This window comes from Chelonia mydas, chromosome 9, assembly GCF_015237465.2.
Source record: "Chelonia mydas isolate rCheMyd1 chromosome 9, rCheMyd1.pri.v2, whole genome shotgun sequence".
In the NCBI taxonomy this organism is placed as follows: domain Eukaryota; kingdom Metazoa; phylum Chordata; order Testudines; family Cheloniidae; genus Chelonia; species Chelonia mydas.
The window spans coordinates 37453630-37741987 of record NC_057855.1 but is presented as its reverse complement, the minus strand read 5'-3'; the positions used below and the strand labels follow the sequence as shown (position 1 = coordinate 37741987).

General features: G+C 40.8%; 1 protein-coding gene across 3 annotated transcripts; it reads right to left on the bottom strand.

Annotated features, from left to right (window-relative positions):
* Positions 1-127407: 127407 nt before the first annotated feature.
* On the bottom strand, positions 127408-252710 carry EPHA4 (EPH receptor A4). 3 transcript variants are annotated; one of them, XM_037908802.2, is made up of 18 exons: positions 252555-252709; positions 249975-250042; positions 244610-245273; positions 198739-198894; positions 183292-183630; positions 159602-159726; positions 158341-158500; positions 156987-157098; positions 149615-149673; positions 147687-147800; positions 147287-147472; positions 143080-143141; positions 142359-142568; positions 139697-139846; positions 136849-137042; positions 134203-134358; positions 133048-133919; positions 127408-129904 (listed from the first exon to the last, which is right to left on the bottom strand). In XM_037908802.2, the coding sequence occupies exons 1-17, from the start codon at positions 252643-252645 to the stop codon at positions 133805-133807; spliced, it is 2961 nt and encodes a 986-aa protein (XP_037764730.1). In that variant the 5' UTR covers positions 252646-252709; the 3' UTR covers positions 127408-129904; positions 133048-133804. The 3 variants fall into 3 exon arrangements, with proteins under 3 accessions (XP_037764730.1, XP_043378515.1, XP_043378516.1); XM_043522580.1 differs by lacking the exon at positions 127408-129904 and having other exon boundaries at positions 133053-133919; positions 134175-134358; XM_043522581.1 differs by lacking the exons at positions 127408-129904; positions 133048-133919; positions 134203-134358; ... (8 more) ...; positions 158341-158500; positions 159602-159726 and adding an exon at positions 179737-180038 and having other exon boundaries at positions 252555-252710.
* Between the last annotated feature and the right edge of the window lie 35648 nt (positions 252711-288358).

Below are 288358 nucleotides of genomic sequence, written 5' to 3'. Positions count from 1 at the left end.
ACCCAGGGAGCGGGGCATGCCCCAGCCTGGGCACTCTAATTAACTGAACTAACTAAACAGCTAACTAACTACAGGTACTAACACTGAACTAACAAAAAGCTCTGGGGACGAGCTACAGCAAAGCTGGAGCAGAGCAGTTCAGATGCACCTTGACTGGCGGCAAGAAGGAACTGAGGGTGTGGGAAGCGCGTCGCTCCCCTTATATCGCGCCATGGAGGAGCCACTCCAGGGGTCGCTGGAGCGCTCCCCCTTGGGTACTGCTAGGAGAAAAACTTCTAGCACCGGTGCACGTGGTGAGCACGCACACCTATTGTGGAATACACATGAGCAATCACTCGAAGAGCCACAGTGCCCTATACTCATAAATCCTCCCGTCTTCCCCAAACAACCTTACTTGGATTTATGAGTATAAGGCACTGTGGAAGCCCTTGGGTAGCTGTGCTCAGCCCCTTCTGATTGCATACATCAGGCAGTTTGTGATGTCAGCAATATATAGTTGTTTTAACGTCTTTCTAATGTTCTCCTTGTTGCACGCTCGATTCCGGAAATGTTCAGTTTTATGGCTTAATTACACACTCAGATAATGCAAATACAATACTTTGGCTGCTGTAAAAAAAAAAACAATTTTGTCTCTTGGCATCGTGTCTAAGTGTGAAGCAATTTGCAGTGAGGAAAATGTTGCCTTCTTCTGAATGGAGCCAGAAATCTTGATAATGTTCAGTTTTGAGTGCTTCCAGTCTTGTGGTGCTGCCAAACTGTTCAGTGTCCTTTCTAATCTTATAATCTTCATGTTAAAACAATTACAGAATCAAGGGCAAAGCCAGAATTCTTTACACATGGGTTAAAAAAAATTGTGAGAATTACTGTCTCTCTAACTATCAAAAATTAAAGCATTATATTAAAAATGTCTAGTACTAGTATGAATCAGCCAAAGGATTCAGATCACTTGGAATAGAGACTGAGTGGACAATAGAAAATTACTTGTAGTTCAGGTTCCAGATAGATTCAGCTGACCTTGGTAACTGGTTAGCAGCATACAGTGAGAAAGCGTTTACAACAAAAGAAATCATTGGCTTGATTCACCACTAGGTTATTCCCATTATAAACTCCATCAATTGCAACACAGTTACACTGGCCTCAAACTGGAGCAAAGCAATGGGGAGTCAGGTCCCATATACACCAGTATTCAAAGAAGTGGGTTTTTTTTGTTTTAGTGATAAAATATAAAAATATAACAGCTAAATTATAGTACAAATTTCAAATGACTAGCTAATAGAATCATAGAATCGTAGGACTGGAGGGGATCTCAAGAGGTCATCTAGTCCAGTCCCCAGCACTCATGGCAGGACTAAGTATTATCTAGACCATCCTTGACAGGTGTTTGTCTAACCTACTCTTAAAAATCTCCAATGACAGAGATTCCACAACCTCCCTGGGCAATTTTTTCCAGTGCTTAATCACCCTGACAGTTAGAAAGTTTTTCCTAATGTCCAAACTAAACCACCTTTGATGCAATTCAAACCCATTGCTTCTTGTTCTATCCTCAAAGGTTAAGGAGAATATTTTTTCCTTTCTCCCTCTTGTAACAACCTTTTATGTACTTGAAAATTGTTATCATGTCCCCTCTCAGTCTTCTCTTCTCCAGACTAAAGAAAGCCATTTTTTTCAGTTTTCCCTCATAGGTTGTGTTTTCTAGACCTTTAATCAGTTTTGTTGTTCTTCTCTGGATTTTTGTCCACATCTTCCTGAAATGTGGCACCCAGAACTGGACACAATACTCCAATTCAGGCCTTATCAGCTCAGAGTAAAGCGGAAGAATTACTTCTTGTGTCTTGCATACAACTCTCCCGCTTATACATCCCAGAACAATGTTTGCTTTTTTTTTTTTTTTTTTTGCAAGTGTTACACTGTTGACTCATATTTGGCTTGTGATCCACTATAACCCCCAGATCCCTTTCCACAGTTGTGATAAATGAAGTGTGGGGCAGGGAGAGCTACCTTTTATGGACACCCAGCCAGCCAGTTAGCTACAAAATCCTTTTTAGTAACTGTTCTCTACTTGCTTTACCTGTAAAGGGTTAAAAAGTCTGACTGCATGCATAAGTAAAAGGAAGTGAGTGGGCACCTGGCCAAAAGAGTCAATGGGAAGGCTAGAACATTTTAAAATTGAAACAAGACTCCCCTTTTGTCTCTCTGTGGTTGTTTTCCCGGAGAGCAGGGACAGGGCTGGACTATGCTGTAAAAGCTTGCGCCAGGTATGAAAAATCATTAAATCATACCTAGAAACTACTCATTTGAAACCCCAGATATGTAAGTAGATCAGGAAATGTCTAGGAAGACACGATTAGGTTTATCTCTTTTATTTCCTTATGGCTTGTGGACTTCTCTGTGCTAATCCCCAAATACTTTTGTTTTGCTTGTAACCATTAAGCTGGACCTCAAGAAAACCATTCTTGATGCTTAATTATTACATTTTCTCTTTTTAAATCTAGCAATAGCTTAAGTTCCAGATGTATTTTCTTTCTTTTTGTTTTTAATAAAATTTACCTTTTTTAAGAACAGGATTAGGATTTTTGTGTCCTAAGAGGTTTGTGTATATGTTTTTTAATTAGCTGGTGGCAACAGCTGATTTCCTTTGTTTTCTTTCTCAGCTCTTCCTTGGAGGGAGAAGGGGGTGAAAGGGCTTGAGGGTACCTCACAGGGAGGAATTCCAAAATGCCCCTTCCTGGCTTAAAAGAGTTTGTTTGGTTTTTTTGCACTTGGGTGGTGACAGCATCTACCTATCCAAGGTCAGAGAGAAGCTGTAATCTTGGGAGTTTAATACAAGCCTGGAGTGGCCAGTATTAATTTTTAGAATCCTCGTGGGCCCCCACCATCTGCACTCAAAGTGCCAGAGTGGGGAATCAGTCTTGACAACAGTACTCCTCCCTAGGCAGTCATTTCCCTTTTGTATGTGTGCAACTGACTGTTCCTTCCTCAGTGGAGTACTTTGCATTTGTCCTTATTGAATTTCATCCTATTTATTTCAGATCATTTCTCCAGTTTGTCCAGATCATAATACTGGTAGATGTAGTGCTCTCACACATGACAGTAACCTCGTGATCTTCCAACATAGACAAGCCCTTACGCAATATGGGCAAAATTACATCCATCCCGCAGTGTGCTAGAGGGGGCAGACAAAGGCAGCCTTTGCAGTGGGAAGCTACAATTAGGATGCAAGCACTGTGGTGCACAAGAGTGGAGAGGATGCCAGGCCCAGTGTCAGTAATGTCTATAGGGGACATTTCTGGGTTGACTGTACTAGGGAAAGCATTTGCCACCTTGTATTAACGGGTATAATAACTAGCAACCAGGAAGCATGTGTTATAAAGGGTATAATGGCCCAAGACACCTTGTCCCTTTCCCCTGTTCTACTCAGCCTAGAAGGCATAAGTTAGCCTTTTATGATAACTAAGTGTGTGGGGTTACAGGAATTAGTCAGTGGAAACCAAGTCTGATCTCACTTACTCCAATGTACTTCCAATGGAGGTTCTCTTGATTGACACCATTGTAAGAGAAGCATCAGGGCCAGTGAGAATAAAATTCCCGACGAGGAACCAATTAAACATATTGGCTGGAGCGCCACAAAACATATTGCCCCCAGAAGGTTAACTACTGAGATGCACCATGGCTTACTGTACATGGACTAGGTCTGACCACAATCCATGCATAATACCATAATCGCCCGAACAAACCTGAGCATCCCCCGTCACACGCTTCTCTAGATATTACTCAAAGATGAGAAATTACATCTATATTACAAATACATATATATGGTAATCCTCCTTTCAGGTCAGCTTTCCAAAGGATTTTCAAGGATTGGGACAATTTGGGGAACTCCCAGATAGTTAAACCCCAGTATCACAGAATCATAAAAGGCAATAACTGGTTCTTAACCATAGAGATCAAAGCCAAATCCCATTTCTTCTTAGATGTCATTGTGCTATCATCATTCTGTTCATTAACTTTGCATTCCACATCATGTTTTTCATTATCCATTCTATTCAGTGAGCACAGTTCTGCAATTAATTTTGCAGTGTTTTTGCTCATGTTTTTTTCTTGTCCCTTAATCATATACAGTGTGTCTTTCTGTAAGAAAGAACAAGCTTAACAGGGTTGACAGATGTCAGTAATATGCAGTACAGTCATGAAATCTGAGTGCCTAACAGACTGTTATATGATTACAAAAAAAGTATTTTCTTTGCCTATAATCTTATTACAAGATGGAATAAATATGAAAAGATGCAAGATGAATTCTGATCAGTAATAGATATGCTCACTCTGGAAAACATTTATGCACAACTGCCCTGGAGTTAGGAAATCAAAACATATTTATAGGGAGAAGCTCAACTCTGAAGCTCAGGTATCGTCTTATAAAAGGCCAGATTCTCAGGTGGGGTAAATAGCATTGCACCATTATTTTTAATGGAGCGTTGCCTATTTACATCAACTGAGGACCTGACAATTTACATAAGCTGTAGAAAAACATTTGTTTGGATCTTGAAGGTTTAAGGCTATATGAGAGGGAGGATGGTCTTCTGGTTAAGGCACTGGACTAGGCCTCAGGAGTTCCATGTTCAGTTCCTAGCTCTGCCACAGCTTTCCTATGTGACTTTGGTCAAGTCACTTATTTCTCTGTCCTTCAGTTCCTGATTGACAAGATAGGAATACTACTTTTCTGCCTTGTCTATTTAAATTATAAGCTGTTTGGGCAGTAAGGGCAGTCAGTCCCTCTCTGCATATACAGTGTCTAGCATGATTGGGGTCTCTAGGTGGTATTTTATACAATTAGCAGGAACCTGAATGATTCACTAAAAAGATCATCTCCTTCAAAATTCTGTTGAAACAGTTTGATGCTATGGCCATAGCCAGCTCTCCAAATGCTCCTTTGCTGCCTCCCCTACTCCATTCCATATCAAACTCCTCATTCCTGCCTTCAAGAGCATCCAGAACTTAGCTCCTTCCTTCCTCTCCCCATGCTATCTGCTAAGCTGCTTGCCTGATTTCCCCTTCTTCTACCATGGACTCCCTCTCCTTTGAGGTCCGAGATTTCACTCCACAAAATGATAGGTCCCAGGAGGATGGGGGCTAATTGCTTAAAAACAGACACACAGTTTTCAAAGTCATTTCAAAACTCATTCAATCCAAGTGGTTCATAGAATATCAAACATTGTTTCTAGAAGTCTTGATGAGCATGTTCCTACCAACTTGACCCTCTGACATCCCTACTCCCTGCTTCTGTCTCCTCTTGTTGTTGTTCTTGACATCCTTAGGGCCCACCCTTACTCAGTGAAAGAGGGAATGAAACAGCTCACATGAGTAAATAACTGTGCTGTGGAGGCAGATACTACACTGACTATGAGAACCACAGTAAAGGCTAAACATAGAGAGGCCAGGGGATTCACTTCACGCAGTTGGGGAAGAACTATGAAAACAGCATTGGATATGGCATGGAACAGGGAGGAGACGCTTAACTACATGGCAGTTCCCCAGAACATGACGAAAAGGAGACCGTTGGTGTTGCTCCCATGCAGGGCAGCATTGTGAAATAGCATGTACAGGGGATGGGGAAGTAACAGCAGCTCTCCAAACCCTTTCTCCAGAGTCCTGGCACTCAGGTAATTCAAATATGCCAGAAGGAAGTAGGATCATGTGCATACAGGCACATGCAATCATGTGGTGTGAGTATGACAACAGGAAACTAAATGTCAAGTTTTCTTGACAGCCAGTAAATCTGACTTATATATCTTTCTCTCTCAGTCAGAAAATAAAAATTCAGTTTTAAATACGGGGTTCTGGACACCACATATATAGTCAAATATAGTGCTTTTCCTCAGGCATGAGAGAAAGGAAAATTGTCAAAATTCTCCAGATCTGCATATCTCCTGGTTTTCTCTCTTTCTTCCCTCCTAGATTTCTCCATCACCCTCACAGAATCAAACTTCAATTTAAAAGCACTCCTAATAACAATGCTGAAATAACCCAATTAGAAAGAAGGATTCCCCAGTACACATTTCCTAAGAGATGTTGGTCATGTAGGCATGCCTGGGTTGGTATGAATGAACTGTCAAGAACTGTCAACATATGACTAGAATTACATTGGAGATGTAGGGAAGACCAGTGATCAGATGTGTGGCTTAGGTAACCAACCACACAGCACCAATAGTGAAGAAGTGCATGTTGCAGTTTGCTAACAGTTAATTGGCCTAAATTTGTTCACACATGATTAATTAAACAATTCTAAACAGTGGACATATTCATTAAAAAATGACCTGTCTGCAAAGAATTTAAAACAGAGAAAGGGGTTAACTTGTTGAATTATTTGTTGTGAATTGTTCCTCCACCTCTAACTGGGATTCGCTGTAGCTTCACATTGTATCATTCCATCGTGTAAAGTAATTAGACTATCACAATAATTCATATAGTTACCTCAGCAACCTTCTACAAATCTGCAGGGTTTTAAAATCAAGCTGAGATCTCGCTACAGGCCCAATACCAACAGCGGTATTATTTAAAGACTATAATGATCAAATATAACACTGGGAAGAATTGTTCAGCAGAATTTTGAACCTATTTCAAGCTGTAAAATAACCTCTGTGACTTACCACAGCTCTACAGGACAGAGGCAAGCATGAGCTCTTCTAATTCCATTTAATGGCATTAATCCAAGATGAAAGCTGTTTCTAGGATGCAAAATAATGTCATGGTAATATTGCTGTATTATCCTCAAAGGATGAGTTCAATTCAAAGAGGTACCCCAAGATTTTGAACAGAAGTTGAAATTGGATCAGCAAAGACATAGATGAAGGGCAAAGCCATTGGACTTGATTCATCACTGCATCATTTTAGTCTTATACTAGTGTAACTTCTTTGAGTTACAACTTTGTAAGACATAATAAGGTGATAAATCAGACTCACTGATTTTAATAAATGAGGGGGTCTAATACAAAACATTAGGTTTTATTTTAAAAAAAGCATATACCATTGAAGCTAGTTAATTGACTAAGGCATTAGGACAATCTGACATTGACTTAGAGAGAAGAAATACAGTGTAATTGCCAAAGCTTAGGAATTAGCAGATCTGTATTCTATTCCTGGTCGAGCCACAAACTTGCATGTCTTTGTTTCCCTATTTTTAAGGTAGGGAGGTATTATGATTCCTATATCACAAAGCTTACGTTGTTATTGCAACGTTGTTATTACGTTGTTATTCCTATACCACAAAGCTTGTTATTGCAAAGCTTACGTTGTTAATGTCAGAGTGCTTTGAGATTCTCAGATGGAAGACATTAGAGATAAAGAAATAATGTTAAAGGCTATTCCATTTAAAGCAATAAAAGGGAGTTTTGCTGTTGAGTGTAAGGGGTGGGGGAGAAATAAAATGTATAATGCCAGGACTGTAACACCAGAAAACAGAAACCAAGGAAACTTAGAGTACACTAAAGGGAAACGCAATGTCATTGACTATAATGAATGTCCATGAGTTCAATGATGAAAGTTTTGCTACTGTGCAAAACCATGATTCTAACTCCCCGTTGAGGAATTTTAAAATTCCATATCAATAATGTGTTATGGGTTGATGACAGGAAGCTGCACTCACACTTTAAATTGTTCTGAATAAGTGTTTAATTTAGATTTAATTAAAAAATTGTATATGATTTAAATGCCAAGTGATGATTATAAAAGATATTTAGTGAGGCTTCAACCAGCAATCCTACCACCTGTGCATGCCAAAACTCTGAACGGCTATGGTGCGAACTGTGTGTGTGCTTAGCAGCGCTACCTGAAAAAATCAGTAACAAATAATACTTTCTACAAATGCTGCCTCTTGGTCCTTTTGTGAATCACCCACAATCAGACTGCATTTATCTTAGATGCACTCATTATTCAAAGATATATGCAGATTTCTCTGGGGCTAGATTGTTCCCTAAACTTAGCAGCCACGAAGGGGCATAAAGAATCATTGGAACCCTGCCTCAGTCCTCTGCGCGGACTCCCCAGGCTTGTGTTCATCACACAGGCATAAACAGGAGCAATGTGCCTGCTATTCAATGCCCCCAGAGTTGACAGTCAGGGAGAGACTAGGAACAGACAGGGCTACCCCACCACCAGCAGCTCAGCTAAGGTCATAATTTGCGGTTGATGTAGGCTAGTAGCAAATTATTAACCCCTGCTACATCTTCTGGCTGAGACGATTTAGTGGGCGATTGGTCCTGCTTTGAGCGGGGGTTGGACTAGATGACCTCCTGAGGTCCCTTCCAACCCTGATATTTCTATTCTACGATTCTACGAAAGGGGAAACACGGAGGGAAATGTGCCACTCTGGGGCACAGTGGGTTCTCTCTGGTGCGCCTGGATTTGTACAGCTATGCACAAATGCCATACACAATGCTAGGGCAAAGCCACAATATAACCCTCAAGGAAAGGGAATTACTGGGAAAAGAAGGGCACATTTTCATCCTATTTCCTTACAAAACCAATGGAAAGGATGGTCCCAAGGATGGGCAGCAACAGCACTTTTGCGTCACGAAGGCCCATTGACAGAGGAATCTTCTGTTCATTCCCTATTCAGAGAAGGGGAGAGATGTCAAGATCTCCAATACCTTCCTCTGTGGGAATGAAAAATCCACTCTCCGTCCTCATGGGCTTAGGAAGTGGCAGGGGTAGCACAAACACTGAGATCTTCACGCCTGCTCCTGACAGACCCAGGGAAGGGGGACCATAAGTGGGCTTCACTACCTGTCTTCACCCATCTAGGCAAGGTAGAGGCAGCAGGAGCAAGAGGCCAGGGGCTCACATCCAGTCCTACTGTCCACAGGTTTAAGGGAGGCTCAGTTTCCGTTTGCCAGGTACACTGAAGGACAAATCCTGCAGCCTTCTCTAGACATACTCACTGAAAACTCCTATGAAGTCCAAGGCAGTTTTTCCCATTTAAATTTTAACTAAGGACTGTAAAATTTGGCCCCATCTGCTGATCTGACAGTTCAAAGGAGTTGCTCAACAACTGCACTAGCATCTCCAATAGAGAAACTGCCAATGGAAGCACCAGGCCCAAATTTGGAGTCTGAAGCTTGGGCTTATTTTCAGAAGAGGTGTTGGCCAATGTGAAAATGAGGTGGAGACAAGTTGGTGTGGACTTGTCCTTCTCACTCAATGATTGTGGGCATGCCTGCAGTATAGGGCCCAGGGTAAAACCTTTGAGCCTCCATGAGCTTAACACTGCAAGAAGGAGCCCCACTTGGCACTGAGGAGCAGTAGAGAGAATCTGCAGATATTGCTTCAGTCTTAGGGATAAAGCAACGCCCTCAGCTGGTGCAGTCCCCCTGCTCAGGTGAGAACAGCCAGTGTAACTGCATGACTGTGCATCCAATAGTCTCACTCACACTGCTCCCTCACCCGCTGCCTATGTCCTGCTTCCTAACCCCCCACCCCCACCACTCCATGCAGTCCCCAGACCTTGCCCCTCTTTCTGCAAGAAGACTGCATAACTTTTTTCTGGATCAGGAGCCTTTGTATCCACAGGAAGCAGAAGAATTTTAACTTATGAAATAACATAAAGTCAGTAAATAAATTGGCCAAGCATTATAGACTCTAGTTCTCCCTTTTAATGATCTACTGTTAAATATTGAAATGTGTTCTTTATTAAGTGGTTGTTTAATTCTAAATGCAAGACTCGGTCCTGCTTGTAACATACAAGGTGCATGATGTGCAAAGCCATCTGCATTTGCAGTCACTGGTTTTACTAGACACACCTCAGTACATATATGCATGTGCCAAAACAGGGTCAAGCATGTGTTACTCAACATCAAAACCCACAGGGCTTTTGTGGGCCTGTCAGGTGAACACCTACTTCAGCACAGGTGTTTATTCCTGGACTAAATGATCACCTTTTAAAAAAAAATATTTCTCATAGAAAGAAATATTTCTGAATTACATAAGCATGTATCTGTTTATTCCGCTAAGAACATTTGTAACCTCATACTTGCTGCAAATTAGGAAAGAACGTAGTAATCATATTTTAAAGGTTTTCTAAAGCCTAATCTAAATTCCTTACCAACTGTTTTTGTGTCTTCCCAACTCATATCCTCAAACAAAAATTGGATTATGTATAATTGAACTTTAATATTTTATTCCCCAAATCCATACCACTCTTAAAAACCTTTTTCATTATTACATCTAATCTCCAAGGAGTTAATTACTGGAAGATTAATATATTATATTAACCAAGGCTGTCAATAACAAAAAACAAATACCCTCAAAAGTCTTGCTTTTGTTACATTAATAAAGTTATCACTGTCATAATGAGCCTCAAATTGTGTGCAATGAGGAGGCCAGGTCTAGGGAGATGGGGAAGACAGAAACATCACAGTGCCATGGAGTGGGTTCACATTAATGCAAGATAAAACAGCCCAGCATCAGAACTGCAGCTACTACCAGCATGTAGAAATTCACACACAAAAAATACAGAGAGAGTGGAAAGCTCTCTCTGTTCCCCTTATAGTTACCATACATCGACATCATTTCCAGCTCAAGGACATATACCCATGCTGGCTCTGATCAAGCTAGCACAAAAAATAAAATAGTAGCATAGTCTTGGTGATGCAATCAGCAGAAAGGATCAGCCACCCATATAAATACCTAGAGTGTCCGATAGGATAGTACTCAGGTAGCTAACCTGTCGTGCCATGGGGGTTATATTACTATTTTTAATGCACACGTCTGATCAAGCTAGTCTGATCACTCTGATGCACTCGCCTAATCAAGCATGTCTATTTGAGCTAGAAATTACACCTCCAGCTCGAAGTATAGACTTAACCTACATACTTATTGTAGGTCAAATCCTGAAATTGTTATTTGGGCTGGGGAGAAAAGAGCTGTCCTGCCCCAGGAGGAGCTTTAGGCAGCAGAACATACTGTCTCATTGATAGAGCTGGTTGAAAACTCAAAATTCAAAGATCCGGTGACAGGTGAACATTTGAAAACCAGGGACATCAGATGAAAGTGTTTCAATTCCCCTCCATGTCCCCATTTTGCAATCAACTATATGGCTGGTCAAAATGTTTTAAACTTCAGAATTCTGAATTTTTGGTGGGAGGGGAAAAAAAGCAAAGAAAAGTTTTCCCAGAAAAATTCACATATTTTTCTCCTGTGGCCAGCTCTACTGATTAAGGTCCTGATTTGGGAAAGCATCCCTGGTCAGGATGGATGTTTAAGCACATGAATAAATCCCACTGAAGACAATGGGGGTTAAATGCATTTTAACATTAAGCATGTCCTTAAGTCTCTTTCTGTATCTAGGCCTAACACCTGTAGAATTTACCCAAGAATAAGGAGTGAAATTTACCCCTGTGCAGAGGGCCAGCACAAGGGCATAAGCCTCACTTTAGTGGTGCTGTCCTGTTGCATAGGTTTGTATTTTACCCAAGGTGAAGAGATACTGATTACCAGATGCATTGTCCTAGACACCCTATAACAGGGACACAGTGTTGCCGGCTCTCACCATTTTATCATGAGTCCCATAATATATGGTATTTTGTCTTAAAGTCCCAGCTCCTGGAGTCATGTGATAATCTCAGTTTCCTTTAAAAAAACTAATAGAAAGATATGGTCCTAGTCCTCACAGTTACAGAGAGCAGCTTGAAAATAAACTCTAATAGCTTTTAAAAACCAGATGGGAAATAATAAATGAATCCCACATGTATTTCTTTAAAGTCTTGTGATATTTAGGCCCTGTATTTTGATTACTAGGACTGTCCAGATCTATAAAGATCTATAAATATATGAAATATATATAACATCTATAAATATAAGAAGGGTTCTGACATCAAGGAGGAATTATCTAATGTAATATATCGAGGAATAACTGGGAGTAATTGGATTAAATTAAGACAGCAGCATTTAGGAACAAATTCCTCAAAGAGGGATGCATAATGTTGTGAAAACGTGGGAGACTGCAGTCAAAGTGAAATAAGCTTATCCCATCCTCTTCTTTTTTTCCCTTTCCACTCTTTGATACAGAGAAAGGTAGCAACAGAAATATGAGCTATGGAAGGACAATTCTATAAAGACAGGCATTGGAGAAGCATTCACAAACTAACTCATCCTCCTCTTTCAAAATCCTTCTTTAAACTCTCCTTCGACATGAAGCGTACAAAAAAAAAAAAAAAAGATCTTGGCAAAGACTAAGGCTGTGATTTTAGCACAGCAGCAGCTATCATGCTGATCAATACTGTCTCATTGTTCCCTTATATTCTCCTGTCTGTATCCACCTGTTCTCACTTGTCTCATACTTCCACTGGAAGCTCTTAGGGGCAAGCACTGTCCTTTTGTTCTGTAAGTACAATGCCTAGCACAACGAGGTGGTCCATGAGTGGAGCTCCTACGGGCTACAATACTACCAAAAAAATATATATTAAACACAATCAGTTTAAACATCTGTAGGACGACATGCATGGGCCTACAGTAGGAAAGGCGCAACCCATGCTTTTGGAACATGGCTTTTTCAGAATTTCAGGACCTATAGTTTAACAACACATATTTTCTTTAAAAACTTATTTTTGACTTGTCTATGTATAGGCCAATACATTCTAGGGCCAAGTAAAATTTAAAGTTCTTCACATTGCTTTATACTGCACCAGGATCCTTCCCAGTAATTTCTAGGCCACCAGCCATTCATTTTGTACTACTTCATGTTTTACCTCTGTCACACCTGGAGAGGATCTCAATATAATTATTTTAGATTCTTAAATAAATATTTGAAAGTAGAGCCTGGAAATATTGCTCTGGATTGAACAAACAGGATTGAGGTTGAGATTTTATGAATTGCAATGCTTGTTTGACAGATTTAGATGTGACACTCCAAGTACACTTCCCAGACCTGAAGAAGAGCGCTGCGTAGCTTGAAAGCTTGACTCTTTCACCAACAGAATTTGGACCAATAAAAGACATTGCCTCACCCACCGTGGCCCTGGAACTGAAATGTTTATTTTACAGAACACGTACATCACAGGCAGCGGCAGCAGTTCCAGCTTCCCCCAAACTGCTCTGCCAGTGTGCTACCACTCTGACCTGGAGAAGAAACTACCACTGGATGAAAGACAGTACTTCAGCCTCTGTACTCACTCAGTCTGTGTGGTCTTTGCTGCACCTGTCAACAAGAGTCTTAAATACAGCAGAGCTTTTCTAATGTGACACTTGTCAACTAGAGAACAGGTTGATGAATGGGTTGAGACCATCAACTTCTTTCACACCGGGCAACATCCATCCATCAGATGATAATAAAATTCAGGCACTGCCACCCTAGATTGGATTTGAATTGGCATCCTACACGTAGCAAGTAGAGCTGTGCAGGAACTGGATATTCTGTTTCACAGAAAATTCTATTTCAAATTCTTTTCCATTCTGAAGCAGAACAACTACAACAAATCAGTTTCCTGTGAAACAAAATGCTGGGAAAAAAGTATTTCTGGTCAATGAAAATATTTCCTTTACATTAAATTTAAACATTTCATTCCCAGTTTGAATTTTTCTTTATTTTATAATATATAAGAAACAATTTAAAAATTGTATGAAATGTTCCATTCCAAAAAGATTCCATTTCAAGTGTCTCTTACCACGTCTTTCCATTTTTCTTTCAAAATGAAATTTTGTTGAAAATGACGTGTGTGTGTGTGTGTGTGTCAGGGAGACCTGAAGATGAGCTCTTTGGAGCTCAAAAGCTCTCTTTCACCAACAGAAAGTATGCCAATAAAAGAAATTACCACACCCACCTTGTTTCTTTCATATCCCAGGAACCAACACTACAAACAACACATTTCCATGAAACATTTAGCTTTCAACTCATGACCATTTTTCAATTAAAAAAAAAATTCTTATGGAACATTTCCGACTAGCTCTAATAAAAAGCTAAAAAAGCATAAGTTAAGGTCGCATATAAAGAAGGCTTTTTCATCCACAGATAGGAATAGGGTACCCAAAAACATTATGAGAGATGATAGTTTCACATTTCAATTCCATGATACTACCTTTATGAAATAACAGTCTGTAGATGTATCTACTGAAAGGTACATGATCCCTGTCGCATGATGCATTAAGTGACTCCTAAAAACCAAACTGAGGTTTATTTTAACATCATTCCATTTTTATCATTGATAAGTAAAGTTAGATATTTATTACTGACTTTGGATCATCACTCCATTGCACCTACATTTTAAGTTATTGGGTGTGGTAGATAGATGGAGGTTTGGTATCAGTTTGAATGTAATCTGATTGGAATAGTATCTCTCAGTGTGTGAAGGAAACATGTTTTTAAAAACACATTTTGGTGAAACTTTAATAGCTATGGGGAATTTGAAAGGTAGGGAGCAGGTGTGGAAAATTAGAGTGCCAAAATTAGTTAGTACTCATGATTTCCTTAGAGCTCATGGCATGCTGCCCTCCTTATAGGAATTAATGATTCAGCCAAGGATGTAGAGAAATAGTGTACAGACTATGGACCTCTCAAACCTACCTTTTAAAATCATTTTACTGTTTTTACTTGTTATACTGCATTTAACTGCAACAGTACCTGGACTATGTGCTGTCTCCTGTTTGACTTGACATGGGTCAAGATGAAATAAACTGGGAATTCCTAGGTACTGCTTGCTTGAGTGAATAATATTCACCTGTGGTTTATGTTCAGCAGAATGTAAAATACAGCTATACATAACTTTTACTTCATTCTGAACTCTGACAAGTATGCCATGGTTTAAAAACTGGGGGAACAATGTTGTTTGTATGCTAATAAATAGAAATCCAGGGAACTGTTGAAACTAATTAAGAAATTAATAGCCACTTGTTTGCTATACCCTGAACTCTATAATATGATGAAGTTATACAGCAGTCTCAGTGTGAGTATATCTAGCTCGTAGTTTGGAAGATTAAAATTAACTAAGTGGTAAATTATACCATCTGATGCCTTATTGTTTTTTATGGAACCGCTAAGTGGGGCAAATCTGGCCCATAAGTTGTTACTCTGATACAGATCTCTTTGGGCATTTACTTTAATGCTAACCATTGTAAACTTGACTCTTTTCAGGAACCTGTAGATAGACGTTTAGTCCTTAGAAATATTAACAGTTAACTATAAAGCTTTACACTTCAAGTATTTGTTTAAACTCACATTTTAACAGCTGTTTTGCACAGGGTAAGCTACAGATGAATGTGAACCAATACCCCAAATCCAAATGCTCAGGGGAAGTTAAAATCTGTATCTGAACTCTGTGATTTGGGCCTGTCTTTAGTGGAAGTAGCTTGATTGCTGAAGATGCACATCTAGGGTCTGAACCTTCATCCGCTGAAGTCAATGGCAGTAGGACCAAGCCCCTATAATACATTGTTACACAAGCATTTTTAAGGAAAGATTGTGTTCTCAGGGACTGAAACTTTAGTTGTGGCAGCATGCTGCTCATGTCTGAGCTCTGAGATTGCTTCGTTATTCCTCCCATGAGAGTTCAGTGGATTTGGTTCAAGCACCATTGAACGTGATGCTGTATTAATTGCCCTGGAGGGTAGCAAGGCCTTTGAACTGTGGCTGTGAGTGATATTTTGCTGTAAGACATGTGTCAGCACTTGGCTGGTTAACTCTGGAGCTGCGTTGTACAGCATGCTGGGACCAAGTATCTGGAAAACTACTTTACATCCTAATCTTACATCTGTTTTCAATCATACTGTGAGATTGACTGGCCATTCTATCAAAGAAGCATCACTCTGAATAGTCAGAGTTTAAGTAAAAATATTGTACTGTACAAGAATATTAAGGATTTGCCATCATTTCTTACAGTTTCCAAAACCAGCTGGCACACACAGGCAATGGGGTGATGTAATGAACTGATGCTCTGCCCTTTTGCCTTTGGAGGAATGGAGAAGTAGTGCATCAGCATTCTGATACAGCAAGTAAAATTAAGCTGGTTCTACAGCTTTCTGCTAAAAGCATCCTCCCTGCTCTGAACACAAAGTCACCACCATTCGTGCGCGAAGCAGTTTCCTTTCCTACATCATTTTAGCATTTTTGTAAAATAGCAGCTTTTGGTTTAATTTAACTATATGACAAGTCATTGCTGTCAGTATCTATCCTGTTCAAATCAATGGTTTGTGTCTTTTAGTCCTTGATTCGTAAGAAGGCCTCAAGCTGGCCTCCAAGTTTGTGTATGTAACTTTGTGCCTTCAGTTAACTGAAGGCACAATTCATAGCACTTAGTCAACTGTAAAATAGGGATAATGATAACCTTTAAGATGGAGCTAATAATATTGACCTCCTTTGCAAAGTGCTTTAAAAAATCTATGGATGAGAAGTGCAATACAAGAGCTAGATACTGTACTATTATTACCTATCTACCTGATACAGTAGCATTAAAAGGTCACAACTGAGACCAAGCCCCATTGTGCTTGGTGACATACATACACATAATGAGAGATAGTCCCCTGCCCTGAATAGCTTTCATTCTAAATAGACAAGGACGTATATTATCTTCATTTTTACAGATGGGGAACCAAGGCCCAGAGAGATTAAGTGACTTTCCCAAGGCCACGGGGGAAGAATGTGGCAGAGCTGAGGATTAAACCCAGATCTCAAGTCCCAGTCTAGTATCTAAACTAAAAAACTCTGAAGTGTGGGTCAGACTCAGAGTTCACATCTGAAAATCAGGCTCTAATTCTTTTGCTTAGATATTTTACTAACCTTTTAAAAAAAATAAAGTATTAAGATAAATACAAAGAATTGCCCAGGCCAGGGCTATATACACAGATCCCATTGTCAGGTAACAGGAAAGGTGTTACTCCGCATCTAATCTACCCTTTAAAATAATCACAACACAGACTGTCACAATTTTAGTTCTGGTGGGGGAACGTAGGACTGCAGATAAATGGGATTAGAGACAGAGTGAAGCTATAGTCTAGCCTAACAGAACAACAGTTTTGCATGTATGATTTGAGGTGAATTGCTTGGTAGAGAATCTGAAGAGTGCACATGGATTATTGGGACTGGACTATTGGCGATGTATAGCTAACATGTTCACCCACATTTTAGAAACACAAATACAGCAGTTTAAGGATCACTGGTGAAGATGGCATACACTCGCACAAGCCCTTGGTTAACTAAGCTGGTCTCTGTGCCTTATAAAGAGCTTGAGCACATTTCTAACCATTCATCTTAAAATGGTGCCAGAAACCCCTCCACCCTCCAGCCATGCACGCACAAAAAATCCCCAGCCCATCTCTCTGCATTGTGCTGTAATCATGGTAGAGATGAAACAGTTACATTTGGGGAAGGAGCGCAGTAATTATCATTTTGTAGGCCTGCCCAAAGGTACTAAAGCCATGTCTACTTGTTAAATTTTTCTGCTGTCTTGGAGAATGACTGAGCCATGCCAAGGGTGCATCTGCTGTTGCCATGGCAGATGCTGCAAGGTGCTGCATGTTCCGCCAGCATCTCTAGAAATTAAGAGGGGTGGGAGGGAAGGTGAGATACACTATGTAGACCCTGGTTCTTCCCCCTCAGAAATTATTTTGGCTGCTTATCATTGAATAGAACTGTGACAATGAAGCAATTGTTCACAAAGATTCTGTCTCTCTAAATATATAGAAAACAAAAGAGAGAGAGTGCTACTGAGGATTGTAAAGAATTTCAAGAATATTTGGAAGGGTGGAGGTCTTCTCCATACACCTTAGGTACTTCTGTGGCTCCCATCACTATAGTAACTGGGTGCCTCAGAATTTTCAATATATTTATCCTCACCACACCCCAGTGAGGCCCAGATGGGGATCTGAGGAACAAAGAAACTAAGCGACTTACCCAAGGTCACACAAGTAGTCTGTGGCACAGCAAAGAATTTAACTTTGGTCTCCTGTGCCGCAGACTACTTCTCTAATTAGTGGGAAATCCCTCCTCTCTTCCGTTCAAAGCTTATCAGCTTTGCTTTCTCTGATTATGACTGTTAATATTAAGCAACACTGTTGCTAATCTTCATAGTCATTGTCTGGACTAATCTGGAAGTTGTACATAGAGGTGGGTGGTGTAAAAAGGCCACTATAGATTCACATAATAAGCACAAGGCATGTTATTCACTATGCTATGAACAGATCTAGGCCCATACAGATATCTAACTAATGGGAGATGGTGCACAAAATGTAATGGATATAACATCACTATTCACAGACACCGTGTATAGTAATTATTGAGTAAGATATCTTGAGGAAGTAAGGGTCTTCTTTTTTTTAATTAACAATAAATCTTTTAAAATGCTTTTGAAAGTGCATTCCTTCCCCTCAAAGACATGATCATGCTTACTGAAATCAATGGAAAATTTCATATGAATATCAATGGACACTGAAATCCAGCCCAGAGTAGTCTCCTTGATGAGCAGCAGAGTATACTGTGTGCCATAGCGTTTCCCGCCTTGTCATTGGCCCAGCTTAGTTATTGATATAGTACTGGGGATATAACAATTCAGGTAAACTTGAGCTATTGACTGCCAGAATCCATCTGTTCGCCTAAAGGTTGTCTTTACATGTCCTAAAATGTTACCACATATTGAGCTTAGAAGGAAAAACAGCTAGCTAGTAGTTTTAAATCTGAACTGTCAGACAAGAAAGTTTCTGCAGTAAGTGTAGTTTACCAGCATTTATCAAGACAGTCCATCAGGCTGAGTTCACATGTAAATTGTAAAGTAAATCTGACAGTTAAAATATTAATGCCTCCACCTGGTTCTATCTTATGCACTGCAATATATTTTTAGAAAGCATCCTTGATATCCATTTCAAATCTAGCTGATTTTTCAGGTTGACATCACCGATTCCTAAATCTAATTTGAACTAGCTATTCAGAAATTATTCTGTTTTTGTGATTCTACACAAAGAATAAGTCTATGGCCAGAGAAATGATACGCAAAGAGGAAGACGGCCAGGACTAAACTGAATACAAATGTCCTGCTGTCCCAAGGAACTATCTGCTCCTGAACCTCAAAAATGGACATGAGGCCTTAGAAGCCCTTAGCACCTGTTTAGAGATGCACGTACTATGGTCCATGACCTGAAACTACAGGGAGTTTAGCACCTCCGGAGGATGCTGAGCAACTTCAATTCCTATTGAAATCTATGGGTGATGAGGACAGTCAGCACCTGACAGGACAGTCTCAGCACCTTGCAGAACTGGGCTCTATGGGAGGTACAGGCTGATTTATTGGGTTCCACATGTCCTAAAAAACTTAGTCTCTGAATTCTCTTTATACTATTAGGAGTCCTTTGTAATAAGTAGGTTTAATGGAGGAAGAATAAAAAAAACATTTTTCTTAAATACACTTTGTAAATAGCAATTGTAAGCTGTGAGAAGGCACAAAATTGAAGGCATTGCTAGTCTGAACAGGAACGTTTTCAGTCTTCATTAAGATTAGTATTTGTATTAACCCTCAGATTGGAGGAAAAAATAATTACCCCTTTCTGTACCCATAATATATCTTGAGCTGTTTTTAAAAATGTGTTCAGTGCCTACACAGGATTCATTCTCCCGTTTGTGAACATAGATATACAAAGATTGTAACCCATGGTAATTTGAGAGATGAAATGATAAATAAAAATAGCATCCTCCAATCATTTCTTTCAGCAACTGTATGTGACCTTTATTTTCAAGTTTACTTTTTGTTCATTACAAAACTCTGCTTCAGTTCATATCCCAATCAGACTGCATTATAAAAAGAATTATCTCCCTCGGTTTTAGAAATAAGCTCCTGCCTCAATCTTCTATGTTATTAATCAAACCATTCCATCTTCTTCTTAGTGAACCTTTAAAAAAGTTACATGTACAGTATAAACAGGCAAAAGAAGAGTTTTGTCTTTTTTTACCAAGCTTGTTTGATCTTGCACTAAACACTAGATTCTGTAAAGAAGAAATGTACATCTAATATTTGTTAAATATACACACTACAATACTTTTGGGCAGTATTGTGTCTATAAGAACCTGATCCAATGACAAGACTCCAGTTGACATCAATAAGAGCAGGATTAAACCCTTACAGAACATTGTACTACACATACTTGACTGGGGACCAAGCTCTCAGAATGGAAGAAGGTACAGAGAATACCAGATACATCCTCCCATAGGGGACTAGAATCTACATTTGCAAAAGGATTTCTCATCAGATTCTAATCTGGCACTAGGATAATTGTGCTTCCCAGTAAATATTGCATATAAAAACATCCAGCACCATTGTACTTCCTGCTTTTGACAATGATGAAGTCTGGATAAAACAATATACTAAAAGGAAAGTTATTTTCAGTGCATTTGCAGTCCCTGATTTTTAAGGCTCCGATTTAAACAACAGAGACATTTTGTTAGGTTACCAGAGAAAATACCATTTCTCAGTGTTCTAAACACTGAATTAATGTTTCTTGAATTTCTTGGTAATAGGCTTGATCCTAAACACACTGAAGTAATTGACAAAGCTCCCATTGAATTTCATGGTGCAGGACCAAAGCCAATGCTGTTAAATTACCTTCTGATATATAAGAAAGATCATTCATTTTATAAGAATATTACTCCTCTCTACGTGATCCCACAGAACTGGCTGGCTGTTCTATCCCTAAACTCCTGGAACCCCCAAGATCTTTTGAGGCCTATCCCTGGGCCTCCTCATCATTGCTCAGCTTTTCGCCAGCCCTCACCCTCCTTCCCCATCCCACAATGCAGTCCTCTTAGGCAGCACACCTCCCCCAGGGTTCCATGAAGGGGAAAGTCGGTAACTTAATTCTGACTGGGTCCAGTGGATTTTCAAAGCGTTCAACTGCACTGTAAGTCCTGGGAGACGAGGAGGGCATTGGCTAGGTTCAGCTCTTCCCCTCCCCACTGCTGCCACCTAAAGCTCTTTACTCCCCTCCATACTAAGACCAATGGGGAGATGAGATTATTTTCTTCCTCCTCTCCACTGAGCTCATTGGAGTGGGCAGCATTTCCCTCCTTCCTCATGCCATATGACTGGGAGGAGGTGGAAGTAACTGCTAGAGACAGAGAAGAGCAAGCTGTGCCTGGAAAGGAGCGAGGAGGACTGATCAGCAGAAAACCCAAATATCAGCCAAGAAAACAAAGCATGTATTGCTAAAAATTACAAACATTATCAAGGACCCAGGGGATAATACACATTTACTCTCTCTCTAAAAGACTGCAATTCCTAAAGTAGGTAGTATATACCATTCTAAGAACTTAGGTTGTAATAAAATCTCTTCCAGCAAGAATGACATAATACTTACATAAATTACTGTCGCAGGATTATCAAATTTCAATAGTATTGGAAATTCTCAAGTCATTCCTCTATTCTTTCTCTGACATGGTAAAATTTAATGAAAATGGCCTAATCTCTGAAAATCTCCCTTTGGTTTCAACATCAGCATTTCTAAATGCTGACCTGTGTTATGTTACACCATTACATATGGTCAAACAATGACCAAGGACACGTTTTTATCTCTAATGCAAATGTCAAGTTATTCGTCTTTCCTAAGGGGGAAAAAAGAAGCGTCTCTGTGGCTTTTCTCTTATTCCAATCTCAGTTTTCCTGTTATTGAGGTCTGTGTGAAAGAACTTGGCTTGGACTCTCTATTAAAATTCACAGGCAGCTTTAGATCTGGAGCTGAAGAATTCCCACCAGCCTTCATAAAGTGCCCTGATGAGAACATTTGAAGCTTGCACCATCCTGGAGCCCCACCATCACTACTTGTCACAGGTAACTGACTGCCTTTTGAAACAAAGTACATTAGAACAGTGGTTCTCAAACTAGGGCCGCCGCTTGTTCAGGGAAAGCCCCTGGCAGGCTGGGCCAGTTTGTTTACCTGCCACGTCTGCAGATTTGGCCGATCGCAGCTCCCATTGCCTGAGGTTCACCACTCCAGGCCAATGGGGGCTGCGGGAAGGGCGGCCAGCACATCCCTCGGCCCACGCCACTTCACGCAGCCCCCATGGGCCTGGAGCAGTGAATCGCGGCCAGTGGGAGCTGCAATTGGCCGAACCTGCGGACATGGCAGGTAAACAAATGGGCCCGGCCCGCCAGGAGCTTTCCCTGAACAAGTGGTGGTCCTAGTTTGAAAACCACTGCATTAGAACATTTGGACATTACAGTAAAACTTACTGCTAACATGTTTCTTGATTCTTCTGATTCCACCATGCCTGTGACTCACCAATTTGCTAAGAGACATTTTTTCCTGTTCAGTACAATAATTTATTTTTCTTATGAGACATGCTATACAAAAATATCATGAAGCACTTCACAGCCAGTTATATTCTTTCCAATTCAACTTGAGCTCATCAGTGTGGAGAGACAAAGACTTCCTCTTTCCCCGCAGCATGCCTCTTTCTTTTATCTTCTCCCTGGCCACTCTGTAAAAAATACTAAGGGCTTTTAGGGTTTGATCTTGCAAGTTATTGAGAATGCTAGCCCAAACCAGTAAAATACTCAGGCATGTGTATAACTTTAAGCACATAAGTTGTCCGATTAAAGTTACGTGCTTTGATGGACCGGGCCAAAGTGCTCAACACCTTGCACTTGAGAGCACACTTAGCACTTTCCAATCTCAACTTTTATGAGTATGTTATTTAACCTTCACTTTACCTCAGTCAATAAGGATGGTAAGTATTTGTATCCCCCAATGACAAATAGGGCAACTAAGGCAGGGGAAAGAGCTGAAGCAACTTGTCCAAGCAATCCAACGTTAAACCAAGATATAGAATGCAGGAATTCCTATTTCTAAGAATACAGAACAGCCTACAGAGATCACAGACCACAACCCTCTCCATGAAAAATCTAATCAAATATAACTTATAAAAGTCTAGATAGATGAAATGAGAGATGAGGCTTCACCCTTCATTGTCTCCACATACAGAACAGGCCACAATTTCTTGTAAAATAACACAAGAAAAGGTCCAAGAGAAAACAATGGAAGTTGTTAGATGTATGTGAGGGTGGATTTATAAGTCGTAGGAGAAGCATAAACTGGCCAGGCAACCTCAGGTGTCCACCTCATAGCCTGAGATCTCGTTACAGGTTTCTGCCTCAGTTTTCCTCTTCTTCAGCTCAGGACCCCTTAAATCAAACTACTAAACATCTCTTCTCTGGTTCAGCCACACCCTGCCTTGGAGCTGGATTAAAATAACAAAAAAAATCAATCCCAAAAATCAAGTTGTCAAATCTTCATCAAGTCCATACTCCCATTGTCTTTCCCACGAAGGTCTCCCAAGCCTTCCCTGCCCAGAGCCTTTTCCTTGAAGATTCAGTGTTCCCTGCTGGAGCTTACTCATCCTCTAGAAGTCTCTGTGACTGTCTCACTCCCTGAGTATCCCCCCTCTCTGCAGCTTCCTGATGCTCTTTATAGGGCAACTGACTCCTCTACACCCAGTTGGTTCTACTAATTAAATCCCACATCTCATTCCAGGTGTAGTAGGCAGGGTTAATTACATGGGGCTGGATGGATCCAGGCCTCTGGCCCTTAAAGGTGCAGGTCACCACATTACAAGGAGTGTTTTAAAAGTTTAAGACTATTTTGTTTAAAAAGGAAAAGATAAAAAATTGGATAAACAATTGCCTGTAAAATTTAAAAATATTGACTATTTTCCATTTTACTGGAGGGAAGGTTGCAATTTTATTTTTTGCAAAATATTTTATAAAGGGCTGTCAATTCTCCTTTTTCTACAGAGTGCAATACAATTAAGAATATCCTTCCTATCATACACACTTTCCTTTCCCCCCCCCCCTTTTGTCTTTTGCCACTCTGTAATTTTTCCAAAGTTAAGGAAATTTGAAAAGTTACAGCACCATGGCAAAAGGAATAATTAAATTAAAAAAGGAAAATGTGAAAAAACTCTAGACATTATTTATTCTACTGTATTCAGTGGCCCCAATAAAGTGTTTTCAATATAACACCACTATTTGGCAAGAAAAAATTTGGTCAAAAAATTTCAACCCACTCTAGGTAAAGCATATATGATAAAGAAAAGTTTAACTTTACCCAGTTGGGTGGTCCCATTTATCTTGGCCCATAATACAGCACAAATCAAAATTTGGACCCTGATCTTACAAAGACTTATACAAGTGTTTAAATTTATTCATGTGAGAAGGCCCACTGAAGTTAATAGTACTACTCCCATGTGTAAAGATAAGTACACACATTTTTTGTAGAATCAGGGCCTTGACTGAGTTTTGCCTAGGGTTTCTGGTTCATAACCTGAAATTCAGATAGGAATAAAAGATGTTTTAGTACATGTAACCCAAAAAGAGGTCAAATGAGCCTCTGAGATCTCGGCTTGACTGAAAAATGAATGGAATTTTTTCTGGATAGTCTAAAGCATAACATCAGCAGCTGACCTTTTGCAAGACAGAATGGATATAGCGTCTTAACACAGGAGACATACACGACGCCATATCTACCTTTCTTTTCTCTTACTACAAAACAAAAGTCATTCTAGCTAAGACTAGGCATTTGTTCCTTGTGTTTAGAAAACCTAACAGCTTCCATATTTTCATTTCTGCTCCTCACAGAGAGGTAAACAAGGTCACAGAAGAACAAATTGCTGAGCTCCTATGTTAAATCTGAGAAAAGTGTGTGTGTGTGTGTGTGTGTGTGTGTGTGTGTGTGTGTGTGTGTGTGTGTGTGTAAAGCAACACAAAAATATAAATCAGATTTTTTGTTGAGAAAATAGACAATGCCCTCTCTGTTACTGAACTTCCAGGAGAAAAGGAAGGTCACTAAAGATAACTTGAAGGCAGGTTGTCATCAAATATTTTTATTGATGTATGGGAAAGAAGAGGAATCACTCTTGGGGTTTTTGTTTGTTTGTTTGTTTTAAGTCTTCTAAAATATTTTCTTGTAGTATCCAGTGTTGTACTGAAAATCAGTTTCAAGATTCTGCATGCTGTATTTGCTTTCTCAGCCATGCCTATCTCTTGCATCTAGTCTCACCAGATATCAGCTGAAAACTGGGTTTGATCCTGTGTGGTAACACTGCCTGGTACCCACGGACCCTAACAGGAGAAATGGTCATGAAAAGCAAGATACTTAACAGATTTGCTACGTGATCTTGTAGCTAGAGATGTGAGGGTGTTTGAGATGACTTTTTCATGCTCCAAATAGCAATTTTCTTCCTATGAGAACTGTCTTGTTTTCAAAGGAAATTTGCAATGCCACTGAACCACCAGACCATATGAGGTCTAATATTTAATATTCATCGTGATTACTTTTGTCTTCTAAGCCACCATGCATGATATAAGGTATTCAATTCCATTGTAATTATTCAATGTAATTTTACAGGATAGGTAAATTGGTCTATATAAAATATTGCACCTTAATTACCTAAAATTTAAACAAACCCCCTTTGACAAAAGACAATGATTCTTCTTCCTCCCACACCCCTGTGTTCACTTTTTCACCCTTTGGGGTTCCAGCATTGATTCTTCTGCTCCATGTATCAGAAGAGAGCCTGTTCTGCCCAATCAGAAACTGGAAGCACCATCAACCTCACAAGGGAACCTATTTCTCCAGTCCTACTGTTTAACACTGGGACATTTGGGTGCTTCTCCAAAGCAAGTTGCTAAATCTCTCAAGGTTTGGCCTGCACTAGCAGTTGCAACAGCTAGCCAGAAAGTTGCCATCAAAACAAAACAAAAACCAGAACATTCTTCACAAAAAATTGTTCATGAACAGTATTTTCCAACCAGCTCCAATAATCTGTAGAAACACATACATATTATGTATGTATGTATGTATGTATGCATGCATGCATGCATGCATGCATGCTCTACCAATAAATACTTGTTCAGTATGTTTGCATGCACTACCAATAAACTCTAGTAACTTGTATTTAAAGAGCAGGGAATTGGTATTCATGCTTTCTGACGAATCAAGTGTTCCCCTAGAAATTACTAGGAGGCAAGCAATTACACTCAGATCAAAACTCAAGATATGGCAGTAATCTACAAGCATCATGCCTTAGCCTAGGGTAGATAGGGTAGATATTTTAGTGTGTGTGTATATATATATTGGTACCAATGTAATGGACCAGTGTTGAATCCCTTATGTCCATGTTTGGGACACAAACCTCTGGAAGGTGGTATAACCATGCATCATGCACCTGAACCAAAAACAGTAGTTCTCTGCTGATGTCCAAATCTTTATAGATGAATAGTCCTTTGGAGGAATTAAATTACAGCACATCAAGGTAGTGAGTGCAGAAAATCCAAACAATCTTTTTCTATATGACGATATCTTGAACAGGATTGAAGCCCAACTGTGCTAGGCACCATTCCTGACCCAAAGGATTTACAATCTAAGGGCCTGCTGATCCTAGAAGCATATTCACATGAGTGCAAGAGTCCTCCAGTGACGATCAAATATCAAGATCAGGGTCTGAGACAGGAATATCAAGTAGTAAATAAATTTCATCTTTCTGAGAGTGGAATACGTGTATGAAAATTGTGTCCTTCAGTTTGACTTTCTCTCCTACCGAGAGTGCTGTATTTATGATCAAATGTCAGATTGACATGACTAAGTTGTACTGATTTGCCAATACTATTAGCTTTTCTGATCTGATAAAAGTGATAGCTTCAGAAATATTTTACTTTCCAAAGAAAAAGGAAGATCTCAATGTCCTTCTATCATTATTATTTAACACTGATCATACCCATGAATTCTTCAGTAGTGTTTCACTTGAAGGATTGCATTAGTCATTCACAAAGTACTGAGATACTATGCCAATAGACAGAGAAATGCAATTTATTTGGTGAAATTCAAACAATGCCAGTAATTGTATTTGTTATTACTCTCATAATTCCAGTCTATTTTACCCTTTTTTTCAAAACAGGAATCACTGTCACACTAAGATCTCTAAGAGTATGTCTACCCTGCAATTGGGAAGTGAGATTGCAGCATGTGTAGATATAATGTTAGCTTGAGAAATAACAGCCGTGAAACCAAGGCAGAGGAAGTGGCAGCAGCTCGAGTATGCACCCAGGAGTCACGGGAAGGGTGGGGGGCTGTACTGCCCAGGCTTCACTGCTATTGTTAGTTGTGCCCGTTTTGATATAACTAAATCGAAACTAGCTCAGGTATATCCACATGAGCGGCAGTCACACCTCCCTCTTGCAGTGTAGACATAACCTAACTTTCTGCTGCTCCTCCATAATGCACTAACACACACACACACACACACACACACCCCGTGATGCACTTACAGTAGGTTTTTAAAAGGTATTTAGTACTGTCAGAGAAGCATGAAATACTGGACCATCACACCAGCCTGTTGACACTTAAGGACCAGGTTTCTACTTTTTTTAAAGTCATGGAAATCACGTATGCTTAGCCCTGGTTGGGGAGGGCAGAATTTAAAGCATATTACCCAGGCATTTGTCATTCACTTCCCTCCCGTTCTCCTAGTATAGGTAGATGCAGGGAGCACCATAAATGACTTCAAAGGAAAGAACACAAGACACAATAATGTAGTGCTATTGAGGGAGGGCATTCAATGAAAATCGTTGCAGGTTTAGAAAAAAGACTTACAAGAAAGTACTGGGACCTTCCGGAACATTTGTAAAAGCAGAAGTGTTAGATACTAGTCTGGGTACTTACAGAAAGTGTGATTTGGTTGTTCATAACCCAAACCTAAAACTCTCACACAGACAGAAACAAAGAAAGAATAGTAACTGGCTTTAGAAAGACATTACATGTTAGGGCAGATTCTCAGTAGGTGTAAATTGGTATTGCTGCACGGAAGTCAATTGCCCCAGTTTACATCAGCTGAGAATCTAGTCCTTAGAGCTCAACAGAGCTGGGAAAATAGTGGGAAGCAGCATTCAAAAAAATTGGAGAATTCTGAAAATCATCTGGATTTGGCTTTAGCACCCTCCCCACTTCCTTTACACTCTCTCTCCTTTTGCAAAGTTCTGTTCACGTGACTGTTCATGTGAAATGAATTTCAGACCCTTTGTTCAGATTCATTTAGACAAAAGACATAAATGAACTAAAAAACACAAAATGAAAGTTTCTGGGTGCAAGCTTATAGACTCAGACATTAAGGGACCATTATGATCATCTAGTCTGAGCTCCTGCACAATGCAGGCCACAGAATCTCACCCACCCACTCCTGCAAGAAACCTCTCACCTATGTCTGAGCTATTGAAGTCCTCAAATCATGGTTTAAAGACTTCAAGGTGCAGAGAATACTCCAGCAAGTGGCCCGTGCCCCATGCTGCAGAGGAAGGCGAAAAACCCCCAGGGCCTCTTCCAATCTGCCCTGGAGGAAAATTCCTTCCCAACCCCAGATATGGCGATCAGCTGAACCCTGAGCATGTGGGCAAGATTCACCAGCCAGATACCCAGGAAAGAATGCTCTGTAGTAACTCAGATCCCACCCCATCTAACGTCCCATCACAGGCCATTGGGCCTATTTACCATGAATAGTTAAAGATCAATTAATTGCCAAAATCATGTTATCCCATCATACCATCTCCTCCATAAACTTATCGAGTTTAATCTTGAAGCCCGATAGGTCTTTTGCCCCCACTGCTTCCCTTGGAAGGCTGTTCCAGAACTTCACTCCTCTGATGGTTATAAACCTTCATCTAATTTCAAGTCTAAACTTCCAGATGACCAGTTTATATCCATTTGTTCCTGTGTCTACATTGGTACTGAGCTTAAATAATTCCTCTCCCTCCCTGGTATTTATCCCTCTGATATATTTATAGACAGCAATCATATCTCCCCTCTGCCTTCTTTTCGTTAGGCTAAACAAGCCAAGCTCCTTGAGTCTCCTTTCATAAGACAGGTTTTCCATTCCTCAGATCACCCTGTAGCTCTTCTCTGTACCTGTTCCAGTTTGAATTCGTCCTTCTTAAACATCGGAGACCAGAACTGCACATAGTATTCCAGATGAGGTCTCACCAGTGCCTTGTATAACGGTACTAACGCCTCCTTATCTCTACTGGAAATACTCTGCCTGATGCATCCCAAGACCACATTAGCTTTTTTCACGGCCATATCACATTGGTGGCTCATAGTCATCCTGTGGTCAACCAATACTCCAAGGGCCTTCTCCTCCTCCGTTACTTCTAATTGATGCATCCCCAGCTTATAACTAAAACTCTTATTAAGTCCTAAATGCATGACCTTACACTTCTCACTATTAAATTTCATCCTGTTACTATTACTCCAGTTTACAAGGTCATCCAGATCCTCCTGTATCATATCCCAGTCCTTCTCTGAATCGGCAATACCTCCCAGCTTCATGTCATCCACAAACTTTGTTAGCACACTCCCACTTTTTCTGCCGAGGTTAGTAATTAAAAGATTGGTCCCAAAACCGATCCCTGATGAACTCCACTGGTAACCTTCCTGCAGCCTGACAGTTCACCTTTCAGTATGATCCACTGTAGTCTCCCCTTTAACCAATTCCTTATCCACCTTTCAGTTTTCATATTGATCTCCATCTTTTCCAATTTAACTAATAATTCCCCATGTGGCACCATATCAAACGCCTTACTGATAACTAGGTAAATTAGATCCACTGTGTTTTGTTTGTCTACAAAATCTGTTACTTTCTCAAAGAAGGAGATCAGTTTCGTTTGGCACAATCTACCTTTTGTAAAACCATGTTGCATTTTGTCCCATTTACCATTGACCTCAATGTGCTTAACTACTTTCTCCTTCAAAATTTTTTCCAAGGCCTTGCATGCTACAGATGTCAAACTAACAGGCCTGTAGTTATCCGGATCACTTTTTTTTCCCCTTTCTTAAAAATAGGACCTATGTTAGCAATTCTCCAGTCATATGGTACAACCCCTGAGTTTACAGATTCATTAAAAATTCTTGCTAATGGGCCTCCAATTTCATGTGCCAATTCCTTAAATTTTCTTGGATGAAGATTATCTGGGCCCCCTGATTTAGTCCCATTAAGCTGTTCGAGTTTCGCTTCTACCTTGGATATGGTAATATCTACCTCTATCGTCATTCCCATTTGTCATGCTACCATTATCCCTAAGATCCTCATTAAAGACTGAGGCAAAGTATTTGTTTAGATATTGGGCCAGGCCCAGATTATCCTTAACTTCCACTCCATCCTCAGTGTTTAGCGGTCCCACTTCTTTCTTTCTTTCTTTATAAGAGTTTGGTCACCTGATATTGTTTCTTTTCACTCTTTGTTTAGCCCTATCACACAGCTTGGATAGCGAATTCCAAATATCTAATATTCACTACAGACAGACGATGAACAAACTGTACGCTGAAATCTGATCATATAACTTATTCCTTATGCAGCTCTGAATAATGAACAGATTCTTGAACTAATGCCTGGACAATTTGCAAAATAACAATGGACTCAGTTCACCAAATCAGCTATTCTCTGTGAATGATTTCATCAGCTCTAGAACCTACACTGGTGTCATAGCTGCACTCTTAACGGAGTGCAATAGACAATCAGAGAAAGGAACTGAAGAGTTGCAAAGATAGTCACCATTTGGAATTCTAATCATAGTTTTAATGCTAACTTCTAATTTTTGCTCTATTTTGATTGCAACCTTCTAAAGGTAAGTGCTGTCTTGTAAACAGCTGATCATGCTGTTGGCATCTAACAAATATTAATATATTTTAAATATATGCAGTTTAAGAACACATCTAAACACATCCATGCATTTTAATAACAAGATATATCTATATAGCTGGTTGAAAATTTTCCAGAGTAACATTTTTCCTGTCAGAAAACACTGTTTTGTCAAAATCAATACTTTATGCAGGAATGTGTCAATTTTGTTTTAACTTTACTGGAACAGAGCATTTTGAATTTTCATTTCAAAACAACTTTTCATTTCTAAGTTCCTTTTAGATTGTTATAAATTATAATGTGAAATATAAAAGTCAATAGCAGAATAAGTTTTTTTATTTTATCAAAACGGAATGTTCCAACTGACTCAGAACAATTTTTTCTTCAAACATTTCATTTTGTGGAAAATATTGATTTTGTTTGGTTTGGTTTTGATTCAGAATGAAAACAAAGTCCCAAAATGTCAGAATTTCCCCAGAATGAAAATTCCAAGTTTTGACCAGCACTAATACCTACAAGTTTAGTTTTAGAAGTTTATAGAAAAATATAAAGCTACTGTTAAACTACTAAACGGAAAACTTGGAAAAGTAAAACTGGCACCACCTCTTATATTCTGAAGACTGAGATTATTGCGTGTTGTGAAACTGCCATTATTTCTCAAGTTCCTGTTTACCAAGAATGGTTTTTATGAAAGAAATGGTTCTTCTATAATGAAAACCTTCAGGGCAGGGCTGACAAAAAATGAGGCCACCTTGTTTTTGTACAGATGAGGATTTGTATGTATGAGTTCTGTTTACCATGAAAATAACAGTATCTCAAGCACCTAATTCTAATAATATTTACTGGTATGTCTATGATTATCAGAAATTAATCATCACTAGAATCCATTTCTCAAACCCAACAGATAAATAGTAACTTGAAATGGCATTTATCTGGAAACATCTGAAAAATGGAAATTTTCTCTCATGAATTGAGTGGCATTGAAATTGCTTGCTATGCCCATCTGATTGTAGCAATGACTCTGGTATTCCTTATACAAGATACACTACTTAATAAGATAAAATACATGAAAATGCAGTGTGATTAATATATCTCTTTCCCACCACCCCCCACAACCCACCTTTAACTAAGACTAAGAAAGGACATATAAGAGAAGCAGTTTTGAGAGACTGCCAGTATTCAGGACCCCCTAAGTGTCAGGAAATTATGAGTTTGCTTTTGAGAAATATCTACCACAGTGAACTGTGAAGATAATGACATCAAAAAAATGGTCTGTACCTCAAGAATAATGATAATTATTCAAGATGAATTTTTGATGACATCTCCACTCGCCAATTAGTTTGCTCATCACCAAAGAGCACATTTGGCAAGGACATTTGAGAAGAACACTGAAAAAATAACAGGAGAAAGGGAGATGAAAGGGGGCCCAATCCTCTACTCATTTACACCACCTTAGGTCGGGGTTATTCTCTGGAAACCAGAAGAATCGCATTGGCTTTAAACCAGTGTAACAGAGAGGAGAATCAGGCCTTTGGTCTATTTAGCTATTGTTGTTATTTTATTGCTTACTAAAACGGTAGGCTCATATCCTCGGCTGTTATAAATTGGTGTAGCACCATTAAAGTGAATTGGAGCAATAACAAGGCTCAGTGCCAGATCAGGCACTAGCATACCTTAGAATGTCCTCTTACATTGGATGTCCATGGCCCACTCTGGCAGCTAGGAATCAACTATACATGGGGATAGCCCAGTTTTGCCTTATTTTACCAGCCACGCCCCCTATACCACAAAGTGGTGTGGCACAGGAACTAGCAAATTGCTAAAATACAGGGGGAAATCTCAACTGGCTGGAATTTGGGCCTTCTGAGTATTGTCAAATTGGTGCAATGTAGCCCCAATGCTCTGGAGATTTGAACTATATTTCCAAACAATTCTGTTTGTCTGAGGGGAGGGAGGAAGGGAAATAAACTGAGATCATTTGTCCTGATATTCCCTCTCCCTCTTGCATGATAGGATCTTTGAATTTTTCAGTTATGCAAGCTGGCTAAGAGAGGCTTGGTCTTTTGACTCAGAGCCAGGTTAAACGATCTTTTAAACAAGTGCCAACATTTACTGTAGTAGAAAAATATACAGCAGAACCTTGTACCTTGTCATTCTCAAAAATCCTACTAAACCCCCTAGGATTATCTTTTCCTGTGCCATAAATTTGTTTGTACCCAGTAACCAATCACCCTCTGATCCTGTGTTGTTTTCTAAGATTGTAGATAGATAGATTTGGTTACTAATTTTTTTATATGAAGCTAGTACTCTGTGCCATGGATTATGAGCTGTTTTCCCATCGCTGCATAAAGCACGGCTGCTTCTGTCTGAGAAGCTATTGGGACAGCTGGTATCTAACTGAGAGATGTTTATTTTAGACTTTGCTTTCAAGCAGATAAGCACAGTGCACCAAAGAGAGCTCATATAGAGATATGGCAAAGACCTCTCTTAAAGAAGTCTAAAGAAAGCCTAAGATTTAACCCATACCTCAGTGCTGGAAAATATAAACAAATCAGTTGAGTTGGATTTAGCCTAGCCTGACTTAAAATGGTTTTCTGCAATGCCATCAAGCATTAATATTGGCATTTTATGGCTTTTAAGATGCTATGTACACTCAATATGCTAGACATGTACCAGACAATATGCCATCAATGCAAGCAGCTGGCTCCTCATTTGTGAGGTTGAGTTGGGATGGAGTGGTCATTAGCATCTTATGGCCCCATAAAGATTACTGAGAAAGGATTTTAATGCTAAGACAGCTCCAGAATACACCTTGTACATTCTGGATCTGCTGCATCAGCCATCTGTGGATAGAATGAATCAATACTGCTTTAAATTATATCTTCATATTAACCACAGAAGTATCTGTGCTTGGTCTTATGACTTTGGTCGCACTGGTCCCAAAAAATGCTTACGAGTCTTCCTAGTGATGACAAAGCTCTACGAAGAAAAGGTGAGCTAGTCACTTAAAGTGACTTCAGTGGAGTTACTTTACATTTTCCACAGGTGTAACTGAACAAGATTAGATGACACTTGTGGCCAGTCTATGCTACATTTTATACTAATGCAGCCATGCCCATGCTAAAACACACAATTCTCTCTAGTGTAGATGCATCCTAAGATGGTCTTATGATCACTTCACCCCTGCAGTTCAGCAACAAAGCCAGGGTTTCCCGCATTTAGAAATGTGGGAGTATGTTATGTTCCCTTAAGCAAAAACATGGTATTGTTGATGTGTTTATTGTCTGACTTCCTGCCAAAGAGGAAAAGCAAATTAACAATTTCAAAGAGCAGTCATTGGAGACAACTTGCCTTGGTTATGTTTATTTCTAGAGAGGAGCTGGGATGAAGGGTGATCTAAAGCAGTGACATGTCCTGCTTGCTGCTGGGTAGCTAAACCCAGACTAAACTAACAAACTCTTTTGGTTTGTAACCAGCTTATAAAAATAAAGTGCAGCAAACAGAAACAAAACTCTTTTTTTGTAAGTAATTCATGTGCTTTGTCCAGGCCTTAATTAGACCACATGGTAAGAGACATTTAGAGATGGCTTCTTATAAGACAGACACTTTTCCAGACATGCTAGGCTCTTGATATCCCCACCTTCCTATACCTTTCTCAATAAGCCTTATAGCAATAATTACTTAGGCAGGTGATGTTAAAGGGAAATTCAATAGGAACCTTATCAAAAAACAATAGTTGGGAATTGGCATCCTTACTATAGTATCTTCAGCCCAGATCCTCCCACAGAAATCAACTTTTGAGGATCTGGATCTTCCTGCATTTCTAATCTGACCTCAGTGAAAAGGGCTACTCTAAGATCTGTACGATGCTTTATGTCTAGTGTTATCTAAAGGCAGGGTAAACTTGCCATTACTGAAAAGTGCAATGGAATTGAACAGGGCTCTATAGAAATTACACTAAAAATCTATAGAATTGAACAGAGAATTGGACCCTTTTTATATGATTAATTGACCTGCTATATAGAATTCTCTTGCAGGATCAGTTCCTAAAATGCCTGCTCCCACTGATGCCATTATCAAAGCTCCCATTGAGATCAGGATTGTGGCCATAAATCTCTATGATGGTTTAGAAACCCTATAGAAAGCTTATCATTCTACTCAATTCTGAAAGAGCTTTTCATAACAGGTTGGAAAGTCCTCTAAACATTTCCATTTGCACCCCACATCCACCCTGCTCTAGGGATCCTTTTCACAGGCAGTGCTGCCCCTGAAAACGTGCAGCCAAACATGAAATCGGACTGAACATTTCACCTGTATTAACTGCATGTTAATAGAAGGACATTAGAAGGATAATGGACAATTGCTGCTGAGGCTAATTCTTGCTGCTATTATCAATATGGAATGTTATGTCAGAGCACATTGGTACTGGGAAAGCCATTTCAGTAATTTTTCTCTATTTAGCAAGAGATTGCTGCACTTCTCATAACCAAATGGGTTTCTTGCACTAACTATAGAAGAAATAGCTATAAAGGTAAGGTGCCAATTTTTTTTTTCTTAATGATATATGTGCAGCCTCACTACCTGTAAAAGAGCCACAGAGCATCTATAGAGATTGTATACAGTTTCCTATGGTGCTTCTATAAAAATGTTCTTTAAAATTATATCTCAAGGCTTGGAACTCTTCATCACAGTAAGAATTTTTCCTGGGTCAACTTCATGAGTCACTGTTATAACACAAGGTGAACCAGATTGGGATAAATAAGACTTTCCCACCCATACATACACCCATTTTTGAAGTGTACCTTTGAGATTCTCAGACACTCAGAAAGCTTTTTTTTTTTTTTTTTTTGGTCACTTGTCTAGTAAAACTGGGATTGTATTTGATCAAAATGTATGTTTTTCTGAACGTGACTGGATGGTGAATTGTATTCTGGAGTGTTAAGCTTTTATTTTAAAAGATCATAGAAGAGAAATGCACAATGGAAGCTTCATCACTCTTGGGCTAACAGGTCCCCAGCTACCCCAGAGTGGATTAGAAGGAGAAAGTAGAACTGCCCTCTTGGTCCATCACTGGAAATTTAACTTGGGACTTCCAGAACAGCCTGAGCACCTTCCTTTTATTCCATAAAAAAAGCTGTAAGGGGGAAGGGGCATTTAGGTAACTATTGGAAAGACAGATGAGCCAGCTTGCCTGGTTAACTGGATTAGGGGGAATAGTACCCTAGATTATACCTTGAAGATATTGCAGAGGGCAGCAGACCACTGGACTTCCCCCACAATAAAATAATATCAAGTGGGAAGGAGTTGCGACCAGTTAGGAAAGCAGTGTATAAGGGCACTGTAACCCCTCAAGGCCTGGGCAGCTCAGTTAAACTTAGGGGGTGGGGGGGGAATATTGCAAACTTTCAGATTTTTATCTGAACCAAATTCCAAATCACTGGAGATTTAACTGTAATATGCAACATTTTAACCTGGTCCCCTCAAAATCTTTTTCAAGGAAAATAAGACAAATTCATGCCCTGTGTATCTCCACTGAAATCAATGCACTTAAGCTTGGGATGGATTCAGCCCATTAAATATAACTTCTTCAAACCTCCTCATAACCATTGTGCCTTCAGTTCAATTGTTCTGCACCTATCTAGGTATTCATGCTCACATACTGTAGTGATGGGTCTGTGTGTGTATCTCACAAACATTAATGGATTCAGCCTCACAATACTTCTGAGACAGGAAAGTCAGATTATCTCTACTTTACTGATGGTGAACTGAGGCAGGGAGAGATTGTGGCAGAGCTAGGAAATGAACCTAGATCTCCCAAGTACCAGGGCCCTCATCACAAGACTTTATCTTCTTCAGTCTACTCATATCCACCCCATATGACACTTGTTATTCCAGGAGGGATGTAATCAATACTCCAAGCAAAATATTCTTTGATTCACATTTCTTTCCCATTCCTTATGCAAACTATTGCATAGTTCCTTTGTCTCCCTCACAACTATACAGCTAAAAGTTTCAAAGACTTTGAGGCAATAAGTCAACCTGTAGGATTTACTCTTGTAGAAGGGCAGGATAATACTAAGGTCTTGATAATTTTATGACCACTAGTAACATTTGTAGCTATACAAGCTAAGAAAATGATAAAGGTAATCAAATCCAATGCTTCAGGGCACAAAGTTATTATCCAGGGGTCTCCGGCTCTTATTTCACATACAGTGATGTAGAATGCTAGGTGTATTATGCTTGTTTTTTTCTTTTTTTCTGAAGCATCTGCTACTAGTCACTGCTAGAGGAAGGGTATATTAGGTCAGTGGTCTGATCCCATAGCCAAATCCTGTGTTTCTTTATTACTAGTCAATGCATTGCTTAGGAAGTAATGCACTAGTGAATAAATACATGTATTCTAAAACAGTTTAAGACCAAAGTTTTCCAATTTAGGTGGCTAGAGTTGGGCACCTAAATCCAGGGGATTTGGGTATCTCAATAAAAGGGAGACTAATTTTCAAAGGTACTAGTACTTCTTAGCATTGCATGTCCAATTGACGTCAGTGGCAAACTGAGTGTTTAGCACCTCTCTCCCTGTTACTGGGGCGCCTAAATATAGATTTAGATGACAAACTTTATATACCTTAAACTTAAATCTCTCCGTGCCTTTCACAAAAGATCATCCTTCCTCTCTAGTCATGAAACGCCAGCTCTACATAGTATGGATATTCTCTGAGAAAGCTCCTGATGACAAGAAGTATTTCAACAGACAAACACCTATGGGGCTGGGCAACCCACACCACCAGAACAACAAGCACGGCTATTTCTACCCAATTGGTAGAGAACCAACAGTCCTTTTAGTCTATTATTTATCTCCTTTGATCTTCTCCCCTTGAGCCTCATGTCACTTCCTTTTACAAGTTCTCCAGCTCTTTGGCAATGGTATATATATATATCAACACCATCTGGCAGCGTGCAAGAAAATATTACTACATGCTTCCCAAAAGACAAGGCTGCCGTGCTAGCTATGATCCACTGACATTATTTCCAGCACAGTATTTCTGAAGATTTTTACTTAGACTCCATTGCTTGTATTTCCTCTCTGCAGAGAGAGAAATAACTCTCTCCAATTGATTTCTAAGGTCAGGAAATGTACATCTCATTTTTTAAGAATGCAAATACTCCACACTCAAATTTCATCTTACTGCTAGCTGCTCAATATGCCAAGCCACCATTTTGCTTCCAATAAGTACGTTGGACCATAATATAAGCCTAAAATACTGATCCCTATAAAATGCTTTTAAGTACTGCATTTTGTACATGAAAATCACTGTGGGTGATGTTTTGCATCTTATCATGAAGGACTTTGTCAGATGTATGTACTCTACATACGAATTTGGGGAAAAATATTTAACAAACTGCTTTACAATAATCCTTATTTACTATACCCACAAGTGGTGGGTGATTCCTGTGTTCCAATTGTACACTTAAGGCACCTCACGTATTATGAGTTGGAACATTTATACATACTTTTGATATCACATACAAGTCTCTCACAACAGATTAAAATGAATGTAAAATCTCTGTATCACCTAATCCGTGGTGTTGAAAGAATATTAACAACACAATCCAAACTATAATGGAAACCTCAGCTAGCTTAGTTCTGTGTAGTCACTTAGCTGGCTTCGTTTAGGTATAAAGTTGATTCCAACATACATTGTCTTTATTAATCTGCATTGACTAATTAATCAAATTCAGCATTATGTTGGTTAAGACATCACAAATGGTGCCGGTCAAAACTCAAACTTGCCAGTTTGAGATGAAATGTGACATTTGAAAAGTCTTTGCATTCTCGTTCAGAATAAAACCAAATATTTTTGAAATATCTCATGAACCAAAAATTCCAAAATATGTTTTGACAAAAACTTTACAACCAGTTCTAGTCATGACTATTCATGTGAAGAAAACCTGGTCCTGCCTAACTATATTCCCAACAGAACCTTATGTAAAACTATCTAAAACGGAGGTTATAGCCAGTGCTTGGTTCAGATGCAGACTTCCTACTCATAACACATCGGCTATGCCTACAGTGCAATAAAAAGACTGCAGCACTGAGTCTCAGAGTCCCAGGTCAGTTGAATCGGGCTTGCGCGGGTCAGACAGCAGGGCTATAAAATTGCAGTGAAAACATTCGGGCTCAGGCTCGGACGCCTTCCCCCTTTGCGAGGTCTCACAGCCTAGGCTCCAGCCCAAGCGTCTGCCCAGCAATGTAATGTCCCCACAGCCTGCGTCCCATGAGAGTGATTCAGCTGCCCCAAGCAAGCCACAGTCATGCCACAGGCCTTTTTATTGCAATGTAGACAGACCCACAGAGCAGAATTCTGGGCAGCGTGTTCTTAAGGAACTCTTGGATTTGCAGCAGGTTTGTTCCTGTGATGTGCAAAAGGTCACGTTTGTTGACATTCTGGGCATGGCACAAAGCACATCATTTTAATTAAGCCTTAGCCTGGAGGCTTTAATGATATCTTTGATGGATGTCACTGATCGAACCATTACCATATTGGGAGACTGTTTGGGGGGGAAACACCAACTAACTGTGATAGACAATTTGTAACTAATGTTTGTGTTTTAACTGTGTGTTCAGAGACTTGCAACATATATCTGTTAGAAGTAAAATAATAAATATACTCTCTGTGCCAAGCAGTCCATGACTAGAAGTGTGCTGCACATACTCTGCATCATAACTGATCTGCCTCACACAAGTCATCAGAAACAGCAGATCAGTGTTCAGCACAGGAGACACAGGGCCAAATCCCACTCCTCTGACTTCAAAAATAACTCAGTGTATTAGTAGTGAAACTGCTCTAGCCAGCTGCTCAATTACATACCTACCACCCCCACCCCCATCCCCCACCCCACCCCATGCTGCAGTCCATTCTGCTTCAACTTCACTGCTATTGTTATTCAAGCTAGCTTTGAAATCGCTAGCTCAGGTATGCACACCCCGATTGCAGAGTAGACCCTTTCAGAAATGGGACTTAGGTCCTTTTGAAAAGTTTTACCGGGGTCTTAGTATTCATGTGAATATAATATTACATGGAATTCCAAAGGAATTCCAAAGTAGCTTTTAGTTTGATTTTTTACATTGCAATGAATAAACCCTAGATGTTATGTACTCAACATGAAAGAAAGTATAAAAACTGTTCTTTATACTGGACTTTTCATTTTAAAACATTTATATTTAAATAGTGAGTTCTTGCAACACCCTCTAAACAGAAAAGTGTCTGATGACTAAACCAAGTGAACACAACTTTGAAAAACATATCAGTGTTTTACTATTAATAAAACTCTGTACAATTAACACAGCATAATCCATAACCATACTGAAAATTCACCTGGTTTCATGTTTTGTTACAGAATCAATATTAGACAAGCTAAGTGTCATAAATCTGGACTCAGCTTCAGATGAATATTTCAAAGGAACCTGGATGTGCTTTCAAGCAAACATAGTCCAGTTTGTGATTTTGTGTCAAAAATATGAGGACTGCAATTTTGTTTGCTTTGATTAGAAATTATCTCAGATCAGGATTTCCAGATCCAAATACCTCCAAACATTGGGGAATTTCAGATTCTGATCTGGATTTGAACTTTAAAGCTCCATCAAATCTGTCTACTTTCAGCGCAGACCCAGGAGAAATCTGGCATTTCTGACTATTTCAGTTTGAGATTTGGGGTATGTTTGAGCCAAAAGTCAGCTTGATAAATCCTGAAAGGGCAGAGTCTACCAGGAACAAAAGGGTTGCTCCTCAGAGGAGAAAGGGGCCATAGGATCAAGAATCAACTAGTTGCTTGGAACAACAAATGAAAATAAAGACAAAACAAAAAAATACAGGTGAGTCAAAGGTACAAAGAGAGGGAGCTAGATGAGGACACCCAAGAAGAGAACAAAAAAGTCAGAATTAAAGTGTAAGATATGACCTTGCAAAGAATCATTCTGAAACATGTGTCTCATGATAGTCTCACCTCGCCAGCATTGCTGCCTCAGTTTCCCTTCCAGTCCAGACTCCTTTTGTGGTAGTTTGGTGCTTTGCGGCCTCTAGTCAAAGCAAAAGGCCACTCCCCTTTTCAGGGACAAATAGAACAATCCAGGCAAGCCACTCTCTGATTCTTTCCAGGCCCAACATTCCATAAATCCCTCCCCTAAGACTATGGAGCACAAGTTTTCCCCTCAGCGCACAGGTTTCCACACCACTCCTCTAGGTAGAACCCTATGTGGGTTCCTGTGCCCTTAATGTTGCCACCTCTCAAAATTTTATGGTGAGTTTCATAGTATTTAGCATCTCATGCAAAGCCCCAGCTCCTGGAGGCATGTGATTAGGTGAGAATTTGAAGTGGGGGGAGATTTTTTTAAAGTAAGTTTCTATTCCTCCTGGCTGTGGAGAAAAGCTTGAAAATACAAAACAAATGCAACCTAAAGATGCGAAAAACAGAAAGGGGGAAAAGGAAGGGTAGCAACCTTTATTCTTTTTTAAGCATCTCATGATTTCATAGGTCCCATCACAGGATTTTTGAGCTATTGGGTTTGGTAATACTCCTTCCCTCTACTTCAGGCCCTGCTGCCTCAAACTGAGAATAGGTGTATGTCTTAAATTCAGCACTGCCACTGTTCCGCTAGGGCCACTTCTTCCAGTTTCTGTTCAGGCATTTTCCTTTCTCTCCTCATACACAGACTGCTCCCCAGCACCTTTCTAGACCCATCTCTAGGTCTTCTCATTGTTTTACACCCCTACCCTTACTGAACACAGGTCCCCTCTTATATTTCCCAATAGGGCTAGCTCTCAGCCACTTGCTTAATTCACACCTGGGGCTTAAACTCCTTAAAGGTGCAGCTGACCCTTTGACAATATTTGCAAGAACCCCTGCAAAGCAAATTGGCCAAGTTTCTCACACCTCTAGGTATTAACCTGTCCCAGTGTAATGGATTATGGTACTACATATTATTATTATTAACCAAAATGCCAATTAAACATAATTAGTACCTAAATTATGGACTATATTATGGGTTTAGAAGATAGTTGCTAAATGTCTGGTGTCCTTGACCACAGGACAAACCAAAATAGATAAGAACGGTAATACAAGAATACAACATAAAATTATGTGGCAAATTCATCAGCCCAGATCCAGGGCCAGATCCAGGCCCCTGCTTTTTCTGCTTTGTGTCAAGCCACTGACAGAGAAACACTGCAAAGCCAGCTGGATATTCAAGGATTCCCCTCAAGGGGCAGCTCCAGTTATCAGTGGACCAGAGTAGATGGCTCCGTGATAGGCCTTCTCAGCACTCCACAATGTAGGGGGCAGGAGCATGAGAAATAGGATGTGCCCTGAGTGTCCTTACAATCTAGTGATCCTCGGGAACTAGAGCATCTACTACAGAGAAAAGCAAGTTAGAGCAGCTGCAGGGCTTTCCTAACTTTTTCAGGGAGCCAGTCAGCCCACGATGGGAGGTAGTTTAATGGAAGCATTCAGCCCAGTCCTCTCCCCACACCCCCGCCCCGCCCCAGTCCTAGTGCCCTGCACCAAGTGGAATTTGACTCACCCCAGGAATCTGGCCTTTAGGGAGGCTGCATGGTACAGCAAACAGGAGCCTAGACTAGGAGCCAGGTAAGATGGGTTCTATTCCTAACTCCGCCACTGACTTGCTGTGTGATCTTGGGCCAAGTTACTTAAACTCCTAGTGCCCCTGTTTCCCCTATTCCCTTTGCTCTGGCTTGTCTACTTAGATTGTAAGGTCTTGGAGGCAAGTATTATCTCACACTGTGTTTTTATATTGCCTGACACAGTGGGGCCATAATCCTGTTTGGGATTGCTGTAATATAAGAATATATAATTAAGTAAGTAAAAACAGGACTGAAATTGAAAGTGAGATAGGATCAGTTCATTTCCATAATCTTTACACAAACAGAGTACCAAAAAAAAATATTGACGCTTAGTTCTTTAGAACATGAGAATGGCCAATGTCAGATGCTTCAGAGGGAATTAACAGAACAGGACAATTAGTGAGTGAGCCATCCCCCTCATCCAGCTTCTGGAGGTCAGAGGCTTAGGGACAGCCAGAGCACATGGTTGAGTCCCTGATCATCTTGGCTAATAGACACTGAAGGACTTATCCTCCATGAACATATCTAATTCTTTTGTGAACTCAGTTATTGGCCTTCACAACGTCCCCGAGCAATGAGTTCTGCAGATTGACTGTGTGCTGTGTGAAGACGTACTTCCTTATGTTTGTTTTAAATCTGCTGCCTATTAAAAATACTTTCTACTTTATGAACAGTGAAATCAATGACCAAACTCCCATTAACTCCAACCCATCGGCCATCCAAGAGGCTTACTGATTGACTAAGAATTCGTCCTCTGATGTCCTGAACAGTGTATTTTTTAATATAGCCAGTCTGAGAACCTACTAATGATGAGCAACACTTGCTCATTTCTTACTTTTCTCTTCACTAAACCTAGTGTGAGCCCAAAACGTTTATATGCTCACATCATGCTTTTGCAAAAGTCTTTTATTGATAACATGAACCAAAAAGGATCCATAAGGTTATTTTTTCCTGCTTTGTCATCTTCTTTCTTTATCTACTTGTGAAGACCAGTATTTCACAATCAGTAACCATGCAATTTAGCTTTTTTTTTTTAGATCTGACAATGCCTGGATAAGGATAGCTTATTAAACACATTTATTTAAGATTTCTCTCTCAAATTGACTTTCTGCCATCCTCAAAACGTTTGTCCCCTGCAGTTAATTCCTCACTATGGATGAACTATATATTACTTTGATACTGAGCCGAGAGTCATACTGATATAATGTTAGGGATGAATTTACACTGCTTCTAACTCTTGAATATGAATGAGTAGTATTATTAGTCTACATAAGTATCACTGATAGCAAGGCTGGGATTCACTTCCTTTTCAAAGGCATGATTCTTTCATATCAATAAATATACTTATGAGCCTAAGGATAGCATGTACAGCAAAATGTTACAATTATCAGTAAGTTATTATGTAAATTACTTTTCCCACTTCAGTACGGATATCTACCTACCTATACCATACCCCTTATTGTAGTATTGGTATGTCACATCCTATTTTTCTCTCAATTAAACCAGTATAACTTGCTTCTATTTCTGCAGTGGCAGATGTTACCACATTCCTAATTCAAATAATCAATTCCAGTTAAATCAGCAAGAAAAACTGCAGAGTTTATCCTTTATTTATACTCTCAGTGACAATGTTAAAATGTTTTTAGTTTTTGAAACCAGTTAGCTGATTTTTTGTGCCTGTTGCAGGGAAGTAGCATGCTTGAATCTCTAAATCTGTCCTTATTTCATGTTTAGTTATTTTTTGAACTTCTTTTCAGTAACTGCCCAGTTTCCTACTTGCATCATCCTATTATAAGAGTCTCATAGTAGAGATACAATGCATCTTTAGGTGCCTAAACACCTTTAAAAATCTGGTCCTTTGGCACTAGTCTAATTCTTTTAAAGGGCCTAAATCACTTTTGAAAATGAGACTTAGGCTGCTAAATCACTTAGGGCTAGATTCACAAAGGGGCTTAGGTGTTGCAATGCCCAGCATTGCCACTGCCTAACTTTCAAACACCTGGAAAACACTGGGATTCACAAATCCTGAGTTAGGTGCTTAGGCTTCCTATACCATGAATGGGGAGAGATAGGTGCCTCAGAATGGGATTCACAAACACCAGCACACTAGGTGGCTCTCCACTTAAGAGAGCTAATGGGAGATGCCAGGGAAATGGGTGTGTCTAAGCTCCACCCCTCTCAGGGAGCTTGGCACCTCCATCTGGGCTGGAGAGAGGCACCTATTAGGATTAGGTGCTTAGGATTCTTAACTGCAAACTTTCTTAATGTTAGGTGCCTATGCCATTTTTGCAAGAAACTGGGGAAGAAGGGAGGAGGATTTTCCTAATAGCTTTTAGCCAACCAGTTGGAATGCTCACCTTGGATGTGGAAAATGCCTGGTTCAATCCCCCTTCCCCAAGGAGGAGGGGGAGAAGCGATTTGAACAGGGATCTGCCACCTTTCTTTGCTCCGAAATGGGCCATTTTGTGTGAGCTTGCATGTGGGGTCCAATCCAGTGAGCAACCTCTGAATATGCATAATTTATTGGGCCCCTCAGGCAAGTTAGACAGAAGAACACCTATCTTCTGGGACAGGCATCATACTGAGACTTAGGCATCCAGATGCCTACAGTGAGGCTGCCGTGGGCACACTCAGAGGCAGAAACATGGGCACCTAGGGAAATTTACTGCAAAAAGTTAGGCACTGAGTGAATTTAGGCACATACAGTGTTCGGGGACAGCTGAGTAAGGGGAGTGTGAATCCCCGTTGGGTCTGATTCTGGCATTTAGGCACCTAAAGTGGTGGTTAGGCATCTAAGTCCCTTTGTGAATCTAGGTCTTAGTCACTTTTGACAATTTTACCTTAATTACTCTAACATTGCATACACAAATCTATGATAGTTTCCCTATCAATGGGCACATTTATAGCCCAAACCAGATATGTTTGTGTACTTTTTACATTTTTGCTAAAGAATCAACACCCACCAAAAATACATTAGATTTTCTATTTAAAAGAGGACCAACACATCAGTTGGTGCTGCCTTTGTCAGAGGAAAGACACGCTATAATTCACAAAATGTTAGCCTTATCACAAATAGAATTCAGAGAGGAATCTACAGTAATATTTAGTTGTTAGCTAGCAGGATGTTATCAAAGCTTGAGTGGGGAAGAAGCTAGTCAGGGAAGCATGAAGGGAGTCAATAGGAAGAAGCTACTTATATAAGGCCTAATCCAAAACCAGTTAATTCAGTGGAAAGACTTCCATTGACTCCAGTAGGCTTTATATTGGGCCCATTGACAACATGATACAAAAACGTGGAGGCCTTGTTGTGGCTTGGGCTATCTTACTTGTTATATTCATGGAATGGTGTCCAGACCACATTGCAGCTGGAGAATCTGCTTGCCCTGCCCATAGTGGCCCTGATCCAGCAAAGCACTTAAACATATCCTTACTTATCCTACATAAGTAAAAGATTAATGAATTCTTGTATCCTTGCCACTTTTCTAAAGTATTTAAATAAAATCTGATCCGAACATTCAATATTTCACATACAAGAAAGACAAATAAAAGACAAATCCAGATTTGTAAGAACATATCTAGAAAAAAACAGCTACATCAGAAAAGGCTAACACTTTAATAACTTAAACTAAACATAACCCAATTGTAGGTAACCTTTTCCCACCCCTACATTTTATTAAAATCCTTCGTGTGTGGGATTATGACCCTTAATGGCCAAATTAGTGCTAATTATTTATCTTGACCACTGTGGTTTTTCCCCTAGAAATAAAAATTAAAAATAAAGTTACGTATGGCTTAATTATTGTTCCTAATTCAGTCTTTTCCCCCATGTGAAATGTTTTAGATCAAATGCAGCTTATCAACTGATACAATCAGTTTGCAATCCAAATGGCAGTACAGATACTGCTTTAACTACAATGTGATTCTGCCCAAGGTGAATAATGAAATTATCTTTAAAACAAATTCTCTCTCCTTCTGCATGGTGTATATGCAAGGAATTTTCATCTGTTTCCCTTTTTACATGTATTTATGTATATATCTAAAAAGAAGAAAAGAGTACTGAGATACTCGTGGCAAATTTAGGAACTGGATATCTCCAAGAAAGATTGTGTTTCTGCAGTCCCAGGGGAAAAATCATTATCTAGTCCACATGTTACAAACCATATGGACATTTCTGAGGCCACCTGGACTTCTTGAGATTTAAAGCATTAAAACTCTCTCAAAGAGGAGATATAACTCATTCAAAGGCATACTCAAGATGGTATCTAAACATTTCTAGCACTGCAGGGAAAGAAAATAAATGACGGCTTAAAAAAAAAATGAAGACACCCTGGAAGGAGAAAAATAAGGAACAGTTTCAAGCAAGAAGAATACATTAGTAAGTTGCTGTAACACTGACTTGTAATCAATGATGACCTTATTCTGTACAAACCTTAGAGAAAGGTACATGGAAAATAGAAGAAAATAGTATTGTTAATTTCTTATCTTGAAGGGAAAAGGCCTAAGGTGAGGACTATTTGCAATGCTTTGTGACGGAATAATCAAAACAATGAGCTAAATTAATCTCTGCTGCAACTCAACTGAAGTCATTGGTGTTACACCAAGAATATAATTAGCCCATTACTTCTGAAGCCTTCCACTACCAATTAATATTATAGAGGTGTCAGGTCTGAATTAGAGAAACTGAGATTTTAAAAATTTACAGTAAATCAATGGATGACCAGAGTTCTGAGAAGTCTTTAAGATTCTAGCAATTCTTCTCCCATCTTTCTTGTTTTTTTAAACTTTGTGCCATTGCATTTAGTAATAGTACCTCATATCTGCTGGCTTCCATGATCTGGCTGTTGGTCTATATTGTATAGATCTTCCCACTGTAATATCTGAGCTATTCTCAAGTAATAAAAAAAGTAGTAATCAGAAAGCTTACCAAAAAACCCACCCGCATCACTCCCTTTCCTGCTTGTAGGAGTAACACTCTGAATACAAAGGAAATTTTTGTACATTGTACTTATGTTTAAGTGGGTATCATTAACTTACATGCATGCAACAAGGTATTGTAGGAACATTAAGTCAAAGCAGTACATTTTGCATTTAGTTCTGAATGCCTCAAGATTGGTGTTAATGTTATTTTGTGGATGAGAGTGCCACAGTCTAAGTCTGCCCCCACCCCCCATGAAAGTTTTGTCTTCAGCGCTCAGAGCATTATTGTTCGACTCCTTATAGGTCCAGTGGAGCTTAGCTGTCATGGGAAATCAAGGTCACAAAAGGAGAGATGCTTTCTTAGGTAGCTAAGGCCGATTCAATAGAAAGCTTTAAATATTAGGATAAAAAATTTGAATTGGACTCTGTACTTAATGGGGAACCAGTGCAGACAGTGGAGCATGAGAGTGATGCAGCTGAAGATACCCACATTGCTAAACTGAGTGGCTGTTGCATTCTCTAGTAGTTGGAGCTATTTGGAATCCTGTGTGTGTGCTTTGTTTGCTTGCTTTTTTTTTTTTTAATTATAAAATTTCTATGAATTTGGTGTTCATGAAAATTAATGGCCTAATAGTACTGCTAGAGCCCATAGTTCTTTGGGCAAACTTCGCTTCACCACCATCCTTCTCTGCAAATGAACTGTATTGTGTTGTTGCGCCTTTCTTGAATTCTTGCCACAGGTATCAGTTTATGGAATAATTTTGTGATGAGACCAAAATCGACATCTCTAAACTGATTAGGAAGAGGGCAAATAAGAGGGGGGATACCGTAAATATGGTCAGAGCATTTCCAAGGTCAGAAAAGGGTCAGAGAGAGAAATGACTAGAAAAAAAAATAGAGGGAAGAATCAGAGCAGGACACAGTAGGACCAGAAGGAAAAAAGGAAGGTATATATTTTCTCTTATCTCCCTGAAAACCACTTTAGACTATAATGTGCATTTGTCACCTTCATGAGACACTCAGGCTCCACCAGACAGAAGAGAAATAGTCCCACTTCAGCGTCTGGGTCTATGGATTGCACAAATGAACAATGGCATGAAGTGTTAATGCTTTGTTGGGGGGAGGGGGTGGCAGGGGAGAGAAGAGGTTACGCTTCAGCATGTACATGATCCTGAACAAAAGGAGGGTATAAACATGCTAGTGACTTTATTCTCCTGTGCGGTGTTAGACACTGAAGTTTCAATCACTGAGTGCTACACACTGGGTATATAACACAACCTCATTTATCCTCCCCCTTCTGCATCCAAAACATGCTGTGACAGACCGTGGGCAGTCTGATGTGAATGTTCTCCCAGATATAGCCATTGAGGAATGTCATAACTGGTGTTCTGTGCTTATGCATCTTAAAGATATGTGGCCAGATCCCGTGGTAGTATAAATTGGCGTACTGCCATTGATGTCCATGGAAGCATGCCAATACACTAGCCGAGAATCTGACACACATTTTCCCAGTTTTGAGTCAGGCTGCCTACCTTGTAGGCCACCCTTATTTGCATCTTAAATTGTGTATTTCTACAGGTGTTGGTTACAAAAAAGAATGACTAATGAGTAGGTATGCAGGTTTTGAAGGGGAGAAGGAAGTGGGGAGTTGGCATGGACTGAAGAAAATGGCTACTCCCACAGAAGACTGCCTAACATTCATGCATGTTTGGGGTTAGAAGAAACATGAGTTAGCTGAAACTGTCATTCCAAATGAATGCTTGTTTTATTAACCAACTACCTGCCCATGAAATATGTTACAGTCTTGATGTAATCTGATTGGTGGATGCTATCCATATTATTAGTCTAGGTGAATTCATTTCTTCTTGTCTTAATTTTGTATGGTCTTTTTTAAATGAAAGAATTAGGTCTCTATGGTGGTTAGCTAGGGCAGTCATTGATGGGTGCCTTAAAAAGAAACTGAACTCTAACCTCTGGAGAAGCAGAGCCAGGACTATTAGGTGTTAAGTACAAAGTCACAGTAACAAAGGGAGTTGCGATTTCCCTTCCCAAATAAGAGCTCAATTGCCTAATGAATAAGAAAGTGTTCAAAATGGACTTAGCAGGGTAATATATTTACATTGTTATTTTGGTTCATCCTCTTCAACATTGTACTCTGAAAATTGGGAAGGAACTTCCCATAAAGGGAAAGAATCACTTTTTTTTCCAGGAAACCCTTTTAAAGAATTGCTGATGCCTGATAGAAAACACTAATAAGCATATTCTTTATAGAAGCAATTCTGCAGATGTAATGTATTTTCAGTGTATATTGTCCCACGGTATTTTTATAATTAGAACATTTGCATGAAAATAGGATCTTTGGTTTTTTAGGGGTTCATCTTCTCTTGCTGCTTTTTTTCCTGCACTTGAAGTCAGTCTTTTTATATCATCATTCTCAGGAGACTTTTTCTATTGTTTTCATGCAGCCAGGAAGTTTTCCTCCCTCTTCACAACTAATGTTTGTCTGCGCCTTTAAAAATAAATCAACACTGGACAAAAAGCAGGCCTGGAACACTATTCATTCAGGTCTGGGGGTAGGGAGTTCTTTCTGTGAAACCATTTAGTACATCTTCACTCATTTATCCCACCTGATAAAATTAAGGGGTATATTTATGAAATCACTGCAATTAAAAAAATATAAGAAAACCATTTAATGAAGGTCTTTGAATGTCACACTAATTCAGTGTCACAGAAAACTGGGACATACAGTGGAACCTAACAAATTCTCAATCCACTGATCCCATACTTCTTGGGGGTAAAAAATGATGATTTACTTTTGCCTGTAGCAAAAAATGTAATAGTTCCAGTGATTAAGTTTAAAATTTTAATAATTTAATAGAGTTTCGCAGTAAGATGCCATGCTACCAAAAATGTATTACTTTTCCTATTACATTTACTAAAAGTACACTATGAATTATTTAAACTGATACTTGTCAGAATAAATGAACTACATGTTGTGATACAGTATCCTTGTTTTAATTTTGCTTTTTGCTCACCCAGTACAGCAATTCAAACAAGTTCAGTGAGCCAGTTTCCCAGCCATCAGAACCAACTTACAATTGGAATGCTGTAGCAATGTTGTTACTATGGAATTATTTTTAAAGCAATCATCAGAGCCGGCCCACAACATTTTGGCACCTGAGGTGGGGAGCTCAAATGATGCCCCCATACCCCCGCGCTTGGGCCAAAACTTTGAAAGGTCTCATTTCTGCCTTCTTCCCCTTCTACTCCTCTCATGGTACTGCTCTGCTACCTACCCCAATAAAGGAGAACTAACAACTTAAAATGACTTGTTCAAAAATTTTAAGTAACACTTAACTTTCAAATGCCTGAACAGCAAATGTAACTTTTCTTGTCTGCATTGTAAACACTGGCATTTTTATCTGTTTGAATAATCAAAGTGGTGCTTTCCGTGCCTTCTTGGTTGCAAAGATTTGGACTGCTTCCTGAAGGTCCACAGTCTGGGCCAGCTCATGCGTTATTGAGATGGTTGCAAGGCCGACTAGTCTCTCCTATGTCATTGTGGAGCGTAGATGTGTTTTTATTAATTTCAGCTTGGAGAAGCTGTGTTCTTCCCTGGCAACTGTTACAAGAAGTGTTAGAAGTATGTGCAGAGCAACAAAAGCATTTGGAAAAAGGGTGGTCATCTTATTTGTGCACATATATTCCAGAACAGCCTTTGGAATTGAGCCTGCTGAAATGTATCTTGAAAGGGCTTTCAGTTCATCACGTGAATCACTCGCATCAACATCGTGCATGTCATCATGTGTCAACACTGTCTCTAGTGCCCTGCACTGCTAGTGTAGGTCTTCTTCAGATATAGTGAGGAGTTTTGGAATATCATACAACATCCCAAATATACTGCTGTGTTCCTTGAGCTGCATGAAACATTCTTCAACTGACTTTATTGCACAATCTAGCACTGGTTAAAGATTTCAACTTTGAATTTTTGTTTGGGGTCTCTTATGGGATTATCCCGTGCCTCATAATCAAAATGTCTTCTTCTTCGGTGACTCTTGTATTCTTGAATGGGTGGGAAAACAGCTTCAGTGTGAAGTTCCTCTGCCAACTTCTGTACACTCTTCAGAACGTTTTGAAATCCTTCATCTGAATGATAAGACTGTAGGCATGACTTTTTGCTTTGTCAAGTTGTTCCATTGCTCCAGATATATCAAGGTCAACACCTTGGAGTCTCTTGCTTACAACATTTATTTCAAACAGCATGTCATGCCACAACGCTAAGCCACACAGAAATTTGAAGTTATGTATGTTTCTGGTGATTCCATTTCCCTCTGCCACTGTTCTCCCACAAACCGTTCCTGTCATAGCATTATCCTCTATAATGGCAACTATGGCATCATCTATCTTCCCAATTTGGTGTTTGATAGGCTTTATGGCCTCCACTCGACTTTCCCATCGTGTGGCACTCAGTGGTTTTAGTGTCAGAGAGGATGTTCCCAGATGCTGCTTCAAAATTTGCCATCGATGAGTTGATGCAGAGAAAAATACATAGATGCTTAGAACTACATTAAAAAATTCAGCAGCCTCATTAGAAGCTGAGGCTGCATAACTGACCACCAAGTTCAATGAATGAGAACTGCATGGGAAAAAAAAAGCTCAAGGGTTTAACTCTCGGATCCGAGTCTGCACTCCTCTGTTCTTTCCTCTTATGTTGGCACCATTATCGTAGCCCTGACCTCTCATGTCAGCTATCGCAATTCCCGTATCTTCTAGCTTTTTAAGAAACACATCTGTCATACCAGCTCCTGTAGTATCATCAATGTCAATAAATTCTAGAAAATGCTCTCTGAGAGTCAACAATGCAGGGACATTTTCACTAGGTTCTGTTGTTGTTACAAAACGCACCATTAAAATCATTTGTTCCATATAGCTGATGTCAGGTGTGCAATCCAGAATAACAGAGTAATATCTTGCTGACTTCAGATCTGCCACAATCTTCTGTTTGACTTTTGTTGCCAGTAACTGTATGATCTCATTTTGAATTGTTTTTCCAAGGTAGTGATGTGTGTACATTTCTTGGGTGGTGACTCTTCTTAGATGCTCCTGGAGTACAACATCAAACTCAGCCGTCAGCTCCACAATTTTAAGGAAGTTTCCATTGTTTGGCACATACAGCTGATCTGAAGGGCCACGCAGTGCTAGGTTTTGGGTAGCAAGCATTCTCACAAAGGCAATGAGCCTTTTCAGAACATGTTGCCCGTAAAGAGACTCTGATGCAATCTTCTCTTGATGCTGATCATCTATGGTGGCCTTTAACCTTAGTCTCATCTCAAGCTCTTTCCACCTATGGAATGCTCTCTGGTGATTTGCTGCCTTCTCATGGCATGCCAGATTTGTCCAGTCCTTTGTTCCTGTAGAAGCCAAGGTGGCTGGAACATTAGACTGGAAGAGTTTGCAACAAAAACAGTATGCAGCATTCTGGGTTTTTGTGCACATAAGCCATGGCCTCTCCACTTTGTCACCATTGGGGATTTCACACCAGTAATGTGTTGGATGGAAACTTATATTTTCATTGTCTTTGGGGAACATGAAGATTTTCACTTGCTGTGGCCCATGCAGTACAAGGAAGTCCCTCAGGCTACTGCTCAAGTGGGTCCACAGTTCTGAATCATCTAGACTTAAGAAACTAAACTCAGCAGCAGCTGTTTCTTGCACCTCCACCACATTCGTCTCTGATCTACACTTTTCTTCAGGAATGTACATGGTCACATCCATTTGAGATGGAGATATGGATGCTGCAGTAGCTGCCAGGTCACCTGCACTCTGACTAACTGGAAAATCAGGCATCTCCTCACCACTCATATCCTCACTGGGGCCGGAAGGCTCACCGTGAACATTTGTGTCTATGTGTCTTTGAAGCGCTCCTTCCTGCTTAGAAAGCAAAGGAAGCTTTTCTGTCTTTCTTTTTCTGAATGCTGCCCCAGAGGGGCGTTTTCTTCTTTCACTCATGACTGCTGTTTTGTGCCAGCTATAGTGGCTCTCAACACTCAATTCCAGGGGACAAATAAGGAGGCTGGTAGCAGGGTCTGAGTGAGGGAAGAGATCAGCGTCTTAAGGGCCTAACTGGCTCCTACTACTTCAGCTGACTGCCTGTTCTCCCCAAATGGGTCCAGAGAAGCAGCAGGAAACAGGAAGCTCCCCGAGAAGCTGGTGTTATTCAGTCCAGGCTCCTGGGGGTTCTAGAGAGGTACATAAGAGGCTCCTCCTCCTCTCTCTCCCTGCAGCTCCTGCTGCTTTCAGTTATTCCCTCTCACCTTTTCTCCTGCCTGCCTGTTATGTCTCTTGTGCCCTCCTTCCTCCAGCACAGCACTCCACCATCTCTGTGCATCTAGAGCAGAGAGAATGCATATGCACAAGCAGCTGACACAATTTTCTATGCTCTGGGTCCTAGTGGAGCCCCCCCGGCCCCTCTCTGGTACCTGAGGTGGCCGCCTCAGTTCGCCTCATGGTAAGGCCAGCCCTGGCAATCATCTAACTTTATATTAAACAAAATAAATACTGGTAGTTTCAGGGGGTTCTAGATTACCTGTTGAAATTAACTCTATGCAGTAGGAACTGGAAATTATTCCAGTGTGATAGTATTGTGGTTATAGAGTGAACTGTGTCTTTGAGCCTTTTGAGTGTACCACTTAGGTGACAGGTCTGGCTTTCTGCACCTTCCTGGGGAAGGAACCATGTGATTCAGCATTCCTAGTCTAGATTGCTGGGTGAAAGCCCCGTGTCACTGACAGTGTTAATCCAATGGTCCCAATGTATTCAGTTCCTGTAAACCCTTTCACTTCAGGGACCTGGGACAAGCAAGTTGATTAAAGTGACTTAAAAACAAATGCTTCAAAACCAAGAAAGAACACCACAGTTAGAAAAATGGGTTACCCCAACAAAGAGTCCTACATGCATATTTCCTTACCTAGTTTAACCTCTTATCCATCACGCAGGTAAATCCAGCTTATTCCCATCTCTTAGTTGGGAGAGCTAGCCCGCTTGCTGCAGCCCACATATCGGTCTCTGCGAGTCTCAGTGAGTTTAGCTGTCAGCCTCAGTCTCCTGACAACCCATTCACCTTCTTCCTTCCTGAGGCCAGCATCTTTAAGGTTTAGGATCATGGGTGTAGTTTTGGAGGGGGCCAGGAGGAGCGTTGCCCAAACAAACTGCAAGTGTTCAGTAGGCACATAATTTCCCCTCTTCCCCCCCTTAAGCGGCCCCATTGGCCTGATTGGCACTTCCCCCACCAACCCACCCCAAATATAGAAGTCAAATTATGCCTATGTTTAGGATCCTCTTTGAACCTAGGCTTTGGTATAGGAAAAGTAAACCATTCTAGCCTGGATGGAGCTGGCTAGGTTGCTACTTCCCAATGGATGGCCCAGTCATTCTTGTCTTAACTCCTTTAGAAGCTGTTGACACCAGGTGTCTTAAATTCATTATTATTTGTTTACTGGTGGTTTCTCCTTTAAATGACCCATCATAAACACACAGACAGAGCCATGCGCAATATTAATAAAAAATAATGCAGATATTTCCCAGTTCATCACAGATATTTCACATTAGCCACTGAAAAACAAACTATGGATTTTAAATGGATATTGTTGAATTCTCAGTTAGATTGAAACCCTGACCCCACTCAAGTCAACAGCTTAGCCATTGACTTCAGTGGGCACAGAATAGTCTTCCAGGTGTTCATGGTGCTTTACAAATACATTGTTGAAAATGATTCCCTGCTCCAATGGACTCACCACTTAACGGGGTAGAAAACAAAATAAATGGAAGTTCCTAATAGAGAAACACCACTGAATATTTTAAGAAAATTGCCCTACGACTGATCCATGTTGCCAGTCTCAATACAGACCAAAGAGTGAATAAGCATGAAAACTGTACAAGTCTCTTACTCCTAAAGGCAATAATAAGTCATGTCAGAAGAAAAAGCCCAATGAAGATATGGCTGTAGAGGGCTTCATTTTCCTTTCCTGTCATTTTTGTACCTTTATGAGTATCAAATACACTTCTTAAAAAAAGGAAATGAAAAGAAACCCTAGACAAGTGTCTCATACAGTTTGGATACTGTAAAAAGCAGTAGTTGTTCAGTAATACTAGGCCTTATGTTCAGAGGTGAAGAGTTTTTCTGGGTCCCTTTGACTTTAATGGAAGGTGTCGGTGCTCTGTATCTCTGGAAATCAGACTGTCTACTTTTCCTTTAGTATTGGAATATGAAGACTGTATTGAGTTTTCTGGGAAGCATGAGCAGGGGAAAGCCACCTCTTGTTATCAAACAGGAAAGTCAGTTTAGGAAGCAGTAATGCAATGGCTGGGGGGAGGGATAGCTCAGTGGTTTGAGCACTGGCCTGCTAAAACCAGGGTTGTGAGCTCAATCCTTGAGGGGGCCATTTAGCGATCTGGGGCAAAAAATGGGGATTGGTCCTGCTTTGAGCAGGGTGTTGGACTAGATGAGGTCCCTTCCAACCCTGATATTCTATGAATGGTTTGGTAGAATCCAATTAATATTTTTTATCCAGGACTGTGGCATTTGAATGGGCGGCAATACCAGGAAGTTGGAGCCATTTCAAATTCTAAACAAGCTTAAATATGTTTGGATACCCTCAAAACAGAATTTTTCCTGAGATCTAGGACAACTCTAGCGTCCCACTTTCAGCATTTAAATTCTTAATAGAAATAAGAAATACCACTCTTTGCAGTAGGAATGGCATAAAATACTTTATGATGTTAAATGGAAAAGCACTAAACGCATCATGAAGTGTGAACATCTTTTGTTTACTTACATGTCACATGGTTCAGGAAAATGTATTTAAATCTTGGTATAAACAGAAACTTCTTGAACACTTATTTGGAAAACACAGTCTAAGTACTTGAAATATGAATACAATCATTCTAGATATTAGAAGGTGAACTGGAAGATGTTAGAACCAGGCATCCTATTCTCCCAAATTATCTTCATATCGCACCAGCTTTAAAACCGGTTTTCCTTTTATTTGTTGTCCAAATGAAGGGGTCATTCCAGGTTCATTGAACATGAGAGAGAGACAGCGAGCAATATGTTTGATTGTGTGTCTGTGCGTGCATTGCCCAAATCCATGTGCTACAGGCAGCCGACATCATGGTCAACCACAAGAGTCAAACCCAACTTCAAAAACCTCTACCACCTGATCTACAGATGAATCTATTAGGTGGGCCAGCCTATAAGCAGTGACACGACTGAGCACACTTTTAAGCTATACATTACCATCTGTATTCATATGTATTTGGAGGGATAATGTCCATGTCTCTTGCTCTAGCTCTGTTTGGTGTTATTCTTATTTTCGTATTCCCTTTCTTTAGCCAGACAACTTTAACTGTTTCTTGACAAATATCTACCATTCCCGTTCGTAAGGTACTTTACCTATTGGCCCACCTTTCCTGCTTAAGGCACCAGCCCAATCCTAACTGCCACAAAAAACAATGTTTGAACTCTCAGACCTCCTCATACTTCTCAGAGACTCACGAAGAGGCCATAAACCAGGTTACAGTGTATCCTTTGGGTTTTAAAACACACATCTTTAGGTTTTAAAACAGATCTAAAGTCAATAGTAGTCAATTTTCAGTCAATAGTAGAGATCTGTATACCAGAAATGGAGGGAGGAATGAATATCCTTCACACACACACACGCACATCAGGTAATTCAAGTTAAAGTAGGAGATGATTATAACAAGTTCATAACTCTAGTTGCTGGGGAATGGGGAAAGATCTGAACCACAAGTTCCTTTCTTGTCAGATGTCATAAAAAGACAGGGAACATTTTTTTTCCCTTTGAATTTCTGACTTTTTCACACAGTTAACTACATATTCTGCTTGTCCTTCCACCTTTCTTTTAAAAAAGGCTTTCTGTGCCCCTGGTAAAGATGATTTCTTCTTACTTACGGTTTTAGATTGAAAAGGATCATCAGAGCTCTTTAAAAAAATCATCAGAAACAGATAAACAACTGTTGGACTAAATATGTGCATGCCACTCAGAACAGATCAAATTTCCCTATGTTACAGAGAAGATTTGGTGTGAGCTCTGAAGTAATTATGCAGATATGAGAACTATGTCTCTTGGGAAGGGCTGAGTTGGCCTCATCCCTTGCTGACTTAATATTAATTCCTTTATAACAGCAACAACAATATCTTATATTTATATGACATCTTTCATCCCAAAGAATCACAGAAAAACCACTGCACACTAGTTTAGGACAGGAAACGGAAAAGAGAATACCGTATCCAATTGATACTACAGGGACATTTGAAGGAGAAAGAATGTGCATTTGGAATCAGGCCAGGACAGTGGGGTTAACCCCTTACCCTTTCAAAAAGCGCCATGGGATATTCAGGACCTCAGTTTTATGTCTTACCTGAAAGATTGTATTTCATCTTCAGTTAATTTACATCTATCTTTAAATTTTCTTAACTTTTCTTGTTTATGTTTTTCAGGCAGCATGCAAGTAATTAAAAATTGGTATGTAGCAAGTCAGGATGTTGGTGAAAACCACTTGATAGGCATATTTGTATTTTTTTTAAACATACTGTAGTTTGTGCTGGGGTGTGGGTGTTTTCATTTATCATGACTCAGCGTGATATAGTCACAAGTTCTTTATGATAAATTGTATCTGATAAATGGAATAATTTAAAAAAAATTATTGTCCTTGACACAGCCATGTAATATGCTGGTTTTTTTAACACTCCCTACAATATTTTCAGAGCGGAATCAGTATTTTCAATGCATATTGTATGATGTGGCTTACTGGATGCAAGTGGAATCTGAGTGAGAGTCTAGAGATGGGTTAATTAGTGCAATGACAGATTTGAATCCTGATGCAATGCTAGCTGTTATGTCTGTTTCTGGCTCAGGTATGAAATGACACAATTAGAGTTGAGTGAATAATAGACTCTTTTGGTTCAACGGGATGAACCAAAAAAAATCCATTAAAAAAATTTGTTAGATTCAAACTGAAAGCCTTTTTTCAAAAATGTTTGACAAATCAAAAAACTCAGAAAATGTGTTTGGAATCAAACAAAACATTTTGGGCTGACAAAAAAAAATCTTTTAGTTTGTTTTTATTTGATTCAGCCATTCTGAGGTGTCTTTCAGTGTGTGTATGCGCATGTTTATATTGGCCAAATATGAGAACAAAATGCCATTTCAAAACAAAAAGTTGAAATGAAATGTTTCACCCATTTCAACAAAAAATCATTTTTTTTCAGCTGAAACTATTTGTCAAGTTCAACCTAAACTTGGAAATTATTTTGAAGCCCCGAAATATGCATTTTTCAGCAAAAATTCTGTTTAAATAATCTGTCCAGCTCTACTAACACTAGATTTCTAGATGTTCAAAGAAACCACCTTTTTTCCCCTAAGATGTAAAAGCATCTTACTTTAGTGGTTTTCTATTGTAAATCCATAACTCTTTCAATTTCCCCAGCTGACTCATCTAACACTGTATTGACAATATCAAAGGATAAATTCTGCATTGTCAGTGACCTAACAGTTCTTTCACATTTCAAATTTCTATGGGTTATATCATGCTATCTATCAGTTTTTAAGATAAACTCACTGAAATAAAAAGACTCCTTTAAAATGTAGTGGTATAATATGGCCCAAAGAGTGTATTAACTGAGACTTTGGAAACTGTACAGTTTGAAGTAAGGGGAAGCTTATAAATCATAGAAACTAAAAGACTGAAAAGGACCTATTGGTCCTTCTAGGTCATGACACCGATCAAGCCTTTCTAGTTTAGTATATTCTCTAGCCTTCCCAGTTAGACCAAATCAGCGTATCATCATCAAGATCTCCCATCCTGAAATACAGCCCATTCATGACTAGAAAAAAAAATTTTTTTAAGTGGCCAGCACTTCAAAAGGAGCTATTTAAGTAGCTGAAGCTACTTTTGGTTCATTCGGCTAAACACAAGGGGTAATTTTTTTCAAAAGCTGGAAAATGACAATTCCATTTTGTGACAACTTTCAAGGTTTTGTTTTCGTTCTTCATTGGAAGGACATAAAACCTTCTGAATGATTTTGCAAAATGGAATAGGGTCAAAAAATTCAAGTTGTCTATTCAGGTCTCCCTCCCTCTCCTGAAGTGATATCACAATCCACTCTGGACCTCCTATCAAAAACCCTTCATTGAAACGGACATGTCTTCAGAAACCTGCTCAGCTTCAATGAAATACCTTTTAAAAACAATGATTCAAAAATGTTCTGACCAGTTTTACTTGAGACCCTACATCCCATTTGACTTTCAATGAGACTCAGACTTCTAAATGCCTAATACCAAGTTTTCCTTTAGTGACTGGTGAATTTTGGTTCCTAAATTTGTTCAGCATCCATCTTGATACACCTTGAAAATGCCTAATTTTCAGATAGTGAGTGCTCAGAACTCTCTGAAAATCAAGTCTCTTCAATATGTCGCAAGTCAGGCTCCTGAAAATTGGGGAACACACAAATCACACGCTTTTGAAAAGCTTGGTCTAAGTTACTTCTGAAAGTAGGACTTGGCCTCCTAAGTCCTTTAGGTACTTTTGAAAATGTTACTGTAGGCTCCTTTAGCACATTTAAAAGAAGCTCCTTGGATTAAGAAAAAGAAGAATTTAGATTCATGATTCCTTTGGCTGGTATGGTCTTTGCTTCATGTATGCCTGCCAGCCAAGCTTGCATGCCATAGTGCATTCCTAGTGCCATGGGTGTGTTATCAGAGTTCAGTTCTTCTCTTCATTCCACTGCACTTCCTGTGTTAGCTTTATTATCAGGGTTATCCATGCATATAATAGGTGAGACTAGGGCACTGACTTATTTTATTTGAAAAACTTAATTAGAAACAATAAAAGATAGAATTAGGATTTCTGAACTTAAAAAAAGACATTCAATGAGTAAAGTTCAAGGGAGGCAAAAGCAAACACTGCAGAGAGTTAAAATGCTAAGCTGATAATTTATTTATACATATTGTGAATGATGCTCACAAGTCACACTTATTACAGTCAGTCAGTCAGTAAGACTTATCAGATCAGTGAGGGTATGGCTCAATGTCAGAAAAATATCATGCTAATTTTAAATTTACTCCCACTTGCTAGGGCTTAAAAAAAGAAAAGTAAAACCAAACATACATACATACAGCCAGACTACTGTCTCAAGATACACAAGTGAGAATTTTCCCACTCGGCATTTCCTGTGCAGAAATGGGGATTAGAAAGCCTACCTCCTTCCCAGGACTCTGCAGAGGGCTCTCCATGGAGTCAGGAACCATGCACGGTGAGGTGACTGAGTAACGTTCTATTGAGTGGGGCCAATGACACACACAGTCCCCTTTCTAGTCATGTGAAGTGGACTTGGAAAGTAAATACAAGAAAAGGCTCTAGTACTTGCTGTGTGGAGGACTTCTTTATTGTATGATGTCTCCCCAAGAAAGCCACACCTGAGGGAAATCCCTGGTAGCATGAAAGGAGTCCCTGTACAGATTTCCTTCCTCTTAGCTCCTTCTTCAAAGTTTTTGCTTTGGGTCCAGTCATGAGGCCTGTATTCAAGCAAAACTTCCAATTAAATCAATGGGAGGACTGGCCTGAGTAGGGACTGCGTGAGTCTGGACTGCAGGATTAGTCCCATATATGTACATGTACCTCCAGCACATGTATATTATTTCAAGTAAGGGGAACTACAGTGTATATCCAAAGCAGTTGCATTCCTGCTACATAACTGCTGTAACAAAAGCTTTCTGACTGCATCCGTGTACGTGGGTAAGCACTGCAAATTATTTGAAGCAACAACTTCATTTTCGTTATCAACATTCTGAGTATTTATACTTAGACTGATTGTTATCCTGTATTCCTTGTCAAGAAGTGTTTTGAGAGCCCTTTAGCCATCTTTGCTCAGCTCTTCAAGATTGTTATTGCCAGCCTAGGTCATATGCTGAAATATATAAACAGTCCTTTTGTGTTTGAACTTGAAAGAGAAAAATCAGTCATCTGTATATGATCTGTGTTACAGCAAAATGTAATTTTTCCCTCTGACAATGTTTATGGTTGTTAAGTTATCTTGATTGCCAAGAGAAATCTGTTTTCTGTGGCGTGCTTCTCTAGCTTAAAATGTCAACTGCTTTTTTTTTCTTCCCATTTTAGTTTCTGCCTCCCCTTTCAACTAATTCACAAATTGAGTTGACTCTTAGCTGGGTTAAAAAAAATAAACAATTTCCTGAAAATTAAAAGTCTGGCGCAATGCTACACTAAGAGTCCATTTATCTTGTCTCTCTCTCTCCTTTTTTTTTTTTTTTTTTTTTTTTTTAAATAAAGCTATGCTGCAATTTCTGGCAAAGTTCCCACTTCCAGAAAGGAAGGTCCCCAAGGACATTTGGCACCTGAGACCATCTCTTCCTGGATCCTGACTCTGTTACTTTGTTTAATCACATACAATTAAATTGCCTGTTAGTAGAGAGCTTATTATTATTTGTATTTATTATTGCAAAAGGGAAAGAGCACAAAAACATCTGTGTATAAATGATATCATGAAACTTAGCCCAGTGACTTTGTAAGCTATGGCATGAGTTCAAAAGAACTTATTCACCACACATATTAATTACGTTACTCTGCTCTGAGAGGAGCACCATATTTTTCCCACATACATTGTATGCATACACTAGACTGACAAGTAATGGAATAAGGTCATCTACATAGATATTTCGAGCCGAACATTGATTCAATGTGACTAGGCCCTGCCCCAGATATAATCATCTCACTGTGTAAACTACCTGAAACTTTACACTGGTCTGCAACAAATCATGCCAAGACTATAACCTTATCTTGTTTAATCTGTCCCTTAAAGTCAATACATTCTGCTCCTTGCCTTCCCTCTTCACATCCAGGTGGCAGCTAACACCACTGTATGTGGTGCAGCTCTTCTAATCCATGACTCAATTGGGCTTTCCAGTTGATCTAAATGTTGCATATTCCACATGTAAAGACTGTTTACTTTCCTGAGGCTCCGAGCAGCACTAACAAAATTACGACACCAAATTGGCTCATCTTTCATGGCATTTGGGAGAAATAGCATGTGAAGAATTGTACACTTGCAACGGTTTCTAAAGCACCGAGCAGTTTTGCAGATGGGGCTAGTGGACCATTCAAAGTCTTATTGTGACATTTCCTTTCTTTTAACCACAAGTCTACTCACTAAAGCAATAATACTTTCTTGTAGTACCGGCTATGCCAATATAAAGCCACTTTGTCAGACAGGTGGTGACACTACAATTGAAGTGCATTCTAGTTCAATCGTTCATAAATCAAGGTATCTATTCCACGTGAGCTATAATCTCATTTCATAATGTGTACTGTATTTTGCAGCTATTGATATCATATTCCAACATGATTAGAAAATCACATTTTTCACTTTATTACATTTTGAATATTGTTGGGTTTCCCCCACTTTATTAAATTATATTGCATTAGAAGAGTCTGAAAATCCTCTGATGCATGACCAAGGACACAGTTCCAGCTGTTTTGTTTTTCTCATTCATGACATAGATGATTTTATTTTAAAAAGTACATGTATTTCACTTTATGTCTGTCAGGATACATCATTTGTGATGGGTGGACACTTCACTGCAAAGCTTTGGAAAAAGATTTACGTCAATAAAACCAGTTTTTGCATAGATCAGGAGTTTTAGAAATGGGATATAGGTCTTCAAATTACCAGTTTAAATCTAACACACATCAGATAGCCATATCAAATCATAGCAATGTAGGGCTGGAAGGGACCTTGAGAACTCATCAAGTCCAGCTCCCTGTGCTGATGTAACGCCAACAGACCCCGGTCGTCGGTGGGCGGGATCGAACTGGGACCTCTGGAGCTTAGTGCATGAGCCTCTACTGCATGAGCTAAAAGCCAACTGGCTATTAGCTAAGGCTGTAGAGCAGAATCATTTAATTCTCTCTCTTTAAATGATCCGGGTGCCATTAGATGGGACAGAACATCACACCCAGAAGGTGTGGGGTTACACTGAGGCAGGAACAAGTAAACCTAGACCATTCCTGACACATAGCAGAACCATAGTGCCTAAAAGTCATTGCCATTTGAAAGCTGTTTAGTGGCCTATATGAAATGAATGGGTTTCCTATCGGTTTCCTGTGCAGGCAGGTGTTCACATGACAAAATCTTCTACCATAATTGATATCTTTGTTAATCTCAGAACAGTAGCCATGTGTCTGATCCTGAATTCACTTAAACTGCTGTAAATCAGGAGTAAATCTATACTGCTCTTAGTATAGTTATGCTGCTGTACGTTAATTATTTGTATTATACTTGTCCCCCAACTGAGATCACGTCTCCATTGTGCTAGGTGCTGTACAGACAGAGTAAGAGACAATGCCTGTCTCAAAGAGCTCACAACCTAAACGGACATGACATCTTTATCTTCGTTATGAGTGTCCCAGCAAGGTTGATTGTGACACAGAGGCCCCTTAGTGTAACTGACACAGGGTTCACTTTTTTGTGTGTGTGTTTGTTTTGCAAGCAATTCCTGTCTCAGACCTGACAAGCTCAATACATCTAAAACACCACTTTCATTGCATTTATCCATGAAGGGTAGCATTTAAGGTCTCTACTGAAAGCTTGTAACTTATCAATAAACATAATCATTGTCAGATGCGCAAACAGGTAATATTTAAGAAATAATGGAACTATATTGAAAACTCTGCCTTACGGTCTTGAACTAAAAGTTAGTCACCAGAAAAATCAGATGTCTCCGTAATGGCCGTTCAAATGGGAGAGAGTTGTCACCCACCCCTCGGGTGGCCAGTGATGTAATGCAAGGTTTACTTGTCTACCCTTGCCCCATCCCACAACAGTCAATGGAAAACCATTAAGACTACTGCATACAATCGAAATCACTTGGAGGTAAAAAGGAACATTATAACAGACAAGGGATAACCTTGTTCATGAATGAAGACAAGAATGATTCAGTATAATGGAGTGGAGCAAGACATTCTGCATCCATTCACTGAGGAGACAACTTGTCAAGCATGGGTATTTCATGAAAGACTGGATCCTGGTTCCCGAGAAGCCAGCCAGCTCTGCAACAGACTGAACTTTGGGTGGATTGTGTGTGGGGGAAACCTACTTTATTAGGCAGAAAAGGTAGTTATTAATAAGCTTAGTCTCTAGTTCACATTTTATGATCGTTTCATATTATAAACCATTCGCTTCCATCACTCCCTTGTTTCCAGTGCAACCTCTATTCTTTCTTCTTTTGTTTTATTATCCGTACTCACAAGCGCTTTGCATTATGCAGGAGTAGTGATTTAAGGTAAAACTAGTAAATTGGGGGTACAGTGGCTCTGGGAGATCTAGGAGTACCCACTGTCAGAGGCTGGATTTCACAGGGGAACAATTCAAGGAGACTCAGGTACACTTATTGTTAACCTGCAAGGCAAAGATAGGACTGGCATAGCCTGGAGGAGAGTGGCATTAGGAAGCTAACACCCAGTTACCTCAGGCAAGACTCCCTCTTACTGGAAGCAGAGCGTAACAAAGTGATTCAGTCCTGGTTACCCCAAGAACCATCACATTACTGCGTTCATATCATTTGAACTTAAAATCTCAACAAGGACCCAACATGTGAGGAAAGCTGGTTCATGTGCCACCACCTGATAGATGTGCTGCTGTCTGAGGAGGCTGGTGATGGTATTGCCTCACCTAATCAATACAATAACATTTAGGTTAAGAAGTAGGCAGACACAGTCCAGGTGATAAAATGGAGGACTTATTAGAAACATGGAGCAACTAAAAAAAGTTATTGTCCAAGAGGAAAAGACTGAACCATTGTTCACAGTGGCACTTGGCCTCCTTAATTGCAGTCCATTTGCGGTTGAAGAAGTGGAGAAGGGAAATAGGGACTGGAAAGAGCTCATTACTCTGAAAATAATTGTGTGAGCCATTAAGTCAACCAAGGTGCTCAGATCTTATGGTGATGGGTGCCACATACATCTGAAAACAGACCTTGCTGGACTGCCAGAAGAATGTGATATGGGGGAAATGGGATAACTCTTTGCCTCTGAAGGCATCAGGAGGGAAAGGGAGTAGTTGTTCCTGACCTCTCCCCCTCACACAAATCACAGAAGGAGCTGACCTTGCTCAGGGTTTGTGGTTCAACCCATGCAAAACTCAGCATCCAGTTAAGTGTTGCTATGCTTTTTAAAGTTTTTGTTTAACCTGAAACTCAAAGAAAACTCAAAGGTGCCAACCTACACAGATGAAAAGTGAAGAAAACTCTCTTCACAGGAATCCCTGTAAGAAAGACTGCGAAGTTTTAGTGTTAAGGTTTAAAAGTGCAACCTAACAACAAAGGAAAGGGGTCCCACTTTTCCCAATGCACACACTGGGAGTTCTAGGGCACTAAAGCAGACCTCAATAAATCATTTCCATGTACAAAATTAACTTGGGAGTTAAACAGCAGGGGAATTCTCATTTATTCCTCTTTTCTGTTCAGGTGAACGTTTATATACCCCACGCACTTAAAGGAGTTCCCTTTCAACTTCAGAAATGTGCTATTTGTAATGCTGCAATACGTGTGTGCGCGTGCATGTTTGTGTGTATGTGCAACCTATTTTTTATTATACTGGCAGGTAGACAGTGATATACCCATTTTCCTTTCCCCCTCCTCCCCCCGTAGCAATGGTATTAACCAGCAAGGTGCATTTGCATCTCTCAAAAGATGGTGATTTGCTAGCTGAATATCAATAAAGATATTCCAGACAAAAGTGGAAAAGGATAAAGACTGGATTCATGCAGACCTCTATTCTTGAGAGTAAATTGCAAAGCCATGAACATGTGAGTGCCTACGTTTAGATCTCATTTCCTCCCTACCCGCAATTTAAACTCCATTTATATCAAGCCATTGAAGAGAAGTCAGGATTTCTTAACAGGATAGGAACAAAAATTAGGTGGATCTATGTCCCCCGTGCCCTCACTGCTTCACATACCCGTTTTGAACTACTGAATGGAGCAGAAATTGATAGCTAGAGCAGAGCAGTTCTTTCCATTGGCAGTTCAGTTGAACAGTGCCTGGTAAGGATCAGGTATTCCAATTATCTGAAATTACAGAAAATATAGCGCCATATCCAGAGATCTTGATGCTTTACAACTTTTCATACTTTTGGGGCAGGGCGCTGAGGAAGAATAACCTGGGCAGGGCCAAAATCAGCTCTCAGATGCACAAATGCAAATGCAGAGTGATTCCTCTGAAGTCAATTTATTTTCCCACCAGTTTAAGAGAGAGCGAAATTTGTCCCATTGTTCCCAATAGGGGGAGTCATATATACAAGTATTTGCTCAGAGACTGCCCTTATGTCCTGATCTCGTTATGATTTGTTCCATTAACATCATCACAGGTCGCTAATGCTGACATACAGGATAAAAACAGTGGAAAGCAAATAGCTTTGAAGGCAGCCTTCTCTTTTTAACTGAAGCAGAATTTTCCTTTTTAGGTTTGGTATTCTATGCATCTCTCCATTTTAATAGCTTCGAAACTCGCACATGCATAAGCAACATAAAAGCATCATGGGGGTTACTACCTATGAGAGACAGGTGGGCTGCTTTCCTGTAGCAAATACCATTTCCCAATCCCTTATGCCTTTCTGTAATTCCATCAATAATTAAGAGAATATGCCTGTTTCACAGAACTCACCCTTATCAACTGCCAGCTAGCAAAAGCTTCCACTGCAAAGGTACTTACCATAGCATGTGCTAACAAACCAGGCTGCTTTGATCTGTGTGTGTGTGTGTGTGTGTGTGTGTGTGTCACACATAAAAACATACAGTGGTATGCACTAAACCATAAGTCAAAAGCCTTAACTTGTAAACTGGTTTAACAGCCATAAATTGAAGGGGTCTGTGTAGATGCTAATAAATTCCATTAAAAAAAAAAAAAAAAAACCTTTTTCCCCCTCACTCACAAAATTTCACTGTGAGACTTCACATCATACACCTGTTCTCATTATGGGAAACATACACTTGTTCTGGGATAAAGCATTCCTTAGTGATAGAATAATTAAATATCATGTTTCTTTCATTCCTCTTTTGATCATTATGTAATCCCTTGTGGCAATAAAAACATATACAGTAAAATGAGTCGTATATAGCAAGATGCATTTCAATATGCTGAAAAATATCTGATCCAGCAAATATATTTTGCAGAACTCCCTTAATGTAGCAATATATTTATAAATATCTATGAAAAGTAGTACATTCAGCTTAATTCCTTCTGCAAAAAACTATGTCTGACTGACTATGCATAACTACTACACCATAATATTTAACATATCGGGAAACATTTTTTTTAAAGAAAATTATTTGAAATAATGGCTACCAAAGAGGGAATGTAGGATTTAGATACATTGCTTGGAATGGTTATTAAACATGATCTGTAATTAGGGCATGGCATAAGAAAACTAACAGATGAAAACCTATATCAATTAAAAATATTTGCCTTTGCTACTTTATATAAAGGCTAAAACAGCCATGTGTTCCATTATGGATAAGTGTCAAGTTCATGAAAAGCGAGTGATAAAATAAACGTGTTTTGTTTTTTAAAACAATAATCCCCAGTTCTGCACTATGTTCTGCTTATTTTGCCCTGCTCAGGCAGCAGAAACCACCCAAAAAGCCAGACAAATCAGCTCCAGGGAGTTTCTCCTAATCCCCAGATGGTGTACAGCCAGAGTAGAGGCTGTGGTGGGGTAGAGGGAAGGGAATATGGTTAGAACTCTGCTATACTATGATCCATGACTGCTGGATTGGGTAGTCACACCTGTGAGATAAAGCTACCTTCACTGGCCCAGCTAGTCCCACTCTGAGCATCTCTCAGCCAGGTAATCAGAACCAATCAATTTAATTATTTTCAGGCAAGAAATAAGGGTCAAATCCTGCCCTGACTAGCACAGTGAGGATGAGTAGCGACACTGCTCACTGTATGCTTTTCTTTATGAATTCTGCCAATTCAGAATGAATTCCATAGGGTTGGATAGGTGGATGCCAAGTGGGACACACGGTACTGCTCCTCTGACCAGGAACTTCTCGACTCCCTGTTCCCTGACTCCAGTTACCATGTGCTCCTGAATATAGCATATGCTCTAAGCAACCAGAAGAGATGGACTTTCCCTTGTTGCTGACCACAACTCTTTAGCCAAATGGGTACAGATTCTGTCATCTACACACACAGGATTTAGTGCACAAGAAAGGGCACGTTCAAGACTTGCACATGCATAAAGTGGAGTCCACTTTGAAAAATCAGACCCCACTAAAGGAGACGAGACAAAAAATTGTAAGAATTGATTGAAAAAAAAATCCAGTGGAATATTAATTCACCCCATTCACCTTGTTTGAGGGCTTATATGGGACTTCAGTAGCATTGTCCTGCACAGGGATGAGTTTCAGCTGAAAGGGATTTAGACCTATAGTCCCAAAAGTAGCTCCTAATTTTTGGAGTCTTAGTTATTGGGTATCCTATTTTAGATACTTATTTGTGGCTTTATTTTCAGAAGTGCTGAGCACTCTGCAATCAATGGAGTTACTCTGCATTGACATTGGCATAACTGAGATTGAAACCTGGCCCAAGGACAGGATTTTTCAGGCATCTTAGCCAAAGAGGCTGAATTCCAAGGGCAGACGATAACAACCTTTCCCAAAGATGCAAGTGAAAAGGGAAGAAATTGGTGGAGTTTAAAATATGCCTTTGCAAATGTTAACATCCGCACATTAATTTTATATCCAGCTAAATGATGTGTTAAATGGTAATTGAGCTACATTTTCTGGAATGGGAAATCAGCGAAACAACTTTTACCAGTCATTACATCTGCTGGTGGCCTAAGACATACAGAGTGCCAGTAGGTCTGATGTGTGACAAATATGGGCCAATTATATTTTTCTGATTGGTTTACTTTATTTAAACTGTGTTAAGTATACAAATAAATAGCTTCAACCCATTCTAGCCAAATGAATGTAAAAATACTCGTAAATGAAGAAAAAAAATTGTCTTTTATTTACTCTCTTGACTGTGTCTGGTAGCTGTACCTGCATAGAACCTCACGTGTTGGACCATTAGAACTGACACAATTATAGTTTTATGCAGTGTAACTCGGCCAGTTCCATGTTAGTTATCATTTCTCAGTAGCTCAGATATTAAGAAGTCTGAGCAAACCCCGCTAAATTGAGTACGATTGTATATTGAAAATGCTGAGAAACATAATTGCTTTCAGAAATCATCCCTAATCCTTAAAGTTATAATCGTTATCATTGTTTTAATTAAGTGTAGTTTTGGAGAGCAGATAGCTCAAGAGATTGGCAATAGGCGACTGGTTTAAATCTAGCCACGGTCAATCATTGCAAAGTTGTCTATTTCATGACTCGTCAGTAATCTTGTAGGCCTTCTTTGCAACAAAGCAGACCAGGGTCCACATCAGAACTGGCACTAACTGAATCTCAGCAGAAAAAATAAGGCCCTGATTTTGGACCATGACCTGGTTCCTTTATGTTGCTTCAGTGGTGAGGAGTGACCAGAACTTAGATAGATCCCTTGTAGAAATTCCCCTTGTCTAGGTGCAGTCTAGGCAGCCCGACGTCACCTCCCACACAGCACCCAACCTTGAGGCTGGTGAGGGAAGGTCAGTGGGGAAGGAGTGTGCCCCGAGCACTCTGGTCTCTGGCTATTCTAGGCTGTGGGGTGAACTCCAGAGGGAGCTATGGGTCAGCAGCTGCAAGTTAGAGCAGCCCTTGCAGCTGCTCTGACTTAGGCCAGGGCCACATCTGACCTTGAACCTGCCCAGAACCTGGGAGGCACAAATTGGCACACAGCCACCATTATCCTCTGTGTAGCTAGGCTACACCTGCTGAGTACACTGCTAAGGAGGGGGCTTCTCAGAAACAGATCCCAAAGACTCAACCTGGAGAGTGAATAACTGTGTCTTACTTTTAAAGGTGGTCCCTTAACCATTAATGCTGACACACTTTGGCTATGAAGAACCATGTACTGCTGTTCTTTAGGTGAGCAAGAGATTTCACTCCCTGGAAAGGAGTACAAAAAATACTTAATTTATAAAGATGTACTGGTTTAAAGTGAAATCTGCTGTTAGATAATGATTATTCCAATTAGTTTCCCCAATTATTTGCCCATATCACAAAATCAGCACACAATTAGATACTGTTCATCTTAGAACAATTATCAATGCCTGTGTAACAAGGAAACATCAAGCCACTGAGTATTTCATAAACACTGATATCATAATCCCTTCTTAACCTGGTGGATGTTTTTTATCCCCTGATATATTGAAAAGAAGTCTAGGAGAGGCATTCTCCTATCCCCCTGGTAATTGGGCTTGTAGCATTCAGAAATTAACTATACAAATGAATATTTACTTTCCAGGGTTTGTTTACAGATTTTGCCAGATGAATGTGTAACCTATGAACTATAATTACGGATTACCAGCTGTTACCAGAAAGCCTGGAATGCAGACATCTTGCAAGATTGGAACATGTTTAAGAATGAGCTATTGGTAATCCTAAAATAATATTACTGGATGGAGTAACAGATTTGAAGCTTATTAACCCTTTAGGGACAACAATTACAGGACGTGTGTATTAGGGGGTCACCTTTGGGAGACTATTTGTGAGCCAAATTGTGGCATTTAAGCACAGCCCAGAGTAAGTGGCAGTGTCTAGGTGTACCGCCCCATCAGGAGCACTGGTAGAATTGGGACTCTGAAGTTACTTTGCACTAGGAGGAAAGAAATTTACTGAAAATGGGTGTATGGGGATAGTGATCTTATTTCCCACCACCACCACGCCCAGCAAGCTCTGCCAGCCAGTGCATAAGAGGGTGCAGCGACTTGGCTCCACTCAGTCCCCACCTGCTCTTTGCCACTTGCTTGTGGTGGGAGGCAGCAGTGACAGAGCCTCTGCATGCTGCACTGGTTTGGGTGCAAAATCCCTGTAATCCTAATGCAGCTTGCTTCTCTACTCCTCTCAACAACCATATAATAGAAACTGTCAAGACCTACCCCATTAAGTCTAATTTTGTCACTCCCTCTAACTTTCTGGGGGGGAAATCCTTGCAGCATACAATTTCCTGACATGTAGTTTCTGCTCAGAGGAGGTTTTCAAGTTAGACATTAATCGGGACAAGCCATTTCTGAGTTATGAGACTGAAAAAGTGGTGGTTTTTCACCTTTGGAAATTTGTTCTAACATTTTTTGTCCCCTCATAACTCAAAAACTAGTTGATGTAAAAACTTCAGACATGGTTTATACACTAATCCTCACAGAGAGCCAGAGCAAAAAAGACACCGAGTGCAGAATTATAAGTTACAAGGATTGAATTTTTGATGCCATGGAGTTAGTTAAAAGTTTTCTGTGTGTTACCACTTCCGTGAGAGGTCAGATAGATGTTCAAAGCTTGTTCCAGCTAATCTGACATTTCATTAAGGGGAAATGACAGTCTCCAGAATAGATGAAACAAAAATCGGAACATTTCCTGCAAATAGGTATTTCTGAACTGGTCTTGCTGTGGAATCAAGACACCATGACCCCATTCTGAGGTCATGAAGAAAATGTCATGATAACTCTGTTGCAGAGACAGACAGACACACACACACACACACAAGCCTCAGGAATCTTAGGGCATTTTGTTGCTGTTTTTTTAATTCCACATTTGATTTGTACTCTTAAAAAAAAAAAAAGACATAAAACAAAAGCAAGAGTGCCTTTAAGAAATACAGACATGCATAAGGTTCTATAAATTATTTTTTCTCAAGTTACTAAGTACAGTAATTCAAGCTTTGGCTGTCTGCCTAGAACTACAGTTTCCTTAAGTTTTAATTCAAACTTTCATCTATAAAATTGATTGTGCCATTAAAATAAAAAAGTGACATAATTACCAACTGCTCACTATAATTAGATACTGTTAGGTCCTTCCTCTTACTTGAAAAACATTCCCCATTTAATAGAGACAGTTAGTGTTGACTAATGATCTACTTCATTACTAACTTTTACCAGTTAGTGGTAATAGTTGCCTCAGAGCTGTGAACACTTTGGAATAGCCAGGAATTTGTTTTTGAGAACCAATCTGAAAGGTTCCAAGTCAGGTTTAAGTCTGGAGGCTTAAAGCAAAATGGATTCCTTACTCATGTCATCTGCAAACTGAAAGAGAGACTAGCTAGATAAATATGGCCCCTTGTGTTTATTACAGAACCCATGCCACATTTTGAAAAAAAAAATGGGACAGTAACACAAGTCTCCTGAGTATAGTCCAACTTGGATATTACATTCTCTGCTTTAAAGGCCACCTTTTTCCTGCCTCCCCTTCAATTTCAATGGAATAAATTATTTACACCCCCCAAAAAAATTCATGGCATAGTGTTTTTGGAAGGGAGTGACAGCTACATTCTATGGTGTATTGTAAACTGTTAAAATTACAAACTCTCACATTAAATGTAAAAGTTTTCCTGGTCCTGCTTGCAAGCTAGGGGCCTCTGTAGGGATGTGTGAAATCAGTCAGTCTGCAGAAAGCCAACCTCAAGTCAGATGGGATGAGTTGTGCCTCTCTGTTTTAAGGAACAGCCGGATTTGTCTCTGTCTGGTTTTGGGGTCTTATGTTAGGGCTCAAAATTCTAAGAAATAAAGTAGTGTTACGTTGCAACCTTCCAGTAAGAATATTTATGTTTGTATATAACTTTTCTGTGGGTATGCCATGAACATAAGACATTCCACTCTACAGATGGAGTCAGAATGATCCTTATGTCTCCTGGACCAATCTGTATGCGTATAAATGAGAGCAGAATTGGCCCACCTACCGAATGAAAGGTACTGCGTAAAAAGTAGAGGTAACCCCAAATTAAGAGGTCCAGATCTGAATCAGTGTTTCAAAGCACTCTAACTTCAAAGATGTTCTGATCTAGACCCTATTATAAAATCTAGGGTACATTTTCAAGATGTAGAAACCAATCCCAGTTCAAGTTTTGAAGATCCCCTAACATCAGAGTATACATCAAGTCACTATTATTATTCATTAAGTTCTCTCTCGAGCCAGGCTATTTTAATTTGTAAACCTATTTACATATGAACTGATACATACTACTATATGATATTTTTGGAGATAGAGTACATCATAAAGAGAGGTCAATTACATATTTTAATACTATAATAGTATCTTATTGGTTTGCCTAAAGTTTTTGGTATTTTTAAACCAAACAACTAGCTCCATATTAACAACAATAGAAAATAATGGTAAGGAGGGAAGAGAGTGAACATAGACAAACGCAAGCTACACTGGAAAGACCAAACTTTGGCTTACAAACTCCAGCCCATGCTGTGGGAGTGCAGAGGGGTCTCACTGTTCTCAGCCACCCTTCTTCCTAAGGGATCCTGGACAGAGCATGCTGCCATAGAATAGGGTGACCAGATGTCCTAATTTTATAGGGACTGTCCCAATATTTGGGGCTTTTTCTGATATAGGTGCCTATTAGCCCCCCACCCCGTCCCAATTTTTCAAGCTTGCTAAATGGTCACCCGACAGCAGAACCTCTCTCACCCATACCGAAAGTGCAATGTGCCTCCATTCCATATTGGGCCAGTTCTTCTAGATCATGGCTCCCTCCCCTTTTGGGAAGCTAGTTCCCATGAAGTTCACTAAAAGGGACTATGCTCACCAGTGGGATTGTGGAGTCACAAGTGTGGGAAAGGTCATGGGGAGGGGTTGCACTTTCTCTCCCCCCCCCCCCCCCCGCACATGTGTGCCAGGCTGGGTGTAGAGAAGGATGCAATGTATTACTTTAGATACTTCTCTGAAGTTAGAGAGAGATTTCTAGATTTAGTAGAGGAGTTTATAGTTTAGTTCCTTCTGCTATTCCCTACTTACACATTAAACTAATTTCTATTATATCATTCAATACATAATTTCACTGTCTCTCTCCAAATTGTCACAACATTTATCTGGACAACTGGAAGAAAAAGAGGTCTACCAAAGTTTTATCTTGCATGTCAGATCTTTGATTTTATGATTTCTAATTATGAGGATTATCACAATCAAATGGATGGTCAATTAAACCTCAGTAAATCAGTCTAGTCACTTTATCCCTTCTTAGCCTAGGCCAGGGATCGGCAACCTTTGGCACGCAGCCCATCACGGAAATCCACTGATGGGCCAGGACGGTTTGTTTACTTGCAGCATCCAAGGGATGTGCTGGCCACCGCTTCCCGCAGCCCCCATTGGCCTGGAACGGCGAACCGTGGCCAGTGAGAGCTGCAATCGGCCGAACCTGTGGACGCCGCAGGTAAACAAACCATCCCAGCCCGCCAGCGGATTCCCTGATGGGCCACGTGCCAAAGGTTGCCAATCCCTGGCCTAGATCCATCCTATATGGCAAAAATGTGCTTATGGAACAGGAAACTCCACAAAAGTTTCCTATCACTCTTCCCTCCCCCGCAAACTGAGAACAAACAAAGGGGTTTATCTATCTAAGGTACTTATATACTCCCCCCCCCCCCAATCACTGCATTATCTGAGTGCTTCACAATCTTGAAGGTATTTATCTTCAGAATACCTCTGTGAGGAAGGACAGTTATATTATCTCCATTTTATGAATGGGTTACTGAGGCAGAGAGAGGCTAAGGCCCAGATTCTGAAAGGTATTTAGGCTCCTAACTGCCATTGAACTCTACAGGAGTTAAGCACCAACACATCTGTGAATATCGGGGCCTAAGTGAGGGAGAAAGGGTTCTGGAAACAGAATCAGAAACAGACTCTATACATCTGTGGCTTTTTTTCAGTTTCAGCAGTGCCCACCCCACCCCACTGATGATTATTGCCCAAGCACAGCTGCCCAGCTCATGGAAGGGCAGAGTGTGAGGGAAGCAGAGGATAATGCTGTAACAGCTTCTACCAACACAGTTTAGATTTTCATCCCCTCCATTCCAGGAGGCAGATGCTCTGGGATCTTTATAAATGTATGTGGAGTTAAATCTAATCTGCAAGATCTTTCCTGCGACATGCTTCTGTGGAAAACATTTGTCAGCCGTAAAACATTGATGATTTCATGTTATTTTTATGGAGAGAGGGGACTCTAATATTTTGCTTACTACCCTTAAACATCATTACGGTAACTTTCCTTTACAAATGTGAAAAATGTTCCATAACAACAGAGATGCAGATTGCAAAGCATTTCACTGCATAGACTTTGTTGTATAGTTCCATTTGTTCATATCAAGAGCTCCCACAAGAACTTTTTACAATTGCAAGACCCAGTTTAGGAAGAAATGTTGGTCCCATCTCAATTATATGCTCTATTCCTCAATTTAATCCCTCCTGTCAGGGTTTACTGCCCCTCACTGATGCAGACACAGAGACAAATGAGGACAAACACAGGGATCGTTTTGAGTGGCAGGCTGCAACTTGATTAAACTTAACACAGGGGAGGAGTACTGCCCACCATGTCACCCGTACTCTCACATACTAGGCATTTTAGATGGTTCCAGTGCAAGGATTACAGGGCTCCTACCATATAACCCAGGGATCAGCAACCTTTGGCACGCAGCCCATCAGAAAAATCCGCTGGCGGGCCGGGATGGTTTGTCTACCTGCAGCTCCCACTGGCTGCAGTTCACCATTCCAGGCCACTGGAGGCTGCGGAAAGTGGCAGCCAGCACATCCCTCAGCCCACATCGCTTCCCGCAGCCCCCATTGGCCTGGAACGGTGAACCACGGCCAGTGGCAGCTGCGATTGGCCAAACCTGTGGACGCTGCAGGTAAACAAACCATCTCAGCCCAGCCAGAAGATTTCCCTGACAGGCTGCATGCCAAAGGCTGCCGATCCTGGATATAACCCATGCCTCAAGGCTGACATGCCTCAGCCTACCCCAAGGACTTGGCTCAATCTTCTGAGTTCTACTACCTACCCCCCATAAGGGGGAAAGCGGGTACTAAAGTGGGGGGCGGGGGACCCTGGCTGACGAGGGCCACAGGGTCTTCCCCTATACTAGTGTTTCCCAAACTTAGGATGCCGCTTGTTCAGGAAAAGCCCCTGGCGGGCCAGCACCACTTCCCGCAGCCCCCATTGGCCTGGAGCGGCGAACCGCGGCCAATGGGAGCCATGATCAGCCAAACCTGCGGACGTGGCAGGTAAACAAACTGGCCTGGCCTGCCAGGGGCTTTCCCTGAACAAGCGGTGTCCCAAGTTTGGGAAACACTGCCCTATACCATGCCCACAAAGCCCATCCACAAAATCTCATGTTTTTTACTTCTTGGAACTTTCCTTTATCCACTTAACCACACTGGAAACTTGGTGGCATCCGCAACTACCTTGGTCAAACACCCCTAACCACAACGCCATATATCAGGATTCCTGCTAGAGCCTTTCCCTCACATTCCTGATCCAAATGTCAGCCCCTGCATCCAACAAATGTATTCCATTGTCCCTGACGAAAATCAGGTCAATTATAATGGATATCCCTATGCGGGACCACAGAACCCCCACTCTCCAAGAATATCCTGGAAACCTCATGGTTCACCTTCTTCCAAGTCTTATCCACATGGGCTGGTTCTCCAGTTCCCCACCAAACCCACCTTGCAAGCATTTCTGACCAGGCCAACCGAATGTCCAGCCACAGATGTTTAATCAATCCAACGTCTCACTGAATTCTATCCTGCCAACTAATTTCCATGCAGACCCAAGATTACACTCCCCAAGGTGAATAACCAGGACTTTAGGTGGGTGTATGTTACTCAATGAGTGCAGGAGAAGCATTAGCAGATCCCACAGTATGCCTCTCTGGCCAAACCACTGAATGTGTATAGCTTTGGCCTTTAAGACCACCCGTGATCCACCAGCCAACCGGGCTGCCTTCTTTGAAAGTCCAAAGCTCTATAGAATACCTGCAAATCCAAGCATCAGCTATGCTTTGGATATCCCCTGGAATCCAAAACAGATAGGGTTATGTCTAGTCAAAACCAAAAGCCGGAAAGGAACTACCTGCTATACTCGGTGCTCTAAAAGACCAGCACAGATCCCAAAATGGATTCTCCACAAATACTATGGGTTAGTTACACTTATTGCCAGGGGAAAGGTTATTGGAAATAGAGCAGACATAAGTCCTGTTGCAATTAGATTTCCAGTGCCCTAATCCTTTGATGCTGCCAATGTTGCTGCCCCAATCCTGAAAGAACGCATAGCAAAGTTAGCTGGGTGGAGACTGCAAAGCATTTTTCATTATTGCAGCAAACTCATGTCTTGTCAGAAAGCTGCCATCCCCATGAATAAGCAGCAGGCCCAGGACCTTGTTCCACATGGCTAGGAAAGTTTACGTTCATCCATACATAGCCGTAACACCACAAAGGCCCCTTTCCCATTCTGATTTGTTTCAGAGTACCTTAACTGTAGCAACACTACCCCAGGTGACAACGGGTTTGTGGCTACCTGAGGCACCAGCTCACTTACCTTAAAAGTGCCAAAGAAAGCCAAGACAAATGCTGCCTTAAATAAAATGACCTCCATCCCAGAACTGCATATCCTGCGCAGAGCATTTAATAACCCTGTAGAAATGGCTAAGAGATGTATCCTATATCTGTCACCTCTGCACCATCCCTTAACTGCTTCTGCACTATAAAAATCTCTATGTGAGTCTGGGAAACCTTCTAGCCTGCACCAGAAGAACAGGCCAAATAGCTGACATGATACAGCAGAGGAAGCTAACCTGTGGTGCACCAGTGATACCACAAATTTCATTGCCTGATGCCTAGGAATTGGTCCACAGCCCTTTCTGAGCTCAAAATTGCATGAGCTCAGTAAGGTTGGCCCATTCTTGGGGAAGCTGCATTCTTAACTAATCCCATGGCTGTCAGATGCCAACCTTCCACAGTCGGTGGGGTGTCACCAGAGGATCTGTCCTGGCAGGTGGGGCAAGCTCCCTAAATCTGCTGTCCTGAAATTGAGACAGAACATCATCAATGCCATTATCTGCTCCTGGAACCTGCACTGCATAGAAAACAATGTTAAACAATAGGTAGTGCAATACCAAAGTCCTCACTAGCCTCATCACGCACGTAGACAGAGCTGACTGCCTATTTGCTATATGAAAAATAGACTGGCTGTCATACCTGAAATGAACCTTTGCATTCCTGAATGTCCTTCCCCGAATAGCAACTGCCACCAATACTGGACAAAATTCAATAGAGACAATGTTGATCATAATACTCTGGCCTACCCCAGCCTCTCGCCATCACTAAGCACACCTTTCACCTTCATAATACACCTGAGACCCCATTCCCCGTGGCATCAAATTGCACCCGAAACTCTGCCTGCAGAATTCACTCCAAACACCAAACTGAGACACCACTAAACTGCTTGAGAAATTTCTTCCAAGTCTCTAAATCTTCTTTCTTTTCCCTAGTCACTGACAAAATGGCTTTTTGACAAAATTCATTCCAGATGTGGCTTCTAATAGATGGGCTCAAAATGCCATACCATGAGCAGCCACCCAGCACACAGTTTAAGTGTCCCGTGATCTCTTGGAGCTCTTTCAAAATAACTTTTTTTATACTTTTGATTGCCCTTGTCAGAGCCATAAGAGCATATAACTTGTCTGTGGGTAGCAAGAGACACCCTGAACTGTGTCCAGTTAACTTCCTAAGTATGTTAGCCTTTTTACAGAGCCTTCTGTTTTTATTTTAATGGTGAGGGAGACTCCAAGGTGCTCAGCCAAATGATGGAATGCCCTCAGTAGGTAGGCACAATTCCCCAGTCCAAATTTTCCCCCAAACAGGAAGTTATTAAGTACACTGACTTGATTATTCAGGTCTGTCTCTCTCACCATTACCCACTCCAACATGGAGCTGAATGTCTCAAAAGCTACTCAAGAGACCAAGCACCACATGGGCTTGTCCTTATAAAAATAATAATGGCCCACAAACTGAAAACACAGCAAGTTAAAATCTCTTGGGTGCATGGGAAGTACCCTGAATGCAGACATGATGCTAACATAGCATCAGGGCCACACTGTCTATCCATGGCTATTGAGTCATCAAATGAGGAATATCAAACTGAACGTAACTGCAGATTGATATAGCCAATTACAGAGGAGCCCTTGAGATAAGATAAGCGATGAATCATCCTGTATTTTCCATGTTATATCTCCCTTGGGTGTGGTTTCACAGAAAGCTAAGTCTGGCATTGGAAGGCTCAAGAATGGTCCCATTACTCTCTTCACTGCCACTTCTGCCAGTTTCCCACCCACCTCAGGTGGATGGGTGCCAGTGGTATTCTTCTCAAACTCTCCCTTTGCAATGACAAAGTTGCTGACCAGTATAAACATTTGGAGGGCATTAATTTCTTCTATTTACTTTTTAGAACCACACTGGCCCTTTTGATGTTGTAAAATCACTCAGCCAAGATGAATCCTTAACATATTTTTAACAAATGGAATTATGTACATTTGAAGGTCTACTTTAAAAGTTCATTCATTCTTGAGGAACAAGGAAATCTAATCATCCCAAACATTTCAGTAGTTATCTGTATTTAGACCTGAAACTCTAGACAAGTTTTATTACATTCTTGTAGAATCAAAAGTCCCAAATCTTAGAAGAATATGATCAAGCAACAAAGATTATCTGTATTACAGGAAAGTGACTATGATTTCCCTCCTCCTTTTCTAGGTACTCAAACACTCAGTGTCTGAAGAGTTTCGGAGTAGCAGCCGTGTTAGTCTGTATCCGTAAAAAGAAAAGGAGTACTTGTGGCACGTTAGAGACTAACAAATTTATTTGAGCATAAGCTTTTGTGAGCTACAGCTCACTTCATCGGTAGCTCACGAAAGCTTATGCTCTAATAAATTTGTTAGTCTCTAAGGTGCCACAAGTACTCCTTTTCTTTTTTCAGTGTCTGAAAGAACCCACCATCCTGTTTAGTCCGGCCTAAAGTTTAAGAAGGTAGTCCTGCATCTTGCCAAATCTATGATATTAAAGTGGTTTCTCACAGCCCTGTAGAATAATTTCTTTGGTTGTGTTTTAGAATTAACTACCAAGAACATTCTTCTCCCTCAACTATACAATAGTACATAAAAGCCAATGGTATATAACCAAGGCCAATGGAATAGTGTTTCATCTCCAATTTGTTATTCTTAACTAGGGCTGTCAAACAATTTAAAAAATTAAATCGCGCTGTTAAACAATAATAGAATACCATTTATTTAAATGTTTTGGTTGTTTTCTACATTTTAAAATATATTGATTTCAATTACAACACAGAATATAAAGTGTACAGTGCTCACTTTATATTTATTTTTATTACAAATATTTGCACTGTAAAAAACAAAAGAAATAGTATTTTTCAATTCACCTAATAGTAGAGCAATCTCTTTATCATGAAAGTTGAACTTACAAATGTAGAATTATGTACAAAAAAACTGCATTCAAAAATAAAACAATGTACAACTTTAGAGCCTACAACTCCACTCAGTCCTACTTTTTGTTCAGCCAATTGCTCAGACAAACAAGTTTGTTTACAATTTGCAGGCGATAATGCTGCCCACATCTTGTTTTATAATGTCACTTGAAAGTGAGAACAGACTTCACATAGCACTGTTGTAGCTGGCATCACAAGATATTTACGTGCCAGATGAGTTTAAGATTCATGCATCCCTTCATGCTTCAACCACCATTCCCAGAGGACATGCATCCATGCTGATGACGAGTTCTGCTCAATAACAATCCAAAGTAGTGCAGACCAATGCATGAGTCAGGTGCCACCAGCAGAAGGTTGATTTTCTCTTTTGGTGGTTTGGGTTCTGTAGTTTCCATATCAGAGCGTTGCTCTTTTAAGACTTCTGAAAGCATGCACCACACCTTGTCCCTCTCCAATTTGGACAGCATTTCAGATTCTTAAACCTTGGGTCAGTTAGAAATCTCACATTGGTACCGTCTTTGCATTTTGTCAAATCTGCAATGAAAGTGTTCTTAAAACGAACAACATGTGCTGGGTCATCATCCGAGACTGCTATAACATAATATGCAGGTAAAACAGAACAGGAGACATGCAATTCTCCCCCAAGGAGTTCAGTCACAAATTTAATTAACACATTCTCTTTTTTAAAACGAGCATCATTAGCATGGAAGCATGTCCTCTGGAACAGTGGCCGAAGCATGAAGAGGCATACGAATGTTTAGCATATCTGGCATGTAAATACCTTGCAATGCTGGCAACCATGGGTGGCGAGTGAACCTCCAGCTTGGGGAGGCTAGCCCCGGGCCAGCATGCCCCTTCTGCCCGGGGCCTCACCCCTCCCGCTCCGCTTCCCCCACCAGAGGGCCCCCCCGCGCGCCAGCCCCAGAGCGCCCGGTGGGTGGGCAGTCAGGCAGCGCGGCCCCCAGCCCGAGCTCTGGAGGGCAGGCGGACAAGCAGCTGAGTGTGGCCCCCAGCGCAGCAGGCGGGCGGGCAGCATGACCCCCAGTCCCAGAGTGCTGGGTGGGCGGTGACGCAAGCACTGGCCCTAGCCGCCCGGAGTCCCTGGCTGCAGGCCCGCCCCCAGTAGCTACGGCCCGGGGCAAGGGCACCAGAGCCCTCCCAAAAGTGGGGGGGCAGGGGCCCCCACCTGAGGTGGAGGCAAAAGCAGCCCCCTGCCTGTGTCCCAGGCCCCCTGCCTAGGGCAGGTGGAGGGACCCAGGCTCCCCCCCACAACTGCCCATAGCTCTCCCCAACCCAGCTCTGCCCAGTGGTGCCTCGGAGCCAAAGCCCAACCATAAGAGCCGGGCAGGCAACTGTGGGGAGCCATGGCAGACCTCTACCTGTCCACGGTGAGGGGGGCTCCAAGCAGCCCCTGGCCCGTGTCCCCATCCCCTGGCCTACCCTCCTGCCCGGGGCAGGTGGAGGGTCCACAACTAGATGGCTCCTCACAGCTGCCCACATGGGTCTTACCATGGCTGCAGTGCTGCTCCGAGGCCCCAGTAGGAGCCGGGTTGGGGAGAGCCAGGAGGGCAGCTGTGGGGAGCCGGCATGGAGTCGCGGACCCTCCTCGTGCCCTAGGCAGCCAGGAAGCCTGGGGACAGGCCAGGGGCTGCTCTTTTAGGCCCCTTCCCCGCGCAAGTGGAGGGTCCACTGCGACTCCCCACAGCTGCCTGGACTCCCCGGCCAGGTTCCACACTGGCCTGGACAGGGGTGGGGCCTCGGGGGGGAAGAGATGGGGCAGGGGGTGCGGTCTGCCCTGGCAAAAACAGTGGGAGGGCTATCCCCCCCCCCAGTTCCAGTACCACTGGCCTGGGCCCCCGGACACATGGGAAGGAAGAGTCACAGCAGAGCACGGTGGGAAGGAGGGGGCCTGGAGGTAGCGTGTGGGCAGGACCACACAGGCAGTTTGGGTAAACTTAGCCTTCCCCTGCCTTTGATACCTGCCACTCATGCCGGCCACAAAAGTGCCATGCGAACACCTGTTCTCACTTTCAGGTGACATGGTAAATAAGAAGAGGGCAGCACTATCTCCTGCAAATGTAAACAAACTTGTTTGTCTTAGCGATTGGCTGAACAAGAAGTAGGACTGAGTGAACTTGTAGGCTCTAAAGTTTTACTTTTTTTGGTTTTGAGAGCAGTTATGTAACAAAAAAAAATATCTACATTTTTAAGTTATATTTTCATGATAAAGAGATTGCACTACAGTACTTGTATTAGGTGCATTAAAAAATACTATTTCCTTAGCATTTTTACAATGCAAATATTTGAAAATATAGATAAACCATCCCAAAATATTTAATAAATTTCAATTAGTATTCTATTGTTTAACAGTGCAACTAATTAAATTTTTGAGTTAATTAATTTTTTGAGTTACCCACATGAGTTAACTGCGATTAACTGACAGCTGTAGTTTTAACAAGTGCAGCATTTAACTATGTAGCTGGCTCCTTACCATAACTCCTCTTCTACGTGAAGGTTTCATAAAAAGTAGGGTATGGTCCAGTTAAATCCTTCTGATTTGTCTCTGATCACTCTTGTCCAACTGAGTTTTAAGCAACAGTAACAGCAGTACTTTGTTTTTTGTTGTTTTGAGAAACAAAAATCTATAACTCAGTCTAAGAATGCTCTGTTTTTACATGCATGTAGTTACAGCCCATGCTCACCAAGAGGCTAATTCAGAAGCAATGAGGGAAGCAATGGGGTAGCCTAGGGCACAAATAAAGGTAAAACTTGGCCTCAAGTGCCTTTAATGGGATGTTCCTCAGGGTATAGGCTAGAGCAGTGGTTCTCAACCAGGGGTCCGGGGCCCCTCCAGGAGCCACAAGCAGGTTTCAGGGGGTCCGCCAAGCAGGGCCAGTATTAGACTTGCTGAACCCTGCCACCCAGGGCTGAAGTCGAAGCCTGAGCAACTAGCTTTACGAGGCCCCTTGTGGCATGGGGATCCGGACAATTGCCCTGCTTGATAACTAATGCCGGCCCTGGCTTTTATATGCAGAAAAAACAGTCGTTGTGGCGCAGGTGGGCCGTCGAGTTTTTATAGCATGTTGGGGGGGGCCTCAAAGAAAAAGGCTGAGAACCCCTGCCCTAGAGCAGAACTTAGCCCATTGTCTAGAACCTATGGTGAAGGAATTTCAAATACCTCTGGATATCCCATGGATAAAATCTGACCTCAAGCCAAGTCAGCTAAATTAATCAGCTTTGATTATACAGGCAACATGAGTAATCCAAAATGGATTAAAATGGAAACCAATCCTCTTTGATTTGTAGTTGGATTTAAGATCCATTTCTTCAAGAATTTGCGTACTAAGAAATACTCAAGTTGTTCCTGATACTATCATTCATAATGTCATATCACACGATGTTCTATCCAAACAGGTCTAGTGGATCAATAATCTGCATTTTAACAAAACCTCACATACCACCAACCAACCACTTGTGACCGTATAAAACAAGAACTGAACACATTAAACAAATGAGGCATACCGCAAATGGATACCCATTAAAGTCTATGTTGTATTTTTAAAACTTAGCTCTTTTGTAAGTTGCAAAAATATACACACTGCCTAGAGAGGTCGTGGAAGCTCCTTCACTGGAGGCTTTTAAAAGGAGGCTGGATGGATAGCTATCTGTCTTTGATAGTTTAGACACAATAAATTCTGCATCTCGGCGGGGGCCTTGCGATCCCTTTTTACCCTATGATTCTACCACCACAGCAGCACCTGCCAGAGGCTTTCTGCCCGTGATGAGCAGAGGCAGGGGGAGTACCATCAGAACCATCAGGAAAATACACTTGGGTGGCAACTACTACACCCCCTAAAGTGTCTAATATCCCACTACCATAATCACCAGCCAGGTCCAGCCTTCAGATACAGTCATCATAGGTCCTACGGGCTCTCTAGTGATTCTGGTGGATTAAAAACCTCTCACAGCTTGTGCTCAGAGAAGACAAGACACAGGATTCTGGCTGCCCCTGTGCAATTAGGCAAAGAGGTGAAGTATGTTCCATGCACTGTGCCCTCCTCTTGCACATCCATCTATGACTAACATATCTCTGGTGAGGGGGAAACCATGAACCAATTCAAATGTCCACTGCCTCGTGCATTTAGCCCTGCACCACTAATGACCAAGTCAATGCAACTATACCTTACAATAAAGTTACCATCATGATCCCGCCTTTCTGCCTGGAGGCCACGTCCACACTTCAGTTGTACTGCCTGCTTCAGAGAGCTGTGCTGGGGACTGTGGAATAGGTACCCAGAGGGCAGTGTAAACACAACAGTGTAGTACAGTGCAGGTGTGGACTTGGTGCAATGCTGTATCTTTAACAGGGTGGGTAGTGTGGAGGCATTGCAGCTTTGGTCCTTACACTGGTGCTCTTCCTCCTGCTCATTCAGTTACTAGTAGTTCATTTTCTGCAGTGAAGACATAAGCATGTGGGGCAAAAGTCTGCTCTTAGTTGCATCTGAAAATCGTAGCCATAGTCCCATAGCTGCACCGCTTATATTAGTAACATTTGAATTTAAAACTTCCAGGCAATAGCCGAAATAATCCATTTTTATGCAGAGAAAGAATTTGGAGAAATAATTCAAGAGTTAAAAAACCAAACACAAACAAATGGAAGAGCAGCAGACCTTTTATTCTGTTGATCATGTGGTATTTCCTACTTTAAAGCTTGCTATCAGAAGTATGTTTGCCCACTCTGACATGCAAGGAATGGAGAAGCACTACAGCACAGATATATTTGCAATGAATAGGGCCCAGGAGTGGTGCTACCAGGAATTTCATGGGTCTCATTCTAGAAAGCTAGCAAGGAAGGAACAGCAGTGGGAGGGGAAGCATGCGAGAAGGACCGGGAGCACATTTGGATGAAATAAACAGTTGTCTGAACCAATCCAGAACTGAAAAAGAAGTTTAGTATTTTACTTTTGGAAGTGGGAGTTGAGGCCAGGACTGGAAGCAGCTTGGGCTGGTTCTTATTTTTTTTTTCCTTTCTCCTCATTTGCTTTTGAGTGGTGCCTATACAAATGTCACTTCCAGAACCTGTCTTTCCAGTGTAAGAGAGAAAGGAACCCTAACACCAGAGTGGCTTTTTAAAACTATCTTCTATAATTAAACTTGCTCAGTCTCATAACCCCAGTGAACTTGGAAAAGTTTAGAAAATGTCAGTTGACTCATTGTATGAGATAACTCTCCTCAAACTAGAACTTTATCACTGTGACCACACATTCCTGGAGACAGTTACCTCTCTGCCTAATCTCTAGGTATTAGTATCCCAAAAGAGTCACTTTGCTGCCTGATAGAACACTAATCTTCGATAAGCAGGTTACCTGTTAATGCCCAGAAACTGTCTCCATGTAGCTGACTCTGTTTTTTGGAGTCTCAGCTTTTTTTAATGTCTTCTTCCTCACTGGGAAAATGTAATATTTGTATCTGAGAAGGGCGACTTCCATTCTATTTGCTTTTATGAGTTATATTGACCCAAAGGTATATTGTACCTTACAAGCTAGAAGCCTGATCAACATCACTTAGAAATGAATATCAACTGACAGTAGAATCTGGCACCCCTGGAAAAAGCACAATTAGACAGGAATAAATGCTCTTCCTTAAATTAACCTGGCAGCAAACACTAAATAACAGAGGGTCTTGAAATGCAGGGGGGAGGGGGAGCAGAATCATATAAGTAGTGAAACAAAAAATCCTTATAGTGCTAATTGCCTAAGTGCTTTGTGGAAGATGCAGGGCAAAATGAGAAGAATTGCAGAGTTTTGAGGCTCTAATGTAGCTCCTTTTGTCACCACTACAGATGGCAAGCTGTAATGAGCACAAGTTAATGCCTCCTGTAGACATCCTATACGCAGATATGTATTGCAGCTCTCTGAAGTGTTTGCAGTGAAACAAAAAACCAAACGCCTTTGGCCTGGTTTCAGGTTTTGTTGCAAATATGAAATTCAGAGCTGGTTTGTTGAAAGATTTAGAATAGATTCACACATTTTCAAGTGATTCTGGAACAGATATAGGATTCAGGAACAGACAGGTCAAATTATGGTTTAGTGCTGAATCCATATAAAGTCCGTGTTCTCATGATTTCAGGTGAAACCTACAGGATTTGACTGAATTGCCGTATCTAATTTTGGGTCTGATCAAGTTAAGAGGGAGAGAGAAATTTGGGGTAAAATTGTGACTCAAAGCCATATCTTAATAGTGCGTTATGAAGGATCTTCACTCCAGCGAAAGCTGCTAAAGGCATCATGCCATTCTAACATATACACTACAGTTCAATTGAAAGTCAATCCTAGAGAGTGTCTAAATACTGCCTTATAATGCTACATAATAAGCCAAAAAATGAAGAGAAATTGCTTGTAAGTTTCACTACTCCTGGGAAAGAGTGGAATAGGAACAGAAAGAGAGGATATGTTCATACTCAGAGCTCTCTCCTCCTTTTTGTGCCAGTGAAGTGCTGGAAGGGGTTTTCAGAGCCTCACAAAGTCCCTTGGGGAAAAGTCTCTTTCAGAAATGGCAGCAATTGTTTGGAATCGGGGGCTGGGGGGGGGAATACATGCTATGGAAAATTAGCACACAGATCAACAGGCAGATCGATTGATACATAAAAATAGGTTGAAGTCAAGTTGTTTATTTACATGTAGAGGGGCAGGATATTTTAAAAAAAAAAAAAAAAAGTCTCCCCCCATCCTCTTCAAATTCCACAAACTGACATCTGTGCTATACACGCATTATACTCGGTGGATGAAACACTGATCTCATCTATAGCATCTTTACACCAGTGTAATTCTATTGATTTCTGTGGAAACACTCCTGATTTACACTCATTAAACTGAGAGAAGAATCAGACCCAGGAAGAAATTCTAAACACTTCCACCATGTGAGAATAATAATGAAGGAAGCAAGTTTATGCTTAAATGAGTAAACAAATAAATAGATCTTTTCCCTTTCCTTCTGGGAGGACATGCACAGCCATACATAGACTTATTGCAAGCTAATGGGGAACATTTTTGTGGGAGCTCCTTGTTAAAATACTGGTTGCACATCTCTATCCAAAGAGTACATTTCTCTTGTTCTGCCACATAAAGATCCAATAATTTAACCTAACTGTAATTCCTGATGTGACAAAAAATTGCAAGGAATCAATTTGTAGACTCTCCAGTGCAATAGATTTCCTGTATTAGGCCCACGCTATATAGAACAACTACACTAAATTGTTGGGGGTTTTTATCTTTAAAAAATCATAACATTTCCTTGGCTAATAACTAACTGTTAATGTGTTCCTATAATGCTCTTTTAAATTACTAGTTAAAAAACACACAGACACTGTCCTGATTTCAACACTGCATTAATTATCTATAAATGTGTCTGAGATTTCCTAGCTCAGATTTTCACAATCTCATTATTCCTGTACAGACAATTTAAACACACTGTAGCCATTCCAAGTTCATCATCCCTATAATTTACACAAACCTGGTAATTGATATTTAGAAGTACAGCAAATCTGGAAGTGAAAAGAAATGTTAGATGGTCTGGTTTAAGCTCACAGACCTTTAATTTGAGCATATGTATTGAGAATTTGGGATTTGCATAGAAACGGACTCTCTCTCCATTGTGCTCTGGAATGTGTACCTGCAGCCATAGATCCTCCTCTTTTTTCCCCCCAGAGAGTGGATTAGTTCTCACTGCTCATTCATTGTCTGGAGATGCTTGAACACGGGCCTGATTGTAAGCAAAAAGTGGGCAAACCGGTTTGTAAAATGTATCCCCAAGAATAAGCACTTGTCTGGCTGTGCAGTAGAAATTATTTTTGGATCATTCCAATTGCTCATAAGGGAATGTAAGTACCAGGTAAACTGTAAAGTAAGTTTCAGAGTAGCAGCCGTGTTAGTCTGTATCTGCAAAAAGAACAGGAGTACTTGTGGCACCTTAGAGACTAACAAATTTATTAGAGCATAAGCTTTCGTGGGTTACAGCCCACCTCATCGGATGCACAGAATGGAACATATAGTAAGAAGATATATATATTTACATACAGAGAAGGTGGAAGTTGCCATACAAACTGTAAGAGGCCAATTAATTAAGATCTTAATCTTAATTACAAAAGATTAAGTCCCAACTACAGTCCCAACTACAGTCAGTTGGGAATGCTTTAATTGTTAGTATCCAGGACCTGAGCAGTGTAAGGTGCGGGTAGGGAAGAATTCTCATTGACAGCAGCAGTCCCTGGCACTGGGCTTTGACCCCAGTAGAAACCCGTCAGAGCCTACATCTTACCACTTACAAGGTATGATGCAAGATACATCTCTTTGTTCAAACTTTCCTCTAATTATTTTAGTTGAATTCCCCCAGTATAATCTCTGGGATGGTTATTCCCCCAGGACTGGTCTTTAAGAAACAGTATTAGCTGCTGTGAAGAGACAGAAGCTATGATTCCTCATTGCATTTCATAACTCATATATATAAATGGAGCCCAGACAACAATGTGACCACATTAACACCACAGTAACACAAGCAAACACCAAACAAAGACCTGCTGACTAAAAGAAATATTCTAATTTTGGGAGCCAAAATTTTTGAAGTTGCAGTGCCTGTTTCACCTGGCTGCCCCCGTCATGATGGAGGGGTGTCCAGGCCAAATCTGAGTGAGTGGCACTGCAGGGAGCCAGGCCCAACCCTGAAGGACAGGAGCTCCCTCGGTGGGGTAAGTGGAGGGAGAGCTCGTTCTCCACTCCTCTGGGGACTCCTTTCCTCACCAAGCCGGGATTAGGGTTGCGGTGCTTGGGCAAATGGTGCCACTGTGGGTGGTCGGTACCTCCTCAGCAGTTTAGTATAGTGCCCCCATTGAATCAACAGGCTATAACTACCCTTGAGGCACTCAGACAATTTAATGGCACCATATAAGAACCTAGGTAGATAGATACCATGTTGATGGGAACTAAATCCCAGTGTATTTATACATACATGTACTATATGCTCTAATTATTGCTAAATTAACTCAGTATTAGACCATTCAAGAGGATCGCTGCAAGAGAGCAGGGAGTGGCTTTTTTTCATGCCCGAGACATGCAAATATGTTACAGAAGAAAAGTAGACCTAGAAACCAGCTAATGTATGTAACTCGGGAAGTTTGTGCCAGACGAGGGAGTAGAAGCATAAAAATCACGTCAGCGACCATTTTTTTTCCACCCACTGGATTTTTCCATTTTCTGGGTTTCATGCTTATTTCCATCCCCTCTTAAATATATTTACCCCAGATAGGTCTACTCTAATTAACCACATAGGACCTGATCTTGTTTTTCCTTTAAACAGAGGATCCCATTTTTATTTTGATCTTTTGCATTGCCAGGTTGTCGTTCCTACCTTCCATTCGCTTTATTTTCTAGGCCAAATTTTGCTGTCCTCTCTTACAGAAAGGTCCCACCGAATTTAAGATTCTACAGAATAAGAACAATAAGATTCTACAGAATTTGGGAGGCAATAGAATTTAATAGAAAATGCTAATCTCTAATCTTTTTTTTTTCCTGTTTAAAAAAAAATCATAGTAGCAGGAACATAGTTTTCTTGCTAAATTCTATATTGAAACCCATGGAACAATTAGCATTTTCTATTAAATTTTATCTAGATACTTAAATGGCCCTCAGAGGTATCAGAGTGCCTGGCAATCATTAACGGATTTCATCCTCAACACCACTCAGAGGTAGACAAATATTATCCCTATTTTACAGATGGAAACTTGGGCACAGGATAGATTAAATGACTAGCCTATGGTCACATAAGAACTCTGTGGCTAAGCCAACAATTGAACTCTCAATTGCCCTACCCACTAGGCAGTGCTTCCTACAAAATTCCATAAGATATTTTCATAAGTCATTGTTATTCAGAGAAGAATTTGCATTAAAATTGAATGTGACATTTACGTATGTAAGGAGTATAGAATTGTGCTTTTTGGCTTTGTTATAATTTCTGTTTTCCTCAAGGGATGGGAAATACAAGCCTGAATTCTGGCTTCAGTTATACACCAACACCACACCATTGACTTCATTGGAGTTACTCCTTATTTATGCCAGCGTAAGAGGAAAACCAATCAGGCTTCTTGGTTTTGGGAGCTTTGCAATCTGCTGTATTGCAGAAAGAAAAAAAAAGTACCTCAGAAGAATTGTTATAAACCAAGAATAAACATTGGCAGGGCACCTTTGCTGTATCCAGAGAGTGGGATGAGCTGCCTGAAAAGAATAATTTCCATTCCCCCCGCATTCAGCAGCACATTTTGGACACTGCTGTTGCCTTGAGTGGAAACTTTGTGCATTCAGTAGTATTTATCTTGTACTCTGTCAAATAGCAAACACGGGGTTAATGTGCTTCAGATTTCCTTTTTGTTTCCCTTTTGTTTTTTCTATTACTTTACAAAACATGATTGTCTTCTTCGGGAGAAAAATGAAGCATTCCCTATTTGGAGCCAAATCCAGCAAATTAGGCATCACATTCACTCAAGCCCCCAAAAACCCACCAGTGGACTGAGGTTCAAATTACCATGGAGAGGACAAAAAGTTGACTTTTCATCCACTTCCTGATTTTTACATCTATATTCATTGATTCCTGAGCTATCACACTCTCAGAAGGTCACATTCTGTCTCAGCTACAGGGTGATAAACAGTACTCAGAAGGCATGTTATGCTGGGGCCTGATAGACAGAAATATGGCATTCAGGGGTGTGAAAAATTCATACCCCCAAGCACTGTAGTTTTGCTGACTTAACTGTAAGCAGGGGAATGGTCCCACTATTGTGGGGAACTTTCCTGGCTTATACACTACCCTGGTGAAATGGGCTAGCGAAAGGATCTGAGTCCTTGCTCCCACTTCCTTTACCCAGAGGCCGGTCTTACCTCGAGAACTCCCCTTCCATTCTCCTGTATGGCAGAGTCCTTGTAACCCCAACAAGGCTGGGCCCAGGATTCCTATGGGGGCTCAACCCCCAACCTTGTCCTGGTCACTTAGGGCAGGGGCTAGGGTGTCCCCACTCCAGGATGCTTTCTCTGCACTGGATGCTTCCCTGACCCACTGATCATAACATACAGTTCAAAGCAAATATAATTTATTAAACAGCAATCAATTTAAAAAATAATAAAAAAATCGGAAAGGCTAAAGGAAAACATGTCACCTCGCTCTGTGGGATGGGGACGTCACACCCAGCATCTCTGGAACGTAAGGGAAGTTCAGTCTGTTCCTCACACGTCCCAGGCCTCTGCCCAGGCCCTGGCTGTGCTGCTGGGATGCTGCGGGTCAGACACTTGCTCTGGCAGTGGCCACACGCTCTCAGGCTCTAGGTGGCAGGATCCTTTTTCCCAGCGTGGCCCCCGCCCCGTCAGGGTTATGATCCTCCTCCAAGTCTGGCCTGCCACGCATCTTGACTTGGGGCGTCTCCCTGCACTGGGCCCGCTGCCCAGGGTCCCCCTCGCTCTCCGCAGCTGCTTACTACACTCGGCGCCGAACTGCTCCAGCCCCAGCTCCAGCTCCAACACTCTGCCTCAACACGGTGGCTGCTGCTGCTCTGCCTCCAGCTCCCTGGGCTGCTTTTCTGGCCCTTCTGGCTCTGGTCGCTGCAGCTCCCCCCCCCCCCCCCCCCCCCCCGGGACAGGTCTCCTCACTAGGCTGCTTCCGTGACTCTGCTCCCAGCCCTGACCTGCTTCCTGGACTGCTTTACCTGGCCCATCTGGATCTGGCACAGCTCTTCTCCCCAGCTCAGCTTGGGCCCCTGCTTTCTCCTTAGCTCAGCCCCACTCTGTCTGACCCAGGCAATACCACAGAGGATGGGACCCCCCCCCCAGCCTCCTGACTCCCTGATTAGCCTGCCTGCCCCGTCAATCAGTCTGACCTGGAGCACTGGCCTCTCCCCATTGTTTCTGGGAACCGTCAGTCTCAGCGTCCTGATTTCCCATCGACCCTTCCCCTTTCTTTGGTACTGGGAGCCAACCAGCCAAAACACCCCCACTGAGTTTTAGTAAGGGGACAACAGTCCCCTTACATAACCCTTAGCAAAAGTGTGGCTAGGTCAATGGAAGAATTCTTCCATTGCCACTGCTTGGAGAGGTGGACTACCTACAATGATGGGAAAACCCATTCTTCGCTGTAGGAAGTGTCTGTGCTAAGGCACTACAGTGGTATAGCTGCAACACCATAGCATACACAGGGCTTGAAACTGAAGCCCTGAAACAGACAGAGTAGTCTACAACTTGCTGTCGGACAGAAAGGTGATGAAGTGGAGTTCACCCGCACTATTTAGTTGTCAGTGGTGTAACCTGGGATGCTCTTTGTTCTCCCGCTCTCCCCTGCTAGGGCTGTGCAACCAGAAGTCCTCTCTCCTGCATAGGCATATGCTGGGAGGGGAGGGGCATATGGATTCCCAGTGTGTCCTCTGAACTTGGTTTGTTTTTTACACAGGGGTTAATTGTTTTAACCTGTGGGATGGATTTCTTCTAGGAAGAGGTCCCTGCCCTTTTCCCCCAGTCACGTAATGTCCAGATTTGGGGGCAAGTTCTGCCCCCCTTGCATGGCTGTGAGGTGCCTTGCTGTGCAGGGGAGGCAGGATTTCTGGAGCGTATACAAGGGGTCCGCAGGCATTGGAAACTGATGAGTGCAGCTCTATAGGGGTTCCCTGCACATCCCTAAAACTAACAGGGTTTAGTGGCAGGGAGAAGTGTGAAGTAGGCACTTTATTCTGGGCCCTAAGAATCTACAGACCATTGTCCCCTGTGAAAAGTGAAGCAGCTCCACAGCCATTCTAGAGATGTTAACATTTGTTTGCACATAACATCCATGGAGTAACTACTGCTAGCAAATAAATTAGTAAAATCACAGTCTGATCATGGCAATAAGCAAACAGGAAAATAGGATAAAAATCTTAGGATGAGTTTTTCCATTGTGAATTCTTTACCTTGTTCGAACAGTGTGTGTGTTAGATCACACTGATGCAGCATAATACCCAGTAAGAATCTCGTCTTTACATTTTGCCTTATTTTTCTTCCTCTGTTTACAATGCTAGCCTCTCTGGTGTAGGATAATTCCCTATACAGATCTCTCTTCCCTTTATGTCCTGTGTTATTTCTCTCTCTTTTCACACTGCTAGCCTCCCTTACATGGAATAATACCCTGTAAAAACTTAATAGTACTTGTGCTACAAGTTGATTGTTTGTGTATTAAGTGTCCCCCCGGTGTGGGATAATATCCAGTACAAATCCATGTTGTGCTTTTTCTGTTGACAACACTGATACCAATGAGAATATGAGAGTTACACATATGGAACTGGGATAGTTCTTGACCTTAGGAGTACTATTTGCTCTTTGTAGGGAGAGTGCATTACTGTCACAAAAGGGGAGCACAAATAAAATAGTAATGTTCCTCCCTAATTTGTGGGACTAACTGTACCTGTAAAAGGAGGCTTTGTTCTACATGAGCCACCATTAGCAGTTGCTATTTGAACTATGGGTGTCTGAGGTACTCTTTCTCCTACTACTTGTGAGACCCTCCTAAGAATTGTGGGTTAGGTTTTCAAACAAATTAGGGATACAAAATGCACACCTAACTGATGCTTGCAATCATAATGAGGGTAAACGTGCCTAGTTAGCTACTAGCCTAGGGGATTATACCATTTGCCTGTGTAAATACAATTGCACACTCAAAATACTATCTATCTGATTTTTGGTTTACGTTTTCATACCACACTAATCATGAGTCCATGCTTCCCTGTTTCCCGGACTGTATGTAGAGGTGTTTTTCACACCCATATTCTTCCTAGTAAAATGTATCTTCTTGCAACTGTATAACTGAAATTCCAACAATACGGTTTGGTATATTAGTATTTTGCTTTGTGTGTTCTCTGTAGAGGATCAGTGTTTATTGAGAAACAATTTTCTGTCCCAAACTGATGAGTATGAGCAATGAGTGTGACAAATGCTGCCATTAGTGATTGTGCATATGTTAGGCTATTTCCTGTGGGACTAGCCACGCATATTTTCTTCTTCATATATATCAACCAGCTTTACTAACTTAAAGTCTCAGTGATAAAGTCCTATTAAAGATATCTTACCCCCTTGACTGTTTTTTTTTAAATCTTTGTTAATGTAATGCAAGTGGCTCTGATGCAATGTGGATGTCCTTGGATTGATTTACTTGGGCAGAAAATCTTTGAAATATGCCCCAGGCTAATTCACTTTGAGGGTTAAAACAATGAATCCCTGTAGAAAATAATATATTAGCAGGTAAAATGATGAATTAATGGCAGTACTCAAATAGCATCTCTGCAGTAACCAGAACAGCTGAATTAATAACATACTAGAGTTTTATTATTTCCTGAGAATTACAGCTATGGTGACATTATAGGCAGACCAATCTTCCCCTTTATTGGACCTTGCTAGACATGGCACTACTCATGGCCTCTGGAGAGGTTTTTTTTCCTCTTGTGATCATCAAACCAGGTTACTCCATTTACAGTAGCCTCTCCTTTCTTAGCCATCTCTCTCTCATTCCTCCAAGTTCACACACAGGCCACGCACCTAAGTATCTATGTTAAACCTGGGCTCAGGGAGAACAGTAGCGTGAAATTTGATTGGTATACCTTTAAATCTGACTTATTTGGTGGGAACTGTTAGAAAATGAGCCGTCATTCTTCGCACAAAAATGCTTTATGCAATAAATATACATTCAACTATAAAAATCTTGGCAACACATGTAGTAATGGGCCAGATTCTGCTGTCAGTTACCCTGCAGTAAAGCTGGAGTAGCTGCACTGCAGTCAGGGGAGCTATGCCAGTACAAATCCAGAATAAGAGCATAGAATGCAGCGCGTGGTCTTATTTTTTTAATCTAATCATATAGTCCAGTGAAGATAGAAGACTGTGTATATTTGAAATGGAAATATTTAGTCCAATGTACTTTTTCTAGAGAATGAATTTTGGGCAAATCCACCAGACACTGTTAGATTAGGGATGCATTAAACCCTGCTCATTTTAGGGCTCTCTTTCTTGTTGGCCAGGAGTTTTAAATTTAGCACTGGTCTGTATGAATGGGTACCAAAGGAAAAAAGAATCTTATTATGGGGCTTTAAACAAATGCAAGGGGAAAAGGGGATAAAAATGTAGCTACCCCACATTCCCATCTTGCTGCTTAAGCCTGGCAGAAAAAAAGGCCTTTGGTAAGACTGAGAAGACATTAAATTGTTGGTTGGGTTTTTGAATTAGGAAAGGAAATTGGTTTAGTGGATTTAGGAATTTGTGTAGCAAATGCTTATTCAGCAAGCTCCAAATCATAATCTGAGCCTTCCAGAACTGTAGGCAAAACCAGCCTCCAGTTCCATGGTCAGCCAAGAGAAGGGGAGGGGAAAGATCTGAAGTGGTAGCAAAAATGTAAGCAGCATAAGGAATTCAGAGTTATAGCTTTACCTTAGAGCTCATAACCATCTTCTCCGGTCACACTTATAGCCTCTTTCCTAAAACTGTTGTCCATACAAAGGCCACTGGGAGTTATTATTTGGATATTTTTATTTTATTTCATATATAGGTAGTGTCTTCTAGCCACTTTTATTGAGACTAGAGATTAGAAAAAGTAAATCGTGACCCACTCCTGCAATCTTCGCTAAGCAATAATTGGGACAAAGTTACAATCTTATCATCTCCCAAAACTGAAACCAAAACAGTAGACATAGTGTGGTTTAGTGGATAGGGCATACAGACGCAGCAGATTGGGTTCTGTCCCTGGCTGTTCCACTGACCAGCTGTGTGACAGCATATCAAGTCATTTCACTTCTCTGCCCCTTCCACCCTTTGTTGGTCTAGCTTATTTAGAATGTAAGCTCTTCAGAGAAGGAACTGTGTCTTTGTTTTTTATAGTGCCTAGAAAAACAGAGGCCTCCAACTGAGCTTGGGATCCCAAGCATTATTTTAAAACAAACACATAATTGCAGGAAAATAAATCAACTGACCTTTTTTTAAAATTAATAGTTCTTTATTCATTCGTGCCTTATAGGAAGAGGCTTAAGAAGCTCAATTTATTTAGTTTATTCCAAGAGAAAGCTCAGAGGTGATTTGATCATGGTCTACTTGTAGGAAGAGATTTTTGGGAGTAGATGGCTCTTTAATATAGCAGAAAAAGGCATAATGAGATCCAAGGGTTGGAAGCTGAACCTATACAAATTCCAAATACCTAGAGTTAAGGTACACATTTTAAATAGTGAGGGTAATTAACCATAAGAGGAACAATTTATCTAGTGATGAGGTAGATCCTCCACCATTTGAGGATTTTAAATCAAGTCTGGGTCTTTCTGAAAGATGTGCTGTACCTCAAACAGTAGTTATGGAATTCAGGCAGAAATTGTTGGGCACAGTTCTATGTCCTGTGCTATGCAAACATGCAGATTAGGTTACCAGCATGTTTCCTTCTGGTTTAAAAATCTATGACTTTCTAAGCCCTAGCTGGATCTGGGAGCAGAAGCACCGGAAATCATGCAGGAAAGCTTGTCCTCATGAGATTTTCAGCCCAATGTTGTAAACCCAACAGGTTCTGGCAGGTTTGGACAAATATCTGAACTTTTGGGTGTTTATCTGAGTGCTGAACACTGTGTGGTCCATTCATTGCTAACCTGCATCTGTGCTGTGACAAGAACTGTGAGGAATTACCCTTGAAGCTGAAATGGATGTGTGTGAATGGAACTGCAAACTGATTTTACACTTAAGTACTGTGATGGTGATGAGTGAAAAAGGTATAGACAGATAATAGATGAGTTGTCACTCATTTGCGATATTGTGAAATTTACAATTTCTACCAGAAACAAAATGTCGAAGTGATGAAGTTCCATCCTCTGAACAAAACTCTGAATTGTTATGAATTTGCCCAAGGCAAATAGGTTATGAACAGCACATTGTGGGTTTGTGAGTGTAATAGGAGCCGGTAATCCTCAGAGATTACAGGCTAAAGGACAGGTTTGCCATTTTACACAAACAAAATACTGTTTTGTTCAACCTACAGAGCTCAACAAACACTACCATACATTCATTCTGAAGCCATCATAAATTGCCCCCTCAAAAATCAAATGTTTTTTTTGAGGTTCGGAGGTTGAGTTATTTGTGCTCCCTTGGGGAGCTGGGTTACTAAACTTGGAATCAGAGTAATCTGGAGTATTTTGCAGGCCTGTTTTCAGATCAGCTAGTTTGTCTAATGAATGAGATGTGAAATGAGTTCTGGGCTCAGGAGAAAGCTGGAAGAGGATTCCTTGGCCTCTCTGGAACTCATTGTCCCCATGTGCTATTGAATGTCAGAGCCTAGCTAACACCTAAACAAACCAATCCATCACTAAGCCTTCTGCAGAGCATTAAAAACCCAGGGCAGAGTGGTTGATTTGTGAATTCTAATAGTTTTTAGAAAAAAGGAAAATGCACTTTTGGCCCAGTCTACATGAGACACTTTTGCCATTATAGCACCATCTGTTAGGGGCAGGATTTTTTGCAGCCTTTCTGTCAGGAAAAACCTTTGTATAGATGCAGTTATGCAAGTATAGAATTGCTTTTGCTGGTATAGCTTATTTTGCTCACTTAATTGGTATGATTTATACTGGCAAAAAGCACTTCTATGCTGGCATAACTGCATCTGCACCAGGAGAATTTGCTCGTATAACTATACCAGCAAACATTTTCTAGTTTAGACGAGGCCTTCGTTTGAAGGCATTTCAAACAAGTTGCAGGTATCAGAGTCTTAATATTTGTCATTGCTAGACCATTGCATGAAGTAAACTTAATGGGCCAAATTTCTGAAAAGGTAGTTTCTAAATTGTATATTTTAAATTGTTTCTAAATTCAGTTTGCACAACAGCACATTTTGCCTCCAACACCTTCTGGTTGCACCCACTCATGCATATTTCGCATACTCCCCATAGACTCTTAGTCCAAAGTTTTCGAACTCAGGTGACTCAGTGGGAACAGAAGCTATAGGTCACTTATTTTGGTACATTAATGTGTATCAGAGCTTCTGGTGCTACCATAATATAAATAATAAATTATAACAATAATGTCAATTATTTCCATATTGTGTACTAAGTATTTTTTCCAAGTTCTAGCCCTGCAAACTCAACCCGGCATCTGACAGTCAAGCTGGGTTCTTTCCATCTCATCTGCATACTGCAAAGTCGGGTGCGATGAGAATCTGAACAGAACAGAAGTCACAATAATAAAGACTCTCTGGGCCAAATTAGGCTCCAAATACATCTGCAAGATCCCACTGTTTTCAAATTATGCCCTTAGTGACACTTGCGCACCCCTTTGCCTTCTGCGAGTTTGCACAGATTATTAAATGCTTTTCAGTTACAAAACTACTCAGCCATTGATACACAAGGTGGAATAGAATCTACCTCCCTTTGGTCTCTTAACTGTGTTACCTGTACAGGGCTAACGAGGCTAGAGTGCAGGGGAGTCAATGACAGAGCTAATGAAGAATGTGTCACCTGCTTTGGGAAAACACTCCCCTTCGTTCTCCTACTATAGCGCCAAGAAGGAATCAGACCTCCAGACAACCAGATCCATAAGTGGTGACTAAAGTATTTGGGGGTGGGGGGGCTTACACTTCCTAGTGCTGCCTCTGCTATTGTGTGTTTCTATAGTTTCCAAATATGGCACTGAGGTGTCAGGCTTCACAGCCTAGGTGAAGCCTACTTTCTGGACAATACTAAAATGAGATTGAGTCCTCATGTTAATTTGGATGGTTAGAAAGTGTATGTAACAATCCACAGCAGATTATCTCTTCAAAGGAAAGATTCCTTATAGCTCAAACATGAATTCAAGTCCTAGACCCAGAGATCACAGTGACTGGTGCTTTAGAAATGCATAAACACCGTAATAGTTGGTGTTATAAGGATTTCTAATGGCTCATGATAATTCAAGATTCATATTAAAGATTCTTTTGTGGTTAAGATCATTTTAGAATTTAGTGGGCTGCTTTCTGCATGCGGAATGGAAAAAATATCCAATTGCGATATCTGTTTGTGAGTTAGACACCAAATCTCAATTCTTTTGAGGTTTGCCCTTCCCTTGAATTCAGTCAGCACATAGTTATTCAGTAAATAGTTGCTGTTATTAAAGTCATGGTGAAGCAGTGCTCCTATTTGTCATTTGCACTTCATAGATATAAGGGAGCGTAGATTAAAATCTATTAGTACAGTATGACACCCGGGAATGTTTCAGTGGCAGTAATTAAATCCTGATGTAAAACTGCTACAAATATTTCTCAAAAACTGAAACAGATGTTTCTGCAATCAAGGGATGAAGAAAACCTGAAAAGTTCCACAAACCACACAAGGGGGCACTTCTGAGGGAAACCTGCTGCACGACTTTGCTACCATGCTGTCTCAATTTGCCAGCAATGTTAAATAGATACAAGACAGGCCATTTTTTGGTATTATTATCCTGGTCTCCAGTAGCACGCCAGAAGTAGCACAATAATATGTGTCAGGGGACTTTGGAATAAAAAATAATGGTAATAATGTTGCACAAGGCTTGTAAATTTACATTTGTTTCCAAAACCGTAATAAATTAGCACAATTGCTCAGACTCAGTCATGACTCACAAATCATATCCTTGTGTGGCTTTTATGGGCTAGAATTATCTAATTAGTAACCAGTAGTGGTTTATATGTAAAAATATTAATTATTATTACTATATTCATTCAATTGATGTGGAGTTAAATTAAAACACACCATGTGTTTTAAGCTGTGCCAAGCTGTGAGAGAGAGAAAAATGCAGGACCCTCTGCCCTTTATACATTTAACTGTTTACTTGGGGGAGTTTAGTCTCATGGAAAGAGACACCTCAGCATTTTCTTCAAAACACACCACTTAGCTACCTTGAAGAATGGTTTTACTATGAAGCAAGCCTCTCCTCTAGTACCAGAATATGTATTCACCATGGAGTTGTCAGTGGAATGAGATGGAGAACTATTTGATGGACAGGGACATAAATTGGTAACAGAGATACAGTTGCTACTGTGACTCCTGAGTTTGAACATGGTAAGCATAATTCTCAGTTGAGCCAGTTTTAATCCACTACAGTGCAGCTTTAACAGAAAGAAAGGAGATATCGGGCCAGATGTTCTAAAGCATGCAGCACCCACAACTGGGGCAAGATATATGTAATCTCTTGCCCCAGTTGTGGGTGCTGCATGCTTTTGAATAAATATATATATATATATAAAGTGCTTAGCTCCCAGTTGGTCACATATAGGAACAGCGTTAGCTCCCAGATCTTGAGCACTTTCGAAACTCTGCCCACTTCATTTAGGTATCTAAATGGAAGCTGAGCTCTTTAGAAAACCCTACCAATAACATTACCCAGAAGGTATAATGCCTACACTGATTCCTTACTGGAAAGCAAAATGACAGCAACTACCACTTATTTAAAACTAGTGCATTTCATTTTGTCAGGGCAATTGCTGTCCTGGTACTGTAGCTTATTAGTTCTAATTTATTGTCAGTGTTAAAGTGGTTATTTCCTCTGCTACTGGGCTTTATTGCATGTCTGCCACAATGTTCAGAGTAAGCCCAGGCAGCAAAGGAAACAACAAAGGCCACCACTTAACAGTAAATATCCTCTGAAGTAACATGACCACCAGGTAGGGGAAACAAAGCACTATGCTACTAGGGAAAATCAGGAGAGCAAAACTATAGCAGCTTTTATGGGTGCATAGTGAATAACTCAAAGTCATTTATCCAATGAATTTAGTCTCTTCTTCTGCTTGTAAGATAGCTGTGCAGATTATGATTTCCACTAGTTTAGTAAGTTTTCATAATTCTTTGATGAATAATCTAAGTCTGTGGATTGATCCCTATCCATTGCTAAGAGTATATGCTTACTATACACACTGTATTAATTAGTTCAGGGGGAAAAAAACAAAAAAAGCACGCTGTACTATTGCGGTTCCCTCATTGGCTGAGCTCCCAAGCACTTCCAGTGCCAATACGTGTAGTCAATGGAACTACTGATATGCTTAAAAGTTCAGCATGTGAATAAGTGTTGGCAGGATCAAGGCCAGGAAGTTTCCTTCCACCCCTCAAAAATCTTTACAAACACGATCTTGACATACGTTAGTGCCAGTGAAACTCAACCACTGGAAAAAAGCAAACACAAACAAAGGTGCATGAATGTGGCCAAGCACATTAATTTAACATTAGTGGAAATATTTTTACATCCTTCACCCAGCTGTGTATCAGCTACCAAAGCCAAAAAATAAAATTGCTTTGACTGCACAACACTGAAAGTTAACTACAATAGAAACAGACCATAGAGAGTGGAACAAATAAAAACAGTTACCATATTATTACACCAGTAAACCGGCACATCTATAAATATATGTATTTCATATACACACACTCGTGGATTAGCATGTTAAATTCTAAATTAAATTTTATACTGTTTAATCATTACACTCAATCACATAATTACAAAAAGTACCACTCTGGAAATACACTCAGCAGTCATTTCACAGGTGAAGCAAAAGACTTTTCTTGATTGCAACACTGAAAGTGATGCTTCCCTACTTTCCATTTAAGCAAATTTCAATAAACAAGCCTCATTTAAATAAACCAACAATGAGCCCATTTCTTAAATCAGTGGAGTTCCCTTGATGTATTTGAGATCAGAATCATATCCATTGTTTCTCAAGTGAATATCTTTATGTCCCAACAGCAAAAGATTTCCTGCATCTCCAACAATAGACACTGAGGACTACTCTCAGTGCCCTGCAATCTATAAATGAGCATCTGATCCATAAATGGAGATTTACAGTTAACTATAACTGTTAGCTACTGCACATAGTTTCTAGTTTTATATACACACATACCTTTCCAACGGAATTGGCTAAACAAGAACATAGGACTATCAAGTAAGCAACTGTGACCACTGAAATCTAAAGTGCATGTTAACCAGCAGCTGGCATGCATTGCTGACCACTTTAACTGCTGACTTTCCCCAACATAAAATTTGGGTAAATGTATGTTCAATTTAATGCTATAAACTCCACAGTTGCCTCCAATCCTGACTCAACCCATGGAGCTGCCTTTGTAATTGAGACATTAGCTGGGCTCCTTGCAAGGACTATTTACTGATTTCCAGCTTATAAAACAATGCTGAGCGGTACATACTTTGAGTGCTGTCCTTTATTCAGGCTAGCGAGAAACATAACAAGAGTTAATACTTACCAGCTTGACTAAAGGAACATGCAGCACCATGAAGGTGTTTCTCCCTTGCTTCTGCAAAATATAAATGGCCAGCTGCAGAAAGGCAAGCTGGGAAATACCTTTCTTATAAAAAAGAAGAATCAGTAGGAACTAGGTAGGAGTTAGTCACCTAAACACCTCCAAGGGCTTGGCCCTAGGTATTTGTCTCATTTCAGCAAAGATGTTAAGTGTATGCTTAGGTCCTGTTAACTTCACTGGGACTGAGTACTTAAGTGTTTTGATGAGTTAGGTTAGTCTTTTGTGTGTTGTATGTCACCACTAAATAATTAGGGTGTTCTTTCAAAGAATCAGTCTACTTTCTGTGGCATTGGTGCAAGATCCAAAATCCCCATTATTTATGGAAAAACAGTGTCTACAGTTTCCACTGATGTTTCTGATGCCATGTACTCTGTCTGAAAAGGGTGTTTTGTACAAGCAAGATCAGAGTGTGACCCTTCCCCTCTTTCCTTGGTGCTTTGCATCTATCAGCTAGTAGCAGATAGGGCTAGTTTGAAAAATTTCACCCAGACAGTTTGCAGAGGAAAATTGGGTTTTTGACTCAACACAAAATGTTCACTGAGTGTCCACTTTCTGCAGAAAATGTTTGACTTTTCATCACAAAACTAAACTCTCAAAAATGGAAAAGGTTTTGGCCAAAAACAGAAAAAACATTGATTTGGAAATGCCACCACAATACCTCAGGGCAGTAGTTCAGATGCCTCCCTCTCATTTGGGCTGGGTTCTACAGCTAAACAATAACACCCAGGATACACCATGCTCAGGGACTTCCATGAAGCACCATGACAACTCAGGAAAAAAGGAGACGATGGTGCATCATGGGAGATGTAGTATGGCCAGGAAGCCTGGCCTATGTAAAAGAATGGGACTATGACTAAGACATTCAAAATATAATTCCCATGAGGCAATAGGGAGGAATTTTTCCCCAATAGAAATTTTCAGTTTTCAGCCAAAGTTCTCTGCTTTCTCCTGCCTCTCTTTTCTATCACTGCTCTCTTCCTTTATTCTGGCTCTTTTCCATTTTGTACTTTCCCTCATTGTTATGCCCTACTAAAAATCCTCTTTTGGCTCCTCCCTCCCACCCCCTCAATTCCTTTTCTCATCTCCTTTTCCCATTTGGTCTCTGAAGGACTGGCAGCAGTAACACTTTACAGATGGCAAAGCTGCCAGCTGCACAGGGAAGCTAACTAGCATTTTAGTTGATTTTTCCTCTGCAGCCCTTTCCTTGTTTAAATCATAGAAGGTAGAGATGAAAAAGGGCAGCTAGGCAATCCCTCTGGCCTGGGTAAGATTGTTCCTTGTTGTAGATCGGATTTATTATTGCCAAAGGATCAAGTTTTAAGTGTCCCCCCAGATGGGTCTGGCACAGCTTCCCTTGGGAGATTATTCTACAACATAAGAGATCAGTCAGGAAGATTTCCTAGCTATTCCACTGACATTTTCCCTTTCTTGAGTTCATCCTATTACTCCTAGTTGTATTGTATCTTCTATAGTTTGTCTCGCTCCTTGTTATTTTTCATCCTTTAAATATCCCCCTTAGTTGTCATTTAGCCAAGCTCTTTGTATTTCCCAGAACCCTTTACATCTATTCCTGTGCATCAGTCTCTCTAGCCCCCAATCATTGTTATTTATCTTCTATTAATGCCTTCCAATTTATCAATTTCTTTCCAGTAGTGTGGAGCCCGGGTATAAATGCAATGTCCCAGGTGTATCCAGGGGCAAAAGGAGCACAGCACCAGAAAGACCACCCAGAGAGTGGTTGTGGCTGTGTAAGGTACCAACAACCCAACACAGGCACAAATGGGTGGCAATGGATCCCCTGTGCCAGTATGTTCGAATTAAGCTCAGGAACTATAATTACCTCCTCTGTGCGTGCTACCCAAACCTATGTTGTCCTTTCTTGCTATTAGATCACATTGCAATCTCATGGCTAATTTCCTGCACACCATCAACCCTAAGGTCTTTTCAGATTTCTCCCTCCCATTGAGTATCTGTGCTCTGAATATTTTTTCTTCATATATTAACTTATGTTTTTCAAAGATTCATGTGGTTTTATTTTCTGCCTATGCTTCTATTTAATTAATTAATAACTTTCACTGGGTGAATCCGAATGAGTGAAAAGCATAAGAGATGGGTGAATAATGTAAAAGATCTCCTGTGAACACTCATTCAAATTTAATTACTAAGGCGCTGCTGTTGTTAGCATTCCTGTTGTGTTCACTTTCTGCAAATATTCTTGCAATTGAGTTTTATTAGATTTACTGTGAATGCAGGTGGAACACAAATCTTAAATATGCTTTGTGTGAGCATTCACCTCAGAAACTTGAGGATTACGCTCATCCAGTCAGGAAGTAGAAATAATGCCATACAACATGTGGTGCAAATTCAGCAACAAGATCTGAGCAGGAAACTTTTGAAGAGCCTTCAAGTCAGTGCATCTAGCTGCAGGATCAAAAGCTAGGTGAAAAAAACACACCTTGACATTGTTGAATACTGAATAGCAAAATAAAGGGTCTAAAAAATTCATGAAACATTTAAACAAATAATTTCAAATAAATGAATGAATGAAACAGGAGACAGATCCTGGTCTGCTCCCAGGTCTGTGAAAACAGAAAAAGAGAACTTGTTCTGGGCAAGTTACTTGCTCTATTCTATAAGTGACCTGCATCATTAAGGGCTATGTATTGAGAGACTGGGATCAGTGATCAAGTGAGGAGCGTTGAGAGAGAGAGGAAAGGATGAGATATGGGGTGAAAATAATCAGATTGGATTGGCAGAGGAGAAGGAGGGCAAAAAAAAAACCCTCAAGAGGTTCAGATAAGCAGCCAAACATGAGGCTTGTCTAAACCAAGGGACAGGTTCTCATCTGTGGGCAAGGAATACTCAGTGCCACTAGGCAGAGGGGTGCAGTGGTGCTCTTTGCACAACCCAAATCCTGGGGTTTATTCTGCAATGGCTGTGCTAACCTGCACAAGCTGCCAGCAGTCCGAAAGGCCATTGTAACAACTACCTTCCGAGTCATACTCCTCTCCCTTGACCACACCTCCTACCCTGGTTGCAGGGGAGAAGGTGGCACTGATGCATGACAGCAGTGGTGATCCCCTGGAGGGGAGATCTGCTAGATTTAGGGCCACTTTGCACCAGAGCAGTGACACAAAGGTCCTACAGAATGCCCAGAATCGGGGCCCAGATTTCCAAGCCATTTCTCATGGAGATGAGTCTGTCTCATGATTGAAGACATACGAGTTCAATACATGTTTATTGCAATCCTCATTACTTGGCTAGCTCCCCAAGCCAATAAGTTTATGGTTTATTGACAACTGCCCTGTGGTATTTAGCAATCTACATATATCATTCTTCTGAAAGTACCCCTCTCTGACAGCAAAGTGGATTTGAGGTAACAGAGCAGGAAAATAAATTAGGAAAGAAATTGTTTGGTAGTCTTTTTTTTTCAATAGAATTTGACTAACTGTACCCTGGGTCTGTTTGTATACAGTAGCACACACGTGTTACCATTGTTCTTCTCCCTTGCTTAAAATGAGCATTGCTATGGCCCATGCATCGATCTGTCCAGTATGGGTACATGCTGTAACAGAATACTAACACAATATCATCTCAATGGTATCTAGGATATTACTTTCATGCCACTCTTGAGTGATCATTCCTAAATGATTTACAGGCATATGAGCAGTTGTACAGAACAGGACAAACAGTGGTTGATGGTTTTAAACTTTACCTCAGTAAAGTTCTCAAAAGAGCTGAGAGGCTAGCCAGACATTCTCAGAAAATGCTGTTTGAGTGCCTTATGCCAGCAGACTGAGTCACATAATGCACCCATCTCTTTTTCAGAAAAGGCTGAGCCAGATTGTCAGCCAGTATAAAATTGACTTCAGTACAGTTATGCCCATTAATACCAACTGAGGATCTGGCCCATCGTTTTTGCCTGGCTTGCTGATCTAGTAAGAGCGCTCTGCACTGCTACTCAGGAGACCCCAGGGTTAATTTCCATTAACACTCCCTCATTTCCCAAAAACAATGAGTCCTTGTGGCACCTTAGAGACTAACAAATTTATTTGGGCATAAGCTTTCGTGGGCTAGAACCCACTTCATCAGATGCCTGGAGTGGAAAATACAGGAGCAGGTATAAATACATGAAAAGATGTGAGTAGCCTTTCCAAGGGTGAGGTCAGTCTAAAGAGACAAATTAATTAACAGCAGGATACCAAGGGAGGAAAAATAACTTTTGAAGTAGTAATGAGAGTGGCCCATTTCAGACAGTTGACACGAAGGTGTGAGTAACAGTAGGGGGAAATTAGTATTGGGGCAATTAGGTTTAGGTTTTGTAATGACCCAACTACTCCCAGTCTATTCAGGCCTAATTTGATGGTGTCCAGTTTGCAAATTAATTCCAGTTCTGCAGTTTCATGTTGGAGTCTGTTTTTGAAGTTTTCTTTTTGAAGAATTGCCACTTTTAGGTCTGTTATTGAGTGACGAGGGAGATTGAAGTGTTCTCCGACTGGTTTTTGAATGTTATGATTCCTGATGTCAGATTTGTGTCCATTTATTCTTTTGTGTAAAAACTGTCCGGTTTGGCCAATGTACATGGCAGAGGGGCACTGTTGGCACATGATGGCATAGATCACATTGGTAGATGTGCAGGTGAATGAGCCCCTGATGGTGTGGCTGATGTGGTTAGGTCCTATGATGGTGTCCCTTGAATAGATATGTGGACAGAGTTAGCACCAGGGTTTGCTGCAGGGTTTGGTTCCTGGGTTGGTGTTTTTGTTTTGTGGTATGTAGCTGCTGGTGAGTATTTGCTTCAGGTTGGGGGGCTGTCTGTAAGCATTTCCCAGTGAAAGATCCCATGCTACTTAAAGGGACACTACCTAATTCCTCCACACTATACGCAACTCACATTTTCCCTTTGCAGCCCTAAGGGGCCAGTATACCCCGTTACAAGACAGAACTGGCACTGACTTTAGAGGTGGTCTGGCAGGAGAAGAAGCACCACATCCATAATAGTCTGGAAGGAGAGGAAGTTACAGCAGCAATAAGATGACTAGAAAAGTGAGGAGATTCTAAGGTCTCCTTTGGGACTTGCATTTGTTCAACACTAGGCACAACTAAGGAACCCCATGCTCAGAAACTTAGCTGATAGCACATGGAACAGTCTTGTGGCAATGTAAGAGAAAAAGTAGGTGTACAAATTCTAAGGCTACATTATGCATTTCCCAATGTAGATTTCCTTCACTTTAATGCTGACAAGCTGTTGATTTTTATTTTTAATTATGAACTGCAATCAGGTTTTGCTGTCAGTTATAAATATAGCAGACTGCTGTTTAACTTCAGATTCCGTATCACTAATGTAAGGTGTAAGTACTGTGTAGTCAGCTCAGTATCTTTAAAATAAAATATTTGCTGACGGGAAAGGGAAATTTTATCTCATATTAAATAAATATAGAACGATATGATTGTTAGTGAAAATCTGGCCAGATGACTATTATTAATGTTGCAAGGGTGTTAAACAAATCCACATTTAGGAGAGATTTTCAGCCCAGTTTAAACATCAAAAATAAGGCAGGAAAGATGGCCTTGTGGTTAGGGCACTCAATTATTACCCAGAAGATCTGGATTCAATTTCTGGCTTTGCCACAGGTTTGCTCTGTGACCGAGAATAAATCACTTAGCCTGTCTGTGCCGCAGTTCCTGGTTTGTAAAATGGGGATCAAGATCCTTCCTTTGTCTATTTAGACTGTCAGGTCTCTGGGGCAAGGGCTGTGTCTTACTGGAAGTTTAAACAGTGCCCAACAAAAGGGAGCCCCAAAATTGCTTGGGCTCTTTTGGCACTACCATAATACACTTACTAAATAAAATAACAATGATAAAACAAAAACCATTCCCTTTCATTCATTTCAGCAATGGCAAGCTAGCAAGCTCCTAAATGATTATTTTAATTGAGGCATCCTTGAATATCGCTTTGAGTGGCCCTTTAAAAAACACACACACAGAAGACCTTTCACTGACTAAACTGAGATCTTAAGGAAAGATTTCCCCAAGAAGTAAGCTTTGTTAACAGGCAGTATAACACCTTGCAGTTATGCTGTTCGTGGCTGCCACAGCCCAGTGTTCTGGTTACAGGAAAGCAGGCTTGCCATGAATTCAAGAACTGGCAAACTGGTTCTTATAATAGGTAGCAATGAATCATAAGCTTCCCACATCCTCATAGCTTATTATACATTATTACCTGCTAATGCAGCTCCTCTATTCTTCTCTCTCATATCTTTCAGGAGAAATAGAAGACATTTATCAGCTCCTTTGGAACCTATGCATTATATTTTATTTCTTTTTCTCTATCTTTGGGCCATCAAGTCTCCCTCAGTGGCCAAAACAATATTCTTGTAATTTAGAATTAAATTAACCGTTGTCTACTTGTCCCATCATTCTGGGGGTCAATAGCATAGAGAGGTAAAGAATGGTGGAGGTTTAGCCTCAGATACTTTTTCCATGTTTATTATTATGTTCTCTTCTGTCTTACTCCATTCTGGCTTATTTCTGATAGTAGGATGAATCTATAGTATTCCTGTAGTTTTGAAAGGTTCAAGAAAATATTTTACCAAGCAACAGCTATACAGTCTTTTCACAGGAATACATTAGGTTCAGAATCAAGTCCCTCTTACACTTACAGAAAATCTGTGTCAGGTGTGCTCATTACAACTTGGCTGTCATTCTCCACAGTTAAAATGCAGTTTCAGCACAGAAAGGAACTAAAATGGTTTCATGTCTATGAGTCATACTCATGCTACAACTTGGAAATGCCTATACCATCTTTCAGGGAAACAATTAAAATGCAGAGTACTAAGCAAACAAACACTATTAACTTTAATGAAATGGATATTTCTTCTTCACAAAACAATTTTGTCTTTGTACTGCATTGGAAGGCCTAGATCAATTAATAGTATGTTCACAAAGAGCCTGATCTGCCCTTGAAGTCATCAGAAGTTTCCCCATTGAGTTCAATGGGAGAAAGAGCATGGATTAGCCCTGGCCCAGATTAAAAAACACCTGTTTGGAGAGAAGGGATTTAAATAAACAATTGGGATGATCTTTCCACTACCGTTATTGTTAATAATGCTTGTAATAGCACCAATCATTATTAGCGTAAGCTGCTGGCCTGATCCACCATCCATTGTTGATAATAGAAAGAATCACATGGACTTTGATGGCAAGTGGATAAATACCTGCGTGCTCAGTGCTGTATGGGATATAAATAATAATGGTCCCTCATGAGGAAGGCCAATAAAGCCATGGGGCTAAATTCCAAATTGTGATCACTATCTGTAAGAAATGGGATAAGTAGCGAGGGGTTTGTGATACTTCCCTATCAGACTCATTATTATATGTTCCTCTTCCGTCCCCGACCACTAAGCCTTCTGCAATGTTACTAAAATCCGTTACTAGCCCTCAGCCTTTCCTATTAAAACAAGCAGCAGCATAAGGCTTTCAAAGAGCCATTCGGTAAAGTAGTACATGAAAGTTCATAGAGGAGAGCTTATAAAGAAAGGAATGTAAACTACACTTGTGACATTTTAATCAATGACCTAAAGAAAACACAAAATAATCACTGTCAAAGTTTGCAGATGACACAAAAAATTGGTGCAGTGGTGAATAATGAAAAAGACAAGTCACTGATTCAGAGCAAATCTAGATTGCTTGGTAAACTGGATGCAAGCAAGCAACATACATTTTAATACTGCTAAATGTAAATGTATACAACTAGGAACAAAGAATATAGGCCATAATTACAGGATGGGGGACTCTATCTTGGGAAGCAATGACTCTAAGAAAGACTTGGGAGTTGTGGTGGATAATCAGCTAAATCTGAGCTCCCAGTTTGATGCTGTGGCCAAAAGAGCTAATCCAATCCTGAGATACATAAAGAGAGGAATTTCAAGTAGGAGCAGAGAGGTTATTTTACCTCTGTATTTGGCATTGGTGCAATTGCTGCTGGAATACTGCGTCTAGTACAGTACTGAATTGCAGGGCCCACAATTGAAGAAGGATGTTGATAAGTTGGAGAGGATTCAGAGAAGAGCCATAAAAATGATGAAAGAATTAGAAGACATGCCTTATAGTGATAGATAAGAGAGCTCAACCTAGTTAGCTTATACGAAGGTGGCTAAGGGATGACAAATACAGTCTATAAGTATCTACATGGGGAACAAATGTTTAATAATGGACTCTTCAATCTAGCAGAGAAAGGTATAACATGATCCAATGGCTGGAAGATTAAGCCAGATAAATTCAGGCTGGAAATGAGGTGTAAAGTTTTAACAGTGAGAATAATTAACCACTGGAACAATGTATAAAGGGTCTTGATGGATTCTCCATCACTAACCATATTTTAATCAACATTGGCTGTTTTTCTAAAAGATCTGCTCTAGGAATTGTTTTGGGGAAGTTCTATGGACTGTGTTATAGAGGACGTTGGACTAGTTGATCACAGTGGTCCCTTCTGGCCTTAGAATCTATGAAATGGTTGATTCCAGAACACCATTTGGGTGTACTGAATGAGCAGCTGGATAGGAAATCCTCCTGGACAGTTAGGAGCTGAGGGTTGTTTCATATGCCACACGAAAGGTAATTTCCATTAGATCAGAGCTAAGATTTTACCATGGTGTTAAAGATATTCACATAACACTGTATACTGGCCAACAAATAAAAAAAAATGGTGGATATACTAGATAGGTATTCAGCTGAAAGTGTAAACTCAATTATTAGCACTCAATGTCTAAACCATTACTTGTTTGAACTGAATATAGCTGTCCCTCAAACAGGTAACTCCAAGGCTATGATACAAACGATGTGCCTGTATTATAATTCTGTTAAAACAGAGGGGAAATGAACCTAGCTTAGTCCATTATATGTGTGTACTCCAGCTGTATCATTTCACAGCCTTGCCCACCTGTGCCAGTGCTCCTGTAATTGATTCCTATAAGCCCACATATGCCATGGTATCCAGTTCCATTTAAATGCAGATGTGGACTAATGGCAGGGCTGTGCATTTTGAACAGAAAACTAGGGAACATATTACTCGCTTGTTCTGTGATCTGAATGTGTTTTGTCTTTTCCTGAACCACGTTTATTTTGGTTTTTTTTTTAATAAATAGAGTGATTTTTTTTCCATGCTCCATTCAGAAGGAAGAGGGGGAGGGGAAGAGCTAATTATATCTGAACTGAAGTGTAACAGTGGCCCTATTAAATAGGTAGCAGTTATGCGCTATTGATCGCAGTTCACAGGAAAAGCTTGTCATGTAGTGTCAGAAGGTTAATGTAATTACAAGAGCGGGCAGCAGGATCAGCTGTAGCCTCGAATAGGCGAATAACTAAAAGCTGCTTTAGAGACACATAATGTTGTCAAAGCATAAATAATTCATCCCAACATTCGAGAAGAAATTACTGCTCCGTTCCAGCGTATTATTCAGCCATTAAAATCCTGCCCTTGTAAAGACTTTTGATGTAGTCATATTTTCAGTTCTAAGAACAGTTTTGGAGCATTCCGCTTTTATTAAGCTTTATATTGTGCTGTTTTCAAAGTATTAAAAAGGATATGAAATAAACTTACAAATTGTTTAATAACTGCATTGCAGTTCAGATAAGAGAGAGAACTGTATGGATTTATGAAACAGCTGTGTATGTGAAGTGAGGAGGAAGCTGTGGTATAATGGGATGGAATTCCTGAACTCTCTTGAGCTGGTCAGAATGAAGTTGACTTCAGTTATTTACTGGATGCTGTGTTGTTGTAGCCGTGTTAGTCCTAGGATATTAGAGAGACAAGGTGCGTGAGCTAATAGCTTTAATTGGACCAACTTCTGTTGGTGAGAGAGACAAGGTTTCCAGCTTACACAGAGCTCTTCTTCAGCTGTTCACTGGCACTGACAGCAGCAACAATCCTTGCAGCATTTGGTGAGCCATTTCTTGGAACCAGATATGAAGGAGAACCATGAGAAATATAAACACGCCCAGCTGCCCTCCATCACAGCTTCTTGACTCCAACTATTTGCTAGTTCTTATTAGTCTATGGCAATTGGGCATTGAATGGACTCCACTCTTCACAAGCATCTTAGCAGCTTAAACTGTGTTTCTGTCAATTGCCTTCTATTAAAATATCTAAGATTAGCTGTGTTTACAATCCCCAGGATCTCTATTTTATAGGAGATCACAACAAAGTAACCCTAAATTGTGATAACACATATGTACATAGAGCCAGAATGTGGCTAATCTTTGTGCACAAGGACAGCGGGCAGGGCGGGGAAGAGGGTGGACAGGAGGAAGGGAAATGGTACACGACATCTATCTCTCTCCGGTAGTTCCTTCCCCACAAGAAGCCACTGGTTGCAGCCCTTGTGCTATCCCCAGGACAGAAATTTCTCTCTGCTAGCAACTTGTGGGGTACAATCCACCTCAAAATAGGGGAGGTCGTGGCCCCTCCTACTTTCTCCCGTCTGCTCCAAGACCTAATGGAAATAGCTGGCTGCAAAGTGAAGTGCACACAGTGCTCTCTTGAGATTCCTCCACTTTTATGGCTCTCCACAATGCCTCCTGATGCAATAATACAGTTCCACGATGCACCCAGCAAAAGATAGGGAATAACTGCGAGGATCTTGCCAATATTATTTCATTTTCTTTCCTCAGAGATTTGACCTTAACTCAAACCCTCATGGTGAAACAACCAAAACCTCATCATTTCACCTGGTTTTGATTTGAAAACATGCAAACCTAAACGTTTTGCATTAATTCAGTGGAAGACAATAAAATGCTGGAAGTTAGTTTGGGTTTACTTAAAAGTTCTGTGAGTTTTTCCAGTCAAGCTGTTCCACGTTTTCAGTTCACAAAGAAACCTGAAGCCAGTCTAAAGTGGCAATAGCTGTGCTGTGTTCTTTTAAAATAAAAGATCACTTATTGACTGGGTCCTCCTATTTGTGTCAAAAGAACTACAGGCTCAGGGTAAAATCCTGTCCTCATTGTATACAAAGACAAAACTCCCATTGACTTCAGTGGGGCCAGGATTTCACCTGTTGTAAATCAGCATAGCTCTATTGAGTCCACCAGAGCTATGTCAATTTACACCAGCTGAAGTTCTGGCCCATTAAGAGCAATATCCAAGATTGGTTTCCCCTCACTAAGGATTCTATATATATTTTTGCCTTTGCCCAATCTGCCCTCCTCACTCCCACCATGCCTACCATTCCTGCACTCCCAGGTATAGCCTTGAGTTAACTGTAGATCTGACTGAAGCCTTAAACCTATTTGGTCACTGAAAAATAATGACGCAAAATCCAAACATTTGTATTTTTGTGAGGAACATATGTTTGATTTATGTCCATTTTTAAAAAACATAATCTCATCTTCTATAAGGAAGGATTATGGTGGGTTTTTTTATACAAATCAAAAGAAACAATACTACAGATTGCGGATGCAAAATCAGATGTGGATGGGAGGAAGCATGTAATATATTACAAATATCCGCACTTCATCTTTGTTCAAATCTAGAGACTGTATTATATAAATTGTTCACATGGTGGACTCTCTAACCAGCAACAGATTTTCCATTCTTATGTATTTTTTAAATGATACACAGTTAATATAGATAATATGTGGTGTGTTTTTCATTGAGCAGCTAGGATAAGGATTGCACACTATTAATTTGACTTCAGTCTTTTGTTATGACTAGAACATTAAGTAAAAACTCCTCTTTCAAAAACTTTGGAACTTACTATTTCCCATATTTTGCTGTTTAATAATCATTTTGCATTACATCTCTCATCTGTTTCCCAGCTTCCTTAATCTTCCTGTTGCTACTAAAACTTTGGTTAGTTCTGTTTGCAGGCACTGATCTTTAGGTCCAGCCAAACTTGGTACAGCCCAGAGCTAAAAGCATAGAGGAAAGGGAGAGCAAAGGTAGTTTTATAATACCTCATGGCTGCTCTGACTTATATCCACTTGCAGTGCCCTGCCCCACATGTTCCCTATGTCAGAGGCTATAATAAAATGGTATAGAACTGGCTGCTCTAACTCTGTGCCACCCTATTCCAAGGAAATCTCCAGCTGGCTTCTTAAGCTGGCTTTAAAGTTGCTTTGCACCACCAGGCTAGCACGAGGCAGCCATTTTGGGGAAGAAAAATGATTCAGAATAAGAACTAGATTTGTTTTTACCATAATCTCTTGTTGAGAAAGTTTCAGTTATCCAGTCAGGCGGCAGAAAAACACCTGTGATTCAGCTGAGCAGTGACACACAATCAAGAGCAAATCGCAAATCATTAAAGTGAACTGTTTGTGAACAGACTGAAAATCGTTCATCCAGCCTATTCAGCAAATGGTTGCTAATAAGGAATACCTTTGTAGTAATCTGAGTTGGTTTCCAAATGATACATAAACAGGAAAAGGGGCTACATTTGCAATGAATATTATTTGAAAATATACAAGCAACTCAGCTATTTCAGCTGAGTTTCACTTGAACCCAGATCTAGAAGCACAATGCAAACCCACTTGGGCTGAAAGCGAAGGAAACGTTTGCAGAAACCCCAGCAAAATGAAGCCAGTGAATTTTGCACAACTGCAACTATAGCCCCCACCAGTCCAGCTGCACCCAAGGCAAATATCTGATTGTGAGCTTTACCCTGTGTGACCAGAGTCCCAGGGGAAGCCAGCTGAAGTCACTCAATTAGAGTGAACTGCAAAGAATGGGGCAGACAATCCCCAAAGCTGGTGGATATTCCAATACCTGCATTTACCAGTCCAGCACTAAACAGCTTCTGTTATACCTTACTGGTTACTCAGAAGTCCAAAACACATTTCCTTTAAAGTAACCCAGCCTCAGGCCTCCACCTAGTTACCCAACAGATATGATGAAGATTAATGGAAATCTTATTTCATCATATAAAAAATTCCACCAATCCCAAAGGATCGGGCACATTACCTCCCAGGTTAGTGAATATACCAGATTTTACCCAAATACAAGCTACATCCAATTCTTATTAACTAAACTAAGATTTACATACGGTAATATATGGAACAGACATATTGCACAATCTTTCCATAAAATGTGCATGAAATTGAACCTGATGGTGGACACAAATCATTCATGAATAGGACCTCCAGTTTCTCAGCTGTACATTTCCATACCTAACTCCGCTGTATGTAATGAGACTACTATAGATTATGAGATAAAATACCCTATAGCTATGATTCAAAATGTAAGTCCATAAATCCATGGAATCCCCTTTTTAATAGAAGCAGAAAAAGTTTAATTATTCACTTTAACATGAATTTGGGCATCAGCACAAAGAAACTTGAATAAATTAGGGAAAAGGTGGACTAGTTAAAATATTGATCTTTTGCCCAGAAAGTGAGGTTCAATATCCCACAATCTCCGCTCATAATTTGATAAGACGCCATGTGCTCAGAAGCAGCCCAGGCGGCGTGCACTGTCTTGAATGCCCTACAGCAGTGAAGCTTTACCCAGGTCTCAGAAGATACACATATCTCTCAACACGCTTGCATTCAGACTTTTTCTAGGTGCCAGATAGTGGGCCAAATTTATCCCTGCTGTAACTTCTCTGTAATCAGCATGCACCAAGGATATGCTTGCAGTACTACATCCTGAAGATGATGTAGTAATTGCATCAGGAAATAATGGGAAATTAAAGCATGGACACAGACATCCTTCCAGAGACAAGCAATTTGTACTTGCACTGATACTCAGAATTTGCTGATGGGTGCTTAAGGGTCAGACCCATAGTCTAACATCTAGTCCAGTATCCTATCTGTGACACAGGCAAGCACCAGATGCTTCAGAGGAACATGCAAGAAACTCCACAGTAGGCTGCTGTGGAATTGTCTGAGTCCCATGATGGTTTCATGCTAAACCTTAATAGTCTGAGATTAGTTTAAACCCTGAAGGTTTCATATCCTTATCAAAAATGTCGATAGCATTAGCTTTTTTAACTCTGACATGAGCAATATAAGATGGGGAAGGCATTGGTTGTGGATACTTAACATCCCAATCTATCTACCCATCCCCATAGCACTGGAACAGGTATGTGACAAAGTGGATTCACAGCTGGAGCACCTATTCATGGCTGGGTGTGGTACAATGGCCCTCTCTCCTTCAGGCGCCCCCTGCCAATGTAACACCGACAGATCCCAGTAGTCAGCAGGACTGAACCTGGGATCTCTGGAGCGAAATGCATGAAACTGCTAAAAGCCACATTGCTCTTAGCTAAGGGTTGAGCATAGGGAAGAAGCAGTGAAAAAAAAACAATAAAACAGTCCTTTATCAGTCAAGCACTGAGCTGAGTAAATGGAGCCTTGTGTACATCAGGAATTTGCCTCAGTTCCAGCAACTGTTGGCTGCAGTAGTTCCAACCCCAGCTGTAGGCAAAGGAAGCCACCATTTGTACTGATGATGAAGCTTACTGTGTGGGCTAATTAACCATAGGTATATTGCTGTCAGTTAAATGTGGGGGATCTTTAGCAAAAAAAAAAAGTTAAGTTATATGAATTCCTTGCAAAATCTAAAATAATGTTCTATCTATTTCATTGACAGCCCAAGCAAGGCCCTCCCTAGCAGACAAATGACTCTACACTGTCTTGGGCACTATGATCAGCATAATACGCGTCAACACAAAAGTGGTCTTGTGTATTTCATGAATACAAATGGGTTCCTATTAGGATTTCTTTCCTCCCTTGTGAAGAGCCAGAGATTGTTCCAGTTGGCTTGATGTTCAGTAACAAAGAACTTTAGGAAAAGAGAGCTAACAGAGCCCATATCAGCTTTTTGTAAACTGGAAAACTGCAACCCAGTAATATTTCCTCACTTTAAATTAAAACACACCTAGTTATTTATATTTTAAAAACAGCAGGATTTTGCAAGTGTTTCTAATGCAGCGGGGATGGTAGGCCCCACCTTCTCCTCCCAGCTTCCTGACCTGTTTGGGGTGGCTATGGCTTGCACCTGCAAGGGGTGACTGAACAGGGGATGTTCCTTGGGCTTTTCCACACAGGCGGGGGCTAAACACATTTTGAACATTAGTGCTTTTGTATATTGCGAGTGCACTTTGCGAAGAGAAACTCACAGGGCTCCGAAGAAAATGGGCCACATTCATCACTGGTAGAAGCAGACACAACATAGTGAAATCAGGGGAGTTGTACCACTTACTGCCATCCTCCATCTCCTTAGTTTATACCGGGTACAATTAGGTAAGGGATAGTCAGAGATGTGGTACAGAAGGAGTAATTTTACCAAGCAAAGTGTGGGTGAGGGAAAGCCCTGTTATCTTCACTCAGATGGCAAAATTAGAGACAGGAAGTATAATTATGCTTTAGGAAGAGGTGATGTATTTTGAGGCTTCTTAGGAGTCCTGGTTTGATATGTTGCTGCGTGTGAGACTGGCAGAAAACCCGGTTTCATGCAACACCGTTTTAAAAAAGGGAAAGGAAAAATTAAAACAACCAGAACAACCCCTAAACTGCAACATTGCAGACTGAGGCCAAAGTTGCTATCTCTGGGTGAGAAATCCAACCCATCTAGATAGCCAGCGAAAGACTTATGCACCACTGTAAGTCTATTTTTGAAGCCTTAGGTGGGACTCAAGAGATTCATAGCTTATGAAGCCAGATGGGATCATTGTGATCATCTAGTTTGACCTCTCATATGACACAGGCTATAGGCCTTCTTCTGGCCCCATTGCACAAGGGTCAATTTTACCTTCTATGAAGCTGGAAATCTTATAATGTAGAGCAGGGTTAGAGGATTTTTTCCAGCAAGCACACCTGAAAATTGTAATGCCCCAAGGAAAATTGCTGGCTTGCAGTAGGATTACCTTGGCTCTAACCTTGGGGCTAACCTGAAGGTTGCAAATGGGGTTATATTTGCATAAATCTAGACACAACCCCTTAGACGCATGTGCCTGCCCCTTTTTTAAGTTAGACTCTAATGAGATTTTGCTGTGTGGTTTTCACTGACAGAAGGCTAGGGCCAAATTCTACTCCCCAGTACAATGGTGTAACTGCAATGTAACTCCATTGAAGGCAACGGATTTATTTCATGGTAACCGAGGGCAGATTATGGCCCTTGAAATTTTAAACATCTCTCAACACTGAATCCATTCTTTCTAAATCCCATTGCTCCAGCCTGAAGCAAAGCAGCCACTGTGTGTGTGCCTAAAATACAACATGCAGCAGAGCAGCCATATTTCCTGACATTGTACTCAGTGAATTACACGGGCCAGTACACAGCACTAAATTCTCATACTTCTGCCTTTTCTCTCTCGCTTTTCTAGCTGCTCCCTCAATACCCCCTACTTTTTCCATCTCCCTCGGGTGACTGAGACCAGTGCCTTCACGAGCAGTGGCAGGTCTACAGCTCCTACCCAGTCCGTGCTTGTAAAATGGATGGGAACAAAGAAATCCCTAATTGTGTCCCTGCCCTTTCACCGCACGTGTTGGAGTCCCACAACACAGCAGCAGCAGCACCCACCAACACAAAAAGAAAGGGTAGCCCCATGTGTCCCTCTCCTACCCCCCCATCCACTAGTGTCCTTCATGACCACCCTGGAGAAAGCCTTTTCATTAGGTTTCTTTGGACAGCCATAGGAGGGACCAAAGAGCAGTCAAATGAGCAAACCCCTCAGAGCTGGTAATTCAGCTGTCACAGGCCATAATAGGTGAATGAGGCAAAATATAGTTCTGTGGCTCACCCACATATCTGATACATCTCTGAGGAGTACTTCCCTCAGTTGTGACTGCAACAGAGAATAAATCGACAACTCTTCTTGGGGAATAGAAAGTGGAAAGAGGATTGCTGACAACCAGAAACAGGAAGGTGAAGAAAAATGGAGACAAACATACCATATCCACACCAAGAAACCAAGAGGTTTCTTGTGCCTCTGAACAAACCACTGGGTATATTTCAGGTAAGTATTTATATAGATATACTCGGTAAAAATTGGATTGTGGGCCAATGAAGTGAGCTGTAGCTCACGAAAGCTTATGCTCAAATAAATTGGTTAGTCTCTGAGGTGCCACAAGTACTCCTGTTCTTTTTGCGAATACAGACTAACATGGCTGCTACTCTGAAACCTGTGTGTTTATTGTTTCTCAGGGAGTACAGATCAAATTTGTTCAATTTCAAGTAAAACAATTCCCTCCCCACCTTTCTAACTATCAGTCCAGACTCTGAGATTCAAGCTGGGCTCTTCCGTTCTTGTGCTCATTATTAATAAAAATTCTACAGTCACAATTCTGATTCTGCAAAAGACTGATGCATGGGTTCTGCAGTGCTTTCTGTCCCTCTTCCTTTCATGGTACCACATAAGTTGTCCACAACAATGGATATTTCAGCTCCACCCATACCCCCCAAAAGTTCAGGTTGCTGTTACTTACATTACTTAGTGGGAGTAAATGGCTATTTCACGAAAGTGTTTGTAGATCATTCTTCTGATCTCTTGCCATCACCACTGAGGAAACCTTGGGCAAAAAGAAGGGTTTGTGTCGTACCCTATAGGTGGTCTCTGCTGGCAAGGAAATCCACAGTCATGGGCCCTCTGTGGAAAATGCTCTACACTAGTTCCCAGATAGTTTCATTCCGGTGTCTTTCATCATGCATGGTGGGATGCAGAATAAGAAGAGTGGGTTCCAGCACACAAACAACTCTGAAAATGAGGACGTAGGCTTTGAATTGGATCTGGAATGTAACCGGAAATCAATGGGGCACATGGGGGATTCTCTTTGGTCAGGCTGATGCATATTGTACTCATTGGATCTTCAACATGGAATTCACATTCATTCTCAGCTGTGAGTAATTTGTCTAAAATGGGAGAATACTAATCCAAGTTAAAAACAAAAGTAATGGAAATTTACTTTCATCATAAAAGTAAAGATAAGTCTCAGACTATGCAAACTGTGAAAATGGTACCGTCTTAGCATTGTCAGTCTTCTGGGTTAAGACTGATCTCATTTGCACCAGTGCAAATCAAGAGTAACACCAGTTAACTGACTTACTCTAGACTTACATGGGTGTCAATGAGATCAGAAGCTGACCCTTTGGCTTAGTTTTAGATTTGTTTTCCATACTCATTGCCTTTGAGAAAGCCCTATTTACAAGCACCAGCTTGGACCTACAAGTCTAGAAAGCTCAGGAGTCCAACAACCCACCAACCATCTATTTTAAACCATACAAAGTATCTTACTGGAGAGAGAAGTAGCCTGACTCTCTGTTAGATGATCTCTAACAATCAATCTCTCTATTGGATGGATGCTACCAAGCAATACACAAGGAAACAATTACCCTTATTGAGGCAGTATCCTAAAAATCCTTCTCAAAGGATCCACAGAAGTAGTTCTATCACTCAGCTCACATTGAACAAAAATAGAAAACACCTGTTTTCAAACTGGTATAATTGAGGAGCTCACCACCTCTATACCAGCTCAAACTCTAATTCAGTACAATATTTACGGTGTAAATCAAACACCGGTTTACTATGTCACTTACAAGTGATTTCCAAAATTAAAACAGCAGTGTGGGCTTCCTTAATACAAAAATAGCTCCTCCATAAACTTCCCAAAGTCAATCAACTAATTAAGCTAAAGGTATTCAGTCAAGCAGTGCTGATTGGATTTAGCAGTTTGCAATTGATTTTTTTTGTTACTTCAACTCCACCCACTTTCCAAACCAATTTTAAAAAAAGTTGCTGAGATTTTCCAACAGCTTAGGATGATAAGTGGGCTCCAAAACTAATCAACTCTAAAACTTAGGACCCGGGGAAGCCCTTCAAGGGGACTCGTAAAACCCAGCAAGAATTATGGGTTCCAACTTGAAGAGCAAAAGCAAATGAAAAACAAAGCAACAACTACATTAAAAAAGAAGAACAAATGCTTGAAATCAATATTGCAGCAGATCATGGCTGTTTGAGGATAAAGTGATATACCCAGGTGCAGGGAGAGATGCTGACTTAAGGTATCTAGTAATTGCTACCAAATAGTCTCACCTACCAACATGAAACCAGTGCAGAAGGAAAGCTATAACAAGAGCACACCATGCATGAGGAGTGAAACAGTGTCATCATGGATAAATCATTTTAAAAATTGCCACTGATACTTCTGAAAAATAATAGTTGGCTTATTAGGTTGCTTACTCCTCTGTGGATGATCTGTGGCTCAACAAAAGACTCTGTATTCTACCTCTGCCATTCACTTTGCCTCTTCAGGCATAACTGAACAGTCTGCTGCATGTTTGGATTGTTGGATAATTGGGAGCACTTCTTGTTCATGTACACCTGGTGTTGTGCCCATGCCTGAAACTCAGTTAATAGAAAGAGTATGACTCCCCCCCCCATCTCCAGTATACTGGAGATCAAAAGTTGACGAATGAAACATAGGTGCCCTGTCTCCTTAAGAACCACAGCAGAACATTCTAAAAGCGTGTGCAGAAATGACACTCAAGTCTCCAAGGATCAAGTACCACAGTCCTAGCCCAGTTAGCCAAAAAAAATCCATCTGCAGTCACAATATGAACCTGAAAACAAATCTGAACCATGAGGGTATTAGGTTTTTGAGAAATAATACAGTCTCTACTTGTGTGACTTCCCCTTCCCCCACTTTTAAAAGTTTCAACAGCGAAAATAATGAAAATCTATGATAAGATTCTATGTTTTATAGTTAATGGGCAAGATCTTCAGCTGATATAAATCAGTGTAGCTACATTTAAGTCAGTTTGAACTAAGTACAATTTTTCATTTATTTTACTGGTATATTCTTGTAGTGTCAGTTTCACTTGTTGGATGTGTGCATTTATTTGATGTTATTTTTTTTTTAAAAAGGCTTTTTTAATTAAAAAAAAACAAACCAATAAAATGAATCAATTTTAATAGTCACCTTTTAACCTGGTGCATCACTGAAGTGTAGGTGAAAAGGGGGTAGTTGTTTAATACTTGTTGTTCATTGCAACTCACCACAACATTCTAGGCAGGAAGGAAATAACTTTTTCCGTGAATTCCCAGTGTGATTTTACACAGGGAGAAGTTGAACTGGGTGATTTTTTTTTAAGTACATTTTCTGGAAAATACATTTTGGGCACCCAAACTATTTGTGAATGTAGGTCAAATTCAGTAAATCAATTCAGCCAAAAAACAAAACCAAAAAATTTAAAAGATTTTTGGAAATATCAAAATAGTTTGTTTTGAAAATGTCAAAATGAACTTTTTTGACAAGTTGGTTTCAAATGGGCTTTTTTTTTTAAGTGAAATATCAGTTAAGTAAAATTTTCTAAACAAACAATTTCTGTCCCGAAAGTCAATCTTGGATCTCAAAAACTGCCCCATTAAAACTGTTGTCAGCATTTTTTGACAAAAACATTTTGTTGAAAAGTTTTGAACCTGCTCAAAGAGCAAAAAATATATTCGTCTAAATTCTACTATTAACTAAATCCTTGCAACCCAATTGACTTCAAGACATCCTGAAAAATGAAAATGGTAGTGGAACAAACTTTCAGGTGGTGAGGTGTCCTTGTAACATAGTGTGCATAATGCAGCAGAATCCTTTGGCACATGATAAAGCAATTAGCTCATCAAGTAGCTTCAAAGATGCAACAATCTAATGGGCAAAATCTTGAGTAGTTTATGACATGAAAAGCCTGAACTAGATGTATAGCCTTGTAATTGCCACTTAATTTTTTAATACCTCAGTGCTTCTCCATCACTGAAGAACAATCATTTGCTATTCCAATGAATAGCTTCATCACTAATCTGTTCCCTGGGGATCAGATTTTTAAATGTCTTTACGTACCTAGAAATGCAGATAGGGGCTGAGGGGTATTTCAAACGGACCTAGCAGCTTAACGTCCATTGATTCTCCATTGACAGTGCCTGACTGGCCATTGACTTCAATTGAGTTGAGTTAGGCTGGTGGAAGTGAGGTGAGAATCAGATTCCCAATCTTGTTTTTGTTTTGTCAGTCAACTTTTGACAGAAAACAATCTTCACAAGTTGAAGGCAGAACTTTGGCTTTGAAGTGTCTGGTGCAGTTTAAAGCATTTTATGGTGCATTTTATTAAACAGAATCCTATATAAGTAACTAAACACTATGAAAAACATGGATCTCATTACTTTGTTGGTCTGGTTTCAAGCTAGTAAACCACAGCAGATTACTGGGATATAATTGGCCCTTATCTGTTATGTATAGAATACTTTATTTATATATATTAAAACAAGTTAGTGAGTAGTCCTGTGGCTACTTTCTCCATCTGTGCATGTAAAATATACGCTTTAGTAAGTTGATTGGAATGGAATGCTTTAGATTTTAATTTTATTTTTTAGGCAAACTTGTACATATTCATAAAACTTTCTGTGAGGCTGCTGTAAACAAAGAATTATGTTCAGGGCCACTGCCAGAAATAAGATACGTCAGAGGTCTATTACCTATTCAGTAGAGAATCAGTCAATGGCCCAAGGGTACTTTCTTAAAAGGGAAAGGGTAAAATAACGAAGGTCAAGGCCTCAAATGCATATAGTTTTAATCATATTGTTGATTTAAGAGTATCATGAGCATTTTTTGTAATTGTAAAAAATAAAAAAGCAAAATGGATTTTGACATGACTAGAATGGTCCCAGCATCTGAAAATAAGTCATGCTTTTTCTCACACTCCACTACTCTAAACAGTCGTCATGAACCAAACTGCATTCTTTGCAAGTAAGGGATGCAAAAACATGCTTTAGGTATATTACCAGCTCATGCCCTTTCATCTCTCTTATTGTCCTCCTGCTACAATATTTTTAGGCTAGAGAGAGAGAGGGTCAGAAAATTTTGGGGGTTTTTTGGATAAAAAAAAAAGAAATGGAAACATTTTGTGAGAACATGTGGGTTTTGGTGGCATGGTTTCTTAGATGCAGGGTGAACTGTCTGGAGAGAGTGAAAGCCTAACCCGGTAGATGGAAAAAAATTGATGTTTTGACACAATTCTGGGTTCACAAAAACCTTCAAAAGCTTTTTGTTTTAATTCCAAAGTAGAATAAATACAAATACAAAACCTCTAAAGTTTTCCCAATAGGGAATTGTCATCTTCCGGCCAGCATGCATGCTCTCTATGTATAAATGGTAGGAGCATCCCTTTGCTTGATATTTCTTCCCAAGTACAAATAATACAAACTTCAACAGTTTACTGCATATAAAGCATAACATATAGGGACTAATTCATCCATGGTGCAATTCCACTCCAACAGAGTTTCAGTCACGAGTCAGAAGCTAAATAAATCTTGAAGAGTAAATTTTCAGAAGGGCCGCCTCCCTTTTTGTGGTGCGTATGAATTGCATATAGTATTTAACTTCCCTATCCAGGATGATTAAGTGAACACTGATGCGATTGTAACGTGTGGTTCCAGAAAGTCTGTGTATTCCAAACATGATACTTGGACTACACAGCTGTACCCTTCAGCAATGTTTGGTTGCATTTGCTGAACGTGGGAGACTTTATTCTCATATAGTTAATAGAATTCCAAAGAGTTAAACACATGGCCTTTTTCAGTTTATTCTCATTCTTAAATAATGAAAAATGAGACAATACCTCTCAAATCTATTTCCAGAAGACCGCAACAGTAGTCTTAGCACACCTGAATGAATGCATTGTAGCCCTACAAGATTCTCCTTATACAATTTACATGGTTGGAGACCTTCTGTAGCAGAAGCCTTCATTATTACACGTGCCTTACTTCTTCTTAAATAGTTAAAACTCTGTGAATTATACTTCGAGCTACTTCAGTGTTTCCTTTGTTAGTGATTGGGGCTCGTAGCTGATTTAGTGGCACTAGTCTTTGACTAGTCAAAAATCCGCACACACAACAGGTGATAAAGGAGTTTGGTCATCTCGCAGAAGTTCCTAGTATGTTTCTCCACATCTCTCAACTACCCAATGCACAGTTTGCCAGAAGTACCCTCTGTGTATGAGAAGGTTTGGTGATTGGTAGGGGAGCCATACCCAGGTAATCCTGGCAAGTGACCTGCGCCTACATGCTGCAGAAGAAGGCAACGCCCCCCCTCCGCCGCCCGAAATTGATCACTGCCAATCTGAGCAACTGGGAAAATTCCTTCCTGACCCCACATAGGGTGATCAGTTAGAACCTGAGCATGTGAGCCATTACCAGCCAGCCAAGCACCTGAGAGAAAGAATGCTAGGTGTCACCTCAGAGCCCTGAACCTTTCCCGTCCAGTGTCCTATCTGTACTTGTGGCCATCCCTAGTGCTTTAGAAGAAGGAGATTAAGAAAAACCTTAATAATGCATGGGGGAGAGGGGGACTTCCCTTCCCGACCCTTGCAGGTAGTTAGCTGAAACCCTGAAGCATGAGCTTTTAGGAACATAAAACATAAACCAGAAGTGAGCCCCAGGGCTTTTGATCACTACTCCCTGCGATCACAAGCAACCCCCTCAGACAATTGCACTCATAGCTTTCCCCAGCTCTCTCTTAAAACAGATTGTTTGCCCTCCACAGTTTCTATTGGGAGGTTTTTGCAGAACCTCCCCCCTCCCTCCCATGGTTAGAGACATTCTTATTTCCATCACTACCACTTTGCTTCGCCAATACATTCTGTATCCACCATTCCTGTTCCCTCTTTTTTACCTGTTTTCCTGTCCTTTTCTTCACTCTTTCCACTTTCTGTTGTCTCACCACTCTCCCTGTGCCTCTGTTCTCTCCCCTATTCCAGAGCCCCTAGCTCTCTGTCTCCTCTTTCTCTCTTCTGCCATGTGTCTCCAAGAACATACCATTGGATTCACTCCTTATCCTGCAAATGTAACACAATAGCAGAGCAGCAGTGTTCATCACCTGCTGATGGACTGAAAGATTGAGAGTTGCATGGTCAGTGTTCCCACATTGTGTGTGAAATCCTGGCCCAACTGAAGTAAATTGAAAAACTCCCATTTGACTTCAATCAAGCTCGCAATTTCACCTCATGAGACAATAAAAGGCAGCATGGCAATATAGCAAGGAGCAGTCAAGGGAACAGTCGAAAAAGGGGCTGTTCTCATTGTGCAGTGGAAACTGAAGTCTTAATAAACTTTAATAAGACCTCAAAATAAAAACTGTAATGACTGTTACACCTCCCCCACCTAAACACCACCTGGAATACATTGGTATCTGTGTAAGGCGGAGGGGGGGGGGAAGGGGGGAAGGAATGGTGTACTTTAATAAACGTCTGGATATTACGGCATTAATATGATGAGAGTGCATGTGTCACAAATACTGCAGAGAAATAACCAGTTTGGGGGCCGGGTAGTTTTGTGCTACACCAAGCGCATTGTCAGCAAATGATCAAACATAAACAGTAGCAATAATTCGCATTAGCCACATTTGAGGTTTGTACAGTAACTACTTTATTGTTTTCAAATGCAAACTTTTGCATTGTTTGCTATTTTACAATTTTACAAACTAGGTATAAAAGACCATAAATAAATGACATAAGTTATGTGTACCTAAAATTCATGGGGGTGGGGGGGGATTACAAATTAAAATAGAAAATCTATGTCTAACCCAGAGTCTGTTCAAATTCATGAACCAAAAAATGCTGTTAGAATCTTTTTCTCGGTATGAACTAAATTATAATATGCCTCATACATTCTACTTTTAACCACAGTCCTTGCATATTCCAACATACTTACAGTGATACAAAAAAATAAATGCACTCTCTCTTTTTTCTTTGATTAGTATTCAGGATTTTTTTTCTGGTTATGAAAATGTCACATAAAAGAAAAATACTGCTTTTTAAGTCCTGTTTACTGGTGAAGTACCAGCCCTTTTTTTTTTTTTTTTTTTTTAAATACATTTTTAAATACACAGATCCAATCACAAAGTTAGTACAGCAAGAAACCTGGACGAACATCAACCGGTGGTGTGGCGACCAGAACAATTTCTAACAACGGCTTGCCATGCTAGAGAGACCTGTCGATGACGTCTTCTGTAAGAGGGAAAAGATGGAAGCAAAGTCTGTAGTAACTTGTTTACTTTTTAACTCAAGCTCTGCTTAGAACATTTAACTGCAATTTGAATGTGCTGGGTTTGGAATGCACACTTCCGCTCCGTGACTCCTTGACAGTGTTGTATGGTTTCTGCCTTCAGCACAACTTCCTTAGCTTTTCCCCCATCTCAGCTATATTGATCTTTAATTTGTGGTTCATGAGAGCACGTAACATTATTTTAATAAAGCATATAAAGGGGCCAGGAGAGAAGGAGGAAATAGAAGTAACTTTGAGACATTTCTTTATGGCTCCATTCAATGTGGCATGCTCTTTTAACGTGGCAACATCCATATTTTGTCTTGGTTTTTCCAATGTATGTTTGACTGATTGCTTCTCCTGAGCATATCTGTTGCTGAATTCAAAATGTGGAATGGCAGCACCTTCCCCAGACTCTAGCATACATCTATACTCCAAGTATAGTTTACAGAAAATAAACAGTGAACGCTCCACACTCAGTAAACTTTTCTAGGTAGTACCGGTAGGTTGTTAGCACTGGTCTTTGGGCCACAGAAATTACCTTGTACATTAATTCACCTATCCTTTGGCTAAGGAGACTAGGAACGTGACAAACTTTTGCAACCCTTTTGTTAACAGCTGTAATCTTAAACATCTCTTGCAATTTAATTTCCTTAACTGTTGCTGGGAGAAAATGAAGTATTTGACTGTCAGCTACAGGACACATGGTTCTCACAGCTGGCACACTGAGCAATGTGCTTCTGTGAATGGATAAGAATTGCATATATTTGTTTGCATTCAACAAGTCTTTAAAATCTTCTTTTTGCAGATAAAAAAGGCTACGTAAGAGTTCAGTTCAGGGTTACCAGTGGACGGATACAGGCATTGTCGCCCGTCAACTTTTCATCAAGAAACTGGTGTTTTTGATCATGAACAGGTCTTGATAAGAATAAGTGATATTGATGGAAAGCTTTATCATCGTTATGGATCTCATTATTCATCACTCCACAACTGAAGTGAAAGTGCCCCTGTTCTAGGCTGCAGAACCAGTCGTTAAGGTTAATGTGGCAGCTACAAAATACATTTACAGATACAGAAATTTAAACGTTTTTGTGTGTGTGTTTTCTTGCTACTGTTGCAGACATCATCTACTGGCCTGCTTTCTCGTGTAACTCTTCAACTAGCAAGGGACGGAACCCAGAGCTCCCAGAGATACTTTCAGCACATTCCCAGGCAATTCTACACATGCAGTGACAAGACGCACGCAAACACACACACACATTTGGAAGAGATAAGAAGTCCGTTACCCATTCGAAGAAAAAAATACATATATATTTATATCACTGCAATGGCACATTTTGTGTGAAATGTCACTTCAGTAATGTATATAGGCAGCTCGCGTGAACTGGGTTCTGTGTCACGGCATCTGACTTGGCGTCCATGGTAATACCTGTAGTGCTCTGTCACTTGCACTCAAACAAGATGCAGCAGTGACATGCAGAGGGTACGGTGTGGAGGGGAATCAAAATATATAAATAAAACCATAAGAGGGAAGAAGCCGGGGGGGGGGGGGGGGGGGGGGGGGGGGAATCCCAGAAGTCTGAAGGGCTTTGATACAGTACATTCCTCAAATGACAACTGGAGAACAGATATTGAACCTTATAGTCTTTTTGTTTTGTTTCAAAGCAAAAAGGGAAATTAAAAGTCCCCACTCTTCAGGGACTGATTCCACTTATCGAGTGTCTGTGTTCCCCAGAATCAGTGCTGGTGAAGCAGGGCTTGTGGAATCTGGAAGGCTTCATGTCTGGTCTTTTGTTCTCCCATGGTCAATATGATCAATAGGAAAGGCTGTCAGGCCAAGGAAGCAGAATCTATTTTCCCTGTAAAAAGGAAACAGGAACACATTAGATCAAATACAAACTACTGGACAAACGCAGCTACAACAGCACCTGGACAGCAGCCATTTGGATTTCCTAACGAAGTTGCCACTGCATCTTACCCCTAGGTAATGAGGTTCCCTGCCCAAATAGGCAGGTGTGGGAATTGGCCAGTTTGCACAAACGCACAACTGTCATATTTTTTTTCCTTTTAAATTACGCTTGTATGGTTATTGTCTGTATTTAAGTGTGAAAACAATATTCTGGCTCACTGAATAGTTTAAAGAAATAACATGGGAAGGAAAGGTTCATTAAGGCGCAGGATTTCTAATTGACTGTGTTCTATGTGCACTGCTCAGAAACGGTAGTACTAATGGAAGTCCAAGCACTAACAGTGCCTTCTGTTACCCCAAAGTATGTCATTGTGTCTTCCAGGAGCAGCAGAGTTAATCCCCACAAATCACAGCAAGGTGTGAACAATGGAGGATCTCCAAATGCATGGAAAGGAAAGGAACAATTCCCACAGAGAGAGGTGCTGTAAATGGTTTATATTAGCAGGGGAACAGAGAACCACACCAAAGCCAATTGTGTATGTGCGTGTGTGTCTCAGCAGCAAGGAAACAGTGGATCAACATTGCATTTCCTTGTAGCCCTGACCCACTGTGCCATTCTTCCAATTCCACAGTGGCAAGCAAATGTGTTCAGGTGCTTATTATTGTGAACTGATGAATCCTGGACTTATTTGCAGGCAACGTAACTGGGTAACATGGGTAGGTACAACAAAATTAAAAACACTCCCAGCAGGTGGGGAAAATGACTTCCAAATGAGACAAAGGGAGTTTTGTTTCAGAGTGGACAGAAAGTACAATTCACATGTATATATGAAGAATTCCCACTGGAATTCATGAGCATCTTGTTGGCTAAACTAATGGCAGTTTAGCCTGCTTATGACCAGTACAAAGATCAGCGTGTGCTCCTGGGTATGCAATTTTCTACTAAAACCACACGCAAATGTTTAAAAAAAAAAAAGCTCATGGATTTATCAGGTCAATTTAGTGAAGTGAACTTCTTTTGTAACCCTTTTTGCTAGGAAGCTTTCATTTCCCTTGCAGCAGAATTGACACCCTGCAGTTTCCCAATGCAAAGTCCTGAGTGGAAACATCATTCATTAAAAAAAGAAGGATAAATTGCTAGAGCAGTAAGCTGTGTAGCACTGCCATTGTTCTCATTGCTTGGCATCAGATCAGCAGGATAAAGATAACTGACACTTCTTTTAGCGAAGAAAAAACACTATTTTCCATGTAAGTTCTGTTTTTACTACCCCTTCAGTTTTACTTACACACACACACACACACACAGAGCTTTCCTCCAGTTAAAAACATGTTCATGTTCTTGCCCACTCACCACTCTCATTTGATCACAGTGAAGTTCAGTGCTGCCACTCACACTGTAAAATTTAGTTTCTGAACGGCCTTCACAATTTTCATATTAAAAAGAAAATATTAAAATACTCTGACCTTATTTTTACTAGATGCCAACCACATAATTCTCCAATTTGTTCAGAGAATTGGTACATTTTGCTTTTATTTAAAAGATAGCCTTGACTTTCTATAGCAGGTTTACAGCAAGGGGAAGCTAAAATGTCTCTGAACTGAACAAAGGATATTTGTTGGCAAAGTACAAATGTCAGATCTTTCAAATGAATCTCCAGGTCTTACATCCTCCAGCAAAATGATGTTAAAACACGATGGTCTAAGTAGTTTTTGAAACAAATCTCAAATTCCTCCCAAATAGAAAAGCTCTTATGAGTAATGTTGCAAAAAGGTTTTTACTAGGTTGTAGTGATTTTACAGGTCCCAAATTTAGGATCCCACATTCTGAACAACTTGCTTTCAGAATAAGCTGGGGTATGGGGATTGAGGAGAAAGCTAGTGGTTCAAATCAGCAAGTTATTGTTACACGTGACAAAAAATGATGAGTATGACTTGACTGAACAAGTCAAACTTGCCATATCAACAAAGTCAGCTGTTTTGGATTCAGAATAAATACAGTGACTTTAAACTTCAACATACCAAGCTCAGTCTTTTGGAAGCTGCTGTCAGGTGTAGAGGTGGACCAAAAGTTCGCCGTACTAAGACTCTGTCTGTTATTCACAAAACTTTGCAAATCAGTGCTCAGGGGCATGAACGTCCTCTTCTCTACACCTCCGCATCAAAGCACGAATGGGTCTGGTACTCAGATACACTAAGGTCTGGCAAGGTACTACTGCTCTGGCAGTGTAAAAGGGTCTTAAAGGGAGTGTACGTGTAATTTATGCCCAATTTAAGGCCTCTTTACACTGACAGAACAGTATAAACAAATTAATTAATTAAATTAATACAAATAAAGCTCAAGCCCAAATGGAGCTCTTTTGATCTCACCAAACTGAATCCCCATGTGAACAAACAAAAATGCAGGGATCTCCTAGAGTAACATTTTTGTTTCATGTGTAGCCATCACTACACACTAGCTCACATCTGCAAAAGGAAGAAAAAATGCATGTGTACTTCCATTTTACTCCATTCTTGGTCACATAACACCACAGATGTGACAGCAGAGACCCAACTTCAGCCTAAAAGAAGGTTAGAGGGTTTGCTTTGATTGTTTTACCTAAGCGGGGTATATCATGTTTCCAAAGACAGAGGGAAATCTTATATTAGTGGTTCCCCTCCAATAGTACATTTACCAATACTGATGCTTTTAGGCATTAGTGCCTGTTTCTCTGTTTTCTCACCACTACTGTAGAGTCCAATCCTTTACCCACCACTGAGAAATCAACAGGAACAGGGTCAGACACTTCATGATGAACTGTGCACCAAAAAAATCTACTTCCCATCGTCTGCACACATTTCAACCCATAACTGAGCTTGCAAGCGAGACAAAGGTTTGGAACAGCCCAATTTCCATTGTCAGTGAAGAGTGCATGCAACTGAATGTGATGCAGTAGGAACAGCTGAGCTTAGTCTGGCAAACTAGTACAGGTTTATCCAAAATAGTTGGAACCACAATCCTACATGCATTTTCTTCCACACAGTATTTACAGGTGACAGTATAGTTTAAAAAAATAAAAACACCAGGAATAGAATGGAGGCTATACTTTCACTGACCTTTTCAGTGTTGCAAAAGTGATTGCTCCTTCAAAGGGGAAAGGGATGTGAGTCTGGAAGTTTCACAGTCAAGATTGTCACAGCTGACTGTCAGTAAGACGTTTGGAAAAGGTTTACAGATTTACAACTCAGTATGGCACAACAACAGCCAATAACAAACCCCGCAGACGTCCAGTTTTGTCCAGTAATCCTCAGGGTGGGTCATTCCCTATCTCACCCTGTAAATGGGTAAATCACTAATTGAGAGGCACCGATCAGCCAAACAATAGTCTCACTGAGGTTTCCGCACGGTATCAGTGACACGCTGAGTCTGCAGAAAAGATCCTGGGGTAGATTCTTCGTTCCAGTGAAAGATGCACAACCATGGTTTATCCCACAAATAAAATACTGTGGTTGTAATCCCCAGGTCATTGGGGGAAGGAAGAATAATTATTTTTTAAGCACAGTATCTGGCAGCAAACACAGCATCAAAACTTGAATGTGATGTTATTTTTATATAGATACATGTATTTTACATATCGTTGATCAACAGAAGCATATTCCAAGAAACAATTTGTTCCAGGTCTGGTTTAAAATGACAGCTTGTCATTTCGGTAGGGCCCCCTTCCCCACAGTTTCAGCAATCTGTACACCAAGCAATGCTGCAGATCTTTATTTCAAAGAGCAAGGAGACGACGTAAAAAAAGTGCAGTTCTTCAATTAAAGTGCATGGATGAGGTAAACTAATTTCAAGAGTTTGAGTTTATTCAGTACTGGCTCAGACGGGAACCATCCTGCCGTGCATCTGTTGCATTTGGGTCCGCATTGCCTGGACGCTGCTCAAAATCTTGTTCTGGTGCGCAACGGTGGTAATCCCAATTCGTGTCAGATCACTGATTAAAACAAGAAAAGAAGCAGAGGGCTGAGAACTTTGTGTTAAATGCTGATGCAAAGCAACATATGAGAGTCAACCACATGTAATACTGCAAAAGCAAGGCAGATGTATAGAAATGTTTAATTAAATAACTGAAGGCATTGTGGAGGTATTTTAAAGTTCTACTCCATCCAAATGAAAGGCATTCCATTCCTTTAATGAGCGTAATGATATGCAGCACAAAGCAAAAGAAGCCGATTAAATCCAGATTTACCAGTTTTTGTTATACGCTGAGTACTTACTCCTGGTTCATATGTACCACAGCCTCTAGGGTTGTATAGCCAGCAGCTGTGAAGTTATCCTTATATCGGTCCATTTTAATGGCCTGGAGCCAATCCCCCACAGAAACAATGGCTGAGAATTCCGGAGAACTCGGATCCAACAGGGCAGTGTTTGGTCTAGGAACAGAAAATACATGGGCAGATAACAGGTATTAGCTGGTTTACAGAACAAAGTTTAAGCTCCACAATGATTATGCTGTGACTAGGCAAAACATACCATCAGTTCAAATAAGGGCGGCATGTTGCAGGTAACTAGTAAAAATTGGGGCTCATGCACTATAAAAATGTAACCAACGGCAAATTTAGCAACCATATAAGAACAGGCCAATTTGCCCCAAGAATGAATTTGGTGGAAGAGTCTGGAGGGAGATGAACAAATGAATGGTGTCTATTGTTACCTTCAGTTGTAAATCAAATCATTGTGCCCTTTATAGTTTAAGCCCCAGATGCAACAAAGTTCATGGAAAACACTTCTATTACAATGTGCTCGGCAACGGATGAGGTCCTGAATGCTGGAACATGTTCAGGCTACTGTGTCTGTATCCTGCATACAGCAATTCAAGACTTGCCAATCTTGCATATGTCACACCTCAGTTCAACAACTACAGAAACACTACTGAAGTATGAGCAGAGGAACTGTGAGCTCAGAACCTGCCAGACTGGATTGGCGCTCAAACCTCAAGGAGAGTTCATCTCAGGTAGGTTTCTAGCCAGGTTTGCAAGCAGGCTCAGTGCATTCAAACAAACTCAGACAGCAGGGAGTTAATCCCCTCTTTAATCAATCCATTCCTGAGCAGCACGTATGCAAGGAGTGGTGGGAATAATGGTTTGATCTTTGTTTGCTCTGTGGACTGTGCTTCTTATTTTCCACTGTAGAGATTCTGGAATAATTATCTGAACAAATTCAGTGCCCATTTAATAGCTCATTTATTATTTTATGTATTTTGAAAATTGCAATGGTTTTCATTAAGCCACTGTAAATTACTATCATAGATCTAAACAAAGCAAATGCCATCTTGATCATTTATTTTAAAATGCACAGAATCAAAGACTAGGTGTTCTACAGTGCTATTATATATTGTCCAGAGGGACTGGGTTCACGTTGGTAGCACTTACACAACTTTTACCATACTTTCTTGCAGTCTGTTCGGTGCCCCTTTTCATATTATATATAATGCATACACTACCATTTACAGTCTATTATCAGTCTCAATATATAAAGGCATACACATATATTTGTTTGGATTTCATGCTCCAAGGAAAAGAAGTCTACAAACGGGATTTGGATGTAGGGAGTAGGCACACACAACAGGCTGTAAACTATTGTAATAATAACTAAATGTAGTCAAAGACATGTTATCTATGAGTTGGAATCAAATCAAGTTGGAGGAGATTAAACAGTTATTATTATGACTCTCTCCTTCTTAAATTATTTAAACCACAGAGGTGGATACACACGCCAGGCTACAGCTGCAATTAGGGCAAGCTGGAGGAAGTGTGGTGATAGTGGCCTCAGAGGACTAATAACCTGTCTTTGGTAATGTAAATGGTAAGCAATAGTCACAGAGGGATCCACTAGTTTAAAAGTGAAAAACAGCTTTTTCCATTATGCTGGCCTGCCAGCGGCTGAATCAAGAATGGTCTGGCCTCTGTTATTGCTCCACTGATTCAGAGATACTCATTCCAGGGAGCACAGAGAATATATATCTTATTTCCTTTCTGTTCAGGGATTGGATCATGTTTAGGATTTTTTTCCTCCACCCTCATTCTCTGCTAATTTTCTTCTCCCTCCAGACCCTTCCACTTATTCATTTCAAGCAGACTTAATTTTGCTTTAAAAGCAGACAACAAACACTCTCAAATAAAGGTTCAGATCCTCAGCTGGTGTTAATTGGTGACGTTCCACTGATTTCGAGAATTCCACTGGTTTGCACCACCTGAATATCTGGCCCAAAATTAAGATCTCTTTAACAGCTTTGAAATTTCCTTGCAACATAACACAGGATCCGTAGAGACATGAAACGTTGTCTTGCCACAAAATCAAATTCAAATTCACATAATAATTAATCCACGCCTTCACTGTGCCCACAAGGCTTTGGCTGTAATGCTGTAATGCTCATTTGCAAATCCTACCTAGGGTTTATAAAACTTGATGATGTACTTTTCCCTTTAGGAAACCAGGTCACTCCTGCTAATTACGTTGCACTGAAGCAGACCCCTTCAGGATCTTTTATTGAAAAAAAGAGAGACTCAGCATGTCTTGTTTTGTCAAGAAAACATCACTTGATTGCATCAGGTATTTTCAAAGCCACCCTTAAATCTAGGTTATAAAAATGTTTGGAGCTGGTAGGATAAAGCAATTGCTTTCCTTATTCAGTTTCTGCTTTCACAGAGCCAGGAACATCTGGGCCCCACAGTGTGGTCGGATGGAATGTCGGCGTAACCCCAGTGGGAAACAATCTTCCACTGGATAAAAAAGGGCTGTGCAGTCTAGCAAGCGCTGTGACGCACACCTTAATGTGAGTACCGAAGTTTAGGTGAGTTACAGCTTGCCTGTCACCTCTAATATATTCCCTCATAGATCACCATTAAGAAAGCACAGCTGACCTGGAGTTCTCGGTGCCTGTCCTCTTCAAGCTGTTGGGGTTGCGGATGAGTTTGTCCAGCATGTTGACAATCTGTCCAAATTTAGGCCTGTCGCCGCGTTCCTTCTGCCAGCAGTCCAGCATCAGCTGATGGAGAGCGATGGGGCAGTCCATTGGGGGTGGCAGGCGATACCCTTCCTCAATGGCTTTAATAACCTATCCACAGCACCATTAAACACAGTTAAAGAACTTCACAGACTGTAGCTGTGTATAAACCATTCTAGGTTGATCCTAAGCATGGAAACAAACCCACAACAAAACGAAACAATGTGGAAAATAAAATTCAAACTCAAGCTGTTGCTGAGGCCTACCTACTCTCACCATTTCCTTTTGAGAATTCAGAAATTAATTAAGGTTTAAAGCTAGTGAAGATAAGCACATTTAGGGAACATCTATGGTGCAGGGAAGACAATCACATGCATTTCAAGCTCATGAGTGGGGATAAATATCACAAACATTTGCTGCATTAGGTATGGCTTCTGAAGCACACATGTCTTCAAAGATGCTGCTCATTGACGAGCCACACACCAAAATAACACAGACAAGGATCATTGAATTTCAGGAAAACAGTGGGGCCAGAGTTAAGCTGCTAGTCATCTTGGATAGGGGTGAGGAGGAGCAATGCCACAGCAGGAATTCTGCAGGAATTTCAGCCAGTTCTGAGGACAGCACCTCAGAGCTAGAGCTTCTCACACTCTTTCTCAGGGTGCAGCCTGTGCTCCCCGTCCTCTTGAGCTAGCTTAGCTCCACTAGCAGTGCAATCTAGCACAGGGCCTGTTCTCTCTCTCTCCCCCCAGTTGTGGCTGGTTGATATGCAAGAGGGAGGGTAAGCCTCCTTCCATTCTCTTCCTCCTCTTGCACATCCCCAATCTGCCTACTGTGTCAGTTAAAGCATGCAACCTGATCCAAAGCCTGACTTTATGCAACTACCTCACACCCTCTGTACATATGGCTCATTACTATCCGGGGGCAGTCTGGCAATCTATGTGGTCATTCCCAGATACTGTTCCTACTAGATGGTACCCACATCACAACCCTTTTCCCTATCACAGCTGGAACTAATGGGCACCCTTGTTGGCAGACTTAGCAGAGAACAAAGATCAATAGTCCATGAATCGATATTCCTGTAGACAGAATTATGCTGTTACCCCTAGAGCTGGTCTCTAGAACAGTGGCTAAGACACACTGCCTGACAGTCTGGAGATGCTTGCACTGCCTCTGATCATTCAGAGAATAAGGAGACCTAGTGTTGCCTGGGCAGTCAATCCAGTACTTTTCACAAACCACCCATCACCATTGCATTGTCTTTCCTTGCCTACGTAATTCTCTATGTATGATGTGAGCTGCACAACACTTCTTCCTTTAGGATCCACAGACAATACCACAGCTACCAGTTTTTGGATCTATCTTGACCCATCAGACAGGGGAGGCATCTGCAAACCCACTTCTGTATTGCTCTGAATGACCTATCATTGCTAATGAAAATACATTGTGTTTCCAAGGTGCATCTGGTGCTTTGTTTTCTTGTAAAGCCTTGATGACTTCCTGTTGATATAGGAGAGCAAGGCAGGGTACCAGAGGAGACATCCACATCAGAAGGAAATGTAATTAAATTCCCTTTTTTAGATTAAATGCCATCCACACATAAATGCTCTTTGAAAATGTTCAGCTCCACATAAGAAAGTGGATGACTTGTAAAATGTTATTTAACTTCCCATCTTTGACTCCATGACCATATATTCCGGTTAACTTTTCCCCACTCCTTTATTTGCTTATAAAACCCTTTGGGAAAGGGATTATGGCCAGCCCATGTCTCATTTTCACAGGAAATATTTGTTTTATTTAATAAAAATTCTATTAGCGCACACCCTTATTAGTATTATTATTAAAGAACTCTTCTGAAATAGCAGCTATTGTGTGTACTCCCCCTTGGAACAGGATGAAGTAGTCCAGATGGTACTGTTAAAAGGGACTTGCATAATTTAAGAACAGTCATTTAGTGAAGCTGCTTTTTAATGTCCTCTTGGGGCAACTATTCCATTGTCAAGGGATAATCACATTTGAGTGATAATCACAGTTATACCTTGTATGTGTTGTTCTGAATATTGTAAAAGAAATAAAGTTATCTGAACAACAAATAGTAATAATTTCAAGTATACTAGAGTTTGGAAAATTAACTCTTAATGGGAAGCCCCATAAATTCAAGAGTTTTTTCTGAATAACCCTCAGTGAAGTGGAAGTTTAATATCAATATTCACATTGTCCTTCTCTTTTTAACATAATTATTTCTGAAATGTTTTAAATGAGAATTTATGAACATTTCAGCTCCATTCCTCACTCTTCTATCTATTTCCTTTAAAACTGTTTACAAGTCCTATTGACTTTTAATGGGACTTAAAAACTTGCTTAAGTGCTTTTCTGGGTAGGGATCCTTTTTTGGATCAGGGTCATTGTGTTTTCTGGAAGTCACCTAATCACAGGTTCCGAAGAGTGCCTCATGTAAGTCTACAGTTTAGTATAGCTCAACTTCATACAACACTTGCAATCGATGAACAAATAGATCAATTACAGGTCACTTGTAGATGCAGGATACCAGACTTGACGAAGTAAGGGTCTGATCCAAAAAGGAAAATTTTATTTAAGGGCCTGATCTTGCAAAGAGACACACGTCGGTATAAGAGTCCATCCATGCTATTCCTTTTGCAAAATTTGGGCCTAACACATCACCACCACACTGGGATTGAGAGGAAAGAAGAAAAAATTGAAACAAAGAGGAAGAAAAAATAAAACAACATCAGAAAGGAACTCACATCTTGATTGGACATATCCCAGTAAGGTCTCTCTCCATATGACATCACTTCCCACATTACAATGCCATAGCTCCACACATCACTAGCTGATGTAAATTTACGATAGGCAATTGCTTCTGGTGCAGTCCATCTGATGGGAATTTTGCCACCCTGTTAAAAACAGAAGAAGACCAAGGCTGGTAAGCTGCTGGACTGACGCTTCATGTGGATGTCACTGTGCTATGTCACTTGCTTCAAAACTGGAGACAGATGCCATCCATTTGTTCTCTTTAGTCACAGGGATGCAAATAAGTAAATTGTTAAATGTATTTTTATCAGCCCACTGCCAGATTTCTGCTTAGGGCTACACTGAGCATGGGAAAAAGCCAAGAGTTTATAGGGCATATATTAGAGGATTAGTATACAAAACAAATAAGTACACACTGTTAGTGCAAGGGTTTGACTATTTTCTTGCTTGCCCGTCTGACCTACTTGTCCCAGCTCCAACAAAATGGGCTTATAGACTTCTGTTTTTTTTTTTCCAGAATAGCGAAATAAAGAGAAGATCAGCTAGGAAGCTGTATGAAATACTGTGCTTTGCCCTATGGATGATATCCCGTACATAACTCAGAAGTAGAGTAAATCAGCTTTCAGGCTGCTACAGTCAGTATAGGAACAGTTAAGTATAGTATCATGTAACAGGACCACTTCTGATACCAGCTAACATTGGGGAGAGCTTTTTTTATTGCATTTTTTGAAGTACGCACAAATAAAAAGGCTCGGGCACCTGAATTGGGCCATTGGGGTTAGCTAATGTTTTAAAAAGAACTCCATCCCGTTTATCTGATTTTGCCTCGAGTGATGCTGTGCCAGAGATTTCTCCTTTTGTTTATGCTAATGCACAAGGTGTTTTTAATTGAACTTTAAATTTCCTGCAGTCCCATCTGGGAACATTACTGAAAGTTGAACAAAGATGTTTTTTCTTCTTTGTTATAATTTATGTTGTTGAGTTTCTTTTTCTTTGCAGTTTCTGAAGACACTTTTTGTTCCTAACTCCTTGTCCTTTGTCTCTGTTTACCTGGCTGATAGCTTATTGCCCTTTGTGTGTCTGTCAAGTGTTTAGTACGGGGCTGTTCCAGACCCCATGGAAAGCAATGGGTCTTTCCACTGACTTCAAAGGGCTTTAGATAAGGCCCTATGTGAATGCATGTATGCATTAGTATGTCTTTTTTGTTTGTGACTACATGCTTTAGGATGCTTTCACTTCAATAAGTTAGAATCCTGATGGGGAACAGAACAGACAATTATGTTAAGATAGGACAAGTGCTTTAAAAAAAAAAAAAGCACTTCACTGTATTATCTATGACCATGAAGCAAACTCCCTTCTTCTGTCAAACACAGATGTATGGACATGGCTTATGTGTGCTTGTTATTTTAAAAATTGTCAGTAAGCTCAACGTTTTTTTAGGCTGCTTGAGTACAGTGGAGCTCATCCAAATGTTCCTGGCACTTCATTACTGATACTAAAAGAAGACAATGTGCTGTAATGCAAATTACACTGATTCACTACAGTTTACTCTGAGAAAACAGAGTACTATATTTGCACTCACTAAATTCAAAGGGAGGCTTTTCAATAGTTTCTGTCTTGCCCTGGTATATTTGTCTATACTTTTATTTGCTTGAATACAGCTTTCCAGACCTCTGTTTCAGCCCCCCTCTCTCACCACGCTTATTAGTGGGGAATACCAGGGTTGGCCAGCGTTTAATACTACAATACTACATGAGTCTATCTTTCCCTATAATGAACTGTGAATTCATTAACGGATGAGTATAGGGATTAAACCACAAAAATTGAGTACTGCAGACAATCTCTGCACTCAGGAGAACAGATGGAGAATGGCAGATATTTAAAAATGAAACAACAAGCAATTAAAAAAAGACTTTATAAAATCTCTAACTTTTTTCCTGGTGCATGTTAATTTCAAAGGTGTTGGGGAGGGGTAGTGTTGGTATCATTACATGCAGAATACTAAAACTAGGATAGCAAAATTAGTAGCACTATGCTGCTAAAATTCGAATCTACTCCCCACTTTTTCATATTTAAATATTAATTTGCATATTATTAGTAATGAACAGGAAATCTTCATCATGTCTTTGTAATTTATCAGGCATCTATAGCATAAACTGCTTAGGGGTTGGACATCTTGAGAAGTTCTTTAATCACAATTAGAACAGAATCCATTTTAGGGGCTGGAAGAGGCCGTCCAGATCATCAAGGTCCAGATTCTGCAAACACTTAAGCACACACCTATATATGCACACATGAGTAGTACCACTAAATTCAGTGGGACTATCCACATGCACAAAATTAAGCACTTGCATAAACATTTGCAGGAGTAGGACCCAAACCCCTAATTCCTGGTCTCAAGCTCCTGTCACCAACTCCTAGCACATTGAAGGCCCTAATGAAGACAATGGGCTGGAGCCTAACAGAGGTATATTGATGTAGCTGCGTTGAAATCAATGGATCTACAATGATTTACACTGGCAGAGATCCTGGCCCAATGTACACTTTTATATAATGAAACAGGTTTTCACGTGTGCCTGAGATTATTTAAAAACAAAACAAAAACAAAAAACCAAAACCACTTTGTAGGGAAGAAAAGGCCCTTTCCTGCCTTACCCTAGTAGTATAGGCTGCTTCAGGATCATCTTCCAGGACACGGGACATGCCAAAGTCAGACACCTTGCAGACCAAGTTGCTGTTGACTAGTATATTTCGGGCGGCTAGATCCCGATGCACATAGCTCATGTCAGACAGATACTTCATTCCAGAGCCAATGCCACGAAGCATCCCCACCAACTGGATTACTGTAAATCTGCCATCATTTTTCTGCAGATGGGGAAGGGGGGGGAAATCACATAGCATTAAGTTAAAAGCTACATTACTGCCACAGCTGAAGCTGGCAAAGAGCACACCTCTAGATCTTCATCTTGTTTGAAATGAAATGCAATGTTATTTCCTCACCCTCCTGACTAGTGTCTATAATTCACCAGTAAAGTACAAACCCAGAGGTTTTGTCATTGCTTCCTGTGATGTATGGAATATATCCAGTTTTAATGAATCTACAGCATTGCAAGGCTTTCAAAAATGGAATAAATCAAAACTGCTCCCTATTAAACATGGATTATTTAAGAGCCTACATTTCAAATGTTACATCTACTCTGTATCCCTCCACCAGCTACTGGCAGCAGTAGAAAAAGATATTAAAAAGCATTTCCCAAATACAAACATTCTTCGGTTTATATTCTCTATCCCTCCACCAACTAGAACAAGAATAAGGAATCAGAGAGTGTTTCCCTATGTAAAACCTCTTTGGGTTTATTATAAAGCAATCACCTACCCTGAGGAAGGCATCCAAGGAACCATTCTCCATGTACTCAGTTATGATCATTACCGGTTTACCTAGAGTTTGCAGAAAGAAAAACATAATTCCTTGATGAACACTGATGTTAATGAGATGAAAATGGGTTGCACAGGATTTTACTGCCAAGACACCTGTCTTGCACCATCTAATTTAATTTAAAAAGCGCCAAGCTTATGCCTCAGCTGTAGGGATCTGGAAAAGAAATATTATGGGACGAGAACATTGAAGGGTTCCATCTGGAAGGTTAACCCTTTGGGTGACTGGTTGACAAGGTCTTTAACTAAAGTGGCCTCGAGTCTCCAGGGAACCTATGAATGGATAATTGCTCGCTAAAGAAGTAGAAGGGAGGGGGTACCAGATAGAGCTGTTCAAACTTGAAAAATCGTTAGGATAATTAAATTCTTTGCTAGAATATGCATTTTCTTTTAGAGGCAGACTCAGTGAGCACTTGGATCCTTTTTCTTCTTTGGAAAAATCAAAGCTTCAGGGGAGTGGAAAGCTGTCAGCAGCTAAAAGACATTCAGATGCAGCTTGAGATTTGAGCATGCAAAATATAAACTCCTTCCCCAGAACCCCTCCTGACTTTCTCAGTCCGGAATCCTGTATGTCTTGCTATTTCTAAATGAGCCTTCTCCATTTCCCTCAGAAAATAAACGATTCAGTGAATTGTGCCAAATATGGGGTCAGATGCAGTAGCAGCACTCATCTTTCCATAGTGCAACAGGGAAAAGCTAACTTTAAGAAATGTAAAAAGAAATACTGGGTTACTGACATAGAATGGTGACTAGAAAAATGGCCTATCTCATAATAAATAATAATAATGAATAAATATGCACATATAGAATGCCTGACATACAAAGTTATATGGCCCTGATCCTGCAGGTGAGAAACCCCAATGATTTCAATGGACTAACCATGCATCATGTTCAGACTCTGTGTTTGAAGGACTGAGGCCAATCTAATTACTCCTGTTTTAAAGATGCCCAATGATAGGCATAAAGAGATTAAGTGATTACCAGGCCCAGCCCCGTGGGAGGCTGTGTGAATTCTACAAGGAGAACTGAAATCAGAGACTTGGGCGTGCTCAGCTCCTTGGAGGATCAGGCTCCACATAGTGGCAGTCAGAAACAGAAACCAGGATTCCTACCTCTCTGCTCTAATCGTTAGACAGCACTGCTTCTTCCTTCAAAAAAAAGAGAAATTCCTGTCCCTGAGAACATTTGCTTTTGAATTTATACTGACAGGAACTGCTTCGAACAAGGGAATTTTATAGGGGAGAGAGGGTTCAACCAACCTGCGACCTAAACTGCAGATGCGTTCAATATAAAGATTGAGCTGAGCTGGCAAAAACGCTCAACTTTTCCTTGCTCCATTCACCATCAGTATCTGCTCAGAACAATCGACTATTAAAATTGTCCATCTGTGAAATATTTTAGTGCTGAAAAGTTCCCATAATTATTTCTACATCAGTGCATTTTTCACTCAACAGAATGCCTCCCCCTTGTAATTCTGCCAGAGGTGTGAAAAATCCATACCCCTGAGCACTGTAGCTAGGCTGACCTCCCCGCCATGTAAACTCTGCTAGGTGATGCAAGAATGCTTCCATCAATCTGGCTAACAGTGTTCCTACAGCATGGAGAAACCCCCTTCCTCTGATGCGTCTGCACTGTGGGGTTAAGCCAGCATAACTTCAGTGCCATAATTATGCCACTAAAGTCCCTGTTAACGTAGACACAGCCTTGTATTCCTGATTCTCCTACCATTTCAGCCAATGCCCAAAACTCTCATTGTCATGATCACATGCCACCTTTGCTCATGTAGATGAACATGTGTTTGAAATTGTAATCAGGCAGCAGGATACCTACTAATCTGATTTGCATGAACAAAGGTAAGCCTTGAGCAAAACAATTATGTGGGTGTGATCTTAAAAGCCGTGGCTGAATATTTGCATTCTTACAGGAAAAGGCTGGGAGAAGACATCACTCCTCCTCCTTCTCCATACAGGAAAATTCACCTATCTGAACATTCATCAGTAAGAATGGAAACCACTCTAATCCAATCTGCATATTTCCCCATTTCATTTACCCTTTGCAACTGTGACCGGTCATTCGACAGAACAAATACATCTAAATGAGTTTTAATTAACCTCCCTCGATCAAAATACACTTTGTCAATTCAGAAGAAAGGGAGACTCTCTTTCAGTGCATTAACACATAATTCCATTACTCAGGCCCTGCTTGAGCAGTGGGGAAGTAGGAGAGGGTGAGAGAGGCTGGGGAGGGAGCAAGTAACCATCATCTAGTCAATTATGAAAGTACTTGACTAGCAGCCAATAATGCATTCGTACTTTCCTGCTTCCTCTCTTCCAACAGCCCCATCCACTCCACCTCCACAATTCATCTTGCATTTTAGTTTTCAGTTTATTAAATGCATTCATTTATCACAATGTTCAGAAAACCTACAAGAGGAATTGAGATGAATGTCTTCTTAAGTAGCCCTGTTTACCAAACAGCAACAGCTCTGAGCTGCCCGAGCTGGCTGGTAGCAGAAGCGCTGCTTCCTGGGAGCCAGATGACAGGACGCGCTGGGGTCGGCTCAGCCTACCACCTCCTCAGTGAAAATGTTAAATCATTTTAATTCAGTGAGAACTGCATTATGCAAATACCTCCAGTCATTTATAACTGTTACAGCTGTCCTAGCTAAGGGGTTTTAGAGCCTCGGTGGGATTCCAATACAAAGATCCCCCTGTTGCTTCTCTTTTTTCCAGAAGTGCTATGAAAATCACAGTCTGTAGCAAACACACCACCACCTACTCAGAAACGACCCTCCCCCCCCTTTTTTTTTAAAAAGGGAACAGACCTGCAAACGTATTTAATTATAATATTATGTTTTAATTAAAGTACTCAGAGACTTAGCAAGGCCTGGTAAGCCATAAGCAATAGCAGTCTGAATGACTTTTTTTTCCTTGTGGAATTTGTATTTAAAAGAAAACAATGATATTCTATACTAATTACATTTCCAATCACAGCAAAAATCATGCACATCAGAAGGGGGGAATTCAAGGATATAAAAGAGAGACTTTCAAAGGCACAAATGGGAGATTTAGGAATCCAGCTCCCATTTGACATTCCAGAGGGGATGGGTGTCCAACTGAAATCTTCCCTAAATGAAATATTCTTATTGTCACTGATTTTTTTCTACACTTTAGCTCATTTCTAATGTTAGTTCATTAAAAATTATGGGCTCTCCACTCTCACTTTAATCAGCCACTTTATTTCATTATCAAGAGATCTTTTTAATTAAACACCATGTATTCTCATTGCTGTGTGAAGGGTTGAATGCACAAGCCCCATCCACTCACAACAATGGATGCAGAGGGTTTGTTGTGGTACTACACTGCACTGAAAATGAACCCCTAAATCTAAAGTTTCCTCCACTTTTAGCACTCTGCAGCATGTTCTGCAGCTATGCTATGCATTGTATTTGGAGCACAGACATCTTAAACAGTAACCACTACACAGTCTCAGTGGTGCTTTATAAAGTCAGACCCACATGGGTCTTGCAGGTGTATTTCAGTTCTGGCTTAGAAACAGCATCTGTTGAGCTTTGTCATATTCTTATTGAGACAGAATTCAAGTGAATGCTAACAGGCTTTAAACAAAATGATCGACCAGGTGTTACTATAAATGGAAGCAAGGCTATCAAAGTCATAAATCAGAGACAGCATATACGCAAGTCTCATACTAAAATAAAGACGATTTTATTTCAAAGACCTGCTCCTCACAGATATGCCTTGTACTTCAAAGCACACCGACACTGTAGTTTTGTTTTGATTTTTTTTTAAGTATTTAAAATACTTTGCTTACCATCTGCCTTCACCTATCTTGTAACAAGCAGCTCAGTCTAGCAAAGGTTTGAAAGATGGCTGTTTGGCATACCAAAAAATCTGCAGTATTAATTCCTCCTAAAAAACCTTGCACAAGCTGCCTGCAGATAGGGTATCAGTTGAAACTATAAACCCATTTATAGCTGACAACAAGATTAATGACTTGTCCTGCACTGATTTCCTCCTATTAGCTATCAGTGGATCTGTGCCATCTGTCACTTAAGAGGGGGAAAAATATGCAGATTTAATTTCTCAATGACTTCCAAATTGGCCTTGTCACAGAAATGACCTACTTACATTTGGTAACTACGCCTTCCAAATGTATGATGTTGGGATGGTCAAATTGTCCCATGATGCTGGCTTCACTTAAAAAGTCCCTCCTCTGTTTGTCAGTGTACCCAGCTTTCAGAGTCTTGATAGCAACACAGATCTCTCTCTTTCCTGGTACTTTGAGACGTCCACTGCACACTTCACCAAATTCACCTGCAGGAAAATGACCAAACAATCAGCCATGAACATGAAACACATGACCCTTTGTAGCCAAAATGTAATTGTCAATGCAGTTCTGAAAAGTCCTGTTTGTTTTAGGGAGTTGTTATACTAACCACAGTTAGATCTCAAGGTACCTAAACACCAGTGAAAGCTATGCATTACAAAAACAGATTTACTGCACAAACACAGATGTCCTGAAACTTACCCACACCTATGACTTTTTCAATCTTTATACAGGAGGCATCGATTTCCTTGGCAAATTCCCGCACAGCTTGGTTTGGATCCTCATATGTAAAAGGATCCACATATGTTCTCACACCTGCAAGACAAAAATGCTTTATTTGATGTCACTGATCTACATGCTGCTGAGAACAGAACATACAAGGAGCGAATTCTTAATAGTATACAACAGCAAAGAAAGTGTCCAGTAAAGATTCACCATGTCAGCACTGACTGAATAAAGAAGAAAGGACTTAAGGAGATTCCACAATGTGATTTATTTTTAAATGCAAACATTTAATTTCCCATCTATTGAAACAGCATCAGGCTTTTGACAGTGAATGAACTCCATAAATCACTGATATTGGTAGCAGGCCAACTAGCTGGCTGCAGCCCTGTGACTTAGGCCTACACTACACAGTTAGGTCAATGCAAGGCAGCTTACATCAACCTAATTATGTCAGCATACACACTATAGCCTTGTCCCACCAATGTAAATGCCCTACTACGCCGACATAACATCATCTCCAAGCGAGAGGTAGGGCTTCTGTCAGTGTAGTTAGGGCTGCACAACGTCTGTTTAGATACTAAAAAAAACGAGGAGTCCTTGTGGCACCTTAGAGACTAACAAATTTATTTGGGCATAAGCTTTCGTGGGCTAAAACCCACTTCATCAGATGCATGCACTTGGTAAGGCAATGCCCATCTTTTCATATGCTGTGTATTTATACCTCCCTACTGTATGTTCCACTCCATGTATCTGATGAAGTGGGTTCTAGCCCACGAAAGCTTGTGCCCAAATAAATTTGTTAGTCTCTAAGGTGCCACAAGGACTCCTCATTGTTTTTGCTGATACAGACGAACATGACTACCACTCTGAAACCTACCCTTGGCTCCCTGCTGGGTTGTGCCTGCCAGGCTGCTCCTCCCCTGCACACTCCTGGCAGAGTATGGGGAGCCAAGAAGCCCGGGCTGCTGCCCAGTGGGCAGCTGGGCTCCCGATGGGGAGCTGTGTGGAACTGAGATCCCTGGCTCTCAACTCCCCACTCTGCCCCTCTTCAGTTGGTGGAAGCGCTCCTAGTAAGGAGGTGTACCACCGTTAGAGCGAGGGTAGTGAGAACATCAGCCACTGCAGTAGTTACTGTGGTGGCTGTAGGTCAACTTATATCTGTAGTGTGAACATGCCCTCAGTACGCATAACTTCCATTTTTGGGCCAGGGGAGTTCTGAGTTCAGACCCTAAGCTTGATCCTTCACTCAATAAAGCTAGAAACAACAGCATGCTCAGTCACTGAGACTATATCTACACTACAGCGCTGTACTGCTTGTGGTGGAGATGCTCTAAGCCGACGGGACAGAGCTCTCCCATGGAGTGAATACCTCCCGCCTCTCCAAGAGGTGGTAGCTATGTCAGCGGAGAAGCCAACATAGCACTGTCTAAACCGGCGCTTAGGTTGGTATAACTTATGTCGCTCAGGGGTGTTGATTATTCACACCCCTGAGTGACGTAAGTTATACTGAAATAACCTGTAGTGTAGACAAGATCTGAGAAAGGAATGCATGCCTCACATTTCCTCTTAAGCACCTGCTCTGGCCCATCCTGAAGCATCCTTGACATATACTGGGTAGAAAAGCATGCCCATCATCTTCAGCCAGAAGTAAAGGTCACACAAACCTTTTGAGTGAGAGGGAATAAAAAAAATTTCCCCAAAAAACCTTTGGGATTTTTGAATAAAGCCTGCCATTCAAAGTTTCCCTGCTACTAGATGCTTTGTTTTGGCAGAGGAGGGCTGCAAACAAGGAAAACAGTGAAATAGTCATCTCAAGAGGAATGTCATTCTTTATTTTCTAAGCATAAGAACACAGACATGCTTTGTGAACCAGATCAAAAAAACCAAATACCACTGCCTTTTACCTTGATTCAAATGTTTCTCCTCATCTGCCTCTTGCTTAGCCTTACTGTACTTACTGCGTCTGTCAGGATGAAAAAGAGCATTACAATTCAAAATAAATCTCTTAATTTAGGAGATGAACTCAGAATCTTCTTGACCTGCCAAGACTTGAATTGCTCTACCTGCCAAGACCTATGTTCTGGGTTGGTCCTACAACAGTTGATGGCCTAATTTATAACCAACAGCAATGCAAGAAGCTGCATTCCTTACACAGCTCTAGGTGTTACTGTCGCCAACAAACATACCAAGGGAAACACAAAAACTCGAATTTACATATTTCCATTCAAGAAAAAGAAGGAGGTTTATTTTCCAGCTACTTTTCTTTAAAACACAGATCTTTGTAATTCTGAAGCCAAATTTTGAAAGGGGACCCAATTAGGCCTCCAGTTTTTTTTAGTATAATTAAATGTAGATGCAAATGCTAACATGTAGATGTCTAACTGATTGATTTGCAAGCACAATTAGGCGGACATCTAAATACTAGCCTTTGTACCCACTTCTAATTGCACAAAATTAGAGGTAGAATTTAAAAAGCAAGCCCTTTCAGTCTACACATCTGTGAATATTAATATGATAGGTGGTACAGCATATTAAGTTTACACATTATTATTTCTACACGTAAACACACAACCATTTATACTATTTATGGCTTTAATTTTAAAAAAGCATTCGAGTATAGCTTTAAGCATCAAAGTCTGTGTGGATTTGAGAGAAGTTAATACAGGAAACATCTCTGTAGTGAGGACTTTTCTACTGAAAGCTGCCAAGTTTGGATCTAAGGTTTGGTTTGGCCCATTATAAAGGGTGGGAGGGCAGTTGAAAAATACAGAGACAGATCAAAAGTCAAAGGAACCCAAAGCTGGGTGTTGTTGATGCCCAGCAACTCCATTTGCTTGCTCCTGTATGGGCCTCCGAATCTCTGACCTCATGATACTGACCTCCTTTGTAAAGCACTCTGAGACCTACTACATCAAAACATAAGAACGGCCATACTGGATCAGACCAAAGGTCCATCTAGCCCAGTATCCAGTCTTCTGACAGTGGCCAGCGCCAGGTGCCCCAGAGGGAATGAACAGAACTGGTAATCATCAAGTGATCTATTCCCTGTCGCCCATTCCCAGCTTCTGGCAAACAGAGGCTAGGGACACCATTCCTGCCCATCCTGGTCAATAGTCATTGATGGACCTATCCTCCATGAATTTATCTAGTTCTTTTTTGAACCCTGTTATAGTCTTGGCCTTCACATCATCCTCTGGCAAGGAGTTCCACAGGTTGACTGTGCGTTGTGTGAAAAAATACTTCCTTTGTTTGTTTTAAACCTGCTGACTGTTAATTTCATTTGGTGACCCCTAGTTCTTGTGTTATGAGAGGAGTAAATAACACTTCCTTATTTACTTTCTCTACACCAGTAATGATTTTATAGACCTCTTTCATATCCCCCCTTAGTCGTCTCTTTTCCAGGCTGAAAAGTCCCAGTCTTATTAATCTCTCCTCATATGGCAGCCATTCCATACCCCTAAGCATGTTTGTTGCCCTTTTCTGAACCTTTTCCCATTCCAATATATCTTGTTTGAGACGGGGCGACCACATCTGCACGCAGTATTCAAGATGTGAGCATACCATGGATTTATATAGGGCAATATATTTTCTGTTTTATTATCTCTCTTTTTCTTAATGATTCCCAAAATTCTGTTTGCTTTTTTGACTGCCACTGCACATTGAGTGGATGTTTTCAGAGAACTATCCACAATGACTCCAAGATCTCTTCCTTGCGTGGTAACAGTTACTGATGAAAAGTGCTACACAGAGCTAGGTACAGTATTGTTATATAGTATTGCTCAGGATCAAGTGCTGCTCCTACTGACATCCATGATGAAACTTCCAACAGTCCAGACTGGGTCTGGCTGGGCAACGAGATTGGGACGGGAAGCCACGGGGACTACAATCAGATAAGAAACATGTGTGGGGAGACTGGGACTGGCTAAGTAAGGAGACTGGGACTAGGAGCCCAGGGGCGGGAGGAGTGAGGAAATGAGTAAAATGGACCACCTGAGGAGGGGGGAAGAAGACTGGAGTGGCTAGACAACTAGTATGACAAGGAATTGAGGGGTCGGGGGAGACCGGAACTTGGACCTGGACCCTGGAGGGAGAAACTAGGACTATCTTGGCAAGGAGACTGGGACTCGAATGAGAAGCATTAGAGGTGGGGACTAGGACTAGGTAGGAGAGCAGAATGTGACTGGGTTGAGGAGACGGGGTGGCAAAAAGACAGGACAGGGGCAAGCTGAAGGAGATAGGGTAGTAGGGGGTCATGTTTGGGGAGAACAGAAAGAAGGATCTGTGACTACCACAACACTCTCCCCTCCAGAGCCTGGAATGAACTCAGAATTTCTGAAGGCTGTCAGCAAACACCTGTGATATGCATTGACAAAGTACATCTCATCTCCTTTCGGTGTTTCTCCATGCAGAAGATGAGAACCTATGTCTGCTTATCTGTTTCTCCAGTAGCTAAAGTGGCATTTCCTAACTTCTGAGTGCTACCTTTTGCAATCATAATGTTCTTCTAACACAGTTTGTCGCGTGCAATATACTAAATAATTTGCCAACAACAAAACACCAAACAGTCCCACACTACCCTTGATCCAGGATTCACAGCTCCCTATAATGTCCTGGGAATTGTATTCATATGCCACGGACTGCACATGCCATAAATGCCTCTGAACTTCTTTCTTTGCTAAGTTAATTAAAAACCAATACTTTCAAATACAAAGAAATGATTAAAAAACCCTCTAAATCCAAATGCAGAGTTAAGCCATTTTCATTGCCTGTGGACGACTGTTGCAGTGAATCAAGGGACCAAATTCTGCTCTCATTTACCGGGGGGGGAGGGGAGGAAAGAGGATTGCATAGGGTGAAAGTCAGCACAAAATGTCTATAAGTGTATAATAGGAACTGACCTTTAGCAGAGAGGAACATGTCAGCACTGCTATTGCTGTGCATGCATAGAACACTTTCAGTTAAGTAAATGATCACCATCAGCCTAACTTAGGAAAAAAAGTTATTCTGAATTTTATCTATGACCCCTCCAACCTAATTCAATTAATACTGACATGCAGAAGTGAGAAATGCAATAAAAATGTGTGTTACATGAAAGTGGCTTAAGTATTAAAATATCCTTTTCATCTTGTTTAAAAACTTCCCTCTAAGCCCTACATAAAAACTAGCCCAAAACACCCTCAGATGCATAACAGGTAAAAGGAAACACAGGAATTACTGTTCAAGCAATATAATTGTAGCTTATTAGCTTTTAATAATACCTTCCAAACTAACTACCTGCTTCCACTTCTATCTTTGTCACCTGTTGACCTTTTCTCCTTGGCTTGGGGCGGGACACTGCTGTCTACAATTGTCCCTGGGGGGAGGTCTAGGGGGGAACCCTGGAAGCTCATTATTCACTCATTGAGCCATAGGGAGGAAATCTGGACATGAACTGACATCCACAGAGAGCTCACCTGAATGACAGAAGGAAACCTTTGTCCCAAGTTTGAATTCCATAATTATAGGGATTTCAGGGATGGTGATTAAATAGGGGCGGTGTTCAGGAAGAGAATACAGAAGCTTTCACAAACTGCAGGAGTCAGAGATGCGGGCAAGTCTACAGGTGGCACTTGGAGATAAAGAAGGGGTGGGGCTTTTTTCCCTGTAGGCCTGCCCCACAAACAACAAAGGGGGGATTAGCATGTATTGTGGTGAAGCAGCATGCACTCTGGGCTGCTCTCTCAGCCTCTGCATGGCTGCTGGCACCTTTACCATTTACAAACAAAAGGGGAGCTGAGAGTTAGAGCTGCTCTGATTAAAATACTGCCTGCCAGGAGAGCGCAAGGCTATGACTGAGATAGCCTGGTGTTCTAAGGCTCATTAGTAAAAGGTGGGCAACTCATTCAGCTAAATGCCCACCACCTGCCTCAGTGAGTGGGGGAATTTGATGGGGCCAGCAGTGAAGGGGGATAGTCGCTGAGGGACACCCGGTAGCTTCTCCCCCTGGGAGTCTCTGGCAACCACTGGCCAGTGGGGTAGCAGCATTCCCCAGCTCTCAAGATTTAACCTGGAGTGGGGGCCATGTGGAGCCTCTTTCGGCTCCATTCCAGCAGTCCCACCCTACCTATCCTGAACTAGTAATGGGCATCTGGCCTGAAAGATGCTGCTAGTCTGGCTAATTGCCCATTTGAGGGGTCAGGAAGGATTTTTTTCTCCCATAGACCAAGTGGCAGAGGACCGGGGAGTTTTTCGCTTTCCTTGCTGTTCTGTCAAGCCACAGTGGGTTAGTAGAAAAGCGCTTAGTACCTAGGTTGGGTTGTTAACTCGTCACAACCTGCGGCCCATTTTCCAGTGCAGATGAAAGGCTTAAATCAACAGTTCCCACAGTAAAACACCTGCAATTTGGTGATGGGCTTTGGGCTTAAGGGACAGGGTGAGACCTTGTGGCCCTCATGGTCCCCACCCTTCTGCACCCTCCCTCCCCCTTGTAGGGGTTGTGGGGGGAAGGGTGCTAGGACTCAGAGAGAGAGAGCAGAGTCAGGGGGTGTGGGGTAGGCTAAGGAGAGCCTACCCCAAGATACAGGTTATACGGTAAGGAGCCCTGTAATCCCTTCACTAGAACCAATTAAATGGCTGGTATAGAAGAGTGTGGGAGATGGGCGGGTAGTACTCCTTGTCTGTGCTAAAGTTTAATAAAAGCTGCAGCCTGCCACATAATTCCATGCCTCAATCTGTCTTCATTTTGCTGCTGTGTCTGCAACAAATTCAGAGAGTGGAAGGTAAACCAATCTACTACCCAAGAGACCTCTTTTCATTTATTAAAAAAAAAAATAATTTAATTAGATAACCAAAAAAGGGTTCGTAAAAGCCATCTTTCTCCACTCAGCTCCCTTCTGAAAATAAAGCCTCATCCTCTTGCTCCAAATGTTCTCCAAAAGCTACATTTGAAATAGTCTGAATTTAGAGGTGTGCTTGTAGGAAGCTTTGTAGAAATGCTTAAGGTGCCATCTGTCCTTTGCTGTATGAATTTACATGACTTAATCTACGCAAGTTTAAACTAACCCTTAAGTGGATTAATCCTAATGTTAACAAACTCTCCCAGGAACAGAAGAGAACAACATATTCTCGGGCTGTCGGAGGTAGCAGACAGCACGGTCCTTTGGAAAGTTTCCGCTGTAAGATGATTTTTGAGCACTGATTTGACTTAATGCTAAATGATAATATTAAGCCCAGTTTCAAATGTGGGCACCCTAAATGGATATCCCTATCCCACATCTTGATACTGATATCAGTACAGCTGCATAGAATGGAGGTTTGTATAAGTGCAGACCTAAGTGCAGACCTGTTGGCACAACTATGAGATTTAGGCCAGGTGTACACTAGAAAAGGTTTGCAGGTGTAGGTACGCTGGCAAAGCCTCCTGGTGCAGGTGGTTTGGTGAGCAAAATAAGCTACGCTGTCAAAAGTCTTTTTATGCTGGTATAACAATGTCTACTCTTGGGCTTCTGTTGGTATAGAAATGTTGCAAAAATTCACCTCTCCTACCAATATGGCCATACTGGCAAAAGTTTCTAGTGCAGATCTGGCCTCAGGTGCCCCATTAAGGCATCCGCTTTTGAAAACTGGGCTTTGTTTATCAATAGCTACTCCCAACTACTGGAGCTAAATGGATGTAGGCATGTAGTGCTATGATAAACATCCTAAATGCACTGATATTCACAGAACATCCCAGAAAGGGGCCTCATGGTTTTTTACTGCCTTGGCATTTCATTTACTTTGTTATGTCTTTTCTCTTCCACAGCCTCTTTAAAACCTACTGAGGCAGAGCTGTGGGGCATCTTTGAACCCACTGCCACTTGACTAACTTATCTGCATTCCCACCAGCATTTAGGCCAGCCTTTGGTCCTGGCTACCAGCCTCCTCTTTATCTGTGTTTTGTCCAATTTAAACACTTCTAGGCAGCGATAACTAAACAGACAGCCTGAGTGGGGAGAAGAATTGGCTGAGTATGCATCAGCATCAGCGAGTCTGTCAGCTACCAGGCTCCAGGCAGCCTTTCCTTTGACAGCTTTATGGCCGATACTAAAGAGAATCAATACTAGGGCAAGGGGTTGACATTTCATTTTCTAAAAAGTGATCCATTGAGGGCCAATCACCAAGCCGTGTTTATCAGCCTTGAGAAGTGACATTTTTTTTTATTGGGGGAGGTGGGGAAGGAATCATCTCAGAACAACTCGACAGGCTCAATTCTCCAAGGTGGCGACTCATAATTAGAAATCCAATGTATCCCGCTATCAATCTGGCCTTAAATAATAAAGTGATCAATAAAAGCAGAGAGGAGATTAAGTCATCAAGCCCTGGTGATGCTATTTTCTGTTGCAATGGCTTTTAATAAACCTGTCTCTCTACATTACATTTTCATATATTCTTTTCCTCTTTTTTCCTGCCAGCACGGATGCGTTGAACTGAACACCCACAGAAAGCCATTACAATGCATGACTACTTACCAGATATTATAATCACACTGATTTAACTGCTCTTTTTAAGATGATTTGAAGTGAAAGAGTAAATCAGAAGGAAGCTGTGCCCATTTATAGCTAATGTGATCAGACCCTATATGGAGAGTGCGCCAACTTGTATTCTCTCCTCTCTGATATGAGATGTTGTAATGATTTTTCTGAGGGGTAAACCTTGTTTTGGGAGCAGCAGCGTGTTCTTGATGGGAGATTATGGTTCTGCCTGACAATGGAAGCCATGGATCCAGTCTGGTGTGTTACTGTATACAAAGTATTGAGTGCCTATGGCTTCTCTTTAGAGCCTTTCTTCCCCACAATGGAAGAACTACCCCAATGGCTGATGCAGACATGTACAGACAACTGGGGGTATTAAAATCAAAAATCAAAAACACCCAAGCAAGACCGTTTGAGGTTCTCTATGCACGTTACTTCACTGCAGTACTGCTTTCCTTCCCCTACATGTAACAAGCCAACCCAAGAAGATCCCCTGTACTCAGACTCATTAAACTCAACATCAAATTACAATATCCAGTTGGCTTGCTTCTCAATCCCAGTTACAGAAATCAGCTTTGCATCTGAAGGGCAAATAGTGCTGGAACTATTACCATTACATTACATACTGCTGTGGTACTTATGCTGAGAAGATCAAAGCTACATGGGAGAGGGCTTGTAATGCAAATGCACTGTTTATGATGCTAATCAAAGAATTCAGCTTTGTTTGGATGAGACAAAAAGCTCCCTTATGAAAGAGAGAGGGAGAGAGAGAGGTTTAAGTTCTTACCTCCTGCTGATGACAAAAGCAGCAATGAGAATGACCACGAGAACAACACTGCCAGCCACTGAGACAAGAAGCACTGTGGGATTGGTACCATCACCAATAATGGGGGAAGGAACTAGAGATAGAGAAGACATCAGTTAGTGTCACACACCTAGGGCACAGCCACCTACAGTACAAAATTGTCACGGCAACACTTGGTGCTGTGTTCTGATTTGCAGAGGCAGTTCAGGGTATTACTCAAAGCCAGTCTCAGGCCTTCATTATGTATTCATTCAACATAATTTTCCAGGAGGGCCCTAATTAGTTAAAGACATTATGCTTGATAATGGTTTGGGAAACTTCAACTCGCTGAGAACAAGGACTTCCTCTCCTTCGCCCCTCCATTCTCAGTCAGAGGGTATAATGCCTATTTTATTGCCCACTGAATTGCTTCCCAGTTTACTTTATTTTTTTTTAATGGACCAGATGCTCATTCCTCACTGACACAAACAGAGCAAGTTGTTTTAAAATGTCTTCCCTCTGCCTGGTGGATTGACTATTTTAAGTTTTCTCATGCCATGCCTGAGGGAAGTTAACACAGAATGACGTGACCTGAAGTGATTTAAACAGACCTGCATAATGGAAATTAAAGAAACAGGTTCGGTCATATCCTCTTCCTTCCGGTGTCTTAGGAAGCAAACACTCCATTCACATTTTTGTGGACTATTACATGTTACCTTGACTTAAACAAATGAGAACCTAATCACAGATAGCACAATCTACAAATGACTCCCTTTGCAAAATTGTTTAAGAGAAAACACAGAAGTAAGGAGACACACACAACATACCTCACTGATTCACATAAAAAAAGGAAAGTACATTAAAAAAGGAGAGTAACTGGGGTTTATCCTTCTCTAGATGAGACACACTGGAAATTAATGCAAATAATTCATATTACGATTAAAGGAAGTTGAAAATATAAATCTCCATGAATCAATGAGAGAAAAAATTTCAGAACATTTATAGTGTGTACTTCTACCCTACCACATTCAGATTTCTTCATTAAGATTTGTAAGCATCTTGCATCCAGTATGCAGCACATCCAAATAACTGTGCAACGTCACATTTACTAAGGCCGGATCAGAAAACAACAGAGGAAATGGCAGTCAACAGCCATTTTTACAAATCATAGTGCCACGCAGGAGTATGTCACAATATGGATGCCACATTCAAGTGAATAAATGAAGTCAAACTCCCAATAAGCAGCTCAGTCATATTCAGTATATGCATAGAGTCAAGAAAGAAAGAAAGAAAGAAAGAAATGGGGGAAGGAATGTATCTACTGTCAGCCCTCTGCCAATGATGCACATGTTGTTACCTGTGTTAGTCGTGAACTCAAATGGCCCACTGAAGTCCCCATATCCCGCTGCTGTCCTGGCTCGCACATGAAACACGTACGAAGTCAAAGGGTTCAGGCCTTTGATATCTGTGTTCCTGGCGGCTGTCTTCACAATGCGATAGCTGCGCTCATTTTGGTCCTAGGAGCAACAGAGCACAGGGGTGAGGCACACAAAAATGTCTCCAGGCACAGTGAACCCTGGATCCCCAGTTTGCTGCCAAATCTGTGCTGAGGCTATGACTAATAGCAATGAACTTTTCAAAAGATTCCTGAAAAGGTTTTTGTTGTTACCCTTACTAGTACTGGGTTTTAAAAGGGGGTCTTGGGGATGGCCAGAAAGGATGATGGGGATGGTATGTCTAATGATGGTAGGTCTAATGTCTGTTTCAGAAATCGAACGAGAAAATTCTCTGGAAAGTAGCCAGGTCTTCAATCACGATCCTGCTGATGAACAAATAACATTTTATTCTCGTTCACTCTTTCTTTTTCCTCTCTTCCAGCCAGGAGCTACATATCCAAGAAACCCTTGGGAAATGTCTGCCAGAAAGCCCATGTCTTAAAGTCTATTTCAGGCTGGAAAATGTGTCAGAAAATGTTGTAATCTAGTTTCAGTGAAAATCAGCTGCCCTTTCTGGCTTTATTAGGGAGGCAAATAAGCAATTACCTTTAAAAAAAGAAAAAAGAGAGAGAGAGAAAGAAAAGGTAACTGTTCATTTTCCAGGCAACCGTGAAAGCAAATAGCTCTTTTCATAGTTCTGTAGTTGAGGAGAGACAAATTATTTTGTAGAAATAATGTCTCCCTATAACTTGGAAAGACTAAAGAATGTAATTTTCTTTTCCTTATTTTCTATTAAAAGCCATCAAACTCACACCATCACTCTAAGCAGAAGCCATCGACTTAAACAGATCTTATTATTATTACTGTGTTACATGCTTCATTATTACACTTCTATCTCTGACGTAAGGCTAATGTATCACTACTTCTCAGCTATATTGATTCTCATTATAAATATGCTCTCTGTAAAAACCTGGTTCTAAGGGAAAAAAAAAGAAAAACCCAAATACACTGTTAGAGGAGAGTGCAGTATATTATTCTCATTATTCAGTGTAACTGTTCAAGTGTATGAAATCCCTAATTGCATATGATTCTGAAATCAAACCTATTTGGTCCCAATAATGAGATCCTATCTGGGAATGGCTGTAATGGAAACAAACCTCATCTGATCATTTTGAGTAATACCTTCTCATAATATTTGACTTCATATTCCAAGATGACTCCATTCGGCCTGTCAGGTTCCAGCCAGGCCAATGCAACACTGTGCCTTGTTATTTCTTTAGCCTGTATCAAAGCAATTGGAGACGGAGCTGACAAGAAAAAAGAAAAACTGTATATTAGCAATATTTTATTTTTAAATGAGGATCATGTATTTTTAATTGTAGCTTTCCTACTCAATGGGCTTTGTGAATCTATAGCACTGCCGGGAATTAAAACGTCTCTTGAAGAGAAGACTTGTGTTTGCGCATAAAGCTGCTATTTTTGCTGCTATTACCTACAGCACAGTGAGCTTTTATTCTTACCGAAAGATTCTCTAACAAGCCCATTCTTGGATTCTGGTCCATACTAGAGTGGGAGTCTCTGAAGTAACAGCATGGTGATCCAAGTACTGTGATGTTACACCATGCCTGCAGCCAAAGCCCTGTAAGAGGCTAACATACTAGGAGATGTTGGCTCATTTCTGACCTTTACTAAACATGCCGCATGAGGCCTTGGAATTGTTAGTTCTGGCTCCACAGCAATTCCACCTATTCACCTTCCACTATTAACTGGTGTCATTTCACTAGCTATTAACATTACAAGAAATGGGATATTGACCTTTGGCTCAATCCTCGTCCCTCTGAAGTTGAGGGACTTTTGTTTCAGTGAGAGCCCACTGTTTACAAATTCAGCTTCTCCCATAAACACTGGGATTCTTGCATCTCAAGTATATGGGCCAGTTTTTCTGCCACCCTAACTCATGCTGTGAAGTACCATAGCTTGTGAGTAGTCCAACTGAAGTCAATGGGCTTACTCCAGATGGTCAGATTCTGACTTTAATGGGACTACTTGGGGAGCCAGGTGCTACCCACCATGAAGAAGACATCAGAATCTGGTGTACTGTGAATAAGACTCCAATGGTAACTGTCCCTATATAAAAATGATAGCTAGTTACAGTTGGTTCACAGTACCATACACTTCCAATTCCACTGACAGGGCAGAAAGGAAACATGATTTTGGAAAATTAGTCATGTATCCAACAAAATTCAACTCAAATTTACATCCATGTTTAATAATAAGGGTTACAATTAAAAAGACAATGGAATATTTCTCAATGTGCACTCCAATTGGGCCCTTGAAAGTGCTGAAGTTCAGTTTTTGACTGGTTGGAGGACAAAGCATTTTCCCTGGGACTATGACAGTAACAGATTCACAGCTCTGCTGGGGGAATGGGTTTGCTGAAGATTTATGAAACAGGTTGCCTGGTTCTTGTTGTGTTGCTGTGTGGCCATGTCTCTAGCCAACTATTATCAAGCCCTGCCACTACTGACAATAGCTGATACAAATGGTGGGGTCTCCAGGGATGAAGAGAGACATTCATGAAATTTTTAATCTTATCTAACAAAGCCATTCTGTATAACCAGAGATTAGAGGTCTTCCTAAATTGAATGTATTTCCTCTTTTGTCCCTGAAACCCTAGAAAAATACAGATTTTTATTTTTTTTAACTCTGAGATGAAGATCCATGAAAGTAGTCAAAAGAGAAAGGAGGATGTAATGTGTATTCCTGAAAACTACAGAGAAAGACAGAGAAATAAAATAGTCACAATAAATGAAGGGAAAATTGAACGTGAAAGCTTCAAACCTACTTGACCGTATCAGACAGGTCTGATGGGAGTGAAAATAACCAGTAGACACCACACACACAGTCACAAAAGGGAGTCTTCCTGCTGAAGTGAAGCCATCAGGGAGTCTCTTCCTGATTTATTATTTGACAGCTTGGCATCTCTGTTAGAAATGCCTCCAGACCCTTTCTCTCTGTCTGTCTGTCTCTGTATCTCATGCGCACAGACAGATACTGGATGACAGAGGAGACTATAAACATAAACCAACAGGGAGGATTCAGGTGTGTTCCATCAAGTTATATATGTGACATGACTGGGATTGGTAATGCAACTCTCCTGCTTGATAACCCAATGGCTTCTAAACCAAGGGCACATTCTCCTCGCTTTGCTTTGCAGTAACATCACTTCTTAGCTAATAAAATGGAAATCAGGTTCATTTTCCGCACGCACACACACACAGCAGATTAGCAATACTCTCCCTCCCCCGCCCCCCCATTACTGGAGAGATGTTAATGAGCTACTTCACCTTGAATGGTCCCTTAAAATATGTGTTAACTACTTATACTAAACAATCTACTCCACCTTATATTTAGCTGAGACACTCTGGGTACATTTTCCAGACCTGAAGAGGAGCTCTATGTAAGCTCGAAAGCTTGTCTATCTCACCAACCAAAGTTGTTCCAATAAACTATATTACCTCACCCACCTTGTCTCTCTAATGAAAAAAAAGTGTCTTTTATTTTTTAATTCAATATCTGGACAAGCAATTGGTTGATCACAAACTATGTAACTGGAATGTTACTCTCCTCCGGACATCCAAGCAGCACAGCTATTATGGACCTCAATTTCTAAAAAAGTATGCCTCGTGAAATCTGTTATCATTGGAGGTGCTCAACAGAGAGAAATACATCAAGTGGTATAGAAGTGAAACATTGTTGCCAAAATAATACCAAGTTACAACTCCCCACATCTAATATACATGTCTGTAGGCAGACACATACATACTAAAATGTTACATACTGTGTAGAAATTCTACCAAACCAGTATATTTCACAGTGAAGACTAACTGGAGATACTTTGGTGTGAAATAAAAGGAGATTCCCTTTGACAAAATGGCTAAGTATAACTTTTTTAAGTTCAAAGCTCAGCAATTTGTCTCCTTTAAAAACTCCACCCCCATACTGATGTGAATACAGCAATGTTCTTTTATCTACTTCCTCAATAACCTGCCAATAAACACCTACTAATAGTTTTATTACTACAGTTCTGTGCTTGTGGCCTACAAACGGGGAGAGAGAGCAGATGCACTACAGAAATGTCACCCAAGTGCCATAAAGCCATTTCCTAGGGCCAACAAGCCCTGAGTTATAACAGTTTTGGGGCAATTGAAAGGAGGGCAGAGGCAGCATGACAGTGTTTCATTACCGGTTCATATTAGTATCGGAAGGGGGACAACAACAGGAAATAAACAGTTGCAATGAGAGGTCTCTGGCCTGTAAGCAGCCAGGAGTGAAAACAGCCCTTTATGAAAGTACTTGAAACCTGAGCACTTGGATGTCAAAGGCACACAATGCTCAGTGTTTTAGTCAAGTTACCTTCTTAACCGCAGCAGGGTTTACTTTCTACTCCCCAGGATTTTAATTTAAATGTATCATGCTTACTCAAGAGGTCTCTCACTGATTGAAAAATATACCTCAGTTTATACATTACCTCAGCTAAATTCAAATGACATATTTAAATTTAATTACTTGAAGTTTAGGGTTTTTCATGCTTCCCCCTCAATTAAACATAACAACACTTATTTGTTCTTATCAATGGCTATGTGCTTTAAAATGCTGTCCGACATCAAAATTAAATGCTTGAATGCACTAATGATGTTACTGTGATTAAGGGTTTTACCTTCCAGAGTAGATGCTAAAAGCCTACTTCATTATTAATGACTTTAATGTATTATACATATGAGGGATTAAAGCAGAAAAAAAATCTTCAGAAAGCAAAGGAGACATAAAATAAGATCTTCTATTTATTGAAATGAAAAGCTAATGCAAGAAACCTGATATGCACAAGGATTTTTCTTTGAATCTACACCTTGTAATGTTCTTTTAAATCTGATCTTCAAAACTATATTAAGTAACCTCACAGCATGAATAGGATGTTTGAAGAGAAAGGGTGCATGCATGTTTTTAAAAGGTTTCTAAAAGCAAAAATGATGTGCGCCAGATTCTTGTAACTTACTTATGTTGGATAGAACCTGCATTTGCGAGACGTCTCACTGACGTGAAAGGAGTCAGAATTTAGCCCTGTATTTTTACATGAATGAGACTGAATTTAAAAGGCATCTCTTCTGTCCTTTCTTAAATTAAGGTGTTTTGTTCTGCTGCCTACCAATCTATAAAGCCTCTTACCCACTCCAGTCTCTTTACCAGAGTGCTTGGGCGATGATTCCAAAAGCTTGGATGAGCTTTACTGAGTGAACCTTATTTTTGAATGACAGGCACGGACACCTGACTGTGAGTGCTTTGGGCTCTGAGCAATCACCTTCTAAAGGGGTGTGTTCACATTTTTCGCCTGAGGGACCAAATTCTCTTCTCAGGTAACTACCACAGAGAACCATCAATGGGAACTATGTAAGGCCAAGTTTTCGAATATATGTGTGACAACATGCCTGTGTGAAACACCCAATGCACGTGAGCACAGTTGTGCACATCTGAATCCTAATTGCAAGCTAGATGTGTGTGCACTTTTGAAAAACTGGGCTAGAACTCTCAATAACCACCCCTACTCTATATGTGGCTTGTGTCTCTCACTAACAGAAGTTGGTCCAATAACAGATGTTACCTCACCCACCTTGTCTCTCTAATATCCTGGGACTGACACATAACTACATTACATACCCCTCCCTCCCCATGACTGTTAACATTTTTTTCCAGGGCCATTTTCCATGTTGGGGATCTGGGAACAGTGTATGCAGCCTGGCAAATTTTAGGTTATTTTTAACATGCATCTTAATGATCAGAAAACAGTACCCTCCCCATATGAACCCACTTCCTGTGTTACTGTAACAAATGAACTAGTGACAGAAGAACTAGTGAAGTAAGTTTGGTTGCTTACCTTGGGAGGCAGGCCAGTCCTCGCTTACAGACAGCCCCCCAACCTGAAGCAAATACTCACCAGCAACTACACACCATACAACAGAACCACTAACCCAGGAACCAATCCCTGTAACAAACCACATTGCCTACTCTGTCCCCATATCTACTCTAGCAACACCATCAGAGGACCCAACCACACCAGCCACACCACCAGGGACTCAGTCACCTGCACATCTACTAATGTGATATATGCCATCATGTGACAGCAATGCCCCTCTGCCATTTACATTGGGTAAACTGGACAGTCCCTACATAAAAGAATAAATGGACACAAATCAGACATCAGGAATGGTAACATACAAAAGCCAGCAGGAGAACACTTCAATCTCCCTGGACATTCTATAACAGATTTAAAAGTAGCTATACTTGAACAAAAAAACTTCAGAAACAGACTCCAAAGAGAAACTGCAGAACTAAAATTCATTTGCAGATTTAACACCATTGATCTGGCCTTGAATAGGGACTGGGAGTGGTTGGCTCACTACAAAAGCAACTTTCCCTCCCCTGGAATTGACACCTCCTCCTCAATTATTGGGAGTGGACTACATCCACCCTGATTGAATTGGCCCTGTCAGCACTGGTTCTCCACTTGTAAGGTAACTACCTTCTCTTCATGTGACAGTATAATAATTCCTGCATCTGTAATTTTCACTCCATGCATATGAAGAAGTTGGCTTTTTACCCACAAAAGCTTATGCCCAAATAAATCTGTTAATCTTTAAGGTGCCACTGGACTCGTTGTTTTTGTGGTTGCTTATCTGAGCCACAGAAGGCCTCACAAAACACTCTATAATCCTCTGTCTTCACACAATCCTCCTTCCTCTGCAGTCTCCTGCTAGCTGTTGTTGTCTCCCGGCAAGAAAGATGATTGGTCTGCTACTCTCCTCCATTTGGAAACTGAGGCACAGAGCGCTTAAGATAAGCATTTTCAAACATGAAGATTAAAGTGACGCATCTAAATCTACATCTCTGGAATTAGATGCCTAACATTAGGCACCCAAGTTTGAAAATTTTGGGTTTATGTGACCCAAATCAGCATGAAAGCTGGGATTAGTCTCTTGCTCTCAATCCTTCGCCGAGACCATGCTGCTTCTCATGCTATTCGGCTTCCCGGAAACTCCTTGTGGCCAGAGGACATGCAAGCTGCTCAGTAAAAGAATTGACTCAGAGATAGCTGACTAGTAGCCGGTTACAGTGGCTCTAGTGCCATAAGCAATAGCCTGGGTGGTACTGCCACCTATACATGAGATAGTCCCCAAAACCAAGGGACATATGGTTATGTTTTTCCAGACTCTAAAAGCCACTCACTGTGAATAACCTGTGATCTTTAGGATAAAGGAGTGACAAGCTCTCGGGTCAAGTGATTGGTTCACATCAATTATATTTTCCTTCAGAAGGAAAAGGGATAGAAATATAAGGGTTGTTTTTTTTAAAAATGTAAACAAGAAAGCTAAAATTTTCCTTTCAATTTTCTTTCCTTCTAGTAAGAGCACTCACCTGCTTTGGGAGTGTTGCAGAACCTCAAAAGCTGGCTCTCACTCCCATCAAGTTAAAAGCTTACAGCAAAACTTGGGTCATTGACCAAAAAAGTCCCTTTTGAAAGGAATCTCAGTTTGAAATTTGCAAAATGCCAAATATGATGGTTGATTCCTGAAGCCATTATATAACCTCTGCCACACTAACCAGGGATTTTTCAGTTTTCAAATACATCTCACAGGCTTTAAAATCCACAAGCAGATGCTTAGGTGTGATGGAGCTCTGCTGAGTTTACCTGATGGGGTAGCCGACGTGACTTTTCAGCAGCTTCCTGACTCCTCTGCCCCCAATCAATGCTGATGGTCAGTATGGCCCTAAGGCTGCTCTAATTTCCATCACTGGAGTGCAGTGCCTCTTACCATCCTGTCCTGGAAGAGACTGTTGATAGTGGGGGGAGGGGCACAATTTAAAGGTTCTGGTGGTATGCAGTGGAGTTCAGGCCACGACATATAAACCCTGGCAGAAATCTGAGGGGGAGGGGCATGTGACCCTGTGCCCCCCCCCCCCCCCCCCCGTGTCGCCTCTGTCCTGGCCTACATTCTCAGAGGCACACCACATCCGCTGAGAGAAGAACCACAAAGAACCTGTTGTGGATCCATGAGTGAGATTCCAGTCTTGCCATAGATTAGAGCAGCACTGGGACTGCTCTAAATGACATGAAGCTGGTTATGGAGCCTCAGGGGCTGCCTGTTAGCTGGTGATTGTCAGAACACACTGAGTACATCTACACTGGGGGAAAAAAAAAAAGACCTCCAGCAACAAATCTCAGAGCCCAGGTCAACTACAGGATTAAAAAAGAGCCAGGTATACATTCGGGCTGGAGGAAGGTGGCAGGTTTGTATAATTTTTGGTGGTGCCCAGAACAGGTCCAAATCCTCCCTCTCCCCTCTTCCCCCCACACCTCCTGACAGACACACACCTGCGTAAGGCTCTGGGAGGGAGTTTGGGTGCGGGAAGGGTGCGGACTCTGGGAGGGAGTTTGGGTGTGGGAGGGGTGTGAGCTCGGGGCTGGGGCAAGGGGTTGGGGTACATGAGAGGGTGTGGGGAGCGGGCTCTGGGAGGGAGTTTGGGTGCAGGCTCTGGGCTGCCTTCGGGGGTGGGAGATGCTCCGGGGGAGGCATGCAGGGGGGGCACAAGGGGCCGGGGGAGAGACCCAGCCCTGTACATAGGTGGAGCTTGGCCCCTGGGCCCTGAATATTCCTGCAGCATAGGCACCACGGGACTATGTAACTCACCGCCCGTGGACTGGAGCCCAGGCTCTGAAACCTGGTGAGGGAAGAGGGTCTTGGGAGTCTGGGCTCCAGCGCAAGCAGGAATGTCTACTCTGATATTTTTAGGCCCAAAGAACAAGCCCGAGTTAGTTGGTCCAAGCCCAGAGACTCCCTGACACATTCATTTTTTATTTTATTTATTTATTTGCTGTGTAGACATACCTACTAGTGCCCGCCTGTAGCTTATATCAGAAGCTTCAGTGGCAGAGGGGTGGTGCAGGAGGCAGCTACACTGGCTTTGCATTCACTGGGGACAACAAAAATTAGAGAACCTGGCTATTAATCTCTGAGGGCCAAATTCTGATCTCAGTTACAATAGAGTATATCTGGATTAACTCCAAAAGACTTGAATCTGTAATCACTACTCCGCATTCCCACAGAACAGCTATAAACCAAACGAACACAGAATCTGCTGAGCATCATTTAGGGGAGCAGTGTTTAACAAGAATCCTGCATTACACCCAAGCATGGGGTCTGTTTAGTCTGAGCACCACTTGTTTTCTTTCTGCTAGCTTGCTAAGAAATCCTGTTGGCATGTTCTGACAAGGATAACTTAATACTTGCCAACAGAAACATGGCAGGATACTGTGTGTATTTTTCCTGTATGTATGAATGCCAGTTTAAAATAAACAGGAAAACAAGTCTTTCAGTTCGAAAAAAATCTGTCTGAACATTACAATTGCTGGGTGGGGAGGGGGGAATAGGCAAAGAAACATTCCTAAATGTCTATTAACACAAAAGGGATGGATGGATTTAGCACTGCAAATTGCTTTAAAGAAATTCTACAGCCATAAGCAGCTTGTAAATTTGGAATTAGCTGCCAGCTCCCTAACCTGGGCAGGTACTGAGCCACTGGCCGCAGCGGAGTTACTTCTACCTGTAACTGAGATTAGAATTTGCCTCAACATAAAAGAGAAACAAATTCGGCAGCTTAAACAGGGCAACAATGTCCCTTTAATAGATTACAGTGGATAAAGAGAATAGCAGAATGTGGGACAGGTAGCCATGGTAATGGGAGATAGCTGGGACATCCCTTAACATTGATTCCAGGTTTAAAACCTGTTCTGAGGGACAGCATGAACGGATCATATTAAAGTAGCATCCCATGGGCTGAATTCTGGCTAGGGGCATGTGGAGAGCACACATTACTCTGTCATGTTAGAAGATGCACCAGACTCTATTCTCCACAAGCCAACAGTTCTACTTGTTGGTGTAGAACAGTGGTTCTCAAAGTCGGTCTGCTGCTTGTTCAGGGAAAGCCCCTGGTGGGCTGGACCGGTTTGTTTACCTGCCGCGTCCACAGGTTTGGCTGATCGCGGCTCCCACTAGCCACAGTTTGCCGCTCCAGGCAAACGGGGGCTGTGGGAAGCAGTGTGGGCCAAGGGACGTGCTGGCTGCCCTTCCCGCAGCCCCCATTGGCCTGGAGCAGCGAACCGCGGCCAGTGGGAGCCACGATCAGCCAAACCTATGGACACGGGAGGTAAACAAACCAGTCTGGCTTGCCAGGGGCTTTCCCTGAACAAGCGGCAGACTGGCTTTGAGAACCACTGCTCTATGGTATAGATGCATATATATGTAAATAGTTACTGGGCAAGGTTCCAGTAGATGGCCCTCAAGAATGTGAAGCATTGTTTCTGGATTTTGTAGGACCAATAAAACTTCCTGTTGTTGTGCTCCATAAATAGTTTCTTGTATGCGGCTTTTAAACCACTTCTGACGGATATAGTGCATCAGGGATCAGTAAAACTATGTAAGATATGCTAACAATAGTCTTTAAATACCAGAGTGACCACTTGTCCCTTATTAGAAGGGACAGCTCTGGCTCCATGCCTAATGTCTCAGATCTCATGTGTGTCAATATGGAATTTTTCTCTTTTCTTCAGTCCTTTTTCTGCCTTTACCACCATGACATCTGAGCACTTAGTTATTTCAGCAGTAATCATGAACGTTTAATCCGCTATGGCACAAATGAACGATTTTATTTCTAGGGCACCACACTTCATGGTGAAATTCCTTAATGAGACACATTTTCTGCATTTCCCATACAGTTGTCTTTTATTTACTTGGAACGTAGATGTCCAGATAATCTATACCTGGTGAATAATTTTCTTTGCCATTTACTCTCAGAATTAAGAATATTAGATTTTACAGACAGAACTGTTTAAGAGCCTGCCTAGAAATCCAGATAAATACAAGCCTTTTGCACTGTTCACTTGTCAGCTTTTGAAGCTCTCCCACACAGAAGTACCTTTTAGACAAAAAAATAATATGTTGATCATTCTGCTAAAGCAGCTTTTCTTACTTGTGTAAACAGATTTGGTCAGGTGGTGTCACCCTGGCTTCGAATGTGCTATGGCTACCTCAAAAGGAGTTAGGCTGAACCATTTGTACTTCTTGAATCAATCATACAACATAAAAAATGCCAAGAACCTCAGAGGAAGGAAGATAATAAAATGATAAGCATTTTTACCCTGACAGTGATACAGGCAGGTCACAGGCTTCAACAGCAACTGAAGGCTTGATTTCAAATACGCACTTTTGAGCGTATGGTGCCTGCAAACATCAAAGAGCAACATAAAGCTTCAGCTCCTGCTTTACAATCTGAGGGTGGAAAGGAGTTTTAAAGCCATCAAAGTTCCTCCAGCAAGTTCACGTTTAAGTATTTACATTTAAACTGAACAATCTAAAGATTTAAATTTTATTAGCTTTCCTGCCTAAGTGAGGCCACTGTCTTGAGTGCAAAGGTTAGATGATCTTTTTGCACATGGCATGATCTCCATTGCAGGCTTTTGTGAACAGCTGAGAAATGCTCCGCACTGAATCAAGCTTGATGGTTTTTCATACTCACAACTTTAAAAAAGGTAATGTAATGCTTTGTGCAAGGTGCCAGTGTGACAACATTAGAAGATGGATCCCTCGGTTCTTCCACGAATAATTACAGCACGGATATCAGCACGGCAAGCTTTGCCACACTGCCTTGCCAGTGTGCCTAATCTCTCTTCCTGACGGACCACCTCAAGGGATGAAAGGGGAGTCTGTGCTTTCAGAGAAAGCAGTGCCGCTAGTTAGCATCTGGTATGCCCAATTCTCTTGGACTCAGTCACAACCCTCTTTTTATTCCCCTATATTTCTCTGGAATGGAACTAAGTCCACTTTTCTTCATTTGAAACCTGTAGTTAGCAAATTATAAAACACACAAAGACTAGATGAGGGAGACACCCTCATTCTGCACACTGCATAGTTTTGTAAAAACAAGAGCAATCTTCATTTAATTCAGTTAAAAACTGAATGAGAGATGGAAATGTGAGGAGTCTTCAAGCCTTGAAACATACAGCCTTAGAATTTAAATCTTGCTTTAGGGTGTCAGTAACAGATTAGATCACAGGTGCCACACAATTTTAATTCATGCACGCTTTTAGCTGTGTTGATTTTGGTTTTATGTGTAGTGCTGAAAACAACTGAATTATTTATTTTAATAAACCACCATTGTGTCACTTACAAACTCCCCAGATGGAGCAAGTGCTTAAAAAATCAAGACGGCTGCCTTAACAGAAATGGTCAGGAAGGTGAGATAATTGCGAGGGATTTTTCCTTTCTGTTGGCGCTATTTCAAAGTCTAAATGATTTCAATGCTAAACTAACATCCTGTGAAGTCATGAAGACATGGGGGATTAAAACAGGAAACAGCAACTTTTTAAAAATTACTCTTAAAACTGGCTAGAGCTGACATTGAAGAGTTCAGAGCCCAAATGGTTGTGCAAACAAAATTCAGTGACAATAACGATCCTCAGTTTGGCCCAGCAGTCTCCTGGTTTGCCAACCACAGACCAGTTTGTATTCTGATCCTAGCCTTTTATTTCTTGGCCCAGCATGCTCGTCAGCTGAGGGAAGAGGCCTCGGAATGATTCCCTCTGGCTGTTGATCAGAAGAGGACTGATCATTTGCTGAACTCCTTAAGATGCGAAGCAGATCTCTTCTTCTCAGAGTGAAGGCCCCAAGTATTATTTTGAGGCTCATAAGGCAGAATTAGGGGAAAATGAGAAGGGTAGGGGGGGAAACTGTCCCTCTGCCCCCATAAAAAATTATGATTCCAACATTGTTTCTTTTTCTAACAAATTGTGAACCACTTCTCATTTTTTAAGTCTCTATTTCTCTTACATCCCCTCCACCCCGTTTTTCAGCTCAGTTTTGTTACAGATGTTTCCACAAATGTGATCCTTATTTATGCCCAGAGGAAACTGGTGACATCTGAAAGTGAATACACAAATGAACAATTTACCGCAGTAGGTAAAGATCATTCTGTATCTGACTCAAGACAATGCCTACCCTGCCGAGCCTCCACTGTTTGCGACATTTGCTATTCTTCAATTTCTAAAAACGATCTCCAGTTGAAAATAAATCACACATCTGCCAACAGCTCTGAAGCTGTCTCCCTTTGCGCCTGGTCCACTCTCTTCAAATCATTTCTCTTGCTGCTTTCTTCCCAGCGCTAGCGTAATTGCAGCCTTTTTAACTTTCAGCACATGCAGCAGCGATAGCAACATGGTGCGGCATGCTCATGGAAATGCACTGCAGGGCCCAGCACATCATCTTCGATGTTCTATAGAAAACCCACAAAATCCTGCAGCACCCTACAAAATCCCACCAATCACCATGGCCTCAATTATCCTTGGAGCTGAAAGAATATTTGTTAAGCCTGCAGCTACTTGCAAATTCAATTCATCTACAGTCTTATTTATGTGCATGCACCAAGTCTTGATAACTAGAAGGAAAGATGCGGCCCTTCAGTCCATGTTCACTGTTATGCTAAGAAAGATAAATGGAGGCTGATTCAGAGGACAGATTTAAAGAATGTGGTACGTTATCTAGACAAACACAGTCTTCCCAGGGAGTCATTGTTCTGGGTTGTCTTCAGATCTTGCCTTTATTTGTTTGCTACAACGAATGGATGTTACTCAAAACTTCCTTCATATACTAGACAACAGTTATGTACAACTCCTCTCTTTTGCACACTACCCAGCCAAATCTGCTTTATTGTGTTATTTATTAACGTGTTCCTATAACAGGATACAATAGATTAAAAATAATAAAAAGTTAATTTAAAACATTAAATGTTTTATCACTAATTTTCAGGAATCTTTGAAAGGATATTTATGTCCACTACATATTACAATTTAACTTTAGCACTTTTTCTGTCTGCAGTAATCCTTCATGGAAACGTCTTACAGAATTTAATACTGATTAAACCAATAGGGTTCTATCAAAATTAAACATGGTTTAATAGAAATTACTCTAAAACCTATAGACTTTAATAGAAAATGATAGTCTTTTCTTTCTCTCTCTCTGTGTGTGTAAACTAGCCTATAGTCTTCAAAAGTAGGAATATAATGTTTAATTAAATTCTATAGGATAGTTCAAAAAGCCTAGAGAATGGTTATAATTTTTTTCTGTTAAGTTCTATACACTTTTTCATAAGGAATCTTTGAAACGAAAAATAGAGAGATACACTTTGGTTTCCTTTTCTTCTCTCTAGAATTATTAAAAGAGAAATGTCTTAAAAACACTATCAATTTTTGTTACCTAGAGATTACAAAATATTACTCTCAGAGACTCTGAATCAAAGTGCTCCAACAGTCAAGCAGGTTACTAAATCAGAGTTTTGAGATGCCAGCTCTTGAATTTAGTAATAAAGGCAGATTACGTTAATCTAAAGAGATGCCATGAAATCCTTCAAGTGTATGCAAAGAGCAAACACATATTTACATGATTTGTTTGGGGAGGAGGAACCCACTGGAGTCCTACCACAATAATAGAGGACTCTCTTCATCCCAGTTCACATGTGGGGCCAAATCAGAAGTGACAAATCTGAGTGAAAGAAATTTCACTGGAAAGCTCAGCATTATGATGTCCAGCAAAACATTACCACTTTGATTATAGAATCCAGTAGACATGCTACAGCTCTATTTGGCCCTCATGGCTCAATAAATCTCTCTGCAAAAAGAAAAAGAAAAACAGAAGACATCAAAGAATGAAATCCTTGGGAGTATTTTTCATGCATATGGATAGATCTGAGACACTTTTTTCAACAACAGCTACAAACTAACCATTAAATATATGAATAGAACAGGACTACCCTGACCACAGCCAGGTCAATTTACTAACCTGTTCCTCAAATCCGGAGTCATTGCAGAAACTCTGGAATTCAGAGACAGGCTATGTTTATTTGTGCTACATTGCACGGCATTTTAATTAGTAACTGTGCGGATTTAAAACCTCTGAATGGACACACAGGGGCAGTTGTGCAGACTAGCTTTTGTGTTTCCACTCTCTAAAAAAAATCCTGTTTGAGGACATCAGCAGGGGGTTAATGGAAGCTTTGATAAAAGTTCTCTGAATCCCTTTATTGTTGCTCAACTACAGACTGGATTCTGGTGTCTTTCTGGCTGCTCTCTGGTGTAGATAGAAATTAACTGAGTCAGTTGAGAAGACAGCTAGAAAAATAAGAAGCCCATCTGAACATTTGGTAGGCACAAACCATCTTGTATAAAGAATTGAAAACTCTTCCTTGCAATGCTTTTGTGGAATCACTCGGATTAGAATACAAATGGAGAGAGTTGTAGAGTGAACAAACATTGCCAAGTGCAGTTAACTAATTCATAGTAAATAAAAACCCATAGGGTCTGATCTCAGTTTAGTTATTCTGAATTTGCTCTGGCATAACACAGATCAGAATGGGGTCTGAGGTATACCTCTAGCTTAAGTTTAATAAATGTAAATAAAAATAAACGTTGGTGCTGCTAAGTCTTGAAGATGAAACCATCTTTTCTGCTGAGGGCACGTAAGAATCATCCATTTCCCTTAGTGAACCATCAGATCTTTTAAAAAATGTGACCAACTTTTATTTAAATGCTGTAATTACTTCTTGGCACTATCTGACATGCAAGTTGTCTAAGCTGTTCACTGAACCCTGAAGCTGGTTATTTACTAAGACTCTTTAGAAAGCTTTTCTTTCCCTCTTGACCGAGACTTATATTCCCCACCTTGAATACAAATTCATGGAAATGGGTGGTGCAGATGGCTTTGCCAGAAAGTAGGCAGTTGTTATTTTTATTATTTCTTTGTGTAAAACTGAAATTACCTTAAAATAAGAATTTAATCCCTCCCAACAATAATTTTCCTGGTTTTGCTTTTAAGATGGTAGCACATAAGCTTAGACTTATAATTGCACCTTTCTTATACACCATCAGTAGAAGCAGCAATCTGTGTATAAACACAGTGAGTTGTTAACGAGAAAACTGCAGTTCCTTATTTCTACACACTCTTTTACACACATAATTAAAGGTGCCTGGGAATGAATTTTCAACTGGCCATCACTCTGTATCTGTATCACACGTAAGCATTTGAGACAGCCAAATGAAAAGTATTCCTTACCTAACCACTTATTTTTTCCTTCCATGTAATTTCTTCATTTACGTGTTGGGATTATTTCTTTGTGGATCTCTCCTGCAACAGTCATTTGAAAGTTCTGTGGTTTCCTCAAATCCATTACATGTGTTGCCTTAAAACTCTTTATGGTAACGCAGTGCGTTACAAACCTTCAAACATGCAAAAGCAAAACCTTCCCAGAGAGACAATATGGGGGGAGGGGGAGAATGGGGAGACTCTCAGTTCATGTCAATTATCCATTAATTTCAATAAAGCTAGGACAATTTACACGTGCTGAGGGTCTCCCTCAACATGTTCAATTAAAAATAAAAAAGAGGTTGTTGCTTACGCCTAGTAGATGAATTGCAAGTGTTAAAAATTCACAGAAGTTTAGATTTTAAAAAAAATACATATAATGTACTTGAATCTCTACCAAATCCTGCTGCAAAGGATTCAGCATCTGCCACTCTCACCATGTCACCCCTTCTCCAAGTCTTCCCTTCACTAGCTTGGAATCTCCTTTCCAACAGAGTTCAGGAGTGATACTCTGCTGAGGAGACTGCTCCACCTCCTTTAACATAAAACACCTCTCATTTCCAATCCCCTCTTTTCATGACTCTGGAATGGTACTTTGCCAACTCTGCCACAACCCATAGCACAACAAGAGCACAACGGCCGGGGGAAGCACATGTCTCATGCACGGGGCCTCTGGCATGACCCAGATATTCTCCAACAGTCACTTTAACTCACTCTTTTGGGGAGCAGAGCCATCCTAAAGGGACCGTATTGTCTCAATGCAAAGCAGGGTCTATGTAAGAAGCTTCCTCCCTATTTTGTGTGGTCATGCAAAGGTCTCTGTTGCTGGCACAGTCCTTGTCAACGTAACAGTGCCCGAGAACAGCAGTTCCAAAACACAAGGAAATCAACGCAAGACACACAGGTAGGTGGTCAATCAAAACGTGTAATAACCATGAGCCACTTGAGTCAGCAACAGCCTGAACAAAACATAACAACAGTCCAAATGGCAGGTCTGGAGCTACAGGCCCTGAGTAACTGCACACACCCCAATGTTATGTACACGCATAAAGGAAGAAAAACTGGAACACTGAGTTCAGCAAGCAGGAACCAGGAATCAAACAGGAACAAGGAGCAGGAAGCACTAAGCAGGAAGGTAACACACCCACACCCACGCCAGTCATCCTAGTCTCCTACAGTAGAATGTTTGATCCTGATTCCTTTGGCCCATTGGGAGCAACTACCTGAAAAGGGGTGGTGCAGAAAGGTGGGGTTGTGGTGGTAGGAAGATGGTAGGAGGTGGGGCCAGGCTGGTAAAAAAGGTCTAGCTATGGCAATCCACTCATTCATTGCCTCCAGGCTTGATTGTCATTCACAGCTCATTCACATCTTGAAAAACCTGGTACACAATGCAGTAGCCTGTCTACTTGCCAACACACAGCTCAGGCCAACTGCACCTGCATTCCCCCTCCGTGGTCCACCAAGGGCACCCACTCAAGGTTCCCAGCTCCTCATAGATCATTTCTAGTGTAGAGACCCCACCTGTCTCCCTGCTGACCAGGGATTTTCCAGGTTGCACAGTTCCCTGCCTACAATGTGAGTTCCCCAGCAAGTCACACTATCTTAAGACTTGTGTGTGTGCTCTGCTCTCTCCTCAGAGGTTATGAACAGCTGTAATTGCCTGAAATTAGAACTTACCTCACAGGTCTTTATAAGCAAGCATATTAATTCTTAAAATGAAAGCATTACAGAGAAAACACATTAAAAAACAATAAATAGCATGCATGCTAGATGTTTACCAGAGGTCACCCATCAAGTCTTATGGAGACTGTGCATGTCCAGTCCTTCCAACCCCTCTGCCGGGATTCCCCCCCTCCCCCCCCCCGGACAGAAAGACTTGTCCATCTGCAGGATCAGAAAGAAGACCCTGAGTCAGTTTAAACTCAGGTTATTTATCTAAAAGTCCTTTCTTTGTCTGCTGGTCTCTGGAAAATCCAGTTTGAACTAGTACATTTAAGCATCTCCAGGTGGTGGTTACTACTCTGGAGGTGCTACAATCTGCATAATCACCCCCTGCTGTTCTTAGTTCCTGGAGGAATTGTGGTCATCCACACCACATCCCATGAATACATCATTCCACACACTGAGGAGCCCTACTCAGATCCTTGTCCTGATAGTCAAAGCACTCCTTCCCTCCCTACCTGTTCAACCACCGCTCCCTCAAGGGACCATGACCTTCCAGAAAAACTACATTCCACTAGAACGCTGAACTGCTGGCCAACAGGTGGAGGCTTGTGAGCACAGAAGAGAGAACTTTCACAGGAGCTGGAGCTCACTCCTGCCACCTTGGCCCTCACCACTTTCAGCATGAAATGTAAAACTCCTTTCGTTGACTCAATTTCCTTTCAATAATATTTTCAACATACTCATGCCCGCATGCCTGCCACCACTCACTCCCCCACATAAACAGGCATGCCTTGGATCCAGCCCACAGGATTGCCACCCCCATGGCGCAGCCACTCCCGGAAGCAGCCGGCACCATGTCCCTGCGGCCCCGGGGTTGGGGAGGTAGAAAGGGCGCAGAGGGCTGCATGTGCTGCCCTCACCTGTGGATTCCACACCTGAAGCTCCCATTCACCGGGAACAGGGAACCGTTGGTCGGGAACAGGGAACCGCAGCCAGTGGAAGCTTCGGGTGTGAAACCCACAGGTGAGGGCAGCACGCGGAGCCCCCGGCCCCTTTCCTCCCTCCCCAGGGGCCACAGGGACGTGGTGCCGGCTGCTTCCAGAAGAGGCGCGGGGCCAGGGCGGGCAGGGAGCCTGCCTCAGCAGCGTGGCACCGATGCCACCCTGGAGCCACGCCAGGTAAGCGATGCTGGAGCCCGCACCCCGCACCACCCCTGCGCCCCACACCCCAACCCCCTGCCCTGATCCCCCTGCCGCACCCCCACCCTCCTGCACCCAACCCCCTGCCCTGAGCCCCCTCATACATCCTGCACCCCTCCTCTGCCCCAACTCCTTGCTCTGAGACCTTTCCTGCACACCGCACCCCTCCCACTCCCAACACTCCCTCCCGCACCCCAACCCCCGGCCCCGGCCCTACATTCATGGCCCTGCATGCAATTTCCCCACCCAGATGTGGCTCTTGGGCCAAAAAGTTTGCCCACCCCTGAGTTAGACAGATAGATCTGAAGAATCAGTTGATTTTATTTTCATATGGACATGAACTTTATAGAACACTTACAGTTTGTGGCAAGCAGGGATGTGAATATACCCTGCACTACACTAACTGTCCGTGGGGACTCTGCTGCTGTGCACTAACTGTTTGCTTTGTAACAGGAGTAGATTAAAGTACCCTTGGGCATGTTAATGCTCATCGGCAGGGTCCACATGGACAGTTAGTGCATGGCAGGATACTGCAGGGTATATTCACACCCAAGCTTCCTGGAAACTAAATGTTTGTGTAGACAAGCCCTAAGTGTGTCCATGTGCTTACAGGTCCATGTTGCTGCTGCTTCTTTTAATTCCTGCAAATTAACAACCTCTTTATATATCTCTATATTTCAGTGTGGAGCAATTCTTTATGGCTGAGTTATGAATACCTAGGGAGAGGGGGGTATTCAAATGGAAACACTGACAGACTCTTAGTTTTAGTGGCATTGGTATTCAAATGGAAAACACGAACAAGCCCTTAGCTTAAGTGGCATTGGCAGGTTTTGCTCCAAGTATGGGAATCAAACTAAGGGCCACATCACGCTCTTGATCTCTGCATGCAACTTCTATTGTTGTCAATGTATGCAGTGTACACTGTCTGAGGGCACAATATATCCATGGATCCTTATTTGCTTTTGCACAGTCTAAATCGGACTGGCAGAACATGGGACCCTATATGCATTTTCTGTGCTGCGTGGTGCAATGTGTGTGGAATGCTAATCAATGTCTGAAAGGAAAGCCCGGCTTTGAAATAAGTTACTCCAAAAGACGGAATAAGAATTTGTTCCTCTATCATAAAATCCTGTCGAGATGGTGAGTCATTTGGAAGCAAACAAACCACCCTGCTCTCTTTGATTTTGAAAAATTCTAGTTGTTTACATAAGACTCCTTCCAAAGGATCATTTAGATTTTTCTTTGTTTTAGTAATTGTGCCTCAATAAGGAAATGGAGGGTGGGGGTAAAGAGTGTCAGCCTCTTCCTTCACCATATTGAGCTTGAATATCTAGAATGGATATGGACACCACAGTTTGATAAGATCATTACCACTGAAATGAGGCTCCAAAGAATACTCAGCTCATCTGGGTCCACGCTGCAGGGGAAGGTGTCCAGCCCAAGCACTGATGACTCTAAGACCTTGATAGTTACTACATAAAATGGAAGGCAAATAATGGCAGGGTTCTGTATGATGCTGAGGGACCAGTGGAGCATATGAGGGGGGAAGGGAGAAGGGAGAAAGACTGGAGCATGATCTGCCACAGTTTTCATCCTCTGACATGAAGCATTTTTGAGACAGGCAAATAGACAGCTAGACAGACTGGGGGAAGAGAGGGGGAAGGCAGAGAGGAACAGAAAGTCTGAGATATTCATAAGATCCGTTCTTGACTCTGATCACCAGCACTTTTTAAAACATCCACAGTCTGGTGTGATGAGGGAAAAGACCAGGTCGGTTTATTTATACAGTATTTCTGTCCTAATTGGCATATCCTGTATCCATCTAGCTGCCATGGTCCACCTAAGGAGAAACTGAGCCGAAGGTAACCTAACAAGGTAACAAATCACCAGTTGACCTGTTTATGTCTATTCATAAACATCAGCCATATAATTTCTTTGAGAAAAGGACTGAAAAGAGAGCTTTGCCCCTCATAAAATGAAACCGAAAAAGGAGGGAGGAAGGAAAGCAGCATAATGATCTTCTAGTTTAAATCTCATCTGAAGTTTGTTTGTTTCCTGTTGACCCTCCTTCCACATGAACTGCTTCAGCATCAATCCAGAACACTGCCCTCACCACGCTATGCGGCCATACACACAGATCAAGGACTATTCCCAGTGAACTGGGCTGTCAGGTTTGAGACCTAAATGGCTTAGGCTGTATTCTAATAAAAATATAAACTGTACTGTGCCCCCCTCCATGAAACAAAGGCTTCCTGCTTGTCATGAAAGGTCTCTTTATTGAGAGATTTACTTTTAATTTTGAACAGCTTCGCAGCACTATCCTCTGGGAAAAAATAAGGCTCTGAGATTTGTGTGTCATTCAGTCAACCTCCTGGTAGAGCCTCTTTTGGCACGGTATGAGAATGGTGTCCCTGCAGGTCTTCCACAGTACTTTCACTTGACTTTTAGATGATGAACTAATTGTGATTTTCTTTGGTCATGAACATAGACAGCAGGCCAAATTCGCCACGGGTGCTAGAAAACATTGATACCAGTCATTTGTTGTGCTCGCTGCAATAATGACACTGCCAGTAGGTTTCAACAACATCCCATTTCATGTTTTGCTTCTTTAAAATATATCTATATTTCCAAGTTTAAATGCGGGGAAGTGTCCTGTGTGTCAGTCTCCCAGGTACTAAAAAAAGTATCATTTTATAACCAATGTGCAGAAAGCTGAGCTGAATTCTACTGCCAAAATTCTTAAAATGTCACAACGCTGAAGTTTTATTTTTAACATTAAAGAGAGATTTTCAATTGGTTTGAGACCTGAAATTTAGTCTTAAAAAAAAAAAAAAAAAGAAACAGGGTCTTTTAAGAAAGCAGGATCTAGGACTAGTACATTTTTCAATATACTTCTCTCCTCCCCTCCCCCCGCAAAAAAAATCAATGACAAAAGTTGTGTTTATTTTCATATAAACATTTTCCTGCAGCACTGGAAATTGAGAAGGGCTGCTAACTGAAAAAAATATATATAGACAAAAGTGAATAGCGTAGTTCAGTGTCTCAGTTGAGTTGAGTAAAATGGCAAAAGCAAACAGAAAGCACCTGTGCCCTTCAACTGTACCTCTTCTGTAGCTGCAGTACCTATCTTCAAGCTCATATCACGTACAGTAATAAATATACTGATTTCCCAGTGCCTTCCATCTGCCCCCACATGCTCCCTCCTAAAGAGGCTCACACATAGAGATCATTTTTATATCAACATTTAAAAATCTACTCTGAGATTTCAGGAAATTGCACATTTTGTAGTTAGTAATGAAACATTTTCTGAGAATGGCATATCCGAATGCCCTTAGGAGGTACTTGCACACTTAACATGCAGCTCCCCCGCCCCACTCCCCGGATTCTGCTCAGTCACTTAATATACTCAGTCCATATGCAGTCACAGAGTGTTTGCTTGAGTGAGGACCTCAGGATTTGACCCAAGAGGGCTGTTCACGTGAGTAAAGAGTCATGTTCATGGAGTGCATCTATTTTTTCTTCTGTCAAGTGTGGGAATGTCTTAGGATACATAGCAAAAAATGTATAAGGTGTTTTAAATTCTTTCAGTTTTAACAGCTAAAGTTTTATTAGCCAAACAGCTTTTTTACTGTAGGGTCTTGAGTCTAATCTAATGTATATTAGTGTAAATCAGGAGTAACTCCAGTGAAATCAAGGCAGTTACACTGGTGTGAAAATGGTGTGAGAGCAAAAACATGCCCTGTGGATGGATATATATATGGTTATATATTTAACCACGGCAGTGTCTCTTTATAATGAAATATTACAACAGAAAATTGCTGCCATAGGAATTTTAGTGCACTCCAGACTCCCATTTACAATGATTACATGAATAACTACTTGTAAAACCCAAGAGCCCAACCTTGCAAACCTTTACTCAACCAAGCAGTTCCACTGAAGTCAAGGGACTGTTTGCATATGTAAGGATTAACTCCTGGGAGGAAAGGTTTGTAGATTTGGGCCACAAGTTCTTACTTTTCACATGGCTATCCTAGGACATTATATGCCCAGTGTAAGTGCAGAGGGGGCAGTCAGGCATCTTTGAGTTCCTTTTCATTCACACTAGCATAGTTTTCCCTGGCCTCCTGAAGCATTTAATAGACTAACAGCAGGAAATACTGGCAAAAATACATACCTCCTGATGTGAAGAACTGTTACCCGTGGATAATAAACAAAATCAATTCTGGTTTGCATATTCAATCAGATTCCGGTTTGAATATTAAATCATAAGATGGCAGAATTTTTCACACAGGAGATGGATCCCACTTAATTATTCATGCATACATGCATCCACTAACCCCCACACATGCCAAAAAAATCAAAAGCGGTTTCTTTGCTAAGCATTCACTGCACAAAACACAAATCCGACTGCAGTCCTCAACCTTGGTGTTTCATATTCTGTATGTAATGCTCTCCCAAAGCTCGCTCCTAATATTCTCTCTGTGTTTTCTGTCAGTCCTTTTTTCTGTTAGTCCTGGCCAAATTAATAGTTTGCATTTTGAAATCACAATTTAAGGGAATATCATCAGTTAAAAGGTTCTACAAAAAAAATACAGGACCAAATTTTCAAAGGAACCGCAATTCTAAAATTGTATTTGTAATTTTGCCTGCATAAGTAAGTGTATTTCTAACTGGTTAGATATTTATACAACAGCGTGTACACAAAACCATGATTCTGTACATAAATGGTAATTATGGACCCATTCCTAGAGGTGTTGCGTCCCTTTCACTTTAATGAGAGTTGACGCCATTTGGCACCCTGCTGGATCAGGTCATATATCTGACGGTCTGGTAGCATGATGTCTAGAGATCTGAGTTGTACAAATGCAAGTGCATATGTAAATAATTTTGCGCACACACTTCCAGAGTGGAGGCTGTATTTGAAACTTTGGCTGTGTCTGAATGAAAAGAGTTTTCTTTAAATTAAAATTTAAAAACAGAATCTGAACTGAATACTGTAGTTCTGCAGTACTGCAAAGTCAAGCAAATAGAACCAAAACCAAAAAGTGGAATGGAATATAGCCTAAACAGAGATGAAACTTACAAATTAAGTTTCACTGTCTTGGCAGGATGACAAGCAAAAAAGCAAACAAAATAGCATAAATGGTGAATGGTTCATTTTGATATTAAAAAACTACTTCAGTTTTGATAAACGGAAATGTTGTTAGTAACTTGGTTATGAAGATATTTAACAATAGGCCAAATTCTGCTTTCCATGTATAAAGGTGCACAGTGTAGGAGAAGCGTGCAAAGAGTTAATACCCCTGATCCTTGAATAGCCCATGTGAGTGCCAGGCAAAGCTTAGGGAAGTGCAGATTACTCCCCCTCTATCTCCCATCCTAATCACTTCCACCTTTAGGGTCTCTCCCACAGGATGCAGAGAGGCAGCAGGGCCATAGCTCCACCCCCTTAGCAATACCCAACAATGTGAGACTATGGACAGACCAGTATCATGCACCAATAAAGTGCTGCACTGGGAGGGGGGCACTGCTGCTGCAGGGCTGTACCTAAAAGTCCTAATCAAACCCTTCTGTTTTTCTACCCACAGCTTACCTTTGAACATTAACATTACTCCATATAAATGAGCCTGAAAATATGGATCCGGCTCAGCACTTTATATTTTGGGTTCTCTTCATTAATTTAATTACAAAGACATGAACTGAAGTCAAGGCATTTGCAAAAAGCAGATGGGAGAGGAAGAGGAGGAGAGTGCATTTAGAGGCCTACCTGCTTGGTTAGTCGTCACAGTGACTGAGACAGCCTGGTCCTGGCTGGGGTTTTGCTTAGACACCCCATTCACTGCCCAGATTTCAAAGGTGTAGTTAGCGTGGGCCAGAAGGTCAGTAATAGAGACCCTGGTGGTTTTCAAGCTGTTCTGCTGGGGGCTGAAGTGCACACCGCTGCCACATGACCGACAGCGGTTGAGGTCACCAGCCCCACATCTCTTGCACACCACGTTGTAGGAGATGTCGTCGCGGCCACCACTGTTCTGAGGGGCACTCCACTCCAAGTTCACTGACGTCTCATTGACATTGGAAATCAGGTTCAGGGGAGCAGATGGAGGGCCTAGAAAACAAAAATGCCTTTTCTTAAAAACATGTGAAAATATTCCTTCAGGGCATCTCAAAACTCTGTCTCCAGGAGGGGCTGAGTGCCCCAGCTCCCACTGCAGTCAATGATAGCGGAGACTGTGCAGTATATCTCACTTTATTGGTCCCTTGATGAAGATGAAAAATTAACTCGTTACTAAATAATGACCATACCCTCTGAGGAGCACAAAGCATTTTTTAGACATTAACCAAAGTTAACTCTTGATATTTTATCATAAGTTTTATCACAGATTTTACAATATTATGGATTTTTTTAAGTCTCTTGTGATCTCCTGATGGCAGCATCAAACTCACAAACTTTTGTGTTTATTCAACATCACCAGAGTTCCCCATTATGTATAATGGGAATAACGCCTCAGGCAGTCCTCAGTCAAGATGGCCACCACCTCCTTATATCTTTCACTCGTGGAAAGACGGCTGCCACATCCCACTGTTACCAATTAGACTGAAGCCACTCTGAGACCCCTACCTAGTAGCCAATGGGCAGGCCTGCATTTTTATTTATGTATTTAAGGCAGGTGTCTTCCTGTACAGGCTCAAAAGTAACAGGAACATCCAAAAAGTAAGTTTTAAATCATATATGATTTTAAAGCTGACCTCATAATTTTTTGAGTTCAGACTCATAATTTTAGAAAACTTAGATTTGGCAAGAATAACTCAGAACACCCTGTGAGGTAGGTAAAGGATTTTATACCGTAAGGAACACTTTACCAACCGGTGAAATGCAGCCACTTCTGGGGGGTGGAACACAGTAGCTACTTAACAAAGCACATCGAAATTACAGAAACAACTGAGAACAGGAAATAAGGAAGAATGCTGTCTCTGATGCAAATGTACCTGCAGGGAGAATAAGGTAGGCAGAAAGTAAGAAAGAAAGTTGGTAATTGACTAGGATATTCTCTGAAGGACATGATCACGTGCTTAACAGTCTCGGATTTACATTTTATGACCCCAAAAGATATTGGGGAGGAACCCTTTTCTAGAAGGTCCCAATTTAAAATAGGACTTTTAGAGCTAGTCAAAAAATGGGAAAAAAGTTGACAACTTTTCCTGAAAATTCTCTCTCTCAAACTATGTTAGTTCATCAACATTTAGAAATTCAAAAAAATTTCAAAAAGAAAAGGAGCACTTGTGGCACCTGAGAGACTGACAAATTTATTTGAGCATAAGCTTTTGTGAGCTACAGCTCACTTCATCGGATGCATCTCTACAGGGAAATGGAGGGAGGCAGGAGAAAAAAAAACACAAAAATTCCATTCACATTTTTCATGGTTTTTAAAAATTCATCAATTGTTTTAGAAAAAACAATTGTTTTTGAAAAAATTGAAAAATTTCAGCCAATCTTGTGATGTGTATAAAATAAAATAATCATAATTTGACAGGTGGCAAAGAGATAGAAACACCCATCAGGCAATGGCCGCAAACTGAATGAACAGAGCTGAAGTAGTATTACATTATTGACACTGCAAAGCAACTCAATTGTAGCAGAAGGTAACAGTGAAGGGATGACGCAGTTTAAAGGATGGTAAAGGGACAGATTTGATCTGCTTGCCCAGACTCAACAGGGATAAGGTGGTCTCAGCTTTGGAGCAGACTGTCGGGGCAGTATCCTCCTTTAAGGAAGGGGAGATTGTGAGGGTCATGTCATATCCTCAGCCCACACTTGAAACATTTCATGAAGCCAGTATGAGTTTTACGAACAGAAAGGGGCCATCCAGTCCTGGGTCTTTAGCATGTGAGGCAGGTGGGTAAAGGAAAAAGATCGTAGATACAGAAACTAGATCGATCTATTTATCTATCTAAGGTACCGAGGTACTCCATCCCCCTAGTATCTGAGCACCTCACACAGTAATAATTAAAGAGCAACCCCTTGGATCCAATCCAGCTTGTGAAACATTGCTTCTCTCTCAGAGACAAACCTTCTACTTCTGGGCCTGAAAGGCAGTGGAATTGGTGGGGTCCAATAAGTAAAGCGGTCAGGCCACAGGAAGCCTCTGCAAGGGGTAGTCTGCACTCTTTGTTCACCACAGAGCAGTGCTCCATGCAGGTTTTTATTTATAATTTCTTATTTGTACTATGGTAGCACCTAGAGGCCCCAGTTGAGATCAGGACCTCAGCACTTTAAGATCTGGATTGTACATATACACAGTAAGTGATAGCTCCTGCCGTGACAGAAGGTAGAAAAAAGGAATAAGTATTATCTCCATTTTATAGTGAGGAAACTGAGGCATAACCAATCAAGTGAGGTGCCCTAGGTCACACAGGAAGTGTTCTGCAGAGTCAGAGACAGATTGATCCCAGACATCCTGGGTTCCAGTCCAATGCCTTAACCACAAAGCCATCCTTCCTCTCTGTAAAAGTTGATGTAAAACTCCATGAAGGGGGATGTTTCGGAATCAAGCAAGGAAAAAAGCATATCCAGTGGGTATACAAGTATTCAGATCCACTGGTCAGAATAGCCCCTGAATGTACTAAGGGTGAAGGCAGTGGTCCAGGACACCATTGTAGCCATGAGCTGCAGTAACAGCCACAGAACTACTGGTTGGGCACTGAACTATGGGAAAATGGAGGATTCCCATTCACCCTCCAGAATCACAAAACTCCTTTACACAAAGCCCATTTGCTCAAGCTACACACACAGGGTGACAGCATTTGTCCCTCAGTATTTCTGTCTTGTGGGAAATTTTGCCGTACTACCTTCCAGCAGTTTCATCATGACAAGAGAATTAAAGTTAAAATGTCTTTTGGAAAGTAAATAAAAAAGCATACAGAAACAAACAGCAGAAATACATCCCAATAAACCGACGGCAATCAGATCCCACTCTTGCCTGCTAACGGAGCTGAACACCCATGAAGATCAATGCATCCCAAAAAATGCTCAGTACCTCGCAGGACTAAGCCCTGGACAAACACAGCTCCTGGCTTCGCGGAAATGCCAAAGTGTTTTAAAGTGAGACATTTTCGACAGACTTGCCACGACACTTTCAATAGCATAACCCCGCCACCTTCAATAGCATCTACCCCATCTTGTTTGCATGTCTAGAGAGCCATGAGAAGGGCTGCCATTAAGGCGAGTCTGATTAGTGCTTTGCTGCTTAAAAAAGGACCAGCTTATAAAACCCTTACTCTCAACAAGTAGTACCTTACTCTGCAAAAAGTCCCACTGACTTCAGTGGGGGGCATTCATGAAGTAAGATACTGAATATGAGCAAGGTTTGTACAGTCTGGCCTATAATATACTTCAAATATCCTAAACAGCTGCCTCTGGCTCAGACACTGCAGCAACTTTTGGGTTAAACCTAGAGTTACTCTGAAGTCCATTAAAGCATTAAGAAGCTTTTCCAAGGCTCTGTGTCCAGTTTCACGTGGGAAAATATGCCACAATGAATCAAGCTCCTCAGAAGCAAAAAGTCAGTAATTAGTATGTGGGACAGGGCACGGCAGTGTCTAAACAGAGAAGCAATGAAGCGGAAAACTAGGGAAGCAGATGCTTGCAGGTCGCAGAGATGAGCACACCACCTCCAGCATGAAAAGGAAGATGCAGGGGAGTTACCCAATGATGGCCTGACATTAAGGGGAGGGGAAAGGCAATTTCCTTTCCTCCTGAAGCATATTTGCTAATGGAGCTATAAGAATTAGGAGTGGGCAGAGTTTTCAGATTGACAAGCTTAGTTTCAGTCTCTTTTATAAAACACAGGGCATTTTTCCTATCTCATCTGCGATCAGCACATCCTTTGTTTCGGACATGCCTAGAGCTTCCTGTGCCAGGTCAGAAGAAAATACCCTTAAAATGACACAAGGAAAAATCCTTTCATGGACACAGAGGGCCCTAAATAGAGTGAAGCCAGTGTTTTTCCACTGCAAAGCAAGTGGAGGGAGCAAACATGCTACTGGGATCACACAGGGAAACGGCACCTTCTGCAGGCCAGACAGCTGCATTCATAGGGGTTCCTCATGGAGGAAGGTTTGGATACGGGACAGGAGGGGTTAGGGTGATGGCTCTCTGCCGTGTTGCCAATTCTTGAGATTTTATCGTATCTAGTCATTTATGGTGCTTTTCTAATAGCCGCAGGTGCAGGAAGCATAATAATGCATGTTCCACAGACAAAGAGGGAAGGGAAGTTTTGAATTTTACTACTTCTTGGACCCCATAAATTCCACATCACAACAGCCACTCTACATCAGTCTAACCCATGAGGTAACTTGAAGCAAACAGGGGATCTTGAGCGTAGCAGGAGAGGTACATTTCATCGCACTGCATTGTGTCTATCAATTTTCCAGAAAAGCACTACAAAGCTCTCTGTTTAGAAAGAGTTTTTGTTTAATACAGAAATGATACTTGTCAGATGACTAATGTTGTCCCTAACCTTGAACCACCTAACACACAACCAGAAGAGATGCCATTGTGTGCACGTGCCAAAATGATTCTGTCAGAAAAAAGTGTTGCTCTGTGAGTGTGCTAAACCATTGCAAAAGGCAAGTGGTGCAAAGAACAATCCATGCAATTGGATCAATGCTCCTGCCACGGCTTCCTCACACAGGGATTGATTATGCCCAGTCCTTCATGCATGCACAAGGGAAAGGAAAGGCACCATTCCCCTTTTGGCTCAGGGACCTGGCACAGTCCTGGCACCCAAATGTACCAGGACTGTGCAAATCTAGCACTACTGCTGGTACAGGACTCCCCAAAAGGAGTAAAGAATGGACCACGACCCCATTACAGGACAGCAGAACAGAACCTGTGTGCATGGAGGAAAGTGAATACTACACTTTGTCAAAGGGTGGCGCCATGACTGCAATCTTGGAAGCACTATGCTGACCTGAGGTGTTCCCACCAGGGCAGTGCCTCTTAGTACTACCCACTACCATGATCTGTGACATACAGGCACAGTCTGGCACTTCACACAGACATACCTTCAGAGTCCCAACCTACCCTGTCTCTGTGCTGCTGTAAATCCTCCCTGACCTACATGGCCCTTAAAAGCCTTGAGAAATAATTAGCACGGGTGCATTAGGGTTAGAAATTTGAATACATTGTTTTAGGTGATTGCATGTGAGTTCTTGCTATGACTAAGGTTTTAATAGCAGGGATTTTACATATTGCATTTTTATTAGTGTTCTGCCCAACAAGGTGTTTCTCTGAAAACCTCCCTGGGTGTGTGCAGACAGTAAATTCAATTATACCTTTCCACGACTGGACCCAGATAGACTTGTTTGGCATAGGAAATACTGTTTTCACTAGACCAGATAATTTAGTCCAGCAACAATACTTGGTTAGAAGGTTTGGATTAAAGGACAGCAAAAGAAAAGAAAGAAAGGATTCCAGCAAAGCAGCTCCTGAGCCACTTTGTTGTTCTGCATAGTGAGACGCCGCAAAATGAGAAATTTATAGCATGGGTCTCAAGCCATCAAAGCTGCCTCAGCCTGACAAGATGTCAGCATTCCATCATGAAACAACCAACATTCTGAAATTCTGGATGGTCTTTTAATGTGGATGGTACGTGCGGGGGTGTTTTATCCAGTGATGACATACACCTTTTTTACCAAGACTCCTGAAGGGCTTTCTCTTACACAAAAGCTATGGAGAGGTTTTATTTTTCCCCTTTTTCTTTGGATTTACGTGGACAAAGCATTTAAGATAAAGTGTTTTCTTTTTAATGAACCTGAATAGTCATTATAGGGTATTTTAGTAATGCTTTTTGTATTAGATAAAAAGAAAAAATCAATTCTAGGATCCAGCATGGGTTTAACATCCAGGGGAAATATGCCTCTTAATGCTTTTAAAGTGAATTTAGTGCTTGTGAGAGGTGCTAGATTGATAGCACTGACAACTAATGTCTATTTAGCCACAGAAGAGTAGCTGTGCAAGCTTGCCCCAACTGCCCTGCTGTAGTGACTCAGCCCTGTTACTAGAGGGATCAGCACAAGAAGCTGCAGGGCGTGCCTTTCTCTGTACCAATTCAGTCCTTGGCCTCTCTGCGGAGGGTGTCTATAAGGGTACCTGTGTTGGTGGGTTTTGTGATTGCGACACATTCCCATCAGGGACTACACTGATACCACAAGCAATCAGATGGTAACAATTTCTGTTTACTACCAACCAGGGCTAAGATTTTGTTTATTATCTTGAAAGAATGCATGTGCGTGGGTGCAGTTCTATTAAAAAAGCAAACAGAAACCCACGCTCTCCACAGACCTGTTAATGGAGGTTTTCCAAATATACACCACACAAGGCCAGGCTTTATCTTAAACACCTGCGCAGTCACTGACATTAGTGTCTTTAAAACAAGGCACTCTTTCTGTTAGTCACTTTTAAAAGAGGTGGGGATTCCTAACTGGACTACTAAATTAGACAAGAGATTTTCCACTGACTTCAGTGGATTGTGGATCAGGCCCTAACAGAAGCTCGTCTTTCCAGTTTGACTCCTATCACACAATACAGTGTGAAATGAAAACCAGCTATTGCTGTGCAGAGCCTAAAACCGCAAAAGGCTGTATCCTGTAAGGTGCTGAGTGCCTCCTATGCAGAGAGCCTTCTGGGAGGTCAGCAGGCATTGAGAGCACCCGGGCTCAGATTTTTTAAAGGTATTAGGTGCTGCTCTGCTCATTGTAGCATCTAACTGGTTGAGGAGACTGTATCGCATGTTCAATGGGACTCAGTTTCTAAATCCTTCTGAAAATGAGCCTTGGATGTTGCAGTGCTCAGTGCTGCAATGCTTAAATACCTTTAAAAAGGTGGGCCTAAGTACCTATTACGTTCCTGAGTACCAGGCCTTCACTCATTGGAATTCAAATCCATTCATTCACTGTGTATATGTGTGTGTAAAAGAACATTTCTCCATCATGATACCCGTGCAGAATGTGCAATGGATGATTATTACTTTTGAATGGGTTCTCACCCAGCATTCAGTCTATTTCTAATTTGTAGCATGAAGCCCAAAGGAAGCTGTAACTCACTGGCAATTCCCACCAAACATTAGGAAACCTCACACATGCAAAAAGGACTTTTATCTTCTTTAACGATCCCTGTGCTATCCTTGGGGGAGGGGGGGGAATCATCTATGCATCCTGGTACCGGCAAGACAGACCTTAGCTTGATAAGGATTGTTGTGATCCTACCACAAAATAAGATGTCAAGATGCCCCACTGTGGTTTAAAGCAAGCCTAATCTTCATCTTTAAACCAAGAAAGTTTTATTGAACACGGCTAAATTCATCAAAATGTAAATTATGGACCTGATCCAGAGCTTATGAAGGCAATGCAAAGACTGACTGGCTTCCGTGGGCTTTGGCTCAGGCTCTACAGAATGATTTTATGGGCCTGATCCAGCAAGATGATGGCTGTCCTCAACCCCAATGCCTCAGGAGTAAGCCCTATGTGAAGGAGAGCCTAATCCACTGCATAGCAGAGTCATACAACAGAAAAGACCAGCCAAGACTCACTGTAATCTAAAAGGGACCTGGTATGAATAGGACTGATTCGAATCAGCAACTTGACTTTGAGTAAACTATAGGAAAGCCCTGAAGTTTTTGATAAGATACAGGAACAACTTTGCACCATAGGCATCTGGGAGTAAATGTCCAGATGTCAGCTCCTCTAATGGCAAGAAAACCTAACTGGATGCATATTATTCATTGTACAATAAGTCATAAAAAATCAAATACATCTTCTATTGTATTGTATGAGGTTTGGAAGCCAGACATTGCATATGATATAGCAAGAATAAAAAGGACTATATAAAGAGATGCAAAGAGGAGAAAGATTCATATCTAGAACAGCTCCCAGAACCCAGCGTCTTTTAACCCTAATAGTATTTTTTTTAATCCATCACAAGTCTAAAATTGAACTCCCTAGAGACAAAGGTCAAGCACGAATGCAGATTGCAGTGTTTCCAACTGGGTGCACAGAAAAAAACCCTCAAATAAATAATAAGATAAATTCCTTTAAACTCCTGTTGCTGCCTCACTGAAACACTGGGGAAACTGGTGCAAGGACAAGAGTTCAAGAAGAAGCACCTTGGTTCTCCTCTTTCTATTTTATAAAGCTTCATTAATCATGTACAACTTTGGAGCTGTCAATAATGCTTCAGTGTCTGGGCTGTGAAGCCCTTCAGATAAGCCTTTGTTGTTAATCTCTCTCCATCTGAAAGACAGGTTATAACACAGAGTAAACACTTGGGATGTGTAAGTTTTGACTCTGAAATAAAGCCCATGCTTTCCCCTGACAGTTGTATATGTTGCTACCACTAATTGCTTTCTTTCAGCAGTTGTGGACAGCTCTCTGGTTGCTGCAGGCTAGTTTACATAAGGGCTGCCATTTACGGCAATGGTTGCTTCTTAACTGCATGGACATTCCTGGTCATTTATCATTATAGGCTATGTGTTTTTACAACTGTGAGGGCTAAAGTCAACAGTCCACTAAATGTAACAACGACTTGAGATATCAATCATCAGCTACTTTCCTTTCTTTTTGGGCACAGATTAATATTAGTTCAGGTTTTTAATAGATTCACCAGGATATTTGATTGATACACAAGGACCAGATTCCAAAGTTTTTACTCAGGCAAGACTCCCTTTGATGTCAGTGGGAGTTTTGCCTGACTAGGACCTTTGGAACTGGGCCCATGATAGAAATGTACATTTTCCTGGCATGCATTATTTCCCATTGACATGCCAAAAGACCTCTTCCCCTTTGGTTACTGGATACGTAAGACTTGGTTTCTTTGATTTAAAGAACAATGCAATTGATATCTCCACTTCTCTGAAGCTAAGCTAGTTACTGCAGAGCTCTAATTATTAATGTTCCATTGGAGGTCTGAGACACACATGTCACCTTTGTGTGGGCTCTCTGAATTCCCCCACCAATAGCTACTCTAGTAACAACTATTGACCTTCCTAAACCAGCATGTGTGGCAACTCATGCTCTCAGACAGCCTAAAGAAGCACAACCACATCTTCTCTAACTAGCTTAACTGCAGATAAGAGCAACTATCCATCCAATTGCTTTTTAGATTAAAAGCAATGAAACCCATTACAGCGGCAAAAGGTTCTCTGGATATTGGATAGGAAAAAGTCCAGTCTGGAAAAATAGGTCATAACACTGCAACAAACCGCTGAATTCTTTACTTTGGCAAAACTTGATTTACTTCAATGGGAATTTTGCCTGAGTATGGACTTCAGTACTGCGCCAAATCAGAGTCCCAAATTAATCTAGTAAATGTCTGTACTAATTTAAAGATATGGAGAAAGAGAGGCAGAAGCTGGCTAATATCTCAAGGGACTCTTGCCTTTAATGAACTGTTGATTTTAGCCTTAACTGTAATTAATACACAGCCTTGTACAACTCCTCTGGCTCCCCATTCACATCAAGATCTGGTCCAAAAAATGCCCTCTCTGTTTTTAAAATGTTCTATAGACTTGTTCCAGTGAGTCGACCCCCTCTCTTGTCCCATACCCTCCTCCCACTTAGCCTCTCCTCAGTCCCTTCATCCAATCACAGTGTTTGTGGAGAGAGAGCCTTCTCCTCTGAAATTCCTGTCATCCAAAATCCCTTCCATTATAGCTGCAGCTAACTGATGACATATTTCTAAATCTCATCTAAAAACAAAATCAAAAAAATCCCCCAAACTACTCTTCCCTATTGCCTCTGCTAAAAACAATTCTTTCTCCTGCCACCGTTATTTTTGTATAAGTTTGCAACTGTAATATTTTACCCTAAAAAGTTTTTCAAGGTAACGGTTGGTATGAAGGAAGTGCTACACAATACGGTTATGGGTTATTGTTCCTTAAAAGATGAGGCAGCATTTCATATAATTAAATCTGTCTTAAAGGAATAATAAAATCAGTTGTTTAATTATGGCCTTCTAATAAGGTGAGGCAGAATTATTACATTGGGAAACACAGTCTCTTATGACAGGAAGGTGCCAAATAAGGGTGGTCTCTTGTATAGGTTTCAATGTCATTTACACTGGTCCTCATTTGCTCTCTCATAGCATATGGTACAACTTCTCATTGAAGGCCTCAGACTGCATTTCTAGAAAAAGTGTGGGGGAAACCCTGGGAAGAAAATATGGAGAAGTCCATGCTAAAGCTGCCTGCAACACACTACCACTTCCATGGTCACAGGTTTTCCCCTACTATCCGGTTCTTCTGCACCAGCAGTTGACCTCAAATTATATACAATTAGAAGAGGTGACATCAGAATTTGTCTGGATGTACAATGAAGGGCTAAGTTTAAGAAAAAATGTATGTGTGTGTTCTTTATGCAAAAATGTTAGCAATTGTAGTAAATATACTAAATACATGCTCAGATGACCAGCTCTATGTGCAATTAGTCATTCGCATGCAGAGTTATTGTGAATGTATTTGCAAATAGGTATGTAACTGCACCCACATTTTTGAAAATGTAGGCCAATGTTTATCTTTGTGATATTTTAAGTGTAACAGAGGATAGAATCAAGGACATATATGAGAAAGTAACATTTGCAAGATTAAAGTGTTTAGACCTTACAGACCTTTTTTTAAACCTTGACCTTGGAAACAAGTAAGGACAGTGTTATTTTAATTTACATTCAAATTTTAACAACACAGTCACACAGCACTAGTGGAATCCACATTGAGTTTCCACTGTTCATCATTTCATTATGGTTCATTATGTTGATAACTGTCACAAAGCATTAGAAGCAGGGGGCTTGAGTAATAGGACTGAAATGGTAATTTAAAAACAATATACTTTCTGGAGGAAATACAGAAGTGCACTAAATTCAATTAGAAGAGGTGAATGTAAAGACAAACTAAGTGGTGTTTGCTGTTTGAAGTAAGGCTCTTTTGATTTCTTGATAACCTAAACTAGAGAGAGTCTTTTTAAAGCAGGCACTTCCATCACACATCTTGCTAAATTTGTTCTCATTAACTCTAAGCTCCTTTGGTATAAACTGTCTTAAAAAGCAGCTGTTTCAGGAATATTTTAGGCCATGCCAAACTATCAATCAATCAGACCTTGTTTGGGTGGCACAACAGTCTAAATTATTCAGGGTCATTTACTTAGACAGATCTCAAGCCGGACAGTCTATGCTAATCATCTCTCTTTTGTAAAATCCTCCCAATCACAAACCATTAATAATCTTGATCAAACAGGCAATATAAACAACACAAAAGTACCTCATACCAGCTTATAATGTGTGCACTGTTTGCTAAAAAACAGTGAAAGAGACACACAGGGTAAGCAAGAGCAACTCTCATTGACTTGAGTGGGAATTACACCTGTCTATGCCAGAGTGGAATTTAGAAAGGGGAAAAAATGTCTAAAATTGGCATCCTCACAGATTAGAAAGAGAAATTCAGGAATGAAGAGCATGACTGTTAAATCGGTGGCTTTCTACCTTTCATAGCTTTGTTTATTGTGGAGACCATTAATACCCTATTTAAGTGCCAACCTTATGATAGACCCATCTTCTCAACAAGTACTGAAGTATAATGAAGGTCTGAATAGTTGCATTAATATAACTTTTGTCATGCTTCCAGAGGGGAAAAATGACCGTTTTCCATAGTTTCTGCTCAAGTGTACTATAGGTCAATCATACCATTTCCTTGCCCTAGCACACAGCTGACAAGCCCTGTGCGCTTTAGAATTGCAAGCCTGAATTCCTGACTTAGCCGATGAGGCGGATCCAAAGTAAGAAGGAGAATTTTGTCTAAGAAAGGAGGAAGTGGTTCTTTTCCTTGGCAATGACACAATATCAGTGATTATCCCGCGGAGGGGAGACTGAAGTGAAAGTTCCCTTCTGTCCCATAAGTAAACGTATGTCTTCCTGTCTTTGTGCATCTATGTCTGCCCTATTCACATGTCCCAGCTACAACTTGTGGCTCAAATTCTGCTGTCATTCATACTCATGCAATCCTACCTGGCCATATTCTGCTCTCAATATTGTAGGTGTAAGTCAGGAGTAACTACTGGTATCAGTGGCGCTATACTTGATTTCTACCAGTGTAACTAAGAGTTGAATTTGGGTCATTTACTTAAAGGGGGCATGAGCAAGAGTTAAAAAGTGGTTTGTATAACTTAACACAGGACAAATCCAGAGAACATATAAAATATTCCTCATCAAATCTTTGATGCAGAGGGGGTAGTGTCAGAATACTCCAAGCTCTGGGGAACATGATCGGCCCAGCATATCAGAAACTAGGGGCAATTTTCGTAAACATGAGAATTGTGTAAAAGGGAAAGGGGGAAGATTTCTAATTCCCTCTCATCCATAAGCACAATCAGGTTAATGGAAAGCTGTAAGAGTCTTCCTCCCCAAGCCTGCAAAGGGTAAGATACAAATGACAAGAGAGCAGCCGATACATTACTAAAAGAAATCGATACCAAAGGGTCAAGGATCTACAGAAAAGAGTCCTGAGAAGACTGAAGTTCTTCATCTTAAAAAAAGGTTTAGAAATAATAATATATAGTTAAAAAAAGGATCAATCCACCTGCATTCCAGGTGTTTCCCTCCAAATTACCCAACACTACTTTTGTTCACCTGGTCTAATAGTTCTCCAAGTGAACAGAAACCTGATTTTACAAGCCACTGGAGCATAGTCTATCTTTTTGCTAGAAGAATGGATCTCAGATACTGTGTTTTATTTCTTCATTAGTGTGCCGTCACACTGAGCGATTACTAAATGCAGGGCTGAATGAGAATACCAGGGTTAAAGAGAGCATAATGAACAAAGAAGGTGCCTGATTATTATGGCTGTCAGCACAAGGGAATTGGGTTTGTCACCTGGTTTAACCAACTGGTAAGAACTGATTAGCGTCTGAAATCAGTTTGAAAAAAAACTTCTGATGTTTATGTTCCTCTCCGTCTCCACATCTTGTCAGGAAAGGCAGACAAACTCAGGGGGTTCTTCTGGAGGGGTTACTTACATACAGGCTCCCTAAATGGCTTCCGTCACTTGCCCAGAAGGAGTTGGCCAATGGCTACGTGGAACTGGTTTCGGAAGGAGCAGTGCAGCGGGTGTCCTCTTGCAAAACCCATCTTGCTGTGAGATGAAGCCTTAGCATGCTCACGTGGGGATACACTGCATTATCAGAGCATTTTCTGTTGTATATGTCATAAGCATACACAGTCATAAACAACATTAGAACACAGCTAAGCCAAAAACTTCAGAGGAGGGGTGTGCTGGAGAGTGTGCGGCCTGCCGTATGTGACTGCTTTCTCGATCATAAACAAACACTGAAATAACCTTGTTGTTCTCCTTCATTTTGGGTCACATAGAAATAAACCCTTTAACTTTTTTTAGCAATCCAACAAAACAAATCCATTTCACATTTCTTACAGACCACATGCAAGCGCACGCATGCACACTCTTTCCTTAATATATACAGGCTCAAATCAGAGCATTGGGCTACAGTGGGTGCCGTGTAAACCCACACTGTTCCAGGTAGAGCTCAGACCTGGACCATCATTCTTTCTCTAATGTTCCAGTGCATTTGGTACTGTGCAGCCTCCTTGTTTCTGTGTGCCTGGTATTCTCATTTGCAGAAGTGAGGAGTGGGGGCAGGGCTATGTCCCCATTTCTTGGGTTAAGCTATAACCCTGGGGGTAATCCCGAAAACAGCGACTGCAGTTGTGACCGAGTATCGCACCTGCCTCAACCCCACTACACACACAAGCTGGTCAGAACCTCACCCACAGTGATTAAACTTAGCAAACATGGACCCTAGCCCAAACTGATCATTTGCAGGTATATGCTTCACAAGAAAGAACCGTACTTGTAAATATACATGTTATCCTTCCACAAAACCATTTCCTGGATATGACTCATTATCCATTAGAACTCTCTCTTTGCACTTTGGTCACCTGCACATACTGTGTCGCCTTACCTCAAACCTTCGTTTGGTAGTTTCATTTTTGGTCAGGACTTCTCTCACTAAGGCCAGGTTTTCATTAGAATCTGTAGCTGGTATAATAATGGTGCTTAGGGGTGCAATTATTGGAAGGGAAGGGCTGGAATTTAGGGGCAGTGCTATAACAGTGATGGACAAAAAATGATTTCCTCTTTGAAGGGGAGAAATGAAGATTAAAAGGGACACTATAAAATGTGACCCATCTCCCCATAAGAAATTTGGATTACAATAAAAAACTAACAAAACAAAAAATCTCTCTCTCTCTCACAGACACCTCCACATCCTGATTCTGATCCAAAAGCAGTCCCTATAGACTTCAATGGGAGCCAAGAATATACCCCAGCAAAATATAGCCTTTATGTTTATTAACTCAGAATATTATATTCATACAGAAAAAAACCCTCAATTATCAAAATATTAGGCTGAGGGATGGTTTAAGTCTCACTTCTTAAACAGCATGACCCACTAACACATACCTGGCCTGATATACCAGTTGTAGTTACCCCCGTAGGCATGCTCTCCCTGATGAAAACATCCTTGTGGAATTAAAATGTAATCTCCTCTTTCCCCACAAATTGGAGGGACTGGAGGATTTACAGGTTGCATATATGCACTTATAAACTATGTATGTATCGGGGCACAACAAACCAAGCATGTGGGTGTTTAAGACTGCTACTGCCATCATTAAGGAGTCATGCTGTAAAATTTAAGCTAGTCAACACTGATAGTCTCACTAAATATCCAAATATTTACATTCATCCTAGTAACTGTGAGCAAATGTATCACAATTTCTACAAACATTAAGATTTTAAAACAGAAGAGGCTGTGTAATCCAGAGGATAGTGAACTGGACTGGGACTCAGGAGATATGGCTTCTATTCCTGTCTCTGCCACTGATAATAATGGAGCATGAGGTCAAACCTCTGATTATTATTGCTGAGCTATTTATTTTTACAGCAACTGATTTCATCTCTCATTTAATTACAAATTTCATGTTATGCTTTGTGTTGGGAAAAGACCCGCTTTTGATACGTTGCGTTTACTTGGCTAAGAGGAACGATTACTGAAAGTTGCTGCCGCACACTTCTCAAAGTGAAACGTGCATCTCGAGGGAACGTTTTTCATACAAATTATTGAGGCAGAAAGAATAACTAAATAAGAGAGTCCGACTTACGAGTGCAGGGCATGGAGGCAGCATCATTTTCGGCTCGGAAAAAGCCCCGATCACAGGTGCAGGAGGTAGAGCCTTCCCAGATGGAGTAGCTGTGCGATGGGCATTTGGCACAGGAAACATCTGTGGAGAGAGCCTTGTAGTATCCAATTTTGCAAGCTAGGAGAAAAGGGAATGGAGAGTGTTATTTGCCCAGGATGTGATAATAAAATGCTGTCTCCTTTACTCAAAACCTAGGCTGGAGACATTTTCAAAGAAGAACAAACCATGCCCACCTAGTCCCAGGTGAGAAGTTAACAAACCAACAAGTTCTTAGTTGCTAGCCCTACACTGAGGGATACCAATTTCTAATTCAAACAAGGGCCTTTAAGAAGCTGGTCTGGTGATGTTACAAGGGCACCTATAAGCACATTTCCCTACCAACTTTGCTGGAAAATCTGCTTCATCTTTGTGTTATACATGGACTTGCATGTCACCCACTGTTCCCACCTGCGTGCACACACTCATACAGCGCAGTAATAAGGCACAACTGTTTAATTCTATGACCACTTAAGGAATGGCAGCTGACAGCCTGACAGTGCCAATTTTGGAGATGGAGTGGAACAGGCAACCACTGTGATTGGCAGGGAGGCTCTGAGTCTTACATGTCCGGAAATGGCATGTCTCCCTTCTGGCAAGGCAGGATTAATTTGGCTCTTTCTCCCCAAGGGAGGAAATAAGCATGTTCTTCCCTCCTCGAAGCTAGGGTATCCAATAACTGCAGTGCTGGCACTGAATCCCCATGTGCACTTGGCAACCTTTCAGTGACATCATCTTCATTTACATGGATGGCTACTTTTACATCACTTGGAAAAAACTCATTACTGTCATTAATAGCAAGTTTTAGTAGGGGCCTCCAGGTATGTCATCCTAGAAATCTGTGCCTTGGCAAAAGAGAAGGCAGCCAACACCACTGGCTTTCAACCCTTCAGGGGACAGAGCAAACATCCAGGCGTTTTTTATGAGAACAGACAGTGTAAGAGGGAGGGTTATTCCCAATATTTACAGCATGACTCACTCTCCAGGCTCTTCATTTAGCACCTAGACTATCTTTAGAGTTCCCACACTGTTACATATATGCCTACAGAAAGGAACAGGCAGTCCCATTCAACGCCTTTCTTCCTCTCTGCGCTCATCCAGTTGTTGTTTTTCATTTATTCTTTTCTTTTTATGATACACACCCTAGACAGTGATTTTAGCAACCCATTTGTAAAGGAGCGAGTTACTTCACTCTTCCTAACCAAAGCCACTGACGGAATTTCCTTAACGAGTCTAAACTTCATGATGTGTGGAGCGCTGTCAATAAAAGCACTGCGAGATCAATCTCGGCCTTGCTCACTTTGGCTGTCACTGGACCAGTGAATCTTATAATAACATGTTGCTCCAATGACTAAGATTTATGCTTCCAGAGTTTATACACATCACATAATTAGATAAGGTTCAGCTTGCAAGGTGCTTTTTGGCTACACTTCAAATGGCCTTGGGGTTTCGATTAAAATCAGAAACCGCTGCTTTGGCAGGAAGAAGCTCTGGGGTCAAGCCCAACCTCTCCACATCAAATACAATTAGTCCCCGAACACAAATAGAAACCCACTGGGTACAGGCTGTCACTCAGTCAGTCACAGTAAACAAAGGCAACCTGTGTAAAATGGATTATTCTGCATCCACTAGTACGGGCTGCCAAAAGAAGGGAAAACTACCTTAATATTTTTTTACATCAGAGTTGCAATGTTCGACGAATGAGCTCAAATACTGCTAGCAGCCTTGATGCATTTGGTTTAAAACCACTGACATGTAAATGACAGACTCTGAGTTGAGTTACACCGGTATAAATTGGTAGTAACTCTCTTGAAAATGGTGGTGCACCTGGTTTGCATTAGCATAACTCGGATCACAATCATGCCCTAATTCTGAAAATGACACATACATAGATGCCGACAGAGAGCACTTTTTTGCAATGTAAAAAAGAAAAGGAGATGAAAAAAATACAACCTGAGACCTAACTAATCCCACTCACACTGCAAACTCCATTTCTATTTTTTTAAAACCTAACGTCTAGCTTAATCGTATTAATGGCTCACACAAATTATACAATGAATGACTATCACTTGATTTTTTCCTAATACCAAGACACATGGTAAACAAAGTACAGAATAACCAGGCCCACATAGGGGATGAAAATTCTGCTGTGGTTTTAACATTTTATTACAAAAACAGGAAGATACGGCAGTTACACATTCTGGGGGACAATTCCCACCTTATACCCTCTTTTCAGACTCGGGGGCTAGGAAGTGATTGAGAGGATGCAGTAGGCAGGGGGAGAGGGTTTTGAAATTCTACAATTCACAGGAATTTCCCCCTTTTTCTTAACACAACATAATCTTTTGTTTTCTACTACGTTAAACCTTGGTCATTAATATTTCAGGACCTGCAGAAAGCGCTCTCTAAATGCAGTGGCAGCTTCTGAAGCACAGAGCCATTTTGCTTCGGCTATACAAAATCACCAACCACTGAACTGATGGTTTTCTTCACTTCAGTGTGTTCACAGATGCACTACATTTCAGCACTTGGCACATAAGAATACTTGAGAATACACTGCATTTATTCAACAATTCTTTGCTCCTTGGAGTTCTATTGTATTTTCACTTAAAAACTTGATCCTAACCCTGTCAAGGGTATTCTTTCCCTGAAGTACAGTTGACACACCTACTATGACTGGTACTGGACTTTTTTTTAAACTAGGATATTATACAGTATTTTTAAATGTTAATGAATTAGTAGACAAACAACAAGTGTGAATAGAACCCCTTCCTGGAAAGTCTTTATTGCTAGCTCATGACAATCCTTCATTTTGCTCCTTTTCTGGGGAGGATTTGCTAGATAGGACAGGGCATGAATAGTATTCTTACACAGCTTTCGAAAGATGTCATTGTAAAAAGATTAGTTTACATGTGCAATACAAACCTTGAATTCAATTCCTTTAGCTTTCCCTTAATTAGTTCTTTCTATTAGTTTTAAAAAAATGAGAGAGAGAGAGAAAGAGAGAGAGAAATCTTTTCTTCCATTCAGATCACCCACCAACATAACAAGGTTACATTTTAAAACAGAATTATCCTTAAGATTTCCAAGGAAATTCTTAAACAGAAATATTTTCAGTGTGAAAAATCAAAATTGTGACACCTGTATTTTTTCTGGGGAAAAAATATTAATTTTAAGTGAAGATAAGGCTAAAACAAAACCTTGGACTCACAGCTGCACAAAGCCTGACTTTAAGCAAATCTATTTCATTTATCTTTTCATCATATTCAACAGAACACTGTCAACCTTAGCAAGCAAAAAATTTAACCTGCCATTCTTATAGCTTTCACTAGGGATAGCCACTAAAGTACAGTTACGGTTGCAAAAATAGGAGTTTAAGGAAAGTAGGAGTCCAGGTCTCACTGAATGTCAAAGGAATTTGGGTGTATAACTTCCTTAGGCTGTTTTGAAAATCCCAGCCTCTCATTATAAACCCCTGTTTTCAGAAGCTCATGACTTCCTGAAACAATTTATGTGCAGACTGAAGGTTGCTTTGCTTGTTTTCAGACGAAGTGTAAATTTTCTATTAAGGCCTCAGGCCTTTTCATTCAGCCCTTTCAAAATTAAGTGAAGTTGAAAAATAAACAAAACAACAAAAACAAAATAGTTCTCCTAGCTGATAAAATTCTCCCACCACTTTTTTTTTTTTTTGGGGGGGGGGGGAGAACCAAGGGTGAAGGGGGCTTTCAATGGTACAACAAGACAAGTTGAAGTTATTGCATGTAAATTAAAGCCCAAAATGTGGAGCAACACCTTTGATAGATTTGGAAGAAAAATAATTAAAAACTAAAATATTAAACATCAATTTATTTATATATTAGTTTTATTTCAAGCTGGGGAAAAATGCAAACATTTTCACCCAAAATTTGCTCCTTTTTTTTCCTTGTTGAAATTTGAATTTAATATTTCATCAGAATTGTGAAAAATCTGAACAGCTCTACAGATGGTGGAAAATGAGATTAATTTTTGGCAAAAAAACTGAATGAAAAAATTCATCACTATTTTTTAACTGAAATTCAAAAAATCTACAAAAATATTTAAATCTGGGAAATTTAAGACAACTCTATTTATATTCCTTTTGGCTCTTTCTTAGTTTCTTTACTTTCCTTTGTCCCTCCCTGACTCTACATTCACCGGAAGGCTAACTATTACTTTGGGTTTGGATAAAGGAGTCTCCATGGGGCTAGGCTTCTTTGTGGCAGATCTCAGTGGCATTGAAGCAGAGAAAATGAGACACGTTTGGGTTGGCAGGCTGCTGCTTAAGACCATAGCCCTCATAGCAGCCAGATGATTTAGGGGACGATATAGGAGCTAGAGGAAAAGATTTAAGGAGCTACCAGCTAACTCACTCCAACTGCAGAAGCATATTTTTAATGGGGTAAAATGGGGTAAATCACAGCTTCTGGTTTTGAAGCTAATAAAGAGGAGAAGGCAGATGGATAGACAAAGGGCCAAATCCTTTGCTGGCATAACTCCACTTAGTCAATGGGAAGGTCTGGCACATAAATTTTAAATTTTCAGTTCAGTGTGCAGCAGCAGTAAAGGAAGTTAATGGTATAGAGGTTTGTACGAGGACATTATGGGCGTATAAACCCTAGAATGTTGAACTGTGACTCTATAAAGCATGGTTAGCCTGTATTTGGGGCCCTAATCCTGTAAGAAGCTCTACAAGGATGGTTCCCAGAGCCTGCATGGAACTCACTGCAGGATCAGGACCTTAGTAGGAAATGTATCCCTTTGCAAAAGGCTAGCACAGGGCCAATGCACCACTTAAATTCCACTTAAACCTTCATTAACATGACTAAGTGAGTGGTGGCGCAATAACCTTAAGATTTGTCTCTTTTAACTTCTCCAGTTAAACAATAATGTTGCATGAATGTATTTGACTGCATCTTTTATAGGTGAAGCACAATTGATCTGCTTAATAGAAAACTAGACCAGCTGTGTAAATAAACTTAGAACTTGTTTACACTTCGCTACACTTCCAGCAGATGTAGGGTACATGTAGATACATGCGGCAGTGAAAAGGTCCAGCAAGGGTAGACAGCGGGGAAAGGTTCTAGCAGTGGATAGCTGCTGGAGCCTTTCCCCACTGCATCCCTCTATCAGAGCCTCTCCATGCTACCAGAGTCTTTTCCTGAAGGGACAAGCTCCGGCAGCTGGGAGGCAGCAGGATGCTACACTGCTAAAAATAGTAGCGTAAACATGGAAGGTATTGTTTGAGCATGTAGAGAGCCACATAGGGTATATATCCTTCGGTTCAGGAGTGCAGGCCACACTACTCTACTCTGTTGTCCTCTAAGCAGTGCCTCCCAGTCTACACTGCTACTTATACCCATGCTAGCTGAGCCTGCAGTGTGTGTACTATACGTGCTGCCAGAAGGGTAGACCTTAGTTTCTAAAGTCCACAAAATACTTTGGATGTAATTAAAATAAATCCCAAAGCAACCACTGTTCTTAAAGCAGCGGCAGCCCAGCTTCCATGAACAACCCTACAGTAACACAACAATGTGTTCAACAAGGGAAAAAGTAAATTCTTGAAGGAAGCAGATCTCAGCTTCAAGCTTCCAGTAAATTAGTTCTAAATAAGAATGGGAAAAGAAATTGTTTTTAAAATAATTTTTAAAATGATACCATGCTCTTAAAATCCATTTCAGATTCTTGATGACTGGTTCCCTTTTCAACCATGCCTGCTACTTTGGAAATATTTCCAGTTTGTATTCTAACTGCACACCGGGAAATAAAAAGTTTTCATTTTTCCCTCTAATGTTCTTTTCTCTCTTTAAATGTATGGATTTTCTTTCTCAAATTTTAACAAAACCACATCTGCCTCATGAGTAGGCAGCTTCTTCTTAGCTCTCTTTTACTGTTATTACCATTTCTGAACAGATTTTTGTGTGTTAATTATAGAACTCAATTGTTTGAATAGTCTCTTTTGATGAGCTTTCTGCCCCACGCCATGAACCCTTCAGTGATTGTACAGCTGTTTTAGTTCTAAATGCTCTTCAGGATTTTCTAATTGTCAAGCTGTCCCAGGGACTAGTTCTTTTGACCTAAAAGTCAAAGAAAGGGAGTCACCCTTGTCTTCCCGACATAATACCATAGGACTCCCTATGTCCTCTCCCCCCATTACCTGTGAGACAATGCCTGTCCTGATCATTGCCAGTCCAAGCATAATTGGTTTTTGGGTGAAATGAGCCGATTTTAAATAGAATGAGTTAATGAGCTTCTTGTAAAATTAAGTTGTTCTTCTGGTCCAAACTAGTTACTCACTGTAATGCCCCTGAGGATGATAAAGATCCCCAAAAGCCAGAAGAACAAAAAAAATTGCTAACCTTCTCTCAAGCCAGTCTTAAAAGTCAACTTGTAGAATTCAATGTGATGAACCCAATGCTGCTTCCAAATAAAGCCAGCTTCCTTTGATGTTAGCGCTGTCAGATCTTTGTCTCCTATTGCTAATGACTTCATATTTTGTACAAATTACAATCAGTTCCATATCTTTAACTCACATCACTGATGAGAAAAAAAACAAATCACTTGTAGTCATCAAGGATAATTTTTAACTGAATGAATTTAAATATGGATAAAGAAATACAAGCACCAAGAAGAGTACATTGGAAGGGTGGTGTAGATTTCTTAGTTAGTTTTGGTATTCTTGTTTTTAATTGGGTAGGTTTCTAGGAAGGGCTTGAAGATAACCTGGAAGTAAAACTCAGGGGAACTAAGGGTGCACATGGAACTATGATCATCAGACCGAGTCCAAGAAGTTCAGCCGATCTGGATTGACACAATTTGCACATCCCACCTGGTCTCTGTCTAGTCTTCCCTGGCTTCTCCATCCTTACCACTCTTGTCTTCAAGGCTGAGGGGCCTGGCGTACAGTAGCTTGAGCACTTCCCCAACTTTGCTCTTCAGTTGCCCATTTCCCCTAGGAAGTTCAGGGGTGCCAGTGGTTGTTCCCTTCATCTTCTACCTCTGGGGGTCACCAGCTAAGGCCACTGTCCTTTTCCAACTATAGAAGATCATCTATAGGGAGATGGGTAGGAGGAGGGTCCCAGAAAGTGGTCAGATCCTGTCACAGAGCAGTAGAAGGAGCACAGCGTTCCTCTCCTCCAGTTAAATTGACAGTTGGGAAAGAAAGTATCCCAGTGCAGCTGGAGGCTAGCAAAGTGAAGGTCCATAAATCTGGTACTTGATTGGTTGCTAAGGAAATCCTGAGATTTCGCTAACTATAACACTAGGAATTTACTGGAGAAGCTATCTGCCCCTGTTCTCAGATCAGCTTTTTTTTCTGGCCACAGAATGAGAGTTGTTCCCTCTTCCACTTCCCTGTATGTATTGGGGGCTGGTCTGGCAGCTTCCAGCCCTCTTTCCTCGCTCCTTCTCCCCTCACCAGGACTTTTGGATATGGGGGAAGGGGATCTGAAGAAAGACCCCACTCAACCTCTAGAAACGGCAGATGAAGTGGTTAGGCCAGTGGGTCCCTCGGAAGCAACGTGAAGGAAAGGCCTGGCAGTGGTTGGTGTGAGGGAGTCACTGGGAGGAGGGTTATGAGAATTCCTCCTGCAGGTGTAAATTGTATAGAAGCAAACCAGCAAAGGGTAGTCAGTTGCCAGCTCCTGCCTAAACTGAACCTGTGCAAGGCCAAATTGGTTTAGCCCATTACATGCATCAAACCTTACCCAGCTAGATTTTTCCAGGGACTTGTCTGCATGGGAAAAAAGCCCACAGTAGCTGGTGCATGGTGCAGCTAGCTATTCTGCACTCACTCCCCAAGTGGGCCGTTTAGCTGCACACTAAGCGTGCCTCTGTGCATATTAGCTGAATCCACTTTGGAAAGCCCTTAGTGTGCAGTAAGAGCTTCTACACAGGGAGTAAGTGCAGTGTAGCTAGTGCACTTTGAATTCACATCTTAGCTCACTGCGCACGAACCTCCCTGTGTAGACAAACCCTGGGACTGCCAATTTTCATGGCACTTTTTTTAAGTCTTGCTAAATGAACCACAAGTTTAAAAAAGTTTAGAAAGGAACTTTAATAATGAAGACTCTGGGAAGCAGTCATCCGCTGTGTGAGCCAGCTCCACCTACCTAATGGGCTTGGGTTGTTGTAATACAATGAATCAGCTGACAATAAAAGATGACTATGTTAAGGGTGAATCAGCTACTGCTCTTTCTGGCAGCAAGGGAAGTGTCAGTGACAGACAGAAAGGGGGCTGGTGAGAAGCAGCTCACAGGCACAGGATTTCTGGGGTTACCCTGGGAGAAGCTAGGTGGCTATAAATTGCTGGAGTGGTCTCTGGGACCCACCAGGTGCTACAGTCTTGGTGGTATACCTGACATGCTACCAGGGATTGGTGCTCAACTCGGCACAGGCACACCCCATACCACCCACCCAGGGCTGACGATTTCACAGGTGGCAAGATCTCTTTACAGTCCCACAGGTCCAAAACCCGCAATTGGCTAATTTGGCTGGCAGACCTTTGGGGTGAGTGAGGTGGCAAAAATGCTAATCAGTGGGTGGAAATGAGTAACCCTGACAATCCAAGGTGTTTCCTTGGATTTAGATGGGGCACCAATGCTGACCTCTACTGTTGTTTGCCATTTGCTTTCTGGGAGGAGGTTATCCTGGGCACTAGAGTTACCTGCTGTGTATTAGTTATACCATCTTGTATTGTTAATCTTCCCTTTCTGTTGTATTACCTTTAACATACAAGAACATCAACCTTAAAAAATAGTGAAAAAGATTGTGCCACTGTTAGCCCAAGCATAACAGGAGAGGGGATCTGGAAATCCGTTTGAAAAAACACCACAAACACAAACCAAGGCAGCCAGACAGAGGATGCCAAAATTAGAATGGTATGTTAATCCCACACATGAAGGATTTATTTGTCTTTTTATCATCTTCAGGTTATATTCAGCAGTTACACTTTTCCAGACATATTGATTTCAGACCATATTCAGCACCCAGTTAGGGGGATCTGGGCCAATTTAGGTGGCCATGCTTGGAAACGGTGTTCTGTAAATTCAGGATCATGGCATCTCTAGCACAGTGCGATTGTATGGCATCATCACATTTCAAAAGAAGCCACTCCTTGTGTTAGTGGCTGATTGAAGTCCTATCACTCACATTGAGCAGCCCTTCTCCCATTTGCTAAGTACTAATCAGAGGAAGAAACTGTCCCCACATGTAGAATGCGCTAAAGTAACCTATTCTGATTATTAATGAATTTTTAAGTTAAAAAAAACCCAATATAAAAGCAAAACCAAAATTAATTGGTCTGATAACTCAGCCATCAGTTCATTTTTAAAACTGCATCCCCCTTTCCTCTTCCAGCATTTTTTGAGTATTTGCTTTTTCCCCAGCAGATCCCTATGCTTGTTTTGAGTCAAAACTGATATATCTGGACGTACCTGGTATCTGCTACGGAGAGAAGACATGCCTGAGAAATTGACACTGACTGCATCATAGTCCCTTTGAAATGACTGGAAGAACTCCCAATGACTTCAACAGGTCTAGGATCAGGCCCTAAAGGGAAAATACTACTGCTAAAAAGCATGTAAAGAGCTATTCTGAAGCTCAAAGTTCACCAGATAGTGTGTCATAACTGCTGAGCAAAACTAGGGTTGCCATCACCTCGAAATCTCACTTCTCTATGAAAATGTTGTACCTACTATAGCCAGGAGTAACACCTAATATTACTAAAAAAGGGAGAAGTTTTGGGGAGAGACTCTGTCTCTCCCTTTCTCTTAATCATTTATTTTGTGCATCTTGACGGCACTGTTTATATATATGTTAGGGGACTGTTGCCCCCTTACTAACATTCAGTGGGAGTGTTTTCGTTGGCTAGCTCCCAGTACTAAAAGGGGAAAGGTCTATGGGGAATCAGGACCCTGAGACTGATAGTCCCCAGGAACAATGGGGAGAGGCCAATGCTCCAGGTCAGCCTGAATGACAGGGCGGCAGGCTAATCAGGGAGTCAGGAGGCCAGGGAAGTCCCGTCCTCTGTGTGAGCTGGAATTGCCTAGGTCAGACAGAGTGAGGCAGAGCTAAGGAGAAAGCAGGGGCCTGAGCTGAGCTGAGCTGGGGAGCAGAGCTGTGCCAGATCCAGAGGGACCAGAAAAGCAGCCCAGAGAGAGCAGACCCTGCCCTGGGAGCAGAGCTGCAGCCCCAAAGCCAGAGGCACAGCCCAGGGAGAGCAGAGTTTCCCTGGGAGCAGAGCTGCAGCAACCAGAGCCAGAGGGGCCAGAAAAGCAGCCCATGAAGCAGGTCAGTGCTGGAAGCAGAGTCACAGGTCTGCTCTGCAGGCTGCTTCTGTCCTGGGAGCAGAGCTGTAGCAACCAGAGCCAGAGGGGCCAAAGCAGCAGCCCAGGGAGCTGGAGGCAGAGCAGCAGCAGCGCTGAGACAGAGTGGTAGAGCCGGAGCAGTCCGGAGCTGGGTGCGGTGAGCAGCTGGGGAGAGCGAGGGGGGCCCTGGGCAGTGGGCCCAGCACAGGGAGACACCTCAGCCAAGAGGCTCTCCAGGCCAGGCTTGGATCGTAACCCCGACAGGGCGGGGGCGACGCTGGGAAGAAGGGTCCTACCACTTAGAGTCTGAGAGCGTGTGGCCACCACCAGAGCAAGTGTCCAACCCACAGCATCCCTGCAGCAAAGCCAGGGCCTGAGAAGAAGGCCTGGGACTTACAAGGAACAGACTGTGAAGTGCCCTGACATTCCAGAGACACTGTTTGTGATGTTCCCTGCCACAGAGCGGGTTGATGTGTTTCCTTTAACCTTTCCCATTTCCCCTTATTCTTTTTAAAATTAATTGTTGATTAAATAACTTGCATTTGCTTTAAATTGTATGTAATGGTCAGTGGATCAGAGAAGTGCCCAGTGCAGAGAGAGTACCCCGGAGTGGGGACACCCTAGCCTCCGTCCTAGGTGACCACAGCAGGGTTGGGGGTCAAGCCCCCCAGGAATCCTGGGCCCAGCCTTGTTGGAGTTACGAGAACTCTCCCAGACAGGAGAGTGGAAGGGGAGTCCTCAAGGGCAGGGAGGCCACTGGGTAAAAGAAGTGGGAGCAAGGACTCAGATCCTTTCGCTAGCCCACTTCACCGGGGTAGTACGGAAGCCAGGAAAGTTCCCCACAGTAGCGGAACTATTCCCCCACTTACATATAGGCAGTTTCACGGTTTTGGTGGTGATAATTTCTATTTCCTGTCTCGGACATTGGCATGATCAACAACACTTTAAGGAGCTGTTTCTAGGCACTCTCTTTTAGCACTGATAGAAAATTTTCCAGCACAGCTGTATTTTCAGTGAAAAAACTGGGCTTTTGTCTAAACAGATTTCTCTTGGAAAGTTCTTGCTTTCCTCAAAAAAGTTCGATTTTTTTCCCTCAGAAAACTTTGGATTATTTGATGAAAACTCAAAATTTTCCATGATGGGGGAAAAAAAAATCTTTATTCTCTTACCCCAGCTTTACAAAGCTAGGTCTACACTATGAGGAACCACAAAGATGAACTGAAGAGAAAGAGGGCAGGAAGGAGAAGGAAAAGGACTTGTGCACCTCAGCATGTGTCATATGGCTGCTCCCTCCCTTATAAATATCAGTAGGGCCCCAATTCAGCAAAGCATTTAAGCATGTGTTTAACTTCAGGCATGTGGGAAAGTGTTTGCTGAAGAGGGATGGATTGCTGAATTGGGGGCTAAAAGAGAAGAAAAGCTCTCTTAGAAACTTTTTTTTTTTTTTTTGGTTAAAAAGGATTTAAATAATAAATGCAGGCCACGCCTAAAGGGTGCCCTATCAGAAAACTGAACTGTTTGAAATGAGTGGTTTAGTAATTTTTTAATGCAGACCTGAATTTAATACCAGCTAATGTTTGTGTCCGTAGCAACAATGCCTTTAAACAATTACTCTCAGGGCTAAGTGTTAGACCTTCTAATTTTGAGCTGTTCAAGCTGCTCCTGTGCTCTGTCACCGATTTCATCTGACTTTGGAAGTTTAGTAGCCTTTTTCCAGGATGCTATTGAGATTCTGGAGTCAATTTCAAATAATTAATCAATTACAAAAAAGTTGATTGTTTCTTTTGAACATGAGTGGAAAAAAGAGCTACATGATGCAAAGTGGTTTGTTGTTTAAAAACAACCATAATCGGCAGCTAAGGCTGTACACAACACACTTTTTAATGTTGTTCTTAAACATAAATGAATGCCATTTTTATTTTATCAGCAGAAGCTGTGAAGATTTATAGGACAAACCACTAGCTAAATTTTTACAATATACTCTGGTGAAAGCTGATTAATTGGCTGAATCTCCACTTTAACAAGCTCTAATCCCTTTGTCAGGAGACCTGCGTATAAGCTTCCCTCCCCAATCAGTGAAAAAGCACTGATGGGAATGGAGATCTATATCTCAAAGCACTGGCCAGTCAGCCTGGGATTATCTCTCATTTCTTAAATCTTAACAGCTCTGTAAAAAGGCAATTAAATTTCCAAAGTTAGATGAAGTCTGCGATAAAGCACAGTAGCAGTTTGAGCAGTTTGAAATGGGAAGGCCTAACACTTAGCCCTGACAGTATTATTTAAAAGGTCCACTTTCTACTGACACAAGCATTAGCTGTCATGAACCAGATGTCTCAAAAAAAGAAAAAAAAAGAAAAAGGTTTGCTAATACGGTATATAAAATAGTAGGATAGTGTCCAATACATATTAGAATGAATAATTATTTTTAAGTGCACCAATAATTCATATGAAGTAGTAAGAAGTCTGAAATTGTTTGAAATCATATGACTCTTAAAATTTAATTGCCTATCCTTTTTAATAATTATGGCCTTGATCCTGACCCTGATCCTCTAGCACAGACCTCTATCCCCAGGCAGAATCCCATTGACTACAGCAGAACTCCGCATAGGTTCAAGGGTCTGCTCCATTATTATAATTTAACACTCATATGGCAATAGTGCCTTGAGGCCCACTAGGTTTAGGTTGGAGACCAGTTGTGATAGGTGCTGTACAAACAGAGAAAATTACAGTCCTCTCTACAAAGACTAGAAGATCCCAGACCAAAGTCAGACCGTCAGTGCACTGCAAAGCTGCCTTGGAAACAAAGAGGCAAACTGACTGTTTAAAAAACGACATGCCTTACTTCTGCTAATGTATGATTTTTAACTATCAGTCAACAGAGGTAGCATGATGCAGTGGATCGGGCACTGGACTAGAAAGCAAGAGTCCGATAGCCCAGCGGCTCTCAACTGAGGGTCTGTGGCTCCCTGGGGGTGTGCAAGCCCTTTCAGGGGGGCTGCGGAGCCCCCAGCGGTTCTCAACTGGGGGTCCGTGGCCCCCTGGGGGTGTGCAAGCCTTTTCAGGGGGGCTGTGGAGCCCCACCAATGAAACCCGGTGCTCTGAGCCCCAGTGCCCCACCACAGGGCTGAAGCCCTGAGCCCCAGTGCCCCTCCTCAGGGCTGAAGCGGGGAACAGTGCAGGGCTGAAGCCCTGAGACCCCCCACCCCCACTCCCCATGGAGCCGAAGCTGGGAGTGGCGCAAGGCTGAAGCCCTGAGCCCTGGCACCCCTTCCCCCCATGGGGCTGAAGCTGGGAACAGCGTGGAACTGAAGCCTCGAGTCCCCTCCCTCCTTCCCCGCTCCGCAGCCGGGAGGAGTGAGAGGCTGAGCCCCTGAGCTCCACCCCATCCCCCTGAAGCCAGGAGTAGTGGGCTTTAGCCCATGGGCAGAGCTGAGGGGGAACAAAGGTGTTGTCCCCCCCACAAACTGCAGTACCTTACCCAGAGTGGGATAATGCTGGGGGCAGCTCCACCCACCCCCCTTCTCCTCCTCTCCCTCAGGCCCCTCCCTCTGGCCAGGTCCTAGGCAGGAAGCCAGAGCCAGGCAGCTGCTCCTCCGGCTGGTGGTGCCATGGAGTGGGCATTCCCCCGTCTGCTGCTGGTGCCCGGAGTTGTGGCTGCTCCTCAGCTCCCACCCTCCTTTGACTGCTCACCTAGCCACAGGCAGCTCCGGGTCCAGCAGAGCCCTCAGGGAGTAGCCACCAGTACACAGCCCCAGACAGGTGAGTGGCCTGATGAGGTGAGTCAGGGGGTGGAGGTGGCACTCCCTCCCTGGACCCCGCTGTGCAGAGCTGGCCTGAGCCCTACCGGCCTTTGCACTCCCCCAACCCCCAAAATAGAAGTCAAACTACACCTAAGCCCCAGGGTCCCACCCCTGGCCCGGAGCCACCCAACCACTCACCCACCCCTGCTGGGCCCTGGAGTTTTTCTAGCATGTTGAGGGGGGCCTCAGAAAGAAAAAGGCTGAGAATCCCTGCTATAGTCTGTGCCTGGCTTTGCCACCTATCTGTTGTGACACCTGGGGCAAACACTTCCCCTACATGTTCCCATTTCCCCTCTCATCCTTTGTCTGTCTTGTCTATTTAGGCACTGGTACTGCAAAAATGTATGCACGTACTTAATTTTACGCGCTGCTAACAGTGATGAGAATAAGACCCCAACAGTCCATAAAGCTAAGCACATGCATAAGTGTTTTCAGGACCAGGGCCTTAGAATGTAAGCTCTCTGGGGCAGGGACTGTCTCTTACTAGCTGTGTGTACAGTGCTCAGCACGATGGGATCATGATTTCAAATGGGAACCTCTAGATGCTACTGTCATGTTCATTTGTTTATTTATTGATTATTACTTTTGCATTAATATATATTAGGGCTATTGATTAATCGCAGTTAACTCACACGATTAACAAAACAATTAATCGTGATTTTAAAAAATAATCACGATTAATCGTACTGTTAAACAATAGAATACCAATTGAAATTTATGAAATATTTTTGATGTTTTTCTACATTTTCAAATATATCAATTTCAGTTACAACACAGAATATGAAGTGTACATTGCTCACTTTATATTATTTTTATTACAAATATTTGCACTGTAAAACTGATAAAAGAAATAGTATTTTTCAATTCACCTAATACAAGTATTGTAGTGCAATCTCGTTATTATGACGGTGAAACTTATACATGTAGGTTTTTTTGTTACATAACTGTATTAAAAAACAAAACAATGTAAAACTTTAGAGCCTACAAGTCCACTCTTGTTCAGCCAATCACAAAGACAAACAAGTTTGTTTACATTTATGGGAGATAATGCTGCCCTCTTCTTAATTACAGTGTCACCTGAAGGTGAGAACAGGCGTTCGCATGGCACTGTTGTAGCCGGCATCACAAGATATTTACGTGCCAGATGCACTAAAGATTCATATGCCTCTTCATGCTTTGGTCATCGTTCCAGAAGACATGCTTCCATGCTGATGATGCTTGTTAAAAAAATAATGCATTAATTAAATGTGACTGAACTCCTTGGGGGAGAATTGTGTCTCCTGTTCGTTTTACCCGCATTCTGTCATATATTTCATGTTATAGCAGTCTTGCATGATGACCCAGTACATCTTATTCGTTTTAAGAACACTTTCACTGCAAATCTGACAAAATGCAAAGAAGATATCAATCTGAAATTTCTAAAGATAGCTACAGCACTCAACCCAAAGTTTAAAAATCTGAAGTGCCTCCCAAAATCTGAGAAGGATGAGGTGTGGAGCATGCTTTCAGAAGTCTTAAAGTAGCAACACTGATGCGGAAACTACGGAACCCAAACCACCAAAAAACAAAATCAACCTTTTGCTGGTGGCATCTGACTCAGGTGATGAAAATGAACATACATTGGTCTGCACTGCTTTGGATCGTTATTGAGTAGAACCCGTCATCAGCATGGACACATGTAGAATGGTGGTTGAAGTATCAAGGGACATATGAATCTGATATGTAAATATCTTGCAATGCTGGCTACAACAGTTCCATGCAAACGCTGTTCTCTCTTTCAGGTGACATTGTAAACAAGTGATGTAAACAAACTTGTTTATCTTAGCGACTGGCTGAACAAGAAGTAGGATTAATTGGACTTGAAGGCTTGAAGTTTTACATTGTTTTATTTTTGAGTGCACTTTTTTTTTTTTTTTACATAATTCTACATTTATAAGTTCAACTTTCAAGATAAAGACATTGCACTATGGCACTTGTATTAGGTGAATTGAAAAGTACTATTTCTTTTGCTTTTACAGTGCAAATATTTGTAATAAAAAATAAATATAAAGTGAGCACTGTACACTTTGTATTCTGTGTTGTAATTGAAATCAATATATTTTAAAATGTAGACAACATCCAAAAATATTTAAATAAATGGTGTTCTATTATTTAACAGCGCGATTAATAGCGATCAATTTTTAAATTGCTTGACAGCCCTATTATATATTTACATATCTATCTGTCTCTGTAGATGTGTGTGTGTGGATATATACAATTGAAACATTTCTATAACTATTAGCTTTGGAAAATATTAAACCCAAATTTTGGGCCAAATTTGACCTTCCAGAGTCTCTTTACGCAGAATTAAGATTTGCATAAGCCAATAATTTAAACTAAGATCCATCTTCCTGATTACGGCTTACTGATTAAGGCTTAAATCCAACACAGCTGTCCATCCATACCATAAACATGTTATGCACAACTTCGATCAAGTCCTAATGCCTTTCACTGAGTCAATGATGCACAGGGAGACCTATGAGGGAATGTGAAGGTTGAAGAGGTAAGGGAACCCTTCCCACCCAAACAAGTGGTAGATTGCAGATCACAAGCACAGCTGCTGTATTGTGGCCACTAGCACAGCTCATGGGCTGTAGTAGCATCCGGAGCTGCTGCATCTTCCGTCCACCACTCCCACCATTGTGTGTTTGGCCAGTTGACCTGTTACAGTCTCAAACCTACTGAATACACCCCTGACACTTCTCTGGCCTACAGCCACCTTCGCTAAGTGCTGCTCTGGGTATTTACCACCACAGAGTGCTGCTTCCCCTGTGGGGTCTGTCATTCCCCAAAGACTGGAATTCTGGCCGTTTTCAGGCCCACACGAAGGGGACAGTATTTGGCCCCTATTACAGCAACTGGCAGTGTTTTGATTAAAATCAAGACTAGAGAAGTATTCATGCGTCGCATTGAGTTGTTACAGTGGATTTGTCATTTGCCACATTGTAGAGACCTCCTACAGGGACCTAAGATAGTCTGCTTCCACAGCAAGTTGTTTGGCACCCAGGTTTAGGAATGTCCCCAACTCCTTAGCACAGCCTAGAGTTCAGGCAAGTTCAAAGTCCAATGCAAAGTAACAACTCTGCTCCACCTTTCTGAGCACAACAAAGCCACTCTAATTCATAAGGAAAACAATTATTCAAAATAAACAGCACTGCAGACCTCTTGAGCATCAGAGCAAATAGCTGGACATACTTCTGAAAGACACACATAAGCATCCCTGTAAAAACTATCAGTCCTTATCTAAGTAGTACATCAGTTAAAATGATGGCGTGCAAATCACGATCTATTAACTATCCACACTTGATTACCCATGACATTTCAGAGAGGATCATACATTTGATGAGGCGCTTCTGTTTTCCTCACCCTTCGATATTTGGGGTGCATGATCAGTACTAGCTCATTACAGATACAAAGATTAACAAACATCACACAGTTTAGTCCAAATGAGTAAGGAAACAGCTGCTTTGTTTTTCATTCCCTTTTTCCTAAGACTCATGCAGACACATTATTTTTCTACATTTCTGAGCAATTTTCATCTGTAGCAACAAACTTGTCATTCTTAGCCTGCTGGCTTAGATCAAGTTCACTATCAGTTTAATACCCAGTATGTTCTTTTCCAAAGGACTACATGCTGCAGTTCCAAGGGATGGACTCAAACAGTTTAATAAGCTTTCTCCACATGGGACTTCTCCCATTCTGTCCTATACATGTCAGATCAGTGAAAGGAGACTGAAAACTTGCTCCACAATTTGTCCATCTTGCAAGTATTGCAATTTCATGATGTGAACTTTTCAGCTTTGCCACAATCTCTCAGCCAGGCTTTCCTGAAATGGGGTATGATCTGATGGTTAGCGCAGGAAACTAGGAGTCAGGACTCCTGGGTTCTATTTCTGGCTCTGTCACTATGGATTAGATCATCCCTTTAAAGCACAGCCCTGCATAATCCTTTCCTGATGTGCATGGAAGGTGAGCAAACTGCTACATCCTGAGAGGACAGTACAGCCTTCAACCCACAGTCTGCCCAGTCTAACTGGAGCATGGCCCAGCCTTCTTCTTGACCAGTTTCAGGTCACTCCCTGAGCACAGGAGCTACAGTTGTGGCTGGCCTTTCCTAATGCAGGCTGATCACAGTGGAGGGGAGGTGGGTTAATTGAACCCTCTCTCCCCAGTGCACCCACATTCTGGCTCATAATCTCTACCTCAGTTTACCTATGTGAAAATTGACCATACTGTGCATAATAACTATGTCAAAGGGTGCTGTGAGGCTTAATTAACTAATTAATGCGTGTAAAGCATGTGGAGATCCTCAGATAAAATGTGGCATACAAGGGAAGTGATACATATATCTGTGTCTTCTCTAATGACTAGGATGGTAAAGCTTGTAGAGGCTCAGTTCTCCAGCTTTTTATATCACAGAGATTCAGCAGAATGGTCTGTATGGGAGGGCAGAGAGGGGAAATCCTGAAACGGCTTCACATTCCCATCTCTGAAATTCACTCCCACTAGAATCAAAAGGAACAGGAATCAGAACCTGTTGAAGATTATTTCAGCCAGGAAGAGCAATATAGCAAGCACAATATAGCAAGAAACCTCCCACCTCTGAGTAGCTATAAGGTGGAATGCATTCTGGCAGCTTTTGCATTCTTTTGTCATACTTTGGTTGTCTGGGAAAGCGCAGGCTGCCAAAAGCCCTTGCAGGTGAATTCCTTGGCCCTTTCAAGTTCATCTGATTTAGAATGATGAGTCGCAAGTGTGTTTATCTAGCTGTTTGGACGATTATGAATGAGATCAGCAAATCCTTTCCATGTATAAATTATAAATCACCTTCAGCGATGCCTGGCAAATGATAAAGTAATGTGAAAATATGCTCATTTGCCTGTGACAGTCCTTTGCCACAAATAAGCAAAAAGCGAGGCGGGAAGTTATCTGGGGAGAAATATATCACTTGTAACCCTGAGACAATCTGTTATGTCATGAATGGAAACTCTGGTACTATTAACCCCTTTTAAACTGGGCACTGTGATATATGGAAGGAGACACCAAAGTTGGTACACTCAGAATACTGGAAAAAGCAGGAAAGAAACAAAGTATTGTAACCAGCATAGTATAAAGCATTAGTACTGTCTCTGTTCATGTTTTATGCACATTCAGAATGATTTTCTTAATTGTTGTTCTGTCTTCTAGCATCCTCTGTGTCAGGACTGCAACTCTCCCCGTCAAAGTGAAAACTCTCTCCCCCTCCCACACATGGCTCCTGCAGAGGATAAGGAAGGGAAATAAAGGTGCTAGAATTGGATTTGTGGAGCTCTTCCCTCAGCACCACCTCCCCAGGCAACAAGCGCTAGGAAAAAAAGAACAAGTTCTCCAGCTAGACTGACTACATCAGTCTTTACTGTAGGAAATTCATGGGACATGGAGTTAGAATATGGGCCTGATTTAATCTCTGAATAGTCTACGACCCTGAATTTCACACTGAGCCCCTTTTTTGCCTCAGCAAAGGATGCTGTATTTTTGACAGTTAGTTTTAAGGGTCCAGATTGAGTACTGACAACCCAGCTGACAATAAAATTCTGGCAAGTCAAAGCCTGCAGAACTGTGCCCAGTGCACTCTAGGCCATTTCTTTGGTAAGATTTGAAAACGGTTGAATTGAGCTTCCCCCCAGAGCACTGGGTGGGAGCTTTCATTACAACAAATGTGAATAAATATATAGGGTTAAGTGGGACCCTTCAGAAAAACAGCTGCTAATGTGTAGGACGCCTGAATCTCACAAGATGAGGCACCATTCTCTTCCTCACTGGCTTGGTCTTCAACAAGCCATTCTAATAAGATTCCTAATGCAAACACAATAACCAGTTAATGGAAATGTGAACTGTGAATGGAGGGTTGGGTGGGGACAGTGCATTTCTTCAGGAGGAGACAACCAAGATACCAGCTTGTGTGCCTGTTCCCTGACCAAAGTCACTATTTAACATTTACATTGCAGTAGCGCCTAGGCTCCGGTCAGGAATGGCGGCCCCATTGTGCTGGGTGCTACATACACAAAGAATGACCTTACAATTTTTGTGGTTTTTGGAGGGGGGTGAGGGGGTGAGAGAACCTGGATTTCTGCAGGAAATGGCCCACCTTGATTATCATACACATTGTGAAGACAGTGGTCACTTTGGATGGGCTATTACCAGCAAGAGAGTGAGTTTGTCTGTGGGGGGGCGGAGGGTGAGAAAACCTGGATTTGTGCTGGAAATGGCCCAACTTGATGATCACTTTAGATAAGCTATTACCAGCAGGAGAGTGGGGTGGGAGGAGGTATTGTTTCATGGTGTCTGTGTATATAATGTCTTCTGCAATTTCCACAGTATGCATCCGATGAAGTGAGCTGTAGCTCACGAAAGCTCATGCTCAAATAAATTGGTTAGTCTCTAAGGTGCCACAAGTCCTCCTTTTCTTTTTGCGAATACAGACTAACACGGCTGTTACTCTGAAACCTTATAATTTAAGCAATTCAAATGCAATTTCAGAGTTACATTAGCTCTAGAGTTCTCAGGGTGCTGGTTAATGGTAGCTGGTTGCTGGCATGAGCAAGTGAAAAGAGTGCTCTCCCTTCTTGTGTATCAAACGTAATTGTTTACCACATTCGAGTCAGTGACACCTGTGCAAACCCACTGATGGCACAATGAGACTGCACAGGTGTCACTGATGGCATAGTTTGAAGACAATGAGGCTGCACAGGAGTAAGTCAGGATGTAGGTTTGATCTGCAGAGTCTTTATTACTGATGATGATGATTGATGATGCATGAGAAGGAAAGAATCCAGGTGGACTTTCACACCCCTGGATGATGTCGCTGGGCTGGTAGTTAGAAAAAACATGATTTTACTTGTAAGCCAAGGAATGGACCCAGCTACTGAAAACAGTAAAAGAATGAGCACAGTCATGACTTCAGGTTCTTGGGGGCTTGATCACTGATGTGTGTTAGCAACTTGTTCAGACATACACTGCTATGGAAATTAGTAAAAGATAATAAACATGGAAGCCCAGACTACTATTTGTACAGAGTCATTTCCAGAGCAGAACTGCATTAAGGGCCAGATTCTCAGTTGCTCCAAGCTCCATTGACTTCAATGAAACCACAACACTTTACACAAGCTGAGAATCTGGCTCTATGACACTCCCTATATACCCACTTACTGACGTGTAATTCACATCACCTATGAATTTGGCCTGGTGTCTTTCTGAGATGATTAAAGTTATCAGTTTACAGTTCTTATGACATTACTTTTATCTAGTTTCAATAACCCATATTAAGACTTAGTTTTCCTGCAATGATTAACAGAATGCTATCAGTAACATCCCAACTGTGCATGAGCCGGCTTTACACAATAAGGCTTTAGTGTATCAGTGACAGGGTAACCTTACACCCAACAAAACAAATAAATTAGCTTTTGTGTGCACAAGAGTGTCACTTGCGAAACACATATTTCAATTTCCTACTGATGCCAAATTCACATGGAAAAATATCTGCTACCAGATTTCTGCCAAGAGACTGCAGATGTTTTTCAAGATGTCTCGCTTTATATAGCTACCTGCTGAAGGATTGTTATCAAACCCATGTGAAATTTTATACAAAATATTTCTCCATTCTATGTAATTTTGTGATCTAAAGAATTATCATGTGATCAAACTCAAATCAACCCAACTTCAAATACAGTACCACTACTGCAATGAGACGTGTTCACAGACATCCAAATAGTGCAAAAGATTACTGTACCCAACCTCACACGTATTGTTCTCAGACATGATTACTCTCTATAAATACTTAAGGAGAGTAAATAGCAGAGGGAGGGTGAAGAGCTATTTAAGCTAAAGGACAACGTTGGCCCAAGAACAAAGCTGGCCATGAACAAATTCAGGCTGAAAATTAAAAGATTTCTAACCATCAGAAGGGTGAGGTTCTGGAACAGCCTCCCAATAGGATTTGTGGGGGAAAACAACCTAATTGGCTTTGAGAGAGAGCTGGACAAATCATAAGTATGATTGTATGATGGGGTTGCTTGTGAGAGCAGTGGGCAGGGCTCAGCAGTCCTGAGGCTCACTTTTGGTTTATGTCTTATGTTCTTCAGGGTTTCAGTTGGGCCACCTGCAAGGGTCAGGAAGAGACTTCCCTCCACCTAATGTATTCCAATTTTCTTTCTTTTCTTTTCTTTTTTTTTTTTTTAAGATAATCTCCTTCCTCTGAAGCACCCAGGATGGCTGGAGATGAGGACATTGTATGGGAGAGCCAGGGCTCTGAAGTGGCACTGAGCATTCTTTCTCTCAGGTGCTTGGCTGACTGGTTCTTGCTCACATGCTCAGGGTCTAACTGATCACCAGATGTGGAGTCAGGATGGAATTTTCCGCTGGGTCGGATTGGCAGTGACCTTGCGGTTTTTTCACCTTCCTTTGCAGTCTGGAGTACAGGTCACTTGCCAGGATTATCTGGGTATATCACAGTTAACCACTTCCCTGTCATTGCGGGGGCCTTAGACATTGGTGCACTTCAGTCCCTCTTATTCTCTGCCTGTGGTATATATCTAGTCTCCTGAGAGTTGTAATACTTTGGTCTGATTTCCATTGTTGGGTGTAGTGTGTGAGCGCTGGATGGTGTTGGTGGCCTGTGATATACAAGAGGTTAGATGATCTGGTGGTCCCTTCTGGTCTTAAATTCTAGGACTCAGTGAAGTTTGTGAAGATGCAAAGTAATGTTCCCAAAACACTGTTTTCACAGAAGCACAGTGAGCTTATAAAGGGCAAATGCTTCATGTTATCAGTCTCACTGTAAGCAAAGATTTTTGTTTTTATTTATTTTTTAGCTCAGGAGCTGGAAATTTTCTTGTTCTGTGAAAAAGAAAATAATTACCAAAAAACCAGCTTGCTTCCCATTTCATTAATTGGGACCTGATGCCTCTGTTCTTTTCAGGTGAAAAGTCCCATTGGCATCAATGGCAGGTTTGCATCAATACAGAGCATTGCATTGTCCTGAGTACCCAAAACTGCAGACGTGCACTACCAGCTGTAGTGCTTACTACAGGGTGGACTGCCACTGATTTTCTTTCTCTCTGATCCCCATCAAAGTGAGATCCGACTCCAGTTACCCCAGAGATAACAACACCATAGTTCCCATAGGAGCACAGGAAATGTGTCTACACACACAAAAAAGCTGTACTGCTTTAATTATACCAGAATAGTTTCCATGGCTGCACTGAATAACAAAAACAGCACAGCCTTTCCCACCCCCCATGCCTTATAGAGACAGTTATAGTGGTATAAAAACTTGTTATATTGGTATGGCTGAGCCTGGACAGGAAGGAGAACGAGGGACACTGTAGTACTTACTGTGATCAGCAGGAAGTGTTTGCAAGATCAGGCCCACAGTAATTTCCTTTATTGGTCGCAATTTTCCCTTAGTGGGTAATCAACATCTTTTAAAGCTTTACATATCTGAAATATATCCCTCCATATGCTGTCCAAAAACCCCTAAAATAATTTTTCATATGGTGTATTTACCAAAATATTACTTCCACTACTATCCCTCTGGATTCTGCAAAGAGAGCCTTGGCTTTCTGTTTATTTATATACTCTATAATATTTACTTAAATTTGTAACACTGTAACCCTATATTACTTGAAACATTCATTTACCTGTTAAGCACACTCAAATAAAATTGGTGCACAAAACTGCAACATGAGCATTGATTTCCCTGATTTTTTAGGAACAACTAGTTAATAGACAGCGTTTTCCTTGCTTCTGTTCATTTGTTAAAAAATTTGATCTGTGGAAACAAACAGTGTTTTCTATTAAAAAGTAACAGAAAAAACAACAACACAATTCAGGAGTGTGAGGAGTAGAGAGGGAAAGTGGTGACTGCAATGAATTAGTTATGGCATGTCTGATGTGTCAAACTTTATTCGCTATGCAGTTTTTTTCCCCACGGAAAGGTGGAGCCAAATAGCAGCCAATAATGGTTCAGTACATTTATAATGTGCCAGTGCACAACTAACTAACTGTGTATGTGAGATCAATCACTAAATGAGGGGAAACCATGGATACTTTCCTATATTTTATCTGTATGTTTCTGCCTACATTTTGCCTTAAACAGGGCTATTTTTTAAATTGCGTCTAATTCAGTGGAGAAGGTACATCAGTCTATTGGAAGAGTGGCATAAATCACCTTTATCAACATAAAGCGGGGTCTGACCTTACCAATATTTAATGACGTAATTCTAGTTGATGTGCTACATACTGAAAAATGCAAACATCACCTGGATGTTTGCTTCAGGGCTTCACTGAAGTGTGATACTTGAGTGCATATCAAAGTGAGAATGGATTCTAGCTCCCAATTGCTTTAAATCGGTTGAGAAAGGAGAACAAAGGGGGTCATTCATGCGCAGCAACCGCTCTGTTCAACTTGTTTACAGCACAAAACTCCTCAAAACCAGGCTTGTGATGCTGTCCTGATTCAGTGCATCTCAATTCTGTGCAAGAGAACTGAGGTTCCTCATTGAAAATGTTGGGATCTCCATCAGAATTCTGATGTGCAGTTTGCTCTGGTGAAAGAGCAAGAATAGCAGTGATCCAAGAGAATTCCTTCACTCATGTAAGCACACAGCATCATGCAGAAAAGTTAAGTGTTACAAGAGGCTGAGTACACAAGCAAAAACAGCTGCCCTGTCACAGTAAAAGATTTCCCAGAACTGTAGTTAAGCAGCAGCCTCAGCATCAAATACTTTAATAGCTACCTGCACATTAGCATCATTAATGCTGACTTGTAAGTCAGCTGTGCACAAAATTCTGCAACAGGGGGTTTAAACATACTGCTTCCGAACTTATCCACATTAATTTGCACATACAGAGCCAATAAAACAAAGCATTTGCCATTCAAAGCACTCTAACGTTCAAGGTCAGAGTTTTCTAGCTCTGGAATCCTCCACTATGTGCAAAATATGCAGCAGCAACTCTAGGAGACTGATTTTTAGCATCCACCTCCTGAAAACAATACAAGAATGAGCACAATCATAACTTCAGGTTCTTGGGGGCTTCATTGCTGATGTGTATTAGCAACTTACTAAACTGTTTTGCAGCAAATTATGTGGAAATGTGAGCTCAGTAACTGCCACAGGCAATGACAGTAGGATATAAATGACAATTAGAATGCATCCGATGAAGTGAGCTGTAGCTCACGAAAGCTTATGCTCGAATAGATTTGTTAGTCTCTAAGGTGCCACAAGTACTCCTTTTACTTTTAATTAGAAAGGTGTGTCCAGATGCTTGAGATATGAGCAAATGATTAAATGCTTGTGAAATTTCACCTGCGTGGGTTGGAAACAGGGGGGTGGGGAGAAAGGGGGGAGGAAGAGGCGCTGCCTTGAAGAAACAAAGTGTCAGATGTTAATAAAGTTATGTGTGTATATATATATATACACACACACATATCACATCCACACATTCCAGATCTACAGGTAATAAATCATAAAGCTTGTGGGAATCAGTCTGAATCAGATATTGTTAGAGACATACACCGAGGTTAGAACAAGCAGTACAGTTGAACAAACTGATGATTAGCACAAGTATCTTTTTAAGCTGGTGCAAAGCCCAAATCCTTTTCTTGTAATAATGAATTTTGGCTTCATACTTTTACAGGTCTTGGCAAATTCCTCCCCATCAGCGGTTATTTATTTTTTAGAAAAGTATAAGGAGCAGACAAACATCTACCTGTTTTAGATTTAGAAGAAAAGAAGACACTGATCATATAGTCACTTTTGTCTGATGAAATGTTTAAATGTTAACAAAATCCATTATAGTCAATAGCAGCCAAAAATGACTAACAAGAAAGAACATGAAATCGCATCACGGACCTTCGGCAAGCCATTAAAATACGCCACTTTTCACAGTCAAAAATAGCGTATCCTACCAGCCTTGATTCCATCAGTCCATTCTGTCAGCAGTAAAAGCTGTTTTCTAGGGCATGGCATTTTCCATTAATGCAATCTGATTTGCCACTGCATTTTTAGAAAGCTAAGGTGAAAGTGAGATACAGAAAGAGGGCAGTCAGTAAGCCAGATAAGGAAGTCTATAATCCTCATATAGGGCAAGGTCGAAGAATAGCTGTCTATGGAACACCCCACAAATAACGGCTCATGTAATGTGTCACGTCAGTGCACTCCCAGGGCTTCATAGCTGAGGGGACTTTAAACAACCATTAATAATTCCACAAAATGTTAAAATAAATATAGAATATGACTTGCTGGCTTGGTTTTAACACCAGAACGCACTTTTAAACCTCTGGCATAGATAGGTTTAGTTTCCACATTAGTTGAATTACTGCACATGCCTGTGAAAGTGCTGATCACCGTGCACATTCTGCATAGCTTTAAACCTGTTTCTACTTGCAAAAAGGAAGAAAATAAATCAGACTAAACCTCATGTATTTTTGAAGCTACAACAAAATAACATACAGTCGGGTCTTAAACCCTGTCTGAATATTTCCAAGAATTTTGGCATTACACATTTCAGTAATGGAAGAACTAGCAGCAGTCTCCTAGGGAAAGGATAGTATAATTAGTTAGAGATAGGAAATCTAAACAAACAAAAATAATTACCTCCATGTATCCATAAAAAATCAAAAGTAATTTTATATCTTGACAATCTGCTTACTACTCTAATGGGACCATTCTAAAAATAGGAGGTCAGATTCTTCTCACACTTACACCGGTGTACATTAGGAGTAACAAATCAACAGACTTAAAATCAATGGAGTTGCACAGATGTAAATGAATGGAGAATCAGGCCTTTGTGCTGTGCACTTAGAAGACTGATAAGGAAATCAGATTCAAGTGATACATGGAAACTGGGTACCATGTGTTGTATTATGGGTAAGGGAAATCACTGTTGCCAACTCTCATGGTTTAGCTGCAAGTCTCTCATGATATTTGATGTTTTTTTTAAATCCCCAGATCTGGGAGACAACTGGATTATGTGAGAACCTCCGCTTCCTTAAAAAAAAAAAAACTTTTTGGCCTTGCTGATTGTGGAGAAAAGCTTGAAAACATGATGTGGGTGATAAAGAGACAAAACACTATTGTTTTTTTTAAATCTCATGTTTTTAAGATCTGGAGTTTCCGATACTGTCCTGGTTTCTACTACAGAGCTGTTCTAGAGTCTTAAAAGATAATTCTGCTTCTAGAATTCCATTTGAATGAAAAAACTGTCCCAGTTTGAAGAGCTGTTATGAGTCTTAGTAAAATAACCCTAGACAACAAAACTGTAAGAAAGATTTTAAAAAATAATTCAAAAACAATGCATGCTTTTAAAAAGGTATCTTTGTGGTGGTGTTGGTGACATTAGAAAACTGTCTATGGTCTCCACAAAGCAGCTGACAATATACTCTGCACTAATTCTGAAGAGCTTGAACTTATTTTGGAATGCAAATTTGGGACAACTAAGGTTCTCTCTAATTCAGACAATGTGTGTTCTTTAAAAGGGGAGGGCATCACTGAAGGACTTACAAGGTGAATTTCAAACACCAGGGTTGTCACTGTATGATTTGAACGGTCCTCTTGAAAGATGGAACAAACTGATAGATTGAGATTTAACAATCTAGCTTATCCCCCCAGATGTCATGGACAGTCTGAGATCAGCTTTTAACTTTCTATGCAGACAAATGGTTCAAAAATTAACTAGATACGTTGTCAATATCAATCACCACCAATATCTATTTCCTCTTCCAGGAATGAAGCAGTTATTTGCCCTTCTTATGAAGCTTTTATACCAATGACAACCCTAAATTCATGATGCTTTGGCATGAATACTGCATACTTATTTGAGACACAGATTGCATTATAATAAAAGAGCACAGACTAATGTAAAGCACGTACAGCCACTGCAGCACATCTAGCATGACCATGCTATAGTTTGGATTTAAACAAAGTAGTCCAAAGTAGCCAACAATTTGCATTAATCCAGTTAGGGACCAATCCTGCAAGGTGTTGAGCACCATCCACTCCCACTGACTTCAAGAAATGCTGAGGATGTTTGCAAGCTTTTGCCTTTGGTATGAACGACTAAAAAGCAAACATGTAAAGTGGTCTGAAGAAAACCACTTGCTCCACACGTTTAGACTACTTACAGCTGTGTTGTGAACCACTATTCTGAATTATCATTTCAGTCTTCAAACTCCAACTGCGCTTGTGCTCTGAACCATCTGCACAGACCTTTGACATTGTTAAAAAGATACAAATACTCACACACTTCTGCTGTGCCCAAGTCTCCATTCCATAAGAGCTATACTGAATGCACAAATGGAGGGGAGAAGACAGAAGTGGCTCAGATACCATGATGATGGGTGCATGGTAAGAACCCGGATAAAACGGAATTTCTGCCACTCCATATTCTGAGGATGGCAGGGAACTAATTGCTTGGTTCCTGGGTTGAATCAGAACAGCTTCAAAGCTACTCTGATTTATGCTCAGCTACAATGACCCCCTCTGGATCATCGCATCCACTAAGAATAGAGGATTACAGTGGTGTGCCAGCTATTCCCTTCAGCCAGACCCTAGCATGCTCCTTATTCTATGGACTGCAAGGGAGACAGAACATTGTAAAGACAACACAGCTGGTCTAGATGCCATTCAGAGAAACCACAGGATAGGGGTATTTCCTGGTGGGAAAACGTACTGTCTTTTCTGGCACTTTTAACCCATCAGAGAAGTGTGAAGTGTACCAATTTATCATAGTGCAAACTCAGCCCTGCTATGCACATGATCCATAACCCAACTCTTTCCATTAATTTCAATGATCTGAGTCAGGTAGAGACAAACATACGTAGTCATCCTTACTTGCTCAAGTAGCACTGATTCACCCAAGTTCTTCTGCCCACTACAGTCAGTTGCACACCAATCACATAAATAAGGTTTGCAGCGTCAGGCTCATACTGCAGTTGCCATCCCATGCTTTTCAAAAATACTTAAAGTATAGCTTCCTAGAATGGCTTTGAGATGAGGCCAGAGAAACAACCCAGTACCTGTTTCCCAAAAATACTTTTGTTGACTGTAAAAAATACTTGTGTTGGCTCCTAGTTTTTATAAGAGGAGCAGCAATATAACACAAAAACAGCTTCCAATTTTCATTGTTCAGTGGATTTACTTGCTCACTTACAAAATCACGAACACTTTTTTATTAATCAAAACCAACAATTCCATAAACATTAGTTCAGTTTAGCTCTTCGCTTTTTCTAGTTCTTGGAGGAAGAAAGGACTAGCATAAGAATCAGGAGAAAAATCACTACGTCCAGATTACAAATTATGCTCTAATGACACGCCCTTGTAGAATAGCATCATGAACCCCTATCCTTATTTCCTGCTACTCCCCACTAACGGCAATGTGATTCCAGGCAAGACGGTTAAGGAACAGCCCGGGGTGCAAGAGAGAAAAAAATAAGTCACTAACCCTTTAAGTCATAAATAAAAATCTCCTATTGTATGTAAAAGCTTTTCTAAATCATTCCTGTATTACACTACCTGTTATGCATTTTTCTGTGGAAGGGATGTTTTTTATGCATTGTAAATGAATCCTGGTACAATTAGCTGACAAAACTTTCTTTGTGCACAAAAGTCAAGTGCATTATGTACAACCATCATTTGAATGTAGATATCGGTAAATTCCAGGCTTGATCCATTTCTCCAGAACTGCCAAATGACACACTATTACATGGCTGGACCATACTGCACGCCCTATGATATCCTTTATATGAGCTTTGCACCTGTTAATATGATAATCTGTAGAACATGTCACAACGACAAAACCTGTCATTTACTAGAACTAACATAATTCAAATGATCAGTCTTTCCTTGGCACTTCACTAAACCCATGAGTTTAGCTGGCAAACAGAGTGAGTGTTGTATGCACGTCACTCTTTGATTTGGTAAATAAACCTGTAGTGAATTCAGGTTCAATAACAGTGTTTAAATTTATGACATCTACAGAACTGTAAAAACCTGGTGACAAATGCCAGTTTCATACAGAAAACGTACATTAACATGCACAAGTTGCAGAAATCAATTGGCCTTCACACATTTATTAAAACATATTTTGGCACTTTTTATATAGCCCTTTATACACCCTTGTCAGTATGTCTGATTGAAGCTCTACTTAACATTATCAGTCCACTCTTACAGAAAACTTTCATTTTGATGTACTGAATGGAAAAAGAAATTTGTTTTACTTGACATTTTCTTGCGTTGTGCATACGTACAAGCCGTGGCTGTTACTATTATTGAAATTTCATTTGCATCAGAACATCTCATGCAAAGTACAACGGTGCAAATTACCAAGAGCATAAGGGATTCCATGAAAGTTAAGACTTCAAAGGATCTGGTAAAGCAATTTGCACTTGGGGCCTGATCCAAAGAATAGTGAAGTCAGTAGGAGTCTTTCCATTTGCTTCAGTGGATTTTGAATCAAGCACCTTGTGCTGTTTGTTGTCTACACAGCAGCAGATAAAATGACTGTTAATTCTGATGTGTACTGGCTTATCCAGATGATCTCATGACTGCTGGTGCCAGAGTCTACAACTCATGAAATTTGCAACATACCTCTTATATCTCTCCATCTCTACTCCACGCTTTACTTCAGACACACTTTTCTCCCTTGTCTATAACTCTTAATTTCTTTCTCCCGCTGCTGATACTTTGTAACAATATTATTTAATTCTGCAAAGTGTGTTCAGATACACAGTTTGCATGAAAGAGTATCTAGTAGAGTGCATCGATACCAACTGTTTGTGATCCTTGAAAAGCGCTCTATGTGCTTCTGTAGGTGAGTGCTCACCTCACTGTGCCCTCTGGTGGTCTCAAGGCAGCCCTGCATGCACCTCAGTTTCCTTTCTTGGATGCCCAAATAAACTCCACACATGGTTTTTCCAGTCCAATCAAAGCAGTCTGGATTAGGATCTGATTTATTGACTTAATGTTCAAAATTAAACTCAAAAGTCTTCCTCCAGCCTCCAGCTGGGTACAGCTGAAGCTTCCCTGGTTTGGTCAGAATCCTTCCTCCCTTAGCAGGCTCCTCCCGTCCCTTCCTAGCTGGAGCAGTTTCCCTGGTCTGTTGCAGCCACCTCCTGGTCTTTATAGGGGACTCATTCTGTAATCAGGATTGGCCGGGTCCCAGACTCTCCAGCCCAAGGGCAAACCACTCTGTTACAGCTTCCCAACACAGAAATAGATAAGTGCGGCCAATGGTTTATTTGAGAATAATCCGTTTGCTCAACATTGATTCAGTAATCGGTTTGGTGTTTCCAACACAGATCTTCATTTGGCTACAAATACAATAATACCCTCTTCCAAAGTGGCAAGAAAAGTGTTCTCAAAGTAAGTGATGGGAAATTGTGAGGCAAAGAATTAAAATTATGGGGCCTGTACCAATGCTTACCGGGTAGATAACAGGTTTCAGAGTAGCAGCCGTGTTAGTCTGTATTCGCAAAAAGAAAAGGAGTACTTGTGGCACCTTAGAGACTAACAAATTTATTTGAGCATAAGCTGTATTTTCCACTGAATGCATCCGATGAAGTGAGCTATAGCTCACAAAAGCTTATGCTCAAATAAATTTGTTAGTCTCTAAGGTGCCACAAGTACTCCTTTTCTTTCAGGTAGATAACGAATCCCATGTTTATTTAAATGAGCTTGAATAATTGATTTAAGAAACAAACACGTTATTGGCCAAATGGAATGCATCATTAAAAAAAGGCATGCTCTGATGTACACATTAATGAATTATGTGTCTATTCTATATGTGTTAATGGAAAACACATACACAGAAACAGAGCAAAAATATACTATGCTGTGTGTGTATTTTTCCTTCCTCTCTATATTTCAAAGACATAAACACTCCTCATATATCATGGTTAAGGGTTTTATTTCTTGGCTTCCACAGCTCAGGTAATGATATCATAACTCAAAAATGGTGCAAGGCCTGATACAGCTCTGAACTCATAAACAATTTTAACATCCCTTCTCCACCTCCCAACAGATATAGGTACTGTACAGCCCACATCTCCTTAGTAGATATCTACTTATTAGATTAATTATCTACTTAGATTAGTAAGTGGATACACATGCTGCACATTAGAACCAATCTGGGTGTAAATGAAATGTTTCTACTGATGTAAATGAGGCCATTTTTCAACGTGATACGAGATAAGCTAACAAAACTGTGGGGGATGGGGAGGGGGTGGAAATGTGATATTAAGCCAAAACAGGTCACACAGTTAAACGCCATCAGCACAGGAACGTGGATCTGACACATGGAACCTGCAGGGGTCTCCAAGAATGAACCCACAGGCTGAGGAACTTTAAAAGAATCATGCACCTTTGGAAGTAACTGCTGGATAACTGCACCAAAGCAGAAATGCCAGCCAGCAGCCACAATGGAGCCAGCAGTACAAAGATTCTTTCCATGGCAATCTGGAGGGAGGGAATTTAGGAGTCAGGGGGCTAATGTCCCCATTATTCCATTGTAATCCTGAGCCAGGATTTGGACCTGGATTAGTTAAAAGAACATCATCTAGTTATTTCATTATTTTCAATTATTTTCCACAGTGTTGCGGTCAGATTCTGATATCTCAAGTCGCACTGAATTGTATTTTATATGAGCAGACCCACTGAAGCCAAAGGAATTGCTTGTGGAGTAAAGTACTACTCAGTGGGAGTAGGGATATCAGATTCTGACCCCTAATGATCAGCTCCTTTAGAGGTATTGTATTTCCTTATATCATTTCAGTTCACTTATTTGTTATTGTAGGGTTAGTGGTGAGATTCACGACTATGAGCACAGGGCTTTAAAGAATTTATTTTGCGCAATCAGATATAGATTGAAAAGGGAATGATGAAGCAACTGCAAACTTACATAAAGAGAAAAGGCAGGTCAAATCACCTTGGCGGTGTCTTAAGTATTTTTATATCGCAGATAGTCATCTCCAGTTAGCCATGCAAGAACAAAATTCATTCTACATTAGCCTCCTGGTTTTTCAACATGTTATTGCTGAAAAATCTGGAAAAAGAGGAGGCTATTTTCCAGCAAATATAGAGCTATGGAGCCAAATTTTCACAGTGTTTCTTTGGTATGAGTCATTCCCAATCCACAGAGACCTACCTGGCTACCAACTTCTCAGTTAGAAATTGATTAGAGTACCCTAATGCCAATGCTCAAGTCTGCAGGCATCACACAGAAGACATGGGAAATGTTAAGAGTCCACTTCAGCATATGCTAGTATTTGCTGGTAAATCTAGTTGTTCTTTACGACAGGTTTTTAAAAAGAAATATTTCTTTCAACACAAAACCAGATGCCCTGGATGTGACCTTTTTAGTCATCTTTCCACCCTCCCATTTAATTCAGGTTGTCCTCTGATGACCAAATTCTGTCCTCCATGTGCAATCCAAATGACTTCATTAAAGTGACACAGGTGTAAGTTACAGCACAATTTGGCCAAAAGTCTGCAGAGGATTCTCTTTGAGGACTTAAGCTGTGAGGAAGAAAGGTTACATGTTTGTTTGACTGACCATAAGGTTACTGTGATGTGATAATTATTACATGTTGCAAATTTTCAAGGAGTTATCCCTACCAAGCACATATCTTCCCTGTTATTTAGCAATGCTGAAGGACACTTTACCACCATTCTTTCAGAGATAGAGGCAACAAAATAGTAATTACTCCATGCTCCTTAAAACAAGGGCCATTTAAAAAATAATTGCATAACCATCTCTCTCTTTGCGGGGTCATCCAGAATTTAGGAAGACAGAGTAATGGTTGACAGAATGCGTTTGGATTTCGAAGGGCAAACTTCAAACCAAATAAAAAGGTAATGTTTACACAAGAGTAAACTTAGCCAGTAAGGGTGCTGAGCAAACCTGCATAAAAATGCCCATTCATTAGTCTGTTACAAGAGCATTCTTAAAACCAGGTTTCAATACAGGTGTACTCAGAGGTCAAACTATCAAGAACTCTCTAGAAACTTAGCCAAGTGCACATTATAAAAATGGGAGTTAAAAATGAACTTTAAAGAAGCTGAGAAACACAGCGGGCTAGATCCTGGCCCCTGACACATAGATTACCAGGCAAGGGGATGACACATGGCTGGAGTACTCCTGCACTTCAGCAATACCTGGCTGGCAAAATGACACCTTGCAGCGATCAGTACAAGGGCTGTTCTAACTTGGGGAGCAAACAAGCTTCCGGCAGCCCCAGGAAATGTGGGAGCCACAAAATTGGTATACAGTCATCTTTTTCCTCCAGCCCCTTGAGGTCCTGTGCCCCACTCAAAGAGCTGACCCAGAGTACTGACACAGCATATCCCTAACAGGAAGAGGAAGAAATAATCCCTTAATAAAGCCACAGACTGCTTTTGGTTTATGCACAACTCCCATGACAACATGGTGTGTTCCACCACGAAATGAAGAAGGTGTCTCAATTCTGCTCTCAGGTACTACCAGTCGATCTGCTGTAAGATCCATCTTGTTCAGTATTCTGTCTCTGACCATGGTCAGCACCAGGCTCTTAGGAAAATGCAAGAAACCTCTCTCTCGATGGCTCTCTCTTGCATCTGGTTTAGTCAGGTACAACAACCCTTGCTTCCTATGTTGCTGCCATGTTTAAAAGCTCTTTTGCTTCCAGTATTATAAGTGGTTGTAGATAAACAGCACTAGTGTTAAGTGTTCTCTCATAAATTCATCACCTTTAGCCTCTCCAGACTATTTCTAAAATGGTGGCCCATAATTATCTGAATTCATTTTCATAATCTATAATATTGCAACAAATCTAAGATTAGTAGGGACTCCTTAAACTAAGATACTGAAATGCACTAGTGAGCCACAAAACTGCGATCTTTATCGATTACATCTGCACTTCAAGAATATTTACAGCACTCAATATTTACAACACCCAAAATCCCCTCTCCGCAGGAAGTGGGTCCAATGTACAACCCTGTATGGATTTTCTGGAGCAGTCTCTTCTTTTGTTATTACAAAGCTCTAGTCAAGACTGAGAAGGGAATGCACGCCGAACACTACATTGTATACATCTGGGACGCAACAGAGGGTGTCTGCGCAGAGTTTGAGAATGCCCTCAGTAGCTCACATTTCATGCAAAACGAACTTTCAGTGCTATAATTTTTGCTAATCTGTGTCAAATGCTGCTTGACAGAGGGCAGGGAGAGACTGGAAGGATGTCTAACTCATGGGCTGCTCTACACAGAGAAACTCTCCCTGCCTCCCAAGCAGAGGGCCTGGGGGTGCAAGCCTGCAGGGAGCAGGATCCAGTGAGGAAGGCTGAAGTGGGGAGAACAAGTCTGCTAGAGGAAAGCCTCAGCAGAGACAGGACTAAGAACCCTGCACCAAGTGGTGTGAGGCAACCAGGAAAGCTGGCTGGGAGTTCTTGTATTTTCTTGTGAACTTTGTCAATAAACCCAGACCCTGGAAGTGTTATGTGACACATGAAAATCTCTGCTGAAGTTACCGGGGAGCCGAAGTGGGGGAAACTGAGACAATAGCTAGCCTGAAGTCAGACTGGGTAGGTGGCACTGTTACAGTCTGATATCAAATATCATGGGTGAGATAATATCTTTTATTGGTCCAATAAAAGATACTACCTCACCCACCTTGTCTCTAATATCCTGAGACCAACACAGCTACAACAACGCTGCAAACCTTAAATATTATCTCAGTCATATTCTCATTAACTGCAGAGCCTTTAATGAGTGACTGGACTATATCTAGGAACCAGCTCCTGATTTTAATGATCGTATTAGCTCTAACTTGGACACTTACAATCTACAAAAAAGGAATGAGGAAATTCAACAATGTAATTCTGAGTGGGCAAAACGCACCAGCACATTTGTGTGTGTGTGAAAGCAATGGGACGAACAGGAGGTTCACAGCTGGAGGATAGGATGGCAGATATACAGGTCATTCAAAACAATTTCAGGTAGAAAAAACATGAGACTGATTTGCTTTCCTGTTGACACCAAACAGCCACCCCACAGCATTTACAAGTGGATGTAAATGTCATCCAAAGGTTGTGAGAGCTGGAAAGGCTGTGCTGAGAAGCCACCATTTCAGGAAGACTAGGATGTAATTTGGATCAATAAGAGGTTTTTTTATGCTGGGGAAAGGACAGGCAAAGCAACGACTTTCAACAAGCACCATTTACTAATTAGATTACCACAGTGCTGTAAAGGAAGTGGTTTTCATTTAATGATGCCCCTGTTGGTAAGGAGGTATAATGTTCAGCACTTCACATCTTCAAAGCACTCCTGGGAGGGAGGGAGGGAGGGAGGTGAACTGTTAGTCCCATTTGACAGATGGGGTATTTGAGGCAGGGATAGTCCAACGGCTGCAGAAGTAGACAGCATCAGAATTCAAGCGTCCTTGGCTCCCAACCAACATACCTTTCTTTATCTATCACTCAAAGACAGAAGCAGGCAAGTTACAAGCAACCAGAAAACTGAGTTGCAGTTCTTAAAATAAAATAATTTTCACAGAGAAACCAGAAGTGGGTTCTGCAGTCTGTAAACTAGTACTTCTCAATGTAAACATTGCTGCATTCTCCTGTTAGAACTACCTAGAAGTTTCCTGTCTTTGAGCCCACCCCCTTTTTAATTTTTGTTTACTTGCCTCTTGAAAACGGCTAAAGAAATCTTCTACATGCTCAGGCTAAGCTTTACAAATGGAGTACTGCAACATCTAAGGAGGAGTTCAGTCAACTTGTGCCCTTTATTGATCTCCTATTTCTCCCTACACTTTCCTTCTAATCCTCTCCATAATTATATGGGCTGCTTGAGCTTTCCAGAGTTGTCAATTTCTCTTGACTCCATTTTCAAATGGCCATCCTTGAAAGAGTCTGGGCACTGGATCAAGCTGTCTCAGCTTGATCACAGTATATCCATGTTGCCCATACTGCTATCGACAGTTCTCCTGAATCATACTGGCACAGCTGTCAAGAGACTTCTAGTGCTGCTCAAATTCTCTGCTCTGAAGAGAGAGAGAGAAAGAGGGAGGGAGAAGGAGGGAAAGGGGAAAGTATTGATCCAATTCTTTTAACATGCTAATTTGCCTAGAGGCTGTTTCAATCATTGCCAGACTGGACACTTCAAAAGGAAACTGTTTTCAAAGTGGGGATGTCTTTTTCAACTACAGAAAACACTTAAAACTGAAAACAAATGAATTCAAGCACCAAGTTCACAGAAGCCCGGCTCGACACTTTTTTCATCTCTCTAGCCAGATATGTTTTATGTCTGGAAAGACAGACTCGTTAATTAATGCTTTCACAATCTGGTCTGGCAGGAAGCCTCTGGGATTTTTTTTTTTTTTTAAAAAAAAAAAGACTGTTCCACACCCTTTAAGTGAGACACTTTGAAACTAATACAAATTTTTTTAAAATAATAATTTGTAACCTGTTGAACAGTTTCATTGTTTTTTATTATTTATTTTTAAACCAAGCTTCCTGCTCTTCTCAGGATAAAAATTAATCTAGCTTCAATGAAACTGCTGTAATTCATTAACAGCATCAATGCTGATGAATGTTTGAACCTTTCTTAAAACGTTGACAATGGAGAAACAGAGCTGATTGTTGAACCCATTCATTCAGACTCTGATGAGAATGCATGGCAAATGTTCAGCAAAAAAACCCCGTGGGTGACAGAGGCATTGTTAAAATATTTAGGAAAGATGCAGCCTCCTTGCCTGATGCCTTTGTTACCAACATGCACTGTCCTCAATCAGTGGATAAATACAATGCAAGGAATGGATATGTTGACAAGATTTAATTAATGGACTTTGGAAAGTCTGAACTATACTACATATACATAACGTTTATGAAAGAATTGAAAGCAATGAGTGTTTTGCATCTGTTTCCAGGTCACATGTGGGTTTCTGGTAGAGATGAATCTCAGCCTGAGCTGTGAAGTTAAGAGGGGTTTCTCCAAGTTCAGGGCTTTTGGAGCTGGGCCATTCCAGTTCTGGCCCATTACAGAGACTGGATGGAACTAAGAAGTTTAGATCCAGATCTTAACTTTTCCAAAGTGGAGAGGGATTTAGATGTGGGATTCTGGTTCAGGCCCTTATCTCTTATTTATACGGCTATGTTTCTCATTATGGAAATAGACCAAGGGAAGATCAGATCCCTTTAAGAAAACTATAATTCAGAAGAACAGTAGTTGGGAAAATATTACTTCTTCAATCTAGCCCATTTATCTGTAATAAAGCCCAGCAGAAAAGCTCTCCAGCCAAGACTGTACCTTAACTAAGCACCAGGTCTGTCCATATTTACTTTCCGTCAGTATTGTGGGTGGAAGTCAGTATTCTCTTAACCTCTGAGCCCCTGGAACTGAAGGAGACAAAGAGCCAATCTGGAGCCACGGGAGAGCATAGCCAAATAGCAAACGGCAGGGAGCCAATTGTTAAAGCAACATTTGGCTCTGGAGTATGCAGCTTCATTGGGGCAAACTGTTATTCACAGAAACAAGGCATGAAGAGATAACACCATAAAATATGAACAAAATGGAACTTGTTTCCTTGCCACTAAATTGTTAGCTTTATAGGACTTCATGCTGAACAGTAAGAAAAAAAAATCCAATTTGCTTTGAAGCGCATTAGTCTAACATCCTAATTATTGTTTACATTGCCATTTGCCTTCTATTAAGAATTGAATAATTACCCAGCGCTTCATAGTTTAAAAATACAAGCAAACAGGATTATCTGGGTAATTGAGACACTGTACCACAGCCTTGGATTGGGGCTGCGTATTCACATATATAAAGAGAAATTATTATTATCAACTAACTTGGTTCAAATGATAATTTAAGATTTCAAGCAGATGGAAATCTGTAACAGATTAGGACATTGTTCCTAGGATCACCTTTGAGAAGTGTGGATCTGTCAGGGGGAGGAAGGATGGCCTGATGGCTCAGACACTAGACTAGGACTCAGGAGAGCTGCATTCAATTCCAAGCTCAGCCACAGACTTCTCACATGACCTTGAGCATGTTACCTAATCTCTCTATGCTTCAGGTCCCCATCCATTAAAATGGGGACAGCATTACTCCCTTCTCCTTCCCCGTACTTTGCCTGTTTTGTCTATTTAGATTGTAAGGTTGTTAGGGTAGCGGCCCATCTTGTGCTAGACATAGCAAAACAAGTCCCTGATCTCAGCTGAGACCTCCAACTGCTACCATAATGCAAATACTACTTTAAACCTATCCTAAGAGAAAGAACTTTCTCTCTGAATTTTCTCTTGGCACAAATGACTAACTCATGAAGCACATACCAAGCACACAGTGCCTCTTGGTATTATTTAACCCTAATAGTCCATTCCAATTGTACTTTGAACAGCACCATCTCACTTCCTGAGGTATTGCACAGGGCAAAACCAAAGTTTCTGCACGTTTCTTTGTTGTTTTAAACAGTCCTGCCTCTGCTTAATTATGCCACATGGTCTGACACTGTGCCATTTATGGCCCTGTGAAATTATCTTTAAGTTAAACACTAATTGGACATTAAAAATTGTATGCTTATATTTGCAACAAAAACCCCTGCCTTGATGGTTTATAGAATGCAGCCCCTAATCTGATCACAGTCCTAACTTCATACTGTTGATTTATAAAACACAAAATGAAAAACAGTGCTTTTTAAACAAATACAGTACATGCATGCAGCATGTGTTCTGACTTAAATCAATAAACCTTTCAACAAATACATCCCAAACAAGCCTGAGTTTGGGGAGCATTTAATGAGCCTCAGCTTTCCTGCAGGCCAATGGCAAATTTTAAGTAAAGTTAAAGCGAAAAAATTAAAAAGGGAAAGCTACTTAAATCAAAATATATGGGTGCATGTGTAATTAGGAAGTTTATCGAGGGCAATCATTCTTTTCTCAGAGATTATTTTCTTTTGATAAAGAAATGTAGCAGTTTCATTTGTGCAAGTTTATCCGAGCACTACAAGCTGAATTCTCTCCATCCCCCAAACTAATAATTCCGGGCCAAGTTCATTCCTGTGGCAAGCCCAGGAACTCAAAGGAATTATACCACATTTGAACTGACCCTTTGCATTGGAGTCTTCCTGAGACACACAACTTTATGCTTTTATTTTTGGGAAGTTCCAGTTCCTGAAGTTGGTTCCCTTGGAAAAGATGTAACTACAGAAGGTCACCCATAAACACTGGAGTAAAATCACACCCAGCAACATGCACCCCCCCCCTTCCCTCAATAAAAAGCACTAGAAACTACACCGCAAGTGAGTGATCAGTTTACAAACAAGCTGAGAGTTTTACCAGAGTGTGGCACTTTCCCACATGTCAACTTGAAATGAGCAAGTGGGCTCCAGCATTTAGTAGAGAGTGACAATCAGCCATATTCAGAAGGAGAAGAGCTGGGGTACAATAAGAACACTGTGCAAATATTGCACTCTGTATCTCTTAAAGAAAGAACTTAAATCAAAACAGAATTAATTTGCATAAAATCCAAATCTTCAGGGTCCCCCTAAACAGAAGGAGATTTTGGCCAAAGGAAGCTCTTATCTCCTTTGTGAAATGGAGAAATGGGTGTGCTGCTTTGCATGAGGTGTATACAAAATATGCAAATGAGGAATCTGCTGCATGCAAAAGGCAAACTGGCCAGACAGTTGACAATCCCCATTCACAGAGAAAAAACTTTCCTAGTCTCCAATGGGAGTAAAGAGAAGGGAACCAACATGTTTGCTTCCCAGGGAGGTGAAGCAGGCTCTGAATATTCATAAAATGTCAATTTAGTCATGGGAATGTTAATTGTCTCTGATTCATGAAACTATATGACCTCGCCTGCTGCCCAAAAACATAAAAAGATGCAACATTATAGGATGAAATGAGAGAAGATATTTAGATCAGAAGTTGGGAGGGCAGAGCAGAGTCTCAAAAGAGACAAGCGTACAGCTGAGCTATTGCTTAATCACGTCTTCTCAAAAGCACAATAAAATCCAAGACCATGGGACTATGTTATTAGACACCGATAAAATAACCCCTTGACAGGAAAGACTATATATCTAGGTCTCATCACATGTAACACACGCTAGGTTCTGGAGATTTTTATCAGTAGAATTTTGTCTTGTATCTTACAAAAACAACTGAAGGCTGCTATCCAGTCTTCTAATAAATTAATAAAAGGATTTTTTTCCATTTAGTTTTAACATAGTTTGTTGACCTTCCTTCTTACTAATAACATCCCATGTAATGACCAGATCCTGCTCTCACATAAATGAATAATAGTTTTGTCACTGATTCCGAATGAAAGCACACCCACAGATATGTGCCAAGGAAGATTTTAAAGGAACTTTTTAGATTTACATCTAAGGGGGGGATTTTAAGTGTGCCAAATATTTAAGTGGACATCTTGCACCACACTGTGGCACAAAATCATATAGGGAGCTATCCTCATAAGATGTGGTGGGCTCTGCTAAAGATGAATATGTTCAAATCACTTATTTTACAGAGATAAGTCTTTCCCCCACCCAGCAGCTTCTCTCTTCCAGTTTTTATTTTTTCTGTTGCCAAAAAAATAATCATTCTGCACATCTTAAATGGCGAACTCAACTCTCCCCTCTCTGGGTAACCTCCGCGATTACCCTTTGTGCTGATGGAATGGGCAGCTAAGTTATTTTGGCAAAAATTTAGCTGCAACCAAACCAATGTGTTACAGAAAAAGAACAATAATTAAACTCCGATCCTCTGATATAAAATGAATTGTTTCTCTCAGTGATCACAGCCATTATTCAAAGCCACAGAGATAAAACCAATCATATTACTCAAGGGATTGCTTCTTAAGGTTGCCATTATCAAAGGTAGGAGGAAAATTCCAAAAACGGCAAGGATATGAAAAGGCAACACTCTAAACCACATTTTAAACGATGTTGGATTTTCTGCCAGCTGGCCTGTTCAGAACTCACAACAGCAAGTGTTGTGCACAAAGCACTTAGCTCTCATAACCTTTACACAAATCATAGCAAAAAAGCTCACATATTTACACTAAATGTCAGGTCTAAACTGAGACTTGTAATTTCACAGCATCAGAACCATCCCAGATGGTTTCAATCTATTATATTTATAATCTGTCTATTTTTTTTCCTTTTACTCCCCTCCCAAAATATATGGACAGCCATTTGATTGTGATAAGAAAATTACATAACTACATCTAAATCACACTATACTCATGTGTAACAAAATAATTTATATCACAATGAGATATTCAAAAGAAACACTATGGCTTGACTTTCCCCAAAAGCAGTAATTACCTTAGCCTTGAGATAAGTCATAAAATAAGATAATTTCATGTTTCATTAATAATATTCTTCATGACGTTTTTTCTTTCCTAAAACCTTGATCATTAAAGAACAAATCGGAGGCGGGGGGTGGCAGGGAAAAAAAGAGAACAAAAATCAATGTTAAAATTACCTTCTTTCTACTGGGTGTTAAAGCTGAAACTTCTACCATGAGAGGAGAATGACCGCTCAGCTAACCAGCTTTGATTGTGTGCATCAGTGTCAAATATTCCAGTGTTCCACTGTATCATATCTGGGAACCTTCCTTAGCTGAATAAAGTTTAAGATGTTATTTTTTCCCCTTCCTTGATTTTTGACAGATGACAAGGTCTCAGCAGAACAATTATCCTCAGGAGAGCTTGTCAGAAATTTTTCAACAAAAGAGGGGCAATTTTTTAGCAATACTTGTCCCCCCCAAAAAAAACCTCCTGTTTTTTTTGATCTGTTCTAATTCTCAGCATCAACTATTCAACAGGTTCAAACTGCTGTTAACTGCAGACATACATTCTCCTTGAAAGAAGAGTTGCTTAACACTATGTGGTTGTCTCCCACCAAAGACTGAACAAAATCAGCTCAGAAAATGTTATTCAAGATCAGGAGCTGGAATGAACTTGCATCTGCTTTTGGGGCAATCCAACCATCACCTTATAAACTCTGACATGTCTCCTCATTCTTGGTCTCCATTAGCATATACTGCTGGAGATGAGAATGGCAAGAGGAAGTGTAGTTCTGTCCCCAAGGCTTCTGAAGTCTCCAGCAGATGACCAGCGTTAGATCTCACAACAACAGGGGCACCCCCCCACACACACCCTGCACCCACCCTGACTATTCTTGCCCACCAAGCCTTTGTCAAACTTTTAAGATCTTAATCAATCAACTCTGACCTCGGGATCACAGGAGGAAGATGGATGAGGAAATGGGTGACCTCTGACATATTCTTGTATTTGTCCTGCCACAGTCAACCCATTGAAAAACAATTGGGGTGGAACCTGCTTGCAAGGTTCCAGTCATAGGCTGGTGTCTTTTTATAGGCTTTTGCAGACTTAAGATCTTTCGTCCTGCCTCACCATCCCCTCAAAATCCATGGGAAGCATTCCCCTCTCTCAACCCTTCCCCCAGAAAAACCTATGAGAGAAGCAAATTTGCTGATCTGTAAAATTAACTGGACTATGGAAATGGGAAAACTTCTCCAGCAATGTCAAAAGCCTAGTTGGCCTTAACCTCGGTAGAAATCAACAGAGAGTGAATTGTGAACTTTACTGTAAACTTCATGAATCAGAGGAGTTCCCTGGTACATTACTCTGACTTTGGGATTGGTAATGCCAAAAGGGAAACCACAAATAACCAGTGATGAAATGGTTTTAACTATTTAAAATTACTTGATGGCTTGCATCCTCTGAAAATAATTCAACAGGCTAGTTTTATGCAAGAGTTTCTTTCTCCTTTTATACATGACCCCATCAGATTTCTCTTTAACTAAGGAAATGGAGAATCAGGTTTTGTGGGTCCAACTTTCATGGGCCCAGTGGAGAGTTTATAGAGAATCTGGCTGAAGACATTAACTCCCAATATCTATTTGTCATGCAATTACCTCGTGTTTGAGCGAACAGCTAAAAAAAAAAAAGTGTTAGATCTGCATCAGTCATTGTGACCCAATACTGACCCAATCGCCCTTGAAGAGAACTCAGGATAATCTCCATGCAATAAACCAAGATCCCTTTTTCATTCACCTCCTCCTCCCACAAATTGGGTTGTAAAAATGTCAAGGAGCCTTGACTACAAGTTATTGGGCCATTTCAAAATAATAAAATCTCTCCAGCCACTGATGCTCTCCTATAGTCCCCAGTCACCACATCAGCCACATTTGTATGTTTACTGACATGCAAAGATTTCCAAGCTTCTATTTCACAACATTCCATAAAACAGAGTAATTTACTGTAAACAGAGTGCCCTGCCACTGTGCTGTTAATTTTTCAATTCTCACTGCAGCCCACTGTAATTTTGTGGCCGATAAGATATGCTTATATTTTTTCTCCAAATGAAAATGCTAGAACGAAGGCAGAGGCTTGTGCTTAGCACTGCTTTCCTGCCAACTGTTAATTTCAATGCATAACAATGAACTTCACATTGACTGTAAATTATCATCTAAAAGAATTTCAGTAGGGCATTTAAGAAAAAAATAGCTCTTTTCTTATACTTGTCTAGCAGAAAAACTATCGGTTGTTTGTTTTATTACCTCACTCTCAATTTCTTAGTCACAACAAGATATTAAACTTATCCTAGGAAACAAGCACAAGCAGCAAAACAGAAGAGTGTCCATTATGATCAAAACTACATTTCCAAACATCTTAAAGAACAATACAAGGCCTAATAATGCAAGGTGCGGAGCACCCTCGATTCAGCACTTTGTAGGATTGGGCTCATTCATCCGTACAAGAAGCCATTAAAGGCTGATCTTTATTTATGCTCACAAGTAAGGGCTTAGAAGATCAGGCTCAAGATTTCTAATAGTTCACTTATAAAATAATAGTAACATCTTAGGGGGAAATGTAAATCTTTTTGGAGATAATCTGCCTTTTATATGAACTTTAATCCCTAATTCTGCAGCGCATAGTATGGGGGGTGGAGGCCTGTAGCATTTCTAAGAGTATCCTAGCACCTCCATTGTAATGACAACAATAGAGCCCCTATAAGAAATGAAAATATTTAACAAAGGCAGCTGTATCAAATATCAAATGGTTATTTAATACAAAAATTTGCAACAAGTGAAACACCAAAGATTTACACTTCCGGGGGAGCTAAAGTCATCAAAATAAAACCCAAGTTTCTCTGACTGATTCTTCTCCCGTTTTAATACCAAAGTTCTCTACTGAGTCCCGAAGGAGAACAGGAATACTTTTCTTTCTTAGAGTTTTCTCTGCTTAACAAACTTTGCTTGTGAAAGAGAGATCTTGTCTCTGTAAATGATGGTGACTCCAGTGCATTACTTTTGCATCCAATTTCAGTGGCTACACCAAGGTAATTCAAATCTAAGTGCTTGTTAGCAAACGTGTTTTGCCTTCTGCTGATTGCAGTAGCATCATTTGTTTTGTCAGGATTATACAATTCTTAGCCTTGCCACCTGGAGCTATTGCACTCTCTCATTGGACACCTCTGTCCCATTGCATCCCACAGGGGCTGCTAATTACTGGCTTTACTCCATCTACTTTCATCTCTCATTCAATTACCCGCACTGAACCCTTATGAAAAGTACAATACAACTGGTCCTACCTTGGCATTCTCCGTTGTGCTCATCATAGCCAGCATTGCACAGACAGTTGCCAATGGGTACCAGCCATTCGCCATCTGCCCCACAGTACATTTTTGGCACATCCTTCTCTTCTGAGTTGTTCACACAGGAGCCCCGAACTTCCACTAGAGAGGATGTATCAGCCCCAGTGATGGTGTCTGGAAACTGAGCCAGGTTGCGTACAGTCAGTGGGCACTTCTTGTAGAAAACACGGACGGACACCAAGGCGATGCAGGCACCTACATCCTGAAAAGCCAGGTAAAACCCCTTCTTGCTCAATGGGCCCACATCACGTATCTCTGTGTTCAGCTTCATGATCCTATCACCGATGTCCACCTGAGTGAAGCTCTCATCAGCAGCAATGGTGTCGATCTTGGCAAACTGGCTCTCACGGATATAACGCTCCTTATCATTGTTTGATTCATAGTAGTAAAGGTTAAAAGTCTCTTTGCAAGTTCCCATGACACCTGGCAGACTGTTGCAGTCTCTCAATGTGAATTTAATTTCAATATATACTCTCTGAGCCCCCTCGCGGGGAATCCAGTCAGTTCGTAACCAGTTGTTCTGACTCGGCTCCATCACATTGCAGACTTGATAGGTGCGGATCGGAGTGTTTTTCTCATCCATAATGCTTACTTCCTCCCACTGTGAAGAATCAAAGCAAAAAGTACATCAGTGTTAACAAAGGTACATCAGCTCTTCACTACAGAATTAATCCTTTTGCTTCCACTGGTAGCATGCAGCTTTCATTTGTTTTCATTTATAGAAAAGTCGTTAAACCAAGTCATATGTATTACACCAAGTACCTAAAAATCAGTCTGTTACGGAGAAAGCAAGTTCAAAATTAGGTTGGTAAAATACCTCAGTGAACATATATTTAAGAACAAAACAAAAACATCACACTGAGCTAGGCCAACAATCCCTAGAGGCCCCCACCCAGATCTGCCCCAGTTTTGCTAATCACTAAGAAAACACATACTTCAAGATAGCCCTTGCACTGGAGAGCGTACAATCTCAAAAGACAGGCAAAGTATTAATTATCCCCATTTTACAGATGTGAAACTGAGGCATGGAGAAAGTAAGTGAATTGCCTAAAGTCACACAGAAGGTCTGTGGCAGACCTGGAACTGAATCCAGATGTCCAGAGTCCCCGTCCAGTGTCTTTATAAGGAAGGATGTTTTTGTGGTCATTTCTCTAGGCTTTCAAAAACCAGCTACAAACAAATTCCCCCATTAAACCATCCTCAATTTGGAATGGCAACAGTACAAATTTATTTACAAATGGATATCTATTATGAGCATTGCTTTACTGGAGACCTGGGGTGAAATTCTGGCCCCAGTGAAGTCAGTAAGACTTTTGCCACTGACTTCAATGGGGGCAGGATTTCACCCTTGGATTGTTAAAGACTGGGAGGGAGGAATGTGGTTTAATTACAGGTTTCAGAGTAGCAGCCGTGTTAGTCTGTATTCGCAAAAAGAAAAGGAGTACTTGTGGCACCTTAGAGACTAACAAATTTATTTGAACATAAGCTTTCGTGAGCTACAGCTCACTTCATCGCATCCGATGAAGTGAGCTGTAGCTCACGAAAGCTTATGCTCAAATAAATTTGTTAGTCTCTAAGGTGCCACAAGTACTCCTTTTCTTTTTGTCAGTTAATTAGCATCACTGACAGAACTTTGCTTCCTGATACCAAAAATAAAAACTCTTATTTACCGCCTTTTATTTTCATACCATCCTGGAGTTAGAAACCTCAGGCAGTTAAATTTACAGTCTAATAAACCCTAATATGTTATAATGCTGTAGGCAGGCTTTAAACTTGCGTTGATGTAGGGATTTTCCTCTCCTGAAGGGAATGGAAAGTAGGGGGAATAAAAAGCAACATAGCTATCGCATTGGAGCAAATTCAATCCCTGAAGTAACTAACTACATTTGTGTCAGAGACGCTATGTGAAGGATGAATTTGGCTCCCATGTGTGTGAACCAATGTTTCAGAAAAAGTGTGATGAACATACCATAAAAGAAAGGAAATGGTGAATCACAGCTTTGAAAAAATGTTAGAGATTATGATAATCACATAATGCAGAAAAGAAAGCCACCACAGTGGCCTTCTTTTGTCTCTTTTTCAGAAAAAGAATCATGGTTCTGCTGAATTAGAAGGGGGGAAAATCCTTTTTTAAACATTTGTATTAGATAAAAGCTACACTCTGGCTGGGATTCCAGGCTGTACAATGAAGCACGTGAAAAATATGCTTGGAAAATTGTTATAATGCAACTTTCCAGGAGCTTCCTAGAAATGTTTTTGAAAACTACTAAAGGTGCTGCTTTGATAAACGGCAACATTCTTAACACCGTGGATCTCAGCACATAATATCCTGCATTCTTTTTATAAGAATTGCTCTTTTGCAAGTGCTCTTTAATTTAAAAGCCTCCAGAGTAGCTGAATCTGCTTATGGATCTATGGCAGTTAGCAGTGGCACCATGAGTTAAAAGTAGTAAAGAGGGTAATATTTTAGTTTCTGCCTAGAGATACTTGTGAATTAAAAAGGAGGGAAGTGGGTGGAAAATCGATACACATCATGTCACACTACATGTTGCAGAAAAGGGAAAAACTGGAAAGTCATCTATCAATGTAAAATGTAACATGGAGTTAGTAACCAGATAGAGTTCTTTAATTTGCAGCTGCCATGAAACTAGTTTTGTGTCTTTATGATCCATCACTTTCCATTCTCTTTATCTTCCGATAGCCTGCACTACCTCCTGAGTGTGTGAGGGGATGGGGTGGGGGGAGATATAAAGAGTTGTCAAAGGGATTTCCTTTAGCATGTTCACACAATAGACGATGTAGTTATAGGATTTGGTCTGAAGCCCACTGAAGTCAATAGAAAGACTACAACCGAATTCAGTTGGATCAGGCCCTCAGTGCAAAACACATGCATGACCTTTTTAAAAAAAATCTGTTTCTTATTTAATTTTTTAAAAATCTGTCGGCTGCTGTAAACAATTAGAGTTCTAAATTTCCAGCCACTTGAGATTATATGCAACACTAAATGTGTCTTCAAAGAAATATCTTTTTGCTTTCCCTCTAAAATGAACTTTTATAATACAATTCATTTTATGGTTTAATGATGCGCAGAAAAGCATTCCAGAAATAGAACCTCTCTTTCAACTGTGAAATTTAAGAGTAATTCATTAATTAAATTTATAATGTAATACTTTAATTCCTCCAGGGTTACTATATAAATTTGATAATGTTTAGTTCTATTCATTGGTCAATACCCTATTTTTACCTCCAATACCTCATATTAACAAATAAAAGGCTTAACATCTAAAGGTCTGTTGTAGATCTACAAAACAGGTTTTTTTAAGTACATACAATAAGCTACACACAGTTAAAAAGAAAACAAACTGGCCTGGAAGGATAGAACTTCAGGGGCTCTTTTCGAAAAAGAAAAAAAGAAAGAGAAAAGGGTGTTCTTTTCTGCTGCTTTGAAATAAATTTGCAGCCTATGAAGTTACAATAAATGCTTTCCAAGCACTCTATTGCACAGACAGACCATCTACTCTTAAATTTTTCACTACCAACTTAAAAACAGAACACACGTAGGTCGGCTTAGTGAAACCAGTCACGTCCACAATAAAACAGTACCCATTTCCTTCTCAAACTTGAGAGGAGTCTTCAAAGATGACTAAGAGGGGGGGAATCAAGTAAGTATTAAAAACATACAGAGCTCCTTTGGTCATCAATTCTGCTACTGACTTATTAAAAGACTCTTAATATATTTTAATCTACACTGTAGGTACCCCTTGGTGAAGCGTAAGAAAGGCTCTGTCTGAATCATTGACCTTTCCAGGGTATAGAATTAACAAGGAAGCCTGACTCTCACTGAGATAAAGCTGTACCTTTCCCCACTGTCAAAAGATGAGGGCAATTGCCTGCAATCAGCAGTGAATGTGTGCTGTCTACACCGCCAGAGGCCTGCCAATCACTTCCCCTCTCTTTAAAAAATGGTCTCAGGGACTGCGCAGTGTTCTACAGTCAAGTTCAGGCAGAACAACAATGGGGGGCAAAACAATCCTCCATTTTCCCATGTTATGGTTAATTCAAAGCTTATGCATAATGCATCACTAAAATAAATGGCCTCAAATTCCTTCCATTTGCTACTGTTTCCTTTCCTTCTTAGTTGGATGGGGAGGGGGCATGGAGGGAACGTTAGTCTACTGTGTGTTTCATTAGGTACTGGAAGAATCCATTTATTTATCTTTAAGCCCCTTTATTTTCACTCATTTTGACTTAGTAATAGCGTGTGTTTGTATTTAAGAAGACTTATTTGTTTAATTTTAAAAAGGATCTGAGTGTATTTTAATTTGATAGGAGCAGGATGTACATTACTAACATTTTTTCTTAAATTGTTTACTTTTACAATTTCCTGTAGAGAAAAAGGTTCTGATACATTTTTTTCAGTCTTAAATGGTCCAATCCTTCAAGGTGCAAAGTGCCCTCAGTTCCTGTATAGTTCTTGATTGGGGGATTTGAGGGATCTCAGCAGCTTCCCACAAGACGTGCTCTGCAGCTTGCCTGATTGGGCTTACTGCAGGTAGCAGCCAGCTTGTGCCTACAAATATTTAGTTAAGTTAGCAGTGAAGGTTTTGCATACAAAGGACTATGCTAAAATCTTCCTAACTCCAACCCCAAAATGTGTGACCCTTCCTTTCAGGATCTGCAACATAACATACTGTTGGTTACTACTCTTTTTATAGGGTCCTCAAAAGAAATTCATATGATTTGCCCACTGTACAAAAGAAAACCCTAAAAAACTCTGAGATTGGGGTTTATTTGTACAGCGATCAAAACTTGCAATATTGTTTTCACTTTGAAATAAATCTATTTAACTACTGTCCCTTCATGCCATAAGAAAGGTCTGTCTTGTGTCTTGTCTATTGATTCCTTTTCCCCCACACCACACACTCAATTTAGAAACAGAACAGCAATTGCTCTGAACAGAGACTGTCCATGGATAGAACAATTACAGGGGTGGATTCCAGTTTGGTCTCCAGATCACATTTCTTGTTGGTATTTCAGTTTTAAATAGGCATCTAAGTCCATGCTTTGACCAATCTCCTAATTCTGAAACCCTTTTTCTGCCCTTTTGGTTTCTAATTCTTCAATGATAAAACTATCCGAAGGGAGTATAGGGTTTCTCCAACAAAGTGTAATTCACTTCACAGGCATGGAAAAAATCTGACCTCTTTACCACAATCAACAATAATCGAGCCATTAGGACTCTGCAGAAACTTACTAATCATTCCCTTTTACCCTTTTGATCAGATAGTAATTCAGAACTTACCCCTCCTTCCAAAGGACTTGCTATCCACCCAAGTTCCCCCTGAACTGATCTGGAATCCAACAGGGTAACTGCAGAAAGACAGAAAAAAAATAGATTAATTTCCAGTTACCAAAGGTCAATATGACAGACAGTATTTACCCGAGCATTTCTATACGTGCAGAGCATGACCATATCCAACTTAGATCAAAACCAAAACTTTTTTTCAGTTAGATGAATATCTACATTAACTTGATCATCTCTCACTTTTAAACCTGGAGCATTTGTGAAAGCGTGTTTAACTTTCTTAACTGTTAAAATTTGTTCCAAGGATGATGATCTAACATTATTAGTACTCAAACCCATCTGTTAGATGGAAAAATTCTGAATTAAAAAACAAAGACAACCAGAAACGACAAAAGACATACTGCAAATGATGAGCTCCCAAATACTCATTTTTGTAAACCTTGTATTTTACATTAGACTACACAAAAGAGTGGAAAAGTACTGTAAAGATTTAGGATGATCACATAATTCCTGACTCTTGAATATGGCTAAGCCACAAGTGACTTTGTGTGGGATTCCCTTCAAACCAAAATAAACACCTTATTTGTTCTGTTTGCTATTCCAGTTTGATATTTACATCACTTATATATAGGTGAATATTTTTTAGAAGGAGGCTACAATAAACTGCTTAAACATTCAGCACATTTCTGACATCACAAGTGTCAGATAACATTGTTCTCATGTTTTGGAGGTTTTTCTGCACTGGCAGGAAAATGGGTTTGCACTTTTTAAAAAAAATGTTTTGAGTTCACCAATCTGTATTTGTAGATAGATGAACACACACATATGCACTTCAGTTCTAAGAATAAAAACGGAGAACCAGGTGATTTTAAGTGTACTGTAGCCCAATCTTGCAATTCCTTGCACTACCCCAGAATCCCATCAAAGGTAGTGTGATTTTGGTATGTGCAAAGAATACAAGATCATTCACCTAATATGGAGTTAGCTATAGACACCGAACCAGACCCAGTGAAATTCCAGCTACTTGGTCTTTTCACTACAGTGATCCTGCAAAACCACAGATTCTGAAGACCACTGTAAATTAAAGCTCCAACTGTAACAATGAAGTGGCAAACCCCATTTGAAAGGAAGGACTCGATTATTAATCTGGCTGTTCATGGCCATCAAGGACAAATGTGGAACCTTTGAGCATTTTTTTAAATAGCTTCAATTAAAAATCATCCTCTCCCAACCTTCCATCTTTCCTTCCAGACAGATGTAGATTTAAGATGCCATTTAGTCCTGTAACTATTTTTAAATGTAGCTATCTCCTTCTCAAAACTCCCCCTCATTCTTCTTTTTGCCCCTGGAGAAAAACCGGCTACATTCATTTGGATTAATGTAAGGTGGATTAGAGAGACAAAGGGAACAATGCAACCCAATTTACCCAAAAAGGGTGGGGGGGGAGAAAGGGGGAGAAAAGGAAACGTGAGGAGAATCAAAAGGAGACACGAAATGAAGGGGAGAGGGGAAGAGGCCAGAGTAACCCACAGCAGCTCTAAGCAGCGGCTTTTCATCTGCAACTCCTTCCATTCTCCTCTCAAGTTTAAACTCTGGGAGCCGCGTTTGTGTCACAGACAGAGCCTCTTTCCAGGTCTTTAATTTTCAAAAAGGCAGGGTGCGTTAGGGGGAATGCGGGCAGGACGATGAAATCCACAGCTAACTAACACAAGGCTTCGTCCTTCAGTCCTCTACTCTGGGGGCCGGTGGCAGCAGAGCTGAGATTCCAGCGGGCACCGGCTGGGAGAGAAGTCTCAGAGCACCTCTGCAGCCAGATGTGCCCAGGTCTGTTGCAAGGAGCGCATGTGTCGGTCCATGCGATTATGCAACACTCTTGCAGCTTCGCCTCCTACCGGCGCCCCCTCCATCCCCGGGGCAGGGAATGCCCCATGTCTCTCTCTCTCAGCACTCATCAATAAGAAATTACCCCAGTTCTCGCTGCGACCCCACCGCCCCAGAAAGGGGGCGCGTGAAGGGCAGGGAAACTGGGTGCGGGGCACAGTTTAGTGTCACTCATTGATTTGCAATCTCGGCCGCTCGGATCCAGAGGGTCCCAGCTACGGGGGGCTGGTCCCTGACACAGGGTGCGTGGGCGCACGGCGAGGGGAGCAGTGTAGGGCGCACGGCGCTGCGAACCCAGGGCCGGCTCACCCACGCGCGTATGCGGAGCCCGTCCACACGCAAGGGGCTGCACAAATGTCAAGTCTGCGGCAGTCCGGCCGCAGGGGCCCCCGCGCCGCAGCAGCCCGCGACGGGCTAAAACTTTCCTCGCCCGGTGCTGGGACAAAAGTCTCCGGAGGAGGCGCCGAGCGAGCCTGCTGGGAACCAAGTCCCGTCCGCAGCCAGCGCACAACCCCCGCAGCAGCGGGGACCTCGCACCCACTAGCTCTCCCCGCGCGGGCGGGTGCCCAGCCCGCGGTGCCCCCGGGTCCCAGCGGCTCGCGCCCCCCCCCTCCCCGCTGATGAACTCTGCTCAAAGCCGCAACTTGCCCCAGGCACAAGTGCCCCCCGCAGCCCTGAGCCCGGCTGCCCGCCTACCTTCATTGGCCGGATACACCCGAGAGCCGGTGACAGCGCCGCAGATCCCCCAGAGGAGCGAGAAGAGGGTGAAATAGACAATCCCAGCCATGGCTCGCCTGTGCCAGCGCCGCTCCAGCCGCTTCTATCCCAGTGGAATAAATGCTTCAATGGGGAGGCCAGCAAGCTGTAGACATTGCCAAGGGGGCGGGGCGGGCGGCTGACGTCTGCCCGTCCATCAATCCTACTCGCCAGTCGGAGTAGCTCATGGCAGCTCAAACCCCACCTTGCCGCCCAAACACGCCCCCCCTCCTCTCTTGGCCCCGCCCCCACCTGCTTCCCTGGCCGGGCTCCTCCGCACGGGGCGATAGGTTCGCGCGGGATCTGTGCCACCCTCCAGGCAGCACTGTCCTACTCACAGTGTGGCTGAAGGCTCTTGTCTGCGGTTTGGCAGATGGGGAGGTGGCTACGATGATGCTAAGCCCCTGCCTCTCCTGAGCTTTAAGCGCTAACAAGCGATCGCCGGACACAAGTAAATTTGCCCTAAAATTAATGGGCTGAGTTTTTGGTGTGTGTGCGGGTGGGTGGCTGGGTTTTTTTTTTTTAAAGGAAAAAACCCTTTCAACCCAAGAGCAAAACTCCTTAGCAAGTGGGCGCGAAAGGAGCTGGACTTGTTTCTCACCGATCTGTATCATTCTGGACTGCATTTTGTTTAGTAAACATTTGGGAGGGGAGGGGATGTACAAAAGGGGTATATCGAATTTTTGTTTTGTAGAGGTTAGCTGTTAATTTTATGCGATTTCCCCCAGCCGCAAATCCTCCTTACACACACAAGTAACTTGCTCCAAGATGGAATAAGTGTCTCTTCCTTGGGAAGCAAAACAAACGAACAAAAATAAAACCCCCGCTACTTTCTTGAGCGTCTGGTGACAGGTAAAATATTTGATCTGTCTCCATTAATCCAGCAAAAATGTCAGCACACACAGATTTTGTTTGCACGTTCTGCCTCAAAGCCAACGAAAAGAAAAGGGATTCAAAGTGTGACGAACTACAAATGAGAAATGGGGGAGGAAGTGTGCAGGTTGTCATTAACAGTAGGGGATTGAGAAATGAGAATTCCCTGAAGCTAACAACTCCTCAAAGTCGCGCTACTTATCTTGTTTCCAGCGATTTCCTTGGAGGATACTCAAATAGAAAAATCGAAGAGAAGGGTGCAGTGTATCCTATCCACCCGCAGCGATTCCTCGCAAAGCCGTCAGTATCTGCAACATCCAAACCCATTTCTTTTGCTTGGGGGAGGATGATCAGTGAGCTCTAACCCTATTGCTAATGCACATTGCAAAAAAATAGTGTCATGCCTCAGAAGCCAGGGCAGGGTGTGCTTTTTCCTGTGATATTTACAAATAACTGTCTGTCACTCTCTCTCACACACACACACACACTTTTGTTCCTTTTAAGTTAAGGAGTGTATTAGCTTCACTGAATAACTGAGCTGATAGTTGGCAGGCGAGGACATGCCCTTTGATGTATATTATTTTGGAGCATCCTCGTCTAATCAGGACGAGGAAAAAAGCTGGCAGTTTCTTGCCCTTTTGCTTGTTTTCCCCTTAGTGCATGGACTGCGGTCGGGATTTCCTCCCCAGTCCTGCAAGCTCAGGACTGGCTTCTCAGGAAAGCGCTGGTCTCATTCACCCGCGAAGAGTTTCTCATCATAAACCAACAGCACCATCTCGTGGATTGAGGGATAGCAGGGAACCCAGACAAAGACGTCAACGTGACAAGTCAAAGGATGGGGATTCTTTTTTAAGGTGCTTGCATCCAAATCATTTTCTGGTGCTTAGAAATGAACGGTTGCATAATATTTGCAGCACGTTCACTCGTTCCCTGCACTTTTTTAATGCTGCAAAAGGTTAATGTGGAAGGGGTGATTTTATCAGGGGAAAAGGTATGTTGAAAAACTCACACTATATAAAATTAGCTGATTTCCCCCCCAAAGTGTTGTAATAACAAAATGTGGGATAGTTCTGAACGCGAGGGAGGCTTTCTTGCCTGCTACTGCTGATCTGGTAAAGGGACTGTCGAGGGTATCAGTTATGATCAACCCTTGTTATTTCCTTATCCTTCATTATTGCCAGAAGCTAACAGCTCACCAGTTACAGCCTCTGTAGGCTGCGAGGTGGAAAAGTGGGTTGGACTATTTCGGCTCATTTTTTCCTAGGGGGAGAAGACGATGGTAACAAAAAGTAGAGGTGAAAATAATCAAATCTTAGCAGTTAACATTTACAAGTAAATGCAGCTGAAATATACAGTTTTCAGCTGGTGTTTTCCCCTCTTATAATTAAAAATAAATAACAAAGGGAATTGCCTTAACTGGAATTTTAAGAGTGCCTCAGCCCAATGTGTACCAGAGTCTGGGTCTTTATGAACAAACACAGTGTTCTAACTGAAAGGGGAAGAGAGGTGGATGGTGCCTTTCTCTGCTGCTGGGGAAGTTCATTCCGATCTCTGGGTGCTGCTAAATCATCCCTGGACCGTGCCACAGATTAATTTTATTCCTTTGCTCAGCAAAGGTATGTCTGAGGCTTCTCTCCTCCCTCCAGCACCCCCACACACTTCAGAATGTGCTAGATTGCACGAAATGGCAGGTATTTTCCAACCAATGCTATGCCATCACCACCTGCTCTTTCCCCCCTTAAAATGATTCTGGTGAAACACATGTAATAAACAAATGTAAAGCAATTACCATGTGTCATTTATGAACGCAAGGCTGGATCCTGCACACCAACAGAAATGTTCCCTGAGGATGAGGCCCTCAGTTTTCCGCAAAGATGTAAATCCAATCATTTTTTAATGCACATGGACAGCAGCCTGTGGGAGTTTAAAAAAAAAAGCAATGAAACTGTAGTAATATGACTTTTTCCCACTCCTTTGGAATATGCATGCTGAATATTAAACAAAACCTTTCCCATTGCAGCTGCCTCGAATCAGTGCATCCTTCTCAGTTACATGCAGTGACTTTAAAAAGAAAAAAATAGCCCCTGCCTCAGACAAATAATCTGCAGAACCAAGAGTCTGTAAACACTCACTGGAAGGGCAAATGTAACAGCTCTTTTGAAGGTGTTATGGTCTGTAGGAAAAAAATCAAGTTTTTGTTCATTCTCTGAATATTATGGACCATTTGGTTAACGAGATTCACAGGTACAGACACACACATATATACCCACCTTTATTTATTTATTTATATTTAAAGCAGAGATTCAGAGCCTCTGTCAGTGGATAAAAATAGAATGTGTTGACATTTTCAAAGCAGTGCAGGGGATTTTAATTTTAATGGGAGATCTGTGGCTGAACCCCTGCGCTGCTTTGAAAAATCTCAGACAGGAGAGTTTTTAAAAATCTCTAAATGCACATTTACAATGAGCCCATGCTTTTAAAGATCCCTTGGTATTTGGTTTATTAGCCAGTGTCACTATGGTAAACAATGCTCTTTAAAAGTATATATAATTTAAAACGGTCTGAACTTCTGCTTTACAGTGGGAATATTTCCTTCCTTTTAAAAGAGAATAAAAGAAAAACCTCAGAATGACTTATTCCAATGTGATAGCTTGCAAAATGTTACTAAATCCTTATATGTATAAACCTGTGATTAATCACTGATTGTGTGATAAATAATAAATATAAGAATAATAATTAATAATAACAATAATTGGTGCATATATATTGCTTTTCTTCTTTAAAATGCATTGCAAACACTAGCTAATTAAGGCCCTGCAGCTGCTGGATACTAACCACCCTTTCTTTGCATTGAAAGCAAATGGTTTTGGAATGCTCAGTTTCTTTGCAGAATTGCACCCTAAAGAAATAATTAAAATATTTAAGGTTTAGTTTAGGCTTGATAGGGATTGGCAGTCCATCCTTAACTCACCTTATGCATCAAGGTATTGCTGATATTGGGGGTTAATGAGAGTTATGCTGCATATGGAATGAAGAATCTGGTCTATTATAGTCCTTTCTGCTAATACAGCATAGCAGCAATAGATGATCCTACATCTCAAGTTTTCAGTGAGTCTACTTAGCACAAGAATCACTGTGCATAGTATTAAATCTTGGCATGATTGGGCCCCACAAAAGCTGTAATAGTTAAGTCTAATTGGAAGAACCAAAGACAAGAAATGTGTGATGAAATCCTGTCCCCATTGAAGTCAATGGCAAAATTCCCACTGACTTCTGTGTCACCAGGATTTCAGCTCTAGTCCTGATCACTTGTACCTTCAAAACTTCCTTTGAATTTAATATGAATTTTGGGCTCACGTCAAATGCAAAATTGGCTCAGAGTTTGATTCTCTCTGCCAGAGATTTGTTGGAATAAGCGTGCAGGATCAGGCCCTTAATATCTTCAGTCACATGTCTTGACTTGATGGCTCAAATCTAGACCTTTAAAAATATTTGTTGAGTGATGTAAAATGAATTATTGCTGTGAGTATTAACTCTAGTTTATTCAATGAAGGCCAATAGATGCAAGATTGTTCAGAAAACTACAGCTGTCGATTTTGAAGTATGACTAAGATTATTTTGTAAACACAAGACAGAAACATAATAAGAATCAACTGGTTTATGATTAAACAGATCTACATTTTCCAAATGCAAGTAACTAAAAAAAAAATGGTAAACAATATTTTAATATAACTTTATGCATCCAAAGACAGAGACTAAGTTGTGGTTATGTTTTGTTTTTGTTTCTTAGGATCCAGTTAGTATAACTTGTGGCACCTTAGAGACTAACCAATTTATTTGAGCATCAGCTTTCGTGAGCTACAGCTCACTTCATCGAATGAAGTGAGCTGTAGCTCACGAAAGCTGATGCTCAAATAAATTGGTTAGTCTCTAAGGTGCCACAAGTACTCCTTTTCTTTTTGCGAATACAGACTAACACGGCTGTTACTCTGAAACTTGTTAGCATAACTTTTGTCAACATTTTTAAATGGCTCATATATATATTTTTAAAGTGTGTTAATGTTGTTTTTGTAATTTGGTTGCTATAGTCAGGATATGAGCGGGAACGTTTCCCGCCAAACATTTATTTTGGACATCCATCACTAGCAGTATCCTAAAGATAACTCTGATAGCTAGTATACTTCATTCTTGCAGTAGAAAATAAATCCTTTAAGTGGCTGTTCAGATAATGGAACTTTGAAAATAGTCCTTGCAAAGCAAATGCAGCTTTTAAAATGTTGTACTTCCACAGCTTAATTATCTATAAGGTTTCTTGTCCTAATGTGTGGGGAGAGGCGGAGCTTATCTCCTTTTTGGCTATTTATACAAAAATTAAGCCAATGATTAATTAAAGCAGTCTTACTATTTCTATTTCCATACCTCAGAGACATCCAACAGATCCACTCTAGGTCAATGGAAACTTTATGGCAGTAATGAAACATTCAGGAAAAACGCCTCCCTTTCTGGTAACAAAACACAGACCTTTGTGGTAATGTCAGAGAAATCAGTCTGAGCTACACAATATTTTTAAATAATTTTAAAAATTATTTTATTGTATTAGGATCATTTTCATTTATTAGGATAAAGGGTTTCCACATAAAATCACCACAGACAATGCAAAAAGGGACTGTAAATGGAATACACTAAAAATGCACAATTCTACCAAAACCCCACCATACTGCCCCTACCATCAAAATTTTGGTTCTAAGTAAACTTTCTTAAAAATCCCTGCCAAGATAATCACAATTTCCTTGCTTTGTATCATTTATGACAACTCTACACTCATCTTAGCTCTACCGTGTGTAATTGATATTTAGACCAAATTCTGCTCTCAGTTACATTATACGAAATTAACTCCAGATTACAAGGAAAATCTCAGAATTTAGCCTTTAACATTTTGTTACAGAAATTGGTATCTGTTACTTTTTTTTTAAACTGCCTATTAACAGAGCAATCTGCTCCGTTGTCAACCTGCCTAGTTATATTATTGTGACCCACTATCAGAAGTGATTCAACTTTGATGGGGACTAATCATGTTTGCACCATAATCAAGTTTACATAATTTAGATAGCCAATTTAGTGCAACTTAGCAAAGCATAGCCAGGTTTGCTCTATATGTCTTATTATGTGTTATTATTCACATTCAAAACTTTTGAAACCACTTTTACTTGAAGCACATGTTGTAATAATTATGGTGCTGTGTTAAATGTTTGGTCATGTCTATTTCATAGAGGTTGACCATGACTGAAGTATTTAGAACAGTTTATAAGTCTAGAAATCAACAAACATCGATGCACACACACATACACAAAGAACACATTTCAAGATGATTTTGTTTTTTGAAAGACTCAATTAAAAATATTTTTACCCATTATATTACTTTTATATTATGCTTTTTATTTTTATAGTATACTTTTTATTTATATTTTTATATTACTTTTTTCTCACTTATTACAATATTCCAAAATATTCTCAGACTATATTATTAAGATATTTGGGCATTTACAAATAAGGTTGGTCTTAAATATATTTTTGCAGTTAGTGTATTTCTTGTTAAACATTTGACGTTAACTTGACATTAAAACTAATTCATATTTGTTGAGTTATTTTACATGACACGGATGTATCTAACAATCACAATAACCATGAATGCATTAGAGACCAGTAAAGAGCTGTGCTTTAGTACTAGCATTCTGGTCTTTTTTATTTAATCTTTTCAGTCCTTTATTTTTCCATGTCCACCTACTCATGTCCGTCCATCTCCCCAGAAGCTTTTTGCTGTCAGTCAAGTGACAGCCTCAGTAGGTGGTTTTGTGTGTTCACTGGCCTCCTGAGGCCCAGCACAACATTTAGATGGAAAAAGGAAAAAAGGAAACACAAGCTCTTCCTTTAGTATGCAGCTCCACAATCTGGAGGAAAAAATCACCCAGCTTCTCTGAAAAGTGCTTTCCCACAAAAATGCAAGCCCCTTTACTGAACTCCCACACACCTTAAGCCCTACACAGCTATTTGGAATGGAGTGTAAAATCACACTAGGAAGTTTAGCACTCATAGTCTAGTTGTCAAAAGGAATAAAGCACAAAAGATGGACCTTTACCAGACTAGTCACCAGAGAATTGCTATAGTTTCCTTCCCAGTACAAGTCTTCAGATGTGCCTAAGCTTTCACTTCTTGGATTTACAGATTCTTAACTGACTTGTGAGTATTCATATATATGCTGATAAATTACTTGAGGAAATTTATTACTAGTAATGTGAGAATAACTGTTGCCTTCTTTATTTGTTATGAGTAAGATTTTACTCCTCATTATATAAAGTTGTGCTAAGTGAACATCTACATATGGATAATAGTTTAGTTCTGTAAAAGGCAAGCGAGGGGACTGATCCTTATTGAGGTGAACAGGAGTTTTGCCATTGACCTCAATGGGAACGGGTTCAGGCCGTTAGCTCATTTTAGAATCCACATAGCTAAAAATCATAGCATGGAGTCAGACTTAGGCATTTCTGGTTGTTTAGGGTTCTTTTATTATTTTTATTGGTGATAGTCTTCATTTGTATTGCAGAAAATCTGACATTACGATTGTTATTACAAGGCACATGTGACAAACTGAGGATAGATAGTAGTTTTGCTTTCTTTTCTGATCAGCACTAGTCTCTAGATCAGTGCATAAATAGATAAGAACCATAAATGAAATGTAACAGGATTTTAACAATAACAATAGAAGCACTAGTTGCTATCCTGCTATTTACAATACTCTTCAAATCTCAGTGTTAGAGCGAAATTTACAATATACCACTGTCAGGTCCTAGAAAGAAAATTGGGTCACCTAAAAATATTTATGAAGACAGCAATATTTTTGATGCACTTTATTCTTTATATATATATATATAAACACACATACACACACACACACACTGATAGACACTGATAAGATGGTTAGGGAAAAAGTGAAAAGAGATACAGATCTATCAGAGAAAAAAATTATATACCAGAATGTCAAGTCTGGTATTCTAGCTTTTCATATAATAACCAAATCAAAAATAATAAATATAAGAGCCCATTTCTGCTAGATGTCTGGAAGCACAGTTCATTATTGCAATCAGCCTTGTTAATACTGACAGGCAAAAGGCAATCTGAAGCTTTTTGATGTAGAGGTGTGACCACTAAACCTTTGCAAATAACTTTATAACCCTGGAGGTTGTTCGCAGTGCTGGCACAGATGCTTGGCAATGCAATGAGAAATGTTTGTGCAGACATTTGATTTAAAGGTTATTTAAAGTTGTTGAGGTTAAAGAGACCTTAATTATTACAAAATGCTTTTGGAATGTCATTGGCTTCATATTGTCAATCTATAGCCATTCTGCTTCTTTCTAATTTATTATCATTTGGGAGTATAAGCAGCCTTCATGAAATAGAGTTATTCCGATGAAGATTTAGGACTCAGTTGTGCAACCCTTACTCATGTTGGCAAGCTCTTATTCAGGTGAGCAGTCCTATTGGCATAAATAAAATACTCATGTGATTAAGGGCTCACCTAGATGGGTAACAGTTACACAATCAAGCTCCGAATGAGAATTCCTGGGAGTGTTTGGAAAAGAGTACACACAATTAACAAAAAACAAATGTAAGTGAAATAGCTGTGCAAAATCATACAAAGTCTGTTTCCAGCAAATTTAGACATGTCAATTAAATTCAGACTGAAGGGTAAAAACACAGAGTTGCAAACTGCATGTGAACAATTATTCTTTTAAAATCAGAAGATCACATTCTGCCATGAGAAATACAGGGTTTAGTCTGACAGTTTATCTTCTCCTTTCAAGAATAAGATTATGTAAATCTTTTAAGAACTCTGGGCCAGACCCTGCCCCTCTTGCTCAGGCAAAGCTACATCTTACTCCGAGAGCAATTCGATTATTTACTAAACCTAAATGGGGTGGGGGGGGGGAGAATTGTATCATCCATCTGGAGAAAAATACATTTGCAATTAATATTACTGAGCTATCCGGTTTTCAGATTTGTTTTCAGATTGAGATTTCAGTTTTTTCTTGCATTATTTACTCCAAGAATTCTAAAAAGAAAAAGAATAAAGCACTAGTGTTACTAAACCAGCAGACATTCCATATAAACCTCTATTGATAGACAGTGAAATTGCCTTTCTATGAGTTATCTTTTTGGTAAAATATGTAAGGAAAAGAGTGACAAATTTGTGAGCTGCAGAGCTCTAATTTGTGTTTATTCAGTGTATTTTGAGACAGAAATCTTCATGGAGATCATTTATGCAATGACAGCACAAATCAAACCACACCCCAGACAGGCTCCCTACAGAGCACTGGAGATTTCTGTCATTCCTAAAGGAGTGTAAATCCTAATGAATGCAGATTAAACCATTCTATCTGAGATAGACTATCCCACTGTCATGAATGAAATATTTGCAAACATGTGGATGAAAACCAAGTATTTCTGTAGTGTATTTAGAATAAAATATTAAATACTCCTTACTTACATATGATGTGGATTTTTGTATAACTGTGGGGAAATGGTCCCAACCTTCCCTTTAGGCTAAGTATATAACATTAGTATTTGCCTTCTAGAAAGGAGAAAGGATCTCTGAAAATTTTCCAGATATGTAAGAGGGATTTGTATTCAGAGGGTAAGGCAAAGATGTTTTAGTAGTTAGAGCCTGGAACTGCATTTTGGAAGCCAAGGATTTCTCTACCCAGATCTGCCACAAACTTCCTGTGGTACCTTAGACAAGTCACTTACACTGAGATTTTCAAACTTGACTAGTGATTTTGGGTCTCTCATTGTTTAGACATTCAACTTTAGATGCCTTAAATGGTCCTGATTTTCAGAAATAATAGAACACATGCCTTCTGAAAATCAGATCTCTAACAATGTCTCAAGTCAAGCATCTGAGAACTAAAACATCAAAAATCACTAATCACTTTTGAAAGTTTGGCCTAAGGCTAAAACTTTCAAACTTGGCGTTTGTCACAAAAATCTGTAAGTAAATAGCCTGATTTTCAGAGATGCTAAACTTCAAGACAGCAGAGAGCTCAACACCTTTGAAAATCAGGCCACACATTTAGATGCCTCTGTATGAATTAAGGCACTTAACTTTACGCACCTATGTTTAAAACTTTTGGCCTTAAACTAAACATGCCTCAGTTTCCCCTCATCTCTAAACAGGGGATACTTTCCTCCTAGAAGTTAGGCTTAATTCAGTCACGTTTGTAAGGCACTTTAGATCTTATACTGGAAATTGCTATATATAATGGTTGCTCTTAAAAACATACTAATTTTGCCTTAGATAAACTTACCTCAGAACCTCCATCATTCGCTTTATTTCCCAATCCTTGTTGTAGAAAATATTGCAGATACCAAGTTAGTTATCAAAGAGAAAATTGGCTTGTTTTTAAGTGTGACCACTGGATGGAGGGAGAGAGAGAGAGAGTGTGTCTGTGTGTACACGCATATTTTACCTGAATGTTCTCCATAGCAAAGAATACTGCAAATACTGAGGAAACCCCGATGAAGTGAGCTATAGCTCACGAAAGCTTATGCTCAAATAAATTGGTTAGTCTCTAAGGTGCCACTAGTACTCCTTTTCTTCTTACTTAGAGTAGAACTGGTAACTAAGTGTGAGAATTGTGTGTAGCACTTCCACCAGAGGATCTCCAGGAAGGACAATGGGAGAAACTGGCCTTCTATTGCAAATAACTTGCACTCATTCTTTTCCTGTGTTTTAAATCAATCTTAGAAACGTTCTGTGCATAAGTTAAAGATATCCTCGGGCCAGTACTTAATCAGCTCTCCCCCTCACTCTCAGTGACCTTGACAGCATTCCATGTGCACAAACTGCTTTTGAACAATTCCTCTAATTTATGAGGTACAAACTGGCTTCTCTCATTCCATCCATTTATTGCATCAAATATTTTGTCTTTATTTGTGGCCATTGCTTGAAAAATCCTATTCCTCTGTCAAGTTTGAGTTTCCCTGTTTCCCTTTAACAGCCATTATCTCTCCTCATTTTAATGGGAGTCATACAACAAAACACTGTTCTCTTTAAAATTGTACAGACTGTGTAAGTATAAAAAGAGCAACAACTCATTCAGCACCTTTCTTGGAGGATTCTTCTTTAAGTCCAGGGCTACACTAGCAAAGGTTTCTGGCATAGCTTTATTCAGTTTAGCGATACTGGAAAACACTTAGTGTGTAATTGCAGCTTCTACTGGCAAAAAATGGTACAGTGGTTTGCCCAGTGAAATAAGCTATACCCGCAAAAGCACTTTTTTCAGGAACAACTGCATGTATACTACAGGTTTTGCTGGCATGGAAATGTCACCAAAAACCTTACCCACTAAACAACGTTACTAAACCAGCAAATGTTTCCATTGTAGACTTCGTTTGAAACATGTTCTCCACCAATAGGTCCATTCTGAGGAAAGGGGATTGTGAATGATTATATTTGCCACGACCTGTCAAGATCAGCTGTATTCTTCCTTGTCTACCATTCCAAAAGTTTGCAGTGGCACTAAGAGCAAGAGAATTGGAAGCAACAATTTGCAAAGTGTCAGGAATATCATCATGGATTAAGGATGAAGCGGTAATTTTATTAGCCATTTTCTACTAATGGGAGTGGTTACTCTGTAACCACCAGTGAAAGTTTCCTCTTGGCAAATACCATGGGAGGTGCAAGCATATAAAGACTTGCATGTTTTCCTTTCCCAAATTATTATGATACTTGCTTCCAAATACATCTATAGGACAAATTAGGGGGTGGAGGGAAACAGGGCTGCCCAATTTAAAATCCATCCTTAATCCTAGAATACCTAGATGCTTTTGCAAAAATGACCTGCAGTAAAACAGCAGGTAACATTTGTTACCATTACGGTTCAGAGATAACATTCGTGCCTCAGAGATATTTTTCAGGCTATTTGCCGACTCAGGAATACAGCATTTTATCAAGTCACATGTAGAAAGTTTTCTTCACAACCATAATGGAAGTTTCTCTATGGTCACCAGGAAATTTCCTGGGAAAGCATAACACGAAAAATCAGCTCGGGCCCGTCCACTTCATCAGCTAAATTACACATAGAAAGTGTGCTTATGTATTTTGTTGATACCATGCATCTAACATGCTTGTCCTGCCATGGAAAGAGAGCTGCAGGGATGTAAAACTCTTGTATATAAAGGCAGTGGTTCTCAACCAGGGGTATGTGTATCCTTGGGGGTATGCAGAGATCTTCCAGGGGGTACATCAACTGATCTAGATATTTGCCTAGTTTTACAGCAGGCTACGTAAAAAGCATTAGTAAAGTCAGTACAAACTAAAATTTCATATAGACAATGACTTGTTTATATTGAAATGTAAGTACAATATTTATATCCAATTGATTTATTTTATAATTATATGGTAACAATGAGAAAGTCAGCAATTTTTCAGTAACAGTGTGCTCTGTCACTTTTGTATTTTTATGTCTGAGTTTGCAAGTATTTTTTAAGTGAGGTGAAACTTGGGGGTACACAAGACAAATCAGACTCCTGAAAGGGTACAATAGTCTGGAAAGGTTGAGAGCCACTGTACGAAGCAACCTGCTTAAAATGAACTTGGATTTAGTGAATTCATATATATGGTGAAGTAGAACAAAATTGTTTCAATACATTTAAAGTGACTTTCCATGTTGAGTAAACATCATTTGATGGTAGGCATGGCTTCAATATAAGAGTCCTAATGTAATCAGGATATTTTACAATGGATTTTTTTTTCAATAAGTTGTGGATGAAATTCTCTGTTTTATGTATATATATACATACACACACACACACAAACACACACACAGAGTGAATAAACATGCTTTAGTTAGGGGACTTGTATGTAGGTTGGGGGATAGAGATCACCCCCTCCCTCACAGGCAGAGTGCAAACCACCCTACAACCCTCCACTGCTGCCACTGGCCATGTCTTTCTCCAAGCTCTGAACACGTCTTCTGGGCTGGTCTAAAGAACTGGTGAAAAGTCAACTTCTGCCATGAGCAGCATTTGTGGAATTCCCCCAGTGTGTGTAGGACCTGATTCTTACCTCACACTCATTGCTAAATAATTGAAATCACTGGCGTTACACCGGTGTAAAACCAGCGTGTGAAGACCAAGCTCTGGCTATGCAGCTGCCTGTCTCACGCAGAGGGACTATGCTGGTTCCTTTGCATTGTGCATTGTTCCTTTGCATTCCTCAATCCATATAATGATGGATAAACTTCACTTTACATTAATAATGCAAATATATTTTCAGCACAATTAGTGAATGCACTAGTGCTCAGTAATGTTGACATGTCCTCGGGCAAACTAGTGCTACATTTAATCTGGTGAATCAGCACAAAACATTGATGAAGTTCAAAATATTAACTGTAAACAAAAGTTACTCATGTTTCCAATGTATGTTATTTTAAGTGTTGATTATATTCCCTTTTGATTGTCGTTAATTTGAAAGACACTTACCAAGCTAAATATTGTTTCCAATATACCAGCTATGCAGAATCTCCTTAAATGTCCATCATCAACATGGAACTGCTATACATAATTGTTGCACCTTTTAAACCACGGAAACCTCTATAGGTTTTTAGGCTAATGTCACCCTGCAACATACTAGTTGGCTGCTTTATCATTTTGCCTGTGAATTTTCAATGATTGGAAACAACATCAATGGAGAGATCCTCTCTGTGGAGCCCATTTTCTAAAGTTTTCCTATCAGTTATTTAGAGCCCCCAGAAGATCTATGTGTATCTATCCATCTGCACCTACTTTTATTTTTCAATGTTTACACGTGCAAATCTCTCAGTGTCATAAGGTCTTCATAAATAAAACAACCTACTTAGATCTGCATGTTTTGAATAACAAATCAGCCACCAAACCAGCAGATGGATACATTTTTAATTAGTTAATCGCCTGTTGCCTTTTGGTTTGCAAACTCTCTTGTTTCGTTTAAAGAGATGGAAAAGTAATCAAGTTAATTCCAAAATCATGACGGCCCAACGTGTTGGTTTTACGCATTGTGCTGTACATCAGCTCCGATCCCTGGCTGTGTGATGAAGGGAAATGAATGCAATATTTTTATATCAGGGGAATGTTAAAAGTGAAATATTTTAGGGGTCTTGCAAGAATATGTTATCAGCAATACTTTTTTTATGTCATATATGGCTCCTTATACGAAGTATTCTCATTTGAGCAAGACTATATGATCCAAATTCATTCATTCTGTTGCTGCTGTGACAACTTTTAATCTACATACCAGCCATCCTCTTGTGATGAAACAGAGAAGGATATTCTCATAGGAATAAATGCATTGTGTTGCTTAAAAATAATCCATGGAAAGAAACTCTTTGTGAAAACAAGCAATGTGTGAAATATCAAAAACATTTTTGATTTGGGACTAGGAATGAAATCTAGTATGAGTAATGAAAACTGCATTCCAGAATAAAATGTAAAGAGAGACACCTTTAAAATATATGTTTAGGGTCTCTCTAAATTTCCTTTCTTGGAAAATCCCATGGCTGCAGAGGTACTTTTGGCAAGAAGAGTCGTCTACATGCAGAGTTGCATTGAGTTACTACATTAATTTTCAACTATTTAGTTAAACCGGTGCAAAAGGCTGTGTGGTGATTCTTAATCCAGTTTAAACCAGGTTTATTTTGGATTATATTAAATTGATTAACAGTAGGTTTAAATTAAACTGAAAGAAGCTGCTATTTTAATCTGAAATAAGAACATCTGCACAAGTGCTTGTGCTGATTTAGCTAAATGTGTAGACAAGGTCAGAGCCAGGGTAGTTCCATTATACACAGTTAGGGAGCTAGATATTTGCAGAGTCTATCTCCTGGGCGGTGCAGAACCCTTCTATGGGAGTACACAGAAAACAGGTATGGAAATAGACTCTGTAAAAATCTAGCTCCCTAACGGTGTATAGTGGAACTACCCTGGCTCTGACCTTGTCTACACATTTAGCTAAATCAGCACAAGCACTTGTGCGGGTGTTCTTATTTCAGAATTCTTCTCCAGCAGACTAAATCAGATGCCCATTTGCTAGGACATTGGGGGATGTGCTGAGGATTCTCTTGATCACCAAGTTCACCGTCTCCTTTTGCAAGGAAGGGGATGAGCAACAGCATTGTGTAATAATCGGAATGAAGATGCTGTGGCTGGTAGTCCTGAAGTTCCACCTATGAACTATTTCAGCAATACTGGGCAAGCCCATGGAGTTTCCATGTCCAAGAGAATGCTTCTTCCGAGCTCAGGCACTAAGTACAACTAGTGGTTTACATATATTGACCCTGATTCTGTAGCTACTCCATGCACAAAGGCCAAGATTTTAAAAGAATTGGGTGATTAATGTTTGGCTTTTAAATCACTATTTAGGCAGCTAAATAAGGATTTAGGAGCTTTACTAAATGTTGGCTTTTATTTTTCAAAATCCTGGCCAAAAGATTTCTTTTTTACTATCAAAACAAAACAACAAAATGCCACCCACATGCCCCAAAGAAAATCTAACAGTACGGAGGAAAAGCAACTTGTAAAAAATGGACCAAACTTATCCCTGTAACTTCTTTGGCTTTCGTGGCAGAACACCAGAGATGAATTTGTCCCATTTTGTTTCAATGTGCCTTTAAGATCTTGCTGCATATTCAGGGTCATGTAAAAATACCTATCAATTTCTCATAAATTAAATAATAAAACTTCATTCTATTGTTTCTGAAAGCTCCCTTTATAGTCCTTTTTGACTAACTAAATGGAAAATTCGACTAACTATGCCCGCAGCTGACTGATAAAGGAAGAAAGGACCTGATTCTGATTTCATTTGTACTGGCTTCACACTGATGTAACTCCTTTGACTTCAGTGGAGTTACTTTTTTTCCTACCATTGTTGGCGTGATTGGAATCTAGTCCTTGAAAATAGTTTAAGTCTGCTAAAAGGTTCAAGATTCTTCTCAAAGTTTTGTTCCATTGCAGTCTAATTATAGTTTGTAAAATGACATTTATTGAGGCTCAGAAGCCAACTATGCAAACAGTGATTAGCTGAAACTTTAGAAAATAATAGTTGCCCACTGTTCTGCAAGGATTATAGCACATACAAATTGTACTAGAGGAAATCAAGTTTATTCTAAATCAGATATTGCTTTCTATGTTCATATTTAAATAGAAAATACAGGAACAGAGAATATTATAAGGAAATACAGTTTGAGAGTTCTATTGTGTAGGGATAATTTTTTTCCCTTTTAGCTTTATAGTTCTCTTACTGTGCTACAATTTTCCATGGGTCTATTTCTAGACATATTATACTTCACAATCACGAGGAAAGGAATATCCTGTAATTTCACTATTGCTTCTAACCTACAGCTAAAAAAGAGGTGAAAATCTGGATGCTCTGAGCAATAAAATGTCCTTGTGCACCCCAAACCTACATTGAAACCAATAGCAACTATAGGAGCATATAATAGCGACTTCATTGAATGCAGTGGTCTGACCCTGCTTTAATTTACACCAGAGTAAATCAGGAGCAAATCCACCAAAGCTAATGATGCTACATTAAACTGTAACGGTGGTGAAAACAAAAATAGGATAGGACAATGGCAGTTTTGGGTGAGCAAGGACAGAAGAAATGGAACTAAAACATCCTTGCTATATTTCAGCTTTAGCCTAGTAAATTACAGCTCAGTTTGACAAGATAAAGAATAATTTAGCTACAGTAATTTGCATAGAGTTATTTTAATACTAGGAATGGGAGTCCTGTCAGTCAGACTGTCTACAGACAATCTATAATGATAAGACATCTTTCTAACTCAGATGAATGTGCCCCCATTAGATGAGTGCCACAACCATTTTACTTCTCTGAACTCTTTCTTGGTAGAATTTGCTCAGAGTAGTGGCCTGAGTCTCCTACCACATACTCTAGTGGATAAAGATGGAGCAACTCCATTGAAGGCAAGAGAGATATACCAATGTAAATGCAGTGCACATGAGAAAAGAATTAGGCTTGTTCCATTTAAGAAAGCTGTGTCTTGTAACAGAAGAAGGATCTGAGTGAATTTCAGAGCAATCTTTTTAGTGTCTAACCTGGAATACCATTCTAATCTACCCTACCAAGTATTATTAATTATTATTACTTACTATAAGTGTACGACAGCTCAAGGAACAAAATACTACTGCTAAACTTTGTCTGCCTCTCATTAACATTTATATGTGTTTAAGCCATTTCTTTTACTTTTTCCCAGCTGATTAATATTATTTTAATTTTGTGCAAAGAGCATTTTGCTTCGGATCAAGGAGAGGAAATTAAGTTTAAGATCTAAAAGCTTTAGGCAAAAGTGTCAGGCTTCGAGCAGATGACCACATAAGAGTTTCAGAGTCTCTTTTGTGCCACTGATCAGCCTGTATTGTTTGGAGGCAGTTACTCTGGTGCAATAGCGCTAATGTAATTATGAGATCAAGCAACATCTGGCGGATTTGGCACCCGGCTCAAAATCGATTATTCATCTGTGTCAAAGGATGAATGCACCTCAAGTGCACGTTAGGGTGCGCAATCATAAAGCTTGCATTAGCGAGCAAGGGAGACAGCGACATTCTTGGGTCTCATCACCCAACAAAATTGATGGCCCACAAAAGAGCAGTGGCAGAAGGCACAAAAGTGCTGATGCCAGAGAGACTGACACGCTGCGGGCGGTGTTTGACATCTCCTGGCTGAGGGCTGTTGTGTGTTGTGATTTATGTCACCATAATGATTGATTATTTCAGATCATTCCCATTCTATCATATCTCTGAGAAATTCTCTTCTCTTCAAACATCTTTTTGTTCCACCAACCCTAGGCTGCAGATGGTATCAACCCACACATCCCCATTGTTCGGAGCCCACAGAGAGCTCCACCATTCTTTTGGACGGGTGCTTATGGTTGAACTGCTAGTGTCCAATTAAGGCCTGAAAGTATGGCTTTGGGCATTTTAACCTCTTTGTTCCTCTGCTCCCTTAGGAATTTCATTAGGTGCAACAAATACGGTTCAGTAAGGCCTAAAAAGGTAATCAGAAAAGAAAGACACAGCATTCAATTCCATTGTGTGTGCAGCTTTAAAAAAAAGTCATGTATATATCCATTTCAATAACGCTAGCTAGTTTCGCTGCTTTATATATAACAAAATAAGTTGGCCCCATTATATATGCTAAGGTATTTGTGTGCATGTGTGGAGTGAGATCTCAACTTCAGGATACAACTTGCCATTGTCATAATTCATACCATCCAAAGGTTACTGGTAGCTGATAAAATAAATTTGAAATGTCACTATTCTATCAGCTCAGTGACTTAGATTTTGTCTGCCTAATTTATGAACCAACAATTTTTCCTTGAGGAAATACATTTTATAGGTTATGGGAAAATGCTCATGGTGGTTGCTGCAGCTGCATCTGTCACACCTCCATAAAGGTCCTTCTTCACAAAAATAAATGATCATCTCTGGCATGCAACATCCCAGCAGACTCAGCACAAAGGCAGTAGGCTAAGCCTTCCCAACTAGGAAAAAACAAAGTGCCTCCAAGGTGTCCATGAAAATCATCAGTTCATTTCACAACTCAGCCATTCTGCGTGACATGAAATATCTGTGACTCAACATGCATCCAGTGGGGACAACACAGACTCAGGAATCTAGCCTGCCTTTTTTTTTTTTTTTTTAAGTGAAGTGTACACATCCTTCTTGTTCTGATGGATCTTTAGCATGAGTCTGTGCCAGCTTACCATTCATAATATTTAGCATATTCGATGTGTCACAGTCACACAGATCTATGGGTGGGCTTGGTAAAGAGGTGGAATTGACTGGACATTTTAAATATGGTTAAGAGGATTCACTTCTTCCGATCACAACACACACAACTCCTAAAGGCTGTATATTATCCTAGGTCCAGATCCTCAAAGGTTTCTGGGTTCCTAACTTCCATTGATTTCAATAGGAGTTAGGCACTTAAATACCTTAGACTTTATTCTACATATGAGTGAAAAATATACAAAGAACAAATGTGATATTACTTTGATATTATTAGTGGTGTGTGCATTTTTTTTCCTTCGTGGAAGTTGTAGAAAGTGTGAATGACTACATGGAGCATCCCAGACAAAGTTCCCTGGTTGAACTTTCATCAAATGATATCAGCAACATCATTTAAAAAACAACAACAACAGGAGAAAAGACTTCACGTTAGATAGATTTAGAGACAGAGTGAGTAAGTGGATGGGCACAACTGCTTTGAGAGGGCCTGAGGGAAATATGTACCCCCAACTTTTTGCTTTCCTGTTTATGTCCTCCTCAAACCAGCTGCAGGGCTCATGCATTCTCAATCCTTGGCCCCCCTCAACATTTTTGACATAGTTACACCGAGGGGGAAAGAAGACTGAGACACAAATGGCTGAGGTCTCTAAATACATTCACCTTGCTCGCTGTCTTCTTTGCTTTCACATGCGTCACAACCCCGCTATCTTCCACTCACATTACGCTTGTGGTGTAATGGCACTGGGTGGCTTGGGGCAATTTCACTTCACCACTTTGGTGAATAGTTCTACACTATGGGTATTGATAATGTTTGTTAAAATGTTTCTATAGCCAGCGGTACCTTTTAAATATTTTTATTAGTAAATCAAGGAAGCCACAGAAGACTGAGAGAGATGCAACTACATCATTAATTAGGGCACTTAGGAGAGAGCTGGAGACCAAGAGGATGCAAAAGGAAGGGGGTGTAGCCTTCTCTTGGGAGAAGAAGAAAGAGTGCAAGCTCTTTGGGGCAGGGACCATCTTTTTGTTCTGTGTTTGTACAGCGGATAGCACAATGGGGTCTTGGTCCATAACTGGTGCTCCTATAAATGGCAGTAATACAAACAGTACAGAAGAAGAAAGGTATAAAATAATATATAGGATGCAGGACAAAAGAACTCATCTTTTTATCAGTAACGCCTTAATGATATAAACATCTTTGCCAAGATTTCTCACACCTTGTTCCACAAGTGATCTCACTGACCTCATTGAGATCACGTCTGGGGTAAGACCTTGGGTCACTACTTTCGCTTGCATAAAATGAGTGAAAATGCTCCCATTTTGTTGCAGTACTATTCCATCCTGTCTTCTTCGCACAAATGTCAAAGACTGCACAAGATACAAGAAAGTGGTGAATCAGGCTCATTGGGCTACATTTTGCTTCCCATCTTAAATGATTCCCAAATTTATGCTGCCAAAGCAAGTTCACTGCCTATTCATATTCTATTTCACCATATTGCATTTAGCCAGGGACGCCATCTCCAGCCTGGACACATTTATCAACAGCACATAGAACCTGCATTTTGGAAAGATGAGTGCCTTTGTCAGGTTACAAAATGTATATATGCAAACATGTGGATCAATCCTACTTCGGCCCAGCCCCACCCCAGACCACACCACCTGCAGACACAGGTTGGACTGCAGATTGGCTTCCACATGGGTCTTAGAAGTGGGTAAAATCAAGGTGGAAAATGCCTTCCTTGGGCTCCTCATCTGCTCATATATTTTCTGGTATGTTCCTTTAACCACACGGCCACCAAAGATGACACATTGATTGGGGGATTTTTGTGCCAAAAATAGCATTTGTCCCTATTATCCACAGTTTAACTGTCTTATATGAATTTAGCCAAGGGGTTTAATAATGGGATCCACAGGCTTTCACCTTTAGGTCACCAGTAGTATAGCCAGGTTATTAATGACTGAGAGCATTATACCATCTGTCAGATGCTCAGCTGGCCATTTAAATTCAGTTGTTGGTCTCAGCCCAGTTCTTACTGACTACCAGAAAAAGCATCATCATAATTTACACTCTTCTTTGCATTCACAGCCCAGAGGATTGAATGGACACGGAGCCTACACCTCCCTTACATCCATAGAGGTGGTCCTTTGAGAGGAGGTTTCCGGCATGCTGAAACTGACACCTCCACTGCCCATGCAGTGCCAGTATTATGAATACAAAGAGGATTTCAGTTTCCAAGGCTATCTGGTACCTTCCCTGAGCAACAAAGTTACTCAGATTAAAGTTCATAATAGTAAACCAACAATAAAAGCCAAAACACCACCACCTATAATAATAAAGAATTCAGAGGATTGCAAACTGAATCTCTCTCTCTAAAGAGATGTGTGTGTGTACAGAGATAGATGCACATAGGTATATTACAGCTGTTTGGAAAGTGGTGAATATTTTCAGCAAAATGTTTGGAAAGAAATGCATTTCTTTTCAAAGCAATGCATGCAAAATTTGTTGTTTCAATGAAAGAATAACAAAACAAATCAGTTTTCAAAAACTGGCAAATGTTGGTTTTGGTTCCAGTCAGCCATGGTCTTCATGCCAGGGCTCTAGGTGATCTTTTAGATATTGAGCACCTGACCAGTAAGGTCTGAAACCTTGAACTTAATTTGCTACTCTGTGGAAAGCCAGCACAGGGTGCAAAGGACAGGTCTTGTGTTCACAGGCCCTGTATTGCTGAAAACATTGGGACAGAGCCTCATCTGGTGTAAACAGGCACAGCCCTATTCAAATCAATGCCTCACTGCCGGCAGCCCAGACTGGGAGCTTGACTGGACTGATGGGGAATAGCCAAGCTTAGGTCCTGGGAAGGATCCAATGTCCCCCCTTCATTCTGTTCCCTCCTCCTTTCATTATGAACAGGATTATATGAAAGGGTTGCCTGTGATAGCAGGAGACTAGAGTCATTGACCAATAAGGCCCCTTCTAGTCCTATGTGGGGATTTTGGTAGGGGATACACTACACCATCTCTCCCTGATTGGCTGGTTTAGGTGAGGCAGGATTCATTTGGCTTCCCTTTCCTTTTATCTCTCTCGCTAAGTGGGCTCGGTGCCACTAGATGGGACAGAACACTACACCCGGCTGTGTGGGTTACACCTGGCCAGATTATCTTTTTGGGACTAGAAGGGATTTTCTCCCTAGTTTAGACTGGCAGTGTGTCTGGTGCAATGCTGCCAAGTCTCATGTTTTTATTGCAAGTCTTATAATTAATGTTCTTTCTTAAAGCCCCAGCTCCTAGAGTCATAGGATTACAGGAGAATCACAGCTTTTTTTAAAAGAAGTTTATAACCCTCATAGTTGTGAAGAAAAGCTTGTAAACCAGACCCAAGAGCATTATAAATGTTCAGAAGGAAAATACAAAGAACACGCTTTTTTAGAAAAAATAATCATAATTTTTAAAGCAAAGTCAGGATTTCTGGGGGGCCTGACTCATGGTTTTTGAATGCTTGGGGTTGGCAATACCACTAGTGGAGGTCTGATGATTAGGTAGGATATGGGATAGGTTTAAACTTTGTCACAATTTATGAGCAGTGGGTGAGTGGGTCAGGTATGGGGGCCATCTCCTGAGGTAAACCTGAGCATGGAACCCAAAAGATTAGTAAGGTTGACCTCTGGTCGATTCAAAGCAGAGGGTGGCTTAAGTGTCAGGCAGACTAGGACACCACCTTGTCAACACGCTTAACTCCCATATGAGAGGAGAGTGCTTAGAATCAAACGTGGGCTGAACGTCTGGTTGAGAGCAGGTGGGGTTAGGATGAGGTTTGCCTATCTCACTGAAGCTGTTTAACTCAATCTGTCTCACACTGGAGCCAGTGAATTGCCCGGTGGTCTGTTGTGACAGAACTGGAAAAAGCTCTTTTCGCCTCCTATTTCCCTGTCAACTGTTTATTAATAAAGTTTGCAGTTTAAAGCCATTTCTTTGTGTTTGCGTCTTATTTTCTCATGTGTCAAGTAGAGCTATAGGCAAATTTACAGCAGTGGAGGATCTGGCTCATGGTCTTTTCTTTTTTTTCCTTAAAAACTGTTTTAAAAAACACCGTTTAGAAGGAAATTCCGTGTAAGCATTCATTTCTAGTGCTGCTCATCTATTTCTTTGTTTCATTTTCATAACAGAGTTTCTGGGGATGTGAGATGTATATCAATGGCTCTGGGACTAGATCTGTCCACTGAGTGAAGATTAGCAGGATTGATCAGTCTTTGAAATAACTAAGGAATTCCAGTAGAAGCATTTCATGTAAGTGGGTCAAAATAAAATGAAAGCTGTCCTTGGGCAGCTTTCAAATACACATGGGTTTGGTTTTTTCCCCATATTTCCTTTTTCAGAGGGAAGAAAAACATAAGCCCTTTTTTGCAAGCAGCATTTTATTTTTAGTATGATCTCAACCTCTTTAGAAGATGTGCATTTCCCCTCATGTCATTCAAACGTTCCATGGGCCTGATTCTCATTTACACTAATGCCCCTTTACATTTGCATCCACTTTACATTGCCAAAGTGGGATAAAGAGCTTCTGTGTAAATGGGAATCAGGCCCAGATAGCTGTAGAGGCAGAATTTTATTTGTCTTCACTGATTAAAATGGGAAGTCCATTTTACAGGTCCAGGACTGCCTCCACTGAAGGCATAAATCCCATTTTCTATAGTAGCAGATCTGGCCCTCCTGGGATTATCTCATTTGAATTATAGTGATGGCTGTTGTAAGCAAGCACAGAAAGGTGGTCCTTTGGTCCTGAGAGGAAGGGGATGGGACTATCCACATTGCTATTTTCAAAAGCATCTGAGTTTATAGCCCTTTTGCCAGTGAAGTACATTTAGTGGCCCAGTTTTTTGGCTGTGCTGTGGCTGCTTTTCACAGCTCTGTACTTGTAAAATGGCCCTAAAACCAGATTAACCTGCACTGGGAGGACCATTCTGCTGACCTAGAGCTAGTATAAATGCTCCTACACCACCACTTCCTGGCTGCCCATGTTGAGGGCTGGTCTGCAAATAGGAGACATAGCCTGGGAAGAGGATATATAGCTTGTGGGTTCCTTTTTCCCCAGTGACTCCCAACTGCCCCATTATCCTCTTGGGGCTGTTGGCAACTGACATAAATTAAAGCAACTCTCAACCTGCTCTAATTTATATGAAGGAGCTGGACTGTTTCTCAACTGGCTCAGAGTCATGAGTGCAAAGGTGGCATCTCTCACGTTGCTCTGTTCATAGAGATCAGGGATTATGTCCAATATCTCACACTCACCAAAAGAGGAGCATGCTGTTAATGGAAGTCATGGGTATGGTTCTGATTCAGCAGAATCAGCCCACCTGGTTTCACTGGGACTACTCACATTCCTAATATTAGGCTTGTGTTTCCTGAACTGGGGCCCATAACATTATCTGTAATGAAAATGACTAAATATAATGCACACGCATGAAAAATATTCATGACCCAGTCCAAATGGAACCCATTTTATAGAATAAAAAAGGATATAGATTTATATGGTTTGACACTAAAATAAATATATTGGAAATGTTTCAAATGTGTATTTACATGGACACTGCCAAGTCCCTCAGGCTAAAAAGCTGTCATTAATTTTTAAGTGAGATTATTTCTCATTGACAAATCTGTAGTATGAATCCAGCAAGAGTTCTCTACAGAACAAGGGGCCATATTAGAAACAGCAAGACACATTTTCCTATAACTCTCGGTCAATGTGCTTCAAGCCTGACCAGAACAGCACTACGTGATTGTATTAATAAGATATGCCATTTTTGTCCTAAAGGATTTGACAAAGCTTTTTTTCAGATATTATGAACATTACTAGTAAAATGGGACAATTTATTCTCTCAGTTACATTCATGCAACTCCATTGATATTAGTGAGGGTGCCTGGACATGACTGAGGATAGAATCTGGTCCACTATGTTTAACTGAGTGAAAAATAAAGATAACGTTGACCCTTTTGTCATATGAAACCGGGCCAGTCTAATTTTGTGCACTCTCATCAACCATCGAATTCTTTAATTCCATGCCATAAAAACACCCAATCCTCTGGCCCTCATTCTGCGACTGCATACAAGCATCTGCAGTCAATGTAATCACCAAGGAAGTCAATCAAATCTGCTTGCATGCAGCAGCTGCAGAATGAAACTCAGTGCTGCTCTAGACACAGCATTGCACCGTATGTGTGTTCACGTCATTTTGAGCATCTCCATAAAAGGTTATGGAGACAACATATTTTCAGACAAAGTATTTTCATGCATGGAAACAATTAGCATCCACCCTAGCCACATGCACATGCACGCACACACACACAAATTAGTTTTACAATTTATAGCTAGATCAGTGGTTCTCAACCTGTGGCCCGTGGGCCGCTTGTGGTCCAATCAGCACACAGCTGTGGCCCATGTGACATCCTCAGGGCCATAAGGGTAGTATATATATATTGTGTGGATGCAGCCCACATAACACACAGAGAGCTGCATGTACGGCCCACCGTGGTAAATAGGTTGAGAACCATTGAGCTAGATAGATGTGAGGCTCTACAACAACAAATATATTCATTTTCCTTGGCTCAAAAAACAAGCTCCAGGGAACTCCCCCACACCTGCCAGAACACTAATGAACTACAGGAATAAAATGAGTGTAGATACCTTTTCTGGACTGCACGAGTGTTATAGGCACACTAGCAAATGTCTGTGCAAAGATGCTGTAAGCTACTGTTTGAAAGAACATTCATTGACATGCTAAATACAGTTCTGAATACAGTGGCATCTTTAGAAAGTGTGTGCATGCAGTGTAAGCACTGACAGAAGGCTTTTCATATATTCCTGCATAGCTTTTTCTGGGCTTGAGACATAAAATTTCAATCTAGAATCAGACTTCAAACTCCCAAAAGTTGAGGGACCTTTATATGTGAGGTTTTGATTCAGATCACTGACAGAGATAGGTGCCAGCAAAACTAGTTCTGTAGCTGGGTTCAGATTCCAATTTTCCCCAAGTCTGAGGTATTCAGATGCAGGGCCCATCTTTATCTGGGAGCTACACAACTTTGTTTCAGAGAACAAATTCTGCATTCAGTAGCAGATGCAAATCAGAAATAGCTCTACTTATTTCCAGAAATACTCTGGTATAACTGACCAAAATCTTTCTCCACAGTCTTTCTATGGGGAGATTCAGCGCTTCTGAATTTTCAGCTCAGTCACTGTTGTATCCTTTGCTGGTCAGGTCCTCTGAGCAACTTCTTTCAGTTCATTTAAAAAAGTCTTATAAAAGCCTCTGGGCATATGGACATAATGACCTTTAAAAAATGACAAATAGAGTCAACTCTTGAGTGAATAGATTAAATAAAGAGAACCCTCTCATTTTCTACACAATTCTTATTATATGCATTACATTATTTCATTGCAACCGGTGCAATTATTTCTACTGCCCCCTTATTTTGAGTACTGCATATACCCCTAAAAAGAGCCTCTGTGTGAACTAAGCATTTCTGAAGATTATTTTTTCCCCCCAGATCAAGTCTTTAAACAAAAGGTTCTGATGTTATCTTTGAGCTACTCTGATGAGTTTTGCCTTGCATTGGGGCCGCGTGTTATTAGCAATATCACATTTAGAGTGGACTCAGTGTGATTTTTTCCACTCACCACAGAATAAATGTCTCTTTCTCACATTGTAGAGGGCTCAATTTTCCACAGAACAGTTTTTGTTTTTATAGAATTATCCATGCACAAAACATTTTGTTCTGGGTGAACACTGCACTTCTTATTCATGGTAATTACACTCACATCTTTGATCTCAGATGAGATCTCTTATGCATATTTTGTTCTATTTATGTCTTTGATCTTATTTCTTATCATCCCCCTCCTCCCCCCCCCCCCCCCATAGGCTGCCTTTTCATTTGAAAGACATTCATCCTACATCTCTTAAAAGAGAAAAGGTGAAATGTTGGTAGATGTATACCATGCAACCCTGCAGAGCATAAAGTACTGAGCAATTTTTTTTGAGCAGGGTGCATCTGTTTTTTGTCTCCTTGTTTAAATGAATAGTAGCACACCATGCTGGTAATGTCAAGCATTCACCTAGGTAGCTGAAAGTGATATGTGGTACTGAGAAGAGTATATTAAAAAAAACCCCAAACCACCAGCTACTGCTATTACTGCAGTGACAGCAGATTACACTGGAAAAAAAGAAGACATGTGGGACCCTCTAGTGTGCATGACAAAAACTGGTTTCCATGACAACATCTGAGTTGGGCTGGGGGTGGGGGGGAGCGAGAGCTGTGCAGATCAACACAGAGCTCCTGCAGCCTGATTGGAAAGAGTTGTCTGTAATTTAGCTTGACTGCCTTGTTATGTAATATATTTTCTGAACTATGTAAATGACTTTGGAAATTTCTGCATCAAAAGCACCCTGACAAGAGAATTGAAGCAGGGACTGACACCTTCACATGAAGCAAAAAGAGTTTCAGATTTGTGGAGGACCCCTGACCTCTTGCATTATATCAGTGTTATTAGATTATTAATATAAAATATATCACAGATCTCCCTATAAGGCTATTTTTGGATCTGAGGGGGCTAAATTTTCTTGAGAAGAGTACGGTATTGTATTCTGGTCCTTATAATGGACTTTTAGGCAGTGAGTCAGCAAAGCCCTTAAACCCATGCTTATTGTTAACATCTGAAGTCAACAGGACTTAACCCTAAGTATGTGCCTAAGCCTTTAACTTAGTGTTTTGCTGAATCAGAGCCTTAATAAAATTTAGAATCAGACCAGAGAAGCCAAATTTACATGTGTCAAAGGACTGATGCTGTGATGTGGCCTAAATTTTATTACAGTGTTTCAATGGGATTCAGTTGAAAGAAAGGTGTTTCTTTAGTTATTAGAGAAGGGGCATGGGCAGTTAAGTAGCTTATACAATAGAAAAGAGGCGAAAATTCATTTAAAATCCAGGAGAGGTTTCTTTATCATAAAACCATGTAAAGCATTTTTCAGTGGCTGTGTTGTGAGGGCTGATGTAAAGCATATAAAGGACAGTCAGAGAGTACACGAGAAAAAGAACAGTAGGTGAGCATGATCCATTGTTCCTCACCTCCTTCACACATAAAATGTTTTAACAGTAATAGCCATTGTTACAGACTCATGTGATGACTCCATAATTGAGGATGAATGACAGTTTCCATTCTAGCTTCCATATTAAATCCTCATCACTCAAGAAAACACTTTTGGGCAGGGGTTGAATTTTCTCATTCTACAGGAAATGTGTATATTTGTGGTGGGGTGGAGGAGACTTGACGTTCATTGGCAAAGCCATTTTTTTAGTTTACTTTCCAAATTTAATTGTTCAAGATAAACTCCTTCATGTCAAAAACTATGTCAGGTCCCCTGGTGCGGACTTTAACTTCTAGCAGATGATTTAAAATAACATGTTGCTCTGCGTATGATAAAACATACACCTACTTCTACATTCTTTTATCTGTTGATCTGTCCATTTACAGCATTTCCAATGCACCCATTCTCTTACTGTAGAGGCACTTTATAGCTAACTGGTTTAGGGGTGGGATTTAAACTGATACCACCTAAAACAACTGTAATGTACTTATAGCCTTATGCTAATACCACGGACCCCATGCAAGTGAAGACGTAATCACCAGAAACCATATGTGCTATGTGAGACCTGAAATATGGATCGCACTGCGATTACTTGGTTATCATTGACAGGAATTCTGAGGGTTACAAAGGTTACAAGCTCACTCAACTACGTTCAACTTCCATGAGGTGTGTGTGTGCCTTATAGTCCTTGTAAGTCCAACTAGCAATTCCAGAGGGAAGCTTATAACTTTGGAGAGGCATCACATGCTGTATTTATGCTATATACTTCGGCAGTGGATCTTGTAAATCCCTATTCATCTGCTCTTAAGAGCACATTTGAAGCTTCACTGAAATTGTAGAATCTGCTAACACACAGGCCTCTGAAGATTTACTAGCTCTGCTGGCTAGGTATGTGGAGCTTATGATTTCTTTGAGGTCTCGGGTATGGCTGGCCTCATCTAGTTATGAGAATGGAGTTTGTATCCAGTGTGAACACAGCCTTATTTTTCGGGGGGGGGGGGAGGTGGGGAATAATGCCCCATTTCTCCTTTGTTGTGGGTTCCTGTGTGTGAGACTAAACCTTTCTTGGCTCTAGAGGGACAGGCTTCAGTTGTTGAAAGCTCTGCCCACACAGCTGGCAGAGCATGTAACTCTCCGGAGCATCACTGATCCAATGCAGGTGCCACAAAAATTACAAGAATCATCTGCTCAACGATATTTGAATTATGCACACATGAAACAAACACACACAAAAAAACGCCACAGGTTGCTACATGAAAAAGTTAAGAAATTGCCAGACAAAAACTTTGTTAAGATAAAGTTAAGACAAATTGCAATTAACCATTAATAGAATGTTTTAGTTTTTTAAACCCCACAGAAATGTCAGGAGATTCATTTAATTACCAGCTTTATTTTAGTTTCATATACTTGTCCATCCTCCAACAACAGGCCAGAGAGGCCTCTCCTTCTTCCCCCACCATAGAGACCAACCCATCCCTCCTCAGACGCGCCTGAAACACTAACATCTTCCATCCTACTTTCCACATGCTGGACAGAGATCTGACTCTCACAACCCGCAGCCCCACTGTGGGCCCGAAGCATCAGTCTTTTATCTTATCTTTTATAATACATTATCCAGAGACAACATCTATTTTTCATCTGACGTCCGACTGTGATTGGGATACCCCACTCACTTCACTCCAGTTTCCCAATGTGAGCTTGAAACTCCCTTGCAGTTGTATCATTCATCTGCTTAACAGGGGTCAGACACCTCATCTGCTTTTGCAACAGATGCCAAAGTACCCATGAGAAGGTCCTTCTTCCCCTATCCAAACGACGGGTGCGGGAAAATCTACATATGCATACTACAGAATCATAGACGCAAAACATCTGTTAGGTCATCAAGTCTAACCCCCTGCCCATGCAGAGTTATTTCCTACAGTATGTTTTATGGTGTTTTGCCTGTCTAGTTTTCAATGGTCCAAAGAGCCTGACTCCCATCACTTCCCTTGGGAGACTGCTCCCCACAAAGTCTCATTGATCTCATGGTCAAAAAGTATTCCCTGATACTAAGCCTGCATTTTTGTTTTTCATCTCATTAACCCTAGTTCCTCCCCTCTATTCCACCCTGTATCCTCTCCTACCTTCATATTAGTATCCTGCTATTAGTTGTGGCTTTTATCCCACTCCATTTAATCACCACGTATGCCTACTTTTAACTTCTCCTCACAAGACAAAACATTTCCAGTCTCTATAATTTTCTTTGCATTTCTCTGAACTGCCTCCAATTCATCAATGTGTTTGTGGTATACAGATACCCAGCCCTGAACTCAATATTCCTAGGGGACCCTCACCAGAACTGTACAGATTGGGCAGTTTCCCTATGCCCCAGGCAGTACATGAGCGCCATCTGCTGCCTGCCTTCTGTCTTTCCTGCCAGTCAGTTGCGAAGTCAACTGATGTGAGCTGACAATCTATCTTAGCTATTTGTAAGGTGCCTGTCAATAAAGTATCTAAATGCCAACCGGAGGGGCTAGTACCCAGTATATCTCCTACTCCTCTGTCCTCTCTGCCTGAATCGTACATGCTGCAATGGAAGCAGGTGGCTGGCTGGCGGTAATCAGGTGTATGCTACCAGCTGACAGATCCAGGGATCTCTTCTAGCATGGAGCCTACACATCCTACAGACCTTCCATTAATCTGCCTTGACAGCGTGTTATTATGTAGCATCAGTACCCAACACTGATTAGGAGAGTGGGTGTGGATGATACAATCATACAACAAAATATGCCATAGCAATTCCTGAACTTAATTGGGTAGATATGAAGAACTGTATTTCTAGAACTTTCATACCATTGAAGCTTTCCCTGGGCTCCAACTGAGGAAGAAACTATCATGATGTAATCCTTAGAGTTGAAAGGTGTTGTGAATGGTGGGGGTCTCTTGCACCTAGGTAACTGGTAGGTGGCTGAGAATACTAGCAGCAGAATGATGATGGCTGGGAAACATAACTAACTTTCCAGACTTTATAGCATTTACAGGAATTTGTTACTAAAATACTTTAATAATGTTGTTTTTAAGGACAGCTCGTATATTATTTGAGTTTATCTTTATTTAACATTGTCTCTTTTTATCTGTCTGTGCACTGGGGAGAAGAGAGAGCATGAGCAAACACTTTAAATCTTCAAATAAACTGGTTAGTCTCTAAGGTGCCACAAGTACTCCTTTTCTTTTTACGAATACAGACTAACACGGCTGTTACTCTGAAACCTTTAAATCTTAATGTTCACAAGGAAAAACATAGGCTAAAAATGCCTTCATAGGTTGGAAGAATTCCTATATAACTAACTACTCCTCTTCCTTCTCCTGTGGCAATAAAATTCATAATTCTTCATGTCATTTTTACAGTATTATAGGACCTGAAGAAGAGCTGTGTGAAGCTCAAAAGCTTGTCCCCTTCCACCAACAGAAGCTGGCCTAATAAATGATACTACCTTGTCTCCCTCACATCCTTGGACCAACATGGCTACAACAGTGCAAATAACTATATCACTTCAGGTTTCAGAGTAGCAGCCGTGTTAGTCTGTATTCGCAAAAAGAAAAGGAGTACTTGTGGCACCTTACAGACTTTATTTATAACAAATTTATTTCAGAATAAGCTTTCATGAGCTACAGCTCACTTCATCGGATGCATTCAGTGGAAAAATACAGTGGGGAGATTTATATACATAGAGAACATGAAACAATGGGTATTACCATACACACTGTAATGACAGTGATCACTTAAGGTGAGCTATTACCAGCAAGAGAGGCGGGGGGGGGGGGGAACCTTTTGTAGTGATAATCTCACAATATCAAATCACCACAAAACTGAATTAGCTAAAATGTGATACAAAAATTAAGTAACTAACAAGCCACTTTTTTCCCAAAAATATTTCTGTTCATTTTAGACGACATAGAAAGATTTGGTCTTTGTGATGTTGGATTTATATGTGGTTTGCCCTCTCACAGAGCCCTTTGCAGAAATATTCACTCAAAACATTCCAGCTGCAAAGAAAGGGGTTAACAAAAGTTAATACCTTTCAACTGCAAAGAATTACATCATGATAATTTCTTGTGCTATGAGAGTTTCATGTCTTAGAAAAGCATTTTAATTCCAGGTTGAATACAATGGTGCGAAAGCTATAATTACCCCCTGTCTTCCTTCTCCGAGGAAATAAAATTAATAATTCTTCATGTCATTTTTACAGTATTATACTCATGTCATCAATAGTTTTAAAAGTTTTATTTTTAAGAAAGTTATTGGTAGTGTAATAAAAGTGAAAATTAATTTCCTGCAGTTTGAATCAAAGTGTGTCGATGTCTCAAGATACAATGTTACAGTAAATCCGGAAAGTTAATGGAATATTAAAATCTGTCAGTTGATCTTCTGGGGGTGAGAGGGAATGGTTCATCATCTGTGGTTTGAGAGCTTTATGGGAGTAGGGGCTATGTAAATCACCAATTAACCATTCCAAATTAAAATGCAAGTGGACCTGTCCTTTCTACTTACAGAAACGAGAACCGTATCACAACGATCAAAGGCTCCTTCTCATTTTTAATTCGTAGGTAAATAACAATTACCCATTACTTTTCAATATTGGATGGCAATAGCCGTGTTCAAAACACAAACATTTATTCTGGGCCTTTGCTGGAGTGATTAAAATGTTGAAGGCATTGCAGAGACTCCCCAAGCAACTTGACAGCTGTCATTGCTATTGAACCCAACTCTAACAACCGAAGAGAGCTTTATTGGTAAACTGTTTTGTGGGGCCACAAAGACACTCTCTCCATTTCACACAAGCATCTGTTGCCATATTTTGGAGCTTTATTCCTTCTCACTCTGACAAAGATGATGATTTGGTACCATGTGCCATTTCTTCTTCCTTATAAGCACCATTGGGCAGCTTTTTCACCACCATGACTTGAAGCTTTTGTTTCCAGGAAATGAGCAGGGAAAATATATTTTTGCCAAGTATAATTGTCTCTTTCTGGTCTAGTGGTGTGACAATGGAGCCTGTGGTTTTTGAATAGGGAGTGGTGTGACTTCAGTGTTTTAAAGACAAATGCAAGCAGCTTTATATAAGTGATGTACTCTGCCAATTTACGTCATTTTTGTGGTAGGAAAATGAGAACATTTCACCACAATAAGGTGAGTTCTCAATAAAAGATAGGTCAGAGGGTCCCAAACACCCATCTCTATCAAACTAGGCACTACTACAGCCAACATCATTTTAATAGCTGAGCCCCTCCCAACCTTTAATGCACTTATCCTTTCAACTCCCCTCATGTACAGCGACGTGCTGTTATCACCACTTCACAGGCAGGGAACTGAGGCACAGTGAGCTAAAGGCCATGTCTACACTTACAAGCTTACAGCAGCACAGCTGTACCGATTCAGCGGTGCCGCTGTAAGAGTGCTCGTGTAGCTGCGTTATGCCAACGGGAGAGAGCTCTCCCGGCGACATAATAAAACCAGCTCAATGAATGGCAGTAGCTATGTCAGTGAGAGAGCATCTTCCACCAGCATAGTGCTGTGCATACAAGCGCTCATGCTGGCAAAACTTATGTCGCTCGGGGGTGTTTTTTTACACCCCTGAGCAACAAAAGTTTTGCCGACCTAACTGCTAGTGTAGACATGGCCTAAGTTACTTACTGAAGGACACACAGGCAGTCTGAGGCAAAGCCAGGAACTAAACCCAGGTCTCCTGAGTATCAGCCCCATGTCTTAACCTTGAAACCATCCCTCCCCTCCAATTGGCTAACTTACCTTGTACTTGAAAAAAGTAGGCTTTGTATTCAGCATCCACATTAATTATTCAAAAGTGAGTGCATAAGATTGGGGCAAGCTATCTCACCAACATTCAGCACCATTACTATACAATGAAGAGAATAAACGCATAAGCATAAGAAGACATAAGGAGTGCAGTGAGGAGAAAACGATATACATGATTTTTAATTCTTATATACTGTTTAGAGATACATTGGTTCTTGGCTATACCCATACAACCTAGTTGACCTCGCCAGGTCACACATTCTCCAGTTGGATCATTGGCTCTGTACATATATTGTACACAATAATAGTTGCCATCTAGCCTGCAGAATCCAGATGGCGGAGGGGCAGGGCATGGGGATGCACAATTTTGGCACATAGGGCAAGATCCACTAATCCTCTTTCATAAAGTGCATATGCACTAATCTTCTTTCACACCATGCTCTGAGCCTGAACCACAGCTACTGCTCCTATGTGTGCCCTTTGACTTTGAATCACTAACAGATTCTTCACCCTTAACCTAAGAACATAAGAATGGCCTAAACTGGGTCAGACCTACAGTCCATCTAGCCCAGTATTCTGTCTTCTTTCAGGGGTCAGTGCCAGATGCTTCAGAGGGAATGAACAGAACAGGGCAATTTTTAGCGATCCATCCCCTATCATCCAGTCCCAGCTTTTGCTGGAGGTTTAGGGACACATAGAGCACGGGGTTGCAGTGTCGGGTATTTTGGATGACTGAAGCACAGAGAATAGTTGTCATCAGTTAATACTTCAATTTTGGTTATTTTTCCCCCCACAGTAGAGGAGGGCAAATCAAGAACCAAAGAGATATTAATGGAGATAGAGGGTATTGTAATGTGTATCCACTGACTATACTGCATATAGTTAATAGAAACCTGTATTTATGTAGCAGCTTTTACCGCAAAGGATTCCAAAGCACAATATGATTTTAACATAATATTTTCTATTCTATTAGTCCGTGTCATACACTTCTCAAAACACTTCTGGTGCATGATCATTCTTCCTACAGTGTTTTAAGTGACGGAACAGTTAGGCCTTTTATTTTCTATGCACTTCACCCATAAATCTGTAAGAGTACTAGTCTGTATGAAGTCCTTTAGCTTTTCTGTGTTTATTGTGATTATTCATGAGTGCAGACACATACATTGTAAAACTAGCTATCTCACCAATATTCAGCATCACCACTATATACTACATTGTGAATTCTGTCATGGAGACGTTAGTGTATTCTTTCTTCTTTGTTGTTATTAAATATCCTAAAATAAAAATAATGCAGATTGCAATGATCTGTTTGTTATATATCTCCATACACAAACATTACCTACCCACCATGGAAATGCATTCACCTCTGGGGTGAAATGTGGTAGCTGTTTAACAGCACACAGCAACACTAGAACAAGCAGAGCAGAGCTGTAGGACTGGCCAGAAAATAAGAATTCTGCTTGTGTAAAATTTTGAGGTTTTGAAATTTGTTTTCATTCCCCATTGGAATGAAAATGAATGAATGAGAGTGAGTGAGTGTGTAAAAAACCACAAGAGAGATCTACTCCAAGATAGCCACTTACCTGGATGTCAGAGACCCAAGTGCAAGTCCCTGTTCTGGAGCCGGCACTGAATCTGAACCAAGCTATTGGCTATTCTGGGGTCTGTCTCTCTGGCCAAATATTCCATCCTGGACCTAGAAACCTTCCCAACAGGAGGTTAATCAAAACCAATACATTTCTGCAAAAAGTTTCAGTTTTGATGAATCAGTGAAAACATGTTTTGTGACAAAATTCCTGACACAGCAGTCCCTCTGGACAGATCACAACACAGGGTCAGTGTCCTAAACAGTCATTCTTATCTAGTCAGCAGCTACACCCACATTTCAGAGGTGTGCAGGTATCTCCAAAACAGCCACTAATTTTGACCCTTTCAGACTGGTAAATTTCCACAATATAAAGAAATTCACATAAATGTAGAATTATATCAAATATCTATAGAAAATTCAATAAAGGCCCAAAGAGATCAGTCCCATTTTGGGGTTAAAAAACATGTGAGGATAAGTACTGTTGTATTCAAATAAATGAAGAAGCTAGCAGCCT

Bases quoted from the DNA above. Each gene is read 5' to 3' on its own strand.
- EPHA4 (XM_037908802.2), bottom strand. From the start codon at position 252,645: ATGGCTGGGATTGTCTATTTCACCCTCTTCTCGCTCCTCTGGGGGATC. The intron at 158,501-159,601 runs GTATTACTCAAA...TGTTGCTCCTAG, and splicing joins AAGTCAAATATTATGAGAAG to GACCAAAATGAGCGCAGCTA. The intron at 149,674-156,986 runs GTAAGAACTTAA...TCATCCTGACAG, and splicing joins GCTTTTGTCATCAGCAGGAG to ACGCAGTAAGTACAGTAAGG.